Source organism: Podarcis cretensis, assembly GCF_951804945.1.
Source record: "Podarcis cretensis genome assembly, chromosome: 6".
Classification (NCBI taxonomy): domain Eukaryota; kingdom Metazoa; phylum Chordata; class Lepidosauria; order Squamata; family Lacertidae; genus Podarcis; species Podarcis cretensis.
The window spans coordinates 21244729-21533086 of record NC_137175.1 but is presented as its reverse complement, the minus strand read 5'-3'; the positions used below and the strand labels follow the sequence as shown (position 1 = coordinate 21533086).

General features: G+C 43.7%; 1 protein-coding gene and 2 long non-coding RNA genes across 6 annotated transcripts; 1 reads left to right on the top strand and 2 right to left on the bottom strand.

The window, feature by feature from the left end:
• Positions 1-52619: 52619 nt before the first annotated feature.
• PREX1 (phosphatidylinositol-3,4,5-trisphosphate dependent Rac exchange factor 1) lies at positions 52620-273398 on the bottom strand. The gene is made up of 40 exons (XM_079978837.1): positions 272975-273398; positions 173584-173655; positions 168496-168618; positions 162828-162932; positions 157807-157908; positions 144024-144185; positions 136771-136904; positions 132538-132653; positions 131247-131396; positions 127316-127463; positions 121048-121148; positions 119794-119897; positions 118802-118851; positions 115975-116050; positions 109873-109945; positions 105279-105421; positions 97674-97766; positions 87476-87624; positions 86837-86922; positions 85008-85144; positions 83601-83766; positions 81019-81206; positions 79716-79877; positions 78333-78543; positions 77241-77517; positions 76742-76945; positions 69295-69383; positions 68296-68378; positions 67724-67814; positions 66934-67062; positions 64157-64198; positions 63527-63744; positions 62053-62152; positions 60949-61092; positions 60282-60396; positions 59424-59490; positions 57387-57574; positions 56200-56302; positions 55528-55595; positions 52620-54115 (listed from the first exon to the last, which is right to left on the bottom strand). The coding sequence occupies exons 1-40, from the start codon at positions 273155-273157 to the stop codon at positions 54073-54075; spliced, it is 4995 nt and encodes a 1664-aa protein (XP_079834963.1). The 5' UTR covers positions 273158-273398; the 3' UTR covers positions 52620-54072.
• Positions 127704-136841, top strand: LOC307218127. 3 transcript variants are annotated; one of them, XR_013839802.1, is made up of 4 exons: positions 127710-127775; positions 129170-129299; positions 136372-136625; positions 136727-136841. It is a non-coding gene; the product is annotated as an uncharacterized lncRNA (long non-coding RNA). The 3 variants fall into 3 exon arrangements; XR_013839801.1 differs by lacking the exon at positions 129170-129299 and having other exon boundaries at positions 127704-127775; XR_013839803.1 differs by lacking the exon at positions 127710-127775 and having other exon boundaries at positions 129041-129299.
• Positions 206911-214517, bottom strand: LOC307218117. Of its 2 annotated transcripts, XR_013839788.1 has the most exons (3): positions 212505-214517; positions 211937-212208; positions 206911-211376 (listed from the first exon to the last, which is right to left on the bottom strand). It is a non-coding gene; the product is annotated as an uncharacterized lncRNA (long non-coding RNA). The 2 variants fall into 2 exon arrangements; XR_013839789.1 differs by lacking the exon at positions 212505-214517 and having other exon boundaries at positions 211937-212418.
• Positions 273399-288358: the final 14960 nt, after the last annotated feature.

Below are 288358 nucleotides of genomic sequence, written 5' to 3'. Positions count from 1 at the left end.
GGCCACAGCACAGAGTAATTTCTTCTAAGAAGTGGGGGCCAGTCAGTTGCTAGGCAAACTTTCAACGCAGCATCACGTTGTGCACTGTAGGTGCTTGTCAATTATTGATGGGACTAGTAAACATACAAGGAACTGGAAAGGGGAGAAGGGGTTGTATACGGGCTGCAGTTATCACAAAGGTATTTCAAGCTTGCCTACATAGATTTGTTATGGTTTTCTCCTCTGTGAGAAGAGATATATTTGAGATGCTTCTCGCAGGCAGAGGTCATAGACCATTAACCTCCCTTTCCCAACACAGGCCAGCTAAGCAGTTTAGGAACTGACGATGGATGGATATACTAAAAAAAATAATACTGTAGGATTGCAATCACTCTTTTCAGTGTGCAAAGTCCTTTGGAGATCTGAGGCTTGCAGTTGTGTGCATGAGACTTTTAAGCCTTAGTTTTGTGGAACAGTATTCAGGAACCACTGCTGTCTAGCATGTGCATGCACACACACACACACAAACAAACAAACAAACAAACACACCCATGCCTTTCCTTACTTGCATGCACCAGCTCTCCAGATTTCTCATTTGCCCAAGCCAAAGCTCCATTCACTTCTAAATTGCACTACAGTTAAGCACTCTAATGTTTGCATACATGGATCATTGAGTATTCTAGTGTCTTTACTGGGGAGAGGGTTGCAAGTAGATCACCCCCCCCCCCCCCCCGAGAGAACTACCCTATGCATCAGGTGCAGTTACAGATTCATGAAACAAATGCATTCTGGTGAAAGTACCCACTTAAAAAGGTAAAGGTACCCCTGCCCGTATGGGCCAGTCTTGCCAGACTCTAGGGTTGTGCACTCATCTCACTCTATAGGCCGGGAGCCAGCGCTGTCCGCAGACACTTCCGGGTCACGTGGCCAGCGTGAAAAGCTGCATCTGGCGAGCCAGCGCAGCACACGGAACGCCGTTTACCTTCCCGCTGGTAAGCGGTCCCTATTTATCTACTTGCACCCGGAGGTGCTTTCGAACTGCTAGGTTGGCAGGCGCTGGGACCGAGCAGCGGGAGCGCACCCCAGCGCAGGGATTCCACTTGTAAATTCATCAGTGGGTTCTTGTAACTATTTCCTTCCCCCTTGTGAGTTCTTCTTCAAACCCACTTCTTTGGCAAAGCCTTTTGTGAGACACATTCACCTTACCTTGCCTGCTTCTCCACTGCCGGCTGACACTATCTAATTATTCAAGACATTGGCAACTCAAGTCATTTTCTTAAAGACCAAAAATACCCCTCCAATATTTAGGAAAAGCCAACATTTCAGTACCATGTTCTTATTCAAAGCAGGCATATGTGGGCCATGTGTAAATAAAGGGGCTATTAATGGTAATCAAAGTTAAAGTAGAATGGAATATTTATTTTAAAATGGCAAAAAATAAAAGTGTAATGGTGAGAGCCTCCTGTGCTACCTGCCTCATGCTATCAGTCGTCCAGGAAGTTGTGAGGAACAGTTTCTTGTTTCATTTCCAAAATGAAATCTAAATGATATTATCTCAAATCTCAAAACAAAGAGTTGTAACAAACAGAAAGGTAGCCCCATATTTTTGTCACGAAGGTGTTCATGATAATCCCCTTAGAATGCCATTTCTGTTGGGGGCCACAGCCACATCTTGTGGAAGCTGATTCTGTATTTCATTACGCCCTGTGTGAAAAAGTGTCTGTCTCCCACCATTCAGCTTTATGGGATAACCCCAAGTTCTAGTGTTCAGCATGATGATGTAACCAGATGTCAGGGAATTGACATCAGAGCGCGAGGCGGAGGCAGGGCTCCAGAGCGATGCCGGAGAGGGGACCAGCAGGGGGGAAGGAATTCAGTGTAACACCAGTAGAGAAGAGAGGGAGATGGAGGAAGTGGAGACAGCTCTCCAAGACCCTTCACCAGAGACTAGTGAAGAGAGCGCTGACACACCCCTGCCTTCCCCGTACTTGCACAGACGAGTTCCGCACAGGGAAAGTAGGAGGAGACTAGGCGTCAAACAGCTCTTATGCTGGAAGAGGTTCAAGAAACGCCCACTGACGGATTCTGCAAGTGACTGACCGGTCACGGAGTGTGAGCTGTCAGCCAAAGCATGGTTGGCCAGGCAATATAACTAAAACTGAAGGCAACTTACGCACAAGTAACCTCCTTACAACCATTACACCAGACATCACTAGAGATGACCCTCCAACATCCCTTCCAACATTACAGTTCTACGATGCTACTTGCACCTTCAAACCTAGCCAGCTTCACTTCCTTGCTCACCATTGAGGTATTGAGAAACATTGTGTGAACAGATTGTTCTCTCTCTCTTATACCCAAAGAAAGAGAGAGACATTCGCTGCTTGATAGTGCACCTATTTGCAAATCACGCTGTCCCTATTTTGCCTGTCTGTATTAAATATAACATAACCTCTCTGTGTAGTGATAGCATTTCCTCTATGTTCTTTTCAACACCTAGTATGCTACTGGTACTGAATAATAATCTCGCTGGGTAGGTAAAATGAGATGATTAGCTAGACTTCTCCCTGGAGAAATATGGTCTTCCATTTCCCATCAGTGTTTCCACATATCACCTACGCAGAAGCTCTAGGCGCTATGGTGGGCGAAACATTCAGCCCCATGAGATTCATCTGTATCATTGTCCCTGTAACCTAAGAGCATGCTGGATTTACAGACTTTCCTCAGTTCATTTTGGCAAGGTGAAAAAGATGTACTGCCTCAGAGCTACCCTAGAGAAAGGCTCACATATCAAGCTAGCCTCCCTCCTCAGTTTGCGAAAGGCAAAAAGTAACTCTGGTAAAACAGAAAGGGAAAGATCAATATACCACACTGGATGCACTTATTAATTAAGTATTAAAGGGAGAGTTATTTATAATGGTTAAATGGACAGCAAAGTAATTCCAATTCAGGATCTCTGATTATCTGAATTGGTCAATTATCTTTTCCTCATTCAAAGCCTTGACAAGTTCCATTCAAATAGATTAACTTTGCAATAGAAGAGACAACACTGTTTTGTCTTAAAACATGCTTTTAAACACGCTAAGAATGGGTCTATTTTTTTCATCTTTTCCCCTCCCCCCTTCAACTTTGTAAAAAAAATTAAGAGCAAAGCCCTGACATTGCTAGCTGCTGGTGTCAATTTTTGCAAATATAAACTAATACATCCAGTTAGTGGACCAAGTATGAACTATTTTTAGCATGGTCACGTAAGATCTAGAGCAGGAAAAGGAAGTCTGTGACCTTCCAGTTGCTATTGGACTCCAACTCCCATCAGCCCCAGCCAGCATGGCCAATAATAATAACAATGTTATTATTTGTACCCCACCCATCTGACTGGATTGCCCCAGCCTCTCTGAGTGACTTCCAACAGATATAAATCGTAATAAAACATCAAACATTAAAAACCTCCCTGTCCAGGGCTGCCTTCAGATGTCTTCTAATAGTTGTATTGTTATTTATCATGTGATGGGAGGGCATTCTACAGGGTCAGGGATTATGAGAGTGGTACCTCAACAGTACATGGAGGGCCGCAAGTTCCCCGCTGCTGGTCTAGAGATGTAAGAGGAATAGAATTTAAAACATAATTGTAGCATAAAATTGGCATAGTGTGTTTTCCATAAAACAGAGTTTCAGAGTCAAGAGACAGGTTCTCTTATCTTGATTCTGTGTGCATTCACCTGACTAGGATCTCAATGAAAGTGAACGATCTATTAATAAAGAGGCAGCCCATTCAGCTCCTTGCATTAATTGTCATCTTTTGATCATTTGGCAGAGCCAGAGTTCTCATCAAAGCAGCATTGGACAGTTGAAGGTCAAAGATGTTCCATTCCCTACTGAGATGCATTTGAGGAGTTCTCCTTGCCAGAGGGGACAGCCTTTGCTTGCTGACTTTCCCATTCACTCCGAACGTTGTTCTTTCTAATGAAGAGGAGTGTCCTGTTTTCTGGGCATCCTATATAGGTTTTACAATAACGGAGATGGTGAGGAGGGCAGAAGAATAAAGCTTTTACAATCCGCTAGTCAGTGGGGCAGAAAGCAGCAGGTTGATGGGAAAATACTGCATTTATTTACATCCTGGGGGGGGGGGGTGGACAACAGAGGAGAGTATGACAAGTCTTGAAAGCCCAACCTGATAAGTAACAGCTATCTTCCTGCAGACTAAGTGGTGCAAAGTGTTTGGGTGGTAACGGGAGGGGAAGAAACCCCAGCCAAATATAATATCCTCTTATCATTCTGATTGCAACCATCATAGTTTATCTAGCGCCTCTTGTAACAACACAAAATTAGCATTTCGTTACTTCCCTTCACTGCGGTGTAACTGGAGATAGCGCGACGGGGCAGCTTTTACAGCAGTACAAAACAGACACCAGCAGTCGTGTAAATATGTGCCCGTCTGAGCGACACATGCCAGTGGTGGTTGGGGCCAGAAACAAAAGTGGGTGGGGCAACAAGTGTAAACTTTACCTAAGTGAACATTAAAGGTAAAGGGACCCCTGACCATTTGGTTCAGTCATGGCCAACTCTGGGGTTGTGGTGCTCATCTCGCTTTATTGTCCGAGGGAGCCAGCGTACAGCTTCCGGGTCATGTGGCCAGCAGGACTAAGCCACTTCTGGCAAACCAGAGCAGCGCACAGAAACGCCGTTTACCTTCCCGCCGGAGTGGTACCTATTTATCTACTTGCACGTTGACGTGTTTTCGAACTGCTAGGTTGGCAGGAGCAGGGACCGAGCAATGGGAGCTAAACCCCGTCCCGGGGATTCGAACCACCAACCTTCTGATCGGCAAGTCCTAGGCTCTGTGGTTTAACCCACAGCGCCACCTGTGTCCCAAGTGAACATTAGGCTAGTTTTATTTAGACACACCTCTCTACCCTCCATCCAGACAAACAGAAGGCATTATCAGACTTCAAGGGCACATTCCAGCAAGGGAAAAATGCACAGATGTCTGAAGCAGGGCATGAGTGGGTGTGGCCTATGGGGAGGAGGTGTTTGCCTGGATAGACTCCCTCGGGCCAGATAGAGAAGCCACATTCAGACCCCTGGCCTTTGGCATTCTGCCCCCCTCCTGTGAATAATGTGTAACTCTGGACAGGATTGCAGCCACACACTATTTTTTTAAGTATCTTCCTGTTGTGCCAATAAATTACCTGCTCTTAAGTGTTCCCTCTCCCTTCGCTGACATTTCATTCTTAACACCCTTGACAAATGCCAAAGAGTTCACATCTGTGTGCGAATACACTGGCTTCCTTCCCTTCTCAGTATTAGTCTCTTCTATCATGTTTACACAGTTTTAATCCATTAGGTCGCCTCACCTTTCCACACACACACACACACACACACCACTTTTTGACATTTCATTCATGCCAAAAGCCTCTCGTTTAACCTTGATTCTTCCATGCCCGCTATTGTTCATAACAAGGGAGTGTGCACTTAAAGAATGTATTTGTGGGAAACAAAACTCTGGGGGGAAATTAATTAATTCCATCACCTTTCACCACCACCATCGTTTATTAAAATTGCTCTGCATACAATAGGCACTGAATGTGAAAACAGTGCCTGTGTGCAGGCTCACAATCTCCAAAACAAGGGAAAAGGCGGGATAAAAGGAGGTGAAACTTGGGTTATGTTCACAATAGCAGCTTGAAACTGTGCAAGGTCATTTTGCTTTGCCGTATTTCGAAGTTGCTTTCTTCTGCTGCTGTTCGCCTCCTCATGGAGTTGGGAATGCCATTCAGGCACACGATGGTGGTAGCATATGCGCAGATGAAAGCTTCACTTAACTGGAAATCAATCAACTGGTTGACAACATCCCCTTCTTGGGCAAATGACAAATCCCCTCTCTAACCCTGCTTTGCAACTTCCTGAAGTGTTTTCCCCTGGCTGGAATGTGTGCGTCCTTGAATTCTGATCATGCCTATGACATGCCTGGATGGAAGACAGAGAGGAGAATGTGTCGAAACTAGTTTATTGTACACTGGTAAAATCCACATTTGTTGCTCTGCCCACTTTCACCTCTGGTCCTACTTCCATGTGGGTCTCAGAAGGTTGCCCAGAAGGGAATGTATGCACCTCTTGGGCTGAAACAGGTTTACCTACCCCTGTCCTTAGGTCTGGCTGTGTAAAGAAGACGGCCCCGTTCCCTTACCTGCTTTTTCTTCAATCCATTCAACCTGCCACTTATCCCATCTGTGGAAATGTGAAGGGGAGCAGCTTGTGGGAGGAAGACGTACTTGCTCTCTATGTTGCGTGGTAATGGGAGCCCCTTCGGGTACAATATGTCTCATGCAACAGCCTTGCCTTGGTGCCCCCGTGAGGTGATTCATGAAATCACCCACTGAATTATAGCAATGGGCATTTTGTAGACTGCATTACACAAGGATGAAAAGGTATAGTTTGTCAGGGAACTGCCATCGGAGCCAAGAGTGGAGGTAAGGCTCCCCGAGGATGCAGGAGAAGGGCCCAGCAGAGGGGGAGAGAGAGAGAGAGCACTTCCTCTGGGGAAGGAAATCAGCGTGACACCAGGAAGAAAGGGGAGGCTGAGAGGGCTTCGGAGGGAGGGCTCCGAGACTCTTCCACCGAGACCAGTGGGGAAAGCGCAGGACCTCCACTAGGCACGCCCACTCTGCGCAGAAAGCTTCCGCGCAGGGAAGCTAGGCGGAGACTTGGAGACTTTTTATGTTGGAAAAAGTTCAGGAAACGCCCACTGACGGATTCTGCCAGCGACTGACACAGCCACGGAGTAAGGGCTGTGCAGCCAGGGAAAGGTTAGCCAGACAGCGCTGTCTGAAGCAGTTACCACTTACGCACAAGCAACCCTAATTCCCATTACATAGTTGTATTATTATTATTATTATTATTATTATTATTATCTCTTTAATGACTAGATGGCATGGAATATGGGGGTGATTTTTTTAACTTTTAAAAGAGTAAATAAAAATACTTACTTGTGCAGATGTTAATAACTTTAGTTTTCTGGTTTGGATGTAACAGGAAACTATGGTTGATTAATGCATTTCACAATGCTTCTGTATATCTATGTTTTAGACACGTTATTGCATCTCTCATGCTTGCATGCTTGAGCTTGCATGCACATTTTTATTTACTTAAATATGACAGACACTCTTGTCTGCTCAGTGTATGTCACAGAGAGTTCTGTATTTCCCCCCCTTTTCCTTTAAGTTACAATTTCTCCCATCCTGTTATAATTTATCTGCTTTGCAGAGATTCTGAGCAACTGATTTTTCTCCTGGAGTTCCTTATATTTAATGCCTGAAGAAATATGCTGAGGCTGTACTTCTTCAGACTGGCACATATTGAGGTGTTAGGCTCTGAGCATGGTCTTGAATTCATGAATGAGAAGGAGCCTCGCCTAGGCAAAATCCTTCTTCTTTTTTTGTGCAGCATTGCAAATGGCACGTTACTGGTGATCCGTAAATCCTACTCACATGGTAGCTAATAGCCACATATGCAGTGAATCTTCAGGGTGTGAAGATCGCTCAGATATATACCCTTATCTTACAGGAACCTCTAGCAACTACTGGAGTGTAAGAAGCAAACTATAATTTCTGATCCACTCCTTAATTAAGACACAACCTTTCTTATACACAACTAACAAAATGCTCTCATTAGGAAAGGCCAGATGTGAATGGAATGTCATCGAGGACCAGTGGAAGGCAGTGCATCTCTGTTATACTGCATTCAGAGACATATTGCCAGCTGGGTGGGGCCACCACCTTCCAAACAGCAGTGTCATTTTCACTTGCTGGGGTAGGGGACAGCAAGGCAAGGTGCCTTTTACATAGAGACAAATGAGACATGCAACAAGATGTCACAGAGCTTTCTCACGTCCTTTTTTTATATATACATTTTCATTGGGGTTTTTAACATATCATTTCCAACATAACTTCTTATCTTATACAATGTTTTAAATTTCCGTCAACACCTCTGATGATTTTTCGTTCTTTATCACTTATTCTGCATTTCTTAATTTCTCTATTACTCCTAATTATCATTAACTAATAATTCTCCTCATAGTCTTTCTTGCAATATTTCAAATAGTCCTCCTTACAGAACTTCTTGTAGTCCTACTACCATAATCTGTTCATCACAATTACTTTTCAAATAGTTCATATATTTACTCCAGTCTTCTTAGAATCTCTGGTCCCGCAGGTTTCGAATCCTTCCTGTTAATTTATCCAATTCTGCATAGTCCATCAATTTCATCTGCCACTCTTCTTTCGTCGGTAATTCTTCTTGCTTCCATTTTTGTGCCAATAGTATGAGCTTTCTCACTTCCTAATGGAATAGCTCCCACACGTCTGACATCCTCCAACCGGTCATTCTATTACATGCAATTTCCTTTTCCAACTAACACTTAGCATTCAGTGGCTACTGGGCATGTTGGGGGTTGCCCCCTTACCTTGAGGTATCCCAGAGCTTGCTGATAACTTCTCTTTGTTTCTTGCTGCCTCTATGTTTGCTCAGTTTCTCTCGGCACTCATCACTTGCAAGGACCAGGTCCCCAATAAGTTTGGTAGAGGCTGAATGCAGGGACCCCAATGGTAGATGGGGTCAACTCATTCTAGTTTAATTCCCACTCTTTTCCCTGCTGACTTCTAGAAGGGCAACACCAAGACCAAGGAAGAGGAAGCTGTCAAGCAAGGAGGGCAGACTGAGGTTGGTGAGGCAGGTCACCATTCACACAAATGGATGTGGTCTCTACTGTTCTCAACAAACACTGTAACTCTTATTATGTAGGATCAAAGATGTTAGAGAATCCGTTTTATCTTTATGTGCCTTGGCTTTACACAAAGGCAAAGTATTCATTTTTAAATGTAAAAAAAACTTTTAAAATTTATTATTCATATGATTTGTTGGAACCTTTGTTTCATCAAGGTTGTTTTTTATAAAGATATATCTGTGTTTCAAGTGTATCAGAAGAGCCATTCTTATTCAGGAGACAAAGGCTTGGGTCCAGACTTAGGCTGCAATTGTAACCCCACTTACCAGCAGAGTAAGTCGCATCAAATTCAATGGGGCTTAATTCTGAGTACACAAAGGATTGCAGCCTTAGTAAGAGTATTGTTGAAAATGAAATTAGTGGGTCATCTATTGTCTACCTTGCCTTGGAGGTTCCAGCTTTTCTCATCCTCCATTTCTCCTTTGTGAATGGGGACCAATGTTGTGAGAGAAAGGAAGCAAAGCACAATCCTATGTACAGTTACCTTGGAGGAAACCCTGTTGAATACAGTTAGACTTACTTACAGTGGTGCTGTAAGTTCCGCGAGTCTCTTCGTCTAGCGGTTTTTTCGTCTTGCAAAGCAAGCCCATTAGCGGCTTAGCGGATTAGCGCTATTAGCGGATTAGCGGCTTTTAGCGGCTTAGCGGCTTAGCGGATAAGCGGATAAGCGGATAAACAGCTTAGAAAAGGGGGGGAGGGAAAAAAAGTCGGAAAACGAATTTCCCTATGGGCTTGCTTCACAAGACGAAAATGTCTTGCGGAGCACCGCCAAAACGGAAAACCCTTTCGTCTAGCGGGTTTTTCGTCTTGCGAGGCATTCGTCTTGCGGGGCACCACTGTACTGGCATAGCGCATACCCTCACAAAAATTGTAACTAGGACCTGAGCACAACAACACTTTCCTTTCCTGTGATTTCCAGCAACTGGTATTCAGAAGCATACTGCCTCTGACAGGGGAGGTAGAACAGGGAAGGTGAACTAAGGAACCTATACAAATAATATATGAGTCAGTCATCATCATCATCAAATGCAGTCCAAATAAAGTCTGGAAACAGAAGTCCAAAATTCAAGTCTCACCTCAGTTTACCATACCACCTAACCAATTATTTGGCACTTTGATAGCATGTGCACTTTGACTGCAGAAGTGGTACAAACCGCATGATCCTGGGGTTCTTTATAAATACATAGGTGATGATTTGCATGTGTGAAACAGCTGCCACAAAACAGCTGCCACAGACAAGAGCTTTCATCCCAAGTTCATCAAATGCAACAATTTTCAAAGGAAACTGTTCACACACTGAAAATCATTAAAGTGTAAATACAGAGATTTACTGAGTTGTTAAGAAGGAAAATGGAAATTAAAAGATTACGAGGAAATCAAAGATCATGTCCAGAGTTGGTTGCATTATAGAAAGTTATATGAGATGTACAAGGAAGACAACAAAAAAGGATTTAGTTATACAACCTCAAGATTTCAAAAGGAGGTTATAGAAGAAGAAGCAAAGCTGTTGAAGAAAGCCTATAGTATTCTGCTAGAATGGGAAACGAAAGATGAGGAGGCCAAATCGGTTATGATCAAATGGGCACAAGATGTAGGACATAATATACAATTTGAGGACTGGGGAAAGTTGTGGAAGGTAGATTCGAAATTTACAAACTGTTCTCTTTTGAAAGAAAATTATATGAAAATGATGTATAGATGGTACATTACACCAGTAAAAATGGCAAAAATGTATAAAGCCGGGTCAAATACATGTTGGAAGTGTAAAGAAAAAGAAGGTACTTTGTATCATATGTGGTGGGAATGTAGAGAAGTCAAAAAAATTTGGGAGATGATATATAATGAATTGAAAAAAATGTTTAAAATGACATTTGTAAAAAAAAAACCCGAAGCATTTTTGCTAGGGATTTTAGGACAAGACCTGCCAAAGAAAATAAATAACTTATTTATGTATGCTACAACAGCGGCAAGAGTCTTGTTAGCACAAGGATGGAAGAATGAGGAAATCCCACCAAAAGAACAATGGCAAGAAAAACCGATGAGCTATGCGGAGTTGGCAAAGTTGACATATAAATTGCGTGAGAAGGACAATCATGATTTCAAGGAAGAATGGGAACTATTTACAAGCTATCTAAAAAGACAACAAAAGGATTTGGACTCCTTGGCAAGTTTTGCATAAACATCCACAAATTTATTAGTAGAACATGATAGATAAGGCAATGATGTGTATAATTTTACAACATGCAGACAAAAATATGTATAAACAAATCAGAGAGAGAAGCTGAGGGAAGTCTCTGGATGGTGGGAGAGGGAGGGAGGGGGGAAATGTAATTGGTTATATTGATTTATAAATTGATTTGTTAAAAGTTATTAATAAAAAAATTAAAAAAGAAAAGAAAAGAAAGTCATCAAGGTGTTATCAAATGATGCATATGCACATTTGAATCGATTCATAGATCGGCTATAGTTAGTGTTAGAGCACCTGCTTTCTATGTACAAGGTCCCAGCTGCAGTCTCTGGCATATCCAGAGAAGTCTGGAAGAAATTCCCTGCCTGAAATTCTGGTGATCTTCTGCCAGCCATTGTATATTATTCTGAGCTACGTGGAACCCATGAGAGGCACCTTCCTAAGTTTCTGTAATACTCAAGATAGATCTCTCAGGATTCCTGAGGGTGAAATCGGATAATTTTCAGGTATGTTATCCTAGGCTCCTTAGAAGAAGACAGGAAAAGAAAGAAGAGCACCTTTTATACTAATGCCAGTACAGTAAAGCCAATTCTGCTGGTTGGTTTAGATTTGCTAAGGAAATTAATAGCAAAATATTTGATGTTGAATATCTTATAATACAGCATGAGGCTGATTCTTAATGCAGAATTTTCTCCATTGCTGCAGGCTTCCCCTGAACTCATTCCCAGCAATGCTTTCTTTCAGTTAAGCGGAAACAGACATTAGTCATTCTTCCCTTCAGGCTGGGGTGGTTTTTGGTTTTTTTCTTGCACAGTAAACTACCAGTCTCTGTGCCTCCTTCTCCATAACCATTCATCAGAGCTCCTTTCAGTCTTCGTTGTGGCTCTGCTTAATTCCATATGACAGGGCCGAGGGAAACTCACATAGCCCTGTATTATTTTTTCTGATCGAGTTAGGAAAAATATTGCGGGTTTCTTCAAGGCAATTTATATTCATTGTCTTGGAGGGACTGTAATGCTGGGACCATCATGTTTTCCCCTCCAAATAGAATCACCTTTTTATCCCAACCGTGGGACTATAATTGGTGTGAATAAATTCTGCTATCTATAATACATCAACTCAAAATTATTGGCTCTGATTGTCTCATTTCGACCTGTCAGCCATCAAGTCTTCTCTCTCTCCCTTCCTCCCTCCCTCCCTCCTTTGTAGAACTGAAATGTTTCACCTGTCTCGGAATTGTTTGCCACATTTTCCAGTGCAGGAGCTTATGCTTGGCCAAGAAATAGCCCCAGAGTAAGGTACCTTTTCCACAACAGGAACATGGTGGGTGGCCTCAAATTGTTGTGACAGAGTAGTGAAGTTGCACAGCAAGGATAAGGGCCACAGCTCATTGGTAGAACATAAGAAGAACTTATTTGATTGGGCCAACATCCCATCTAGTCTGACATCCTGTTCTCACCATAGCCAATCAGATGCTTGTGGGTAACCAGCAAGCCGGACCAGAGCACAAGAGGAGCCTCCCCATCTGTGGCTTCCAGCAACTGGTGTTCAGAAACATTATAGCCTCTGGTTGTGGAGATAGGCATCATTGCTAGTAGCCATTGATAGCTGTATCTTCCATTAGTTTTCCCAATCCTCTTTTAAAACCATCCAAGAACATCAAGTTTCTATTCACTTTTATTTATTTGCTAAAACTCTATACAGTGGTACCTCAGGTTACGAACTTAATTCAATCCGGAGGTCCGTTCTTAACCCAAACCATTCTTAACCTGAGGCACGCTTTCACTAATGGGGCCTGCCGCTGCACCGCCAGCACACGATTTCCGTTCTCATCCTGGGGCAAAGTTCTCAACCTGAGGTATTACTTCCAGGTTAGTGGAGTTTGTAACCCAAAGTGTTTGTAACTTGAGGTACCACTGTATTGCCCTTCATCTCAATGAGGCCAAACTTAGATTAAAAAAATGTTTAGGGGTATGCGTACCCCCAGAAAAAAGCACTGCATAACATAATAACAAAATAAAACAAAAACAACACCATCACAGTTACAGTTTAACAGCCCATAGATTGTTAAACCAGACTTTCTAACTTATCTTAGTTTACTGTGAACAACCTGTGTAGAAAAGTCTCTGGTCTGTTGGTGTACGGCTGGAGAAATTACCTGCCCGAAACTTTGGTGAGCCACTGCTAAATCAGTATATAAATTGCTGAGCTAAATGGAGCAATGATCCTAATCAGTTTAAAGCAGCTTCCTCTGTTCTACATGAATGGAGACCAAAGCTTTTGGCAAAAAGCCTTAATTCTCATCTGCTGCTGAAGGCCAGGCATGTATAACATAACTGAAGTCACGCTGTTCCTCTGTTGACTCTCACCAGCCTCTTCCTCCCATGCATCTGTTGTCATTCCCCTGTCAAGTGTATATGGTGCGTACAAAGGAGACCTACAGTGTAGAGTGGTTGTATTCAGGGTTCTAGCCAGCCAGGCTGAAACCTAAAAAACTATATTTGTCCCTGGGAAACAGGAACATCTGGTAACCATAGGATAAGACCCTTGTAGAACTCAGCAGGGAGGATGACAGGGACAAAGCTAGAATTAGTTGGCTCTAGTTGCACGTTCTGTTGGTCTCCCTGCCTTCCACTCCACTGGTCCCAATAGATACCAGCCACCACTGGTTTGTGCAGTGGGTAATAATGTGTTAGAGGTTCAGTATCCTTGGTGTTAGAATAGGTGCATTGCAAGTGCACAAGAGTGTCCCTATGCGCAGGTATGTGAAACAGAAAAGCAAGTATGAAAAGCAAGAGAAGCTTATTTGCTTCTGATTCTTTTTCTGCCCTCTCCAGTCACTTGACCCTTTGCAGAATTACTTCCTTCTTCTTCTTCTTCTTAACCAGTTTCAGTGCTTCAGATTGAGCATTAGGCTCTTCTATGTAATTATTCTCCCTTGCCTGACAATCTAATTTAGACCAGCGTGATGCAGTAATTCATCAAAGCTCATTCAGGAACAAACACAAAACCACAATTTTTGCACTGGCCCTTATTCCTCTAGACTGTATCCCATTGGAAACCATCAGGAGATAAGAAAAGCAAAGGTTGATAAGACCTTAAAACAGTGCAGGTGGCTCCATCTAAAATTCTATGATTCTGTGTTTAGGGCAAACAGGACTCTGCCCAAACCAACCTCAGTCTGCCCTTAGCTATCCCTCACCGGCCTGCTTTCCTGCTTACAACCAGTGCACTGGCTGTGAGCTTCCTCCTCTTCAGTCTCAGTGTTGCCCTTGTTGGAAAGATGAGATGGGGGACAAAACTAGAATTGGTTGACCCTGCCTATCATTGGCTGTGGCTCCACCAATGACTACTTTCCGTGCCTTCTTCCCCACTTGCCCAATGGTGCATGCCACCATTGCCATAAAAGGAGGATGTTTGTGACTACAGGTCCAGCGTCCTCTGGGGCACATTCATGGTTGCACGATCTCCTGAGGAACCAGAGTACTGGTGGTAAAAAAAGCATAAGGTGCTGAAAACAGGCTAGAGACTCCCTTGGTGACTTTCAGGTAGCAAGATATCTGCATTTCAAGCCACTCTTTGATTCTCTCACGGATCCCAGTCCCAGACTTGCCAGTTTCTGCTGCCTCCTGTTCATCTGTCTATCTTGAAACCTAGCCCTCCCTGCTTCAACCGCAAACTCCTTTCCACAACCTTGAACGTGCTGTGACCATACACTGATTGGAGTTTGTGTGTGTTTTAAATCAGATTTGACTGGTTCTATTAGAACACATAACCAAATAGGATTTCCATAATGTGTGTCATTTGCATAATTTATTCTGCTTGTGGTGAATTCGCAGATTTAGTTAGTGGCCTCTAACAGAGTAAAGGTTTTGTTCGTAGGCTTTTCTACAACAGCATCAAGAAATCGAGAAGAATATTAGTAGGAAAGGATGTTCCAGAGTATAACTGCCTCAAAGGACTAGAAATAAAACAGGTTCTTTTTATTTTTACTAATGATCAGGAATCAACTAAGGATGACTGAATCTTTCAGGTTTGGTTTCTCTCCATTTCTCAGTATTTTCAGTCTTAAGTTTAGTTATCAACATTTCCACATCAGTTTACAATAAAAAATATGCTCATGAAAATTCATCAGGTTTGTTTTTTTAGCACACTAATCTCCTAATATACACATTTTTATGCAACTTTGACTAATATGCACATTTTTCAAAAAGAAATTTCCCCAAACAATTTGTGTATGTTATTTTCAATAATGTGTGCTATTAATGAAGACTTTACTATATGTGTTTTGTTGCATATACTCTAACACTTTAGGCTGGAGAACTGCATTGCCAGATTCATACAAGTGTGATGGAGTCTGATGCATCATTGCATAAACAGAGTCCCACAGTTGTGGGATCACTACTGAGAAGGCCATCTCCATTGGGTCTGTGAAACGAACTGGTCTCACAGGCAAGGAAACAAACAAAGCATTTGAATGGGAATCTGTTCTCTTATCATCTCTACATTCACAATCCTTTGCAAACTATGGGAACTCCGAGCAAATCTCTAACATTTCTCTGATGAAAATAGGGACGTCCCATTCCATAATGATAATTTTACTATTTATACCCCACACATCTTACTGGGTTGCCCCAGCCACTCTGGGCAGCCTCCAACATATATAAAAAACATCATCATCATCATCGTCATCATCATAATTATTATTATTATTTGTAATTTATATCCTGCCCATCTGGCTGGGTTGCCCCAGCCACTCTGGGCCACTTACAACATAAAAAACACAACAAAACATCAAACATTAAAAAACAAGATATCCTATACAAGCAACAAACAAACCAATAAATCAATAAAAACCATTAATAACAATAATAACAATAACAATAATAAAGAGTTTATAGTTATACCCAAATTAAAGTAACCGCCAACCCCAACTAAACATTTAACCAACACCAATCCAATAAAAATGAAACAAATGAACCAAAATTAGAACTGTTTGAAACATTTTAAAACATTTTAGCCCAGGGGTTGGCAAGGTTTACCTCGCCTGGGCCAGTTCACTCCAGCCGAAATCCCTCCTGCAGCCAATGGGAAGCTGTGCATGCCTCCTCCGCGCTGGAAGGAGCGCGGAAATAGCGTTTGCACATGCATGCATGCACACACACACACACACACACTGGCCCACCATGAACTGGTCCAAGCCACAAAAATTTTGCTGACCCCTGCTATAGAGGATCACCTTCAGACAGCTCCAGGGTTGGATAACTCCATACCCTCGACTTCCGGGTTAGCGCCTCCGGCAATGGTGGAGCTCCTCCGATCAGGAGGAACTTGCTCCGTGGAAAGCAGGGTCTGAACCGCCACGGCGAAGGCGGAGACCCTTGGAAATCACAGGCGGAAGAGCCTGTGAACTTGGGATTCGGCTGGCACCTTTTGCGCCCCCCCTACCCAGAGAGAGTCAGTCGAGAGCCAGTGTGGTGTAGTGGTTAAGAGTGGTAGTCTCGTAATCTGGGGAACCGGGTTCGCGTCTCCGCTCCTCCACATGCAGCTGCTGGGTGACCTTGGGCCAGTCACACTTCTTTGAAGTCTCTCAGCCCCACTCACCTCACAGAGTGTTTGTTGTGGGGGAGGAAGGGAAAGGAGAATGTGAGCCGCTTTGAGACTCCTTAAAGGGAGTGAAAGGCAGGATATCAAATCCAAACTCTTCTTCTTCTTCTTCTACCCGCGGGGAGACCTGGTATCGGGAATCCGGAGCGATGTGGGGTGAGCGGCGCGGTGCTTTGAATCGACCGCTTCTTTCACAGAGTGAAGCCGCATTGCTGCTGCCGGAGAGCGCTGACTTTTACCTGTGGACAATTGGATTTTAAACAACAACCTGTGAGTAGAACGGAAAATTGGATTTCTAAATACTTTAATTCGGCATCGAACGGGGAAGGCTCAAAACAGGAAGTCTCCCTCCCCTTTTTGTAAATAGACTGAAGCAAAGTATTCGTAAGCTAAGGTTTTGGAAAGCTTCATGTAAAGGATCAAACTTCCATTGATTGAAACTATAAAACCCCCCTTGGAAGCAGGGGAAGGGGGGGGGATTTTGACCAAGCGTGCCTGCAGGAGAGAGTGAATAATTAAATTAAATTATCACGTCTCTGAACCTGGGAACGGGCTGCAAAAGAAGAGAAAGGAAAAAAAGTCCATTGACAGTGAACAGTACATATTTGACAGCTGGCTACAAGAGAAAGATACTGTTTCCATTGTCCGCTTCTGCGTTTTAAAAGAAGAAAAAGTAACTGAAAATTGATACTATTTTTCACCTTTGGAACTGTGTTGGAAAGGACTGAGTTCTTGAAACTGTTACAAGAGTGGAGCGGAGGCATCCAGCTGTAAGATAAGGACTGTGAGAAACCAAAATTTGACCTTGAACATCCCAAGAATGTCGGTTAGGGAAGATTTAGTGTCTGCATTGTATAAAACAAACTATTTGCTGGAAAAGCTTCATAAACAGATAGATGCTATGGCTACTAATGTTGTCATCTTGGGATCAAAAGTGGGTATCAACACAGAAGTTGTCAAGGATCCGGCACAGGAATTTATTATGACTGAACAAATCGTTGAGAAGGAGAAGGAGAAAGTTGCTGTGGTCGAGCCCAGAGTAATACAGGGGGGAGCCTTGACCTTGCAGATGCAAATTGAGGATTAGAAATTGAGGCCCTTTATGACTGAAACTAGAAAAAGCCAGATTTTGAAGATTGGAGCCTGGCCTGGTCTGGAAAAGGAAAGTTGGAGAGATTCCCCAATGCAGGGATCAATTGACTTTTGGGATATGGAGTTGGGTCAGGAGGAGATTGGAGCTTTTGGGACATTTGGATTTGGAGGATTTTTGAAACAAGATTTGGAACGTCTTATGGATCCTAGCTTTAATTATGGAAATCTGGCTGCCCTGTTAAGAAGGAATAAAGGCATTGTTGGGAAGGAGCTCCCCCGAGATCTGCTTTTTAGCACTAAACATTATGAAGAAGATCGGCAGAAGGGACGTGAAGGAGAGTTAAGAGCCTCGGATATAAGATCTCCAGGTTGATGGACTTTTTGGAGTTGACAGAAGGGACAGCAGAGGCCGAGACCAGGGAGAGGAGACGGTGGAAGAAGATTGGGAATTTAAAGTTTATATTTGGAAATTTTGTAAAATTTAATGAGGGAGAGAAAAATCGTGGAATGAAATTTTTATGACCCTAGTGGAAATGTTTTAAGAGTTTAAGTTCAAATAGATATATTAATTTTGAGGATAAAAAGAGGGAAAGGATTTGCTGAAATATTTAACTGAATTAGAATACAAAAAAGGGAGGTAGGAGGAGGTCAAGGAAACAAGCATATGAAAGATACATTATGTGAAGATTTGATGTGTTTCTTGCTGTTGTTTTTCCTTTTTCCTTAATCTTTTTTTTTCTTACTTGTATGGTATTTTTTTTTTAATGTGATACATTGTTTCATATTTTTTTTAACTTGGTGTTTTTCTGTTTTATTTGTAACCTTCAAAACCTCAATAAATATTATTTGGGGGGAAAAACTCCATACCCTCCAGCATTTCTCCAATGAAAATAGAGACATCCTAAGGAAAAGCGGCAGGACTCGGGTGGCGCTGTGGGTTAAACCACAGAGCCTAGGACTTACCGATCAGAAGATCAGCGGTTCAAATCCCCATGACGGGGTGAGCTCCTGTTGCTCGGTCCCTGCTCCTGCCAAACTAGCGGTTCGAAAGCATGAGAAGTGCAAGTAGATAAATAGGTACTACTCTGGCGGCAAGGTAAACGGCGTTTCTGTGCGCTGCTCTGGTTCGCCAGAAGCGGCTTAGTCATGCTGGCTCCCTTGGCCAATAAAGCGAGATAAGCGCCGCAACCCCAGAGTCGGCCACGACTGGACCTAATGGTCAGGGGTCCCTTTACCCTTTACCTTTAAGGAAAAACAGCACATTCTAGGATCAAATCAGAAACTGGGACGGCTTCTCTAAATCAGGGACAACCCTGGAAAATAGGGACACTTGGGGGGTCTGGTAGAGGTCTGCACCATAAGACCTCTATATATGATGACAGTGTTGTCTATTCAATGTGGGCTCCAAGCTGTCTTTTCCTTAACAGACTTGGGATGTTCAGGTGCCTTGATAAAGTAATGAATGACATTTTTAGGGCTTTTCATATTTCACTGTGGAAGTGCAGAAATTTACACTGGTCACAGAACTCAGTTTTCTTGTGGCTTCCATTTGACAGATCAGCCACTTTATTACTCTTGAGGCTGCAAAAGAATTTGGGCAATGGTTTGTAACATCTCAGGGGTGGGAGCAGAATTTCCCGTGACAAGGGCTCTGAACCCCATTCAGCTCCTTTCCACTGGAAGGATGGCAGTGGAAGGCTGGGTGTGCCAGCAAGAAGGGCTCTCCTTTTCCCTCCCTCTTTCACACACTTGTGTACACACCTGTACATGTACACAAGGACTTCCCAACAAACAGCATAGTAAAATATAATATTAGTCACTGCAGAACGTGTTTCAGAATATTTTAATTTAGCACCCTTTCCCATGCTCGGTGCCCCAAAAGTAATCAGATAAATGAGGCTCTTTAATAGCTGATGATTGGAAGAAAGCTTCCCTGATTAAAGACCAAAGCTGACAGAGTATCAATCACTGCTTCTTTTGATTAGGTACCACACTAATCTCTGTCACCGTATAATGACTATCTTGGCAAACAGAGTCTGATTGCTCCAGGCAACTCATTTGCATTAATCAAATAAAGGAAGAAAGACAGGAATGCACTTGGCTGTACAGGACAAGATGCTAAATGTCTCATTGCTTAATAAAAGTGGAAGGGGGGAGGGAGGCAAACAAATTTGGGTTTTATGCCCCCTCATGTATCTGTGGAACTCTTTGCATGGAGGAACGAAAATATGAAGCTGCCTTATTTGGAATCACACCATTTGTCTTTCTGGCCCCTGGTTTTTCATTTAGGACTCTGCAGAGAAGGGGTGGGGCAGCCAATGGATGTTCAGAAGCTGCTGGACTACAGCTCCCATCAGGCCACTTTGAGCTCAACACTTATTGGCAAAGTCTTGTTGGGAAATTGTGTACGTGCAGCTACTCACACAGAGTCAATTAACGTTTGGCAGACAGCCAGAAGGCAATCTGAAGGAGTAAGTCTGCCTGGTGATAACAGAGGCATGGAGACAGCTCCCTGATTGGTCAAGCTCTCTCAAGGGAGTGATAATTAATGGCCTACTAACTGGAATGTGTTAGTTCAGTATTTCAGAGGTTCAGAGTTCTGTGTGTCAGAGTTCTGTGTGTTCAGAGTTCTGTGTGTAGCAAAAGATCCGTGTTCTGTTCCTGTAAATAGTCCACTGTATATAATAAACACCTAACTATAAGTTCCTGGTTCCTCCTTCGTCTATCCTGTCTGCAGCCAAGTCGCCAATTGCTTCCGTGGATTCTGCGTTTACTCTGCTAGGTCTGGCTAAGGTCCTGCAACTAGTCAGAAAGTTGCGAAACACCAAATAAGTCTGACCATTGGCCATACTGACTGAAGCTGATGGGAGTTGGAGTCCAACAAGCTCTGGAGGTCCACAGGTTCCCTATCCAGAGCCAGATGTTGTGCCAAACCCTGCAACTACCCAATAACCTTTAACTGGAGAGGCTATGGATTCAACTGAGGAAGTTATACATGCATGTCAAAACAAGAGCAGGCCTTTTCTGTGGTGGCTTCTTATTTGTGGAATGCTTTCCCCAGCGAGACCCTCCTGGCACCTTCATTATACATCTCCATTATATATCCTCCAAGGAAGGAGAGACCACAACCTCCCAAGGGAGACCATTCCACTGTCAAATAAGCTCTTACTATCAGAACATTTTCCTGATGTTTAGCCAGAACCTCCTTTCTTGTACCTTGAAGCTGTTGCTCCAGATGTTGAGGATTCCAACTCCCTTCAGCCCCGGCCAGCATAGTCATTCATGGCCTATTCCCCTCACAGAATCCTAGAATTGCAGAGTTGGAAGGGACCCTGAGGATCTGGTACAATTCTCACAGTGGCTCAATTGTTAAGCCTTCTTCTCAGAGTTTCTCTCAGAATTTTAGCTTTGGGGAGGGAACAGCAGTCTCCTAATAACTCTCAGCATTTTCAACAAACCACAGTTCCCAGGATTCTTTGAGGGAAGCCATGGCTCTTTAAAATGGAACGATGCTGCTTTAAATGTATAGTATAGATGGGGGCAGAGAGGAGGGGAGAGGAGAAGGGAAGAGGAGTGCCACCTACTTTTGTCAAAACTCCACCTCCCAGTTTCTAACATGAGCTGTCATCTAGCCACCCTGTGACCACAGAAAACAAGTTGCATTCATCCCAGTCATGGCTGCAAAAAGAAAAGAGGAGGAAAGAAGAACTTAATAATAATGCTACCAGCCAAATGCTAATGAAGTTCTTCAGCTCTGCTATGGCCACCACAACTCACCCCCGGCATCCAGTTGACTGAAATCCTTCTCATGTCAAATAATCAATGAGCACAAGATGCTCTATGGGCTCCTGCTGCCACACGAAAAATAAATTCCTGCTGAATAAGGGGGAAATTGTATAGGCAAGGAAATGCAGCTACTGAATCAGAAATGAAATGAGCAATTAGCATCGCCGTGGCCTGATAGCTAAGTGGGCACCGAGGAAGAAGTGGGAGGGTGAAAAATCAGGAATGGACCAGCAAGTCATTCGACAGCAATAAGTTCTGGCAATCAACGGGTGATCTGGAGTCTCGCAGAAGCTCTAAGAGGTGCCATGAAGAGAAACACCACTCCAGTTGCCGCCAGAAACTCCTTATTTTGTTTTGTTTTTTAAAAAATATTTTATTAAATTTTCAAAATACATAATAAAACAGAAAAAAGAGAAAAATATAACCGACCGTTCAATCAAGCTTTTCTTATAACTAACTGGACTTCCTCGCATCTCCTTACCCTGCGTTATTTATAATCAGAATGTCAGCAAATTATTACCTTATTTCATACCTTATTTTATACTTTCCAAATATTATACTTCTAAGTTTAAAGCAATTTTTATCAATTACTCATACCTTAAAATTAAACGAGATGTTGCCTTAAATTTTGACCATACTTATAACTTAATTTTCTATCTTACAAAGCCTATTTGCTGGAGCTGGTATTTTCTAAATCATGCAAATACTTAACATTCATACAACTTATAATATTTTTGTAGATAATCTTTAAACTTCTTCCAGTCCTCTTCCATTGTTTCTTCTCCCAAGTCTCGGACTCTGCCAGTCATTTCAGCCAATTCCATCAGAAACTCCTTAATTTGGACAACACCAAAGTGTTCCTAGTGGCATGAGTAACACAGTTGGTTTCCAATGTTCCATTACCAAAAAGTCCAGTTTGAAACATCTCTGTTACTCCACTGTATTACACACATTTTTCCATGTTCTTGGCACATAGCTTTCACTCAGCACTGATGGAAAGCAACCTTGCCATGAATGCATTGAGATGGTTTGATTAGGTGTAAGGTATACCCAAAGGTATGACTCAGGTTGGCGAAGAGCCTTCAAACTCCTTGCAGAGCAAGTTAGGTACGCCATGGCTCATGACCAACGTTGGTTGCCAATGAAAAGACTGTGCCAAGGAGCAGATGTCATTGGCAATCAAACTGTTTCAGACACCAACAGGCCCTCACACCCTGTAGCTTGGGCGAAACAGAAGTGTTTTACTACGTATAGCAAATAGGGTGGCCTTGTGTCCTCTTTTATAGACACCAGTCCTCTATTTGAAGGAGTCCTCTGTTCGAAGGAGTGTCTGGTCCAAGTTCCATTTAAAGATAAATGACTCTAGGAAGGGAGAGTAGCAGAGGCCAAGAATAGAGGCCCATTTAGAGATCACATCCATTCCATACATTTAAAGCACCCTTATACCACTTTAACAGTTATGGAGAATCCTGGGGACTGTTTTTTGCTGAGGGTACTGACCTCTTTTCTCTCACACACATAACACTAGAACTTGTGGAGGTCCAATGAAGCTGAATGTTGGAAAGATAGGTTTTTAAAAGTACTTTTTCACACAGCTTGTAGTTAAACTATGGAATTCTCTCCCACAGAAGACAATGATGTCCACCAACTTGGATGGATTTAAAAGAGGAGTAGACCAATACTTGGAGGACCAGACTGCACACCGCACAGTGAATCTACAAGATGATCAGATATCCTATTGCTTGTTTGGCTTGTGTCCAGCTTAGAGATGCAGGAGAAATTCGATTCCCATTTAAAGGTGAACCTGCTCAATTTGCCCTTTCCAAAATGAAGCATAGCCACCCTTTGAAGTTTACACTTCTTCAAATTTTGCAATGCAGTTCTCCAGCCTAGAAATTTGTATAAAAACGTAAATATTATGCAATATTGCATACAGAAATGTGCATGTCAAGAGAAATTTGCACAAAGATGCTGATGAATTTTCAAGAGGACTTAAAAAGAAAAGAAAAAACATGGAAAATGGGAAACTAAGAGAAAGAAATATGGACTGAATTGCTCATCCCTGCCCCAGCTGTAACATGCTTGGAATTTGTCTTAGTGTTAGGGCTGAATTCAGATTGTTTGGATCAGCCCATGTGACTCATTGTGGCAGTAACCTTCAAATGCAACTGAATACTGTCCCATCCATTCTTTCCCCCTTCCTTAATACCCTCCTTCCTTTTCTTAATAAGAGGACTTAATTCTTGTCTGCAGCTGTGCTGCTTTGTTCCTGGAAAAAACCACTGGGTGGATCAGACATCCCCCAAAATGCAGAAAGATTCTGAATCACCCTTGTGACCTCAAGTGAGCAGGCCAGCCCACTCAGTAGCAACCAAGGTTATTAAAATAACAGCATTGCCAACGTACCAATGTTTGAACTGCCCAGCCAGACCATCAGAGTAAATTATTCAGAATGCAAAAAGGAGAATTCTAAATGTATTCTATTATTTTAAAACCTTCAGTATCATAAAGGAATTAAGGTGCTTTTAATTTCACCCATGCTTCAGAAAACAAGGAATGTAAGTTAAGGCACCTCCACATCATAAAGACTTTTGACAGGTTCACATATAACACTACTTACAAATTAGACTCCTTGCACTCACATTTTGCCTTCATTTTGCAATTCATCATTTGGTGAGGAGGGGAGGACATATGGAGGCAAAAACTCAACAGATATGGCAGCGCCAAACACTTGCTGCATACACGCCTAATGGATTTTTGCCTAGCACATCCATAAACTGCACAGTGCTCCCTATCACACCATGTAAATGCCTAGGCTGAAATTAAACAGGTGCATTTAGGAAGGAGAGAAAAAAAATAAATCCAGCTCCCAACTTTTCATCACATAACAGCATAATGAAGCAACACAACTCAGGACGGAACTGCACAGAGGGAGGGAGGCTTTATTCATTCAGTGGCCTCCACCCTGTTTATGTCCTCTTGTCTTTCTTTTTGCTTCCTCCCACAAAAAGAGTGATTTCTGTTCAGTTTTATTGGGAAAAGTAAAGGACTGCATTTGTGTGTGCTGGATGGCCTGGCTCTCATTGGTGGTGTTCCTGTAGGGCACATGCAGTATGTGTGCATCTCTGTTGAGTGAGCACATCCAAGGCGATCTTGGAAATGAACCCCACCAGACTATTCTCACTGCCCCCCACAAAGTCAGGAAATCACTCAGTTAATTGCCAAGCCAATTAGAATCACAAGCATCTCCTCAGGGAGGACAAGAAAGATGTTTCTCCACCCCAGGAAAACCGTGGTAGAAAAGGCCACCATTTTATGCACAGCCTGTGGAATGAGAGGGTCGGCATTTGCACCTAGATCCAGTTTCCCCATGGGCAGCACTTCAAAGGAAGGGTGAGCCAGAAATTCTTCTGCGGCTCCTTCCCAGAAAAAGGCGCGAGGTTTTTCATATTTTGAAAAGAGAACAATTGGATCTGATTTGTTTACAAGAAACCCACGTGACAAGGGCACATAGAAGATTACTTATAAATAAAAGATTGGGACAAGAATTTATTTCATCAGATAAAGTTAAGAAAAGAGGAGTGGTGATTTATGCAAAAGAGAAACTGGCTCCAAAACTGATTTTTAAAGATGAACATGGAAGAATTCTGGCAATTGAGATACAGATTCAAGGAGAAAAAATCTTGATATTTGGAATTTATGCACCGAATGAAGGGAAGGCAGAATTTTATAAGAAACTGCATGAGACATTAATGGACTATTTGGACTATAAGGTATTCTTTTAGGGGATATGAACGGCGGCGTCTCTACAAATATGGACAAAGCACAAAGACAGGTGATCTCTAAGGATGGGAGATTACCTAAGACTTTCTTTGAAATGACTGACAATTTGGACCTGATTGATATCTGGAGAACAAGAAACCCTCTCGAGAGAGAGGGAACATTCTTTTCGGAATCACAGATGACTTGGACAAGAATAGATCAAATATGGATTACTAGTGGAATGGCTCCAAAGATAAAAAAAGTGGAAATCTGCCCAAAGACATGCTCCGACCATAATGCGGTAAAGATGGAAATGAAAACAACAACAGCTGGCTCCTTTAGATGGAGAATGAATGACACCTTATTTAGAGATCCAGAGGTTTATCAAAAGGCCCAAAAAATCTTGAAGGACTACTTGGAGATAAATCTGAGGACAGAAGTGGAGAAAAGAGTGATCTGGGACGCAAGTAAGGCCGTGATGCGGGGTTTCCTGATACAACAGAACTCTTTAAAAAGGAGGAAACAACATGAGAAGAAAGATAAGATTTTGGAAAAGATAAAAGACAGTGAAAAGAAATTGAGATCCAAACCAAAGTCACATGAGATCTTGAGAGAAATTAAATTGTATCAGAAGCAATACATGGAATTGATGAACCAGGAGATTGAATGGAAAATTAAGCAAATGAGACAAAGGACATTCGAATCGGCAGATAAATGTGGGAAACTCCTATCATGGCAATTGAAGAAGAGACAGAAATTGAATACAGTCACAAGCTTGGAGGTGGACGGAAAGAACATTTTTAAACCAAATGAGATCAGTAACTGCTTTCAGAGTTATTTCAGAAGATTATATGCACAAGGGCCGGAAAACGAAGGAGAAATGGAAGAGTTCCTCAAGAAATATGGATTACAAAAAATTTCGCAACAAAGTACGTTGGTTTTAAATGAGAAAATAACTGAACAAGAAATAGAGGGTGCCATTCAGAATATGCAATTGGGGAAATCTCCAGGACCAGATGGATTAACCTCCAGATACTACAAAGTTTTGAAGGACTGGTTAATACAGCCGCTTAAGGAGGTTTGTAACGAGATATTAGAGGGGAAAAGGGCACCCGAATCGTGGAAAGAAGCTTTTATTACACTTATACCAAAGACTGAGGTTGATAAAAAACAGATCAAGAACTACCGCCCTATATCATTACTTAATGTGGATTACAAAATATTTGCAGACATTTTGGCAAAAAGATTGAAGAAGGTGTTAGTGGAGGAGATTCATAAAGACCAGGCAGGCTTTCTCCCTGGTAGGCATATATCTACCAACGTAAGGAATATAATTGACATTATAGAAATGTTGACAGTGAATATTAATACAAAGGCAGTTTTAATTTTCGTGGATGCGGAGAAAGCCTTTGACAATATATCTTGGAAATTTATGAAGAAGAACCTTCATGGGATGGGGGTAGGCCAAAAGTTTGAAAATGGTATAAGTGCAATTTATTCGGAACAAAAGGCAAAGTTAATTGTAAATAATGTGGTCACTGACGAACTACTTATTGAAAAAGGGACACGGCAGGGGTGCCCAATATCTCCATTACTTTTTATATCGGTCCTGGAGGTTTTGTTAAATATGATTAGGGGGGACCAGCTGGTGAAAGGGATCCAGGTCGGAGCCAGACATTACAAATTGAAGGCCTTTGCAGATGACTTAGTATTGACTTTGCAAGAGCCAGACACTAGTACCAAAAGAGTCCTAGAATTAATTCAAGTATTTGGTCAGGTCGCAGGTTTTAAGTTGAATAAACAAAAAACTAAGGTACTGGGAAAAAAATTAACAATTGTTGAAAGAGAGAGATTCCAAGAGGAAACTGGGTTAATGGTGGCAAAAAGAGTAAAATACCTGGGGATTAATATGACATCTAAGAACGTAAATTTATTTAAGGATAATTACGATAAGTGCTGGACAGAGATAAAGAAAGATTTAGAAATATGGTCGAACCTGAAGCTTTCCTTGTTAGGTCGAATCGCAGTAATTAAAATGAATGTATTGCCTAGAATGTTATTTTTGTTTCAGACACTACAAATCGTTGATAAACTGGATTGTTTCAAGAAGTGGCAGAAAGATATATCTAAATTTGTCTGGCAGGGCAAAAAGCCCAGAATAAAGTTTAAGATACTCACTGATTCCAAAGAAAGAGGGGGGTTTGCCCTGCCGAACTTAAGACTGTATTATGAATCGGCAGCTTTCTGCTGGCTAAAAGACTGGCTACTTCTTGAAAATGCAGACATTCTAGATTTGGAAGGATTTGATAATAGTTTTGGTTGGCATGCATATATTTGGTACGACAAGGTTAAAGTGTATAAGGGTTTTAAAAATCATATCGTTAGGAAAGCACTGTATAATGTTTGGATTCGGTATAAGGATTTATTGGAAAATAAAACTCCCAGGTGGCTTTCACCGATGGAGGCTAAGGAGGTAAAGAAACTTAATATGAGAACTAATTGGCCAAAATATTCTGAAATTTTGGAACAAGAAGGTGGTGAATTTAAACTACAAAGTTTTGAGAAAATAAAGTCCAAGGTACGAGATTGGCTCCATTATTTTCAAATAATGGAGGCCTATAAACAAGACAGGAAAATTGGTTTCCAGGTGGAGAAATCGAAATTAGAAACAGAACTGTTAGAACCCAATACTAAGAATGTATCAAGAATGTATAACTTGCTGCTGAAGTGGAATACAATAGATGAGACAGTGAAGCCAGCCATGATTAGATGGGCACAAGACATAGGTCATGACATTATGTTTGCTGACTGGGAGCAGTTATGGACCACAGGTATTAAATTTACGGCATGCAATGCCTTAAGAGAAAACATTATGAAAATGATTTACAGGTGGTACATGACTCCAGTCAAGCTTGCGAAGATTTATCATCTGCCCAATAATAAATGTTGGAAATGTAAAGAGACTGAAGGTACCTTCTTCCACCTTTGGTGGACCTGCCCAAAGATTAAGGCCTTCTGGGAAATGATTTATAATGAGATTAAGAAAGTACTTAAATGCACCTTTCATAAAAAACCAGAGGCATTTCTCTTGGGTATGGTCGGCCAATTGGTGCCGAGGAAGGATAAAAACTTTTTTCTGTACGCTACTACGGCAGCAAGGATTCTTCTAGCAAAATATTGGAAGACACAAGAGCTACCCATGCTGGAGGAATGGCAGGCGAAAGTGATTGACTTTATGGGATTGGCAGAAATGACCGGCAGAATCCGTGACCAAGAGAAAAAGACTGTGGAAGAAGACTGGAAGAAGTTTAAAATATATCTTAAGAGCTACTATAAAATTGAGGAGTGCTAAAATGCTAAGGGAGAGGAAGACGTAGAATTACAGCGGTAAATTTTGCTTGATTTAGGGTGAAATTGAAAAGGAGAATGAATTTAAATTTAATAGGTTAAAAGGGTTGTTGAATAATTGTTAAAAATAAAAAAGGATGCAAAAAAGGGAAGGTATGGGGAAGTCCGAGAAAAGAGGCTTATGAAAATAAGGTTAAGAAATTATGAATTTATGTGTTTGTTTGTTTGTTTGTTTGTATGTTGTTTCTGTTGTGTTTTTTAAAATTGGAAAACTAATAAAAAAAATTATTTAAAAAAATTAAAAAAAAGAAATTCTTCTGCAGCTTACAATCAAGCCCATCAGGGCCTGAGCCTAGCAAAGTTCTCCAGAAACACGAGTGCAAATTAGAGTGAAATGTACTCTTTGTCCATGAGCTTGGGCCCTTGCAATCATCTCTCCCTCTCTTTCTGTCTATCTATCTCTCTCTCCCCCCTCCCCGTCTCTCACACAGTAATGGTGGACATTTTGCTAAGCTAATAAAGGATGTTTTGATCACATTCTGGCTCTTTAAAAAAGTCATCGTCAGTTATATTTTATGTTAAGTCCCTTATCTCTCTCATATATATATTCATATTCTAAAATTCTGAGTAGCCAGAGGAACACTAATCAGATAATACTTTTAAAAACACACGGAGAAAGTGAGACAACTCAGCGCTGCGCACCTTGCCAGCTGAACTCATGCATAAATCAACTCATTCAAAATAATTTGTTAGATATGTGCAGCATGACCAATGTATATTCATGTGTGCCTGGAGCACACGTTGTATACGACTAAACGGTTAAAAAAAAAGAAGAGGATGAATTTATGCGGACGCCTTCTGAACTCAAGCTTGGGTTTCAGGGGATCTGCATTTATGAGAGCTAAATTCCACTGTGAACCTTGGAAGAATATATTTCAGGGCATAAAAATAATTGGTTATTTTCGATCTAGCTTCAAAAGAGTCTCCCATCACACTGCTCTGCAAAGGAAAAGAAATGCAGGAAGCCCAGAATCATTTTCTTGGCTGGTGTTATGAACAGGAGAAACGAACTAGGATTTCTACCATCGTAATGACAATGATTGCAAGAGCTGGTGCAAGAAAGATGCCTAGTGAATAAAACTCCAAAAGGTGGCTGTCAATATGGGGAGAGGGAGAGAGAGAGGCATGCTTCTCAAGAAAGCAGCTAGTGCAGTCTCCAAATTCCTCCCTATTAGGGTAATTGCAGGTATTCTCAAGGTTGTCTGAAGGTACCTACTAATGCTGGCAGCCCTGTCTCTAAGATTTGGGGGGCCTTGGGCACAGCAGGAAGAGGTGGGTAATGTAAACTGAGAATTCTCTTAGGTTGGATCTGGTCTTCTTGGATACTCTGTGCCAAGTGGAAATTGTAGGAGTGTGAGGGCAATAGACTCTCTGCTGATCTTGGGGGCCTGGCAAATATCCACCCAACCATTTCCATCCTTTGGAGTCAGCCTTGATTCCCATTACCCCCAGTGCACCATCTCCATCTTCCCCAGTCCATAAGCTATCACCCTAGGCTATCTGACTCATGCCTATGTCGTTCTTGCTGACTTTTGCAATCACCATGTCAGTTCCTTTAAAGCAAACACAATGGTAGTTCAGTTGCTAAGACAGTTGCTTCGCTGTGATGTGCCACATTTGTGGCACACCAGATTCCTAATTTCAGAACCCAGGACAAATGCTCAGCTTTTCCAATAGAAGGTTCAGCCACAGCTAGATGAGACCCTAACTCAAAGAAAATGACTATATTTTGGGAGACACAGGAAATTATAGGAGCCATTTTGCAAACATAGAACAGGAACAAGCCTCTCTCATTCACAGGACGGCACTATACCAAAAATCTAAGGCAGGGGTAGAAAACATGATGCCCTCCAGATCTGTTGGACTTCAGCCCAAGTTTGCTTGGCCAATGGTCAGGGATGGTGAGAATTTCAGTCCAGCAACACCGAGGGGAGGGGGACAACCACATTGGCTACCCTTAATCTAACATACTGAAATTCAGGCCAGGTGGTCTCACTTTTTAGTCGAGTGTGTGTGTCCCCCACCTCAATTTATTAGCACAGTGAAGCTCTGGACACTCCCTGAATGCCTGTGGTCATTCTTGATTTGGATGTTTTTGCCCATTTCAAAGACACAAACTTCCTCAGTTAGAAAAATGCCACTAATTAGCTGCAGTTGAGTTAATGCGTGTATTCCTCTAGCTGTTAGCAGATTTACATGGGTGCCACTGTCAAAAAACTGGAAAGAAGCCAGACAGGAGCTCATTATTCCACCAGAAATCCTTGGCCGCTAATGAGTGCTTGATAAAGGTTAGATAGTTCCCTGCCGACATTTGGCTATTAAATTCCATTTATACTGTAGCCCTATAAACACTATAAATTCTCTTTCATTAGTGCACTGTTCGTGAAGCTCTTTGAAAACAGAAGTTACATGGAGGGTGTCTGCACAAAACAGAATTCAAATTAGGGCAGAAGGAGCTCAAAGAGGAATAATTTCTCAGTGGGCGGGAACACCACAATAATTTCTTGGAAGCTGTGTGGCTGCAGAGTTGCCAAGCGAGTACGTAGGATGTATGACAGAGTAAGGGAATTTTCCTTTTCTTATCCTTTTCTTGCAGGGTGGAACTGCGGCAAAGGCATTGTTATGTTTTATCAGTTGTTGAGATTGCAGGCAACCATATCCTGCAGAAATGTCAAAATATCCATTGAGCAAGAAGTGGGGGTTGGCTTGTGTGTGAGAGAGTCATGATTGCAATAGGTGTCGGAACAAGAGGTAGTTTCTTGACAGGGACAGGAAACCTCAGGACCAGAGACCAGGTGTGGCCCTCCAAAGCTCTCTGTCTGTCTGTTGAGCTACTCCCCAGCCATGCCCCCCTCTCCCCAGGCCACATCCCTCACCAGTTTTGCTTGACATCCTCCTTGAGGGTTTTTGCCTGGCTGGAATATGCCCTTGATCTTCAAGAATGATTCTTTCAGCATTGTAGCCGGACACTGGAGAGACCTGTCATGAGTGAACATTGACCACTGGAACCAAATCTTATGGGAAACAGCCTTACTAGAAAAGCTAACTGGCAGACTGAAACTGACACGGGGTCAAATAAAAGAGGATGCCTTCACCCCGGTATGGCTCCCCTTTATTACATACACAGCCCAACAAGACAACAACATGAAACCACCAACAGCATACAAATCAATATGGCTAAGGTAAAGGTAAAGGGACCCCTGTCCATTAGGTCCCGTCGTGACCGACTCTGGGGTTGCGGCACTCATGGCCAGCATGACTAAGCCACTTCTGGCGAACCAGAGCAGTGCACAGAAATGCCGTTTACCTTCCCGCCGGAGTGATACCTATTTATCTACTTGCACTTTGATATGCTTTCGAACTGCTAGGTTGGCAGGAGCAGGGACCGAGCAACGGAAGCTCACCCCGTCGTGGGGATTTGAACTGCTGACCTTCTGATCGGCAAGTCCTAGGCTCTGTGGTTTAACCCACAGCGCCACCTGCGCCCTGTTGCGTTTGCAAAGTAAAGAAAGGGCTGGACCCTGATTAAAAACAAGACACGAGGCTTTGACCAGCAAGGCTCTCGGAGAAAAGTGTGTCAACCACACCCCTCACCAGGCCATTTTATTAGCAAAAGAATCTTTTACACAGTGCTCGTAAGAACCAATCATATTTCCTCTGAGCATTTCATCAAACCCCACGTGGGGAAAAAGTAACACTACAACACTAACTAGCATGCATACATTTTGGGGTAAATAAATTGAGAACAACAAAGGGGTAGTAAATAAATTGAGAACTACAAAGGGGTGGTAAATAAGTTGAGAACTATGAAGGGGTGCATCTGGCAACCCCAGAGGTGAGAAATAAACATGATAAGAAGGATGGCCAGAAAGACCAGATCACTACCACCTTCATGTGAGATCTGTTTCCTGGCTCCAAGATTAACATTTTAAGATTATATATAAGAAAACTACATCAAAGAACTCGCCCACTATCTTTATGGCCCGGGATGCCTGCCTGGCTAAGCAAGAAGCAACTGGGCTGTGTACGTGACTTAGGAAGCAAGAGAGATGAACAGTAGAGAAATGGCCAGAGATGCAGAGGTGTGGATTGATCAAGAATCCTATCAAAATAGTTTAAACCCAGTCTACGCAATGCTTTCATTGCTGACACAGATGGCCTACTCTATATTTGTTATAATTCCTCATAGCAATCCCACCTGATCACTACATCTCTGGATATTTGTACTCCTACAGCGCCCCACGGCTTTTCCTTAGGATGTCTCTATTTTCATTGGAGAAATGCTGGAGGATATGGAGTTATCCACCCCTGGAGCTGTCTGAAGGTGATCCTCTATAGCAGGGGTCAGCAAAATTTTTGTGGCTTGGGCCAGTTCATGGTGAGTCTGTAACCTGAAGCATCTGTAACCCGAGGTACCACTGTATATATAATGCTCCTTCCTTGCCTGGATGGAGAATAGAAAGGGGCTGTGTAAGCATGGGCAGAAACTAGCCTACAATACAAAGGTATAATTAACCTTCATTGCCTTGCCCAGTTTTGTCTCTGGCTCCACTTGCCACTCGCACAGGACCCCCAAAAAATTGCCAAGGAGGGAATGAGGTCCTTGGGCTGAAGATGGTTCCCCATTTCTGATTTATTGGGTTCCGAGTGTTGGTAACAAATGCACTTATTTAACAGGGTTGCATGCAGCCTCCCAGTAGCCTCCCTTTAATAAAAACCCAAAACTAGGCTTCTGATAGTCTAAGGAAAGACAGAGGGGGCTCAAGGCAAGGGAGGGGTGTGTGGAATCTGGAAGGCGTGCTATGAAGTCCACCTGGCGCCAACATTAATATCCTTTTGGCACCAGGTTAAAACTATCCTCTTCTCCCAGGCATTTGACAGCGTGTGATATGCTGGTTGATATATCTTAATTATTGCAGATATGAGCTGCTGATAATATTCTTTACTGTTATAATGATGTTTCGTATTTTAAAATTTTGCATGCTTTTGAAACATTGTGAATTGCCTACAGAACATTACCTTTACCTATCAAGCAACTAACAACAGAAATATTTATAAGTTGCTGTTATTTAGACATGCAGTACAATGTAAACACATTTTACCGGAGTGCAACATCTTGTTTGATTAGAGCACACTCAGGCATTTGGATCTGGAGCAGAGTGTTGTCATACTTCCTTTTGTGGCCTCAAATTAATTTGTCTACATTAAGGCAGCTCTGTATCTGCACTGATGGCGTTAAAGAGCAATTTCCCAGGAAAGGCTGCAATGCCATGATGAAATGGATTTGGAGCCTGCCTTTCAACTCCACTCTTTCTCCATCAGGAAAACGAACCAATTTCTCGAGTAAATCCTATGATCATTAATCAACTGCTGCCATCACCTGGTTAGCAAATAAAAATGAAATTTTGCAGGGCATCTCCTCTGTACACTTGGGCATCTAAGAAGGGGCAGGGGTTTGAAAGGTTTCTTTTCGGCAGTATCTATTATGTTTGGCAGTGCCTATTATGTTGATAGAACATTTGGCAAGACGTGTTGAATATAAAATTGATGAATGAATGGACCAAGCCAGGAGGACTATCACTGAATGATGGTACCAAGTCAGGGCTGTGTTGACCATTTAAGAGCTATTCTTTGCTGAATGATTGTACTAAGTCAAAGCTATTTTTTGGTTTAAGCAACCAGAAAATAATCCATTGGAAATAAATATGCTTTTTTCTCTCTCTCATTTTTCTGAAAAGAGCAACTGAGTCCTTGGACTCAACTTTACTGCAAAGGGTGTTTCATAAAGCAACGTCTATGCAGTGGTGACATCTGCCAGATCTGCAGAGTCCACCGCATTCTTTGTATTGATTCTGGTAATAAGCTCCCCTTCCTATCCTGGAAGCATTAAGCAGCAATTTGTGGTGCTATTGCAAAGGGACTTTATGCACCTCTCCATTTTCATAAGATGTGTAAGAAAAACCTCCAAACCGTAATTGAACAATCAAATAACATCCTCTGATTAATTGCCAGGGAGGTTCATGTTACTAGGTAGACACAATATCCTATTGAGGGAGCACATCCTCCTGCAGGAAGCTGCCTTCTCAGCTGAACTTTGCACAAGGTGCATGGAGGTTGTGCTTCTCATCACTGGGAAGGAAAGATCTGGAGCTTCGGGCGGGGGGCAAGGAAGGGCAAAAGAACACCTTAGTGACTAACGTCCAGCAGTCAGGGCAAAAGGAGGCAAGCATTTTGAGCTGACTTGGATATGCTGTTGAGGCAAAAATAACTTACCAGGCAAAAGAGGGATAGGACGAGTACAACAGAGGTGTACATGAACCTCATATTTTATATAGTGGCTGTTGGGCTGGGCTGTGATCCTCTGTAGCTACAGACTGTTTGTGCTTCAGGAGGGAGTTAAGAAGAGGAAGACTGGTAACTGTAGGTCATTAAGGGTGCTGAGAATTGTAGCTCTTTGAGGGGGTAAAGTACAGTTTCTGGGATTCTTGAGGAAATCATATGCTTTAGGTGTATGGTGTGGGGGTATTCTGACTCTAACCCAGGAGCCAAAGTGGTGCCCATAGTTTGCACCCAGCTTATGCACCGGTCTTATTCAGTACCCTTGGCTTCTATACACGCCTAAAAAAATGGGTGCACAAATAGTGAATTCAAAGGGCCTGTATCTTTGATGGGTGATACATTCACCATGTTCACCGTCTTCTTCACTGTCACAGAACAAAATGATTCTGTCCATGGTGTCTTCTGATAAATGATAAATGGTGATCAATGCTTGATTCATGCACATGGCTGCACTACATTTCCTTGCTCATGAAATTAACTGATTGTCATCTCCGAAATATCCAGTGAACTGTCATTTTAGCCTTGCCGGCAATGACTCAAGTGGCATCATAAAGAAAATGTACTTGTCCATCGAGCTACACAGCCAGCTGATATTCTGGGCTCAGTTATCAGAGTATAGAGAAAGATCTCTTCCCTCTACAGCAGGGGTGCAGGCCCTTTGACCCTCAAGGGTCCATTGGCTGCAGATCCCATCATCCCTGACAACTTGCAACATTAGCTGAGGGGAGCTGGAGTCCAGTGACATCTAGGGGACCTTAGGCTGAAACTGAAAATATATCAACACATGCTGCATGATACAATTAAATGTTTATAACAGACTAATTGCTTCTTTCCCCTTCATGGATCACTGCCTTGCCGTGGCGAAGGGGCTTGAAGAACTCAGAGAAGCTATGAACTATGCCGAGCAGGGCACCCAAGATGAACAGGTCATAGTGGAGAGTTTTGACCAAACGTGATCCACCTGGAGGAGGAATCGGCAAGCCACTCCAGTATCCCTGCCAAGAAAACTCCATGGACAAAGACAACAGGCATATAAAAGTTATGACGCTGGAAGATGAGCCCCTCAGGTCGGAAGGCGTCCAACATGCTACTGGGGAAGAGCGGAGGGCAAGTACAAGTAGATCCAGAGCTGATGAAGCGGCTGGGCCAAAGCCGAAAGGACGCTCAGTTGCGGATATGCCTGGAAGCGAAAGGAAAGTCCAATGCTGTAAAGAAAAATATTGCATAGGAACCTGGAATGTAAGAACCATGAACATGGGTAAGTTGGAGGTGGTCAAAAATGAGATGGCAAGAATAAATATTGACATCCTGGGCATCAGTGAACTAAAATGGACGGGAATGGGTGAATTCAGTTCGGATGACCATCATATCTACTACTGTGGGCAAGAAACCCGTAAAAGAAATGGAGTGGCCCTCATAGTCAACAAAAGAGTGGCAAAAGCTGTACTGGGATGCAATCTCAAAAATGATAGAATGATCTCGATACGAATCCAAGGCAGACCTTTTAACATCACAGTAATCCAAGTTTATGCACCAACTACTGGTGCTGAAGAAACTGAAATTGACCAATTCTATGAAGACTTACAACACCTTATAGAAGTGACACCAAAGAAGGATGTTCTTCTCATTATAGGGGATTGGAATGCTAAAGTAGGGAGTCAAGAGATAAAAGGAACAACTGGCAAGTTTGGCCTTGGAGATCAAAATGAAGCAGGGCAAAGGCTAATAGAGTTCTGTCAAGAGAACAAGCTGGTCATCACAAACACGCTTTTCCAACAACACAAGAGACGACTCTACACATGGACATCACCAGATGGGCAGCATCGAAATCAGATTGATTATATTCTCTGCAGCCAAAGATGGAGAAGCTCTATACAGTCAGCAAAAACAAGACCTGGAGCTGACTGTGGCTCAGATCATCAGCTTCTTATAGCAAAATTCAAGCTTAAACTGAAGAAAGTAGGAAAAACCACTGGGCCGGTAAGATACAATCTAAGTCAAATTCCTTATGAATACACAGTGGAAGTGAGGAACAGGTTTAAGGATTTAGATTTGGTGGACAGAGTGCCTGAAGAACTATGGATGGAGGCTCGTAACATTATACAGGAGGCAGCAACGAAAACCATCCCAATGAAAAGGAAATGCAAGAAAGCAAAGTGGCTGTCCAATGAGGCCTTACAAATAGCGGGGGAGAGAAGGCAAGCAAAATGCAAGGGAGATCGTGAAACATACAGGAAATTGAATGCAGATTTCCAAAGAATAGCAAGGAGAGACAAGAAGACCTTCTTAAACAAGCAATGCAAAGAAATAGAGGAAAGCAATAGACTGGGAAGAACCAGAGATCTGTTCAAGAAAATTGGAGATATGAAAGGAACATTTCGTACAAAGATTTCCATAATAAAGGACAAAAGTGGAAAGGACCTAACAGAAGCAGAAGACATCAAGAAGAGGTGGCAAGAATACACAGAGGAATTATACCAGAAAGAAACGGATGTCTCATATACCCCAGGTAGTGTGGTTGCTGACCTTGAGCCAGACATCCTGGAGAGTGAAGTCAAATGGGCCTTAGAAAGCACTGCAAATAGCAAGGCCAGTGGAAGTGATGGTATTCCAGCTGAACTATTTAAAATTTTAAAAGATGATGCTGTTAAGGTGCTACACTCAATATGCCAGCAAGTTTGGAAAACTCAGCAGTGGCCAGAAGATTGGAGAAGATCAGTCTACATCCCAATTCCAAAGAAGGGCAGTGCCAAAGAATGCTCCAACTATCGCACAATTGCACTAATTTCTCACGCTAGCAAGGTTATGCTTAAAATTCTACAAGGAAGGCTCAAGCAGTATGTGGACCGAGAACTCCCAGAAGTGCAAGCTGGATTTAGAAGAGGCAGAGGAACCAGAGACCAAATTGCAAACATGCGCTGGATTATGGAGAAAGCTAGAGAGTTCCAGAAAGACATTTACTTCTGCTTCATTGACTATGCAAAAGCCTTTGACTGTGTCGACCATGGCAAATTATGGCAAGTTCTTAAAGAAATGGGAGTGCCTGATCACCTCATCTGTCTCCTGAGAAATCTCTATGTGGGACAAGAAGCTACAGTTAGAACTGGAGATGGAACAACTGACTGGTTCAAAATTGGGAAAGGAGTACGACAAGGCTGCATTTTGTCTCCCTGCTTATTTAACCTATATGCAGAATTCATCATGCGAAAGGCTGGGCTGGATGAATCCCTAGCCGGAATTAAGATTGCCGGAAGAAATATCAACAACCTCAGATATGCAGATGACACAACCTTGATGGCAGAAAGTGAGGAGGAATTAAAGAACCTTTTATTGAGGGTGAAAGAGGAGAGTGCAAAATATGGTCTGAAGCTCAACATCAAAAAAACGAAGATCATGGCCACTGGTCCCATCACCTCCTGGCAAATAGAAGGGGAAGAAATGGAGGCAGTGAGAGATTTTACTTTCTTGGGCTCCATGATCACTGCAGATGGTGACAGCAGCCACGAAATTAAAAGACGCCTGCTTCTTGGGAGAAGGGCAATGACAGGCCTAGACAGCATCTTGAGAAGTAGAGACATCACCTTGCCAACAAAGGTCCGTATAGTTAAAGCTATGGTTTTCCCAGTAGTGATGTATGGAAGTGAGAGCTGGACCATAAAGAAGGCTGATCGCCGAAGAATTGATGCTTTTGAATTATGGTGCTGGAGGAGACTCTTGAGAGTCCCATGGACTGCAAGAAGATCAAACCTCTCCATTCTGAAGGAAATCAGCCCTGAGTGCTCACTGGAAGGACAGATTGTGAAGCTGAGGCTCCAGTACTTTGGCCACCTCATGAGAAGAGAAGACTCCCTGGAGAAGACCCTGATGTTGGGAAAGATGGAGGGCACAAGGAGAAGGGGGCGACAGAGGACAAGATGGTTGGATAGTGTTTTCGAGGTTACCAGCATGAGTCTGACCAAGCTGCGGGGGGCAGTGGAGGACAGGAGTGCCTGGCGTTCTCTGGTCCATGGGGTCACGAAGAGTCGGACACGACTAAACGACTAAACAACAACAACAACAATTGCTTCTTTGAAGCTACTCAAGCTGTGTACACACCACACATTTAAAGCACATCCTCTCCTGCCCCCAAGAATCCTGGGAACTGTAGTTTAGCCCTCAGGGGTTGATAAATTCCTAGCACTCTTAACAAACTACAGTTCCCAGAATTCTTGGGGAGAGCACTTTAAATGTGCTTTCAGTGTATGGTGCACACACTCACTCGGCTGAAGTTTGGCCTTTTTAAGACAGTTTTTTTCTAAACGTTGTATTGGAAGTTTAGGTTGCAGAGGGCAATTGTGATTTGGCAAGCAAGTGAAATGACATTACGTAATGAAGACATTGCGTAATGCAGCCCCTGATCTGATCATACAGCGGTCAAGGTACAGTGGTGTAGGAAGAAGAGAAGAAGAGAAGAAGAGTTTGGATTTGATATCCCGCCTTTCACTCTTTGAGGAGTCTCAAAGTGGCTAACATTCTCTTTTCCCTTCCTCCCCCACAACAAACACTCTGTGAGGTGAATGGGGCTGAGACTTCAAAGAAGTGTGACTAGCCCAAGGTCACCCAGCAGCTGTATGTGGAGGAGCGAAGATGCGAACCTGGTTCCCCAGATGACGAGACTACCGCTCTTAACCACTACACCACACTGGCTCTCCTTTCCTGCACTGTACCTCTTCAAGCTGGAACAAAGACCCTTTGGTACGGAGGCAGCCAGAGCTAGGGACAATCCTTAAGAGGCACGGAACAGGTCAAATAATATTTTGAGAGATGCCCAGGTGGTGCCTTTTATGTGCAAATGGCATGCTGAATTATCCAGACATGGAAGCGATACAAGGACTGCATTTTTCCACGTGCTTCTCGCTACCAAACAGGATAGCAATGTCAATGCAGATGTTACCTTATTCTCTAGGCATAATGGAGAGCAGGAAACCAGAATCTGTCACTGTAAGCATTTCAGGTTTAAATAGGGATGGCTGAGGCTCAAATTCTGCTCAGTCACAGAGTTCAGAATAAGCCTGTCAAAATCAACCTTGCAAAAATTTTGTTAGGGTAAATGAGAGATGACATTTAAGGCACTTAGTGAGGTAGTCTTGGTTCCTGTTTTATAGCTTGCTCCTGTATCTCTTCTTTCTTTCTTTCTTTCTTTCTTTCTTTCTTTCTTTCTTTCTTTCTTTCTTTCTTTCTCTCTCTCTCTCTCTCTCTCTCTGGAATTGAACTGCAGTCCAGGCGGCTCTTAGGCTCCCTCCCTGCACAGGGTTGCCGATCACTTTCTCTATAACGTTCCGAGTTCATGCAAAGAAACCACAAATATTGTAGGTTCCCTGTGCCAAAGCTGAAGCAATTAGTTTCTCAGATGTGACAGGCATATTATCAGGGCCATATGGCACTGAACGTACTTGATACATTCACTAATCAGAAGCAGCGTCTTCTCTCTAGAAATATGTTTGATGTTAATCAGCAGCTGAGAACCACTTGGGCCTGGGTAACCCCATAGGCTTCAGCGAGATCACCACACATTCAAAGCACATGGCTTCTCCCCAAGGAAGCCTGGGAACTGTAGTTTGTCAAGGATGCTGGGAACTGCAGCTCAGCAGTGGGTGAACTACAATACCCAGGATTCCAGGGGGGGCAAGTCATGTGCTTTATATGTGCCCTAAATGTATGGTGTTGATGTACAGCGGTACCTTGGGTTACAGATGCTTCAGGTTACAGACTCTGCTAACCCAGAAATAGTACCTCCGGTTAAGAACTTTGCTTCAGGATGAGAACAGAAATCGTGCAGTGGCAGAGGGAGGTCCCATTATCTAAAGTGGTACCTCAGGTTAAGAACAGTTTCAAGTTAAGAACGGACCTCCAGAACAAATTAAGTTCTTAACCCAAGGTACCACTGTAGTAGTGTGCAGTGAGGTGGCACTGGTTGGGCATAGTTGCTCTCCTGGCTTTCCAAGACAGGGGGCCGCTGGTACATAACAAGAGAGAGGGGGGGCAAGGCATGGGAAGCTTGACATGGTTCAGTGTGTGACAACCCAATGTTCCCACCATCAAACACCACACCAAGCTCCCCACACCTGCCCCCTCTCTTCCCTTCTGCCTCCAAGAGAGTTAGGAGGGATGTGGCAAGAGAAAGAGACAATATTTTTAAAAGTCATCACCATTGTAAAAACCAGCCAGAGAATTCAGAGAATAAAAGGGTCAGGTGTGGAAGAAATACTGCAGTTTGGGGCCTTGTGAGCAAGCAGGAAATACTGTAGCAGCAATATCAGGAAGAAGAAGAAGAAGAAGAAGAAGAAGAAGAAGAAGAAGAAGAAGAAGAAGAAGAAGAAAAACACTCGCATGGGTTGGAGCATGGTCACTTTCTCCCAAGTTTCCCACCTTTCTCACTTTATCAATAAGTTCTTCCCGGTTCAACTGAGTTAAGACCAGGATATCAGGTCCTCGTGTTCCTTCCTCCCTGTTGATGCAGTTGCCAGCAAGGAAAGGTCAATAATTAGCTGGATGTTCCATTCTTAGCAGATCTAGATTTTCAGTAGATATCCAGATACCTGAAATTCCCCATTAACTATTAGGACTCACTACTATGAAAGATTTGTAATGTGTTTCCAGAAAGCATTATCCAGTAGAGAATGGTGAAAGCAAGGTTATTTATACCTTTGCATTTATTTATTTATTGCTTTTTGTTTTGTTTATTTACAATAATTGGATTTAAAACTATCCATAGTGGCAATTTTTGACGTTCATTTCCACAGCTCTGCCCGCACTGTGTTTCCCTACAGATTCTACATAAAGTTATAAACAAAGAGGAATGTTGACATTCACAGAGGGTAGTTAAGGGACGGGTACCTTGTACTCCAGGCAAAAAACAAAAATGGGAAAACAACGATAACAAAGCAATTACTGATCTCCTAGGGCAAGGTGAGGCAGAAAAAAAACAAGGGGAATATCTATTCTGCTGGAGGACTAGAGCATTGATCATAGGACACTGCAATCTCCTCATGTTGACTGGGACGAGAATTATAGACGGGCTTATATAGCAAAGGCTATATTTATCGGCAACTTCTTTCAACAGCCTGTGGCAGAGGAACAAGGGGTGTGGTTTTTTTAAGGATCTAATATAGACAATGAACAGGTCTGCAGACTTCATCAGCTGACCTTGGAGCATGAGGGACAAAGCATACAGTAGCCAGAGCACAGGGCTTCTGGAATCGTAGAATTGCAGAGCTGGAAGACACCCTGTCTTCTAGCCCAACCTCTTGCAATGCAGGAATCTCAACTAAGCATCAGAAGCAGATTTCGGGGAGCACAACCAGTTCAGTCACATGGGGCACAGAGCCGGGGGGGGGGACAACAACTATGATGTAGAATGGAAGGTAAGAGGCGGGGGTGCCAGATTTTGGCATCTCGCCGGGCACTGCTGAAGTTTGAGACCCCAAGGTTCACCACAGGCATCCATGACAGATGACCCCCCAATCTCTGCTTTGTTGTTGTTTAATCGTTTAGTCGTGTCCGACTGTGGTGTTCTCTAGTTGCGATTGTAAGCCTGGAAGGAGAGAGGACTCTTCAGTCTCCTAATCATTGTGCAAGCACCCTTCATATTATTAGTGTCATTGCTTCTAAGGGGGTGTCGTGTGATGAGAGAAGCTGTAGCTGGTGCAGTTTCCCCCTTGTACGTTTTGAAAGTACTGGAACCCTCTTATGCTCTGGGCCTGTCAGTTCTACTCTCTGATTTGTAAAGCAATTCTTACAGAAATAGCCAGAAGAACAAAATTATTCCCCATCTCCCCATATTCCTTTAACTGAGTGAAAATAAACCTGGATTTTGTCCATGTGGCTGAAGAATGCCAAATTCCAGGGGCTGTGCACTAGTTTGGGAAACTTTGACATACACAGATGGTTAGCACCATCTTCTGGCCATTCTGGGAGAAAAATGTTATCACATCCTCTCCAAATCTTTAACAAATACCTTGCCAGAAAAGCGGTAAAAAGTCCCTTTGCCTGAGTGTCCACCCTGGCTGGTGCGCTATATTTGTTATTAATTTAGTTAAAATATGTGCATGCCTCCCAGGGTGCTTAAAAAAACACATGATTCTAAGTCATAGGCCCACTGAATTTGGGCTTTTCATTTATCATTTATACGCGGGGAGACTCAGTTATGGAATGTTTGGAAATGGCTACTCCAACCATCAGGAGAATTTTTCGAAAATCCGGAATTTTGGCATATGTCGTAACTGTGCCTTTTATATACTCAATGTGTGCATTTTTCAAAGACGCTTGATTCCACCCTGTAACCTTTGGCCAATTTGAGATATTTAGCTTCAGAGTTTCTGTACCTCTGCAGGCTGAAAATAATCACACAGATATTGACTGCTGTGGGCGGGGAGGGGGTTGAGAAAGATAACCAAGGAGTGATTACAGTTGATGGTGAACTATTGTGGGATCATAATAGTGCTTAACTTTGGATGGAACATGTTAAATTCCACCCGCCCTGCTCAGCAGTAGTGCTGAAATAATAATAATAATAATAATAATAATAATAATAATAATAATAATACATTTTTATTTATACCCCGCCCTTCCCTGTTCAGAAAACTGGGCTCAGAGCGGCTAACAACAAATTTAAAACATTTTTTAAAAATTTAAAATTTAAAATTGAAATTGAAATTGAAAGTGGCCAGTTATGTACTGTCAAAAGAGAATGTGGAGAATGTTATCACTGAAACAGGACGAAAAATGACATGGGATTTGTATATAATAAGCATAGGCTAAGGTATGCGTATAGATGCAACTGCAGAAAAAAATTGCTGCACAATAATTACTGCAAAATTACATGCAGTATTTATACTGCATGTTGCAATGTAAATATGTAATGGTTATAAGGGGTTGCTCGTGCGTAAGTTACCACCACTCCTGGCTAGGTAGCCTGGTTAAACCTGTTCTGGCTGGACAGCCCTTCACTTCGTGGCTGTTCAGTTGCTAGCAGAATCCGTCAGTGGGCGTTTCTTGAACTTCTTCCAGCAAAGAAGTTCTTTGACGCCAAGTCTACGCCTACTTTCCCTGCGCGGAAGTCTTCTGCGCAGGGTGGGTGTGGGTAGCGGAGGACCCGTGCTCTCCCCGTTGGTCTCCAGCGAAGAGTCTTGGAGCCCCCTCGCCGATTCTCCCATCTGCCCTCCTCTATCCCTGGTGTTACGCTGATTTCCTTCTCCAGCCGATGAGCTCCCTCTCTCCCTGCTGGGTCCCTCTCCAGCATCGCTTGAGAGCCTTGCCTCCACCTCTGGCTCCGATGTCAGTTCCCTGACAAAATAGAAATCTAATACATCTCATGCAGGTGGGGTCACCTGTTGGTCTGCCTGCTTAGTCTGCTGTCCAGATGATGGGCACCTTCAAGGTTTCCCCCTACTCTCTCTTCATATGGCTCTATCTTGAAGCCAGACTTGGACCAGCACACCTTCAAACAAGGATGCCTTTCAAAGAGATTACCATCCTCTGTAGCGCTGCGTGGATCTTTGTCACCTAACCTATTCATATTCCTTGAAAAGAAATTAGACAAGGAAGAAATGATAACTTTGACGGAACAATTAGAACTGCTTTTGTACAGAAAGCGCTATTCTAAGGTTTTTGTGTGAGCCCATAGAATCTCTTCTGCTATGTCGGCGGGGTGGGGGAGAATACACAACGGCATCAGGACATAATCACATTGCATTAAACTCATGCCTTAGTGAGACGTTTCACAGGCTAAAGTTTTTATTGCGAGGTTTGATGAGGTGTTAGTGATGCCAACAGGGGGCGGGGAGAATGTGTTGTGTGGTTAGATTTACTGTGTGATAAACCATGAAGGAGCCTTTTATCCAGAATAGTGACTTTATAGGCCGCCCCAGGAGGCAAAATTAATGTGAAAAACTTGGAAAGCAGTTGAAGTCTATTGAAAGGCGAATCAATTAATGTATAATAAGATAATTCCCAAAACCGTTGCTGCCAACGGGAGTGAATGGAAAAGGCATTACATGGCTAATGTTTGCTGGTATCGAGTTCCATTAGCAAAGCCATTGGCCACAATCCAGCACAGAACCACATACACAAGTCAGATTGCTTTTAGATGGGCTTCATCATGTGTAACTGTACACTGAATTGCAACTTTCATTCTCTTGCACAGAGATGTAGGACTGGAAAAGGGGAGTCATTTCTAGCTAATCGACATTTATGTCTCCTTAAGTAATTCAGTAAGATCATCTCACCTCTTATGTATTTCATCAATCACTGCGCTGTCCAGGTGATAGCCTCCTACAGATACCATCTTATCAGGAGGTCAATTCAGCACAATGTAGGAATTCAGTGTCATGCCGCCTTCTCTTTCGAATTCCCTCTCTTTGAACACCAGACAGGTGCCATCTCTGTTGCCTTTTTGGCATCTAGTGGAGAACTTCTTCTTTTACCATTTTAAGTTGATATCTTTTCTGGTCTACATCTGTAATGGAATCATTCCCCCCCCCCCCGATCCTTTCAAGACATGTTTACTGTTTTAAAGTTTCATCACTTGTTTGTTGCTCTGGGCGTCTTTGAGACTAAGGGCAGGATGTACATTCAAAATAATAATAATAATAATAATAATAATAAGAAGAAGAAGAAGAAGAAGAAGAAGAAGAAGAAGAAGAAGAATAAAATTGTATTTCACTGTGATAGGACGTCAGAAGAAACCGCATCTCAGCACCTCTGATTAATCTTGGGGCCTAGATTAGAAGACTGTAATACTACTTTATGTCATTGAAAAAGCTACAGGTGCAAGGGAGGGGGGGCGCAATAGGAAAAACCAAAGAAATTTTGAACATTAGCCTGGATGTCAAAGAGGCTAAATCTACAGAATGGCTCTCCATACATTTGCATACAGGGAGACAACCCCAAACATTTAGGAGTAGCACCCATACCTTAGACTGGGGTGACTTTGAAACTCACTGCACCACATTAACAGTAATAAGACAGTCACATAATACCCTAAAATAAACTTTTTCAAAACAACAACATAAAATTGATATCACATTTATATTGATTTGATACCTAGCCATATAAAATTTATATTAAAAGGTTGAACATCTGGGGAAACGGGCAGGACTTGGAAGTGGAAGGGCACCTGTCACCTTTCTAATGACGTACGGTATTATATTCTTCTCAAAGGAATAGTTCAGCAAAAGTGGAGGAGAGGGATGCAATAGCCTCCTAAGCGCTGCATCATCTGAGTTTTCACATGGAAGGAAGCAGGCAGTGCTTTTTTTTCTGGGAGGATGCAGGGGTACGCATACCACTAAACATTTTAGATTCAGGTAGGTAGCCGTGTTGGTCTGACACAGTCAAAATAAATAAAACATTGTCCAGCAGCACCTTAGAGACCAACTAAGTTTGTTCTGGGTACAAGCTTTCGTGTGCATGCACACTTCTTCAGATACACTGAAACAGAAGATCCAGCCAGATGGGCGGGGTACAAATAATAAATTATTATTATATTATTATTATTATATATAGTGGGAGGGTGGGGTGGAGTTTTTCTCAGAATAGTAGTAGGAGATGGGTGATTGACTCAATGGGTATGGTAAACCTGTTGACAACTGTTAATGACTGCAAACATTTTGTGAATCTTTGTACTTTTGTCCATTTACTGTATTTATTTTTACCGATTTGAACTATAAAATGGTGATTTTCTGGAGTCAAAATGAGAGTACCCCTAAACATTTTTAAGAAAAATAGCACTGGAAGTAGGTATTGAAATTAGTATTGAGTTACTCAGTTGTGACTCTACCACGGTTAGGCTTTTCAAAAAAGCATCTTAACATTGGGTGTTTGTGCATAATGTCTGAGAGACCTTTCCAGGAAGAGACCCACACACTGTCCTTCCATCTTTGCTTGAACAATGTAACACTTCATTGAGTGGAAAAGCTGGATGAGGAACCCAAGCGTTTCCTTGGGGCATTAATACCATGTGGGGTTCTAAAGAAACCATGAAATCCAAACACTGTATCCCACAGTGCAATAAGAGGGTAAGAAGACCTTGCTGGATCAGGCCCATGGCCCAACATCCTGTACTCAAAGCTGCCAAGCAGACGCCAATGGAAAACCCTAAGGTAGGACCCAAGCACAAAAGCACCGTCCCCTCCTTCAGAGTCCAGCAAATGGTATTTAGAAGCATTGCCGCCTCTGACCAGAGGCGGAGCGTAGCCATTGTGGCTAGGGCCTTCTTGGTAGTGGCACCCTCCCTGTGGAACACCCTCCCATCAGATGTCAGTGAAATAAACAACCTTCTGACTTTTGGAAGACATCTGAAGGCAACCCTGTTTAGGGAGGTTTTTAATGACTGATGTTTTATCATTTTTAATAGTCTGTTGGGAGCTGCCCAGAGTGGCTGGGGAAATCCAGCCAGATGGGTGGGGTATAAATAATAAATTACAGTGGATGCTTGGGTTGTGAACGTGATCCGTGCGGGATACGCGTTCGCAACCTGCAGCAGCGCATATGCGCATGCACGGGTTGTGATTCGGCGCTTCTGCACATGCGCAAAGTGCAATTTAGCACTTCTGCGCATGCACGACTGCCAAAACCTGGAAGTAACCCGTTCCGGTACTTCCAGGTTTTGGCGGGTGCATAACCCAAAAAAACGCAGCCTGAAGCTGCTGTAACCTGAGGTATGACTGTATTGTTATCATCATCAATCATCATCATCATCATCATCATTATAGTAGACACTGACAGCCTTAGCCTTCATGAATTTGGGGACAACATCCCCATTATGATTGGAAGACACAAGAGTTACCCACGCTGGAGGAATGGCAGGCGAAAGTGATTGACTTTATGGGATTGGCAGAAATGACCGGCAGAATCCGCGACCAAGAGAAAGAGACTGTGGAAGAAGATTGGAAGAAGTTTAAAATATATCTTAAGAGTTACTATAAAATTGAGGAGTGCTAAAATGCTGAGGGAGAGGAAGACGTAGAATTGCAGCGGTAAATTGTGTTTAGTTTAGGGTGAAATTGAAAAGGAGAATGAATTTATATTTAATTGGCTAAGAAGGGTTGCTGAACAATTGTTAAAATAAAGGATGCAAAAAGGGGAAGGCATGGGGAAATCCGGGAAAAGAGGTTTATGGAAATAAGGTAAAGAAATTATGATTTTTTGTGTTTGTTTTTATGTTGTTTTTGTGTTTGTTAAAAATTGGAAATTAATAAAAATTTTATTAAAAAAAAAAAAACAACATCCCCATTATGACAACGAGGGCATCTTCCTTTTTCTTCGCACGCCCTTTAAAAAGTTGTGGTTAAGTAATGGAAAACAGGGTGTGAGGATAACTAATGGAAAACAGAGTGTGTTACCCTGCCCACAGCCCTCATTCTGCTTCTGCAACACCATGTTTTGGGGCCAAGCTACAATCTGGTTTGGTGATGGAAGGAAGATGTTGTGGGGGTGCCAACCCTTCACAAGCAAATGGCTTGTGACAGCTCAGAGGTTCCCACACAGACAGAAGCCACCCTCTGCCACAAACTGTGTTTGTTTCCCAACAGGAATCAGGCTGGGAGAGCTTCTCGCAGCTGAAGTAAATTAACATACCCTGTACATACTGTTTTAATATCTACATCTGGCAAGTGATATATAGCCACATCAAACTGTTGGGTTTTTTTAATTATCAAAATAGCAATTACTGGAGATGTCATGTAAGTAATTTGAAACTAATGAAATAATTCTGATTCCCTCTGCTCAAAGGCCTCAGAGTGCTTCTAAAGCAAGCTTCGTTTTAAGTGGCGTCCAGAAATCATCCAAGCATTGACTTACACACTTATTTTTTTTGAAAATCAAACATTTAGAGGGATCTGCACATATTTATTCATTTCTAATACCTCTGCACAGGTGGGAAGCAACTGTCCTGAGTGAACTGCAGTGTCTTTTGACACTTGAGGAGTACATTTTTTAGGACCCACCTTATTTTTGTGATTGTAAGTAGTTTTAAACTTTTTTAATATTGTGTTTTGATGTTGTAACCCATCCTGAGACCTGAGGGTGAAGGGCAGGCAACAAACAAACAACAACCTGGCAAGAGGATGCAGACTGCTGTTTAATGGTCAAAAAATGTTCTCCTCAGCTCTGCTTATTACAACAATGATGAAAATATCCAAATGCTTGGTGTAGAACTACATTTCTGAGAGAGGAAATTGTGTTTGCTTCTTTAAATCAGATGCTTAATTCGCCTTGGCTCGGTGATGCCATTAGCATTTAATTATTAAATTAATAAATTTTAATAGTTGGGTAAGTTTTGCTTAAATTGGGGGTTGAAACTTACTGTACATTCATGCTCAGAGCTGCAATCCTATACTTACTTACCACTAAGCTCAATGGGACTCACTTTTAAGTAGCCATGTGCCACTGCAGGTCTCTCCATTGAGCTGAATGGGGATGACATTAATGTGCAAGAATAATGTACAAGGTGTGTATATAATTGCACACAGCCCCCTGATCTAGGCAAATAGCTGTAGATTTTCAATGTCGCTCTCCTGCCGTGAGTGATAAAGATACTTGCAGATCTGGTGAGAAGGGCTTTTCAAAATAAAGCTTAAATCACAGTAATACAGCTTCTGAACCAAATGCCAGATCTCACACAGTGAGATGTTGAAGGCCCATTGAGCTGCTGAAGCAGAGCTGATTTTTAATGCAGCCAATCTGCATTCAATCACTGATAACTTTTCTGTTGGGTTGGCAATTCTTTTCCTAATGTGAATTATTTTTTTTGCCTCCAGCATATCATTCTTTTCCACACAGAGGTTTTGGCAGGACTAGTTTTTGTTCTCTCCTCATGCTCATAGAAGAATAAGGGAGTGAAAATGTGAAAAGGCCAGCAATCCTAAAGTGGATTATTATATGGGAACTGCTTTTTGATAGCAGTGGAACACCTGGCTTGAGATGTAAAGAAAAAGGTTTCATCCATTTCCCATGTAGCTTATTGTGAGATTGGCTGTGTGTGAAGTCTTCCATTATTTCTGTACTTCTTGAGGGGCCAAAGTAAGGTTGGTGTCAGGAGCTGGCATAGTTGGGACTCTGTCAAGACCAGTAAGGGACTCAGTGCCAATCCCTGGAGCATCCTGACCCTCCCTGCTCCTCCTTCTCACGGGAATAACAGGCTTCATCCGTGTCATTTCCAGGTAGGGCTGGAAGAGATCCCTGACTGATATTCTGGAGAGTCACCGCTAGTTAGTGCAGATATTGCTAAGCATGATTCAATATAAGGCAGCTTCCTCCCTGCTTCGCTCTTGCTGCCAGGTCACCTGCGCCCTGAGTAAACAAGCATTGAAAGGAACAAGGATGAGTGTGGCCCTTTACATACCTTGTCCTCACTCTCCAAGATATGGCGTTTATTAGCAAATAGACAGGCAGCAATATTGGTGTCAAGGGTGGGGTCCCACGGACGTTTTGACCAAGAGGACTCCCCCCCCCCCACACACACAAATAAAAACACTCCTTGAGCCAGTGGTGACAATAAAATATTGCAGGGGCCCAGGTAAGCCCTGCCCCCATAATCGATCACATGATGCAGTGCACACACCCCAATTGAATGGGAATGCCCATCAGCCTTACAAATATTTTATTGTGGGGGCCAAAGCCCACACAGCCCCTAGGAGTTGGCTCCTATGCCTTGAACTGACATTGGATCAAAGAATGATTGCATAGGGTTAAGGAGAGGCAGAGCTTGTTTTCTTGGGAGATAATAATAATAATAATAATAATAATAATAATAATAATAATAATTTATTATTTATACCCCGCCCATCTGGCTGAGTTTCCCCAGCCACTCTGGGCGGCTCCCAATCAGTGTTAAAAACAATACAGCATTACATATTAAAAACTTCCCTGAACAGGGCTGCCTTAAGATGTCTTCTGAATGTCAGGTAATTCTTTATCTCTTTGACATCTGATGGGAGGGCGTTCCACAGGTCGGGCGCCACTACCGAGAAGGCCCTCTGCCTGGTTCCCTGTAGCCTCACTTCTCGCAATGAGGGAACCGCCAGAAGGCCCTCGGCGCTGGATCTCAGTGTCCGGGCTGAACGATGGGGGTGGAGATGCTCCTTCAGGTATACAGGACCGAGGCCGTTTAGGGCTTTAAAGGTCAGCACCAACACTTTGAATCGTGCTCGGAAACGTACTGGGAGCCAGTGCAGATCTCTCAGAACCGGTGTTATGTGGTCCCGGTGGCCACTCCCAGTCACCAGTCTAGCTGCCGCATTCTGGATTAATTGCAGTTTCCGGGTCACCTTCAAAGGTAGCCCCACGTAGAGCGCGTTGCAGTAGTCCAAGCGTGAGATAACCAGAGCATGCACCACTCTGGCGAGACAGTCCGCGGGAAGGTAGGGTCTTAGCCTGCGTACCAGGTGGAGCTGGTAGACAGCTGCCCTGGACACAGAGTTAACCTGTGCCTCCATGGACAGCTGTGAGTCCAAAATGACTCCCAGGCTGCGCACCTGGTCCTTCAGGGGCACAGTTACCCCATTCAGGACCAGGGAATCCTCCACACCTGCCCATCTAGGAGCCCATCTAGGAGCAATGCTGCATCTAGGAGCCCATCTTGGAGTATTTGCTTTTAAATGTAACAAAGAGCAACAGAAATGGGTCTAGTCGCTGAAAAACATGACAAACTATGCTTGACGTGACAAACCATCACCACGGGTTGAAAATAAAATCCTGAACTTAAATATATGACTCAAGTCTTCACAGAGGTCTAAATGAAATGGAAAGAGCTGAGGTCAATTAATGGTGCTCACTGGAAAGACAGATCCTGAAGCTGAGGCTCCAATACTTTGGCCCCTCATGAGAAGAGAAGACTCCCTGGGAAAGACCCCGGTGTTGGGAAAGATGGAGGGCACAAGGAGAAGGGGACGACAGAGGACGAGATGGTTGGACGGTGTTCTCGAAGCTACTAACATGAGTTTGACCAAACTGCGGGAGGCAGTGGAAGACAGGAGGGCCTGGCGTGCTCTGGTCCATGGGGTCATGAAGAGTCGGACACGACTAAATAACTAAACAACAACAACAAAGCAATATTGAAGATGGATGCAAATCTCTGATTCAGATCATTCTTTTTCCCATCCCAGCATTCAAAGACAGCTTCCATCTCCGCTTTGCACCTAAATACACGCTCCTTGTGATATCTTCTCTATTACATTTGTTTTCCTGCCGCTGAAGCTATTTTAAACCACAATTTTTAAGCTGTAGCATCCAAGATGCGACAAGCAGGATGGGTACATTTGCTGGGGAAATGCAGCATATAATTCTACTAGTTTCAGCTGGGCCTCAAACGGTAGTTTGCTAAATATATTTGTTAATTCAGCCTTGCTAGAAGAGTTGTGCAGAAATTTCCACTGGCAAGCCTACGGCTGCCACCTAGTGGTTGCTGACGCCACTCCAGTCCTTTTTATTTTATTTTTAATGCACTGTATTATTTGGAATCAACGAGATTGCCAGAATAAGCCAGGGTCTCAGGCTCATTTATTGTTGAATGTTCATTTTTCCCAGTAACCATTCTCCATCATTTAAAAGTCAAGGCTGCTGCTGCTTTAAATGCCTTCCTCAACCAGAGTAGGAACATACAGATTTCAATGTAACACAATAAATGAAGGATTGGACTGTTAGGAAACATTGGAGTTTATTAAATGCCCTATTTAAGCCAAAATCAAAATATCCCTCTTCTGTGTGCTAGATTACAGAAGCAACTCTAAGGAACTTCCATGCATGCCCAACGAAAAGCATTTCAGAGGAGACTATGGCTTTTTAGTCTATTATGATATAGAAGAATGTTAGTTTTGTCTTTATGCCCCTTCATTTTTTTTGTATCTGGGTCAACATGGATGATTCATTTAAGGCACTCACTCCAAAATAATGTTACTTCTGGCCTGAGATTGCTGATATTTTTCATTACATTGTAGCAAGTAATTTGGAAGCAAATTACTCTGCTAATGATAATACTGATCAAACAGAAAACAATTCTAAAACAGGGAAAAATAAAGTACATTATATATACAACCATGATTTCATTTTAACTTACAACCCACTGTAATCTATTTTCTTTTCTTTTCTTTAAAAAAATGTATTAAAGACTACTTAAATACTGCAAGGTTTTAAATAACGTAACAATATTTTCAGTGAACTGAGATCTACTACGTATCTGCCAGCATTATTGGCCCCATTTGAAACAAATACTTCTTAAATTTAAACCTTGTGTATAAGGAAAAAGTTCCAAAACAGATACTCCATTCCACATAAATAAGTATAGTTTTGTCCTTGCTTCAAAAATGCTCAGCTGTTCAAATTACTGGAAAACAGAGCTGTGGTTGCTTCCCCTTTCATCATATCTTTCCATTTCAGAAAGAATCCTTCATTGCTAAATCTCCCTTGTAAAATATTGTTGTATTTCCAGAATACATAATGGACCATTAGTAAAAAGTGTTAATTGCAAACCCTGAACTTTACAGTAAAAGTTAAAAGGAAATTCTCGTAGAAAGTCCTATGGAATGTGCACTCTGCGGAGTAGAGTCTGGCTGAAGTGGAAAATGGCTCCTTTGAACAAACCAGAGATGTGTGCTATTCACAATTTCAAAGTGCAAGTTGGTGTGTTTTTCTTTTTTAAAAGAGTGTTTGTGAGGCTCTTGTTCAAGGCCACTAGCCAACACTGTGCAGGAAACTGGATGAGAGTCCAAAACAGCATGACAGGTAGATGATGTGCTTCACTTAGATTTGCTAAGTCCACAATGTCTAGTCAGCACCGCAATCAATTCCTTATCACAGCGTTTTGTCCTCCTGTGATATCCTTCCTGGTCCTGGGCAGAAGTCATTCCTCAGTTTCAGAACTCCTGCAGCAACCAACCGCAAAACAGGGCAACCAGGCCTCCCTATATAAAAAGGCAGGAGATGCGTGGAAAGGCAGTTTTAGTGCACCAGACTGCCTAGAAGCACAGAACCCACAACCCTCCTCTCTCTTCTGGACTCAGCACCATGGGCAAAAGGTAGGATCAGTGCTCAGGAAGCATCGCTCTCTGCTGAACGCTTCTGTGATTACAGGACATGGGAGTTTCCTTCACTTCTATAAATCTCCATCTGCAGGGGGTTGACACAACTTGTAGATTCTGTAAAGGCGTGACATAAAAAAAAAGTTGATGTTACAAAAGGGACGCTAATGGCCAATGGAATACAGTCATACCTTGGAAGTCGAACGGAATCCGTTCCGGAAGTCCATTCGACTTCCAAAACGTTCGGAAACCTAAGCGCAGCTTCTGATTGGTTGCAGGAAGCTCCTGCAACCAATCGGAAGGCGCAGAAGCTCCGTCGGACGTTTGGCTTCCAAAGAATGTTTGCAAACCTCTGGGTTTGTGGCGTTCGGGAGCCAAAACATCCGAGTACCAAGGTGTTCAGGATCCAAGGTATGACTGTGCAACAAAAGCAGTTAAAATAAATTTCAAGTGATTTCCATCTAAGGGCAACAGTGACACTGCCAACACAAAGAGGAGGGTGGGAGTGGCGACAGGAAGAGTATGACAGACAATCCTCTCCACTCCAGATCCCCTAGGTTTGTAAGCCATGAGTGGTGGCTTTGGATAAACCATTCTTCAGTCCTCTGATATTGTTTTGGGTAACCTTCCTTCAGCGCTTAAACATCTCTAAGTCCAAAATCCACGTGCTTCTTACTTCTTAAAACGCATTTTGACATAAATCATTTTAATGATCAGACTGCTTTTTAAAACACTTGCTGTAGCCCATAGCCAAAGCATTAGCTTATGAATTATCTCTGCTTATCAGTTGTCAGTTCTGCTACTGCAGCATCTCACCATTCCTCAGGCAGCTGACAATGCCCTGACAGCCGAAAGATAACCATTACAAATTTATTTTACACAAATGGAGCTACCCGTTGCTATTTTTCTAGAAACAGAGGTGCCAGAACTGAGTTCTGGCTTAAAACAAGCCCTGGAACTACCCAAAAGGGCTTGGAAGAGTGTGAGATGACTTGAAGAACAGCTATAAAAACCCTGCTGCAATCTGTAAAGCACAGTATACACTAGATCGGAGCAGTGTTAAATGCCTATGTAATATTAGGGATGGACTGAGTTGCAACAATCCATGTCACTTGTGTTCAACTCAGAGATCCTTTCCTTCCTGGTTTCTGCAGTTTTCTTTCTTCTTTTTTTTAAGTACAAAGCCCTTCATTTAAGCTGCATGCATTTTGTACATATCTCTATGTAAGAAGCACATTTTTCAATGCAGTCATTTGTAAAGCACACATTTTGTGTGCTTCCTAATGAAAAATGCTTCTTTTTTTTTGCACTGAAACTACACAGCAAAATATGGAAGAGCAATCCAACTGGGATTTGTATTTTGATCCCCAGGCAAGTCTGGGAGTATTTGTTGGGGTTCGCCTGCCGTAAAAAGGGAACTGAATGAACGTTTCCCCTTTCCCTAATATCACAGAATCATATGTGTGTATATACAAAAATCTGAAGATGCATTTCTTCAGGTGAAATCCTTGCTGTATAGAGTCGCCTACCGGGGTGCAGACTGTGGCATCTGATCCATCACTTTCAGATTTTTTGCTGAGATTTCAACTCTTGGTCCCTAAAGAAACAAAAAACATTAGGTGGTGTGTTGGCAGTACGAGCGAGAGAGTGCAGCCCTGGAGAAAAACCCTGAAAGACAAATATATTACTTTTCTTTGAAAGCACTCTAGCTTCAGCTACCAGCTTTGGAAAGCACCAAGGTAGTCCATTAGTCATCTGTGTTTACTTAAGATGAAAGGATTCCCAAAGCACTCTGCAACTGCTCCAGCCCAACACTGTAAGATTATCACAATATATATGCTGTAAGCCGCCCAGAGTGGTGGGGTATTTATTTTTATTTTTATTTATTATTAGTATTATTAGTATTATTAAACAGAATGAAAACAAGAATATGGACACCATGCACAGGACTTTGAGTACAAACGTGGTATGGACCACTGCCCCTTTAAGCATAAATATTTGCAATGGGCTTATTTTTCTACTATGCCTGTTTTTGGATACCATTAATGTAATGGAACATACTGACATTCTGCATGTGAAAATCTAAGGGTTTAGGACTCGAGCACAATCTACATCCTTTGAATAAACACAAAAATGCCCTGTTTGAAATATTTGCAGCTCCTGTTTTCTTTTTTTGCATTCAACCCTTCATAAAGGCTTACTTGTTTTCTCATGATGTCTGTTGCCTGCATGATACACTTAGGCAGGAGTCCGTGACTTCGAGCCAATATAGCTGCTTGTTCCAAGGACACGCTCAACGTACTCCTAAAAACAGAACATAAAGAATGTCACTTCCAGGAGTCAAATGCCTATTCGTATAAAGTGGCAATCCTATGGTCCCTGGGCCACAGGACTTTTGGATCCCCCTATCTGAGGGTGGATAGAAAGGTCCACTCTCAAACAGGGAGATTTGACCTTGCAAGGCGCCTACCTACAAACCCTCTTCTACATCCAGGACATCTCCACTCTCCACTCTGATGTCAGATAGAACAAAAAGGAGGCATGTCAGGATGGGCTGTGGATCTGCAGGTTTCAACAGCTCCCTGTTCTTCCCGAGTGTGGGAGAAAAGCTATGCAAACCCTGTAGCTGGTACAGTTTATTTTCAAAGGACAAGCAGCTGCACCTCATTCCTCCCTGTCCCTTTGGATTGTTCCATCTGAGGTTGTTGGTTCCACCACCCACCCACCAGCAAAACCAATTTTCAAAACCGTTCTTTCATTTCAAAGGTCCTGCTTTCTCTGAGTTCCAGTTGAAAGCTGCATTGGTTTATTTCTGTTTTAAATGGCAAATCTTTACAGTTTATCATTACTGTTTTTAATCCTGCTTTATAATGTTTTCATGATAGTTTTCATGGTGAGCGTTTTAACTTTGCTTGCAAAACGGAAACAAAAATGTGGAACTCTGGACAAATCAAGCGAAAGGTAAAGTAGTGGAAACAAATAATCATGTAAGTATGTTAAAGGTACTCCATGCATTCAAAGTTCAAGCAGGCCAAAGGTGAAGGTATAAACTAATTTATTCCAGAGTCACCTCCTCTGAGAAGCAGAAAATGAACCTAAATAACTTAGGTCCAGTGCTGAAACATGTGTCTGTAGATGGTGACTCACATGATTTCTCCATGCAAAAACAACAAACCAGCAAACAACACAGAAAACGGGATGCTATATTCTCCCTGACATCCAAGTTTTATATACAGAGGGATTGTTTCTATTTTTGAATGACGAAGCATTCAGTTATGTAAATCCCCACTTGCAATGGCAGACCCCAGGGATCTCTACCAGTAGGTCACTTTCAAAAAATGTTCATTCCAGAGGAACACAACATTTGTTTTGATTTAAAAGCTCTCACCTTTGCATTCCAGTGCCGCACATTACAATCTGGCAGGCTCCGAGGCGATAACAGAGCTCAGAGGATATAGGCAGCAGTCCAGCCCCTGCCACGTAACTACTGGAATATCCCGACTGGCTGCCTTTTGTGCTGACAAAAGATTTCATTAGTCTGCAAAGCTCATCCATTGCATTGATGGGACGGATAAGCTACAAAAGAATAAAAAGGAAGAATGCAACAGTGAAGCATCTGTACCTACAGCCCCCCGCCCCCACCCTCAGTTAGACCCAGTCTAAATGCTTATGCCAACAACCATTCATCAAAGCAGCTTCCAAAATGGTAAGTTGAAATTGTTGTTTGCCACAGGGGATTTAAGGCCAAACTATACATTACACTGGCACTCCCAGAATAGTTTTCTTTTTTGTAAAAGCAACTATATCAGGGGTGAGTTGGGGATGGTGTCTAAATCTTTCCTTGCGCAACATCAGACGCTATATATACTTTTCCTTGTTTATTTGTTTATTTTTATCAAAAACTATTTTTTAAAAAAACCATTACACCCCTTGTTTACATTATTAGAGACAATTTACAAGCTTAAAATGTTAAGCCAGTAAGCTTTATTTCCCATAGCTATTAGTAGCTTCAGGAGGAAATCTAGATTGGGGCTGCAGCAAGGGTTAAGCCTCTGCCCCCAGTCCAAATCAGGAGGCCTTGTAGGTTCTTTCACAAAAAAGAAAGTTACGTGGGGAGGTCCAAACATGGCAGTCTTAAGTAAATATAGTTTGCTCCTTATAAATGGGTTAATGGGGACTCGGGGCGGCATTTTACACAGGCACTGCAACAAACCTAAACTGGCAATTGAGTCTACACTCAACAGGGATCTGTGGCTACTGTTCATTTGTCAAATTTATCTTTTACCTTTTTAAATGTACACTTGAAAAACTTAAATGTGTGAGGAGGTCCAGAGGACGTTTGAGAAACTGCAGATATGAACTAATGGGGTTCATATTAGATTTAGGGCTGCTGAAGGCAGATGGACCTCCGTCAGGCGTGGCTTTTGCCGCGTGAAGTCTGCTTCCCTCTGTCCTTGCTCCTCTAAAGGTAAAGGTAAAGGTACCCCTGCCCGTACGGGCCAGTCTTGACAGACTCTGGGGTTGTGCGCCCATCTCACTTAAGAGGCCAGGGGCCAGCGCTGTCCGGAGACACTTCCGGGTCACGTGGCCAGCGTGACATCGCTGCTCTGGCCAGAGCCAGAGCCAGAGCCAGAGCCAGAGCCGCACACGGAAACGCCGTTTACCTTCCCGCTGGTAAGCGGTCCCTATTTATCTACTTGCACCCGGAGGTGCTTTCGAACTGCTAGGTTGGCAGGCACTGGGACCGAGCAGCGGGAGCGCACCCCGTCGCAGGGATTCGAACCGCCGACCTTTCGATCGGCAAGCCCTAGGCGCTGAGGCTTTAACCCACAGCGCCACCTGCGTCCCTCTCCTTGCTCCTCTACCATCATATATATTCCAGGCTCTGACTCCAATGTGAATTCCTATGACCCTTCTCCATGCTTCAGCCAAGCATAATCTCACGGTTCTAGTAAAACAGCTAGCAGATCCCATACTCCTGCAGCCTGCTCACCCCAACTCTACACAGAAGGATAGGCAGCCAAGAGAGAAGTGGCTTTGTGACTGCCACATGGGCCGGCCAACCAGCGCTGTGCACAGCCAGCTTCTCCTAGAAATGATGAGCACTGGTTGCTCCTGACCTCAGCTCGGTTTGGAAGTTTGCACTTACAGCGGTACCTCGGGTTATGTACTTAATTCGTTCCGGAGGTCCGTTCTTAACCTGAAACTGTTCTTAACCTGAAGCAGCACTTTAGCTAATGGGGGCTCCCGCTGCTGCCGCACCACCGGAGCACGATTTCTGTTCTCATCCTGAAGCAAAGTTCTTAACCTGAAGAACTATTTCTGGGTTAGCGGAGTCTGTAACTTGAAGTGTTATGTAACCTGAAGCGTATGTAACCTGAGGTACCACTGTATTGCACATATGCCAGAACTGTGGTTTCTGTACCTGATCAATCTTCACAGCTGTGGTGTTGGAATCTGTAGGCAGGTTGGATCTCTCAAGGTAAAAAGTCCTGAAAATAAGAAATAAGCTGTATTAGCTTGTGGTCTTCAAGTTTCAAGCAATCCTAGATGTTTCTTCCTAACGGGCACGGCTGAGGAACAAGTCAACGGAAGGCTAGATGTGGCCTATCAAATATGTTTCTGTGGCCCAAGGAATGGTGCCAGAATTATAAGACTCTTTACTTCTATCAAACATGGTCCAGCTCATAGTCAGAAGCTGTTACTGGCTTCTCCTGCTATTTTAAAGGGTTCATAGTGTAGGGTTTCCCCACACAAAATGTCAGGTAAACAACTATGACCCCATTGGCACATTACAATCTTGGGACCAATAAATCATGTTTTATTGGCCTGAGAATGAGCTTTGCCCTCACTTTTCATTCTCCCTTCCGGCATCTGGCTTTCATGCTTATATCCTGGCCTTGTTAATCCACACTATGGCATGCCATCCAAATTCAGAAATGATGGTTTAAAGTGCTGTTTACAAACCAGCATATGAAACCAGAAAGAAGTTACTAGAACATTTGTGTCCTGTCTCCAATTCCTTTCTCTCTTTCTTTTTGTACTATGTACATTTAAAAGGTTCTCTTTCTTTTATTTAACACCCAAACAAAACTTGAATTAAGAAAATCTCAATTCAAATGTATGGATTTTCTCTCAAATGAACAGGCTCAGATGGCAAAGCACCCTGGGGCAGGGACCGGCCTTCATGTATGCTACCATGTAAAGAACCACCCAGACTGATAAAATCTTAATAGCAATAATAATGTTGAGTACAAACAGCATTCTTTTTATGCCACAATACCTGAGTTTGCGATAATACTGCTGCACCTTCTCAAGAGAGGTGGAATTAATTTGCTGCTGGAGCTCTTCTAGAGAGGAACCATATGGCTGGGACTGGCCTTCCAGATTTTCAAGGGCTGTAATGATTTTCATGAAAAACATCATGTATTCATTATAAAGCTCACCCGTTTCTTTTATTTCTTCTGTCACCACCACTATTACACAATGTGAAAGTACACTAGACTTCTTAGAATGCTAAGTGGTTTACAATCCTGATCTTTATTCTCCCTCACCATGGCCCCATGAGGCATGTTGCCATTGCACCCATTTCACAGATGGCGTGCTGAGACTGAGAGTCCAATAACATGGAAGGCCCATGCATATGTGCAGATTACAAAATAAGCTCAATGTGCCTGACCTTATGCTTACCCTCATCCTGTCAGCATTGTGAAACGGTTTTCTAACTGGCATATTTTACCTGCTTCAGATTAGGTTTAAGCTTCCTTAAATTTAATTTACACTGTCTCAGACTTTGCCTTGCAGATTTAATAAGCTGCCAAAGAGCCAAGAGCTGAGGGCAACATTCATCTTTATCACATAAGGCTCGATTACGAGCATCATCCACCCCAATTACATTATAGTCAGTGGCTTAAAGGAAAAAAACTGAACAAACAGAATTTCGCCTGTACCTTTTGTGAAGAGCACAGCATGCAGCTTCAGGCTCCCTCCGTTCTGAAACCGGGAAGGCAGTTTGGAGAAGTAGTAGCTGTCTAAGTAAAAGAAAACCTTCAAAACCTGCCTGTTGCCTTCAACATGGTAGAAGACATGGGTATCTGGGGGAACAAAAATACAGGTGTTGGAGACTGTGCAATAAGAGGTACTGTAGCTTAAGCTCTCCTGAAAGTTCCATCCTCTTTCTTATAATTCTTGCCTCCTAATCCAGCTCATATGAGAGGGATGTTACTGGTGAGAAAAACATGCCCTACTTCATTACCATAGTACCAACATTATAAAACAACCAGCAACAAAACAAAGCAAAGAGTTGAATTAAATTACATTTAAAAGATTATCTGGAGTTAGCTAAACTGCCAGATTTAATAAAGAGAAAACCCAAGAACATGGTCAAGAAACAGTGGGGTTGTCTAAATGAATACTTACAAAACCAGGGCTCAACTACCAAAATTTGGTTGTGTTTGGACTAATCTTGTGAAGAATATAAAGAACGTAAAGTGAGAAATTAAGGAAAACTTACAGAAAGGATATGAAGAACAGAGTTTTATGGTGACTGGTGTATAAAAGACCTGCGGCGTAAACGGTGGAAGTCTTTTAAAACATTTTAATTAAGACTGATATTTTGCAAGATGGAAATATAAAATTGTATGCAAGTATAGATCTGAAATTGTTGTTTATGGTGAACACTTTTCTATTCTCTAAATTTCTATTTTTAACTTTTCTTTCTTCTTTTATTCTTTTTTCCTTCTTTTTTTTGAATATTGCTTTACAGATGTATAAATAATTGTGTTCATGTGTATATATATGAAATCTGTTTCTTTCTTTCTTTTCTTATTTGATATTCTTTTCTTTTTTGTATTTAATAAATAAATAAAAATAAATTACATTTAAAAGATTAGCAACGCTCTTGCTGGGTTTCAGCCAAAATTGCAACTTTTGCAGTTTTTAGTGCAAGTCCACAGTCTTTGTGGACTAAGTCAATGGGACACACAGGGGATATGTCAGTGCACTGCAGGAAAAAATACAGGAAAATAAGGCACAAAGAAAAGGCATGAACTCACTTGCAACGAAACACTCATCCAGTTGCCTGAAATAAAAAGCAACTTTGTCCAGCTCTGACAAAGTGGCTTGAATATCTTCCAGCATGGTTCGTTCCTCTTTCTGATTGAGAAAATAAATAAATAGGGAAAGTTAGACGGGCTGCAAATAAGAACACACACGTCTCTTTTCTGAAGGAATTGTGAGAAGAAAGATAGATCCCCCCCAAAAAAACTTAAGCAACACAAGTATCAGCTAAAGGGTGTTTTCTGCCACATGATTTTGGTTAAGGCTGCATCTCATCCCATCTTTTACACTGCATATTTAATTTCCCTACCTCAGTTCTTTTAAAATGAAAAATATTTCAGCAAAAAAGGAAGTACCAATCTCTGTGCAAAAAACATGATGAATATCCTTCCAGCCATAATTTTAGCATCATTTTTCAAGGTATTCCATTTCCATATATCCCATCTATATAGCCTAACCATGCTTCCCTCTTCCTTCTTCCTGCTTTTGATGTGTACACACTTTTTTTTTTTGCACACACATTTGATGCAACGCAAGATACAGCTTCTCGCCAGCAGAGGACAGAAGACACCACACAATTTGCCACCCATGATTGCCTTTCCTGCAGTGCTCTCTACGCAGCACCAGTATTCAACCTTTTCAGACGCAGGGCCCACCTTTTAGTACTACCTGCAACATGGGGTCCACTTTTAGTCTAACCACACATGTACATCTATCTTACTTTTGTCCCAAAGCCAGACGAGACAGGCCTCCTGTACTTTTAATAGTTTCATGGAATAGGGAATTATGGAAGTATGTAATGCAGGGGGGGTTGTTTTTGTTTTAAAAAGGTTTGGAATGTAAGAACTGACATATTCTTAATCAGACCATTGGTCCATGTGACTGGTGGCTCTCATGGATTTCAAACAGAGGTCTTCCAGACTTGCCTCAAAATGTCAGGTATTGAATCTGGGACATTCTGCATGCAAAGGACACACTCTTCCACTGATCTGCATTTACTAAAATTCCCTCTTAACTATGAAAAGTTAACTCTGTTCTGCTTTGCAGCTGGTCATCTCTCAGACAAACCCTGGACAAATAAAACGGTCGCAATACCACTCACCTCAGATTGGAATGCACGTGGGTTCTGAAGAACCACGTGACTAAGCAACATGCAACCCGTCAAAACAAATTCACAGGACGTGTACATGCCCATTATATTTCTCACATCTTATGAGCACTAAAGCGAGTTGACACAGATTTTGAACCGAAAGTTGGCCCGGGCCTCCTTCACAGTAGCATAAGAGAACATTCCCAGGGCCCATTTATGTTTAAAGGAAACAATAATATACAGCAAATAAAGGCAGTTCAAATTTCTCACAGCCTTAAAATGTATCCAGGGCAGGCAAAACAACTTGGTCAGGAGATGGGTAAGAAGAAGACCGTAAAGTTCCTTATTTATTTAGCTAGCAAGCTGTACTCCTCCCTTACCACAGAGGGGGAGAGCAAAGACTGGTAGTTAAGCAACACCCCCGTGGCCGCTATCTGCTCCAACCACTTCTTGCTGGCTTCCCTGCTGCTCTCTTCATACTCCCCGTTGTTATTGTATCTGTAGTTGAGAGCTCCCAGTAACTGCTCGGAGAACGTGCAAATGGCAGCCACCAGAGCCTGGCAGAAAATCGCATCTCGTCTCAGCTGCAGCTCAGTGTCTGGGAGAGAGAGGAGAACACACAGGAATCAGGAGTTATCATTTGCTTCATGGCATGAGCCCAATGCCCAGCAACAGTCCCATATTTCCTATTCCCTTCATGTGCACTGTGTAAGGTGCACCATAGTAACCCAAGCAACGAAAGCTTCCAATCTACATCCATGTTTTCCCCCAAAGGAATGCTCAGTTTCCCACAACACAGAGCACATGGGAACGGAAGGACTGTTGGCCTATAAAAGGGTGTCCAGTTATCACTGACGTGATATGCAAGGATAATAACTGTTGTTCTGCCAACACCACAGCACTATCAAATTTACAGTGTTTAACGTTTAATGACTTTTTCTCTGCACACCTGTCCCTATAGCACCTAAGGGGTCATTTGCAAACAGCAGCAAATCAAGGAGCTGCTTTACCTGTACATTTCAGCAATGCCAAAAGCAGCTGGTTCTTGCCATCTAGAAAGGAAAGACAAAGATAAAACATTTTTTTAAAACAAGTGAGCATAATCACATTCCACTTAGCTAAGTGCTAAGTCCCAGTAAGAAGAGTTTGGATTTGATATCCCGCTTTATCACTACCCGAAGGAGTCTCAAAGCGGCTAACATCCACGTTTCCCTTCCTCCCCCACAACAAACACTCTGTGAGGTGAGTGGGGCTGAGAGACTTCAGAGAAGTGTGACTAGCCCAAGGTCACCCAGCAGCTGCATGTGGAGGAGCGGAGACGCGAACCCGGTTCCCCAGATTACAAGTCTATCGCTCTTAACTACTGCACCACACTGGCTGTAAGAGATGTTGAAATACAAGCAGACTTGGGAATGGCACCCCTTAGCCTAGAACAGGAGTTCCCAAACTGAGGCTTCATTTAGTTGGTCTGCAGCTCGTCAGTGAAGAGCACTTATAAACTGAATTCTATTGAATTCCATATATTCCAATTGTAATACGATAAAATACAACGTACTAAATTAAAGAAGCAATGAAAATGCAATTAAAAATCATGCAGCAATTTAGCACAGCACATTGCAATCGCTACAGCAGGCAAGAAAAAACTTTTATGTGGTCCATCGAAACTCCCAGCAATTTTCAAGTGGGCCATGAGGATGAAAGTTTGGGCACCACTGTTCTAGAAGGCCTTGCACTTTTTCTCAGCTATGCATGGGCTAGATATGGTTACTTAATGGGAAGGAGAAGTTGCTCTGCACATACTCTGAAATCACTTCGTAAGTTTCCAGCATTCAGCAACTGCACCAAAAACAAGTTCCAGGTCAGAGCCCTGACAAATCCTGGCCCCAAGAAAACAATTGTTCACGTGCACAAACTAGGAAGGAGGCAAAAGTCAGACATCGTGGGCAGCTCCAAGTGTGCTTAATTAAATCTAAAATACTGTAGCAAACTGTACCTATGAGCCCCACCCTCAATGTCCCTATGCATGCTGGCGGCACTTTAGATCTTTGTGCATTACAAGTTCCTGATCGTGGGGAAGCTTCTAAGCATGTTCAGCTCAATGTGTGAAGTGGAGTCAGTGTGCCAGGACCAGGGGCGGAGGAAGGGGGTGAGGTGGGTGCAGGCCACCCCGGGTGTCACCACTGAAGGCGGTGACAAAAGGCCAGGCGGCACTTACCGGGGGCCTGCAGTGTGCCCAAGCCACACATCTCTCCTGGAAGAGACACAGTGGATTGAGCACGTGCAGGCTCCACGCTGCCTCCGCCTCTGGCCAGGACACCCCAGACCCCTCCCCTGTTTAAGCCCTTATGTATTTACTCTAATGTTTGAGGAGACTTAAGAAACTTGGGGAAGTGGTGGTCTAAGTCAGCGGAGCCTATCTTTGGTCCTCCAGACATTGAACTACAACTCCCAACACCCCTGACCATTGGCCATGCAAGTTGGGTGTGATGAGACCTGGACAACATTTTGTGGTCCAAAGGTTAAACATCCCATCATAAGTACAGATTGCACTAATATTTTGGAATCAAACACACCTGAAGCTACTCTGTATTCTGATTTATGTCTCTTACCTAGTTCTTGCCTATAAAGTGTTAAAGACAGGGTGCTGGGGGCAAGACATGTCTGCATACGCAGCCCCCAATAGCAGTTCACGCCGTCACACATTCATTTGGGTGACTCAAGGGGGTTCTAGGCTCAGTAAACTCTTCAGCTTGAAGAAATCTTTGTGTTTCTTAATGAAAGCAGATCAGAACTACTCTCCTTGTTCAAACTAAAGCACAGGCCATTTCCATGTCAGGAAAATGGCTCAACCTGGGAACTCCCCAAGTTTATTTCACAATGTGCAAAAAACAAATGTAGTCAAGGGATTATGACATTATTTGGCAGCCGGGGTGCTTGTCCAGAACTGCCCTTGCACTTCCTCTTCCGATGGAGGATTTCGCTGGGGAAATTCACATAGTCAAATTTGAGTAGCATATTCCAATGAAAAATTAGATGGAATCTAACAAAGGAATCATTGTGAGCCTAACTTATGAGGTGTGTCAGTTTCAGATATAGAATCATAGAATTGTACAGTCATACATCATGTTACGGCCGCTTCATGTTATGTTCTTTCAGGTTGCGTCCCGCGGTGACCCGGAAGTACCGGAAAGGGTCACTTCCGGGTTTTGCCGCTCGTGCATGCACAGACACGCAAAATGACATCACACGCATGCGCAGAAGCGGCGAATCGCAACCCACGTGTGTGCAGATGCGCCGCTGCGGGTTGCGCTCTTTTCATGTTGCGAACGGGCCTTCGGAACTAATCATGTTCACAACCAGAGGTACCACTGTATAAGTTGAAAGGGATCCCAAGGGTCATCTAGTCCAGCCCCCTGCAACGCAGGAATCTCAGCTAAAGCATCAGTGACAGATGGCCATCCAGCCTCTGCTTAAAAACCTCCAAGGAAGGAGAGTTCACAACCTCCTGAGGGATGTCAAAAAATCTCTGCTTGGATTGCCTATAGGCAACAAATCTCATTTGTTAGAAATCTCCATCTGCTAAACACAGGCTAATTATGTCTCATCAGAAATGTTTTCAGCTCATGTCAGTACAAAGGGTGAACCCACCCAAAACTGATCCAGTCCAATGGGTAGAAACCAGATTTGCAATAAAAGCAGCCCAGATCAATCTCCGGTCACTCTACTACCCTTTTCATAATACTAAAATAAACCAAAGAGCTTTCCCCCAGCAACCCTTTTCACAGACCTTCCACATATTTCTGTATGGTCTCCACAAGGTTCTTGATGCGAAGCGGAAGGTTCCAGGGATCTTCTTGGATGCTGATTTGAATCTTGTTCCTGCTCCGAATTGTGGTTTCTTCTTTCTGCTTAAATTCTGCATAAGAAGAGAGACTTTAGGCCGGGCAATTGAGCAATGCCAGAGTAGTTCAAAACAGCACCTGACTTTAATTTTTCATCAGAGCCAACTTTTCAAAAGGCTTGGTTGGGAGTATGCATACTCCCAACCAAGCCTTTTGAAAAGTTGGCTCTGATGAAAAATTAAAGCTGCCCAGAGTGGCTGGGGAAACCCAGTCAGATGGGTGGAGTACAAATAATAAAATTATTATTGTTATTTTATTAAAATACAACATAACTGGGAGCCTGTACAGAACAGCAAAACTAACCTGCAGTGAAGCAATGCAAACATATAGATATATTAAAGCAGTCAAACATACAATAGGGCTGGAAACTGGATCTTATGAGGAATTAACGGCTACCACTGAGAGCAGTAACACAGTGTCTTTTCCTTCTATATCTCCCCTGTAACATGATGTGATGTCAATCACATTCCAGGTTTTCCTATCCCTGCGCTCAAGAAAGGCGGAGCGAATTCACACATCAGAAGGAAGGAAGGAAGGAAGGAAGGAAGGAAGGAAGGAAGGAAGGAAGGAAGGAAGGGGAACAACTGGAGATTTAGCAAGTTGCACCTGGACCTAGCTGTAAAGTTCTGAGAAAAGCAAGATTATCCTGGGCACATGATGTTCTGGCAAGTTTACCTTGTAAACTGTGGTCCATTGGAAAATGTTTTGTTTCTTCAAAAGCCTTGTTTATTACTGGTCCTTTGAGAAGGGCATTGATAGCATCCACCTGCAAAGAAGCACATTTAGTGAGTCTTGAAAATTCTCCAAGAGTTTCCAGAGAGGTGTTTTTTGTTTGTTTTTTCCTAGGGGAAACCATGGGTGGTAACACATCCCATCAGTGCAATAATTTCTGCTTACTCAGCTCCTTCCCCCATGTGTGCCCCATGCCCTCCCCAAATCACAATAGCTAAATGAAGCCTCCAAGACCAGAGGGAGTATATTTTTGAACACCAAGTGCTGGGGGCGAACAACCAAAGGCAACTGTCATGCTCTGAGGCACTCCAGATGAAGCCAAGTAGATGAGCCATGGCCTGAATGAGCAACAGAATATTTGTTGAACCCCATCACAGAGAATGTCAAGAAAAGAGCATCCCATTGCTAGTCAACATTACTGGTTCCTAAGCATCTGGAAGAGCACGCACTCTAAGAGAGTATGGCAAAAGCAGTGAAGTTCCCTGTTCTACATCATAAGCGTTTGTGTCACTCACCTGGTTAAATAGATGCTCAAGGCAGCCGTGCAGTTTGTCTTGTTTGTCTGAAGGTATCCTCATGTCATTGGGGAGTTCATCACCTAATGATGGGAACAGTAAAACTTTGGGCTTGTTCTCATGCAAATATATTCCAATGGAAAGAATGTCAGGAGCAAATGCCTATCTAGAAATTTAATATACCGTATTTTTCGCTCTATAGGACGCACTTTTCCCCCTTCGTCCTATGGAGCGAAGATGCCATAGCCCCGCGACCCTCTCCTGGCTGGAGATGTGACACGAGACTATGGCAGCAGCCTCTCTGCTGCGCGCCTTTCCGCTGCTCCCCAACCTGCTCTTTGGGGCTGGTGGTGGGCTTCCCCCCGCCAGCCCCAAAGAGCAGGTCGAAAGGAACCTGAAGCCTGGAGAGTGAGAGGGGTCAGTGCGCACCGACCCTTCTCGCTCTCCAGGCTTCCAAGGTAGCCGCCCAAAAGCGACTGAACGCACCTTAAATGGCACCTTGTTTTAGAGGGGGAAAACAAGAGGGGGAAAATTCCCCCCCTCTCTGCGCAGCGCCTCCTGCCGCTTCGCTGAAGGGGCGCTGGGCAGAGAGGGGGAGAATTTTTTTTCTTGTTCTCCCCCCTCTAAAACAAGGTGCGTCCTATTGTCCGGTGCTCCTTTGGTGTGAAAAATACGGTATATAATGACAACAGCAGTATCAATTACAACTTTCTGAAGGGGTGAAAAGGAAAGAAGGAGAACTGAAAGTGCTCTAAGAACCAAGATGAACAAGATGACCCAACTGATTTTTGACATTTCTCGTTCCACTTGGACACAGTGTATGACATGGGCTTTTTAAGTTCCCTAAATCTGCAAGGAGGGTGGTTGCTATGGGAACACTAAGAAAACACAAGTGAGCAGCTGAATAATAGACTGGCATCTACTGAAGCATTGGCTTATGGTCCATACACTGTTGAACCCTTCTTTATTAATATTAATGCATTCACAGCATTCACTCACCTGATCCCATCTCATCACTGCCCAAATAAGAGCTGTTACTCCGTACGCTGGTGTAGGAAAGCACGGAGTCCCGGTTACTGTTGCACTCACTGGAAGAAAAATGTGTAAAAACTAAGAAACTCTTCATATGCAGAATTTCAGCTATGCATAGTTAGCACCTTTTGGGGGGTGTATCGAAGGGCATTCTTTCATTTCTCTCCTGCCTGTCTCCAAGGGTTTAATGTAGTGTACAATGGACAATGGCCCTCCTAACTCAACACAGTAAGAGGATACTATCCTTTAGAATAGTCCTAGAATACTTCATCTTTCACTGATGAAGACAGATTGCAGAACTGTAGCATTACTCTTTGCTACCAGAGCTCAGGTCAGTGACTAAAGACAAGGGTTAGAAGTTCAAATTCTAACCCAAATTTAGTTGATTCTTTGAGCGCAGGGACTTTGTCATTGAGCTTCAATGTTCTGTTGCTTGACTCTAAAGTTCAGATTTAACTTAAAACCACACTGTTTTTTATTAGAATGCACAATGATGGAACACTGTTTTCAGTACCTGTTTTGTGACATTTCCAGGTGTATCCCTGGATGGTCACCAGGACAGTCACTCAGCTATTCTGCTGAGTCCAGACTTCCCTTAAAACTACCTGCCACTGCCACTGCCAGGAGTAGGACTCTGGTTTTATCATCATACTCAAGTACATCCACACAAAGCATGTTGGGTGAGATATACTTGCCATAGAATCCATCCAGACCAGAACAGATTTAAACATAAACATACATTTTTATTAGAGAGCATAACCTGCAGAACCAATAGCAGAATTTGTAAAGAGTTCTAATTTCCCGACCTAACGTAACTATCCTGTCTTCTAACTTTCATTAGCCATTCTTACTCTTTTACATAGGAGTCAAAATGGGTCACATGCCAATGGTGAAAAGAAGCAAGAGTATGCATGAGTCAATTTAAATATGACATCTGTGCAATAAGTTCATTTCAAAACACACCCCTTTATATTGTCCATCAAGGCGAGCAAGAGGCATTATGAGAGTTCAAGGTCACATTCTGGCCAGGCAAAAACACTTCTGGAAGCCAAGACACAGAGCCACTGAGGAGTGTGGCCTGGGGAAAATCCCAAGGACCCGACAGGGAGGTCTGGAGGACCACATTTGGCCTCTGGTCCTGATGTGCCAGAATGTTAACCAATCAGATGTGTCTGGAGGCACCTTCTCTGAATGGGATATAATTTATGCAACACTATTTAAATGAACATTGCAATCTTTTAAATACGCTCAAAACTACCCCACAAGGGGTAGTTCCCATGTTGCTCCCATGTTGTTGGGTTTTTTTTTTTAATTCCTCCCCCAAAACAAACACTCTGTGAGGTGAGTGGGGCTGAGAGACTTCAAAGATGTGTGACTAGCCCAAGGTGACCCAGCAGCTGCATGTGGAAGAGCGGGGAATCGAACCCAGTTCACCAGATTACGAGTCTACCGCTCTTAATCACTACACCACACTAGCTCTCTTCTGCTCCCATGTTGAAAATGGGAAATGAAGGTCCAAGGAACCACAAGCCCATGAGTCTGGTGATACCTGAATTCACATATCTGGGATTCAAGTTTGAAACTCCATACGCTGGGCCACCACAGGGGCCTTCTCTATGGAATGGACCCTTATGAGAACTTGTTAGCTCCTTGGATACAGAGACATACCCAGAGTGTTGGACTAGGACCTGGGAAACCAGGTTTCAAATCCCCACCTGGCCATGAAGCTCAGTGGGTTCACCTTGGGCCAGTCACTGCATCTCAGCCTTTCCTAGGGTTCCTCTTAGGGTTGTTGTGGGGATTAAATAATGATGAGCAGGAGAATAATACGACATGATATTTTTGTCTGTGTAGATCTGCAAGTTGCTGCATCTTAACAGCGTAACAACAACACAAACAATAAATGCAGTAAGCACAGGATATGCAAGAGCTGTTTCATCTCAATCAAAATGACAAGGGTGAAGGAGAATGCTCCACTTGATTTCTGCTATCAATATATAAGTTCTTCTCAAAGGTATCTATTTCTCTTAATTTCTGAAAGGGATATACTACACTATGTTTAGGAATGTTAGGAAGAAACAAAAGGCTATGAAAGGTAAACTGATTGTCCGAATCAGATCTCGTGCAACAAACCATGACTAATGCCAGATAAGTATCTTCTTAGCTGTGCTTTACTCATTCTTGTAAGCTCCGGGATATCCATTTTCTGACTAAAACCAATCAAAACACATTTGATTCCTTCTTGAATTGCTATTATATAGGTTACGTATGCTTAATCGTCTGAGTCTAAAAGAGGTAAGACAGAACAATCTCTCTCATCTTTCATTTAAATTCTGAAACAAGTGACAGGCCCACTGGGAATCTGCCTTTGATCTCACTGTGTCATCTAGGACAGATTAGGCTCAATTATAGAACCCATTAAACAAAACCCAGCACAGGAATAGGAGTCATATGAAAAGCTGAATAAAATTATTTCTATTGCATTAAAACGAATTCCACTGTGAGTAGGTAGAAAAACCCTGAAGATACACTGCTAACGAAAGATTAGCCTACCACCCACCAACAGCTTTTCTATGGAACCAAAACTGAGGATTTAAACCATGCAAAATGTGCTTTTTACATGTTCAATGCTCGGCTCTTAGAGGAAATAAATGATGCTAATTCCTGTGACTAGGAAACTTGAAGTGCTAGAAATAGCACTTCTAATTGAATTGCCATGGCCTATTTTCTTTAATGCACAGGTTGCAAAACACGCTGGGGATTTTCTACAAACGTTTGACAGTTTTTGGCTACCGCTCAGTAGCTTTCTTTGTTTGGTTGTCATGTTGACAGCTCTGCTTCACACAAAATTCCATCTCCTTTGCCAACAACACAGGAGAAATACTCAATGTACCTGGATCACTATGCTCACAACAATCCTAAGGCATGACATGTATGTGGAAATGAACACATCTAAATTGCATGTTTAAGAGGAAGGGGTCCCCTGTTACTCCTCCCGGATTAGAAAGTCCAGTATCGGAGAAAGAGCTACCATCCGACTAGCGCTTGAATCACTGCAGCAGGAAAGAAGAAGAGTTTGGATTTGAGATCCCGCTTTATCACTACCCAAAGGAATCTCAAAGCGGCTAACCTTCTCCTTTCCCTTCCTCCCCCACAACAAACACTCTGTGAGGTGAGTGGGGCTGAGAGACTTCAAAGAAGTGTGACTGGCCCAAGGTCACCCAGCAGCTGCATGTGGAGGAGCGGAGATGCGAACCCGGTTCACCAGATTACAAGTCTACCACTCTTAACCGCTACACCACACTGGCTCCCCAGAAATACAGTTCAAATGTAGATCTTCCGATTGGGCTTTATGCTTCCCTTCTAGGACTAACCAGGGTGATCTGTCAAAATATCACTATTTTGGGGTTTTATACTGATTCGTCGTCTTTGGTTTTTTTAAAATAAATTTTATATTATACACTGCTCACGATTTATTTACACAAAGTGGTACATAAACATTTTAAATATCACACAGTTAAATTTTAAAGCTTGAACGATGTGGTATTTCACTAGGTGACATATATGCCATGAGAAGCAGCTGGTCACTTATGCCTTAAGACAAGATTTTCAGACACAAATATTTTGGATCTCTGTTTTCCGAAATCAACTGAAAAACAAGAAAGCAGGGTAAGGGGGTGGGGAACCTGAAATTTTATTCTTTTACTGTTTTCCCCTTCTGAGTCTTCTGGGACCACAATGTTCACAGACTTGAATAGGAAAGGCTTCTCTATAACTGCAGCTACTAGAAGTGCTTCCAAGCTACCTGAAAACTTCTGTGGTTTTATAGTGCTATATTACAAAGGCAGAAGGTGGAGACGGGGAGTGAGGGAACCATGTTTGAGGAACTGAAATGCACAAAGCTGTTTTTCAAACAGTCTTGACTTTCTACAGCAGTCTAATAGTAAAGTTGTTGAGTATTTGCTAGACTCATTTCCATAGTGACAGGAGTAGTCAGGAGATATTTGAACAGCCCTGAGTGCTCACTGGAAGGACAGATCCTGACGCTGAGGCTCCGATACTTTGTCCACCTCACGAGAAGAAAGACTCTCTGGAAAATACCCTAATGCTGGGAAAGTTTGAGGGCACAAGGAGAAGGGGACAACAGAGGCCGAGGTGGTTGGACAATGTTCTCGAAGCTACCAGCATGAGTTTGACCAAACTGCGGGAGGCAGTGAAAGACAGGAGTGCCTGGCGTGCTCTGGTCCATGGGGCCACAAAGAGTTGGACAACAATTTGAACAATATATAAATATGGTCCTATATCAGACTAAAAAGGTCTCTTTAAAATAGCATTGTCTGCAGAATGGCTGGGTGGAATTTCTGTTCTACAGTACAGGTGCCTTAGTTCCTTATTGTTGTGATCCACAAAGCACTGAATAAAGAGTATTTGATTTTAGCTCTGGTATTGGATTGAAATCAATTGAGATGAAGAGCCAGTTCAAACTGGTTTGTTTTTTTACTACTATGAAATAACTCCCCCCGCCCCCAACGCCATTAATTACCTCATGTTGTTGGTGTGCCTGGCGAGAGGAGTACTATTGGAGGAAAGCCTTGTGTATCTTGGCCTAAATCCATTTTGTATCCTCTGTATTGCTGGAGCCTAATTTAGCTTATTTGCTCCTTCGATCAGCAATACAGAGGAGTGGGCAACTTCCTTGCATCTTTAGATTCCCAGGTTAGAACAAGTGGACAGGGCCCAAGCTATTCTTCACTTGTCAGTTTTCACCTTTTTTGGGTGGAGGGTATATGAGCCTCATAATGCCCTCATCGAAGGGCTATGATTTAGGCAGCGAAAAAATCTCTTGTTGGTTGGCAGCCCCTTCAAAAACAGCATTTTCTGCTTTCTCCTTTCCTTCTAATGTATGATCCAGAAATTGTTCCACTTAGGACACAAAACCACAAAGTCAAAAAAAAAAAAAAAAGCGCATTACTTGAAATCTCTTGTGAGATCTTCCAAACAGCAGGGCTGTGGTTAATTCAGTCTACTTCCATGTGCCTCAGACTGGTGCCTGCTGATCTGAGTAATGCAAAAAAATCCTGCTGTAGATGTAATCGTTAGAAAGTCCAATTAGTCTGTGTTTTCTGTGGATTGTGTGTTTGTACACATAAGACAACAAGTTAACAGTTCTGCAAACAACAGCTGCAGAACCAGTCTGAAGCTAACAGGCGTCTACTCCTGAAAAACCCACAAAAGATTCCTTCTTCCCAGCTGTGATGCTTCACTGGATAAAGAGGAAAATTCTTCCCTCTGACCTCACCTGACCTGCCTGATCACTGAGGCCCTGCTGTAAGTTGATCCTGTGACTGACATGTGCACCATGTCAAATTGTTGTGAACTCTGGACTGGATGCACTTAAATTCGTACCGTGCAAGTAATGATTAGGGCCTGGCCCATGTCATATGTGCTCTACTGTACATTTGGGAACAGTCCTAAGTATATAAGGAGCAATGATCCATTTGTTAGCAGATTTTAAGCACAGAGTGCTTTTTAAAGAGAGAAGGGATTGGCAAGATTTAAAAACATTTGGATTTTAGCTTGTTAAGGCAGAATGAGATTAGAAAGACCACGGAGAAAAGCAACTGAATTTGTCTGGGGTGATGGAATGTCCTTCCTATGAAGAGGGACAAATTCCTCCTACCCTGCAATGCAGATGTACTAAATGGTGAGAAGGTATTGCTAGCTAGTAGGTAGCTGTTGCTGTGAACATTCTGTGTCACTGAGGACAGCATTAGTCAAAATGCGACTATTTGGGGTCACTTCAATTCCCCATTGCTTTTTCCTTCATCCTGCATCACTGCACAAAACATTAAACTTTTGTCCAAAAATCTTACAAGTGGCCTCCCATATGGTAAGTCATACCAGAATAAAATGTGGTAATGTACAAACAACCAGAAGGGCAATATATGGGTTATGATTCTGCTCTGTTATCAAAGTGCAAGAACCCTTTGAATAAGAATGTAAGGTTGGTAGGTGTCTATATCTATAAGACAAAGGACACAATTTAAAGAAACAAAGGACACAATTTAATAAAGGTTACCAAGTAGATAAATAGGTACCACTCTGGCGGGAAGGTAAACGGCGTTTCACCAGAAGCGGCTTAGTCATGCTGGTCACATGACCCGGAAGCTGTATGCCGGCTCCCTTGGCCAATAAAGCGAGATGAGCTCCGCAACCCCAGAGTCGGTCACGACTGGACCTAATGGTCAGGGGTCCCTTTACCTTTACTTACCAGTGACTAATCTCCTAATTTAGGCATCATTAACATTTGCTGGAATGGATTCACAGATTGTGGCGCGACAAACATTTCTCTTGTGATGACAAAAAGGCATCATCTTGCATGTGATAAGCAGTTCTAGCAGCAGTGGACTTTGGGTTCTCAAATTTCAGTGGTGCCCTGTGCGATGCTAAAATTTGGCACCCCCACCCCCACCCCACCTTTCATGCTCCATTCTACATCATTGTTGCGGTGCCCCCTGCAGTACCAGCGCCCAGTGTGGGTGAACCAATGGGACTACCATAAAACCGCCTCTGCTTCTAGCTTAGTGCATGTTCTCAAATGCATTCATTAACAACTAGAACCTGCAATAAAATTCTGTAGCATAGTCAGATAGAACTGCTGCTCAGATCTCTTTGGAAAGGGAAATTTCAGGCGTCGGAAAGAGAAAAAAGGGTGACTTTCCCCCTGCTCCCCAGGGATTTCCCCCGCTGTGCCATACAGTCTGCTGGCCCCAAATTTGAGCATTTCATAGCTATGCGGGGCGGGTGCCATTCTGGAGGATGAAAAAAGGGAAATGAATCCTTTTGCTCTGCTGTCCTTCTGAAACCTCATGTATAGAGTGGGTGGTTATGGGGAGTGTTTATATCTCATGGCCCACATTCCTTCCACCCAACTCACAATCTCTCTTCTCAAGGATAGTTATAACAAGCTGTCAGGAGTCCCTGGGTCACACATCTGAAACCCTAATCACCCCTCTTTCTACGACCCTTTTCATAACTTGTCCGGGGCTCAGACAGTTTAGACATTTCTCTTTCTCTCAACTACCATCATCACCCTGTATGCTCTTAGGATCTTGGTGCCAAGGGGCTTTATTCTCTGTCTCTGCTCTCTCGCTCTCTATAATTTTTCTTTTATTTTACAAATATACTTCTGGGGGTTCTCCAAGGATGCAAAAAACTTATTTTTGGGTGGTTCTTTTTTAACTCCACAACCCAAGTCTGCTACTAGATTAAGCCATCAAGCAGAAGAACATGAGCATTCTTGATACCACAAGTTTTAACAGCAGTATGTGATTCATTTGATGATACATGGATGTATAATCTTCTCAGTATCCAAGTGAAATGGCTTCCGAGCAGTGCGCCTCACTGAACCCACCTGTATGAGTCCCTGTAACTCATTGTATCGTGTCCCGAATCTTCCTGGTCCTCCTCAGACACTTTGAAACAAACCTTCTTCATCCCATGCTCGACTTTGTCAATATCGCTCTCTTCCGAGACCAAGGATGTGGCGGGCATCTCCTCCATGGAGGGAGGCTCACATAATCCTGCTGCCGTGGGTTCAGTAATGGTGGACAAAAGCCTGCAGATGTAGAATGTATCATGGTAAGAAGAAAAAGCAGCCAAGGGCTCCAGGAGCCAGAACTGTAATCTCTGCTATACATACATGGGGACACCTGTAGGCTGACGCTCTGTGAACCTCCCCATGCTTTTAAAACCTTAATCGGAGGCTCTGCATCACCCCTGCTCTAAGGCATGCTAAAGCTAAGTCAAGTAGGGCATTGAGAGTTATAATTCAATCATAACTTTGATTCTCTCCTCCCCCCCCCCCCGATTGAGCACAAAGATTTCTAAAGGCAAGATGTTAACCAACTCACTTATTTATCTGAAAGACATATTGTTTCATTTCTTTAACTGCTACTTCTAGTTTGTTGAAGAGCTGCAAGTAGGAGTCCTGTATCTCCCGATCTTCTTGCTTCAACAGAAAGGTGAGACCTCTCTCCTCCTGAGTAGTTCCTCCATTCTCTTGGCCAAAGCAACCATCATATTGTCCATGTGGGTTGAGGTCCCCATTTTCTGGCGCCAAACATCTCCATGATGGTGCAGCCATGCTGGCTATGCAGTGCTGAGTATATGAGACTGGATTTAAGCTTCCTGTTAAACATTTAAAAATGCTGGTTACGAAAGCACTTGTCTTTAAAGCTTCTTTTAAGGAGCAACCTCAAATTCTTTTATATGTTATTTATTGAACTGTTTTCCAAAAGGGGGAAGATATAAGTGACAGATGGGAAGAAATAAGGAATTACGAAGAATTTCCCTGCCCCAGAAGACCCTTTGTAGTCATCGTAGAGCAATCCTTTAAAATTTACCTAAAGGGTAGAACTATGCTTATGAAATTTATTTACTTATCTGGAATTATCAGCAGGCCAATAGCTGTACTCAAGCCTGTCAAATTCTGTAAATACTGGGGCAAGAACAGCAACCATGAGCTAGTCCTAGACCTTTGGCCTTCCTTTCCCTGTTGCCAGTATCTCAGTTGCTCCTTGTATTATCATAAATTGCCTCAAAACAACGTATTGTTTTAGCACAGACACCAGTGGAAGACCATTCTTGTTCAATTGCCTACTTACTGCCAAGCCTTGCAGCCATAACATATTTGCATGGTGATGGATCTCTTGTTAAGTCTTTCAGGTTTCTTTCCCAGTCAATAAACCACCCCTTCTATACAGAAAAAGGGGGGAATTTGCTTAAGGCTGCTTGGCTGTCATGTGCAGCTTGATAGTTATGCTCATCCCCACCCACCCTATTCCCACTATTACGCTGTGTCCTATGACAGAGTCAGATGCTCTCATAAAACCTTCAAAGGGGACCAGGCATCTTAGTAGAAGCATTCTTCTTGAATTTGGTCTTGAACAACAGCTGGGTGTTGCTCCAATGGGTATGCAAAGCTCTTAAGAGATAGTGAGCACCTTGTTCTGGATCTAGGCCGATAATAGAAGGCTTCCGTCCGATGCGAATGCTGAACGACCTAGCCACCGAGGTAGTGTTTTTGGGATACGACACTTCCATGAGGTTAATGTGGCAGTTGGTGGGGCAGAAATCCATGCTGCTCAGAGGGTGAAGTTCCGTTGTGGCTCTTTTGAAGGATGGGCTCACCTTGGTTTTCAATTCATCTGCGAACTAGGGAAAGGAAGTTAAATGTTTCAATTGTACTAGCACACTAATCCACAAACTACTTGCCCCTGGGTTTATGCACTTATAAATAAATCGAACTACCTACTACAGCTGCTCCTTTTTTTTTTTTTTCTTATTTCCATCAGCACCTCCACCCACAAAAGAAAAAAAATTATCTCGGTGGCCCTGTTTCCAATAATTCACAGAAAATGTATTTCCTTAATAACTACATAAATCTATGTATTGTATGCTTCAAGATGTTCACAGAATCCAGGAGAGACCAGAAATGATGTAGAAATGCTATCCATGATAGCAAGTGAATGCTTAAATCCCATAATGTAAGCTGGGACTCTGATCCAAAAGACTGTGCGTGAAGCTGTGGGTTCTGGATATGTGCTACTCATTTATTTATTTTTTAAACTAGAATCATACTAATCAGCTATTTGATGAGGAGGGTAGATAGGATCCCCTTACTCCTGCTTCCTGTCTGATCTGCAGGCATCATATCTTGGCTTTGTAAAATGAGCTGTGTGCATCCAGTCCGAGCTGTCAGATTGGAAAGCCTGCTTCTGTGTGAAGAAGGCCCTTAACTGGATAAGGTGCAAGTGTTTCACAATCAGACAGTGACATTAGTCTGCAATCTCAATAAAACCAGAAAGCCATCTAAAAGTTTAAAACACATGACGAAATGCGCACCTACACCCAGCCAACCTCCTTAAAAGGGGATTTGAAATCTAAAGGCATAATAATAATAATAATAATAATAATAATAATAATAATAATAATAAATAATTTATTATTTATACCCTGCCCATCTGGCTGGGTTTCCCCAACCACTCTGGGCGGCTTCCAACAAAATATTAAAATACAATAGTCTACTTAACACTAAAAGCTTCCCTAAACAGGGCTGCCTTCAGATGTCTTCTAAAAGTCTGGGAGTTGTTTTTCTCTTTGACATTTGGTGCGAAGGCGTTCCACAGGGCTGGTGCCACTACTGAGAAGGCCCTCCGCCCGGTTCCCTGTAACTTGGCTTCTCGCAGCGAGGGAACCGCCAGAAGGCCCTCAGCACTGGACCTCAGTTTCCGGGCAGAACGATGGGGGTGGAGACGCTCCTTCATAAATGGACCGAGGCCATTTATGCTGCAGTGTCATGATGTCGTTATGCACAATGATCTCACCTCTTGATAGCTGGCAACCCTTCTGCTGATGCTCTCCAACTTTGTGTCGCAAATCTGCCGGCACTCAAATTGCGGCATGGTGACCACAGCATTGCTGAGGGACATAAGCCTTCTGCAGTTCCTCACAAAGAAGCTGTCATCTGTAGCAAAGGCCTCCAAAATCTAAAGCATTAGAAATCAATTACCTTGTTTGGTTGGAACACCAGGCCACAAACCTCTAAGCAGATGAAACATTGGAACTACATCAGCCAGGATCGCACAATTCCAAAGGCAAAAATGACAACTGGGCAGGTAGACACGCTTCCTGGCGTATTTCAAGGGAACACTTTAGAAAGGTAAATTGTAACGCAAGTGGTGACTCAAATTTTGTTCTTTGTTTTTGTGGAACCCTCATTCCACAAAAAGTGAGAGGGAAATCCTGCTGTTTCTGTGGAAAGTAGACAGATTTCTAAGAATGTTTTGGAAGAGGTGGGGGTTGACTAATCATAATGTAGTAATGAGGTGTTGGATGACAGGTTTTTCTCTGGTGTGTCCCCCCTCCCTCCCCACTGTGAAAAAAAAACCTTTGCCAGCTGCAATCTGCAGTAAGTTAGTCTCAACATCTCTGCAGCCATCTGACTATTTTCTGAGTTTCTTTAGTTTTATTGTTACATCTTCTTTTCCATACTATATACAATAAATCTATTTGACTTCCCACCCAGCGTTTCATGACAGTTCTTTATACATATTATTTGGCTGCATATACACTAGTTCTTCACCCAGTTTTCCACACTCTCTTATCTCTTATAATGTCAGCTGTTGGTCACAAAGCACCCCCTAACCTGGAAGTCATATTTAAGGTCCAATAAATATCCCCCTAGGTACTCCCACTCACTCATTGTCAATTTGTCATCTTGGTTTCTCATTTCAGATGTCATACTGGCAAGCTAGGCATATTCAATTAGTTTGCATATCCGTTGTTCTTTCCCTAAATTTCTCTTAATTTCCAATTTCTTGCATATACTATCCTTACTGCTGGTTGTGGGCTTTCTTGGGCAATTCATTCGCAATTACACCTAGAAGAAATGTTTCTGGTTTCTAAGGAAAGGTAAGTTTAAAGATTTACTTTAACTCATTGTACACCATCTCCCATTAGATTGTCGCCCATCAACAAAGGGTCCTTTTTCATTGCAACTGGGTTTTAATAGACTTCAATATATTTTAACACATTTCTATATACATTTGTAACTCTACTGAGCTTCAGGGACAGGGAAAAGAGGATGCCTGGTTGATGCATTAAAGAATAACACCGAATGGTATAAACCTTTGCTGTGAGGCTGAAGGAACCCTTGGGCTCAATGATCTTCTCCAGGACAAAGCTCCTGATCCCAGCAGTGCTGACGTATTCATACACGACGCCATGTTCCAGGTGAACATTGTCCACCGTTAGGCTAATAAGAGGAGTGTCTTCTCTGATGATTAACGGGGAGTCAAAAGTCTGAAGGGCCAGTTCTGCAAACCGAAATTCAGTCATTAGAAGAGCACAGAGATGGAGAAGAAGAGGAGGAGGAGTTTGGATTTGATATCCCACTTTATCACTACCCGAAGGAGTCTCAAAGCGGCTAACATTCTCCTTTCCCTTCCTCCCCCACAACAAACACTCTGTGAGGTGAGTGGGGCTGAGAGACTTCAGAGAAGTGTGACTGGCCCAAGGTCACCCAGCAGCTGCATGTGGAGGAGCAGAGACGCGAACCCGGTTCCCCAGATTACGAGACTACTGCTCTTAACCACTACACCACACTGGCTACACCACAAAAGCACAAGCTGTAGCATATCAAAAAAATTCTCAGAATCCCTGAAGCAGCACAAAAAGCCATTATGACAAAGGAGGAGTGAGAACATGACATAATTAAAAGGCCCTCTTGGCATTTATGAACACTGTGATCTTACTGAGTTCATTAAAAATAAAAAATAAAACCACTCCATCTCATGAGTGTGTCCACTTAGCACAAAGGAGGACTTGACCCTCAGGGTCCCTTCCAACTCTACAACAAATTACAGTCACAGGAAGAGGGTGGGTCACAAAACTACACATCTCAGGTGTCAAAGGCCACAGTAAAGGCGTGTGTATGTATATGAAGTACAATTCCCATAATCTCTGGCCTCATGAAACCTGGGATGTTTGGGAGGTGGATGTTTAAAACATTTGGCAGGGACTACAATGCTATCCCTGTTATATGAATACTTATTTGAGAGCGAGTACCACTGAACTCCATGGGGCTCATTTCTGAACAGGCACGATTAGGATTACACTGTCAATCATTCAGCCAAAGCACATGCCATCGCACTGCAAGTCAGCCAAGAGCACACAATGCAAATATGAATATTCAAAAGCTTTTAAAAACGTGATTATCACTGATGAACTTTAAAAGCCCTCCTCGCTTCTGCTCAGTCAACAAAATTACTTGAAATTCTGGCAGTGATGCTTCTGCCAATTATAAGCCATCAAAAGCAATTTTAAAAGTCTTGTAATGTCTTGGGAGAGGGGGTGACACTGACAGGTAGTAGTAGACACAACTGGTGGGGCTGGTTCTCAGACCTCTTAGGATCCTATTGAGCAAGCACTCAGTCTCAATATTAAAGCACGTTTTAATTTCATTCATTATTTTGCTGAAATATGGTGCTATGCAACATCCTATTAAGGTATTAATTTTATTTATATTTGCATCCCACTCCTGCTTGAAGAAACTCAAGGTCTTAACACTATACCCAGTTTTATCTTCACAATAACCCAGTGAGAAAAGTTCGGCTAAGTAAAGCATACTTCCTTTCAAAGAGAAGCTACATAGGCAAAATCTCAAATGGGACTCAGATGTCTTAATACTCTCATCTCTTGCCATCTTGGTCAGTCCCCGTGTTGTAGCTTCAGCCAAATATAGCATTGTCAGTAAATAGAATCCCACAATCCCCTTTTCTCAATAACATTCTCATTAAGAATCCCACAGTTTAGCTAGAAGTCAGTCACATCCAATTTGGGGTAACAAGTTGAGAGAAAGACTGAGCTGGCATCCTACGTGGCACAAAGGATACAAGTAATTCAGTAAAATATAAAATAAAAACATTTCCCAGTGTGATATATGTCAACCACAAGCAAAGGCACTGTGCAATTATGTTGGGTTTGTGGCTTGACATTGCAGCTGCCAAGTCAATTTCCCTATAACACTGCATCCAGGGGCTCAGTGATTTTCTCTAGTGCACAGCTAAAGAGGTCAATAAAAACAGATGTACTGTTTTGGAGATAAAGTTTGTATATATGAAACCAGTGTGAGAGACCACAAAGGAGGAGATGCAGGAATGAAATTCTGCACATAGTCTTTTGCTTGTGGCATCCTGAGTGATCTACCAGATTCCTCACCCACTGACTCACACTTGTATAGCACATAGCAGGAAACTGGCACAGTCCAGGGAAATGCCCAGTCTCCAGTCCCTGTAATAGGCAAGGGTTGAATGGCAACCTTTGAAGCCTGTCTGTTGAAGGCAAGAAAAGAACCCCTGTTCCAAATTAAACATCCACAGTGATTCAGGTATAAATTATTGTCTCTGTCACCTTGCCTTAGAAGAAAGGCACATCTAGCTCCCATTCTACTGATGTATCACACAAAAATATAAAACTACATTATAATGAACCAGGTCATTAGTCTATCTAGCCCAGTACTTCAGATGGCAGTGGCTTTTCAAGGTCTCAGGAAAGTCTTTTATAGACCTACTATTTGAGATCATTTCTAAGAAGGGGGGCCAGGAGGCCTTTTGCATCACCAAGCTATCCCTCCCCCACCCCAACCCCATCAGAGGACAGCTACGGATCACTTCCTAGATCATTTCCCTCATTGGCAGGGAATGTCTTACCTTCGTCTTGCTGGCTGTCATTAAGGGGATCATTTTCCTCGATTGTAAAGAGATCTCCTTTACAAGATTCAGAATGACTTCCATTCAGGTATGAGTTGGAAGCTGACTGTCGAGCTCTGTCCTCTTCAGCGTCTTCATGCGTTCGGTACACCCATTGATAAAAACCCTTCCAAAGAAAGAAGGGATGTCAGAGAGACATTCTCCCAAGTTTCACTGCACATTGGCTTTTGGATGGATTTACAGGTATCAGCAACCTGGTCTGCTCCAGATGTTCTGGACGAGCATGGCCAATAATGAGATGAGTATGGCCAATGGGGGTGATGATGAACATCAGGCAGATGAGAAGAATGATAAACAGGACCAGGAAATGTGAGAAAATCTCATTTAAAATATCTGAAATCCATATAGTTAGAGAGAACATCTGAACAGAGCAACCACAACCCCACCAACATAGAGCCAGAATTACTCAAGATCAAACACCCGGTGGTAAAGGAACAGTCTTCATAGCTCTGTGAAAGGCTTACAATATGGGGACCACATGAACCTCCAAGGGGAGGGAGTTCCACAACCTGGGTGGTACTGCTGATAAGGCCTGGTCCCACATGACTACCGACCATGCCTCATACTGAAGCAGGATGTGAAGCAAAGCCTCAGATGATGATCTTAATAACCGAGCAGATTCATATGGGAAAAGGCAGCCCTTAAGATACTCTGGGCCAAAACTGTGTAGAGAGTCTAACATGACCTTTGCAGCAAATAACAAAAGTCAGCGGCATTAAATGCATACAGGTATTTCAGATATCATCTATTTTGGTCCTCAGTGAATACAGATAGGCTTGAGAGGATTGTGCAGAAAAGCCCCAAAATGACATTTTTTGTTGGGATTCCCCAATGTTTGGGAAACACTGGCCTATTGGATAAATTTAGTCTACCCATATTTAGAGCCACAGCACAGTTTTTGGTTTAAGAGGGATGGAAGTGGAGTCAATTACTAAGAAATATAAAGTGCACTGAATTTCGTGAGAAGAATGTCAGCATTCAAAACCAGCTCTGCATCTAGAGGAGAGAGCTCTGCTTTTAAAACTTGGATACAACAAAAGTCAAGAGATTTTATAAGGGGGGGGGGTGTTCAGGTCTCAGAACCAAATCTAATTTAGTATTTGGTGTTGTCCCTGATAACTAGACAGAAGCAGCTTTTTGCCACCTGAGCAGGAATATTTGAGGTTAAGATAAATTTGCAAAGTTCTGCTTTCATGTGAATTCTAAGCACCCTCCCTCGTTGATGAGGAGATGTAAGTTCAAAGCACACTTATTCAGCAAAACAGTTGCACAACAGCATGATACAGTGTTTTCTTACCCTCTAGAAGTATTATAAGAAAACAAATACCTCCCTAACTAGTTTCTCACCAGATATTCCTGCTGCCTGTTCCTGTATGCCGCAAAGTGCTCCAGAACCTCAGTGTAATTTTCATTCATCACGTTATTCCCGCTCACTTTCAAGACACACTGCCCTGGGTGAAGGCCCACAGCACTTGCTTCTGATCCTTAAGAGAAGTGGACAGGAGAGGGGTTTAGAAAGCACGGCTACAGAGTAAGCAATAAAATAAACAAGCTATTTCTGGTCAATGAGTGGTGGATATAACAGATTTTCTGAAGCAACCCTAGATGGGCCATTGGCTCTTCTTAGGTTCTTCTAGTGTAAGTTGTATTATACTGAGTCAGACCTCTCCAGAGTTTCAGGCAAGGAACATTTCCACCCCTAACAAAATATGTCCGGGATTGGACCTGGGACCCTCTTTTCTACCCCTGAGCTACAGACCTTTCCCCTAAAAGGGAGGGAGAAAGGTTAGTTCTTTTACAAATGATCCTACAATCTGTTTAGAAGCCAATCCTATACCCATTTATCTGAAACTCAATGGGACTTTATTCTGAGTGACCATGCATTGGATTGCACACTGAACTACTTTTTGTTTTAGATTGTCTACATTCAATAAGTTTACACCTTGCCTTTCCTACCAACAGTGCTTTACACATCATAAGACCGGTGGGAGCGGCAAGCGGGAACCAAATCTAGACCTTCCAATGTTTCCAATGCTTTTTCTGGAATAAGGAGCCTGAAGTGGAGCAACGAAAAGGCCCTGCTCTGTTATCCAGACATAGAAGACCAGGCTTCCAGTATTTATACCAGGCATACTAATAAAGAGGCAGCATATTGCCTGCTAATAGTAGGGATCGATGCTGCAGAGATTGCAGAATAGTAGGGATTGACCTCTAGGTGCCTCTGTGCCTGACAAGGCCAGCTCCAGATCTGATGAAGCCCTCAGCCAGATTGACATCAGTGGCCCTCCACCCAGCCATGAGCTTACCCAGCAAATGGGGCTTGCATTCTGGTGCCAATACAAGCCCTGGTAGGATTTTGTTCCACTCAGGAGCTCCCAAGTAGAGCTGATCCCTGCCCAAAATGTGACTTGCAGTTGGTGCTGGATTTGGTGTAGAATGCAAGGTCCAATTTTCGGCAAGAAGCTTTGCAGCTTGAATTGAAGCTGCAGCTGCACAGCTGACTCTTTCTTTGCAGCTCTGGATTAAACTAAAGCCAAGGCCACAAATAAAGAAAAAAAGGATCGGAAGAAAACCTACAGTTCATTCCCAGTTCTTCCTTTGAAGTGACTGACAGGTGGACAGCCCCACCAACCCATCATATGGCCCACGGAAGGTGGGCCAGATGTAGATCCAGCCCACCAATTACCGTATTTTTTGCTCTATAAGACTCATTTTTTCCCTCCTAAAAAGTAAGGGGAAATGTGTGTGCGTCTTATGGAGCGAATGCAGGCTGCACAGCTATCACAGAAGCCAGAACAGCAAGAGGGATTGCTGCTTTCACTGCGCAGCGATCCCTCTTGCTGTTCTGGCTTCTGAGATTCAGAATATTTTTTTCTTGTTTTCCTCCTCCAAAAACTAGGTGTGTCTTGTGGTCTGGTGCGTCTTATAGAGCGAAAAATATGGTGGGTCCAGTTCCCCACCTCTGATGTGAACTGTTGAATTTAGCACAATCCACTACGTAGCATCTTGTTTTAATGCACCTTGTTAATATTTTTAAAGGGAATTAGTGTTATAATTAAGACACAGGGCATGATTCATCCTATAGGTTACTCCTGTTTTCCAGGATACAGCTCAGCTACCTGTATACAGCTCCCCTATTCTGTGTTCAGAGCTCATTTCACATCCCCCTTTCTCACCTCTCCCCACAGCATGAACATATGGTGGTGCTGCTCCCCGAATCTGGAAGCACAGCTTTTCACTGCAATCTGGGATTTTGATAATCCTGTCAAAAATAAAAGGGATGTGGATGACAACAGTCCTGCTTAGTTACATCACTGGTATTCTGTGCACATGTGGTTATTCTTCATCACTTATGAAGTAATGTCTTGGGCTTGGATTCTAAGGGGAATTCTGTGACTATAGGCAAACAAACACAGCTCAGCAGTCAGATGGGGGGGGGGGAATCATAAGGTCACATGAGAATAAAATGGAATCCAGCAGCTCTAAAAGCTCTTTCACCCAGAAGCAGGGATGTCACGCTGGGGAGTTTTTCATGACTGCTAAATTCATGCTATCCTTAATTCAGTATCATTTGTATGCTAAAGTTATTAACTCTGACGCATGAGGCATACAATGAACATTAACTATAAAAAGAAAGGTATGAGTTGTGATTTTATAATACATGGTTTAATGTGTACGTTTGCTCTCAAGACTGCACTAGAGTGTAGAATTGTAAAATGTTTACGTTGACTTCATTATGATAGGCATTAATATATATTATATTAACTGCTCAGAATCAGCTTCCAAGAGCAACCTCGATTTTTCTGGCAACTTACTCTTTTGCCTTGATTGCCACAAGAAGCCGAAGAGGTCTCCGAGAGCAGAAAGACTGGTTCAAGATGGTCTCCACCTCTTGAAATGGGCGCAGGAACACCAGATCCTCATTCATGGAATAAATCTTCCGCCCAACCTGCAATCCAGCCATCTGAAATGACACACGGAAGTTATAAACAACTCCACGCTTATCATTACATGCTTTATCATTTGAGTAGCATGTGGCAGACGGTATGTGAGACAATGGATTTACAGCTGCGTTCTGGGCAGCCCAGGAGTTCCTTGGAAGCTCATCAAGTTTTCCTACAGGAGAATGTCAGGTGTTTCATTCTGGGTGTGTTCTAGATCACACAAGAGTACTGTGTGTGTTTTAGGCCACACAAGGTTGGCTTTTTATTTACCTCTGGTACCCAGATGTTACTGAGCTACAGTTCCCATGAACCCTAACCCATAAAAATATGGTTTTATTAAGCCAGCCACTGTCTATAAATGTACAGCAGAACCTTTTTTATGAATCAGGATTACTGAATGTCCTTTCAAAGGGTGAGAGAAGACCTAAACAAATGCGAGTAATGATCTACAGTGGTTTCTGTACTTCCTCTGCTTTTGCTACTCTTTATAAGCAAGCACAGTTATCTGTGCTTGCTTATAGATGCTGGCTTTGTGCAAGAGCTATCTATCGATTGGACAAGGGCCAACATGCTATTGGATACAGCTCAGCGAATTATCAGACATCTGCATGTCAATTGTTCCTTCAAAGCATGGCAGTAAACATGCCTCCCAATGGAAGAATGCTTTTGTTGTTGCTCTGTCCTGATATGTTGTGGTTGTATCAATCACAAATCAGTTCCATAATTAAAACATGCAGAGATGAAGCATTGCAATAAACACAGAATTATTCTACCATATGGAGTGAGAGTAGGGAACCTTGTTCAGCCCACGTGGCAAAGGGGTGTGGAGTCAGGGGCAGAAGTGGGTGGAGTAACAGGTGTAACTCTTGCCAAAGTTAGAGGTTTCTACCCACATGCACTTATATATTGATCTGGTCAATCAAGAGGCAAGAGCACTTGAGGATGGAGGATTGGGAAGGGTGGCCAAGACAGATGTGAGGGCCAGACAGAGATGTCTAGAGGGCCGCATTTGGCTCCCAGGTCTGAGGTTCCCCACCATGGATGTAGATAGATTTCAAATAGAATTAAAGAAATCTATAGCAGAGGTCACCAACATGGTGCCCATGGGCACACATTTTCCCACCATGGCCATATCTGATGTCTACAGGGTCCCCTCCCCCATTTCCCATACTGAAATTAGACATTAAACAGGCATTCTGTTGTGGGCAATAGAATAAGTTGTGCTGCAGTTTGTCTGGTTTGTGAGTGTGATCATGGTCCCAAAAATGGTTGGCAGCCCATTGCCCATCCATGGACAAATGAAATATAAGCATTTTGCAATTCAGAAAATGCGCAGAATTAGATTGCCTCTTTTTGTTACCATTGAAACCAGGACTGTTTCTAGGCTTGAAATTTTGTGGGGGCAATGTCTCTTGAAATGAGAGAAACAGAATAAGATTAACAAGTTGACAGTCAGGACTTCAATGTCCTATATACTGTAGCTCCATAAGTAGCAGACTGCTTCAGGCAAAATTTACAAAACAGGAAAAATTTCCTGATTTGCATCATATTTCTGAATTTAGGTTTTCTTGATTGAGAGCTTTGATTAAAAAATATTTTTTGGTATAGAATAACATCACAGCCAATCTTGTGGAAGTGACTGGTTAGTTTGGGTTAAAGGGATATATTAGCAGCAAGGGGCCAATTCTTACATATCCCTTATTTTCCAAAGAAAGAATCAGGATGCAACATTCCTGCATTGCAGGGGGTGGATAAGATGACACTTGGGGTCCCTTCCAACGTTACAATTCCATGATTCTAGGACATGAGCTGCAGGGTCCAGTTGTGAGTGAGAGATGCAGGAAATAATGGAACATTGAACCCTATGCCTCTATGCCCATCACTTTATGTGTGGTGCATATGAATACAGATGTGCAAACATTTTCTTTTCTTTCTTTTAAGAATAATTTTTTATTAACCGACCAATCACATCAAATCAAACCAAATTACATAAATTCCAAATTACACAGCCGAATTTTAAATTTTTGTTGGGGGTACCCATATTTCAAGTTCCGAAGGGATCCAATCAACTTCTTGCTTCTTACTGCTGTTTTAATGTCCACAAATCTAACCTTATGATGTTCACAGTACTATCCAGTCCTTTCTTATTATTTTTCCACATCTCTTGTTCTTATTTTCATATATGTTTCCTTTCTCTTTGTGACCTCTGATAGTCTCCTCAAGCTGGTTAGAACAGTTTGTAATCCTGCGTGGATATTTTTTTTTTTATCCAGTAGCCATATCCAGACGTTTTCCATATAGCATCAGTTCCATACATCAAAACGGTCTTAGCGTCATTAATCTTCACCAATCTTCCTCCTTTCTCAAAACCTCTGAGGAGATTCACTAGGAATGCAGTCTGAAAACCAAGTCCATTCTTCCTCCCAGCTATAAATCCTTTGGCAAGATGGCGACTCCAAATTAATTGCTGCGCCATTCCCAAAAGCTCTTATTGCTTCTCGGTCTCCATAAAGCATACTTTTGGTTAAAGTTTATCTCCACACAGACCTTAATCATCCTGCTTGGGTCAGTTCAACCGATGGTTCTAATGAGGAGGGGTTCTTGTAAATCACATAGAAAGAAAGTAAAAAAGGTCCGTCCCCCCCATTCAGCCCCGTTGTCAACATACCCCGCCTTTGGTGTATCTTCATCGTAAAATATTCCTGTTTCTCCAGCCCGTCGTCTTCTTTCGCAGAGGTCACTTAAATTAGCAGACTTCACTCCCCTTCTTCACTTGAAATATGTGCATTTGCTTCTTTTGTAATTAATTATTCCAAATTGCTGCAACTAGTGCGCGATCAGAGACAGCGTCCAGGAGAGCCGAGGTCCACACGGGGGCATTCTGCCTAGGGCCCTCACCCCCTTCTTTCGAATTAGGAGGTGATTTATGGGCACAGCAGGCAAGGGCAGTGTTCCCCATTTCCTTGGGGCAACAAGGGAGGCTGCCTACTCCCATAACAGCCTCTTAATTACCCCGTGTGGGTCGGAGAGATGGTATTGTCAGCCATCTTCCAATGCGCCCCCTAGTGGCCCCCCCGATGTGCAAACATTTTCATGTGCTGTTTTAACAGCAAGCATCAGATATAAACAGCATGGCCTATGGAACAAGTAGAATACTTAAAAGGCTCAGTTGTGAATTGCAGTCACTCACATTCTTGAATTTCTATTTGGGCCTCAGACACCCAGGGATAATAATATCTATGTTAATGGTTTGCTGTAAAAACTACTAAGTGCTACATAAATGCTGTTATTATCTTCTCTGGCACCTGAAGAACTACAAAGCATGGTCCAGAACTGTTCCAATTCAGATCCATGTAAGAGAACTTCATTTACCCATTGTGTCTGCCTGTCCAGCACAATAAGATAGCGCATTAAGAAAAAGCATTGCTTTGGTTAAGCTCTTTATGGGCTTCCAGATAACCATGAGGCCTGCCAAAGTCCCAGTTTTTAGATTAATCACTTGCATCTGCAGAACCTGCCTGTTGTTGCCTTTGGTTATGCAGATAGGAGCAGGCTAATGTTGCTAAGCAACAGCAGTACAGGGAGACAATATTGCATCTCTGGGTCTTCTCTCTCAAAACCTTTGGGAGGCAGAATGGAGGGAGATGGGATGCTTAATGCACCCCCATAAAGGAGCTGATCGCCGAAGAATTGATGCTTTTGAATTATGGTGCTGGAGGAGACTCTTGAGAGTCCCATGGACTGCAAGAAGATCAAACCTCTCCATTCTTAAGGAAATCAGCCCTGAGTGCTCACTGGAAGGACAGATCGTGGAGCTGAGGCTCCAGTACTTTGGCCACCTCATGAGAAGAGAAGACTCACTGGAAAAGACCCTGATGTTGGGAAAGATGGAGGGCACAAGGAGAAGGGGACAACAGAGGATGAGATGGTTGCACAGTGTTCTCGAAGCTACCAGCATGAGTTTGACCAAACTGCGGGAGGCAGTGGAAGACAGGAGTGCCTGGCGTGCTCTGGTCCATGGGGTCACAAAGAGTCAGACATGACTAAACAACAACAGCAACAAAGGAGCTGCACACACAGGTGGATACCCAGACTTCATATGCTGCTGCAGTAGCAAGAAGAGGGTCCCCAGCCTACGGAGAAATCCCAATAGGTGAACCTGTCACCATGATGTCACTCAGCATTGGACCAGCACATATGGAATCATCGGTCTGCAATAGATGCCTAGGAGGAAAGGCTGCAGGTGGATAATTAGCCGGGGGGGGGTCTTGCGCAGGGTTAATTAAGGGGCACAAAGGGACAGGGCTGATAAATGGATCAGTGGTACATACCAGGAACTGGTGGCAGAATCCACCTCCAGGGAGGTAAGACCTGCTCAATTCATTATGTGTCATAGCCAATGTGGACCTGCCACTGGTGCTGCGGATAATCCAATCCAACCAGCACCTTATTACTACTCATTTCCCAAATTGTACACACCAAGAATAAGGAAGAGTGCCCAGCACTCCCTCGGACAAACTGATAATAGTGCACAGTGCGCTAGGCTACCTCACCTCAGGACAATTGTATTAAGGTGTCGTAGACACACAGTGGCTTTCACCAGTCAGTGGCCAAATGTGGTGGTCTTATCCAGCTCAGCTGCACTGAGGGACCATCCTCAGGGCCTGCCCAACATTATTTAGCTCTACCTGAGGTGGAGCAGCAAATGCTGCCCACCAACGCCGCAAACTCAGACAATATTCCTAGTACTACTGATTAAGTACAGAATTGGCTTTAAGGAAGAATCTTGTTCCAGATCGGTAGGTAGACCAAACATAATCTATGCTACTGCTCACCTGCCTCTTCTTTCCAAAGGACTCAACTCAACATATGAGTTCCTCAAACCCAAAGAACCGAGGCAGGACCCTAACTGAATATTTGCTAGAAGGCATGGTATATCCCAGGCATAGGCAAACTTGGCCCTCCAGGTGTTTTGGGACTACAACTCCCATCATCCCTAGCTAACAGGACCAGTGGTCAGGGATGATGGGAGTTGTAGTCCCAAAACATCTGGAGTTTGCCTATGCCTGGTATATCCTATGGATTTATACATGCTTTCAATCCTCCTCTTTTTTGGCTGCATTACCCACTAAGATTTACTTGTGTATCCTGATCAATTCATATCCCTCACCATCTGCTGCCCTAGACAGCTGCCTCTCTTTGCCTAATGTCAGGGCTGGCCCTGAAGTAGGTGGTTGGCCAGACCAAACACCTCAACTTAAAGGAGTGAAGAAAAGCACAGAAACAGGAAGTTTGTGGCAGAGGGGAAGTCATTCCATCAGATTAGAAGCTTTTAGTTGCCAATGGATCAAGAGGTCAAGGAATTTGGGAAGATTGGGTGCCTACGATACAAATATGTGAATTCTTCCAGATTCAGGAGGGAAACGGGTAGATGTTACCCAGAACTAATTTAACAAAGCTGAACATATATTAAATCATAGTAGACTTTTAAAAGTGGCCAGATGTTTTTTCAGGAAGATAGTATTTGTATAAAAGCCTATTTGTTCCTAACAAATTCAGAACTGAAGACGAGAACAAAGAGCTGGCAGATATCAATCTGAGTGCCGCTTCCAATGTCACATTTTTGCTCCATGAAGAAGTACATTTGGAATAACACAAAACAGAATGTCACGAGTGTAAAATCTGCATGGATTTCATTCAAAAAGTCTGTAAACGCTTTTTGCAATCAACTTGTTTCCTGAAAAGCCCTCATCATTGTGAAATAACATTTTACATATTCACTCTTCCATTGCTTAAAAATATTATGATTAGGAAGAATCAGAGTGACATAGCAAACAGTAAAGAGATCCTTTGAATGTGTGTTTAATTTGTGTGCCAAGGGATTGCAGAAAAACGGCAGGATGTGGTACTAGGTAAAGAATGCCAACTTTCTTTAAAAACAATAAAATAATTTCTAGTTCTTGAGGCTGTAAAGACATGCTTGAAAATGTGCAGCAATGCCTGGTGAACTTTCAAAAGCCAGAATAATACTGAATAAAATATCCTCGGTCAAAACAGGGGTTCTAGTGCATGCCCATCCCCTTTGCCAACAAAACCAGAATTATGCAGAATAATAGGGAGGGAAAACTATTTCAGAGTAAGTAAGATAAAGGATAAGTGATTCGGATTTGCACAATTGGGATAATTTGCACAGGTCACAGAACTTCTTACGGCACAGCATACAGATTGCCTGGGTGCTGAGTTTTAGTTCACGGCGGACTACCCTATCTATTAGGACGCGGGTGGCCTTGGGCTTGCCGATCAGAAGGTCAGTGGTTCTAAAAATGTTACATGGAAAAAATACGAGGCATTACACTTACTTCTGTAAAACAAGAAAATCCTTAATAAAAAAAAAAGGTAGTCAGTGGTTCGAATCCCCATGATGGAGTGAGCTCCCGTTGCTCAGTCCCAGCTCCTGCCAACCTAGCAGTTCTAAAGCATGCCAAAGTGCAAGTAGATAAATAGGTACTGCTCTGGCGGGAAAGTAAACAGCGTTTATGTTGTTTATTTTAAAGTTATGCTTTTAGCTTCACTTTTTTTGTATTGGATCAGATTGTTATCAGGTGTGTGTCTTCTTTGCTGTCTGCTTTGTTGTGTCTTCAGCCTGTAAACCAGGCATAGGCAAACTCGGCCCTCCAGATGTTTTGGGACTACAACTCCCATGATCCCTAGCTAACAGGACCAGTGGTCAGGGATGATGGGAACTGTAGTCCCAAAACATCTGGAGGGCCGAGTTTGCCTATGCCTGCTGTAAACCTTCATCGTGTATAGTAATACAGGAAGGTGGTATACAAATTAAAAGTGAAATGAAATGAAATCTAAAAGCTCAGCAATGAGAATGTGAGCGCTACCACAATCAGACCATTACTATTGGTTCATCTAGCTCAGTACTGACTATAAAGACTGCCGGGGGGGGGGGGAGTAAAAAATGTATTTCTATTGGGCACCCTGTTCTCCCCACCCCTCCCTCCCTGGAGAGCATCAGGCCACCAGAGGGTTTTCCAAATGGTCTGCAGCTGCTGCGCTGGCCTGGAACCATATGCCGGATAGCTTTGTAGTATCAAAAAGCAATTAAAGAGCCCAAGAATGCAATAAAAGGCATTACTGCTAGGTTTCAAATCTTCGCGAATTGAGCCAACGGCTCTCCTGTTCACCAGGATTTGGGTTGGGTTCATATTTAAAGCAGTTTCTTAAGGCCAAATGGGAAAGAAGGGCAAATGGTCAAAGCAAGTTTTTCTTCAAAGGTCAAGACAAAGATTCCTTTGCAAATTGTGTGCTTCTATAGTCTCAAAACACAGAGAGATATCCCTCCCCACCCCAACACTGAAATATTCTTCTATGGGCAGCTTTCCAAGGAAATGACGAAGGGATTATCTGTCAGGCAGTGGCTTACCAAGAGGCTTGTATTCTGCTAAATCACGGCCTAGTGTAACATTTAAATGTAGTCAGTACTGGTAATTACAAAAATAAAAATAAAATAAAATAAATTCTGTAGTGTGCATTTGAAACTCTAGAGCTAGTATTTGCAAATGGTTCCACTGTTCCAAGGATGTAACACTTTTGCTTAATTTGCCTAGTATTCTGCTAAATCACAGTCTAGTGTAACATTTAAATGTAGTCAGTACTGGTAATTACAAAAATAAAAATAAAATAAAATAAATTCTGTAGTGTGCATTTGAAACCATAGAGCTAGTATTTGCAAATGGCTCCAGTGTTCCGAGGATGTAACACTTTTGCTTAATTTGCCTATTTCTCCCCTCTCTTGTGATCTCTAGCACACCTATGATTCTGCACCTGTATATACTGTACCTAGTATCATTTACATACTTTATGTTGCAAAATATTCAGAATCTGCCAAGCCTCAGATACTGAGTTTCAAACAAGGAATGCAAATTTAGCAACTTTCTGCAAAACAGGAACATTTGCCAAAAAGAGAGAGCGCTGCATGCATGCAGAATTAGAAATATCTTTGAGTTGTTCCTGAGCATATATGCAACCATCACAATTTACACTGTGCGACTACCTCCAATTTATAATGCACTTTGTAGACTTGTATATCTGCCCAATGAATGGCGACTTTTGCAAACAGTGAACATCTACCAGCAAAATTACAAGAGTGGATTTATGAAATTTGTCCTCTAAATGTGTTCACATACCGTATTTTGCGCCCCATAGGATGCACTGGCCCATAGGACGCACCTAGTTTTTTGGGGGGGAAATAAAGAAAAAAAAATTTCTTTCCCCCCCAGGTGCGGGGCTGGAAGAACCAGGTCGGGGAACAGTGGGAAGGTGCGCTCCGCCTCCCCGCTGTCCCCCGAGCTTGTGGGGCTGGCGATGGTGAGAAAGGTGCTGAGCCCGGGACTGCAGGCAGCTCTGCGCAGCCATCGGGAGCCGGGCGGGACTTCGCGCCCCGCTCCCGATGGCCGCGCAGAGCTGTGCTGAGCGCGGGACTTCAGGCAGCTCTGCGCAACCCTCGGAGCCGGTCTCCTGAGGGTTGCGCAGAGCTTCCTGAAGCCTGGAGAGCGAGAGGGGTTGGTGCGCACCGACCCCTCTCGCTCTCCAGGCTTCAGCGAAAGCCTGCATTCGCCCCATAGGACGCACACACATTTCCCCTTCATTTTTTTTTTAAAATAATTTTTATTAACTGGCCAATCACATCAAATTAAATCACATCATATAAATTCCGAATTACAAAGCCAAATTTTTAAATTTTGTTGGGGGAACCCATACTTCAAGACCCAAAGGGGAATTCTATTTCCCCTTCATTTTTGGAGGGGAAAATGTGCGTCCTATAGGGCGAAAAATACGGTAATAGGGGAACAATTGGTGGCTTATGTACATTTTTCCCCTTAATACATCAGACCAATGCACTACGTGGGTGGCAAAGGCAGACTATGCTGGTCTTGAGTTAGGGAGCCATATATTGTCTGGATCAATCTGCCCAACTTTTATGAATCCACTCTTGTCAGTAATATCCTTTATTGTGAACATCCTGGGAAACTCTAGATTGATAGCATGGCTGGCTTTGAAGGTTTTAGCTCTCCTCTTCCCATTCATTCGCATAATCCAGACCACCGTGCTTTGGCAATGTGCACATAGTCCTCCTGCTCGGTGTCTGTGGTGGCAGTGTTTAAAAGACCACATTATCTGCACATGTTTGTTATAAATGTGCATCCTAGCAAAAAAATCACTATCACACGGATGCTCACACACATGGATCCATCTTAGAGGTGTCATTTAAACCACCAATCTATTTCTGCAGCCACTGCTGGTGAGATTTTGAAAGCGGGGAAATTACAAGCTTTATTGACCAAAATGTACTACCCCATAAGTTGTGTTGCACTTTTGCTCTCTCACTTTCTCAACATGGCCCACTGTGTTGGGCTTTCCTTAATTTATTACCTAGATCACTGGTGTGCAGTCTTGTGTTAAAGGCAGATAAAACTAGTGCTATTATACAGATGATACTAATTTCCAGTTGACATAAATGCTTTTGCCTTGAGGAATCAACTAGATGTGCCATGGGAGATTGGTGACCAGAAACTCCTGTTGCTGTTGTTTTTAACTTCAAAGCAGCTATGAAGGGCTGTTAATTTGGTCCTGGATAGGAGATGCTTAGCCATTTCATCCTACGCTGTTCTCTGGACCTAAATTCCCTACTCCCATCCCAAGTTATTAGCTCTGCAGGAGGAAAAAAGCCATGTGCAGATGCTTGTTGTTTGATGCTGATCTGAAAACAGCTTCCCTGTGGTCAGCTTCATGTCTTGCAACACAGCATGCCGCTCTGGGCCAGAGGGGAGCCTGCTGTCTTATCACTTAATTAAATTACTCTGAAAGAATGCCATATAAAGGAACTAAATGCCTAACAATGCACAAAAGCAGTTTCCTGCAACAGGAATCATAGAAGATCCTCAGTGGCCTTCTAGATGCTACTAAAATGAAATAACCTCCTTTATGTTATTTTTGGGGCACTTTAAAGCACCTCCTAATGCAGAAAAGGCAAATGTTTACAAATGTCAGGAGGTTTCACCTCTGCATGTGACCCTCGACGAACAGACTTCACCACAATGGCTTTGTTCTTGTCTTCTATGTCGAAGCCATAGTCATCCTCTTCTGGCAAAACCTTGGAAAGGAGGAGAGAGAGAAAAATAACTTTGACAAACCTGTGAGCTGTTTCACCAACCAATGAGTTTGGTCCTCAGTTGTGTAACTGTTGGTTGCTGTTTCAATGGCATGGTTTGTATGTCACATTAAACCATTGTTTAAAACAAACTATGGTTCAACGTGAACGCACAGCTTGCGGCTCCATGCTACTGTAAAGTTCTCATTGCACTCCACTTCTGCTGGCTTGTTGTGATATCTAAACAGGGTCTCATGGTTTGCTTCCTCAAAACAAACCATAAGCAGTAAGCCAAGAACAGACCTTGGACCACTTGTGGTTGGTTTGGAAAAAACAAACAAACCACGAATCTATGTTTGGATGTCATGACGAACTAGACTCTGGTCTGTTTCCCAATGATGCAGTAGTGGGGTAGGAACACAGGACGAACACTTCAGTAGCACCATCACACTGAATGTTTACATTCAACCATTGTTATTTTTTTAACTATGGTTTAATGTGACATGTGAACTGAGTTAGTGTCTTCTTTCTTCCTGATCCTTAACATGAATATATATATACACACACACATGAGACCTAACACAGTTGTTCTTGCAACACAACATGCATTGAAATGCAGGATTAATCTATGGGCACCCAAGATTGAGGACCAAACCAGATACAACAGTGGCAGATAGGTGCTTCACTGAAACATGGATATGAATAGGTCTTATTATAATAGCAAAAGCAGCACAAAGGAGAAAGATGTAGAACTTTTTTGCCCTTCCGTCACTTGTCTCCCCTGAGTCCATTGCCTCAAGCACTTTCCTCCAATCCTGGCTCATTTCCAGCATTAGATCACAGAATGGAGAAATGCATCTGGAGCAATTAACCACAGAGAGCCTAAGACCCAAGAGGGAGAATGGTTAGCATCGCACTCCCCCACAATCTTTTTACAGTTAACACACACAGAGAGAGGTGTGCACAGACTTCACATGTGAGCAGGGTGCACATATGAATAATGGTTCTGTCCCATTTAGCTCCGGCCTCCAGTCTTTTGACTTGTAAGCCAACGTGACTGCTAAGCCCAATGCAGCCCACAAGCCATGTATTGTGTCTCACCTGCCTGAGCCTGGAAAAACAGGCAGGATGCTCAAAAACCCAGCAGGTTACATTTGGTTTGCCAGATCACACAGAAAAAAAGTAAACAGTCAGGAAAACTTATCATAAACATGTTGTCCCACTCTGCCCCTCTTCACTGTCCCAGTGGGGGGCAATAGTGAAGGTTCATGGATACGATAGCAGGGAGAGGCTTTCTCTCTTTCTCTTCCTCCCTGTCAACCAATCACTGTTGCTAATAGGGTGATAGAGTTACTATGGGCAAGAACCTCCTTTAGACCCTTGAACCTCATCAGAGTATTAGGAAGTATGATGAGGTAACAGGGAGAGAAGAGGAAGACAAAGGAGTGGGATAATGTTCTCTGTTCTTTTCTGCATCTGAGTGAAAGGAAGAGTAATTTTGTGTTTGGGGAAGGAAGGAAATGTGGACTTTGAGAGATGCGGGAGCATGGTGGGGATGGCAGTGGGATTCTCCACAAGCTCAAATCAAAAATTTGAGCAGAAGGAAAGTTTTGGCACTTTGGAAACTCTTTTTGATTTTGAGGTATGCTTCAGTCTCCAAATTCCACTTCCAACCTTGACTAGGAAGAAATTCACTAGCATCTCTAGTCTCAACATCTCTCATTTATGTATGTTTCAACTTCCAACCAAATCCCCCTTCCCTGCCCACCCACCGCCATGTGAGGCTGCTCTTGAAAACTACCTGGAAACTTCCATTTATTCAAAATGAGGCAAACTGCATGTTTTCATACAAAAAAGGCTCCCAATGTATTTCTGTATATTTTTCAAGGTATCACTCTTCACCTTTAAGACTGCAAGTGAAATTGATGGTGAGGATAAGCAGGGCATTTCCAGCAGTGGCCCCCATATTATGAAACTCTCTCCATGGAGAATACTAGCAGTCCAGCTCCATAAAAATGTCAGCACAAGTGTTTCTACTCAGCAGTATGTGGGGGATTGGACTGAATCTTAACCTGAGGTGGCTTAATTTATGATGATTACTCTGCTTCAGTTTTTTGTAAGTAGCTTAGATTTTTTAAATTTCGTGTTAAGCAACTAAGAAGTTATATAAACTGACAAACAAATAATGAAATAATATGTTCTTTGTTTTGTGTTTTCGTCTTATAAATTGCGTAACAGGATTGGTTGAATTTGATAATAAAATTCTAATAAGAAATAAAATTTAAATTTGCAAGATTGCATCAAACCCTTACATGATCTGCTAGGTAATACACATCACAAGAATGTTGGGTTAGGGTTTGGGCAGAGGAGTTTGCTACAATTCCTTTTTGCAGTGCTTAGAAGATACAAAGGTCATTATGTACTTGTGGGTCAGTGCTATTAGCTCACCAGTTTCCTTTTGTTGCAGCAGTTCATTATGGCAGAAGATTAAGGAAACTAAGCCTCCTTCCTGGCAGGAGTTGAAATATACAAGACAAAACTACCTCCAGCTCCAAACAAGCAAGACAATGCCGATTCAGGAGCCGGGGAAGTTAAGGGGAGACAGTGCAGAAGAAGAAGAAGATGAAAGCCCTGCTAACAAAACAACACTGAGCAAGTCTGTTCACTACAAAGAGCTCACCGCTCATTGGTGAAGCACTAGCCTTACAAGTGGCCCAGGTTTCATCTTCCAGTACAATCCACCTTTTGTGCCCATAAGTTCTAGAGCCAATTGAAACTGGATGGAGGACTCATCTGCTCCAGCTTGCCATTTTTCATTTGGAGCGGCTACAAGGGGATTGCCTGCCTGCCTGCCTGAAAAAAAAAGCATGTCCACAACAGTGTTTTTTCAAAGCAATGGGATGCGAGAGCTGTAATTAGCTCTACAATTTGACTGGATTCATGTGGGGAAAGCCCCAGGAAACCTTGACCCTTGGGCAAGTTAAACAAAGCAAAGTACTTTTAATACTATGTCTTGGTCATTTACTGTGGCTTAAAATAGTTTCAATGAAAATAACAGTTTAACCTCTCTTCACATTTAAAAATGGAAGTTAAAAGGGAAAAGCAATTCCCCACAAGGCTGTGTAATGTTGCTGTTTTTTATCAGGTCTTCCGCCAAGGCATAGGGGTGTTGGGAGATGCCTATGCCCTTAAAAAATAAGTTTTGTTGAGTAACCATCAATCTGCTTTTCAGTGAGGATCTACCCATATATCTGTTAAGGGTCTTCTCCTTATGCACAAACTCTGTGTTACATTGCTGTCAGGTTGTCGGGATACTTTCTAAAGCAGATTTCCCCAGCCTGCCATGTTGGCTGGGACTGAAAGGTGTTGCAATTCAAAACATTCAGAAGGCACCAGGTTGGGGAAGGTTAAGGTAAAGCACCAAAGGACTGGGGCATGATGATGAATTCTGCTATGGAGGAAGGGCCCTGGACATTGCCCTCCTTCATATTAGTTTGAAGCAGGCCAAAATGCCTGGCTTGATCTCCATTGAAATGTAGTGCCGCTGTTGCAGGGGCTGTTCACTAGCCACCTCCCTTTTGAGATTGACAGCGCAACCTATTCATGTCTACTGGGAGGTCAGCCCCACTGAATTAAATGGGACTTGCGCCCAGACGTGATGATGGCCACCAGCACAGATGGCTTTACAAGCGAATTGGGCAGACTCGTGAAGGATAAAGCTCTCAGTGACTACTAGTCGTGGTGGCTATATATTGCCTCTGGTACCAGATGTTGTATGCCTCTTCTTGCAAGCTACCAGAGAGCATGAAACTGAGAGCACTGATGGCGTCGTGCAAGTGGTCTGCATTAGAAGGCCCTTTAGTCTGATGCAGCCGGGCTCCTCCTAAGATAAGTCTATATATTGAAGATTCAGGCACCAGGCCAATGTTGTTGTTGTTACGGTGGAACCTTGGTTCCCGAACAGCTTAGATGCCAAACAAATCGGCTCCCGAACGGCACAAACCCAGAAGTAATTGTTCCGGTTTGCAAACGTTTTTTGGAAGCCAAACGTCAGCTGCGGCTTCTGCGGCTTCCGATTGGCTGCAGGAGCTTCCTACAGCTAATCGGAAGCCACACCTTGGTTCTCAAACCATTTCAGGAGTCAAATGGACTCCCAGAATGGATAAAGTTCGGGAACCAAGGTTCCACTTTATTTGCCCATGCTTTCCAAAAATAATAATAATTAAGAGTGAGGCTCTTTAATACACTCTGTTTCTGAATTATTATTTTTCTATTGTGGTTTTACCTTGCTGTTTTACTTCATGTTTTATGGTGGCTTATTATTACAGTATTTTAATTTAAATGGTAGATCATAAGTGCTTTCAATAAACACACGCATAAAAATAAACAGGGCTACTGGATACTACATAAGTTGCCGTCTCTGTAGAAGGTCTATTTGTTTCATGATGAAACTTCCCAGATCAACCCCAGAGTCTTTACATTCCAATTCTGAAGCCATCATTTATGAACAACAAAAGAGATATCCTGACACTGGTACATTTTTAGTATCTGGAATTAGGCCTAAGATTTAATTTTCCTGAACTATGTAGAGAATTTTGTATGTTTTTCCAGCATTTCATGTTTCATGCCAATGAACAGAAACAATTGCACAAGCAAACGAAATTAAGTATTTGTTTGAAGAGTGTTTGCTTCACACTGGAACAATTTGCCTTTTGGCATCTGCACATGTCACTTGGCAGAAAACATCAGCTGTTCTTTCCAGTGTTAGGTCAGAAGAGGGGATAAAAGACAAGGGGGAATAGAGAGGCAGTCGATTTTTCCTTATGCAATTTGGCATCTGTTGCAAAAAAAAAAAAAACATAGCGCATTTCAAAAGCCACTCGACTGAGACAATCCATCTTGTTTAAAATTCAGAAGGAACGTAGTGATGGATAAAGGTGCAGATGATGTAATTCATCCTTTCCCAACTTGGTACCCTCTAGATGTTTGGACTGCAATTGCCATAAGCCCCAGCCAGAACAGCTGTGGAAATCACCACATTGGTGAATGCTCCTGCAAGGCAAGGCAGCATCCCAGCCTAGAAACCAAAGAATTCTAACTGTTCCTTCCTGTTCAGGACCCACTGGAGAGGACACACCAGAGTGCACTTTGCCAAGAACCTCTTCAGACACATAGATGACCTTCAACCTAGATCTGCCACAGAGTATGCAACTCAACAGGGAGCGATCCCTGATGAAATTAGCTCTCTGGTGAAGTACCTACAGTATATGACGAGCACGTTTTCAAACATGTTTGCCTGCAAATACCTGTTTGTCACAGTCTACATTCTAGGACACACGCTTAGAATGTCCTAGCTGCACACCTGAAAAGGTAATGTGTGAGGTGGCACAAAATGGGACTTGTGACCCGTTTGCAAAAAAGCCTGGCTAAAAATAATTGGTCAATAATTCCTCCAAATTGCTTATTTGAACAGGACTTTTTGTTTGTTATTTAATTCTTTTAATCTGCCCTGAATTGCAGATGGAAAGGCACAGTTAAAGCCTTTCAAATTGTTGTTGTTGTTTTATTAACTGCCCTGAACTTCAGTTCGCTGGAAAGGCAAAAGAAAACTCTTTTAATAGGAACAACAATATTTCCCCTTATACATTGACTACCAAAGATCATTTAAAGAACCTGCAGTTAACTGGCAAAACAGAGCATCAGCTGAAAAGGTTCATGCTTGTGAAACTCTTGTTCCATTTGAAATCCCCAAGAGTCCCTGCTTCACTGCAGATCTTGAAGTAGGCCCTAAAAATCCATTTGTTTACAAAAGCCTTCTCTTAAATGATGATTATATTCTGTTGCAGTATATGTATTTTAATTGCATTCTTAGTGTTTTATGGTTTTAATTACATATACCATGCATGGGTTTGGCTTTAAAAAGCAGCCAATGAATATTTCTAAACATATATAAATAAATCAGATCTGTAGACAATGCATAGCAAATGAGAAATATGTCTATTTATTTATTTTTCAAATTGGGAGGGAAGGGTGGGTGGCCATTGCGGAACTGTTCTTTTAACAACCTCCTGGTATTAAGGGACTCGGCAATACGTAGTATGATACAGTGCACAGACTGCAAGTTTGAAAACTCATTTTCTCTCTTTGCTAGCTGCAATCAGCACTGTGGCTGGAGGGGCAGAGGCAAGGAAGCAGTGGGGAAAGAAACAACACTGCGGATATGCATGTCTGCTTCAATAAGAAAAATACAGAACGGCAGCATAAGGGCAGCTGAAGCCATCCACTGGGATACACTTATTCTCCTTAATGGGCCTCTGGATCCTTTCCCATGCTTTTTCCAGGCACTCTTTACTGCTCTTCCATTTTGCTATTATCCGCAAAGAGTGTCAGGCCCACTGTCAGGAAATAAGCTTGTTTAGACAGAAAAAGAAAAAGGTAATCAAGACTTATAAAATGATCCATTCAAAAGTGCAACAGAATGGAGCTAGAGCTTATAGAATCAGAATAACAGACCTGAGATACCTAGAAATACAGATGTGAATAGAAAACAAGTGGAAAAGTAGTCACTGCTTTGTGCACACATGGTTAAGAAGCACTAACACACAATCGACATCAGTTCTGTAAGTGAAAATCCCCTCACATTGTGTTCCAAAATACAGTGGTACCTCTACTTAAGTTCACCTCAGGTTACGTATCCTTCAGGAAGCAGCACCTCCAGTTGTGAATTCCTCGGGATCCAACCGGAGCTCCGGAACAGATCCCGTTCACAACCGAAGGTACCGCTGTAATCTCTTCTTACTTGTTTTCACTTAAAACTGGTTTAAGAGACATTAACGACCCAAACCCACAGAGCTGCTCATGGATCTATTTATCAGTTGTCAGTATTCCATGGCACACTCTGGAATGACCAAAACACGTAAGTTTGGATGGAGTAATGCATAGATTTGATTCTCACTGTATGAAGTCAAGGGGGATAGGGAGGCTAACCACTCCAGATATGTTCCTGAACACGGCCCTGTGCACCCACTATCCATGCAGAAGGCCACTGCTTGAAGAAGGAGAGAGCCTTCTCCCAAAGTAACTTGCACTGGCGGTGTTGTTCCATTCAGTGTGTTGTCTGCAAAGGGATACTAATGAATGAGCCATTAAACATGTGGAAAGGGAGCTTGTTCATGGGGAAAGCCTAAATGGATTGAGTGGGTCACATGCAGGCACCCCTTGCAGAAAGCATGGATATCTAGGGTCAGAGGCAGATGCACATACAGAGTTGGGACAGGACCAGCAGCACTCTTCCTTGTTCACGTGATAGCCAATTCACAGATTACATATGAATCAGACAAACAACATGTTAACATTGCAGGGAGAGGAAACTGCAATATATCTCTTGGCAAATACATGCTTCTTCCCCCAAGAGCTTCACAATCTACAATCTAGTCATACACACATACACACACAGTTATAATGATGGGCTTTTTAAAAAAAGAAGTAGTAAGTGTGTCAGAAGCTCTTCCTTACCAACAAGCTTTTAGCTAAGATGTTTTCAATCAGCTTGAAGTCGTTTCGCAATGGCTTGCTCTTGGAACTTGTACCTTCCATCTCCTCATCGGCATGAAAGCGGAAATACTGAGACTCGTCTTTGAATTCGCTCTTCTCCAGAACTTGAAACCAAAAGGTGGGAAGCGGGTACATGTGTCAGTACATGCCAAGCACAACAGGAATATAAAAGCAACATTGCCATTTAAAACAACAACAACAATAACAAACAGATCACCAACATCAACAGACAATCATATATTCTTTGTTCTTACAACTATCTAACCCACTAGTCTGATCCTCCCAATGCATGAAGGATTCTATATATCCACTTTTCTCTTGCAACATAGATGGAATTGTTTTTGGTTTAAAGGTGACATGTTGCAACTCATTTTGAAGCACATAGCTTCCCCCCCCTTTTTTTTTTTTTTGTCTCATCAGTGGGAACTTTCTGAAAGGGCAATAAATAGGGTTTTTTTTAAAAAAAAAAAGAAAAAAGAAAAATCACTGTAAAAAATCACACCTTGCTTTGCATATGAAAAAAGGCAAACATGATTACCAGATGGGTGCTAAAGAGCCATGACCCATTCCCTCTGAATCACATCTCTCCACTCTTAACACCTCCACAGAGTTCTCTGATAGTGCTTTCCCTATCCTGCTAGTCCCAGTAGGACAAGCATGCTCTCCTCTGCAGTAGGTCTGACACACTGTCCCTGCAGACAGGCATGAGTCTAGGCTGTGTGTAGCTGACACAGAATTTGAAATATCCAAGGGAGGACACGAAACAACGGCTGCTTTTCATCCATGTCTTGGAAGAACTCCAGTTAGTAAACATAGGTCCATTGTGAGGTTTCCAAAGGCCAGCCAACTCCATAGAAAGATAAGAGAATGGCCATAGAACTACATTAACTTCTCAGCTGTGTCTCTTCTCCTTCAGCAGTGTTTTGTTTTTGGTTTAACTATTTTCTTGGCTGGAATTCATTGAACCAGAGAGGTCATGTCCTAATATACTCCTTCATCTTCTGGGGCCATGCCACAGGTTGCAGCTATAACAGCTGACGTGTGGAAGAAGTATAATAGAAATCTGTAGACGGCTTGCTAGATTTGAAGTCAGTTGACCCATAACCTGCTAGACTTTGGCCACCATCTGTTGTTGATACTGCACCACATTTGGACCAGTGTGATCAGCAGAGTATGCACAGGTCTAGCAGAACATCAGAGTTTTCTTGCTTTCCAGTAGTCAGTTCCCAATTCATTCTCAGTTGAGAAAACTCCTTTCCCATTCAGTTCAGACCCTCCAAGTGTCCCTATTTTACAGGGATTTACAGAAGTTGTCCCAGTTGCTGATTTGATCCTGGAATGTCCCTATTTTCATTGGAGAAATGTTGGAGGATATGGAACTATGCAACTTCTGAGCCGAGATAAGTAACTATACAACTTTTAGACGACATCTAAAGGCAGCCCTGTACAGTGGTACCTCTGGTTACGAACTTAATTCGTTCTGGAGGTCTGTTCTTAACCTGAAACTGTTCTTAACCTGAGGTACCACTTTAGCTAATGGGGCCTCCCGCTGCCGGCGCACAATTTCTGTTCTCATCCTGAGGTAAAGTTCTTAACCTGAGGTACTACTTCCAGGTTAGCAGAGTCTGTAACTCAAAGTGTTTGTAACCCGAGATACCACTGTATAGGGAAGTTTTTTTAATGTTCAATGCTTTATTGTGTTTTTATATATGTTGGAAGCTGCCCAGAGTGGCTGGAGCAACCCAGTCAGATGGGCAGGGTATGAATAATAATGTTGTTGTTGTTGTTGTTGTTGAAAAGGACATCCCTATTTTCATTAGAGAAATGTTGGAGGGTATGTCAGTTCAGTTCAAAGTATAACGTGTTTATTGTCTCATGCACAGGACATCATGAACTAATCATTTATAATAAAGTTCTTCTGGTCTTAGAAGTAAACCTTGTAAGGATACAAGTATACAGAGAGATCCACTAGCACTTTACCTTGCTAGCTCACCATACTATACTGAACCCGTACAGCATGTAACCTTCAGGTTCTCTGCTGATCCCTTACACTGAGCAGAAAACCTCTTCTCAGTGAATACCTGACACTCCTGCCAATGATGCAGAATGCAGCCTTGCCTATGCGCATACACACAGGAGGACGGATGAGTCATGCTCCAGGTATTTAGCCTTGGACTGGTTCTAAGCCACTCAATGCAGTTGATGGGCTAACTCTAAACAGAATCCAGACATGGGGTCTGGGCTGCTCCAAACTATACCAACATGGCTGTTGCATGCAACCTGATAGAATCTTACGAGTTGGAAGGGACCCAAGGAATCTCAGCTAAAGTATCCATGACAGATGGTCACCCAACCTCTGCTTAAAAACCTCCAAGGTAGGAGAGTCCACAATCTCTTGCGGGAGTCTGTGCCAAACAGCTCTTACTGTCCGAAAGTTTTTCCCCCAAATGTTTAGTCGGAATCTCCTTTCTTGTAACTTGAAGCCACTGCCTTGAGTCCTACCCTCCAGATCAGGAGGAAACACCCATATACTACAAGCTGCTCTCTGTTTTCTTCCCTTTATTTTCTGAGTTCGTCCTGAACAAAAGCACTATATATGAACACACCCTGTGGTCACCTCTCCATTGCTGTGACATTTGGTCTAACTGAACAAAGAACAGAGTAGAAGGAGAGTGCATGTTTGGGGGTGGAGACAGTTCTAAGTTCAATACCTAGAATCCAGGCCTGGCGCAAGAACGCAGCTGCCAGCCTTTGTTGAGGGCCCAACCTGGAGCCAGTCCTGCCAGCATCTCAATGTAAATGATCTTAGGCAGGACTGATGGAAAGGGCCCCTACCTAAGACCATGGAGGGTAACTGCAGGTTAGCAGGGACAAAATGAGCCAGTGGTCTAATAGTATACAATAACATCTTATATAATGAACTCCACCCACTACTGATGTAGAAAAACTAAATCTCAGCTATTACCTGCTTATCTTCTTACTAAAACATACATACTATAAGCCATGTAGTCACAAAGACACAAACACACCCTTGATTCAAAGAGAACATTTGGAAGAGTAAAAATGATTTAAGTTTTCACACATGGAGGTTCAAATCATAGGGTTTGCCTTTTTAGAAATAGCTTTCTTTTTATAGCTCTCAAATGGATGTCTGGGGCCACTTCAGTGTCTAAAATACAATAGCAGGGGTGGGAACAGAAAAAGAAGAGGGAAATGAATGACATTAATCAAAAGCTGCCTGACAATGGGCTCAGGGTCTGAGAGCTGCACCATGAACAAAGGAAAGGTGTAGGGAAATGGCTGGATGTGGGGAGTTTTCATTTGGGGGCAGATCTTCACTACTGAATGGGAAGCAATCAGGACATAGGGCATTGCTTGCAAATTGTATTTGTGTGTGTGTGTGTGAGAGAGGGGGGGGGGCAGGCCTATTCGGTCTAATTTGCTCCCTTACATGCTTGAAGAGAAATGTTTTATCTGTTGCTTGGAGTGGACTGGAGGAGCACTGTTATGCCCCTGCACAGGCGGAGGATCTGCTCAAAATCTACCTCAGACTTTACAGAAGAGGCAAAGATAGAATAAGCGAAGTCTGAGGTAAATTTTCAATAAATTATTATTGAAACAAACTGAACAATAAAAACAAGTTCTCTTATTAATTACTAATTCCTTTCTACCTTGATTTAACACACACACCCCAACCCTCAGAGACTTCAACCAAATGAATTGGAAGTGGGGGTGCTCTGTTTTTACTTCCTGCTTTTACCCCCTAATGGTAGGTAGGGGGTATCACAGCAAGGTGGGGATAAGCAAGGCAAAGAGACCACATAAATTCACTCGCGTCCCCCAAGAGGGCTTTTGATGAGGAACTCCCTCCCCCCCCCAAAAAAATGTGATTTTGAAAAGTAAGAATTTATATTTTAAATAATAATAATATTTTTATTAAATTGTTATATTTCTATTTTTTTGGGATTTCACTGCTTCTGTGGGCCCCCTGCTGTGATGTCACGATCCCCAATCCACCCAAAATGTGTCCTTGATTTTTTTAATTAAATGTAGCCATATTTACACTTTAGCCACACCCACTTCCCCACTTTGCCCCTCCCTCTTTGCCATGCAGCCCCTCAGAGTGTTTCGCTCTGGCCTACAAGAAGAGCCCTGGCCCAACTCCTGGCAGGTCTATCACTGTCATCAGTCATCTATAGTTATTTGCAGGCTATTTTCAGGGCACACTTTCCTGTGGCACAACTGCCCTTTGCTTATGCACAGTGATCAGCAGGGAGCCGGTGGTAGAGCCCTTGGTCTCTTCCAGCTGCATAATTTTCTGCATGAAGCAGAAGATACCCTACAGGTTTGTGTACACCTTGCAATTTTAATATAGATGGCAAAATGGTTTGGCTTTTGGCTCTCCTTCCATCTTACAGGCCCAGTTCGGTGGCTGTTTCGTACTCTGCACTGGTGGCAACATTATGCAGCAGAAGGTTCTGCCACATTTCCTGGTTAATGAGACAATGTGAGGTCCCTGTTAATTGGCTAGGAGAAGGGGATATTGCTGAATTACCATGGTGCATGAAGCCATTGTTGCAGAATCCAACGCCCAGCGCGACAGCTTCCTCCCTCGTCTGACAGTCTCCCTGGTAACAAGAGAGGACAAATGTTACACCTCAGACCACTTCCTAATTCACAGAACTTCCCCCCCAGTCTGTGACCGGGTCCCAGCTCTCAAATTAATGTGGCACTCTTTGCAAAGAAACAAAAGTAAGCAATTAAAACGGGACTCCCTTTGCCTGAAACCCATTCATTCCTATATATAGTGCCTTTTGCCTCCCACAGGAATTGGAAGCACAAAGACCAGAGCTCCGGAAAGCAGCTGTTTTAACAGTACAAACACAGCACATTACCTCAATGCAGAGACCTTCTTTAACTGGCAATTGCAATAGTCTGAATTTACTGCCCATTGGCTACAGACAATAAAACACCTCTTTAGAGTAAGAGGCAGCCAAACCCACGATGGAACGAGGGTGAAGACTCCTCATTCAGACTTCCCAAAGGTCAATTTTAATACAATTTCTATATGACACTGTTGCCCCCCACAGAGAAAACCACGTCTGCTTTAAAAAGAAATCACCCATACCCCTGCCAGTTACATTATTTGAATGAATGTTAGTTTACAATATTTCCAGGAATGATGCAATGGGTGTTTCTGGCTGACCTGGAAAAGCAGACAAAAATGTTTGTTTTGGTGCCTGATTTGTGTGGGTAGTCAACTGAAGTAGAACCACACCAGCATAGCTCCATGGGGGAAGCTGTTGATATGAGCCTTTTCCCATGTGTACCGGGTAGTTTTACAACCATTAAGTGAACTCCCATTCCCCACTGAAAGAGATTCTTCTTCGTGTTCCATCCCCATTTAAACCTGGACATACTTTCCCCTTCCGCAGTGATAGCAAAAGCTATGTCACACAGCTAAGGAAACTTAACTCCTATCCTAACATATTTTGTATTGGAAAAGTCAACAGGATTGCGACAACCTATCCATAAATATTTCTTGCTTAGGTCTAAAAGGTAAAGGGACCCCTGACCATTAGGTCCAGTCGTGACCGACTCTGGGGTTGCGGCACTCATCTTGCTTTATTGGCCAAGGGAGCCGGAGAACAGCTTCCGGGTCATGTGGCCAGCATGACCAAGCCGCTTCTGGCAAACCAGAGCAGCACATGGAAATGCCGTTTACCTTCCTGCTAGAGCGGTACCAATTTATCTACTTGCACTTTGACGTGCTTTCGAACTGCTAGGTTGGCAGGAGCAGAAACCGAGCAACGGGAGCTCACTGTTGCGGGGATTCGAACCGCGGACCTTCTGATCAGCAAGTCCTAGGCTCTGTGGTTTAACCCACAGCGTCACCCATGTCCCTCTGCTTAGGTCTAAAATCTGACTAATCATTTTATTTCAGGGGATCACCATCATGGTGCTCACAGATCCCAATGCTGTGTTCAGGCCCTGCTGGAAGGCTTCCTATAGGCTAATGTGAATGTTCGCTTTGTCAATAAAGAATTAAACACCAGCTGTTTGTCCTACTTGGGCTGGCTGTGCTCAGAACAGCAACTAGTTCACACAAGAGAACCTCAATCTGATCGGTCTAAGGATCTAATAATGTCTCTTGTTGAGACAACTGTGCACCAAACCTGCCTGTTTTAGTTACTGGTACAAACTGCTGCTATAGAAACTTCTCACCTCATGAGAGGAGAGAAACATAAATTAAGTTTTGGGACTGCTTTGCTTCCCCTTTTTCCGTTTAAGCACTTCCTTTTCCCTGCAAGTGAGAGAAGGGGAAAGCGGTTGGGCCACAATGCAAAAAGAAACAAAACAACTTGGTAGCATCAATTCCCTTTTTCGTTTCTAGCTGCTGAAATAGAAGTACTATTTGAAAGGTGAATGGACAACAGCAACTCTCTCCTTGCTGGGGAGAGGTTTGCAATGTGTGCCTGTAGTAGCTATAATGTGTGCCTGTAGTAATGTGTGCCTGTAGTAGCTGTTAGAACCAATAGCTGCAACAAGTGCAAGGAAACTTAGATAAATGTAGCAGCTGCCATGCATGTAATATGTGAAAACTGAGACTAGGCTGTATTTGTCTTTATACACTAAGACTAGTCCAGTACTGCTTTCAGCTTCAACAAACTCAACAAACACAGAAGCTACTGCTGATTCCTAAAGGACAAACATCACAAAATGCTGCAAGTGTTGACCAGATCTCTTTCTCAATTTTCCTGTAGCACAGGCAAACCAGAGGGTAGTATCAAACTACATGAAACTTTTAGACATTAATATAATTTCTAGGCTTAACTTACATTCCCGCCCCCAAACAATTTCCTGCCCCAGGGCTTTCTGTGAGTTAAACGGGGAAATAGTTCATAATCCGCAAGGGGCCACAATGTCATTTTATCTACCCCCAAATGTGTTTAAATCGAAGAGGAAATGGTTTTTGACACCATTCTTAAGCAAGCCTTTGGGAATCCAGTCTGCTTACAAGCAACTGCACGTAAAGTCTTAGAGCAGATGACTTCTCCAGCAAACTTGGCTTGCAGTCATCATAATGCAGCTTGGACTCGGACATTATTTCTTGCAAAACAGCAACTTTCAGGTCAAAGAGGTGACTAAAAATAAAACATTGCAAATCCTCTCTGCATACTCCAGATACCATACAAAGCCTTCCCAAATGGAAAAAGAAGAGCAAAAACAAAGTTTAAGAATGGTTCAGATAACAGAATTTGAATGGCTTACATCTGAGCACAGCTGGAAGCCAGTCTGGGCCTATGGCTGGAACATTGGCAAAGGAGTTGCAGACTACATGGCAAAAGAGCATGTAACTTAGAAATCCACTTAGAATTTCTGGATATTAAGTGGCATATAAATACTTGGAATAATATTGGCTTGTATTCAATGTTGCACCTATGCCTCTTGTTCTGTTGGTGCAAGGATTTTTCTTTGTATAACAGAACTCACCACAACCACCATACAACCCCTAAATCTCTTCTGGGAGTTCTCCCAAGCCTCCAAAGTAGATATTGGAAGAGCATGGGGAGGAGAGGGAGGGGAAGTTCTGTTGTGCAAGGGTAAATCCTTACAGTAATGGAATGAGTGCAGTAGATACCATCCTAATACTTGTCTCTAAATGTTTAGCCTCAACAACAACAACATTTTTAAATGTTTTTTTTCCTGATTAAAAATGTGCTGTTGTATTATTTGCAGAGTCTGTATGCCACTGATTGCTAGCTACTTGGAATGTCAACAGGACAGGGCTACTGCCTGCATATTCTGCTGGTAGGCATCTAAGAAGCATCTTAGTCTTCTATTCAGTTGTGGCAAAATGTTGCTTTCTCTCCAATGCTTGGCATACAGGACTGACACCACAATCCAAATGAGCTTGATTAGCTTGATCTGCCTGCTAAGTCGAAGGCAGGACCATATAACACCGTTGTAATATAAAGGTATGTGATCTTGTTCTGGAATAGCAATACATGCCCTGCCAGGTTACTCACTTTTTTATTATTAAAGATTAAGCGCATTTTAGAACTTAATCCGTGAGAAAATGAAAAGGGGAAGCCAGGAACATACATACATATCTTGTTTCCAATAGGAGTGAGAGGCATATATTTAAGGGGAAAGCTGACTCTACAGGCCATGTGGGAACACCAAAGTATCCAGAAGGCACGACAGCAGGAAACCCCAGGAAAGTTATGTTTCCTGCTTCTAGAAGTTACAGGACTTATTGCTACATATGCAGCACGTCCATAAACATTTCTAGCCACAGCATAGGGGTCATACACTTCTCTTTTGACTAGCGAACTATTTTTCTCTCCAGTATCTATGTAATTTGGGGCACACCAATGCTCTTTTCTAAGGGACGCGGGTGGCGCTGTGGTCTAAACCACAGAGCCTAGGGCTTGCTGATCAGAAGGTTAGCAGTTTGAATCCCTGCGACGGAGTGAGCTCCTTTTGTTCGGTCCCTACTCCTGCCAACCTATCAGTTCGAAAGCACACAGTGCAAGTAGATAAATAGGTACCGCTCTGGCGGGAAGGTAAACGGCGTTTCCGTGAGCTGCTCTGGTTTGCCAGAAGTGGCTTAGTCATGCTGGCCACATGACCCGGAAGCTGTCTGCGGACAAACGCCGGCTCCCTCGGCCTATAGAGTGAGATGAGCGCTGCAACCCCAGAGTCATCTGCGACTGGACCTAACCGTCAGGGGTCCTTTACCTTTTTTTAAATGCTCTTTTCAGCACTTGATTTGAGCCAGGCCAATGGCTATACACTGTCCACCATCGACACAGTATTGAATAGCTCAGTCAGGCGAACATGAGATTCTTCATATCAGGGTTGTGGGTTCAAGTACCACCCTGGATGAAAAGATTCCTGCACTGTAGGAGGTTGGACTAGATGACCCTTGTGGTCCCCCCCTTCCAACCCTACGATTCTATGATTCCCTGAAATCCTGGAGAACTATTGTCACTAAGTGTCAACAATATTGACCAAGACTAGCTAACAGTCTGTATTGGTCCAAAAAATAGCGTTATAACTAGTTATTTCTACTCTGGGACACTCACCCAATTTTACAGCCTTGAGAAATTGGAACTTGGTTGAGCCAAGAATGAGCTCTGGCCATTAATGGTCCAACTGTTCAAATTCCAAGTCTTGCAGCTCAGATAGTCTATACCTGGTCAGATGTTGGCATGTTGCTACAACCCTATGCCAAATTTCTCTCTCTTTTTTCCTCCCACATCAACAGTGTGCAGTGGCTGAACGTGCTTTCGTGTGTTAGGCTGACAACATGAACTGTAATGAGGACACTCCAATGGGTCAGCTAACCCTACTAAGCCTCTGAATAAGAGGACATTACATAATGCTAAGTTTATGTAATATATTACAACTTCAATTGCCAACATGTTTAATGATATTTGATGCCCATTCTGTGCTCTTATAGAAGTTAAGCACAGAGAAGGTGTGCCTGTCATCTCACATTACATAGCTGCTTTCAAAAGTTCTCTCAGCTCTGGCTATATCTTGTACACAAAAATCAACAAGTTCATTGAGGGGGTGAATATGGACGAAAAATTATATACTCAATAAGGCAGAAAGTGTCTCTTACATGATTGCTTCTCTGGATCTTTAGATATTGATGTGGAAATGAAAACCAGACTCTTCCATTAGTAAGTGATCTCCTTGGCTGTTTGAGCCCAAATTACAAACAGAAGGAACAGTTCTTCAAAACTCTGCCAAGCAATTAAATCTAAACGAGTATAGGGCTAACTTATTTGAAAAATGAAAACTTAAGATATTTATTTGTGCTGGATTCATATGAAGGCTTACTCAGAAGTAAGACCCACTGTGTTCACTGATACTTACTCTAAGGTAAGTTTGCAAAGGACTGCAGTTTGGGTCAAAAATAATAGTATTTTCCATAGTTTTCAGTATCCAAAAATGGCTCTATTGGAAGCAGATTTGCTATGGCATTAGCCCACTACAGGTGTGTATGGTTTATGGGGTGTTAGGGGAGGCAGAGTACTTCTGGTGGGAGACACACCGTGCTCCTTCTCGGGTAGTTTGTCCACCTTTGGTCCCCACCCTACACTCAACTCTCACCTGTGGCTCCTATAAGCTGTAAGCATGCGAAAGTGACCAAACCCTGAGAATGGCTTCGACTGGCCGGCTAAACCAGGTGAGGGTGGCCAATGGGTCTCAAACCCTCAGTGCAGGACTTCCCCTGCATGCAAAGACAGGCTCTGGTGCATTGAATGGATAAGACCAATAATGGGTCCAACATGTGCATGTGATGCAGAGGGAAGTGAGGGGCAGATGAAGCACATCAACCTGGGAAGGTAGCCCACCTAGGAGAAGGAAAACTCTGATCCTAAACCTCTACTGCCTTGTGGGATATCTTCAGGAGAAGAAAAGGCTATAAACCCTAGGTAAATCCGGAGTGGAGCCCTTAAGACAGTTGGATGGCACCATGTAAAGCCTCCTTTTGGCAACTCCTGCAGCCGAGCTGGTGCCAAGCATCTTTCTCTGCTTTCCTTTGGACCACATTAGCGAGGCTGATGCTTCAGTGTAAAAAAACTGTGAAAGGTGCAACAGCTGAAGCAAACCATCAACATACATATGCTGTCATTACCTGAGCAATCAGCCAATCCACCAGCTTGCTTGCTGGGATCACTGACTTGTAGGTCTTCAAGTGGTAGTCTCGGTCTCTACAGAAAGAAAAATGGAAAGCTCATTAACAACATGGTTGTTAGTAACACGAACAATGCCGTAACTTAGGCAGAAAGAGTAATTATAGAAAGGAGATTTCTCTATGTAATTTATAGTTCCACTAATGTGATCACCACACTGAAATTCTTGGCAGTACCCATGGACATTCCACGCAGGGCAGGGAATCCCAGGCATTACTAGGATGCTCCCACTGAACTCCAGCTATTCATACCAGTCTTAAATCTGTTGGTATGTATAGCATTTATTGGTATGTATGTACATTTATTATTATTATTATTTATTATTAGCTAATAAAAGGTTTTGTTTACAGTTCTCCCTGGATACTAATTTCTACCCACCTTCCTAGTACAGAAAGCAATACTTGTTCTTGCATGTTGTTCGCATAATGCTGTTGGAGCTGATGTATTCAAAAGAAGCCCCTAATGGTATGCCCCAAGGTCAGTAACATTTTCTCAGCTGAAGCGATTATCATTTTTTGAAGTGTGTATGAATCATTTGCTTAATGGATGAAATACACATGTGTGGAAGCATGAGTGTGCCCACACAAACACACTCCAGCACCACTTTCCCCTGGGGTTACAGTGTCTTCAATTAAACAGAATTCCGATTCATGAAATGCCTTTGTGCTCCAGGTGCTATTTGCATGACAATGATTTGTCACTCACAACACCACATCTGCTCCATAACTGGGAAATAAGAGGTCAAGTACAAAAAAAAAGGGAGGGAGGGTTGCAACCTCTTCCTTTTAGTGAGCATTGCAGCAAGGCTTGTTTTCCTCATCCTAAGAATTTGTTTTATGTGATCAGCAGCATTTGGTTTAAGAAACAAACAGACCATGAGCCCATGTATTCCTTTTTCAAGCATGGCTAGCTATAGTGCCCGTCTGAAAGCTAAAACAGGGAATCGTTATATTTCAATACTTCAAATAAGCAGAGAATGTTTTACAAATAATGTTGCACATATGAGGAAAGAATGTTTAAACAATGTGCCAAAGTAAGAATTATTTTCCAAGATTACCTCCTATGAATGTTTCACTTTGACCCAGTAGATTGTATCTCAATTCCTGGAGTTCTACCAAATGAAATGATCTGGCACTTATTCCATAAATATTATATATCAGTTGCTTTAGTTTCTGACTGAATTTTGAGTATGGTTATGATAAAAGGAGGAAAACATGTCTTACCAAACATGTTTGGTGGAAGTAAGCTGAATTTCAGCAATACAAGCTGGTAATGTGTCTGAGATCTGTGTACTTAAAAAGACTAGCAATTGGTATATGGCAGTCAGGATGCTCAATGAGAAATAAGATAGAGGCCAATCAAACTGTGGTGTTGCTTGGAGATTCATGGAAATAATTGTGTATGTCATAAGCACGAATCAGTTTCTTGTACAAGTATCTCACCCTGTGCTCAGAGGGTAGGAACAAAAGAATGACCTACATAATGGCTGTGATGTCCTAGGACAGGGGTGGGAAACTCATGGTCTTCAGATGTTGTTGGACTGCAACTCCCAGCATCCCTGGCCATCAGCTGTGCTGATGAGTGTCTAACAACATCTGGAGGGCCACGGAACCAAATCAAGTTTATTAAAACAATACAAAATACAAAACCTATTGGCACAGCTACTCTTGCTAACTGGAACCTAAAGCTTAAACCTGTTCCTGTTAATGTAGAGGACACAGGACTAAGAGAGATGGCCCTTGCCACTAAGTGCTCATAACTTATCTTTGAAGGAGAATCCTTCAAAGCTCTACACTGCCCAGAATGGTCCATTCCTCATGGGAAACCCCCAGGGCTGTGGGCACCTAGCTATCGCTGGCAACCAGGGGTCATGTAGACTTGCAAGCTACCACAACCCCCAGCTGTGGGGAGTCCAGAAGGCTCCTTGGTTTTCTGAGGCATTCCAGGCTGAGCTAGAGCAGAGGTTTGATCAAACACAGGTATGAGCCTACCATTAGATAGCTCAATTGGTAGAACACGAGACTCTTTCGTCTCAGTGTAGTGGGTTCGAGCCCCACGTTGGGCAAAAGATTCCTGCAATGCAGGGGGTTGGACTAGATGACCCTCATGGTCTCTTCTGACTCTATGATTCTATGCTGCAGTGGTGGTGACAAAGGCAACATATTCCTCAGTGAACTGCACAGCAAAGGCGTAATAGACTGGTAAATCAGCTGGATTCAGACCAGTGTGGTATAATTTGAGAAATTTATCATCCATGATGAATGTGATGCCACAATTAGTGCAGGTCCATTGGAAGTCCCTGGAGCATCATCTAGCTACAACCTGTGGAATCAGTTCCAGGTGTTGCAGTTTGAGGACGTGGAACTACATCCTTGCTCATTATGACTAGTGAAATCTAGGATGAAGAGATTTGCTTGATGGGTCTAGGAAGTGGCTAATTCTTAGGAATCTCGGTTTTGTCTTTTCCCCCCAAGCAATTCTGATGCCCTTATGAATTTGCAATCGTGGTGGTAAAAGCCAAGGGGTTTTTTTGAATAAGATTCCCAGGGGTCAGAATATGACTTTGGTGTCCCATGTGGCAATCTGCCTCCAAAGATGTGAGCTACCCTGATCCGCACCTCTCAGAGTAACATGCAGAACAGCCTGCATCTCCCAAGCAAACAAGGGCTTTACTACATTTACATAAGGGAAGGGAAGAGATTTCAACTGATGTGATGTAGGCAGCAGCAAGACAGGCAAAACACGAAAGCATTGTGATAATATACTTACTTTATCACCGGAGTGTAAAGACTGTGGAGGCGGCAGTAGAGCCTCACACCCTGCAGAGAGAAATGAACGCAGGCTTGAAATTTCAAAACAGATATAATATTATCTAAAACACATGCGGAGGACCTGCAGCAGTGAGTCTGGCTAATTTTTCTCTCCAGGCATTTAGCGGCACCTTATTGCTGTTTATTTGCTGCACTTGTACTGATTCTTACCCGGTGGTTGATGAAGCTTGTGGATTTTTGTGGTGTTTTATTAAATTACTGTTTTGACTTGTATAATTAGCCTTGAGGATCTTACGGTCAAAATGGCAGGATAAAAATATCGTACACAAACAAACAAACAATTAAAAAGCAGCAACAGTTTGCTGACCTTTGCATACCAATCCTAAATGTAAAAACATGTAAGTTTTGCTGACTCTGTATATAAAGACACACAAACATACATGCGCACGCACACTTTAAAGTAAGCTGCTTTCATTCAGCTATTGACCATGAGGTTTTATATTTCTGGTCTTCCACTCTAAAACATCTGACCTTATTTTGACATAGACTGTACAGAACATCTCCGTGTATGGCTACATAAAACTTGCTGCAGCTTCTTCCTGCTGAATGAGATAGTCAAATATTCATGGAGAAAGAGGGGGAAAGGAGTGAATCTCTTTTGGTCTCTTAAAGAGCAATCCAACCCAGAGCAATGGTTTGGGCGGAAGGCTCTTTCTCCCCAGTTTATCCAGTTCAGTCAGCCTTCTGCCAGATGCAAGGGCAGGGGGTCTGCTGGAAGCATCCCTGCCTGTGAGGACCATCTGAAAGTCCTGAAAAGGGCATTCCAAGGGCCGGGTTGAGTTGACTCGGGATCCCCTAGATCCCCATATCTCTCATGCAGTTGCACTGGGCCCAGAATAGCAATTTGACCAGTGCTTCAAAGCAGATTACGAATAAGCTCATTGTTATAACAAACTCTGGCTATGCCACAACGTCAACCCAGAAACATACCTTGGACATGATGTCTTCCAATTCGCTCCTTGGCTTGTAAGTCCCATCATCATAGCGAAACCTGTACATCACCTGCTCGTTCTTGAACTGGTGCTTATCTGAAACTGAAGCAGCAGAACAATAATCCAGCAACCTCTGGAGGACCACAAATCCCCCAACTATGAAGTAATGTATTCTGTTCTTGGGACAATGGCTTGGAAGCAAATGAAGGCAGCAACTACTCTTCTCTTGCTTTTTCACACAGTTAGGAAAAACACCCCTGACACTGTAATACAAAAAAGATTATCAAAGACACCAGACAAGCTTAATCAAATGACTTCCCAGTTAAGAATTGGGTTGAGATCATTTGCTCTGAAACTGAGGCAAGTGAAGGTTTGGGACCTGAGGTAGAAAACATATTGGTGCTTTGAAGTGTATTTTCCAACCACGTGCACCTGAGGGATGGAAGAGGAATCCCTGCTGCATAAATGACAAGAGTATGAATGGCTTTCTGCAATAGTAATAAAAAGCAAAAGAAGAAAACTAGCCCATCTTTAAAGAGAAAAACCCTGCAATCTGGCCATCCTACAAACAAACAAACAAACAGGGTACCATTTCACACATTACTCTGAAGCAAGCCCTGTTTTTGCACAAAATATACACTCAGAAAGCTGAATCCAATGATATTACAATAAGAAATGTACCTATATGGCACACAGGCTCGCTGCAGTAACTCTTTCTTTTCGTATGTACTCTGAGTGAAAACAATGCAACCAACTCTAATAACAGAATTCAACAATGGCAATTCACTGTAGTCACAGTTTCAAAAGAATCCGCTCAGTTAACAGCGATCCATTTTGCATGGGGGTTCCAATCTAAGTGCGCCCCACGACCATTTCGCCCTCTTCAGGGCCCAAAAGACCCGCACATCAGCGTTCACACATCAATTGGATGTGCCTAAAATGGTCAGCACCTGTACTAACAACTTTGGGGCCCTTCAGCTGCAGAGGGCCCTAATTCTGAACACACCACACATACCTATGAGTTTGCTCCTGCACTGAAGTATTTAGAGTGAATACTGATTTGTAATGTGTTGATGTTTAGAAAACTCCTCCCGTTAGATAAAGAGAAAAATCCCAAAGTTGAGACATTGAAATATTGGTTGCTGAGGCCTGAACAACATGCGGTTGGTGCTCTTAAAATAAAAATCCATCACTACTTCTCAGTACACTACTACACCCGATATGATCTTTTGCTGCCGTGCAAAGCACTCACCATGATGAATGATGCCATTCTCCAGCAGAGCTTGTCCCAGGTTGACCCCTTCTTCCGGTTTGCTTATCTCCCCAATTTCTATGAGCCAAGATACAAACTCGCTGTAGAGAGAAGAGGAGCAACAAATGCAATTAACTCTCTGTTCCCTTTGGCCAAGAAGATCAACGTACAAGATGTGAACTGTCTAAGTGAAGCAACGCATGTCAACACGAGGGTTAGTGTAGTGTAAGTGGCTGGAGTATAGGACTAGGACCTAGGAGACCCCATTCACCCACGAGTAAATAAAGCATAGACAATTGTACAATAAATTACAACAATAATTAAGACATTTAACACAAGATTTCCATGAGATAAGTTGTTTTAATTTACACATTACAGGGGGAAGATGGAAACTCAACATGGGATTGCCATATTGGGTGGCACCCTCGTGTTTCTTATAAGGTGTAATTCTACCCTAATTCTGAACGAATGGCTGCAGTGCAGTGTTGTAATATGCAAACCAGAACTCAAATCTGGACAGAATACAAATGAATGCAACAGTGAATGAAGGAAGGAGAGAGAGAGAGAGAGAGAGAGAGAGAGAGAGAGAGAGAGAGAGAGAATGAAAATATTATTACAGAAAGAAATAAACTTGATGAATGGGGCACTGTCAGTGCTCTGATGGGATGTGGCCGTTTGCCAACTGAGCAGCAATTATTCTACAACTGCGCAAAAATCCAGACCGAACATGAAAAGGATTTCTGAAAGGCAGAGCAATGCAGAGGAAATCTGTGTTCAATAAAAAAGCTGTAACTCTTCCAGTTTGTGTAGGTTTGTTGCTTATCAAAACCAGCATCCATGCATCCAATTACACGGCCTCGGGTGCCCTATTTCAGCCTGTATTTAGGAAGAGTTGACTCATCTAAGCTGCAGGTAGTTCATTAAAAGAAGAAAAGGGAAAGTTACAGTTGCTTCAGCTTGGGTTAGGGGAATGTAAATGAAGGCTTTTCAAAGTAGTTTCTGCACCTTTAGACCCGTATAACTTAACAAAACTACATCAAACTTTATAAATTTGGCATAACTCTGCACTGGAATGTGTAGATGATAACCGCCGCTCACCAGATTTTCGAGAGCTGTTGCTCTGGAAGCTGTGAAATACTTTTTAATGCCTTTTAAAATGGTGCTTACCCCTGCTTTACTGTTTTATTGCTTTATGCTGTTGCAAATGGGCTTGCATATAACCAGTGTTTCGTTGCTAATGGCTCTCACAATCAATTTCAATACTCCATGGCAGGGAAGCACAAAACAGGAAATAAAACTGACTTACAAGGCTAGTGTTCTAAAAGTAGAAGAGTAAACCAACAAAGGGGATGGTTGTGAAATCAAAACATTCAAAAGCACATGATGGGAGTGACCAGCTTGCTTCAAGCCAAGATGACTTTATGAGCAATCAGGTCTAGCTAGACTGGGGCTTTGCCTTTGACTGCTCCTCCATGCAAATAAAACCCCTGCACACAAAATGGCAAAGCCGGAACACCGTTTTCTTACAAACTAGTTCTCTATATGAAAGGATTTGGTTTGTAAATAAGGGAAGTTCAATTAATCATCTGAGCTCCACCTACAGTGTGAAGCTGTACAGCTTGACACAACTTCACCACCTCAAACTATGTTTTGACTAGTAAGTCCCAAACCGTGTGCCATGCGAGTGCTGCTTTTGCACTGTGAGACGGATCAATGAACTAACAGCTCATAGGAGCTCGAAGTACCTAGTCACAGCTGGTTAGCCTTGCTTCCTATCAATCATGCTCAGTCCATAACAGTTACCTGTTGCATCACTACATTGGATTTCTGATCACTGCTGATGCAAAATTACAGCAAAATTAGGTAAAGGTAAAGGGATCCCTGACCATTAGGTCCAGTCGTGGCCGACTCTGGGGTTGCGGCGCTCATCTCGCTTTATTGGCCGAGGGAGCCGGCATACAGCTTCCAGGTCATGTGGCCAGCATGACTAAGCCGCTTCTGGCGAACCAGAGCAGCGCACAGAAACGCCGTTTACCTTCCTGCTGGAGTGGTACCTATTTATCTACTTGCACTTTGACGTGCTTTCGAACTGCTAGGTTGGCAGGAGCAGGGACTGAGCAATGGGAGCTCACCCCGTCACGGGGATTCAGACCACCAACCTTCTGCTCGGCAAGTCCTAGGCTCTGTGGTTTAACCCACAGCGCCACCCGCATCCCACAGCAAAATTACCTAATCTCAAAAGACTGGTGCATCTCTGCATGAGTCACTCTCCTCTTTCCAAGCAAGTGATGCACTCAGAACACTAACACCTGCAGAAGTGCAGAGGACCTCCGAACACGGGGGGGGGGGGGTCCGTCCTGGGTGTCGCCACTGAAGGGGTGACAAAATGTCGGGCAGCACTCACTACAGGCCTGCAGTGCGCCTGAGCCACGCATCTCTCCTGGGAGTGATGAAGTGGCTTGGGCGCCCGCAGGCTCCGCATTGCCCCAAAAGGTCCACCCGTCACCTCCCCCTCAGTTGTAGGGTGGCTGAGTGGCAGGCAGACTCCTCAGAGGCCCCACAGAGTGTCCTGCCCCAGGCAGCTGGCCCCGCCCCTGGGCGCAGGACACATGCACCGCCCCAGGCACCCGATTGGCTTGCTCCACCGCTGTCTGAACACAGCTAATCCTTACTCTTTCACAGATCAAACATTTGCTTTTTAGAGTGTGAGAGTGAAGGGTTTCTTCATTTACAATTCGAAAAAGAAGGGTGCTGAAACACTTAAGCATACACTTGTAGCACCAGGGTATTTTGGTTGAGGCAGCATAGCTGAAAAAGTTGGTGCTCTCAGAGAATACTTAAGAGTACATCTGAAACCAGGCTGCTTGAAGGCTGTTTAGCAGCTTGTAAAACGGGGTATTTCAGCTGTTACAAGGGGTCTGCAAACGTTTTTCTGAAAATAAATGAAAAATGAAAGGAACGAGCCCTGTTCATTTCAGTATTGAAATGAATAGAAATTAAAACAAATGAGCTTCCAATGAAAAACCTACTCATTCATTTGATTCATCTCTCATTAGTTTCTAATGTGTTGGAAAATTGAAACACCCTGGAACAAACTTTACAGGCCATAGAAAGCACACACACACACACACACACACACACACACACACACACACACGTTGCTCCAGCAAGGTTCAATGAAAGGTGGGAGGGGCTTCAGAGAGCAGTTTGCAAAGCTGCTCTCTGAAGCAACCCACTCCATTAAACTTCACTGGAGTGGTGTTAAAAGGACTGGACCAGCAGTAAGCAGGACTGCCTCCTCTCCCAATGAGGGACAAGGCGATTTTGCTTAGGTCTGAGTTCAGAAGTGCAAAAAAGTTCTGAATTCAGCAGGATCACTCTCCCTTCCCATTGGCTGAAATGAAGAAGGAGTGATCCTGCCTAATGCTGGGTCCCCACTACAAAGCCTCCTGATAACCAGCTGCTTGTATATGAAAAAGTGGTTTGGCTTATTACTGTAACTGTTCGGGGGGGAATTATTTGAGTGTTCTATGGAAGACTTTGCAATTGTTTAAAGGATTGCCCCTAGAAATGTTCCACTGATAAAAAAGGTAAAGGTACCCCTGCCCGTACGGGCCAGTCTTGACAGACTCTGGGGTTGTGCGCCCATCTCACTTAAGAGGCCAGGGGCCAGCGCTGTCCGGAGACACTTCCGGGTCACGTGGCCAGCGTGACATCGCTGCTCTGGCCAGAGCCAGAGCCGCACACGGAAACGCCGTTTACCTTCCCGCTGGTAAGCGGTCCCTATTTATCTACTTGCACCCGGAGGTGCTTTCGAACTGCTAGGTTGGCAGGCGCTGGGACCGAGCAGCGGGAGCGCACCCTGCCGCAGGGATTCGAACTGCCGACCTTTCGATCGGCAAATGTGTTTACAAGCTGCCTGTCCAATGTTATTTGTGTTAGGGGGAAAAAAAAAACCGAAACGTAGCAAATGGTCCATACTGTTGTACTACTCAAGTCTAGTAGCACTTCATTTAGGAACTTAACCTGACAGCACAACGCTCATGAAAAGGAACAAGGGAGGAATAGGGAGCTGATTGACATGCAGCAGAGGTGTGCTCACAAGGATGCAAAATACGACACGAGAAAGAACTTTTGAGTTGATCCATCAGGAAAGGTTAGTAAGGTCGAGGAAGAAAGGAGTGAGGCTGACAGTTCTGCATACAGACAGAACTGTAAAACAAACTAGAAAAGCACAGTTTGACATGTTTGACAAGAAACTTCTTTGCTATTTTGAGTTCCAAATAGCAAAAAATAAAATAAAAAAATGTGCAGCTCAAGTCTGAAGTGGAGGGAATGTCTAAGAATAGGTCAGATATGAAATGACAGGTTTGCAATAGTGCATTTTGAAGTTCATTGGCTTAGCCCTGCTGGGTGGTCAGGACCAGAATAGCAGCAGAGCTGCTATGGTTTGAAATCCACAAAGATTTTTCTTCTTTCTTTTTCATGCTTAGAAGGATTAAGAAGCTACGGCTGAAATAGCAAGTTTGCTTCAGGGGAAGCTTAAAGCACACTGATAGCTCACGATGCACATCTGCAACAAGAGTGTGGAAAGGAGCAAGCTTTGGGTTGGGGCTGTGGTGAAAAAATGTGTCTAGCCAGCCACAGATGGACCTCTTTACTGCTGTTGCCAGGCCGGGCTGGTAAAAATGAGCAGCATACACTATGAAATATATAAAATTTCCAAAGCAATGTGATTAAAAAGCAGGGTGGACAAGCAATTCTGCCACTATAATTGGCAAAACCAATAGCAGAAACCCTGTTCCTCCCACAGTTATGAGGATACAACACTACGGAGACTTCTCTTCACATTGGTCATGTCCACATGTAATGCTAAGCCAAGCCGCTGCTTAGTGCACATGTGAGGCCTACTGGGTAGGAGACGGCAACCACTTTGTTCTTCACCAATCCTTTTAGCTCAGTTCTGCATATGTCATCTCAGTGGAGTCACTAGGGTGCATGAGGCACTGCCCCACCAACCTCAGTCTGCCCTCAGCCAGTGCCCCACCTGCCTATCACCTCACTTACAACCAATCAGGGGGTGGCTCTGCCTGTCATTGGCTCTGGCTCTACCTACTGCTGATGCTCTGTGCTTTCTGCCCTGCCCAACCCAATGGCTACCAACCACCACAGTGTAGGTTTCATGGCTGAGCTCTCACCTTCCTAACCACAAGCTGCAACCATGGTCTGTTATTGGCTACAGCTCATGGCTAAAGAGGAGAGCTTAGTCACAAGCCTAAGGTTCAGCAACATGCTAGGCCAAACCATGGTTTAGCTGCTATGCTAAACTAGAAGAACCAGGGGAAAACTAGAAGACCCAAGGTGCTAACCCTGTCAATGCAGGGTTGAAAATATCTCTCCTTCTAAGACACAGGCCAATGTTTGAGCTGTTTCTTTGACATGCTATAAACACTTGTCCTTCCTTCAAGTCTGGCCATCAATCAAGCACAAGGACACAGCAACAGTATGGCCATGAAACTGTTCGGGGGAACCTAACACAGATGGAACAAATGCCCCTGAAAACAAACTTCCTGGCTGATCATTTCCGTATTAATCAGCCAAGCTGGAAAAGTCCTCTGAGATTACTTCCTGTGACTCTCTGGTTCACGTGGGGCATTGAAGCATACTGGTAGTGTGAATATCTTATCTAATCTCTTCTTGTCAAATGCCTCCTGTCTGCATTCTTTTCCCCTTCCAACTCAAAAGTCTTTCCAAGGCTGAAATCTGCACTATTCAAAATTGTTTCCGAATGCCCAGGAAAAATCCTGCATAAATTTAACAATAACCCCATTGTTAAATTTATGCATCTGGGTTTGATATGGAGACCACGACAATTCTAAGTGAGTCCTGTAAGAGTATCTTTTAAAGCATTTTCTTCCGTGCAAAACAAAGGAAGATCATGGATTGTCAAAAACATTTCCAACCCATAATTCAAGCGTGTGCCGTGCACATAATTTCTCAACCTCCCTGCAGATTTCGATTGATGTTTGCAAGTCGTCTTCCCCTACCCGCCCCCCACTGGAATTTGCTGCCATTGCGTAGTCCAAGGGCATTAAGCAGGAATGAATGATTAATTTTAATAAACTAATTGTAATGGAGGTTAAAGACCCTTCCAATTAAATCCCATCAAAGCACATCTGATTTGGCTTCACAATACTGTCCACAGAAAACCCACAGTCCTTTCCGTTAATTGGAATGAAAAGGCCTTTTCAACCCAAAAGCCACTTACTTGCCAAGAAAGCACTTGGGAACAGTGCTTAATTTTCTTCTCCTGTCTTTGATAAGGCTCACTTTCTTGTTCATCATCATGTGATACAGCTTCTCCCCTTTCTCGGCGATCATGACGTACGCATCCCTCTCCATGCCCAACTTCAGACCTGGAATACAGAAGCAGGGTCTCCCTCAAATGCTTCTCAGATGAAAGAAAGGATTTGCTCAAAGACCAACAAGTCGTGTTCCCACCCCACCCACCCTTGCTGGAAATTAATTTAATAAACGTGGTAGGGAAAACTTGGGGAACTGCCTAATTTATTACTTCAGCTCAGAAACTGGAGGCCTCTGGATGAAATCCAAACCTATGAGATACATGATTTTTTTCTCCCAAATGCCAACCCATAGAATAGCGGGGGAAGAAAACAGATACTGGAGAAATGGCACTTAGTGGCAGGGATCCACCATTCCTATCCAAGGTGACCTCTCAGTGACCTTGTTGCTGACATGGGATTCATAGGACTGGGGAGCATTGGCAGGGGTGCAGGACCTCTGGGCCACGGACCTAATTAGGTCTACCAGGCCTCCGCATTTGGCCTGAGAGGCCATTTCAGCCAGGCCATGCACACCTTGAGTATCCCTGTCATATACCATGTCAGGTGTAGGAAAGTAAAGACTTGTCATAGCTAAAAGGGGCAATGACAAAACGATAACTCTAGTTTCCGGCTAAACTATTTTGAGGCCCAATTGCCACTATCAGTTCCCTCTGCCATAATGTTTACTGCTCATGGTGTCCCCCTGGACTCAGATGTGTGGAAATGTTGTGTTACAATGAGTCTACAGGCAGGACTCTAAATCATGGGTAGGCAAACTAAGGCCCGGGGGCTGGATCTGGCCCAACCGCATTCTAAATCCGGCCCGTGGACTGTCTGGGAATCAGCATGTTTTTACATGAGTAGAATATGTCCTTTTATTTAAAATGCATCTCTGGGTTATTTGTGGGGCCTGCCTGGTGTTTTTACATGAGTAGAATTTGTGCTTTTATTTAAAATGCATCTCTGGATTATTTGTGGGGCACAGGAATTCGTTCATTTTAATTTTTTTCAAAATATAGTCCAGCCCCTCACAAGGTCTGAGGGACAGGGGACTGGCCCCCTGCTGAAAAAGTATGCTGACCCCTGCTCTAGATACTCATTGGGTCCTGTTTGTGGATCAGCCACAAACTGCTCATAAGACTTTAATAAATGTGTGTTACTAGAACTATTTTAAAACTGCATTCGTATAAAGCTACATTACCCATTATCTGAGGCATATTCCACATTTATAAAATGGGTCGGCTGAAGCAAAAGACACACATGTGCATTATTTCTGCTTAACACCCACTGCATTTTCTCTTTCACACATACAGACACACTCACAACACACTGCATGCCCCACTCCTCTGCTACTTATCTATGTTGCAGGCACAAAGAGAACTGATAAAAAAAAAATCAGTGGTTACTGTATATCCCCCCCCCCCCGCCCCCAAAAATATGCTAATCCTCTTGGAAATCTACTTAGGTCAACCCTGACTGTGTCACTCAGGATGAGCATACCAAAAGCATGTTGAAGTAATTCAGAAGGTTACAGAGGTTAGATGGAATAAAGGGGAAGAGAAAAATAATCAATAGGCCAAAAACCTCTCATTTTTAGGTTTGAAGCAAAAAGGAAAAAACACCCAGACATACTATTTTGTCTGCTTCACAAGATCTTTGACAAATGAAAACTAGAACCATATAATCTTCACCACACTAGAATCCATTCTATGGCACAGATTTCAGATGTTTGATGCTCTGCCTGGAGAAATAAGAATCTGCAATGTTTTGCCTTGCAGAACCCTCATTTGTTTTCATGATCCGATGCCTGGTGAAAAGATTTTGGCAGGGCAAACATCCTGGCTGATTGCCATCTTCCTCCATACCACGATGTTAGTCAAATATACTTGCTGACAAGTTCTGCCAAAGGTAATTTGCAAAGTCAGGTTGGGAGAGAAAGCAGCCTGTGTAATAGGACACATTTGTGGCTACATCATCACATTCCCCAAGTTCTGAAGTAAGCAAAAGATTACAATGCATCCCCTACTCAGCTGGTTTTAGGACAAAGCCAATCTTTCTTGCCTCAGCACTGATAACGGCTTGATGCTGGAAGTGCATGAATCCAGATGGAGGAGCTTTTCAACAAAGGCCTGAAATATCTGCCTCTAAAATCTAACTGATTGATTGCTCTTCTCTGGCGAGTAAAAATTGCCTGCAGGAGACTACGTGAATCCCCATTGCTCTGTGGTACGCTAAACGCTTTGCATGGAGAAGGTCCAAAGTTCACTCCCTGACATCTCCAGCTAAGCGATATTAGATAAATGATATTGTTTGACTGGATTAGTGATCCAGTTAACTTATCTTGGATAGCAAGGATCAGAGAGATTTCTGTTGCCAGTCAGAGGAGACAACAGACTAGATAGTTTGACTAACAGTGGAAAGCCTTCACATGTCCACTCAGAACCAATAGTGGGGCTTATTTCAGGGAAGATGGCATAGGATTGTAGTCTAAGTGTCACAAAGCTTCACCTACTGCCCACCCCACCTTATTGTGAGCCCAAGGGGCTGCTCTCCTCCCTTTTTACTTCAGAAACTTACTGACCTTGAACTCTGAAAATGCCTCTTGCTTGTCTGGATGGAGAATAGAACGGCAATAGGGCTGCACAAAGGTAAAATTTACATTCATTGTTCTGCCCACTTTTGCCTCTGACATTGGTCACGACTGGCATGTGACCCTTGCGAGGGTGCCAAGAAGAGAATGCAGTCTTGGGGTGGAGAATTCTTCAGCCCTGCTTCTAGAGACTAAGAACCCTTGATTTGCCTGCCCTGCAGGACTTTCTTTCTCTTAAACGCATCAAGCCAGAAATTATGAAGCATCCTTCTTCCATGCAAGGGCTGCTTCCCGTACCGAAGCTGCTTTCATTGTTGTCATTGGCTAGCCACCAACTCCTCACACATGACAAGGCATATTAAAAAAAGATGTTCTTGGATTTCATGTTAACTTGCTACTCTTTAATATGCGCTCCCTTGTACTACATGCCGAACAACTATTATTATAGGTTATTCATAAAATCAAAGAATTATAGAGTTGCAAAGGTCATATAGTCCAACACTGGAAAACAGATTCCCCATAGGAGTGAAACTGTCAGAAAACTTTCTTACCACACTTTGATTATAATTTTTTAGTCTTGCCCAGAATCAGAAAGAATTCATTTGTGCCCTTTATCCAGTCCACCAGTTTCCCCTTCTGGCTCCACATATATAGTAGTCCCCACGTAGCCCCAGATGCGGGCATAAAGGCTAAGTTATGCTGACATAACAATTTTAATCACAACAGTGATTACTGGAAGTGGCGGGGAGCAATTCTGCCATGGCAGGGTTTTTCCACTGACACCTTAAGAATGAAAAGGGAAGGAAACGATCCAGCAGGATGTTTATAAGATGTTTCATTTGCCAATTTTATTCAAGAACGGTACAGGTTCTCTCTTCAGAAGAAAGAGAAATGACATCAACGCTTGAGAAAAGGTCTTATTTTCCTTATGGGTTCTATTTATAAACTGGAGCCTTGCAAATCGATTTAGTAAATACAGAGCTTTAAAATACTTCGGTGCACAAAAGGAGCTGGCAATGTGACTCCTGCAACTATGCTGATGCGTGGGCAACTGCAGTGCCCAAGGACTGAACTGAGAAATCGCTCCTTCGCAAGTGGGAAAAACTCTCTCTCCTTTTGCCATTATGCATTAAGAAGCCAACCCCAGACACTTGAAGAAACCATAATTGTTCCTCTCTCAGATGGATAACCCCGCAAGCGCAGACACATACACAGTCGGTCTCATTATTCACACAGCACATAAAATAAACCAGTCAATAACTTACTCTCTCTCTGTTCCCTTTCCTTGATGATAGCATCCAGCCATTTCTGTTTGTCCTCTGCTGTCTTGGCCATACAGACGAACCATTTGTTTTTGGCAGTGTTGTGTATCTTCCAGCCATTTGTCACCGTGTAACCATTGCTGTGGTAATCGGCTGCAAATACATAACAGTACGGCCAAGACTGTGAGTGGAAAGTCCTGAGTCTTCATGGAAAAGTAACTCACCTGGCATGCGCACCTGGCAGACCACACTGGACATTTTTCTTTATGTCAGAGCCAGCAAATTGTATCTGCTGTGAAAGCTCCATCAGCATTTCTAAGCTGCTGTCTCCTGCTGGGATACTCTCCGGTGATATTAACGACAACTGAGCCAGGGACTGAAGACCACAATTGCAATGAACACGGGATTTCATCATGCTTCCAAAATGGAAGCATGGCAGTGCAGGCTCTGACCTGTCACCCTCCACATTTCAAGGCATATTCTCAAAGTGACCCTTCAGTAAAACTACCTGCTGATAAGGGATGTTGGACTGATCCTTCTTGGGAGTTTCCATATACTCTAGCAAGCCTCCCCTCCCATCTACTGCTACAGCCTTTTTAATGATGATTAAGGGCATCCAGACAGACGTGGTACCCTTCCCTTCCTCTCAACGATGAGTGAGACTCAGCACATGCTGAGGCCAAGTAGTGTTGAAACAAGATGCATGCCAAGCTGCGGGGAAAGAAAGGGAGGTGTTGCTCTCTATTCACACAGCAAAAAAGGTTCGCTCTAGTTTGCTTGTTTGTTTCAAATCCAGTGATTAACAAAGTCTTACAAAATGTTTCAAGTCGGTCAACAGACTTTGCAATAGGTATAAAGGACACACAAATGCCCTTTTCTACATTGAGGCATCCAATGTTATGCGACTTGGCTAGCAAGGTGAGGATATAAGGCCCATTGCTTCTTATTCCAGGAATGGACAGAAGGTAGGACTAGGATCTGTCGTTGCATTCTAATTCCCAATTCTTTAATGATAGCAACAACTACTCCCTCCCTCAAATTAGGCTGCTGAAACAAGAAACAAAAGCAGAAACTGATTTTTGTGTGAAAGGACTTTAAGCTCCATTTTGGTATTGAATATAAATCCCTGAGCTGAGAGGCACCCTGTTCTTTAATTATGTCTATGTCTGCACCACAGGGGGTAGAGGACTAACAGAGATATCACAAAGCTTGAAGTCTGCCTGCTCTTGTTTTATCCAATAAAGAAGGCAACTGTCCTCTCTTCTCTCTGAGAAAAGGTTCTTTGGTTCCTTACCTGTCCCATCTTCCACATTCTCAACCTCCATGACTTCCGTGTTTATTCGGCCCCTGAAGATGTAGAGGGAGCCATTGATGGACTTGGTGCGTTTGGATGTCTTTTTCCCAGCAACTCTGCAGTAAGGAAAAGTATTGTTAAGAAAAATGTCTGTTCACTATGTAAATAGAAATGTGCTTTTTTTTACTATCTTTAATAGTGCCTTCTCCCACAAATACGCATTCATTCTACTTCTTCACCATCCCTCTGGAATGTCCCATTCATCTCCAAGTTTTCAGAATCAAGAAGTGGACTAAAGATTCATTGCACATTTTAAAGATGCTTATATGCATTTTTACTGTAGTTTTAGCCTATAAACATGCCAAGCAATCTTGTTTTGCAGGTTAATTTAGTGTGGCACAAGTGAACTGATTGATTCATAATGTTGCCAGTACAACCTCAAAATAGAGGGAAGTAGCTGATACCGTATATCTTGCTTTCAATCTAGCTGGCATGCGGGACAATAGGTCTGCCCCACTAAACAAAAAAATATGCATGCCAATTATGTTATATTTAGCTCTTTGTGGGTATGCAACAACTCAGTTAACAAATGCATCAATTCCTGCAATGAGGCATGCAGCCTCTGTTGGGCTACACGTCAATAAAAGCTGCACCATGTTGTCAGTTTTAAGCAACATGAAACTGCTTCACTTCCTAAGCTTTAGTGCTCTGAATGGAGGAACCATAGCACAGTATTAGACCGCATGTTTGGGGCACAAAAGGATTTGGGTTCAATCCCTGGCATATCTGTCCAAGACCTTGAAAAGCCAATGCCAACCAGACAGCATTGGGCTACACGGACAAAGTGTCTGGTTTGGGATAAGGCAATTTTTGAAGTTTCTCCTTGCTTTGCTTGAGGGGGAAGTCATTCAAGATTGACAGAGCTACTCTCTTGAAGGCAGAGGAGGTTCACCTGGTGGGGCAGAGCTACTACGCTAGCTTCCCAGCAGGTGAGTTGCTGCTGCTTAGCAAGAGGGAGAGGTGAGGGGTGTAGCAGGAGGGAGATTGATGTGGTGCAAACACAGCAGCGGAGCCAATCCAGTGGTCCTGCTGGTGTGTTTGCACTGTTCCAACTTCCCCATCACCTCACCCTGCTCCCTTCCAGTAAGCAACAGTGACTCTGCCCCCGTCCCCAATGAGCGGCCATATTATCACTTTTGTAATAAATTTTCAACCTTCCGGTGGTTCTGATTCAAAGACATCACTTGGTGGCCTTTAGTGTAGAGCTCACATATGTTTTCTTCATCAAACTGCTTGTCACATTCCCCATGACTCTCAGGCTATGTAAACTACTCTCACTTTCATCTGGCTGACAATAATTCTAACATCCCCATCTTTTGTACTAGGCAAAGACTTTTTTTATGTGTCTAGGCATCCCAGCATATAATGTAGCTGATTTTGATCAGTGCTGCATGGTTTCTTTGGGTTTTATTGATCTGTTGTGGCTCATACTTCAATGATTTTTCTGCCAATTTTACACTGTGCTTTCTTGCATTTGTATTATTTTAGCATTTTTTTTCCTTTTTTTAAATAAATTTTTATTGAAATTTTAAAAGTTACATGAATAATAAAAAAACACCCAATTAGACCAAAAAAGAAAGCATAACAATACATAAAAACAAGTCCCATCAAAGAGAAAAAAAGATAAATAAAAATAAAAAAGAGAACAGACAAAAAAGAAAAAAAGATGCATACAGTCAAAAAAAAAGAAAAAGGAACAAATCAAACCTTTACATAACTTGCTTTCTTTAGCTTATTTCCTTGACCTCCTCACACCTCCCCTCTTTGTATTCTAGTACAATTAAATATTTCAGCAAATCCTTCACCTTTGTTTTTATCCTAATAATTTATCTTTATATACTATAATTTAACATTCTCTTCTTTTACCAATTAATCATTCATTTTTACTTTGCTTAATCTTATTTCTCCTTAAAACTAATAAATTTAAACTTAATCTCTTAAAACATTTCCCCTAGGGTCATAAAAAACTCATTCCATGATTTCTCCATCTCTCATTAAAAAAAATTTTTTTTTTGAAATCTCCATATATACACTTTAAATTCCCAATTTTCTTCCACCGTCTCCCCTCCCCGGTCTCAGCCCCTGCTGTCAGTTCCATCAACCTCCCAGCGTCTATCAACCTGGAGATCTTATATCCGAGGCTCTTAACTCTTCTTCACTTCCCTTTTGCTATTTTAGCATATACACCCCCCAGAAGATTTGAACTGGGTAGCTTGTAAGTTTAATGCATGGTACATACATTTATACAGTTTCCTAAACCTGCTCAAGTTAAGTTATGTTGTGACATTTTCTGTTGCGGCAGAAAGTATGAATAGCAGGGGGAAGAATGGCAGACGTCACATGAATAGTTGCGACACAAATGTACAGCACATCAACAGGAGAAGGCCTGATGTCATAGAGACATGCTGGCCAGGGAGCTGGCTGATGGGAGTTGGTAGTCCAAAAGAAGAAGAGGACTCTGAGATCAAAGTGTATCTAGCCCAGAATCCTGTTTACTATTTATGACTAAGACCATGGTTTGTTTGAAGCCCCATGGGGACCTTCCTTGTGCAACATGGGAAGGTTGAGGAGTGGTCAGGTAGGAAGGGTGCATATGAGAATGTATCTGCCCCCCTGCCCCCTGAACCCTTTGAGCATGTGAATGCCTGAATATGCCTACTGCTATGGATATTTGTGAAAGAGGCCTCAGAGTGGGATGTCTGAAGGATGACAGGCTGCAAGATAACTAAAAATCAGCCTAAGTGAAAGCATAAGCTCACAGCTGCAACAGGGGAAAGCTGCATCCTATTAACATAATGTTAAAGCTCCATCTCTCAGTGCTGCATCCTATTAGGGTGTCACTTGTTGAGGCTTGCAGCTGGACAGCTACTACAAGTGGGCAGACATTTATTTCCATTCTGGATCAGAATTTAAATAGCACCCAGACAGATGAACCATCAAAAAATTAAAGTAGCTTTGCCATGTCTAAATATATCCTTCACTATTAGGCAACATGCTGCAGACTCTCCTAGCTTTTAATGAAAATCAGATTCCGGAGAACTGGGCAGTGCTTGCTATGGTTATTAGGGAAATATAAACACAGATTCTTCGGGGAGCTGAAAGTGTCAGAGCTGTCTTATCCGACTCCAAGCCAAACTATAGAAAAGTTGCTCACTGATGCCTGCTCTGTACAAACAAGAATACTCTCTCAAAAGGCAACAGAACATTTTGTTTCCTAAAACTTAGTGTTCCGGGAAAACTGCCTGCAGAAAGGGAGGGGTTTCATGAACTCGAACTACAAACAGAACCAGGAAGACTCAAAGAATAAGGGAAAGAGTATAGGCAGGATCAGAAAGAAGGGTGTTAGGAGTTGAAGAATTAGTTGTAAGGTGCTCATGGTTAGCAAACAGAGTGAGTGGCATGTGGTCTAGGGGAATGGGAAAATAAGTTCAAGATAAAGGAGGACATGAGTAGCTGAATGTGAAAACAAAGGACACATCACGGTAAAACAGAAAAGGCAGAAATACAAAAACTAATCAGGAAATATGTCAGTATCAATCCTTGCTAACTATGGCAAAGCTTTTGTTGGTGAAGTGGCTGTTGAAATCTCAGCTCCCAACTCTTTCTAAAGATAGCAAAAGCTTATATTGGTTGGAGGGGTTTTTTTTAAGGGAAAGCAACAACAACAAAAAAACATTACTTTCACAAATGATATAGCTTTTCCTCTTCCTTGTTTTATGAGCACTGCACCTGTTTGTCCCCCCCCCCTCTCTGCATCTGCTTTCTTTGCCTAAGGTATTCACCGGAATCCCTCTGCGTTCCTTCACGCCATGCTTGGAAAAACCTCAAAATTGTCATTGGCAATGTGCCCAGCTTCCCGGTGCTCCTGCAAACCCACCTGCTCTGAGAAGGCCTGCGGCAGTAAACCTCACCTCCAGCACGGAGCTGACTCTGCAATGCATCATCATTTTAATGACGAATGCCAGGGCAGCAGGCTCTGTGATTCTGATCAACATGTATGTCTACAGCCCTAGTGCTCAAAATAGGAGGTGGGTCTTCCTTAAGGAAGCAAGAGTGTTAGCTGCCCTCTCCTTTTTCACCCAGAGATAGCATAGCACAATTATGTCCTCTCTCTCTCTTTGTGTTTCAGAAGAATCATGGAACTTAAGAAGCAGCACAGACAGGTGCGCTCACCTGGATTTCCGCTTGCAGTAAACGAGGAGGTTATCAAAGAGAAAGAAGGTTCTCTCCTGGATGTTTCCCGCTGAGATTTTTAACAAGGTGCCTTGGAGCAAGAGCTGGGTGCAGATGTCTGTCAAGTTGGATCCCTTAAGCAGAAAAAACACACACAGTGTCATCAATTCACCCTCTAATTGAAGTGGTAATCAACAATTCTACTTAGCACTCTTATATATGCTTATCACATCCATCTCTCAAGGGCTGCAAGGTGACATTACTGCAGTAAAACAGATGCTACATGTCCCCTTCTTATGTGGTTTCTCAGCGATCGTCAGAGCTAAGCATTCTCCCGTTTTTTAATAAGCCAGGTCAGGGTTGCCAACGCAACAGCGATGGGTGGCAGTGCACCCACCTATAAGAAGATTCTTGCGGGATCAGAAAAGTGGTCCATTCAGTTCAGCATCCTGTTTCCACTGCACCCAGCCAGATGCCTATGGGAAACCCACAGATAGGACTTGCATTTTCACCCCTCCTGTGATTTCCAGCAAGTGCTATTCAGAAGCATACTGCCCATTAGAATGAATGCAGAGCACGGCCATCTGGGTTTGTAGCCACTGATAGCTATTTTGGCACCCGTGCCAAGGTCTTCAAGAATTGCCCGATAAATGTGTCTCAGAAGTTGAATATACCTCCATTCCCTATTGAATTTCGACTGGACCCCAGACTCCCCTCACCTCCATTCTGGGCACAACAGTAAAGGAGATAAGAAGTGTCAGCACACTTTAGAAGCTGAGGGATGGTGCTGGCAAGCATAGGATCTGGGAATTCTGCAGTGAAGTCAATATATACCAATGAAAGCTTCAACTTGATGGCAGTTTAAAAAAAAAGATATCCTGCAAATTCAACAAGACCCAACTGCATCCAACTTTGGGCAAGACCCTATGGAAAAGCTGTGTGTTTGTGTGTGTGTGTGTGTGTGTGTGTGTGTGTGTGTGTGTTTGTGTGTGTGTGTGTTCTCTCTGTCCAAGCGAGAGAGTAACCTGTGAGGGTGGATTTGTTGTTGTTTAGTCATTTAGTCGTGTCCGACTCTTCATGACCCCATGGACCAGAGCACGCCAGGCACTTCTGCCTTCCACTATCTCCCGCAGTTTGGTCAGACTCATGTTTGTAGCTTCAAGAACACCGTCCAACCATCTCGTCCTCTGCCGTCCCCTTCTCCTTGTGCCCTCTATCTTTCCCAACATCAGGGTCTTTTCTGGGGAGTCTTCTCTTCTCATGAGGTGGCCAAAGTACTGGAGCCTCAGCTTCACGATCTGTCCTTCCAGTGAGCACTCAGGGCTGATTTCCTTAAGAATGGAGAGGTTTGATCTTCTTGCAGTCCATGGGACTCTCAAGAGTCTCCTCCAGCACCATAATTCAAAAGCATCAATTCTTCGGTGATCAGCCTTCTTTATGGTCCAGCTCTCACTTCCATACATCACTACTGGGAAAACCATGGCTTTAACTATATGGACCTTTGTTGGCAAGGTGATGTCTCTGCTTTTTAAGATACTGTCTAGGTTTGCCATCGCCTTTCTCCCAAGGAGCAGGCGTCTTTTAATTTCGTGACTGCTGTCACCATCTGCAGTGATCATGGAGCCCAGGAAAGTGAAATCTCTCACTGCCTCCATTTCTTCCCCTTCTATTTGCCAGGAGGTGATGGAACCAGTGGCCATGATCTTCGGGGGTTTTTTGATGTTGAGCTTCAGACCATATTTTGCGCTCTCCTCTTTCACCCTCATTAAAAGGTTCTTTAATTCCTCCTGACCTGCTATTTGCTGCGCACCTCAACAGCCAGGTGTTGTACAGTATGTACACCATATAAATTCAGACACTGCAGTACAACTGTAAACCATGCCATTTTGTATTTTGAGTTTTGTATCCTCCTTTTCCACTCAGAACACAGCATTCAAGGTGATTAGCCTAACATAGGAAAACAAATCATAGCAGTAAAATAATTATAAAGTTCCAACAAAAACAACAGAAGCAAAATTATACTGCTGCTGTTGCTCTTGCTTTAAACGACAAAAGACATTTTTTGAGGGAGCAAGGGGGGGAAATCACTGTTGTCAGGCCACAGGTTTGCCGAAACAAAATCAAATATTTAAAAGGTAACAGAAAACCAACAAAAAAGGAGGCAAGTTGGACCTCCCAGGGCAGAGAGTTCCACAAATGTGAAGGTCCTGATTATTATCTTAATATTTGGATAAACTGTGGCTTTTGCAAACCATGGTTTGACACATTTAGATCCAGAAGCAAACTATGGTTTAACACTAACAAGGAAAGGAAAGGAAGCTTTGAATCTCCCTGCACATGTGGGAGAAGAGGAGGCAGGAGCCCAGGAGCTTGAGGTTGCTCACGCATGCAACAGCAAACCATGGTTTGCTTTTTCATGCAAATGCAGTCAATAGGCATAAGTGAAAAACGGGTGCAAAGTTTCCATGACTACTCCAAACTACTGGAATGAAAATTTTACCAGATCCATTGAAACAGCTGGGGTTTTTTTGTACATTTGCTATGCTTTCCCAAGGGCAGAAACACACAGGTAATCCTCCAAGCTGCAGTGACTAACACCCAGCAAATCACCTGGCGAACACATTTCACAAGAGAGAAATGTGTTGTTTGTGTGCCTGTATGTATATTTCTTGCTTTGTGGTGTGATTGAGAAGGGAGGGAGATGCTAACAGTGACTTCCTTATCTGCTGTTCATACCAGACTAAGGAAGTGAATGAGATAATTTGACCTACTGATGTCTTTCTGGGAAGAATAAAAAAGAGAACCATTGGGGGATTGTGAAACACACATTGTCAGCAGAATAGCTTCCTTTCCATTTTCACTGCGCCCACATTTGAATCAGTTTCACACTTTCAGCAGCAGAATGGTAATGGGAGGACAAAGTATAGACAATTCAACAAATCTAATAAAAGTAGTAATAATAACCATCATTTATATAGAACTTTAGAGTGCTGTGTGCTATATATACATCATCTCAAAAACCCTTAGCTAAGAAATAGTAGCTCGTCTAAAACTACTTCATGGCAGAAAGGAGATTTAAACTGGGAGCTTCCTAGTTCACAATTCAGCCTCAAAGCCACTGTGCCACAAATACCTCCCTCTAACTCTAAATGAGTGCTCTTGCTGATATATATATACTGCATTTATATCCCATATTCTTTATATCCCATATTCTGCTCTAAGGAGCTCAAGGTGACATACATTATTATTATGCCCCCCCCTTTTGATCCCCACGACAAACCTGTGAAGTAGGTTAGGCTGAGAGTCAGTGACTAGCTCAAGGTCACTCAGTGTTAGGCTTCAGGGAATCAGCTTCCTCCCCCCCCCCCTTTGGCAGTAGATAAGCAGAACAAAGGAAAAGGGGTCTTCTTACCAGTTAGAAACTTTAAGGATCACAGCGAGAGAACAAAGAATCCATTTCCTAGGAATGACGGTGCTCCCAATTAAGGGTTCCACCCACTTCCTCCCTGGTCACCCAAGTCACTACCACATGTTGTAACCTGAGCTCGTAACCATGTGCTTTCTGTGCTGCCACCTTATCAGCTCTTTTTGACCTTGGGCTGAGCAGATGAATGCTTTCCAGAGACAGTGAATCTGTTAACTCTCTCTCTCTCTCCCAGTGCTTCTCCTCCTAGCTGTTCCCCATCCAGTATTTCCTAGTTTCCGCCTTCTGAACTATGTCCCTCTGCAAACCACTGTTCCAAATCTATACTGTCCTCCTGTTCCTGGGAAGATTCAGGATCCCGATCAAGGGGAGGGGGAGACTCCCACCATTCCACCTCAGTGCGGTCCCTGACACCCAGTGAACTTCAGAGCAGAGTGGGGATTTGAACCCTGATCTCCCAGGTCCTAGTCCGACACTCTAACCACTATACCACACTGGCTCCCAACATGTATGCTTGTAGCAAATTGCCTAACTATTTCTCATCCTTGTAGATAAGGCATAGGCAAACTCCAGCCCTCCAGATGTTTTGAGACTACAATTCCCATCATCTCTGACCACTGGTCCTGTTACCTAGGGATGATGGTAACTGTAGTTCCAAAACATCTGGAGGGCTGAAGTTTGCCTATGACTGTTGTAGATCACCATGTTAATATTAATGCTCAAGGGTTGTATCCAATGTTAGTTCTACTCAGAACAGACTCGTTTAAATTAATGGACATCACTAATTGGGCTACATTTATTTCAGTGGGCTTACTCTGAGGAGGATAAAAGCCTAAATATTAATGATTAAGCTAATGTTAAAGAGAAGGGCTCTTTGGTAGTGGCAGCCTCCCAGAGAGGTTGGCTGCTGATATCTCTGTGGACTTTTCCACATCAGTAAATAATTTTCTGTTTCTGTTTCTCCTACTGGGAATGACAAGAGCTGTAGTCTAAAAACATCTGGAGGGCACCAGCTTGGGGAAGGCTGTGCTAGCACCTGATCATGTTCGAAGTGAGGCAAAAAGACGAGATGATTAGAGAGAAGGCAAAGGAGTAGGAACAATTTAATTACTATGATTAACTCCCAGGGCAACACACATATCTACACATCTTTGCAACTTGTTTTGCAGACCTTTTAAAGTATTTTGAAAATCAATCAGACTATTATGCAAACACAACATTTGGAGGGCCTTTGCCTATATATTCCTAGGTCACCTGCAGGTTACAACAATTTCAAAACTACATCGACCCAAGATAAACTCCTAATAGAGGCAAACTTATATGTACATTTTTATGATTTTGTTTAATGGTGACAAATGCTGCTTTTACCTTTTGAACTCTTCAAGTAATAGAATGAATTACGGTGGACAGCTCTTTTTTTTTTTTTTTTTTTGTAAAATAACACCAATAAACATATCAGAAACAGTTTTCGTTCCCAGAATGCTCACTGTGGGACATTTCAACCCTACAAAATCAAGCCTGATGATGGTTTTGTTTAATAAAACACCACCTCCCATGGATGTCCTGGCAAAATGGCAACTGAGGTTTCAGACTTCCAGCCCAACTTATCACCCCCCCCCTCAAAAGCCCCAAGTCATATCAAGTCCAGAATGGTATTACAACTGAGCCTGGAGTCTCGCTGCACTAAACATGGCCTCAGAGCTTTATTTGCCGAGCTGGCTATCCAAAAACACACACACACAGCTGGATATCTTGGGCTGTTCAAGTGGCTCAAGTTGGATGCCAAGAACATCTTTGAAGGGAAAAATGAGCAGGCCTTAAAACAAAACAACAACGGCAATTGTGGAGTACGCCCAATAGTCTGAATATGAGGAAGTTTACATGACCTCTTGAAAGATGGCTTCAGCGGAGGATTCCTCAGCTGGCAACCATCAGGCTGGATTATTTAACTGTCAGGCCCACTGTTCTCCCGGCACCAATGCATCCATGAAGTCATTTAGCAATCAAAGCACCATATAGTAGAATAAAAGACGCACTCTTCTCTCCCTAAAGTCTCTACTTCCACTAACAGCCTCTGCTACAGATGTCCAACTTCCATATTCGCCAAGCGGTTGCAGAATCCCTTACTAGCTGGACTGATCAAAGAAATACTTTCTACTGATCAAATACATTTTCATTAATCATATTTTTAAATACGCCTGCATAAATTTGTATATGGTTAAAGCAATCACTTTCAGGGGGTTATTTGTTTTTAGATGTACATGCATAGACTGTGGCAGGCTCTGTCTTAGAATGAGAGCAGGGAAGAAAAATCTGTGACCCTCGAGGGGTTGTTGGACTTCAACTCTCAACAGCCCCAGACAGCATGATCAAGTAGTTAGGAATGATGGGGGTTGTTATCCAACAACATTTGGTTGTCCATCCTTGAACTAGAGAAATTTTCCCCTCGAAAGAAGAAGAGAATGCCACTCCTAAATTGGCATTTACCAATGCTTCTAAAAGCCATGCAACACTTTTAAAAATCACGTCTGTTTAATTAGGGATGCATTTTCGCGCTTATAAAGAAGGCTTTTAATTGAATTTCAATTAAAGGCTGCACCCCTGATTACTAGCTTCTATCACAAGAGGCATCTCTGCTAAATTTCCCTCTTTGTCAAGCTTATAAATAGCCAATCATTTGGTCTCCTGTGGTGAAGCATCTCTAGGCAATCAGGCAGGAAACATTCTTTTGCAAATTGGAAAGGTCTTTATTTTCCTTTATCATCCCATTTGTGCACTTACTTATACCAGCTCTCCCCACGTGCTAGCTGGGGCTGATGGGAGTTATTGTCCAAAACACCTGGAAGGCACCAGGTTTCCAGAGGTTGCCTTGTGCAAACAGAACCCCAGGCCAATAGCATGCACCGCAGTTTCATCCTTTTTCCGTACAAAGAATCATCTAAGTGCCTGTTCTTTATCTCTTTTAACGCTGAACCCTAGGTGATTCTGTTGACCACATAAAAAAGCTCCCCTGCCTTTGAATGTAGTTGATTTTAGCAAAACACACACACACAACACATATATATTCCAAAAATAAATGAATGTTTATGTAAAATAAAGATCATTTTAAGATTATTAAATTTAACTTTAGAATTCATTTTAGAGATAGTGTATATACGGTAGTTTTCTACAGAGATTTGGTTTGTTTGCCCTGTTTGGTGCTTGATATAATGGTTCTGATATAATTGGTTATATCATTGATATAATGGTTATATCATTATATTATATAATGGTTGATATAATGGTTTTACCTTTTTTTCTTTACCTAGAATGGTTCTGAAATACATACTCAGATAGAATTAATATTTTCCAATTGATGAATAATCTTCATTTTCTGCTTTTATTAGTATCTTATGAATTTTAATGCAATGGTAATTGTTGCCTGTCATAATTTGTATGGAATGCTGTACTTTTAGAAAAACATTATTTAAGAAAACAGCTCTCCTTAAAAACTTTCTAGTGTAATTTTTACAGCCACTTAATCTTACCATAAATCACTTAAGACCAATGAGGGGGAAATCCATACATGACATTTCAAAAAACAGAATGTACTATTTGCAAAAACCTGCCACCACATCAAGCAGCCCAAACTATGCATATGCACTTGGATGTAAGTCCCATAGTGTTCAAGCATGTAAAGCAATGATGGTCAAACTTGGCCCTCCAGCTGTTTTGGGACTACAATTCCCATCATCCCTGACCACTGGTCCTGTTAGGGATGATGGGAGTTGTAGTCCCAAAACAGCTGGAGGGTGAGATTGCAGGCTCATTGTTCCTCCAGCCATCGTACCTCCCATCCTTCAATGTGAGACTGCAGCTGCTCAAGGGCTTCCAGCTTCTCCATCTGCCTCTTGGTCTCATTGATATTGGTGCAGACTGCTTTCATTGCCTGTAATGCATTCTGCACTGCCTGATAATCTGCATGTTTACTGGGTGTCCTCTTGGCGAGCTCCTAGAAAGAAAGAAGAGGGGGAGAAAGAAATCAACTTCTGACAGCACAAGATAGCCTCGGGTGATGTTATGGAGATGGGAAATGCAACTGTGGTGTTGAAGCAACATCAAGGAATGTGCTGAAGCAAAGTTGTGTACACATTCAGGGATTGGAAATCTGTAGCCCTGCATTTGCTATTGGACTCCATCTCCCATCAGCCCCAGACAGCCCGGTCCTTAGTCAGAGATGATGGGAGCTGCAATCCAGCAATTCCTAGAGGACCACAGATTCCCCACTCCTGATGCTTTCAAAGGAAGATATTAGAATTGTGGAATCATAGAACTGTAGAGTTGGAAGGGACTACGAGGGTCATCTAGTCCAACCCCCCGCAATGCAGGAATCTTTTGCCCAAAGTAGGGCTTGAACCCACAAACCTTAGATTATGAGTCTCATGCTTTACCGAATATGCTATGAGGCTCAAGACTGTCAAATGATGTCAAAGCACTGCAAGATAAGACCCTCCAACTTGTAAATGTCTCTTCTTCGAGTGCTGAAATGCTTATAATCCTGGAAGTGATACCTTTAGGGCCGGGATGGGCAACCTGTGGCCTCTCAGATGTTGGACTCTTCCCTTTAACCCCAGGCAACATGACCACCAGCAATGTGGAGATCCAGCACTGTGTCATGTCTTAGCCAGGGGAGTCCTCAACAGAGGAAGACCAGGAGGCCTTACATCAAGCCCTAGGTCAGGCTCCATCTGCGGGAAAGGAGCCAGGATCCTGTGACGAGGGTCCCAGAGTGAGCTCAGCCTCTGACATTAAGGCTGAATGGGTCCCAAGCCTGGGGGAAAGATGGCACCTTAAAACGCCAGATGGAAACCCAACCAATCGGGAGAAGTGTCCAACTATATGAAAGGTCTCCTTAGGAGTAAGACCTTCTTTTCAATGAGACCTCTGTAGAAAAGGGAGCTGATAGGAGTCTGCGAGGGTTTGGGGATGATTCCAGCAGCTCCAGACCAAATACCCCAGTGCTGGGCTGGAAGAGCTGTAGGAACAATGTCTATGTACCAGCTCTCTGCCCTGCTTGGGAATGGAAGTCATGCCTGTGCCAAACCTGACCAAGGGCTGCTCCCATTGTGCCTCTTGCATGACACTTTGTTGTGACTCTGCTGCCCTTGGACCAGCCTTGGGTACTGCTTTTGTTGCTGTACTATTACAATATGATACGATAATCTTTATTGTCATTGTCCCATACAGAACAAAGAAATTGAATAATAATAATAATAATAATAATAATAATAATAATAATAATTTATTTATTTATACCCCGCCCTCCCCAGCCAAGACCAAGCTCAGGGTGGCTAACACCAGGTATAAAAACAATTGATTAAAATACAACTTAAAAACAAGATTAAGTACAACATTAAAATAATAAGACATTCAAAAACTAACAAGCCAGCTATCCCAACCTGGTTAGTACCCTAAAAACTCTGATACCCCATTTTTAAATACAATATACTCCCATGGAGACTTCCTTACACTGCGTTTAAAACCAAAATCGAATATGGATAGAAACTGTTTCTCAGGCGGCTAGAGTTGTTGCTGGCAGGTCCACTGTTTTCTCAGAAGCCCAGGGAGAAGAGGACACTCTGCTTTAAGGCCTGCCAGTGAACACATCAGGTTCCTGCACCCTGGTCTTATTTCCCACCATTCATCCAAACTCACTCTCAAAAACAATAGTCTTGCATCAGCTTGAAGACCAATACATTCATTATGTACTAGTTTTCATAAACTAGAGTTCAGTTTATCAGGTGTGTGAAGTGTTATCCTAAGCTGCAGGTATACATGGCTAGAGAGGTGATGTCAAACTATTGACATCAGTCATGTACTGGCTGGACCACAAGCCTGGCCCATGTGACAGTGTTGGTGGCTAGTCCTGCATGTTCCCAATGGTTCCAAACCCCAGAATAAGACTACAATTTGTGTGGTTCAGACCAGAGCAGAGAAACTAGGTTAGGTTTGCTATGAAAAGCAACTCTGGAAAGACTCTGGAAACAGATGGTAATCAACAATGACCTGGGTTTGGCAAAGAGCGTAGCCCGTGTCTACTTAAAATTAATCATCTTTTTCAGACCAATAACATTTTACAGCCAACCCCATTTGGATAAAAGATCCTTTCAATAAAGCCTTACTAAACTTGTTCGTTTCCTCCTGGTACATAATAGGGTGTTTAAAATGTGACATTTTTAGCCTGTCTGGAATGTTTCACATTCTTCCAATACTCCTATTTGCTTCTTATATTTAGCTCTGATAGCTTTTAGCTCTGTGACCCAATGGCAAAACTGCTGCACAGCTGCCTCCTTCCACGTTTCCAGAGAGGCAGCTTAAATGGAGTGAGTTTCAATGCAGCTGGAAATGCAGCACCAGGTCTGTAACCAGGCTGGTGTATTTTCCGAGCATAAGTAAACAAAAGAAGGAGAGAGAGAAAAGGAATCTACATTCTTTCTGAGTCACGATTATCAACCCCTGTCGCAAAAACGACTAATTCTGTCAACAAAACGCATGGTGATGACTGCATATACAGGTTTTGCTTGTTTCATTTTGCTACTCTGATTCTATAAGCTTCTATAACAGACCTTTGTCAAGCAGACCATTAGTGTTTCTCTTTTACTTATTGCTAGCAAAATGCATGTCTTTGTGATGGGCGTGAAGGTTAATTTCAGAGGTGGGGAACCTGTAGCCCTCCAGGTGTTGCTGGCCAACATGCTGGCTGGGGCTGGCGGGAGTTAGAATCCAAAAATATCTGATCAGGCATCTGATCAAGGCCTGTATTTTAAAATGAGCTTAAAGATATATTTGCAAATGTTTGTATGTTTCATGCCAGGCAGAAACTAGCTGGCTAAGTACTTTGGCAGTTGTTTATCTTCCTGCTCTCCTGAACAAGGGCCCCCCTGATTTATAGCAGTAGCAGGAGACAAGTTTCTCAAAGGTGTAAAAGGGAATTACAGGCTGGGAGCAAATGTTACACTGACCCTACATATTCACAATCAAGCTGCAAAAACACTAATTAAGAGTTGGTAAATAGTAAGATTTATTGTTTAACAGAAAATAATACCATGTGCCTCCCATCAGACTCTAGCCATATTTTCCTAAGGTTTAAGGTATACTGAGAGAGTTAAAGGGCAATAGGAATTTCAACCAGGCTGATTGGACAGAGGCAGCCAAAGGAGGAGCAAGGGGGCTGGGCTGAGGAAATATAAGTGCTGGCCATCAGGGCTGGAAGGGGCAGAGCTTTGGTAACCATATACCACTGTGCCTATCATTTATTTGTCTGACAAATAAATTATTATTTTAATTTCTCTATTGCTGCGTTGAATATTTCATTCCAGCTAAGCGTTAACCACAAGCAGGGTGCTACAAAGACACATGCACACACAACTGTGGTATTTAAGTAAGTGGGGACTGGGCCAGCCAATGTTGGTGCTTAAGGCACTGAAGGTTTCAGTTGGCTCCCAGATACCATCAAAGCAAGTTGCTTACAATGAGCTCTCCTTGTCTGGATCAGGAGAAACTCTTCTTGAACATGTATCACATGATTATTCTTAAACCTTTGCAGGCTGCAAAACAACGACCTGGAATAGGCATGCGAAACTGCCTGAACCAATTTTTTAGGTTCTGGGAAAGAGCTGACAAAATCTGCCCGGAGTCAGATAAAGCTCCCCACCCCCCGCTTTTAAAATGCAGCTAAATTTTGCTAGCACTTTAAAACAGAAAATGAGCAACAGATTGCGAGGCCATGCAGGGTGAAGCCAAGCTAAGACTGCCAGGGCATGGAAAAGGTATCACAATCCATCAACAGTACAGATGTGTCACACTTGGCATGTGACTATCCTGCTGCCTTAACAGCATAGATGTCATGTTTTGTTTGGCCTGAGTCAACATGCATCCTGCACTGGATCCTTCTACTTCACCTGAGAAACCCACTGTTCATGCCAGTAACCCAGAAGTGCTTACATAACCAGGTGAGCAAAGTGATAAAAAACAACAACCCAACAACCACTGTCTAATGAGCCTCTAATTATATTCTTCCTCTTAATGCTTAAAACAGGAAAATTAAAAACCTAATGCCCTTCCCCCCCTCCTATAACCACATTGTAGTTTTGATAATGGAAAGAAATAAACAACAACAACAAAATACAAACGAAGGACTGCATTAAAAAGGTAAAGGGTACTTTTGATTAGATGTTAGGAATGCTCTCTGCTTCTTCAGTGAAAACAAGAGCGCCCTCTTTTATCATGTCTGGTCAGAATCCACTGATTCTGCAGCGATGTAATTTTTACAAAGTGAAACCTGGAGGCTCCTGGAAGCTAGTTTCTATGATAACCATTTCAGGGGGAAATTTCACCCAGCAGCTAAAATCTTGCAAAGTTTGCCTTACTGCTCAATCACACATTTCAAGCAGTGGTTATCAAAAGGTGTGGCGCACCACACAAGTATGGTAAGTTAAAGGTAAAGGGACCCCTGACCAATAGGTCCAGTCGTGACTGACTCTGGGGTTGCAGCGCTCATCTCGCTTTATTGGCCGAGGGAGCCAGCGTACAGCTTCCGGGTCATGTGGCCAGCATGATTAAGCAGCTTCTGGCAAACCAGAGCAGCACGCGGAAACACCGTTTACTTTCCCGCCGGAGTGGTACCTATTTATCTACTTGCACTTTGACGTGCTTTCGAACTGCTAGGTTGGCAGGAGCAGGGACCGAGCAACAGGAGCTCACCCCGTCACAGGGATTCCAACCACCGACGTTCTGATTGGCAAGTCCTAGGCTCTGTGGTTTAACCCACAGTGCCACCCGTGTCCCACAAGTATGGTAGGAGAGGACAATTTAAACATTTTGGTGTAGTACAGTACAGTACAGTATAGTATAATCATTCATTCACTGCAGCATATGGCTAGATGTCTTTTCAAAATGAGAGCAAGACCATCAAGACAATCCTAGCTGTGATCCAGAATTGTCATTTAAAGCACAGAGGGACATTTCTTGCTGCCAGCATGAATGGTTCAGCAACTCTGATTTGCAGTTTGAGTCAGGGGGTGTAGTGGACTAGCCCAGAACTCAGTTCCAGGGCAGGAACACAGAGCGAAAGAATGACCGGGAGCTTTGCTCAATCTCTTTGGAGAGGCACATTGAAGTTTTCTGTGCAGTCACGAAGATTGCTACAGAACTGCACCCTGAATCTGGAGGCCCTGATCCACAACCTAAGAAAAGACCAAAAAGAAAAACACCCAAGTACATTACAAGGGCTTAATTTCTGGATCTGGTTCGAGATTAATATACTGGTTGCTGTATCACCGTTTTGGTTTTATTATTTGTTTTCTTTGCCTGCTAAGGATGATAAGACTAAGAAATGTTTATTGGTTTTCAAGAATTATTTAGACAGTTTTTCTACACTATTTTTTAAATTGCTTTTGTTTTCTCTTTCGTGCTAAAGGCGAGACTGTTTTGCTAATTTTTTAGAGGTGCACTGATAGCTTTCTGGAGGAGGATTAGGAATGTTTTAAGATTCGCTGCAACACAAATCTTTCGGTTTTCTGAGGGTGAAGGTTGGAATGGCTTTGGGTTGAGAATTTTAAAGTGTCTGTGAGCACCAGGAAAGAAGAAGCCTAAGGTATGCTACTGAACTTTAGTTTTGACTTCTTCGTAATTTAAACTTTGGAGGTTTGAACAGGGATAGAGATTTCTGTTGGGGCTGATAAACACAGTTGTGCTGTGAGTGTGTACTTTTAATCATGTGAGATTCAATCTTGTACAGTGGTACCTTGGTTCTCAAACACCTTGGTTCCCAAATGCCAAAAACCAGTAAGTAAGTGTTCCGGTTTTCGAACATTTTTCAGAAGCCGAACGTCTAATGCGACTGTCAGCTATTGTTTCCGGGTCACCTGCACCAATCAGAAGCTGCACCTTGGTTTTCAAACATTTCAGAAGTCAAACGAACTTCCAGAATGGATTAAGTTTGGCGCTTTTGTTTTTGCTATTTATTTTGCATTTTTGTTTTTGAAGCTTTTTTGGTTAATTTGTTTTTCTGACTGTGTGGAACCCAGTTCAGCTACTGATTGATCGATTGTGTGACTGTAGAAATTGATAAAAGCCCCCCATCCAAACAATGACTATCATCAGTACAGGTAAGAAAAAAAATCAATCCATTTTGCATTGCTTTCTGTGGGAAAGCGCACCTTGGTTTTGGAATGCTTTGGTTTTGGAACGGACTTCCGGAACGGATTGAGTTTGAGAACCAAGGTACCAGGGCACTCTGTTCAACTGTGTCTTATAGGAGCTATTTTTAAAAACAACAGCACTGGAAGGTGAACAGGACCTCTTTGGAAGGAGAACAGTGAGCTTGGGGTAGATTAAAGGGCTTTGATATCCTGTGATTTTATACCTGCATACTGGGTTGTGCCAATAAAAAGACTGCGTAAGAGTCCAAACCCTCTCATTGCTCCGAGACTAAGGGTGCTCATAACTACATACTTGAGAGAGGAGGTACTGCAAACAAGTATCTGCATCATTTGATGCAGACAACCCAAAAAATTATAGTATGCATGCATATTCAGATGAATTCTACCCAAATCAATTTCAGTCCTGCAAATGTCCAATTTTATAGTAGGCCAAGGTCAGTATTATATGAAATGAGCAAGGAAAATGGTATGGAGATCACGGCCTAGCAAAACTGGTGTGTGGTTATGAGATAGGAGGGAAAGGCAAGATGAGAAAGCAGGCCAGTGGGCAGGAGTGGGTGTGTAAACATTAAGCCCATTAAGCCCAGAGTGACAAGCTGCTAGCCCAAGGGTTTAAGATGCAACTGAAGTATGCACACAAGCACATAGGCTGAAATGTACCAAGGTCCAAACCTGACCTGCACCATCCCAAGTACAAAGCAATGCTCAGGTGGAATTCCTGACAGGGCAGATTCAAAGTGCAAAGAGGCCTTTTCTTGGTCAGGCCAGGAGAACAGAAATGAGCACACAGCAGAATACAGAGGATGGAAAGAACAGAGCATCTTTACAAAACAACATCTTGAAACCAAACCCAGCTCTAGCGTTTCCTCGAAGAAAGGATGTTGTTGTACAGAAACTGGTCTTGTTTTCGTCTCACCGCCCTGCCACCGCCCACTTCATTATCCTCCACACCAGATTAAACATCTTCGTTTGTATACTTAAAACAGGGAGCAAGGCACATACTTTTGCTGATGAAAATTACAACAATCCACATAAAAGTATTCCCTTGCTCCACCTCTTGAATTTTCGGAACACTCCCTTCGAGGAAAGCCTGTGAGATACTTTATACAACAGAATGTTAACTCTTGACTTTTTTACTCTGCATGATGAAACACGGTTTGTTCTTGCAGAACAGATTTATGGAAAACCTAGGACTAATAGCAGGCAAGAGATTGCACCAATCAATCCTGTTTCCTGTCGTCCTCATGAATGCAGTGGGATTTTTTAACAGCGAATTTAATGAGTCCGGCAGCAGAATGCAGATTCTGGAAATAAATCCAAGCAGAGCATAGCCAAACAAATCCTAGATAAGAGCCTGTAATTCAGTGATAAAATACATGCTTTGCATATACAAAGTCTGAGGTTCACGCCATGGCATCTGCAGTTAAAAGGATATCAGGTAGCACAGGTGAGAGATGCTATTAGAGAGCCCCTGTCAAGCTGGGCTAGATGAACAAATGGTCAAGACTCCAGATAAGGCAGCTTCAGATGTTAATAAACAGAGAGCAATGATAGCCAATGAATATGATTTGTGTTTCTTCCCATGCTTTGGATAACTTTTTTATATTTATCTTTTGCATTGCTTCATTACTATTTCAACAATACTGGTACATGGTGTTGTGAGCTCCTAATTGGTCATGTTTCCTTGTGATAAACCAGATGATGCCTTCAGCTGGAATCATGTGAAAACTATTTCTCCCCATTTTCAGGCTGAATCACCAGACCCTGCTTCATAGAGACTGCTTAAATTAGCCACCCCTGCTCTAAAGATTCACTGTAGGAACAGCTATCTCCCAGGGAGCTTTGCAAGTTGGGCAGACGCATCCAGCTTTGCCCTGCGTGGCCCCACGTCAAAAGCCAACTGGAAAATGGTGCTGCTGTTGACATTCCTAAACTGGCCCAAAACCAATTCCTGCACCTAAAGCAGCCTAGAACATAGCTATCAAATTTCAGATTTGAAAATAAGGGATCAGCAGCCTCACCCGTCCCGGGGACAGTCTACGGGATATCTAACAATCTGGGATAGCAGCGGGAAGCAGCGGGAAACGGCGCTGGAATAAGGGAATTTCCCGCAAAAAAAGGGAAGGTTGACAGCTATGGCCTAGAATGCCAGCACGTCTCTAGCCTGAAGAGGTCACATTATGCTACTCAGATGTGATGACACAGTAGAAGCCCTGCTTCTCCTGTACCACCGCAGTCCATGTCTCCTAAAATGGGAGGCAACAAGTTTCAAATTAGGGTCCCATAATTGCTTCAAAGTAAATGCAGCCAATTTAAACACACTTGAAGGAAGGAAGGAAGGAAGGAAGGAAGGAAGGAAGGAAGGAAGGAAGGAAGGACAATACAGTGGTACCTTGGGTTACATACGCTTCAGTTTACAGACTCCGCTAACACAGAAATAATACCTAGGGTTAAGAACTTTGCTTCAGGATGAGAACAGAAATTGCACAGCAGCAGCGGGAGGCCCCATTAGCTAAAGTGGTGCTTCAGGTTAAGAACAGTTTCAGGTTAAGAACGGACCTCCGGAACGAATTAAGTACTTAATCCGAGGTACCACTGTATATTCTGTAGACTGGCCTGCAAGCAGAGGTCTTTCCCATCATCAGCTTTCATCCTTGAAGAAGGAAGGAATGAAACCTGTCAGCTTCTGCATACATAAAAATATTGCTCTCCCAGTTAAGCTATTTTCAACAATAAGCCAGTATTATTTTAGGCTGAAAATTGATTTTTAAGAATGAAGAAGAGGCAGATTTTAATTTTCCTATAGGGCTGTGAGCTCACACACAGACTTCACCATAAATCTTGAGTTGGGAAATATTTTAGCACCTTAACCTCTAGCTAATTAGCACTATCCTCTTTTAACAATCCCGAAGGGGGAATAAAGGGCACCTTGTCAGATTTCCGTCACACTTCTTATAGGCACTGCTTTCCATTTCAAATTTCTGACACCTACCATCATTAAGGCTTGCAAAGCACCATGCTGTTTTGCATTACCTTTCAAGTGGATTTGGAGTCTGGCAGCTCAGCTCCTGCCTCCAGGTTATCCTTTCTCAGAAGCACAGGAATCTCCCAACCAAGGATGCAGCCTATAATTATCAAATGTGGCTTTCAAGTGGCTCACATTGCTGCAAGGCATGGAAACCAAAATAATGACGGCTTGAACTGTAGCCAGATACCTGCAAAGTCCTGGATGCAAGGGTCAAAAATTACAGCAAGCATCCATAATCCCCACACCACGAAGTCATCAATCAGGTGACTCTGAGGGTGTGCTGCTGTGACCTACATATGCCGATAATGTTAGGGGGCAAGAGAACAGAGGTAAGTGCATTTAATTCCCACCCTAAGGATCTGATTAACACATGATCACTGCACCACTACAACCAGCCACCTGAGCTCATGGAAGTTGCCCTTTCTAAAGGGAAACAGTTCATTTGGTGCTTGGGCTTCAATTTCCACTATGCATTAGCACAGTGTAGAAGGGACCAGGGCTGGATTAACACTTATGCCAGTAAACTGCTGAAATCTTGACTACATAGCAAGATGCCTTATACAGTGGTACCTCCGGTTATGTACTTAATTCGTTCCGGAGGTCTGTTCTTAACCTGAAACTGTTCTTAACCTGAAGCACCACTTTAGCTAATGGGGCCTCCCGCTGCTGCCGCACCACCGCCACACAATTTCTGTTCTCATCCTGAAGCAAAGTTCTTAACCAGAGGTCATGTTTCTGGGTTAGCGGAGTCTGTAACCTGAAGTGTATGTAACCTGAGGTACCACTGTACAAAGTTAGACTATTGCTCCATCTAGCTTAATATCATCTACACTGACTGGAAAGGGATTTTCAGTGTTTGAGACAGAGGGCAGTCCCAGCCCTGCTTGGAGATCCCAGGGACTAGGAGTGGGATGCAGGCAATGTAGATGCTCTACCATTGAGCTAGGGCCCCTTCCCCACAGTTTGTGGTTTATCTGGAGCAAAGCAGCTGTGGCTTTCATTCTCTGATGCACTCTCATGCTAGTCCATATTTTGTCATGGTATGGCTTAGCACTGAATGCAAACCAGGCCTTAGCAAATTTAGGTCACCTGACCCTGAAACCCTTGAGAAAGCTGGATATGATAACTCAACAATAAGTAATGTCACTCTGCTTGTGCTCAGGAACATTCCTTTTTATTCTCAAACAAAAACCCTGAATCCTAAGTATGGAAAATAAGTTCTAAGGCTTTGCTCAGATTAAGTCCTGAAGGGCTTCTAGCCTAAAACTGAATCCAGGTTTGGAAAACTCTGGTTCTCTTGGAGGGAGGAGTTTATCTGTGACAGAACTGGTGGTTATGACCTTGGCTGAACATAGAATCATAGAATCATAGAGTTGGAAGAGACCACAAGGGCCATCGAGTCCAACCCCCTGCCAAGCAGGAAACACCATCAGAGCACTCCTGACATATGGTTGTCAAGCCTCTGCTTAAAGACCTCCAAAGAAGGAGACTCCACCACACTCCTTGGCAGCAAATTCCACTGTCGAACAGCTCTTACTGAACAGCTCTTACTGTTCTTACTGAACAAATAAGGAAAATGTTGCCTGTGTATATAAGGCCCTGAAAATAATCTTCTTTACTGTATTTCCTTTGCAAGATGGAGGAATCGAATCCTTTGGGGTTTAATATCCCAACTCATAGCTCGGGCCTAGTCTACACATACAACAGAAAGCGGTAGCAGAATAGATTACGGGAGATCACATCTTTTCAGTGCTTTCCTCCATGCCAAAGAATTCTCTGCAAATGGAAAAATAACATAGCTGAAACAGTGCTGACCTAGAATCTCTCCCCCTGAGGTGGTAGATTTGGGGTCCCCACACCTGCAATCTCAAGTAACACAGGTCGCTTCCCTACCTCAGAATTCTGCAACCTAATCAGGCTCCCATCTCTGGTCAGCACTAAGAATCTCTTTTTCCCCTGTTTGCTCAACTTTGAGTTTCGACACTCCCATAAACGCAACAGAAAGCCAACTATGCAACCCAACCCAATGTGGATATATAAGGAAGCATAAACATTATAGAGGTCCTTGGAGAGGAATGTATACAAACCACATTTATCAAATCCCTATTTCCTCTGGCCTGTTGGCCCATCCTAGAGGTTTAAGAAGTCCTCCGAGTGTCACGCATAATCCCAATGCAAATCCACGGGACTGACAGGCTTCAACTTCCTCTCCAACCTTGAGCCAATGTAAATACACGGAGCGGGGTTATTTCGTACTTGTTGTGAAAGCTGACGCGGCATTTTAAGAAAAGCTAAATTTGTCACAGCCTGACTCCTAGACTTAGCTACGTCAGAACAGATAGGGCAAAATCCCGACTCAAGTATTGCTACTCATTAACGTTAAGAAACATAGATTCATAGAAGCCCAGGTGTAAATCCAAAAAGGCAATTTTGCACACATCTCTTGTGTATCTTATCGCCACCCAGCAGTGACGGACCTTGGAGTCTCAAATTTCAGTGGCATCCCGAGCAATGCCAAAATTTGGTACCCCCCACCCCGAGGCTCCACATCACTCCCATAAAACAGCCTCTGCATGCAGGACCAGTCTACTTGAGATAATACGAACTGATGCAATATTGCTAGCTCAAGCTTTTCACTGGTTATGCATCTGAAAGCCGACAATGCTCTAACTGCTGTCAAAAGGAGCTCATTTCTTCTTAAGGTGGGTTCTTGTGCATTTATTTTTTTAAAAAGAAAGTGCATCTAAGTTATACATACTCATATTTAAAAATAACAGCTTCATTTTAAATAAAAATCACATTTCACCATAGTGGGAAAGGCTGTATCCTGGTACTAACTTGTCAACAGAATTTTACTGCAGATTTCTCCTAATAAACACATTTTGTATGCAGTTTTGACTCATGGACACATTTTTGCAAACAAATATTCCTTATATAAGGCACTTTTTATGTTATTTGGCCTAGAATATGGCACACTGTCCCCTCATTTTTATAAACATTATTTGGTTGGAGAACCGCATCACAAAATTTGGATAAGTGCAAAATTTGAAGGATAGATGTGTTTCTGTACACCTATTTTGTAAACCAGTACACCTTTGGAACCGTGAATTTGACATACTCACTTTTAAATTTGAAATGAACTGAATTTCTCCCGCATTCCTACCACCTATACTAATTATCCTAATTTTAATAATCTGTATTGGATTTCAATGATACACATATGGTATGAAGTCACACAGAAACTGAACATAACAAGAAATACAAAAACAAACAATAGCAACTTCCCCCTTCTATGCCAGAAGCCAGGTAAGCAATCATATTCATTCTTATGTGTAGTCACTGTTGCCTATTTATTACATTTTCTGTGTTGCTCCTGCAGGGGCCTTATAGACCTCTTTAAAAAATAATACTAATTAACCATACATGAGGAAACTATACTTTGGATGTCTGTCCCTAAAAGAAAAATATATATCATTTTTTATTGCCGCGTTTTAAAGTACAAGCCTTTGTCTCTTCTCAAAAGTGGTGCAATTTAGGCTACAAAAATGATTTCTGCTGAGAGTTACGTCAACTGAGAGGGGTTTTCAGAATGGCCACTTACAGTATAACTTCCCAATCAAATCCAATTCAGAAGTAAACATCAATGAACCAAGTGAGTCCTGGTTTGAGCACAAGACGTTACATGGAAAAATTGTCCTGTTGTGTCAGCTGACCAACTCAAATTACCCTTAAGGGCCCTTTAATTTCAATCAGATCAGAAGCTGAGTTCAAATGCTCTGCTGCTTTGCACAAATGATGGTTCCTCGCTTGGCCAATTATCAAACTACAGCTCATACGCTCAGCTGCAGGCAGTGCTTTAGAAGCAGGGAAGAGAAACAGAAGTCCCTCCCTCCATGATGCAGATAACCTTCATTGTGATTTGGCCCTGGGCATAGATAAAGGAAAAAGGGAAGAATCACAGAAATAAGGCTCCTGTGTGATCATGCTGAGAGGAGCTGCACCTCACCACTTATCATTTCTGTCCCAGGGTACAACGCGTGTGAAATTTAATAAAACAAGTCAAGATCGCTCAGTAAGATCCATTGTCTGTTCCAGTGATAATGAACCTGTGGCTCTCCAGATGTTGATGAACTCCAGCTCCCATCAGCCCCTGTCCTCATTGCCAATGGTCAAGAATGATAGGAATTGTAGTCCAGCAGCTTCTGGGTGGTCAAAGGTCACCTTTGGTCTTCTTGAGAACTCCAAGCAAGCATTATACAAGCACATCACAACGGACTAGTCTTCTTCCACCCAAACTTGCAAGTGTGTTAACGTTCCACAAACGCAAGTCGGAACCACATGTGCAAATTACAAATCAGTACAAATGCTTTGTTTTGTGTTACCTTCAGGAGCAGTGGGTATTTGCAAATCCTCTGGATTGGAGTTAGGAGATAACCCTCAAGTGGAATGTCTGTGGTCTTTCTGCCTCCCAAAAGCATGCAGCTCTGTAACCAGAAAATAAAAAGAATGTTACCCTTGACTCAAAGCTCCTAGGGACTTTCAGTGAGTTCAGAAAATGAGGATCAGTTCAATGTATGGAAGAAAATGAAGGAACATTTTATTCATTCATTTCCTTTCCTTAAAGGACTTCAAGGAAGTCTCCCAACCAGGCACTGACCAAGCCTAAACCAGCTTGGCTTCATGGCATCATATGGCTTTTGCATTAAGAATTTCAAATTCTACACTGTAATCCTATGCATAACTAAAATTAGATGTGACTGGGCAGACACATTAAACTACATGATATCATGCTAAACCATTGTTTAGAAGGCTGGATAAGCCTCAAGTTTTTGCTTCCATTTTAGCTTACTGCCTACACTGACAGTGAGGTTAATGTTACTATGGGTTTAAAACAAGCAAACTCCAAACCATGAATTCACTGACAGTGACTACGTGAGCTGCCTTTAGCATGGTTTACTATGCAAAGGTGCCATACAAATAAATGTTTAAACAAACCATAGTTAGCATCTACCATAGTTTAGGGTTCAAACAAAGCACTAAACTGCAGTTAATGGAAAAGAGAAGTGAAATCTTCTGAGCTCTTCCTCACAGCCAGGGCAAGGAGACTGCCTGGGATTTTTCACCTAATGCTAAACTACGGTTTAAACTTTAGCACGATGCCTGAATGCAACCATAATGTCAGTGTATGGATATATACTTTTCCTGAAAAGGAACACCACCGCAAAGACCGCAACCCTTGTCCTCCCCTGTCCCACTCAACTTCACTGCACTCCATTGCTTTAATACTCTTCTCCTCACCCAGTTCATTTCCAGTATCAAAGTCAGGCTTCTACTCTAAGCAATGGAGCAACACCAGGTAAAGCTGATGTAAAGGTGGGGGTTTCCTGGTTTCCATCACATGCTCCTTCGTATATGTGAACAGCAGAACCCACCCACTCATCCTTATAATGTGTCCCTGGGGTGGATGGGAAGGCAAAGATATCCTATCACATCCAATTAATCCCCTAATCTAAATAAATAAGTGGCCCTTTTAGATTCAGTGATACTCTATTATGAGCATGCATGAATAGGATTACACTGCAAGAAAGCCAAGATTCTGAGCAAACTGGTTGGATTTTTGCTAATTAGTTCAATTTGTCCCTTTGGAAGCGGACAACAATTTAAAAACTCTCATGCTCAATATGCAAAAGTATTGACAGTAACATCCAATGCTAGTCATGTGCAGAGTCGACCCATTGAAATAATTCATTTCAATGGGTCTACTCTTGAGTGTGAGTAACAGTGGCTATCACCCAAGATTCCTGCGAGTGCAAGGCCCCTGGAATGGAGCGTAACAGCAATCACAATTTTTTTCCCGCTGCTTGCACTCTATTCCATCTGGGTCAAGTTCTCCAGTTCCACTTGCCAAACCAAATTCTCCAGAGAGACACTAAAAGACTTGGTGAGGAAGATGAGGTTCCTGCACTGCTAGTGGTCTAAGTGGAAGATGGAGCACCTGTTGAGTAATAGATTTCTTCTAACTCCTAATTCCTTCTATCACTCAGATCCTCCTCCTCCTCTATGTGATCATCCTAGCCTTCCCTTGAAGCTCCACAGAACTTCAGAGTGATGCCAGAAGCCATGCTTCATAAAATTGCACTTTTTGGCAAGTACCATAGTTTTTCAATCATGTGTCCATTTGGAACACAAAACAGGTCGCCAAACCCTCTTTTCCTGCCAGAAGTAGTGTCAGAAGTGAATCAGCAGCACAGACTGAAATGCACCCAGACCAGATGCACATTCCAGAACAGCCTGAACGTCCTCATGGGCGCATGGCAAAGCTTCAGTTCCCAGAGTGGTTTTAACAATGGGGGTGGTGTTCCTCTTGAGAGCACCTAGTCCCCCATCTCTGCCACAGACTTATTCTTACTTAGTAAGTACCTGTCAGGTAACAACTGGTGTTTCTCAGGTCCTGAGCCTGCCAGCTTTTGCCCATCTGGGGTTCTCATGAGATCTCCAGAGCATTATCTGACACAGCTGCCCAGAACTGCTTATGAGTTTTGCACAATGAACATTTTCACTCTTTGAAGATGTTTTCACCAGACACCAATAATTAGATTTCCTCTATAGACACAGAGTCTGGCTTCGATGCACACATTTTTCAGACTGTTTGAGGCTGGCAGTGCTGGCCACTACCTTCCAAAATTCTCGTTCTCATTTTCCAGGGTTCTTGTGTGAATCATAAACCATTCTTGTCCCTCTTGTTGTTTTCTCCAGTCTTGGCCTTTGAATTCAGCACAGAGTTTTCCCACATTTTCCAAGGCAGGTCTCTATTTCAGCCACTGTGAGAGCACCACGGCCAATTCCACTCACACAAGAAACTCTTTTATTTTCTCATTTGACCTCATTAGATGGGGACATTATTATGCTGGGCAGGATTGGGGAAGGGGGGCAGGGTGAAAAATGGGGGGAGGTTGACATAAAGAAATACCAGCCTTCCACATATTCCCTACATACAAATGTCTTACAAAATCTCATTTTTTTGCAGAAACAAAACAGCACCACTGTCTACAAACCTTCCTGCCGTGTCAAAAGATGAGGTGACGTTGCTGAAGAGTTTTGTTTTCCGCCAGTCCAATTAGCTGATGCAGAGAACATTCTAGAATAATGTCTGCACTCAAAGTTTCTCTCTCTCTCTCAAAAATTGAACAGAGATGCTTATGTCTGCAAATGGAACAAGAGGAACTTCTCTAGCTACGTTTTGCCAGCAGAACTTGACACGTGATAGCTTCCAAGGAAGGTTCTCTGAGGCGCATTAGCAGCAATCTACTACCTTCTTCTTAGGTATGCTAACAGTCTAGATCAGGGGTAGGCAACCTAAGGCCCGGGGGCCAGATCTGGCCCAATCGCCTTCTAAATCCGGCCCGCGGACAGTCCGGGAATCAGTGTGCTTTTACATGAGTAGAATGTCTGCTTTTATTTAAAATGCATCTCTGGGTTATTTATGGGGCATAGGAATTCGTTCATCCCCCCCCCAAAGAAAAAAATAGTCCGGCCCACCACATGGTCTGAGGAATGGTTGACCGGCCCACAACTGGAAAAGGTTGCTGACCCCTGGTCTAGATATTCCAGCATTCTGGAGATAATTGTTGGGGGGATTAGACATGGGGAAAGGGGTTAATTTCTTTCATGGGCACAAATCACCCCATGTATGAGATAAAGCCAGCAGGTGCAAGGTCAGCTAAGCTAGTTACTATAGCAACGGCCCAGTGCCTTCTATATAAGTGATTAAGGTATGCCAGCACATTAGTCAGTTGGTGAGTCTGTCCATGAGTCGGAGTATGTGTTAAGTCTTGAACCTGCTGGAGCAAGAGAAATACTTCCTACTTGTATATATCTGTATCTGTATCTGCAAAGCCTACAAGCTGTATGTATCAACATCCAGAACTGTATTACTGAAGCCTGGTCTTCTGCAGCAGTAAACTTTTTTGGACCTTAAGCTGTCTCTGTGTGGTGACTGGAACTGGGGCAGACTATGCTATGTGGATATCTCACCTAAGATTCCCAACAATAATGTCATAGTGATTTACTGCAGGGAATTCTCCATCTATGCACAATACTATCACAGACCGCACACAAGGGCCATGTAGTAGAGACCAGAAGAAGTGACACGTCTTGGCAGATCAAATTAATCAGAAATGGGAAGTATGGCTTTTCAGAAAAGGGAACTGAAAAGAGGGTGGAGAGAAGGGATCAGCCTGTGAAACAAACAGAAGAGGATACCACAAAAGGTGCACACCAAACTTAGTAATAAATTACTGAGGCCCCAAACAGTTTAAAGACAACTGAATCAGTTAGTTTGTTTTCATTATTTATCTTCTAACTCTTAAGTAGCATACAAAGGATGCCCAGACCTGGCAAGACTCAAACAGGCTTACCTTCAACAAAGCTGCTATATCAAAATGTCTTTGGACCAACAGGAGCTAACCTAATGTCCTTCAGATGCTGTGATCCACAATCCCCATCATCCTCAGCCACCATTGGTAAGGGATGATGGGAGCTGTAGCACAACAGCATCTGGAGGGCAGTGCATTTGCAACCCATTTTAGATCATAGCCCTTGAACAAGTTTCAACCAATGTATGTTTTCCTCTTGGCTTGAGAGCAGATTGGGAATGACTTTAAAGAGAACAACTGCTAAAAGGGGAAAGAATGAAGAAGCCCCTTCTCTGCTGGTGGTCTTCTGCTACAGACTAGTATTTATGACTATACTTTGCTTTGTGTGTGTTTTTGTGTGGGGCATAGGAACTGCTTTATACAGTCAGATCACTGATCCATCTACATTAAAAAGTAAAGGTAAAGGAGCCTAGGACGGCTGAGTCCAGTCAAAGGCAACTATGAGGTTGCGGCACTCATCTCACTTCAGGCCAAGGGAGCCGGCGTTTGTCCACAGACAGCTTTCAGGGTCATGTGGCCAGGTCATGTTTAGCTTCGGGCACAACTGAACACTGTGATGGAAACTAGAGTGCACAGAAATTCCGTTTAACTTCCCGCCACAGCGGTACCTATTTATCTACTTGCACTGGTGTGCTTTTGAACTGCTAGGTTGGCAGGAGCTGGGACAGAGCAATGGGAGCTCAACCCATCACGGGGATTCAAACTGCCAACCTTCTGATCAGCAAGCGCAAGAGGCTCAGTGGTTTAGACCACAGCGCCATCCATCTAGCTCCGTACTGACTACACTGATTGGAAGCAGCTCTCCAAGGTTTAAGGCAGGGGTCTGTCTCAGCCCTACCTGGATATGCCGGGGATTAAACCTGGGACCTTCTGCATGAAAAGCACAGGTTCTTATCAGTAAGCATACAGCATTTTTAAACTTTCTATAACTGAGCATCATGTGCCATTTGGGTACCACCAGTGCTTACCAATAGGAATGCTCTCACAGGTGGGATCTTGTTCAGTTCCATCAAGAGCCTGAGTGCTTTTTCATGGTTGCTGCAATATTCCTCGTATACAAAGAACTTGTCTTTCTGCAAGGTGAGGAAGAAAAAAAGCACACGTAAATGAAAGGCATCCCATTTACCTTTTGTATTTTACTTCAAATTAGTACAAATCAAATTTCCTTTCAAATGTGTACAAATCACGCACACTGGAAATTATGAGATATGAGCAAACAGTTGGAGGTGTCATCTATTGCGTTTTTAAGTTCATGTTGTCCTGCAGGAAGGTTTCTGGACTGCCTTCTTAAATATTACACCTTTCAGTGAAAAACCTCTCTGTGAAGATAGGTATTTTTTAAGACACTGCAATATTAGGGCCATGTTTTACAATAAACCCATTTTGCGCATTGTTCCAGGTTGGCTTGTTTCATACAAACCATAGTTAATGTTAGAAACAGTTTGTTGGCATGAATGATACAACAAGCTATGGCTAAATAAAAACAGAAGCAAACGCTTCCAAACACCTCCAACCAGCTGCATGGGGAGAAAAGAGAAGGCATGCACGAGTCTAAGCTGATTCACATTACACTAAACAAATGGACAAAGGACAAAGGAACAAATGGACAAAGGAAGAAAAAGGATGTGTAAGGGGTGGGAAACAAATTCTTTTTATGCAGGCACAACACACACATACATACAAAGTGAGACCCTCATAAATATATGCAAACTCTGTGAGAGATCCAGAGAAACGTAAGTGCATCTTAGTGCATCATACGTGTACATGGGGGGGGGGAGGACTACATGATCGGCTGCAGACACAGCTTTTTTGTTTTTGATATAGCAGTTTCCAGCGCCAAAGAGACATGCCACAACTCAGTATAAAATACGGCTTGCGTCTTTATAGGTAGGAACAAATGAAGAAAAAATGAAGCTGCCTTCTGGGTTCGTTCTCTCTCTCTCTCTCTCTCTCACACACACACACGTCTGAGACATAAACAGCTTACAAGCACACACTCCAATTTTCTAGCTGAAATAAATTCTCTCTACATACTAACATCAAAAAGCAACTGCCATCGCTGTTACATGATGTACTTTCCGTGTCACAGTTCAAGTTGGCTACCCCACCCCCGCTGAATGAAGATCAGACATGCTAAGCCCGTTACAAAACACAGTCATCTGCAGATTGGCACAGAAAGTTTTTCAGACAAGCAGTAAAACCGTCTCCATGCCAGAATCAATCAGACATGGAATAAAAAACCCTTCCATGGCTGACTAGGATGAGCAAGATAGCTAGCAATCACACTAGGAGACTTTCAGTAGAAAAATCAAGAGGTCGTCCCAGGTACTGAATATCCATCTAGTTCCTTGTCACCTGGCATTTGCCTTTTATTTGTATGTTTTATTTTATTGCATTTATATTGCGCCTTTCTTCCATCATGGAGCCCAAGGCAGCAGTGTACACATGGTTCCCAGGCAGCCACCCTTCCAGGCACTATGCAGACCCAGACCTGCAAGGTGGTAGTTTCATGTGACTTCAAACCGTACACATCCTACGACCTAAGTGTGCATATTATTCAAACGCTGCTGAGTATACCTCTATACCACTTTATTACCATTTACTACTTGCTTGGAGTTGTATCCCTCTTCTATCAATGGGCCTTAGCTGGAGGTAAAAAGCAATAGTGCCCCAACAGGGGCTGGGTCAGGTTTCCATTTCCATTTCCCACAGTGCCCCAGAATTAAAATGGCTTGAGGAAGAGAACAGGGCTGGTGTCAACAATGGGCCCTGCTAGCATACTGGGGCTTTAGCAGTTGCCAAAGAATGCTGATGGCTCAACACTGATCCTGAGTTCAGTTATATTAGTAGTAGTAGTAGTAGTAGTAGTAGTAATAGTAGTAGTAAGCTAAAGGTAAAGGGCCCCCTGACCATTAGGTCCAGTCGTGACCGACTCTGGGGTTGCTGCGCTCATCTCGCTTTATTGGCCGAGGGAGCCGGCGTACAGCTTCCGGGTCATGTGGTCAGCTTGACTAAGCTGCTTCTGGCGAACCTGAGCAGCACACGGAAATGCCGTTTACCTTCCCGCCAGAGCGGTACCTATTTATCTACTTGCACTTTGACGTGCTTTCGAACTGCTAGGTTGGCAGGAGATGGGATCGAACAACAGGAGCTCAAACTGTCATGGGAATTCGAACCGCTGACCTTCTGATCAGCAAGTCCTAGGCTCTCTGGTTTAACCCACAGCACCACCCGTGTCCTATCAGTAGCAATAGTAGTAGTAGTAGTAGTAGTAGTAGTAGCAGTGGCGTAGCGTGGGTTATCAGCACCCGGGGCAAGGCAAGTAATTTGCGCCCCCTAACCCGTGGATTTGCGCCCCCTAACCCGTGGATTTCCCTAACCCCCAGATGTTGCGCCCGGTGCGGCCGGCCCCCCCTGCACCCCCCACGCTACGCCACTGAGTAGTAGTAGTAGTAATAAACTACCCTTTAGCCAAAGATATCAGGGCAGTTCACAACATAAAAATAAAAGATAGACGCACAAATATATAGCTAAAGAAGAAGCAACAAAACGATACCGCCCCCTCTCACAAGCACATTTAAAAGGCCATCAGCCAATGACCTGGTTGAAGAGGAGCATTTCCGCCTGGTGCCTAAAGATATATAATGAAGGCGCCAGGTGAGCCTCCCTGGGGAGAGTTTATATGGGGAGAGGCAAGCCCTTGAGGTATTGCAGTCCTGAGCCGTTAATCCAAAGATGGGTAATTTGCGGCCCTCTAGATGTGGTCCGACAGCTCCCATCATCAATAGTCATGCTGGCTGGGGCCGATGGGAGTTGGAATCCAACATACAAAGGTCCACACAGCTTTCCCATCCCTGGACTAGCGCAACATGGCAGCCAGATGCCTCCCAGGAACCCATAAAAGGAGTCAACTTCCGCTGCAGTCAGTCCCCATCAGAAGTATGCCGTCTCTGAATCTGGACGTTTCATTTCGCCACGGACAAACTGATCTTTCATGAATTTGTCAAATCCCCTTTAAAGGCAGCAGACATCATTGCGCCTTGAGGCAGCAAATTCTGAAAGTAAACTACGTGGCCGCCTGACGTAGTACTTTCTTTTGTCTGTCCCGAAACGACTGCCAATCAATTTCATTAGAAGATCATACATTCCATGAACCGTGAATTCCTTTCCTGTTACCAAATGGAAGGGATCCGCTGTCTACAAAGAACAAGGCAGGATCCAGATAAGCAGCACTGGAGGCCACTAAAAAAGGGATGCTTTTGTTGTCCCTAAAGATTCTGTTTAGTATAATCTAATTACACATTTGTTTTTGCCTCTTCATTTATCATTATTTAACATTGTTTCTCCATCCAATCACAACCACCAGGGGAAATAAAAGCATCAGCCACAAAAAGATTAAGGAAAGAAGCTGGAAAGCGGCAGGCTCTCAGGTCTTATCTTTTGCTACACTACACATCTGGAATTGCAGCTGCTTATTCAGTTTCAGGCAAATTTGAGCAGAAGGTTGCAGCAGTATAAAGGCAAAGGATCCTGGTTCCTGGTGACCAGATGCAGGAAGCTGTATGGCTTTGGGGCGGGGGGTGACGCAACCGAACAGGACAGTTTTTGTTCTTAAAATACCACTTCATGAGGTATAGGGAGAGACAACACTTCAGCGGCAAGAGGGCTGCTTTTGTATGTATAGAGGCTGAAGGTTTCATTTCTGAGAATAGTAAAAAAAAGGGGGGGGAGTTACCTCGACCAAAGCTATTTACAGAATTGGCAGTTTATTAAGAAGTGTATGCCAGCAGCTTTACTGACGAGTAAGACTGCAATGCCAGCTACGCTTACCTGGGCATAAGCCCCAATGAATTCAGTTGGACTTACTTGCAAGCCTACATCGTTAGGATTGCAGCCTAAAATATTGCTGAATAATATTCAACTATAGGTGGAGAGGGAGATCAGGGACATTCTTGGTAGTGGCACCTGCTCTGTGGAATGCCCTCCCATCAGTTGGAGGTAGTATAATTCTGGATACTAGTGTCTAGAAACCACAGGAGGGAAGAGTGCTCATGTGCTTGGGTCCTGCTTCCAGGTTTCCCCCAGGCATCTGGGTGGCCACTGGATGCTGGACTAGTGGCCTGATCCAGCAGGACCCTCCTTATGAGCATTATCAAATGCAGGTTCGATCTCAGCCTAGCTAAGGACCCATCCTCAAGGGCAACATCGAGTTCTTCTTATGACTATGAGAACAAGAAGAAGAACCATGACTAGAAAGCTTTGGTCTGGACCAATAGGACTCGTCTTACGTTAACCCCAAATAACTCTTTATACCAGGGGTGGGCAATACACAGCCGGCAGACGCTGTTAAGACTACAGCTTAATCCCTGATCATTGGCCATGTTAGGTGGGACTGAATCTGCTAAGTCCCGGTCTCAGCACAATCAAGTCCCAGAACCCCAGACACTTGCCCTATGCACATCTTCCGGGTATACTTATGAGCAGGGCACCGGGAAACTGGTTTTTCAAATATCATCCTTCAGCATCACTGAACTCTTTCCATTTGAGCAGAGGTGACACTGGGGTGAAAGGACCCAATGTCGATTTGTTGATTGTGATTGCAGCTCTGTGACTTTGGCTGCATTGTTAGAGGTTAAATTTAGACCATGACATCTCCTGGCAAAACTCAGCTCAATGTATTCAATAATTATATACAAGCCAGAGGGTTTTCATCAAGACTTTCCCAGCTGCCCTTCATGCATAAGAGCCACAAGTATGAAAGCTATGCTTTCAAATTACCCAGTGCCTGAAGTGTTTAATTTCCTCTCTGGATGACATTGAGGTTCCTTAGCTGGATGAGGAAATTATCAGTTACATAATTGCAGGTGCTACCCCTGGAAATCTGAACCTGCACTTACCAAGTGTATCAATGGTCACTAACCGTAGCTATCTAAAAACAGATTTTTTCTTATTCGGGAAATTCTCCCCCATTGATTTAGGGCCACTTCACATATTGCCATATTTCCAAACAGGCTGGAGGAATTACAGGATCACATGTGAGCAGATACAACAATCCTACTTACATGTGGGCAGCTCAATGCAGTGGGAGTCTATGGTGGCCACACAAGCCTGGTGCCTTAAAATGGCCTGCACAATTTACACATCTGTTGCATTATACATGGCCATCAAGGGCATGCAATATTTAATGCAATCTCAATCTTATCAACTGGGTTGTGCTTTATAATTGCTCAGAAAGAGCATCCTGCAGAATGTCTTGAATAATGGGAAATATGCTTGCCAATTTATTTAAGTTTCTGTCTGGCAGGGCTGCTTCTTAATGTGTGATTTTACCAACAGATTTGTTTGAATTTATCGCAAAGTGCTTTGGGGTTAAGAAGCATCTCTGGGATGAAAGACAGTCTGGGGGGAAAGTAGACTAAATCCCCTAGGGCCAGAGAGATCGAATTTTAAAAGAAACTAGAGTTTTCCCTCTTTGGTCATTTGCTTTGAACCCCTGTGAGTGTGGTGTGGGAGAAAGAGGAAGAAGAAGAAGAAGAAGAAGAAGAAGAAGAAGAAGAAGAAGAAGAAGAAGAGGACCTGAGAAAGTACCTTATCAAAATGATACATTTGCAAATAAGCATTTGAGCTCATACTCACAAATTTTAAGAAAACTTCTCCCAGTTCATGCTGAGACTGAGGTTCTGGATGCAAACAATATTCCAGAGCCGTCAGGAAGTCCTTGTGAACATCAAGTATATCTTCTATGTTGGAAAATAAAATCTGCAACATAAAGGAGTATCCATTAATAATAGCTAATGAAAAACATGATAGGGTCTTAAAATATTATTCTGATCCATCCATCCCAAACTATCTTTACTATCCCTACTATTTGATAATGATGGTTGAGGCATCACACTAAACTGTACCTATTTAACTATGAGTTAGCACAAATGCTGAATTGACAAATTATGAATTGTGATTGCTCAGCAAACCACAAACAGAAACCATAGTTTGCAGCAGGTCTATAAACCATGGTTTGTGATAGCTACGGTTCATTGTTCAGTGTGGCATCTGAGCGGAGTCACAGACCTTAAAACTCTTAACTGTCTGGACTCAGGATACTTGAAAAATCACTTGTCCCCATATTCACCTGCCCAGCAGCTGAGATCATACTCAGAAGCTCTTTGTCAGGTGCCCTTGCAAAGCATAGCCTGATATTTCATCTGTTCTCTTATGCTTTATTATGGTTGTTTGTGTGTTTTGTTGTTTCTACGTTGCTGTTTATCTTCCTTGAATGCCATTCACAGCAGAAAAGCAGCACACAAATGCATAGGATGTAATTCAATGTCACACTATGACAAACATTTCATTATGAGCAAGTATTGCAGCTTGCCAAACAGAACTATACCACTTTCCTCCTCCTGTCCACTATTCTGGAGTTTATCTAGACCTCCTGACCTGATCCCGACCCCCCACAAAAAGCCACTAAGACATGGGAGGAAACGAGACATCAATTTTCAAACTTAAAAGGCAAGCAGAGCTAAGAGCTAGACTTCTTGGTAAAACAAACCATGGTTTTGAGTTTCCACATGTAAAGCTGGCAAACCATGACTTGGAGCGTTTTTTTTCTGCTTTTGTTATTTATCCTCACAGCATTCATAAATTCAAAAATGCACCCCCTTCTTCATGCTGCAGCGGCTCTGGAGGTGAAATTCTGGTTGTTAGTCACTGCCTCTCAATGCAGACATCCCAAGAAACTAAAGTTAGCAATAAACCACGGTTTGCAAATCCATTTCATCCCATGATCTGAATCAGGGTTTGCCACCTGATCACAAACAACCTTTTGTCAATTCAGCTTCCTTAAGCATGGTTTAGCAGGATGCGTGATTTGAGCAACTGTCCTCTCTAATGCTACTATTTGTAATATCTGCAATCCCCTTCTCAGCATGTACTGGGCCACAGAGCAGAGGTCAGCTATGTTAATGGGTTCTGATGGGCCTTAATTATCTGTCTGGCACGCACTGCCTTCTGTCTTATCCTCAGCTGCTTGCTTCCTGCTGAAGGTGATCCTCAATCCAGCCAGCTGTCTCAAAGCCAGAGATGGCTTTGTGTTTACCAGGGTGGTTTTAATGAGGAGTTAAAACCTGTTCTGATTGCCCTAGGGAAATCTAATTTGTCATCCTTTATGTCATTAGTATTGTAACTGCTGGGCAGCAGAGATCTGCACTAAGCATTTTGTTTGCTTGTTTCAGTTTCAGATTATGAAATAACCAAGGCAGAAGACAGAATAAAGTGTTTGGTTGCCTATTTCAAAAGGCTATGTTCTGTCTGGCAAGCGACCACATTTATAGACCTCTGGGAGCAGGAAATGATCCAACATGTTGAGATGTTCCTCCATCATCAAACCCATTCAGCACTCTCAGTTCTGTCAATGTTAATCATAAGAGCATTAGGACGCAATGAAAGTCCTACTGGCCAATGATCTACCTAATCAAACATCCTGTGTCAAAGAGTGATCAGTCATATGTAGGTCACAAGCAGGGCACAAGAGTAACAGCCCCACACTATTTCTGCTATTAAGAGATACACTGCCTCTGAACACTGAGGTTCCATTTAGTGATCATGGGTAACACTCAATGATGGACTTATCCCCCAAGAATGTGAGAACTTGTGTGGTTTAGAAACTGAACGAGGAGCAGAGAGATGCACTTTCAAATCTCTGCTCAGTTGTGAAGTTCACTGTGTGATCTTGACCCAATAGCCATCTTACAGCCTTAAAGCTACCTTAGAGGACTCTTCTAACAACAAAATGGGGATCTATGTGCAGTGACCTAAAAATGCAGTGCCAAGTGCACTACGTACTCATGAAAGTCCTCATGCAGGACTTCCCACTTTTCTCTCCCTGGTCACCCCCTACAATGCTTTTTCTAAACCACTTTGAGGTGCAAGGGTTCCATCAAGCACTATAGAAATTTTATGAAATAAAGAAATAAACCTGTCCTGGTTGTTCTCCAAACCCTCCAGAGCAAATTTAGGGGACACAAGGGAAGGAGAGAGGTGGACAGTCCTGCTGCCTGAATGGACCTCGTTCTGTGCATGCAACAACTTGCTTGAGTCTCACCCATAACAAATACATGGAGAGGGAAAGTATAGTCTCCTTGTAAAGCTATCTAAACTTGATGTTTCAAAAGGATAAACTAGATACAGAATGGCAGATTCAATAGTAAATATGTACAAAGTCATTAACAAAGAACTGGAACAAAGAATTCTGACTTCGACAGTTTTGAAATTGGTTATTGAAAACTGGGGAAGCAAATCTTGTGGTCGCAAAGCAGAGCTCAAATCCATTTGATGAGTCTATGATGCGGGGATACTTAAGGACTACTTGGATTCACTTCAAAGAAGATATTGCAGACCTGGGGAAAAAGATGTAGAAAAGGGCAACTGGGAGAAGAGAAGTTGTATTTGCCAAAAGGGCCAGCCCAAGACATTTTGCCACCTGAGACGAAAGTCAAGACAACAACAAAGTCCCATTCTACATACGGAAATCAATTGGACTCTTAGTTGATTATTATTTCAACACTGGCAAAGGGACAGCATCTTCTACTTCACTTGAGGTCAACAGGCTAGCTAGGAGTACAGAGGTATCTAAGAGCCCCCCAGCAGGTGTCATCTGAGGAGGGTGCCTAACAGTAGAGCTGCCCCTCCTTGCAAAACCTTTTGCAATTGAAGCACTGGCCAAAGGAGTGGGGAGAGGGCCTTGATAACCTTGTATGGAATTGCAAAGGTTAGCCTCTTGTGTCAATGACCAAGTAGTGAAAAAGACCCTTTATTTTTACAAGAGCTTCTTAAATCCTCCCTGTGCTTCGGCAAAGAGATAAACCAAAAGCATCACTCTGCACCCACAAAGAGGCTTCAGGCAAAAAATGCATTCAATCAGTAGCGAACAGAAAATGAACTGATGTAATATGTGATTGCGGTGACAGATATATTTAGCACCTTTGGAGGTGATAAATCATTTGGAATAAAAGCAATGGAAATAATATCCATCAGCATTTTATCATCTGCTGCATCTGCAGACCAGAAAAAAAGCTTCACCTGCTGAACCTTTGCTTGTTCTCCAGGCAGCTGAATGAGGCCTGCAAGAAAAATGTTGCCCACCCAACCCAGATCTCACCCTAGAGAAAGAGCCATCAATGGCATGCACAGCTCCTCTCTCCAGGAGAGGAAGCAAGCATGAACTTCACTGGCTGCTGAGCAAAACAGCAACATAAGCAAATAGCAGCATCTAGAGTCGAAATCCCAAGAGAGTCTGTGTGTGCCTTTAAATTATGCACACTAAATTTTGCTGCAGTTCTCCCCTCCGTTTCCCCCTGGATCCTTTCTTCTTCTCCCTAGTGAGTAGGACTCCAGGGGAGGGCACAGAGAAAGAGGATAGTTTTCCTCCCTCTCTTGTAGCACTAGAACTCATGAACCTGAATGCTAGAAGATTCAAGATAAACAAGACAAAGCACTATAGAACTTACTCCGACAGAAGGCAATGGTGGCCACCAACTTGGATGACTTTAAAAGAGGACAAATACATGGAGAATAATGCTAGCAATGGCTACCAGCTAGCCATGATGGCTGTGTTCCACCTCCACAATCAGAAGCCTTATGCTTCTAAATGCAAGTTGCTGGAAAGAGCAGGTGGGGAGAGTGCTGGTACACTCATGTCTGACTTGCAGGCTTCCCACAGCCATCTGGTTGGCCACTGTGAGAACAGCATGCTAAATGGGCTCTTGACCTGCACCTTCAGGACTGCGCTTATGTATGCTTCAAAGCATATGGTTAAAAGGGGTATACAACAGGATTGATGATCAAAAGAAGGAAACAAACCACTAAATATGTAGTCAGGATTCACATCTCCCAGCTTGGAAATGCAGGCTTCTAATTTTTTGGTCAAAGAGGAGAGTGAGTGTTATGACCTCTCAAATTCTTCTCCAGCTCAGGTTTTTAATCCAAGCAGAGATGAGTTCAACCCTTCTCCATGAGCCCCTGCACATTTACATTCCTTCAAAGTCCATTCTACCTGCTCACTGACTGTATTTCCCAGGCATGTGGAGCTGCACACCAAGAAACAGAGGGCTGAGAGACCTCCCTTCCAAGTTGCCTTATTGCGACTTCTTAATGCCAGACTAGGAGGTGGGGGTGAGGGTTGGAGTCTCATAGTGGAAGGATAACTGGATCCTGTTGCATCCTTGACGTGGAACACAATAGCATCAACATCAATTTGAACTGGATGAGATCAAGCCAATAATTTTATCAATTTATCCAGAAATGGCTCATTCATCAGTAGAAACCCCAACACTTTGCCTACCAATTTAATATTGACAACTATAGGTGCATCCAGTTAGACCTTCCCATTGGTCCCTGGGAGCAAAGGTTTGCCTAGGGTTGCTACACATTATTATTATTATTATTATTATTATTATTATTATTATCATCATCATCATCAGCCAGCCAGCCAGTTTTCAACAACTACGTGACAGGCAGAAAATAAGGTATAGATTTCCTCACTGTTGCATCTCCATGCTAGGGAAAAAAATTACCTGTTTCAAAGGTGAAAAATGCCTGTGCATTTAACATAACATGGAAGTCCTTCGTCAGCAGTGGCTAACAACTCACTGACCAGATGTATGCAAACCCAACCTCTTGCCATACTCTAAATCATTCACAAAGAGATTGGTAGTCTGAGAGTCCTACCTTGATGTTGTCCTCTGTTATGTATTTTTCAGCTTTGTCCACAGCGCTCTGTCTAATTCGGTGGAGAAATGCCTATGGGCAACAAAAAGGGAAAAAGTGGGTTAGTGTCAAACAGATACTCGTGAATGGGATACTGTCCCACCAATCTCAGTCTGCCCTCAGCCAGCCCCCACCAACCTGCCTGTCTGCCTGCCTGCTTATACACAGTGCTATTTTTCTAGAAAAAGAGGTGCCAGAATTCACCCTTGTTCTCTTAGAATGGCAATGGTGCCCACCTGAAAAGTGCCAGAACCGAGTTCCAGTGAGTTCTGACTTTAAAAAAAAGCTCTGCTTACACCCAGTCCAGGGGGTAGATATGGCGGTCAATTCCTCCCCCTTATTCTCAGCGTTGCCCTCGTAGAAGTCGGAAGGGAGGATAATGGGGACAAAACTCAAATTGGTTAGCTTTACCTGCCATTGGCTTTGAATCCACTTACTGTTTGAGTTCCCTGATTCCTGCGGTACCTGTCATAATGAGCACCAGCAACCATGGACAGATATGGCTTCTATCTTTTGGGTTTTTTAATAACATCCAACCATCAAAATACAAATATGAGGCTTCTTTGCGCAAAGGACAGATCACTTTGCATGCTCGAAACTATCAAAACACGCATTGCTTCACTAATGGGACGCTTTTCTTTAAAGTTGTTCGGGTTCCGACTGGCAAGAAGCAACGCCCGTGTCTCTTTTTACTTAGATACCTAGTACCAGCACACCAAAGGACACAATTGTTTGTTTATTCTTTCCAAGGTTTCCCATTTCTTCCTCTAGACATGGAACTGCTCTGACTTGATTAGGCAAGCAAGAGGCCTGGCTCTCATCATGTAAAGAGATGTGTGCCAAGGAAGAAGGGCGAAAGGGCTCAACAAAGAAAGAGTGGGGAAGAGGAGGCACATCCCTGAAACAGAGGCACATTGAAGCTAAGAAGCAGTTGCCGCCCAGTTTTACCCTGATGTTAGAGAGGTGACACCCGTGACCCATAAACAGCCACTTGATTGTAGTCTCTCCTCCGCAAACACTTCACTTTCAATGGTACCTTTGTTTAATAAGAGTTCATCCACACACTCTGAACATATGACTGCAATAAGTGCTGGGCTAGACCACGGTCCAATCCAGTCCTGCATCCTGTTTTTCAAAAGCAGCAGCCAGCCAGATGCTCCTGTGAATCTCACAAGCGGAGGAGCATGAAGGAAATGGGCTTCCCTTGTCATTCATCCACATTACGGGGGGGGGGGGGCTCTCCTTTGCTTGTTTCGTAGTTCTTCCGAGGCCTGGGTCAAGTTCTTTTTGTGGGCGTCAATTACAGAAAATTGCTAACGATGACGACAACAAAAACCTGCCTCTCCTGGATCCTTCCTTTCACACCTGGACTGTTCTAATTGATCCCAGCAGATTTCCTCCCCGATGGCTGTCTGAGTCAGGCTCTTAACTTCTTTCCCCATAGAGAAGTGGGGATGGCATTGTTTGGAGCAGAAAAAAATAACCCTTTTTCTTGACCTTCCTCCTGAAATATCAGTGTATACAAAAGAATACCAGGTGCTGTGTTATGACGAGTCAGACCGTTGGTCCATTTAACTCAGTACACTGACTGGAAGCAGCTTTCCAGATTTTCAGGATAAGTTCTCTCCCAGCCGTACCTGGAGATGCCCGGGATTAAACTTTGGTCCATCTACCACTGAGATAAAAAGGTAAAGGGATCCCTGACAGTTAGGTCCAGTCGTGGCTGACTCTGGGGTTGCGGCACTCATCTCGCTTTATTGGCCGAGGGAGCAGGCGTACAGCTTCTGGGTCGTGGCCAGCATGACTAAGCCGCTTCTGGCGAACCAGAGCAGCACACGGAAACGTCGTTTACCTTACCTTTATCTACTTGCACTTTGACGTGCTTTCGAACTGCTAGGTTGACAGGAGCAGGGACCAAGCAACGGGAGCTCACCCCATCACATGGATTCGAACCACCAACCTTCTGATCGGCGAATCCTAGGCTCTGTGGTTTAACCCACAGTGTCACCCGTGTCCCACCACTGAGATACACCCCTTTTAAAAGCAAAGAAGGGTGGTGGTTGTTGTTGTAAACCAATTTCTCCACAAAGGATGCTTATTACAAGTTTTTAAGGGACTGTGTCAATTCACTCTCTCCCCCTACCCTTAATTTTCTTTTCAACCAACTTACACGCTTTTTCATACTCAGAAACTACTACATTACTAAATTCATAATAATGCCAGCTGACAGAACATTAAGTGACAGACTATTTCAGTGAGAATTAGTTTTAGATACTTTTACTTAAAATCTAGCGTTGGTTATTGGTTTCTTCTACTCTTGTTTTCTGTTACACAGTAAAAGGCGGGTCATGCCTAGGTCTCCCTTCAGATTTCTAGGCTCTAGATAGTTAATAATGAACAAACAAACAATAGCCAAAGGCATTGGACCAGCTGTGACATTAGAGAAGCTGGTTTGCAATGTCAAGATTAAACCCTAAATAGCATGTAGTGATTATGGGACTAAAACCAAGAAGATGAAATGTTACATCTCTCCTCTTCTCTCTGTAGGGAAGGGAGATAAGAGATAGCAAGTGAAAATGAAATCAGATAAACCCATCAAGGAGAAAATCCGCTAGGATCAATTAAAATAATCCAGGCATAACAGGAGGAGTGTCAGATTTTTCTGTCTGTCATCATTAACTGCTTTGTATTATTGACTCCTACACAAAGAACTTGTACCAGGCCCTAGAGGAATTGTGTATGGGCAAAAAGAGATTATTTACTCCCATGTGGGAAAGGTTTTGGGTGCAGTTGTTTTTGAGGCAACCAACAATTGCAAAAGTGATTTTATTTGCAGCAAGTAAATCAAATTTAAGCCTTTTGCGTTTGGCGTGAGAACTTGTTTATGGATTGCAAAGAGCTCACGCTACCTGTCCTGTGGGTCTATTCCCTCTTGCATCCCATTGTCCTTTCTATATATACCCTTGACATTTTGCTACCTTTACATTTGACATGATGAAGAGTAGCATGAAACTCAAAAGCTTTACACACACATTACATTTGAATTATTTTAAAATACAGGGGGTTGGGGGGATTCAGGTGGCTGGTGCCAAGTTACCGTATTTTTTGCTCTATAAGACTCACTTTTTCCCTCCTAAAAAGTAAGGGGAAATGTGTGTGCGTCTTATGGAGTGAATGCAGGCTGCGCAGCTATCCCAGAAGCCAGAAGAGCAAGAGGGATTGCTGCTTTCTCTGTGCAGCGATCCCTCTTGTTGTTCTGGCTTCTGAGATCCAGAATATTTTTTTTCTTGTTTTCCTCCTCCAAAAACTAGGTACATCTTATGGTCTGGTGTGTCTTATAGAGCGAAAAATACGGTATGTAAGCATTTCTCCTCTGCAGCTGTCCCTACACAGAAGCACCAAACCATTGTTTCTTACTCCTGTTCCTAGACAAACTTGCCTTTGCTCTGGCAACCACAACCAGCACTCATTGGCAGGGGACAGCTCCATGCAATGGTCTTTGATGTGTTTCTAGTGAAAGCCACCTTGGGGATCCATCTGAATTGCAAGGTGGGAAAGATGTCCAATTATATATATTTATTTGACATCCATTATATATATTTATTTGACATCAAATTATATATATTTATTTGACATTATTTGATATATATTTATTTGACATTCAGGTCCTGTGAATCACTGTGATATGGATATTTGTGTGTTCCACTGCCTTCTTCCTGCACCATCACATCCATTGTGGGGAATGCATTACAGTACAGTGGTACCTTCATGTACAGCCATCATCCGATCCGTTTGTAAACCAAAACAGGTTGAAACCAAAGGCGTGCTTTCGCCAATGGGGCCTCCCAAAAAAATTGTTCATAATCCAAAAAAAAAAGGGGGTTGTAATCCAAAAAAAAGTTTGCAAACCGGGACACGCACTTCCGGGTTTGATGTGTTTGAAATCCAAAACGTATGCAAACCAGACTGTTTGCAAACCAAGGTACCACTGTACTATGGCTGATGCATCTCAATTCTCTGTCTTGGGTGAGACATGTCTTGAAGCCTGGAGTCAAGTCTTACTTAATTAAAGTGGTGGTGTGAGTGGCTGATTCTAAACTTAAGACAGTAGGTCTTCCTCTTCTGTTAACTATGAAAGTATACATAAGACTCACTCAGTCTGGAAAAATCCCATCAGCCTCGACCAGCATACAGAAGGGCATGACCACATTGGCTACACCTCCACTTTTGTGTGTATGCCCCAGTTGCAAGGCAAACAAGGAGGTTTGTTTTTCTTAAAAACCTGACTGACTCCTGTAATAATATAATATTTACTCATGCATTACAACTTGCTCCGAAATACGGCCAGTCTCCCAACTGACGCAGACAGAGCTAACTCTCTCCCATGTCATGCATGTTTACACGAGTAAACAAAAAAACGAGTCTTCAAAAAATCCGGGGACTAAGGGCAGCCTGCATAATACATGGCTGTCAAGAACACGAAGTTTTGTAAAACATAATACCGGTAATCATTTTTTCTGCAATTAAAAAAAAAAATGAATAGAGTGGGAACTATCTGCTGGAGCACCATTCTTGCGCTTCAAACTACATCACCAGTGAAACACAGAGAATAAGGGCAGGATCTTGCCAAAATAAATAAAATAAAAGAGTGCTCCTCAAAAGAAAAAGCAAATATCACACACTAGAGTGAAACTGAGAGAAATGAGAGAAAGTACTGGAATCAGTATGAGACACAGCAAAGCACTTTTAAAATATGTAGTCAAATACGTAACAGTGCACAAGAAAAATACCACTGCAAATCTTGAGTAATGGCCTTTTGGGGCAGGGCAGAGAGAAAATAAGAAATAACTGAATGAGAAATGAAAGCAAACACTGAAAGAGCTTTTCCAATGCTTGGCAAAGTGTTGTCAATTTAAGTACCATAGCAAAAAAACAAGAATACTTAGTAGGAATCTAATGTTTTTCCTAAGCATTTAAGGCTTTTCACAAGCATCACAGCAGTCATTATGATTCTGAAGTTGTTCAAAAGCTTTTTAGCTGTGCTAAGATGAAGGTATTTACCTGCCCTTGATTTCCAAAGCAACCCTATCAATGGTGGTGGAGAGGGGGGATTCGGTGGCAGAGCTATCTCCACTGCCTAAGCGCAGCGCTGCGCTCAGGGCAGGAGGAGAGCAGCTTTTCGTTTTCCATTTCCACCCTTCCTCCTTTTTTTCCTTCCCACTTTCCCTTCTGTTGCAGATAATGGGAAGGAACTAACTACACCAACTCCATTGGCAGAGTCCATTTTAGGGCCTGTGACTCCATCTTGGAACTGTTTCTTAACTTGAGTGCCTCAGAATACTTTAATCAATAAATAAATCATTAAAAATAAATACAATACCCTTATAAGGTAGGCCAATCTGATCATTTCCACATTGTGTGTGTGCTTGTGCCGAACCTAAGCTACTTAATGAATTCATATGTCAAATGAAATTTGGGGTGGTAAGATTCTAATACACAGAGCTTGTGGCATTGTGCAAGAGTCTGAAAAGACTTATTTTAGAATGAACACTATCACCATCTCCTCATTGCTGGGATCACTGAAAGGGGCCACTATTCTACTCAAGGCATTGGCCCAAAGAAAAGCCATATCCATACACACTCATCTACCAAGAAAATAGATGACGGAATATACACAGAACTAAAAAAAGTATGTAAGTTGAAGCAAATTCAAAACACTTGAGAAATACTACTCCACTCCCCTGTGTATTGCATTAGAACTGAAATTTAGCCTGCTTACAGAAAATCTTTGATTTAATCCTCCAGGACAAAGTTTCCTTCTTGCTTTAAGTAGCTGAGCTACAATATAATTTCAAATTTGCACATATTGCAATGTATTAGCAAGTTCGAATAAGGTAAGCTTCCCCCACCTGCAACCACACGCACACATATCTAAAAAAGCTTGCAATCCCCTTTGCATAGGATTAGCTTGGTAGAGTAGCGTATTATTTACGTATTAAACCTGCTTTCCCTTCTACATATTAACTGTGCTTTCATCACCATACAATAAACAGACAGCATAGCACCACAACAGTGTTTTGTGCTCATCAACAAGCTTTGAGACTTTGCTTTGAAACTTTTCCGGCGGGGTGCCAATTCACACAGGAACTACAAAGGACTCCCGCTCCCCCCATTCTGGTCCTTCTCTCCTCTCCTGAAAGGCTAGAATCCTGCGCCTAGAAACTCTAATGCGCAAGCGGCAATGAAGCCAGAGGGATTTGCTAGCACATAACTGATGGCAGGCTTCCATCCATACCACCAGCCCTGTTTTACTCTCCACAGAAGAAATCTAAAGCAGCCAAGATCAAACAATGGGTTTAAAATAAAATAAAAACTGTGAATTTACAGACTAAGGAGACTGCCAGACACAGATGGTTCCTGCTGTTTTCAAACGTCAATCTTCTTCAGCGTTTGCCAGCTATTGGGCCATCATTCCCTTTCATAACATCAGTTACATCACAATGAAAGCCGCACATGGCAGCGAAACTGGCAGTTCTCTGACTAGCACAGAGGGAAGAACCCCCAAAGGATCCAAACAGCATCTACCCCTCCTTTCCATTGGGTGGTCTCAACAGCGACTGAAAGTATTCAGTAGATAGCTAAACCCTTCTGAATCCAACTGCCATGTCCCATCATCCAGGCAGGATATGCTTAACATAGGGACTTCCTAATAGGTGGACATAAGAAGGACCTGCAACAAAATATTGCAATGTGGAATGGTCTTGTTCCGTTGTCGTTGGCTGCCATGCCTTCTTTCCAAACATCCCAGTCCCCCTACCTCTCAATTTTCCATCCCCTTCCCCAACAAACATTCTGTGGTCACCGAGCATGCTCAGTCTCCATTCAGCCATTCATGCACTTGAGTTCACTATTTGTATATATGAGTTTCCCTAGCCCCAAGTTGTTGCTGTTGTTGTTGTTGCTGTTGTTGTATGCTCTGCCCATCTGGTTTGGTTTCCCCAGCCACTCCAGGCAACTTCCAGCAAAATATAAAAACATAATAAAACACCAAACATTAAAAACTTTCTGGAATAATAATAAATAATAAATAATAAATAATAAATAATAAATAATAAATAATAAAATAATAATTTATATACCTCAGTGTGATCAGGATATCACATAGAGGAAGGACAAAGCTCATAGTGGAGTCTGTGTTGTGGACAGGGAGGACTCATGTCATTCCTCCACTATATATTTATTCTTATTAGCTTTTTTCACAAACAGGGACCTAAAGCAACTTACAAAAATGAAACCGTTGTATTTCATCACTGCCCACAGCTGAACATATGAACTTGGGCCTACAGTCCTTCGTACATCATCAGAGAATTCAACATTGCTCTTAACAGAGTTAATTAGGAAAGATTAATCTGAAGCAACCCTGACTTTGTTTATTCACAGTCAATGCTAAGTGCATTGCTTTTCAGGTCTTCAGCAAAGTCATCCTTTGTTGTCTAGGTCCTGTCATCAAGGTCAATGCAGAGCACAAGGGGGAGGGGGGAGGGGGAGCACTTAAATGGTCCACTGACCTGGACATAACCTACAATCAGCTAACTTGCTGCAGGGAGCAGCCATGTATCTGTGAATCATGCATACCAAATGTACTTTTGAAATCTAGGTGAACCAAACCAAGGTATTGGGAGCATTTTCATCAGGTATGGAGTAGTATTTGCAGCCAAACACCCCTGCTTGTTGTTAACTGCAAATTTCTGTCCAATTCCCACCCAAAGCAATGGCATATGATATTTTTATACAGTAAGATAGGATTGAGGTACGGATAAAGCCCGTTTGTTCTAAGGCTCATTCTGCCCCTGTTTCAACTGGGAAAGGGTTAATGAACATCCTCCCAGGTCTCAGAGGAAGAAGATGTTCATGGATACAAGAAATTAATTAGCAATCCAACACAGATTTGCATCTGAGGAAGTCAGTGCTTGGGGTGGGGGTGATCTCCAGTGCCCTTCAAGGGAGAAGTGTTAAGGCACTAGACTAGTCCAAAATTACTTCACTTCCATAACTGCAGTCTAGCAATATCTGCCCTGATATGTATTTTTAGTGTCCTGTGTTGGTATGATATTATTATTAGTATATAATTTACGGTACAATATACTACATAAACATTAGGCAGGCACCCTTGTTCTACTGTTTTAGACACCTGCTAAAAAGCATCTCTATATAAACCAATCTATCTGCAAGGTTCCTGTGAAAAAAACAGGCTTGCTTCCAAGTAAATTATGTTTAGGATTGTAAAAATGATCAGTGTGGAGTCAACTACCCAGCTTCTTGCAACTTGGTACCCTCCAGATATTGTTAGACTACAACTCCCATCACCCTTCACTCCTGGCCATGCTGGCTGGGGCTTATGGGAGTTGGAGTCCAACAACATCTGGAGGGCACCAAGTTGCAAAAGGCTGGGTAATTTATGACAGGAAACAGAATGAGAGCCCTTTCCTCTCCTTGCTTCCTGTGCATTATATTACTTTCAAAGAACAGCTATAGCGGTTTATCTTTATAAAGAGCTGATCCACCCTCTGAAAAGGAAATGAAATGCTAGATTACTAAGAATTTGATGGCAGAAGCAGAGGACAGACAGACGGACGGACACACACACACAATATTATGTGGAAACCATCATATTCCATTATATTCTTATATTCCAAGATTTATTGGTCAACTTTCAGATAGGGGCTTGCCCACCATCTTTTGTTCAGCAAAATGTTGATTTAGAACACAATCCCACAAGTTTAGTTCTCTTGGGCAAGTGCCGCTGAAATGAACAGGACCTGCTCTAATGCACATCCCATACATTTCAATGGGGCTTCGGCATCAATGCTTCGCATAGGGTGGTTTCGTTTGTTTTTGGCTTAGTGACTGTGGTTTGCTGGAACAAAAAACCCACCATAATCCCCGGTACAGATCTAGCATTAAGGCAGGGCATCATGAATTGTTGCCTCTGTGCACTAGTAGGAAGGAAACAAAAAGTCCATGAAGGTGCATTCACAGTAATTCATTCACTGTGCTATGTGACCTGGACCACTGGAGTGGTAACTCAATGGCTGGGTAGCACATCTTCAGAACGGAGGCAAGGCAGAGCTCCCTTAGCTGAAAAGTCTTTCAACTCTCATAAATTCCCCGCATACGAAAAATTTGCACGTTAGAAAGAAGGATAGCTAGAACCCTCCTTTATGAACCTCACATGCACAAAGGTCTCCAAAGCCAGCCTTGCTCCAAATACCAGCATCTGTTTTTAACCATGCTGGCCAAAGGGTATTCTCAACGGTGCCATCTTTTTTATGGAGCTTGGAGGCGAGAGTGGCCGGTAGGCGGTGTACAAGGCACCATCCAACCATCTTAGGGATTCCACTCCAGATCTGTGTAGGGTTTACTCCTTAGCCATTTATTCTCCCAAATATATAGAATCATACAATCATAGAATCATAGAATCATAGAGTTGGAAGAGACCACAAGGGCCATCGAGTCCAACCCCCTGCCAAGCAGGAAACACCATCAGAGCACTCCTGACATATGGTTGTCAAGCCTCTGCTTAAAGACCTCCAAAGAAGGAGACTCCACCACACTCCTTGGCAGCAAATTCCACTGTCGAACAGCTCTTACTGTCAGGAAGTTCTTCCTAATGTTTAGGTGGAATCTTCTTTCTTGTAGTTTGGAGCCATTGCTCCGTGTCCGCTTCTCTGGAGCAGCAGAAAACAACCTTTCTCCCTCCTCTATGTGACATCCTTTTATATATTTGAACATGGCTATCATATGCCACAAAGCAGCAGAGAACTTTCTGAATGTGGACACAAAGATTTATTTTCTCAATGCTGTGATTATGGAGCAGCCTCTATCTGGTTGAAGGGAGAAAATCTAGAACCTGATACATTCCTTTCCCCCTCTCTCTATTAGATAATGTATCCTTAATATGGTTCATTTGGCTGCAATCCAAATGCATACTGAGATCGCCCTGCTGTGGATTCTTCCACCTCAGAAAACTGGCAGACAACAGCAATCAGTTTATGTATGAGTGTCTGAAAGCTAAAAGATCGACCCATTAAGTGTAAATGGGAAAGCAATCAAAATCCAGGCTACTGTGCAAAAGCAGCTATTATATGAACCTCTTCATTCACTGGTAATATATACATATTTCCTTGCATTGGGAAAGGAGCTTTTCTTGTTGTAAATATATAAACACTAGAAAGAAACATTCACCACTCGGTACAGCCTTGGTGCACAAAATCTATCACTCAAGGATTTTCAACACAACCAGACAGACAGAAATACATAATTTTATTTGTATGTTGCTTTTCCACAGTTCAAGCAATGCTCAAGGCAGCATTCAACACCCGGGGGTGGGGGTGGGCAGATACATTACTGCAATATGACAAAAGTAGTCACAAACAATAAATAAAACATTTTGTAAAAAATACACAACCAAGCTGAACCATTTCCACGTAAATCACAAGATCTAAAATGACCAAAAACCAACAACAACAGCAACAACCACCCCCCCCAAAAAAACCCCAAGCACCCCCCAACCCAAGAGTCTGTTCAGCAGCCTCAAGCTTTTGAAGCTGGAATAAGTCCTAGGCCTAGTCAGGATCCTACAGCCTACGTCTTTGCTCTTAGCCAGGGTGATGTAATGACTACAATGCCAGTCCAGAACTGAGGAGATTCCTCTTCCAATTTCTGCTCATCCTTCAAGCTCACTGGCTGATCCTGGGCCTGTCTCTCCACTCACCTCACCCTAACCTACATCTCAGAGGAGCTCCCTTGAGCTCCTGGGAGATAAGGAAGGGTAATGTGAATGAATGAATGAATGAATGAATGAATGAAAAGAACAAGGTGCCTGGGCATCTTCAGGGTCTGTGGGGCTCAATTCAGTCTGACTGTGCTGTTGTGCATCATAGCTCAGGTCCTCAGAGTCAAGACAATTCTACCTGCTCCTTGGTATAAACTCCAAGATCTACAGTCCCTCAACTGAGCTAGGCCATCAGGGACTCACCAGGATTGCAGACAACAGTCTCTCCTAGCCCTTCCTGGACACTGAACCTGGGATGCTCTACCACTTAGCTACAGTCCTTTTTCTTTTACCAGGTACTTTATTTATCTATTATATTTATATCCCACCCGTCCTCCCAAAGGAGACTGTCAGGGAACTGCCATCAGTGCCGGAGGGAGAGAACAAAATCCAGAGGGATTCCAGAGAGCGTCCCGGGATTGGGAGAGGCAGCCCATCTTCTGGGGAAGAGAATCAGCGTAGCACCAGTGGAGAAGGGGGGCAGATGGGGGAAGCGGCGAGGCGGTCCCATGACTCCTTGCTGGGGACCAGCGGGGAGAGTAGGGGTCCTCCGCTGCCTACGCCCTCCTTGCGCAGAAGGCTTTCGCGCAGAGAGAGTAGGAGGAGACTAGGTGTCAAAGAGCTTCTTTGCTGGAAGAAGTTTAAGAAACGCCCACTAATGGATTCTGCCAGCGATTGAGACAGCCACGGGTGAGTGGCTGTCCGGACAGAAAAGGTTCACTCAGGCAGCCCAGCCAGGTGTTTGCACCGGCTTACACACGAGCAACCCCTAGAACCACTACAGAGACCAAGGCAGCAAATAGCAAGTGAGAAAACATCTTCAAAAATCTTACTAACAGCCTGTTGTGCTTGACAAGAATACAGTATGCTACTGAAATTTCAAAAAACAAGAACCTTGAGTTTCAAATTAATCCCTGGTTCAATGGCCAGACAATTCTGGATGACAGGAATTTGCAAGACACATGAATGGCAGGCTTCAGGTCCCTTGGCTTTGCTATCTTTGGCTGGTGACAATGGTAGCTAAGTACCATTCAGAAACCCTAGTACAACCAGAAGGTGAGAAAAGGATCAAAGTCAACTGCCATACTGTAGATCCTTCGAGTCTAAATGGGTTGTAGGAAGCCAATGACTGGCTGGGACAACCATTGCAATTTTGGTGGAAAAGGGTCACTAAACAAATGCACAGCTTAGCTATCGCTTCCACATTGCTCCTCCTTGTTTAAATCATTTAAATCATTTCCCGGTACCCTCCACTGCTTTTGTTTCAAGGGATTAAAGCAAAGCTATCCTCCCTCTCTTCATTTCTTCCCCGAGTGCCTGCTCTTGCAAAAACACAATCGTATCACATGCTGCCTCAAATGCCAGTTTCCTCTGGGTCAGGGAAAAGAATCAGGCCATTCTTTTTTAAAACATGAAGAGGAAGTTGAAGAGGAAAGAAGCCCGCTAGTGTACATTACAATGAAATGCTAATCAAGAATCTACCCTCTCCAGCATTCCCATAGATTTGGCCTCATTCTGGGAACTCCTGTTGGTTGCTTACTCTGATGTCTTGGCAGGGAGCCCAGCGTTCCTTTTGTGACTTCACAGGCTTTGTGATTCACTGGAGCCAGTCTGGAATCCAAGTCTCATACACCCTATGGGATGCATGTGCAAATTACTGATTCAGAATACACCAGCGCTTCTTCGGTGCTTCCTTTGAATCAGTACATGCTTCACACCACTGCAGTAAATGCAACCGCAGTTGTACTCATAGGAACACAGGAAGCTGCCTTATGCCTGAGTCAGATGATTGGTCCATCGACTATCTATACGGACAGGCAGTGGCTCTCCAGGTCTCTTCCAGCCCCACCTGGAGATGATGGGGATTGAACTTGAGACTTTCTGCATGCAAAGCAGGTGCTATATCACTGAGCTATGGTTATCTGATGCCTGGCACTTCACCCATGCAATTGCAATAGATGCATGAATGTGGGAAAAAGACATTACTCCGCATCACAAAATAAACACAAGGTGAAATGCTGGGGTGAGATTCTACTTCATAATGTTAAACCTGAGTTGAGGCTGGAGAACTTCAGACTGCAAGTTGGAACTCACATGACTGAATAATCCTCCATGCAAAAAAAAAAAAAAAAAAAGATTTCCACAATGAAAACTAGAAGGGGGGGGGGAGGTTCTTATCTAGCCTTGTCCCTGAAATGCCAATTTTCTATATCAAGAGAATCTTCTCTGCGTCTGGGAACATGCAATCATGGAAGTCCTGCCTGCATTCTAGTAGAATGATGCTAGAAGCCTTGAAGATTAGAGAGACTCAGTCTGGTTGAGCAGTTCTTCTAAAGCTACAATAGGTAACTGGGTAAGGAAAATACCAACACCCATTTTAGGCACTTCTCCAATTCTAGGGGACTCAAAGGCACACCATTTTGTCACATTTTGGTTGGCCAAATAAACATATTGCCCTAATATGGATTTTGGAATTATTATTCTGAGTCAATATAGCTATGTTTACAAAAAGTTATTCAGCCTTGACTGGAATGCACAGCAGTACTCCTTCCCCTTCCCACTGTAAAGGTATGACAACTTTTCTGCTCTGCCAAACCTACGGCGCTCTTTTCTGAACAGTAAGCATAGCAGCTGTTCAGGGCCTCTCTGTTTTTAGGTCTCTAGAAACTCAAATCTTTTGCCATGAAAACGGGCTACTTGACAGCCACGGATTTTAAAAAGGTAGGGCTATTATCCCACTTCTCCAACTTCAGCATACAGAACAGCCCCTTCTGCAAAAAGCACATTAACTGTGCAGTTTAATAATGTGCCACTGAGCTGACTTGCTGTGTTAAGCTGCCTATTCATTTAGCTTTCTATTCTGTGTTCTTTCCATTAGCTCCTGACAAGTAGCACCTACTTTCTGGCCAAGAAATGAACACAAGGAGTCCCCTTTGATGCTGACGCTCCTAGAATTCAGACTACCTCTCCAGCTATCAGCTTCCCCCAATCTTCTCCCAAATGCAGCCCACAGTACATTCCCCGTGAGCTACCCTTTCTTCACCTGGCCTCCCAGCCTCAAAGAAACTCCAGATAGTCTTGCCAGCCCCAGATCTCCCACCAGAGCTTCCCAGGCCAAGGCAAATAGCTGATTTAACACTTCACTCCCCAATTTGCACACTGGATTGAATGTAGCCTTTGCAAGCCTCCTAATCGCAGCTGTGAGCTCAGCCGAGTGCCAGCCACAGCAAATTCACACACAGCGGTGCTTTTATTTGTAATTAAATATTTAGAGTGGAAAAATGCCCCTGAATTTAATAAAAGCAACACTCTGGGATTGCCAGGGATGTGTGGTATAGCCACCAAACCTCTCAGAATTCCCTGCATCAAACTAAGGTTTCAGCCATAGCCAGCTAAATAAATGGTTTCGTAATGATGATGATGATGATGATGATGATGATGCATTCAGGGCAGCAGCAAGTTTCAGGACTGCACAGTCAGATTACGTTATATGAAACCAAGTAAAAAAAAATATTTTGATCTAATCCCACGTTGCATTTGACTGATTAACTAGCAGATTTGGAGGAAGGGATTCTAATTGTATCTGGTATAAGAATGCAAAAGCATGACATGTTTGTGATGCCAACTTCAAAGAGGCATTACACTCCTTTCTCACACTCTTGGGGACATGCCAAACACTACATGACTACCCAGGGTGGTCCAACATGCAGCCTAAGGACCACACGGACATTTGAAACCCCTGCCAACCCATGCACTGCCTTCCCAAAGCCGGGCCTTTGAAAGGAGGTGTGAGGGCTCTAGGACCCTGCCAAAGCCTCATGCCTCCTTCCCAAACCCTGACGACTCATTTCCCCAGCCAGGGATGGGGAGCTCATCTAATTTTTGCCTTGCTCCCCGCCCCATGTGACAAGGCAGAGTGCAGCCTGCAGGTTCTGTGTCGAAGAACTCACACTCAGAATGAAAAGTTGTGCCACCCTGCTGTAGAAACTGGCAGAATAGAATTGTAGAGTTGGAAGGGACCATGATGGCCATCTGGTCCAATCAATACAGGAATCTTTTGCCCTATGTGCTCTATACATTATCACTTGTGGGGCTGTGTGCACCCTTATGGTGCACACAGCCCCACAAGTGATAATGTCAGCATCTGATGCCTGCTCTCTAGTGCATAGCTGTCAGGTGAGTACCATAAACAGAGCCTTTTGTGTGGTGGCTCCACATCTCTGGAATACTCTTCCCAGGAAATACATATGACCCATTCTTTCTTGGCAGAAAAGCTTTAAAGGTGGCGGCAGTGGTGTTGGCTGTTAGGAGAGCTTTATAGGTGTTGGTGTTGTTCCAGCCTACATTTGGTTGATACTATTGTGCCATTTTTAACCAAAAGTTCTATCTCCCGCTGCTATCTTTTAAAGTCCTTTTTAAACTGTTATTTTATAGTTATTTAATGACTTGCAATTTTAGTGTGCTGCTATTTGCCATATTTGAGGGTATAAACCCTAACGGTCCTGTTGAAGTTCTTGACTGTTTTCAAAATGGGAAGTTACAGATAGGTAGCCGTGTTGGTCTGCCATAGTCAAAACAAAAAAAATTCCTTCCAGTAGCACCTTAAAGACCAACTAAGTTAGTTCTTGGTATGAGCTTTCGTGTGCATGCACACTTCTTCAGATACACCCACAGATACTTCTGTGTCTCTGAAGAAGTGTGCATGCACACGAAAGCTCATACCAAGAACTAACTTAGTTGGTCTTTAAGGTGCTACTGGAAGGAATTTTTTTTGTTTCAAAATGGGAAGTAGCAGGCATTGGAGAGAATGAGGATCAAAACCACAGTGTACTGGGAGAGTGGAGTTAACCTCTTCCTTCCCCACCACCACCCTCCCAATGAAAACAACCCCCCAGGACGGATGTTCCCATTGGTGTAAGTAAGAGGTTTTATTTACCCTGGGACTCACAGTACCTTCAGGAGGGTAATTTTTGTCAGGACTACAGTGGGGAAGGAAAGCCTGCTGTTGTCCCAACCCAGATCCCCACCTCACCCCAGTGCCTACTATTGTTATTTTAAAAACATTTGCAAAACAGCAAATGGCACAATTAATGTTGCATATACTTTGGCCCCAAGATTCTGCTTACTGAAAGCCAGTCTGTGGTAGCAACTAGAGGACCTGGGAGGTTAAAATTCCTGCTCAGCCATGAAGTTTACTAGGTGGCCTTGAGACAGTCAACCTTAACTTACCTCACTAGATTGTTGTGATAATAAAATGGGGGGGGGGGAGAGAAGCTTAAACTCCTTGGAAGAACTATGGGATATAAATGTACTAATAAAAAATAATAATGTTTCCATCATCTAAAAACAAAAGCATTCATTGTCCCTTAGGATTATTTGTATTTATTTAACTGATCAGCTCATTAATTAATATTCACACAATTAATCAAATAAGATTCCTCTAAAAGAAAACTAACAACTTGGTCTGAGCTAATTTGTAATTCACAAGCAGCAGTAATCCAAGCTGGAGCAATTTCACAGGTCCCCAGTCTGGACCGAATAAATTAATGATTCTGTAGCGAGCAGAATTTTGGAGTGATGAATGATGCTATAAAGCTTGTTTGCCCCTGAGCCGTCAGCACTGTGGAACCTTTCCCAGTGGACAGCTCCAATTAAGTCCCGACATTTTCAATGTAATGCCTGAATTAATTTGTTCAGCTGACTGAAACACATTTGAAGGTGTAGGAATATGCAGAGGTTAGACCTGACACTGGAGTACGAGGGAAGCCTGTTCCGTGACACCAGTGTCGTAGAAGGGTGCCAGGAATTGGGAGGGCAGTATATAGTGGCTTCTCTGATAAACTTTGAACACGAACTTCACACAGGGGCCTGGGAAGCTCCTTTGTACAGACTCAGGCCACTGCTCCATCTAGCTAATTACTGTCCACACTGACTGGCAGCGCTCTCTCTACCAGCCATACCTGGAGATGCCAGGAATTGAACCTGGAAACTTTTCCATGCAAAACAGATGTTCTATACTACTGAGCCACTGCCCTTCCCCAACTCAGCAGAGCAATTAGGGAAACCCAGCCAGATGGGTGGGGTATATTTATTATTATTATTATTATTATTATTATTATTATTATTATTATTTCATAGAATCACAGAATTTTTGAGTTGTAAAAGGACCACGAGGGTCACCTAGTCTAATCGCCTGCAATGCAAGAGCCTTTTGCCCAATGTGGGGCTCAAACCCATGCTCTACTACTGAGCTATCCTAGCTGTCTGCTGGATGACTCACACATGCAGCAAGCCTACACACAGAACCTACATAGGTAGGTCACAATTCCAGAACAGGGTGTCTCTATTTTGAGAAGATGCAAGACGAATGGGTAGCTGCCTTTGCAACCACTAGATGAGCTCTTCAGCCACTTCTTCCAGGTTGAAAAAGGGTATTCACAGTTAGTTGTTAGGGAGCTTACCAATCGCTTCCTTTTTTCCAATTGAAAACAGGGCCAAAGCACAGCAGAAGCAGAGGGAAGGTAGAACTAGAGCCCAAAGCATGGTCCTTAAAACTGCATTTGTGCAGGATGGAGGGGAGTGGGTACATGTCTAGGGATCAATAATAATAATAATAATAATAATAAATTTTATTTATATCCCGCCCTCCCCAGCCGAAGCCGGGCTCAGGGCGGCTAACAACACTAAAACAGTATGACATTATAAAACATTATAAAAATGAATTAAAATCAAAATTGATGGCAACCATAAACTAAAGTTTTGTAAAGATTGCCAGAGGAGGGGGTCAGGCTGCGCCCTGACCAAATGCCAGGTGGAACAGCTCTGTCTTGCAGGCCCTGCGGAAAGATGTCAAGTCCTGCAGGGCCCTTGTCTCTTGTGACAGAGCGTTCCACCAGGTTGGAGCCGCAGCCGAAAAAGCCCTGGCTCTAGTTGAGGCCAGCCTAACCTCTCTGAGGCCTGGGACCCTCAAGGTGTTTTTATTTGAAGATCGTAAGTTCCTCTGTGGGGCATACCAGGAGAGGCGGTCCCGTAGGTACGAGGGCCCTAGGCCGTATAGGGCTTTGAAGGTTAAAACCAGCACCTTAAACCTGATCCTGTACTCCACCGGAAGCCAGTGCAGCTGGTATAGCACCGGATGAATGTGATCTCTAAGCGAAGACCCCGTAAGGAGTCTCGCTGCGGCATTCTGCACCCGCTGGAGTTTCTGGGTCAGTCTCAAGGGCAGCCCCACGTAGAGCGAGTTACAATAATCCAGTCTGGAGGTGACCGTCGCGTGGATCACAGTGGCTAGGTCAGGGCGAGAGAGGTAAGGAGCCAACTGCTTAGCTTGGCGGAGATGAAAAAATGCCGCCTTTGTTATAGCTGTAATCTGCGCCTCCATGGAGAGGGAGGTATCGAAGATTACACCCAAACTCTTAACGGACGGTGCTGGCACTAATTGCACCCCCGCAAGAGATGGGAGTTGCCCCCTCAGTCCCATGTCGTCCCGTCCCAGCCAGAGGACCTCTGTCTTCGAAGGATTTAACTTCAACCGGCTCCCACGTAACCATCCAGCCACAGCCTCCAAGCATCTGATCAGTGTGTCTGGGGCCGAGTCCGGGTGGCCGTCCATCAACAAATAGAGTTGGGTGTCATCAGCATACTGATGGCAGCCCAGCCCAAAACTCCGGACAAGCTGGGCGAGGGGGCGCATAAAGATGTTAAAAAGCATCGGGGAGAGTATTGCACCCTGAGGCACACCACACACCAAGGAGTGGCGGGATGACAATTCCCCCCCAAGCGCCACCCTCTGTCCCCGACCAGAGAGAAACGAGCGCAGCCATTGAAGGACTGTGCCCTGGATCCCCACGTCGGCAAGGCGGTGGTCCAGGAGTTCGTGATCGACCATGTCGAAGGCTGCTGACAGGTCTAGAAGAATCAGCAGCCCCGACCCGCCTCGATCCAGCTGCCTGCGGAGATCATCTGTTAGGGCGACCAGAGCCGTCTCGGTCACATGACCAGCGCGGAAGCCAGACTGGAATGGATCCAGAGCTGATGTTTCATCCAGAAACCTACCAAGCTGTTCAGCAACCGCTCTCTCAATCACCTTACCCAGGAATGGAAGATTCGAAACCGGGCGGTAATTGGATAGATCTAAGGGATCTAATGATGTTTTCTTTAAGAGCGGGCGCACCACTGCCTCCTTCAGTTCCCCTGGGAATGTCCCGGTGCCAAGGGACAGATTGATGATATCCCCCAGGGGGGCCCGCACCTCGTCTGGACACGCTCTAATCAGCCAGGACGGGCACGGGTCGAGAGGACAGGTGGTGGGCTTTCCAGCTCGGAGGAGTCTGTCTACATCAGCTGGGGATATCCAGTCAAAGTGGTCCAATACTGAACCCGAGGACAGTCGAGGGGCCTCCAGTTCCTTTATTGTATCCAAATTGGCAGGGAGGTCATGGCGGAGCAACAAGACCTTCTCTGCAAAAAAGCTCGCAAATGCCTCACAGCTGTGTGTCAGATTGTTATTTAAATTTGGCTGTCCTTCGAGGGACGTTAAAGACCGAATTATACTAAATAATTGCGCCGGGCGAGAGCTAGCGGATGCAATGGAGGCCGAGAAGTAGGACTTTTTAGCGGCCTTCACTGCCATCTCGTAGGTTTTCATAAAAACCCTATAAGATGTTCTTGAAGCTCTGTCACGGGCACCCCGCCATACTCGCTCTAGCCGTCTGAGGTCCCGCTTCATTTTCCGGAGCTCCTCGGTAAACCAGGGAGCCCGGTTTCTGCGGGGTCGCAGAGGGCGCTTAGGTGCGATCTCATTGATGGCTGCCAGGAGCTGGGTATTCCAGGCCTCAACAAGCTCAGTCAATGAGTCGCCAGGGGGAGAAAGGTCCCGCAAGGCTTGACGGAATCTATCAGGGTCCATCAGCCTCTGCGGGCGAGCCCAAATTGGCTCGCCACCCAAGCAGGGTGGGGGTGGAACGTCAATCCTGGCTTTCAGAGCATAGTGATCAGACCATGGCACCTTCATCGAAGGAAACATGATCACATCTATACCGACGCCAAAGATCAAATCCAGCGTGTGGCCTGCTTGATGTGTGGGGCCCGAAACAAACTGGGAGAGCCCTAGTGTCGCCATGGAAGACACCAGGTCCAGAGCCTGTGAGGAGGGAGTGGCATCAGCATGGATGTTGAAGTCCCCCAATACCAATAGGTTAGGGAACTCCAAGGCCCAGCTGGCCACCGCCTCCAGCAGGCCTGACAGGGTGGCTGCTGGTGCGCTAGGTGGCCGGTACACCAGCCAGACAGCCAAGCTCACCTCGGAGCCCCACACTAGGCCAACACATTCAATGCCGGGGATCGATGGCGATGGTAGAGCCCTGAAAGAACAATCTTCCCGGATTAATAACGCCACCCCTCCCCCCCGGCCCACAGTCCGCGACTGGTGAAGGATGGAGAAACCCGGGGGCGCCATCTCTCGTAAGGTAACAGTATCCCCTTCGCGCACCCAGGTCTCAGTCACACATGCCAGGTCAACCCCCTGCGAGGTGAAGAAATCTCGCAGGGTGGCGGTTTTGTTGCCTATAGACCTGGCATTGCACAACACCAGTGACGGAGGTGAGTAATCCTTGCTCACCCTACCCTCGTCTCTCGGGATGGGGCGCAGATTGGAAGGGGTACGAGCATATCCGTATCTCGATCCCCTTCGCCTATGACATCTGCCCCCACCGCCATACCTCCCTCGCCCCTCCACAGTAGGAATCCCAAGCCTCATACTCGCCTCCATTTACAGAATATAAAAGCAAACAAACAAAAACAATTACACGAAAACAAAACCAATCCCCACCCCACTCCCCAACCACCCCACCCCAACCCAACCCAAAATAAATCAAAACAAAATAAAAGTACATGGTTAAAAACCACCGCTTATGGTGGTACAACAAAGCAAAAAATAAAAACAGTTTAAAACATATAAGAGGAACTCTTTGAAAAGTTATCTCTGTTTTGCTCTTCCTTTTGATTAAAGGTCCCAACTGTTTATAGATTTTTAATCTCTTTCAGAGAACGCTGCTTGCTGATTCTTAATTTCAGAGAATGTCATTACTACCTGATTGCCGATAAGACAGAACATTGCATATTTTTGCAATGGAAACTTCAGCTAGCTTAGAAAAATGGCAAAAATGGCATGTTAACGGAGTCAGCTAGAAGTGATCCTTTTCTGCCAGTGCTCTGCTGTCTGTACCGTATTTCCCCCACTCCAGGTGCAATCCAAAGTGTTATTTTTAACCTATAAAGTCATAAAAAGACATTCATCCTTATATCTGAAGGTTTACCTGTTTCCATGCAAGCCTTCCCACAGTTACGATTTTAAACTGAGCCCCTGCTCTAGGTGCTCCTTTTGAGGAAAAGTGACTGGCAGCCAGGAGCGGGGCCTTCTCAGTGGTGGTGCCCCATCTATGGAACTGTGTGGGGTGGTGGGCAGAGTACCAGGCTAGGATGCGCCTGCACTCAGTTACAAACTCACTGGGTGGCCTTGGGCCAGTCACTATCTCTTAGCCTAACAGGCTGGTTGTGGGGATAAACTGAAGACAGAGGTAGAACTGCATACCACGGGCTCCTTGTGGAAAAGGCAGGCAACAAAAGTAAAAAATAAATTAACTCCCTTTCCAAGTCCTGACACCTAGGGGTGGAGGGGGAGAGGGAGGAAGGGAGGATTTAATAGTATTTTAAAGGCATACCTTAGAGATGCTGTGGGTTCGGTTCCAGACCACAGCAATAAATTGAATACTGCAAATAAAGTGAGTCACACAAATATTTTTGTTTCCCAGTGCATATAAAAGTTATGTTTGCAGTATACTGCAGTCTATTAAGCCAGGCCCTGCTGGCTCCAGGAGGGGGGAAACCCGGCTTTAGACCTAGCCAGCTCCTCTCCCGTTGCTAGAAAAGGGGTGGCGGAGGCAGGGGGCTGGGCTGGGTTGCCTGTATCTGTACCCGCATCCTCGTAAGGTGAAATATCTGTGGTGTGATAAAACAAAGTATGCCTGCATTTGACTGCAGCCGCTTTCTGTGCTGCCTTTTGCTACATATTCTTTAAAAATAATATGTCATTATTTTTATGATAATCCTGTTTAAACAATTATTCTAAAGTTCCTTTTGACTCATATGGTCAAAAGGAAGGATAGCTTTAAAAAATAAAATCACAGTGTGTTTTCAGGGGGAGAGGAATGCATTGCATACGATGCGGCTAGTGTGAAGTTCTAACCAGTAGGCTCAAATGACAAGTAAGGTGATTTTTTTATTTTTAAAAAATGGCACAGCCCTCCTACAATATTAAGAGAAATCTACCCTGCTGTCTGAATGACTCTTACATAAACATAGTATTGGTAGCCTGGAACTGCTTTTGCCTGTGCTATTGCAGGAAATCCTGGCAGGTCAGTTTAGATAAGACCTGGAGCCAGGAATGGTCTAGATGCTTTCCTTCAAAAGGACACAGTCTTATTTTCCATTTTGCAGGTACAGCTGCCCAAGAGGAGTCCTTTCATCATGATCAACCCTTTTTCCTATTTCCTGTGTGCCTGAACAGCCTTGATTTGCTGAAGTCGTTCCTTACCATGCTTTACTGCAAGGCAGTTGGAAGAGGAGGGGGAGATAAAAAGTTGTAGAAAAAGAGTGCATCCTATCACAGAGCCTCTATAAAAAGGTTTTGCAATGTTCATATTTTAAACCCAAACAAGGTCTCCCTTCCACAAATATCCCCTTCACACACATCCGCTTTTTTCCTTTTCCCTCTGGCTTGGTTCACACATCACAGTTCTGCTAAGATTCCAGAATAGATGGAAGCAATGAACTACTTCTAATTGCAATAGAGGCCAGCTATCAATTGAGTGTAATAGTGTTTTCAAAGAGGTTGGTGTGTGTGTGTGTTTGCATGGGGGATTTAACGATTTTAAAGCTGGGCTGAACTTACTGCCGACTGCAAGCCCCGCTTTCTGCGGGAATCAGCTCCACTCAAGAGCTCTGGTCTGGAGCTTCCAAGTGGAACCAATTCTAGCAGGGCTTGCACTCCCATAACTGTAAAGAAGGAGGACATATGGTCAGTGGGGTTCTGATCCATTTGCAGAACAGAGGGTTCTAATTTAAGCGCAGGGCATTAATTCCTGGAGGTGCGGCTGCAGCTAGAACTAGACTTCTAGTTAATTTACAGCAGCTATTTAAGTTATTCTAAGAACACATTTTCACTACTTTTTCTAGGAAAGCCATCTGACTGTAATACATTTCCTGCAAGGCACAGTTGCTAGTCCATAGGCCAAAAAGAAGGTGCTAACTGAAAGGGAAGACCACACATTCAAGTAGTAAGTGGCTGGGGATTGATGCCATAATTAGAAAAATGCTTAGCAAGTGTGGAATTCTTTAGGGAATTTTATATTCCCTATCCACCAATACTTGAGGTCAAATGCACATGGCTTTCTGTTGAATGAAAGCTTTTGTGTTTCTGTTCTTTAAGTTTGATCTATTCCAGTCTGTAGAAGACAATTTATCTTTTTTAAAAAAATCAGTGTAATTACTGGGAAATTCTAATGTTTGAATTCTAACTGTGGTGTAGGAGTCCTAATTATTTCTGATATAATACACTTTGCATACTAAATATTCCTTTTACCCAGTCTTATGGTATAAAAAGGAGGAGGATATTTTTAAACCCCTGCTAATAGAGTGGAGGGACCTGTGATCTTAAAAAAAATATTGCTAGACTTCAATTCCCAGCATCCCTGCCCATTGGCTAAGCTGGCTGGTGCTGATGTGAACTAGAGTCCAACTGCACCCAGAGAGTCGCATATTCCTCATTCCTGGTCTATGAGGTTCAGAGAGCAGTGTATAGATTGGTTTAATATCACTTCCCACAATTAAAGTGGAAACGTACTGGCTATCTTACGGATTTGTGAAATCTGCCATCAGTGAGCAACTACTGCAAGTCAATGCGCAATGTACCAATTATATGCACTCTCAGATCAAAACCAGAACTTTATCTGCAGTGCAGAGGACCAGCCAAGGACAGGAACTGTGGAGAAATGTCCACATCCACTTTCCCATTGTCATCTCCTGTGTGACTAAGGTAGACACAGAAGAACTGTTTGCCTCTAAAAGCTTCCCGAGTCATGATTGATCATTTTAGCTGAGAAACTGGAAGTTCTCTTCTCCATATCTTTCCTTTACTCCAATACCCATTCATTCATTTTTACTACTACTACTACTACTACTCAATTTATTCAATTTATATACCACCCTTCCTCCTGAAAGAGCTTCGGGTGGCAAGCACATCAATACTACAACATTTTAAAAAGAAATCTAATTAAGAATAGAAACAGTGATTTGATGGTTGACAAGAACTGCATCTTTCTGCCATCAAAAGACTGGGTTTACAGGAATGCTTTAAAATTCCTCCTCAAAGTCAACAACAGAGGAGACAGATACCCCCCCGCAAGGGAGGGCATTCCACAAATGAGGAACTGCCACTTAAAAGGCATTGTCACAAAGCAATGCCAATGAGGCAGTCTCCCGCAGCAGCACAACCAACAAGGCTTCACCTGCTGATCACAGGGTCAGAGATGGTTAATATTGGGGAAGGTGCTCTTTTCAATATTTAAATGCTTTTAGGGCTTTATATGGCCAACTCGGGTGGCGCTGTGGGTTAAACCACAGAGCCTAGGACTTGCCGATCAGAAGGTTGGCAGTTCGAATCGCCACAACGGGGTGAGCTCCCGTTGCTCGGTCCCTGCTCCTGCCCACCTAGCAGTTCGAAAGCACGTCAAAAGGGCAAGTAGATAAATAGGTACCACTCTGGCGGGAAGGTAAACGGTGTTTCCATGCACTGCTCTGGTTCGCCAGAAGCGGCTTAGTCATCCTGGCCACATGACCCGGAAGCTGTACACTGGGTCCCTCAGCCAATAAAGCAAGATGAGCGCCACAACCCCCGAGTCGGTCATGACTGGACCTAATGGTCAGGGGCCCCTTTACCTTTACCTAGGGCTTTATATGCTAGTATTAACACCTTGAACATGGGCCCAGTAGCTCGCTAGCAGCCTGTGTAGCACTTTCAGGACACCTGGTCCCATCAGGCTCCCCTACCGTCATGCCAGCTTGCAACTGGTTGCCACAACATCCAGGTGTGACACAGGTAAGTCAACGATCATGGAGGCAGGAGGTTTGGTCATGAACAGGCTGGTGGTCAGATGCTAGATTGGACAGATAAACCAAGGGAAGGCTAGATACTGTAGCTGCCACACTAGCCTAGAAGAAAGGATATTATAGGGTATGACATCCCTGTTGTTTTGTGAGGTCAGCTTTCCACTAGGTCATTCGAAACTACTCAGGGCACCAGGGCACATGGGAGGGTCAAATGTTGAATTTACCTCAGACTTTGTTGCAACTGGAAGGTGCAAGTCCCGAAAGAATTCCACACTTGATGAGTATTTTTCCAAGTATAGCATTAATCCCTAGCCACTTACCCCTTGTTTGTGTGACCTTCTCTTTCAATTAGCACCTTCTTTTGTCATATAGATTAGCAATGGTGTCTTACCAGAGAAGGTATTACAACAAAGATTAAACATGTGTTCTTAGAAGAGCTTAGCTACTGTAAATTATCTACAAATCTATGGATCACCTTCACACTTGGTGACCATGCAGTTAAGTCAGCACCCTCTATTTGTCAAACAGGGCAGGACCTCACTGACCTATAGAACCTAGCCTGGTCGAAGACTCAGAGCTTTTGTGCAAGAGACAACACACTAAAGGCTGGCTGCTGGAGCCTCTCGTTCAGGAGGACACATACACTCAAACCCTAGTTGGTTTGGTTTGCTTTATTTAAAGAAAGCCATCTACCATTCAGAAACATCATGGCAGTGTAAAAAAAAAAGAAATAGAATACAAGGTTAAGATGGTGAAAGTGCATTAAATCCATCAGTAAAAGTAGCATAAACAATAACAAAATAATGCTAAGCTTAAAAAGCCTGGCTGAATAATAGTTTTAAAAGTCTTAAGGAGGTGATTAAAATAACAAATTGCTAGCACCTTCCTAATTTCATGGGGGTTGTATTTCAACTCTCTGCTTATTTATCCTGCCTGTGAAGAGCTCAACAGTAATCCAGGGCAGGGGTCAGCAAGGTTTATCTTGCCTGGGCAGGATCAGTCCCACAGAGATCTCTCCGTGGGCCGGATTGTGCGAGTGCGTGAGCATGGGCACCTGTGATTTTCGGCATGTGCAGATGCAATTTCCGGCGCCACAGAAGCAAGTCCCCATGCCACGCTGCGCCGGTTTAGCACAGAGCGCAAGCAGGTGGCTCAGTTCGGGGGCAGCTCGGGGGCCGGTCAAACGAGCTCCGCCGGCCACTTCTGGCCCATGGACCTTAGGTTGCTGACCTAGGATAAGCTACAGTGATACAAATGATATAGGCTCAGTTGAATAGGTGCACTGCATTGAAGGAAGCCGTGCCAAACAGAAGCAGGCAGAAGATTGGGGAAAGGGTGGGGGAATCTCGGAAAGCAAGACTTGCTCAGGCCTTTGCTCTGCAGAACAGATACCACGCCACAAATATGCAAACAAAAGCTTGCCGTTATCTACCACTGAGTGACCACAAACCAGACACCGGAAATTGGCATCCCAAAGCAGAGAGGAAACAGGGCAGAAACAAACAATGCTTTGAAGCTGCAACAAATGAGCAAAAAGATGCTATCCCCAACCCCTGCTTGCTGCATGCACATCTGGCATCGCATTGCAGCACTCGAGGGACCCTTCTCCACCAGCTGGTTCCCCTCCCACCTCCCAAAGTGAGCATGAAGCAGGACCAAGGCTGGACAATTAGAGTAGAGCTCATTTTATAGCTCACGTATTTCATTCTATGCCTTGTGACAGGCAAGACGGGAAAGCATAAAGCATAAAGCATTACCTGCTCTGTTTGGCTGTGGCTTCCTGACCTCCTTTGGAAAGTCTCCCCATGAATATGTTCCTCTCTAGAGGACTCTCAATGAACCTATTGGTTAAAGTATTAGAGGTTTTACTTAGAGGTTTTATTACAATCAAGTGGTGTATAATTTTTGGGGATAAATAAGTTCCAGCAGATTTCAGGCACAGGAGCTAGCCAGGTTCACATATTATCAAAGGTGGAGGACCTTCTTTGTGGGCAATCTCTGAGCCTATGTGCCAGAGACTGGGAGGCCCAGAGGCATAAAATGGCTGGTGACATTCTAGCCATGCAAAAGCTGGATGCCTCTCTCGCATGCCTCTCTCTGTCTCCTCATACTTCATTCAGGGGGATGTGGGTGGCACTGTGGTCTAAACCAATGAGCCTCTTGGGCTTGCAGATCAGAAGGTTGGTGGTTTGAATCCCCGCAACGGGGTGAGCTCCCGTTGCTCTGTCCCAGCTCCTGCCAACCTAGCAGTTCAAAAGCACACCAGTGCAAGTAGATAAATGCGTGGGAATGTAAACGGCGTTTCTGTGAGCTCTGGTTTCCGTCACTTGTTCCATTGCACTAGAAGCGGTTTAGTTATGCTGACCACATGACCCAGAAAGCTGTCTGTGGACAAATGCTGGCTGCCTCGGTCTGAAAGCGAGATGAGTGCCGCAACCCCATAGTCGCCTTTGACTGGACTTAACCGTCCAGGGGTCCTTTACCTTTACCCCATTCAGGCAGGTAAAGAGGCTGGGCTGGACACATTTCAGCCAGACAAAAGTACCTGAGGAGGGTGCAGATCAGGGCCAGTGAGAGATGTGGCCGAGGGCAAGTCCTAAGATTGTCAAGAGAGGCCAGGAGGAGCACTTCAATCACTGGAACTACACTTCCCCACACAAGGCCTTTTCAGTGGCAGTTTTCCAGTTGTGGAATTTCTTCCGTAGTGAGTTGTGCCTGTCTCCATCATTTTCAACTTTCAGGAGGAATTTGAAAATATTTCTGTTTACCCAGGGGTTTAGTGGCTGACAAATACCATTCCTGGCAACCTTGAGATCATTGGATGGAAGTGTGTTTTTAACTGTAATTTGCTCTTACGTTTTTAACTGTAACTGCTTTTTGTTTGTTTAATTGTAATTGTTTTTAAAACATTTTTTTAAAAAAATTGCATTGTTTTTGTTTTATATTGTATATCTGCTCCTTGGGGAGGAAGGGCAGGATATAAATTAATTAATAAAATAAATTCCTTTACAGGCATATATGACATAATCATAGAGTTGGAAGGGACCCCCAAGGGTTGTCTAGTCCAACCCCCCGCAATGCAGGAATCTCAACTAAAGCATCTAAGACAGATGGTCAACCAATCTCTGCTTAAAAACCTCCAAGGAAGGAAAGTCCACAACCTCCCAAAGGAGTCCATTCCACTGTCAAACAGCTCTTACTGTCAGAATCTCCATTCTTGTAACTTGAAGCTATTGGTTCGAGTCCTACACTCCAGAGCAGTTTGTTCCCTCTTCCATGGGACAGCCCTTGAGATATTTGAAGATGGCGATCATATCTCCTCTCAATCTCCTCTTTTTCAGGCTAAACATACACAGCCCTTTCAACTGTTCCTCACAAGGCTTGGTTTCCAGATCCTTGATAATATTTGTTGCCCTCCTTTGCACACATTCCAGCTTGCCAGTATCCTTCTTCTGTGTGCATGTGTGTTTCAGCACACAGGTTTGTATCAGTTAAGGCATTTTGTTTTGTAGAACCCACCTCTTTTGCTGAATTTAATTTGTCCCAATCCATTCTGAGCTGTTTTACTTGTTTTCTAATTGTAATAGTTTTAACTGTATTTGCCACCCTATATTCTATTGTGATAATAAATAAGTAACTTACACTTTGGATGCAAGGTCTCAAATATGTATATATAATCATTTGCTAGAAAAATTTCCCATTTATAGTGGTACCTCAGGTTAAGTACTTAATTCATTCCAGAGGTCCGTACTTAACCTGAAACTGTTCTTAACCTGAAGCACCACTTTAGCTAATGGGGCCTCCTGCTGCCGCCGCGCTGCCGGAGCCCGATTTCTGTTCTTATCCTGAAGCACTATTTCTAAGTTAGCGGCGTGTGTAACCTGAAGCGTATGTAACCCAAGGTACCACTGTACTTCCAACTGAGGAGCATAGTGCTATTTTCTTGGTCAGATATAAAGCTTCTGAAATCAAACCACGGCACAGCAATGATCACTTTCAGAAGATGACCACATGCACCCTTATGAATTTCAGCAACTGGAGCAGAAAGAATACTTTAAACTGTAGACCCTTTTGTCCCTCTTTGAGAGATGCACAAATAGCCCTATAGTGCTTCTTTATTTATTAAAGAGAGTGGAGTTTGCAAGGCGATGCAATGCCACACAATCTTAAAGGTCAGTGCAGGCTTGACTGGTTCTCGTTACAGACCTGTAACGAACGTCCTGGAGGAGATAACTTGTTCCACCCTGCCAACATCTGAAAGCTATAAATAGGGATCCGAGGGAGAAAAACAAAAATAAAAAAGATCACACTTACTGACCCTGTTATGAAGTTTCAAACTTGGAGAACATTTCAAAGCGAACCAAAAAAAAAAAAAGGCCACCCTATTTTCTCCCCCTTTAAAAATATATTCCCTTTGAAAATTCCTCCACCCTCCATCTGACTTTCTCTAATTATGTTGAGGAATAAAATTAATCTTCCCCTAGTTGTGTATGTGTGTATATCAAAGCAGAAACAGAATGAAAACAAAAAGTTTACAAGCAAACAAAACAATAGCCAGACCCATTTTTCTCTGGAGGCTTTCGGAAGCCTTGACTGAATATGTACAGCGGCAATGACACAATGCTCCCTGTTCTAGCTGCAAAGTTCTACCTATGAACTCTGCAAAAGCTGTTTCATAACAGCATCCTGCACACAGTTTCTGCCACTTTGAAACCTTCCTGTCTCCGATTGCCTTATCTCTCCCGGTAATTCTAGAGCGCAATGGTTAAGGTGGAAAATGCAGGTATGCTATAACCAGTGCTTTTTTTCACTCAATAAAATCACCATTTTATAGTTCAAATCGGGGGGAAATAAATAAAGTAAAAAGATAAAGTACAAAGATTCACAAAATGTTTAGGGGTATGTGTACCCCTGCGTCCCCCCAGGAAAAAAAGCACTGGCTATAACTCTTGTTGGATCATTAGCTCAGTGGAAGGTCACCTGTTTCTCATACAGCCAGTGCCAGGCTCTATCCCTTGCATCACAGGTTAAAAGGATCTGGTTGCAGATTATGGGGAAGACCTTTACTTGAGACCCTGGGGAGTCATATAGTAGTAAACACTGGGATAGGAGGGTGAATAGCCTGCATGCTATATGCTCAACTCCCTATTTCTGGCCTTATGTTCAGGGCTGAGCTAGATGGGATGGTGGTAAATATGTGCTTATTTTCACATGCCTACTCTGTTCAGATATAAAGCAGGATTGAGTGTGACTTACTTTTAACAGTTAAGGAAGAGGACACTTCCCCAGTTTTCCCATACACAACATGGCAAGCGATGAGAGATGCAACAACTCCGATCCCTTATTGCCTTTGCCAGTTCATGACTTGTTCTTCCCCTCCCCTCTCTTTTAAGAAATTGCAGGTTATTAAAAAGCTTCAGAGTGAAAAGAGCTTCTCCATATTTTCCCCGAATACCTTTTTTCGTGGCAGCCAATTCTGCAATAGAAATTGAAACCGTCCACGTTACTTAAATTCTCTTAGGTAGGAAGGCAAAATTGGGGCGCTGGAAGGTGAAAGACATAATCTTGGGTTCCCTTGTGCAAAACCCACCCCCCATTTAAGAGGCTTCTCCAGATTTTTTTTTCACCGTGCAGATGTGTGCAAAGAGCCTTGTCACTCTACTTCCCTACTTTTGATAGCAGAAGTGAAATTGAACAAGGTCCCTATAAGACAGGAAATGAAAGTCATGCTATCCCCTCTCTGTGTCTGGTGTGTATATATAGTCCTTCAAAAAAGAAGAAAAAAGTGGGGGTGGGGACAGCACACTTTTGCTTTTCTCTCCCAGCCTCCCTCCATCTATATAGCCTGTGTGGATTGGCTATGCAGAACTCGTAGGATCACAACAGAAATAAAATGACTATGCTGCACTCTGCAGAATTATGCATCAGGCTTTATTGTTGCAAGGGATTGGACCTGCAGGATCCCTTCCAACTCTTTGATTTTATGATTCTGTGGAAAAAAACCCAAAACACTGCATTCCTCAGAATTACAGAATCTGGCATGAAAACTTAATAGAAACAAGAGGTACTTCTAAGCAGTCGATTAAGTCTTGTTAGACTTCTGAAAGCCCTATTTTTGTTTTATGTTTCTGGCCCTCAAAAGTTGCAGAAGTAAGTTTGAGAATGTGAGAGCAACAAATGCTGCAGGATCGAAAACAGGGATTTTTGTAGCAGACATTTCAAAATGTGTGCTTTTCACATATAATCTCTATATGCACATTTCAGCATTTTAAAAGAGTGTTTTAAAGAACTCACTTAATTTGTCACCATCCGTTTGTTACATGCTCACCCAATTATATAATTACCCACAGCTGCAATTATACAAAGTAATTACTGGGCTCTTCTTAACAAATACAGTTTTGTTTTGTTTTGTTTTTGTAATGCTGAAGTTACTCTCAATGGGATTCACTTTTGCCTTCCCCAATGGTTACCTATGCAAATGTTTATCCAACACAGAAGTCCTCCTATCAATATTGGTCACTAGCTTGGATGTTCTCTCTTTCTACCAATAATTAAATGCTGGATCAATATTTAAAACCTGCAGAGTGAAGTAGGCCAGTGTTGGAGATCTCAGACAGCTTTGACCTCAAACCGCAGAGGTAACTGTTCCTTCCCCTTTGACAGTGCCAGATGCTTATTATCATAGTGTTAATTTACACAGCATTCATCGTGTCGCTTCCGCTACTTAGTCAATTATTGAACATTTCAGGTAGGCTGGGCTACTTAGTCAATTATTGAACATTTCAGGTAGGCTGGGAGCTGCTCTTTGCTATTCGATCCCTTACAACTGAGGCTGCTGAAAGGCCTTATAAGTTACTCCAAATTTTAGGATTTTTAAATCAAGAACAAAAGAGGGACAGATTTCAATAATGCTATTTTGCCACACCTCTTAACCCAATAGAGCTTCCTTGCAGCTAGGTACACCTCTAAGCAAGAAATAAGGAAATCGGCAGCCTTTAGGGAGCTTCACATTTACAGCCAATCTTTTGTTTTTAATTGTATACAATGACTTTAATTAGGGACTAAAACGTACAGAGAATGTCAGGGATTTGGTGTCTCCTCATGCACCCCCCCCCAATATTCTCTAATCAAGATCGCTTACTTATAGACCCCATTTCTTTATTTCGTACTGCTTCCTGAAACCATCTCTCCCAAGTACATAAATCTGCATGCCAAAACCACTTGAAACGAATTACTCATCAGTTATTGGAATACCCCCAGGCTGTTCAGACAGAGTATTTTTGACTACATTAGAATTTTATTGTATTTTGGCGCTACGGTGTGGTTTTTAGTTTTATCCCAGTCAACTCTAGTTATTGTTGCCTTTCTCATTTGTATGATTGCTGGGAACCAAGCATCACCCAAATTCCTGTCAACCCCATTATGATTTGGCAGTGGCATACCCTGGGTATTTGCTGAACTGATCCTATCATAACTGTTACCAGGAGAAAAGCAAGCAAGAGGGTAATCCCTACATCCTGTCCCATTTCAAAATGTCAGCCCTGAAAAGTCTCCAGATGATGAGATCACAGGTCCCCTTTTTCAGAAAGGCAAAGCACTGCAATGATGAAGAATATATTTTATCATTCTCCAAGATATGTCTGCCTCCCCTTCAGGTTAGCATGTAAGGCCTTCCTCATTTACTGAGGTGATAATTGCAAAAGAACAGGTCAGAGCCTTTTCAGTTGGGGCAACAGCCATTTTAGGTATTAAAATGGTGCCATCATTTTAAGCATTTCAGTACCAACTAAAAACTCTATTTTTTGAGGGGGAGGCTTTTCGAAATACAGTACAGAGGAGGTCATACTGTTAGGCAGCATGAAAAAACCAGTGTCAAACCACCAGCTGGGGACTCCATCAGGGGAAAACAAATAGTCAACTACAGCACTGTAATCTGTTGATTCTATATTTACAGAACCTGGAGGGTGGCCATTTTGATTTCCTGCCTCAGGTCTTGGGCCCTCTCCAGTGCTGATGGGTTGTTTCTTTTCTTGTGGTATTTCGGCTCTTGGTTTGTGATTGTTTTTAGTTGACTACTTGAGTCCTGTAGGTATCTCTTTTATCTTAGGTACATAGATTCAGATATTTCTCAAAGAGAAGCAGCTTGTACATTTTAAAGATAAATAAGTAAAGTCCCATATTCTAAAATTTTGAAGAAAAAAAAGGGCTGATGCTTTGCTCCTGTGCTGGCTCCACCACTGACAGAGATTTGGCAGGCCTCTGTGCATTCCTGGATGAAACACAATTCAAAAAAAAATCCCACCCTAGACAATGTCATCACAACCAACCAAGATTTATGGGCCCAGAGAACACAAAAGATACTAAAGCCACTAATTCATATTCATTACTCAAGTCTATAATTCTTAACTCACTGGATTTCCAAAAGCATCTGGGTCTGTTTGTGTGGCAACCTTTTCAATGGGACAACAGAAGTTTTTCTAAACCTGCACAATATTAGGTTCATGGTAGGAGTACTCTGAATTAATTAGTTCAGTTAATTAATTGGCTGAAATATGACTTTGAAAAAGAATTTAGAAGGGGGAAATTCTTTGTTTTTCAGCAATGCTTGCAAAAATCACTGCGGGCGCCATCTTGGAGTTGGCATCCCCTATTCTGTGAGAGAGAGAGTAGGCAGAATTCCTCTTCTAAAACAGCACTGCTTCAATTAATCTAACTCTTATAATTGTAAGAAGTTGGTAGTGAAGCCAAACAGGCCTCATAGAGTCCATCCCCTCTGTAACAAGAAAGAAAATATTTTAAGATACACAATAAAGCTTTCATAATGTTTAAAGGGTTGAATTTCATAACTTCTAAACAGTTTAATTTTTCTCTCCAATGTCAAGATACAGCTTTTTTAAAAAATAAATAAATGAAAATGTACAATCTCTTTGATGAGCTTAGAGTGGGGAAATAACCTCTGATGTAGCTTTAATAACGCCAAAAAGAAACCAACATGTCAGGAAAACAAACTTTGCTTACAACTGCACTTTAGCCAAGAACTGGCGAGAGCTACAAAGGGAGGTTCCCTAGCCCAGCAAAACAGAGAAATGCTTGAAACGGGATAAAATAATAAAATGATGACGATGTCACAACGTCAGAGCCCTTTAACCAAATCTCAGAGCAAACCTTTATTTTATAAAATGTGCAAGATGTGTGCATCGGGGTGGGGGCTGGGAGTTCTCCTTTCCAAGGGCGAGTTCTGCAGAAAAAGAACCCCCCCAAAAAACCACTTCTGCCGTTTTGGACCAAAAGCTGCAGTTTGTGCATGGAATTGGCTGTCACCAAGAATTGGTGCATGGAATTCGCTCTCCTTCTACCCCCCCCCCCAAAAAAAAATCCCTGAAGCAGTTTTGAGCTTTAAACACAACTGTTCTTTAAAATGAAATGAAATGAGTGAAAGGGAAAATAACATGTGGTATGTTTGCAATTAAAAATATAAAAAGTAGACGACCGAGGCAGTCTTTTTATGATTCAACAATAAAAGAAGTAGGGACTATACATCTTGTTGAATTAATAGAGTTGGGCCAGGTGTTTTTTTGGGGGGGTGTTAAAGCAGATTCTACCTCCAACTGATCCTAGGGCGTCACTTGTACAAACCTCAATCACTTAAGTTCAACAGACGTTTAAAACTTTTATCACTCCCTTCTGCATCATTACTGCCTGTCCTTTTAATGTATGATCTGAGCCAAATTCAGTGTTTCGTTATGGTATTCTCTGATGGTAACTGAATTTTTATTTAGGGTAGATGGGAATGAGAAAGAGGTTCACCAACAGCTCTTGTATATGAGTCACTAATTGATAAAGAAGGGGTGTTTTTTTACTGGCCAATGTGTCCACATGAAACACCATCAAGGAAGGCTTTCCTTCCTACAGAGCCCAGGAAAATGCAGGCCTGCTTTCCCTGTCCTCAGCTGACCAGGAGATGCTTGAGATGCACTGAGCTACAGCTCTTCCCCAAACATGTCTCCAAGTGGGGCAATTCCACCACTGACAGATACTTCCAACAGTAAAATATTATGCATCTTTACTCAGATGCAAGTCTCACTCGGTTTAACGGGGCTTACTACAAAGTAAATGTGCAAAGAAAGGATTGCAGCCAATGAGATCCAGACAACCAGATTCCTGAAGCACTGGAGGGGACAACTATGAGCTTTTTTAAAAGATCTGCCAGGTGAAGGAATGAGCCTAACTACTCCACTCCTGCAAAGTATCCACCAGCTTAGGGGAATGCCAGCAGCTCATATCCTCTTGACAAAGAAAGAAATGCTTTTTTGCCAAAGGAACATTAGCTTTAAGTGACCTGGAAGCATCAATTTTTGCAAAACAGTAACCATACAGCTCTAAATAGAGTCTCCCAAAGCTGGAAAATATTATTATCTGCATGTTCGCTCAAAAACTTTGAGAAAGGCCACTCAGGCTGGAGACCAATGTAATGTAAAAAGAAAGAGCTCAAAGCCCTGAGAACAAGCTGTCAGCTTATTCTTTTCCAGAGACAACACTGAACACAAGTGGGTGAGCCTTGCCATCTCAACTTACATCTTCTCCTGCCTCTTCTCCCAGGTGGGCAATCCTGCAGTCATGGCAGCAGAGACCAAATGGGCAAGCATGGAAGGTCAAGAATGATAAATCAGCTTTTGGTCTGCTGGTTCACACTCCAGTCCTATCTCTTTTCATAATACATCTGTCGATGCTGATAATGACTGGGTGGGCTTTGAACCCATTCATCCAATACAGTATCCAATACACTCACTTTCTCTCAAGAGATTCCTTGTCTGGTTGTCGGCAGGCTCTTTTTACTCACTCTAGGTAAATGGACTAGAAAGCTAGGCAGACTCATGTAGCGCTAGGGAAAGACTTAAAAAGTAGCTTATCTTTTATTGCTTGAATTTTATTATCATTTCTGCAGCTGTGTTTTTATTATAAGTTGCTTGGTTTTATAGTTAGTGATTTAACTATAAAAGGGTTTTTGTTTGTTTTCGTTTTTTTGCTTTGCTCTAAACTGTTACTGTGATTTGGGGGGTTTAATCCATTTTCAATCAATCAATTTTTCCCCATGTTGTACATTGTTTATTGGCAGAGAATGGAGTATTATAAATCTCAAAAAAAGAAGCAAACTTGAAAGGAGAATCAATCACTCACATCAGCTCAGGCCCGATAACATCCCTCACGCATGCCAGCTGTAAATTGAATTCTGGGGGAGGGGGATTAGAAGACTCACAGCAATTAGATTACAACTAGGGATTAGCACAAACACTTTCTACCTTACTAGAGCTTTTAATGTTGGCCTCCTGTCATGCTTTGTCATATATGTCTTCCAAGACTGAGTGAACAAAACTGCTCATATATCACCACTACAGTAACGTTTGCTCAAGATAGTTATTTTATTAGTTATTAGTTATCTTTACATTTTATTTTTCACTTTTATAACCCACCTTTCTTCCATCATGGAACTCAAGGCAGTATTCATACGGTCCGTTCCCAGGAAGTCTCCCATCCAGGCTCTGACCAGACCCAGACCTGCTTAGCTTCAGCAAGGTGATAGCCCCATGTGTCTCCAGACCATACCCTGGTCAAGCATATGAGTGAGGGCCAAACCAATCAACTCCTACAAATACAGTTCTGAATTCTCTGCATTTGTAAGCAAATGCTCTGCTTGCGACTCTTTTCAAGGTCATCACCAGGGCTCACCACAGTGAATCTAATCAAAATGCATGAGGCAGCACTTGAGATGACAAGATGCATGTGAGAGGCTTAATCACTGCAGCCTAGTATAATGAAAAGATCCTTGGAATTAATATGAAATGTTACAGGGAGTGGATGTAAACATTTCAGATGGCAGGTCCTCAAGGTCCAGAGGAAAGCTGTCGCCCTAAGTAGTTCCTGAAACACTTGCTTTTCCAGAAAAATCAGCCCGGGATCACTCCACTTAAAAGAGAAATCACAGTAGTGCGCCTGGTGAAGAGAGAGCCAGCGCTAGCTCTCCTCTTACCTGTTTTATCTGTGAGTGTACATCCTGGAAAGATGGGGAGAACGAGTCAAATTTCCTTCCTAAGTAATGGCCGCTAGGAGGACAGGGCTCCTGTAGGAATGGGCAGTGCCACGTTGCTCCCCTCCCAGCAACACTATTACTGCCACTTACCAGGATGGTGGTATATTGTTGTGGCAAGGGCAGGGCTGCACTGATGGGGGCACTGAATTGGCTCTGACAGTTCGCCTGTGTTCAGCCCCAATTCTGCTGTGTGGAGGGTCGTGTCGCCACCTCACTGTGCCAGCTGCCCCTGCATCTTCAATACTTGTGTGGAACAGGAAATTTCAGCATAGTGGGCTACCCCTGCTGAGATTTCCCCTTTTACCGAATTATTAAATGCATAGGAACCTTGTCCTCTTTCACATTTGGCTGCCCAAACACCCACAACTGCTTGCTCCCAGACAATCACTGAAATTTCCAGGGGGTGTTTTCAGGGTATTCCTTTTCTTAAATGGCTTTTAATTGCTAACTGCTGCTTTAAATACTGTGTTGTAATTGTGTTTTGATCATTTTAACTGTCAAGGCATTGATGTTTGATTTAACGTTTTTACGGTTTGTAAGTTTCTTAGTTGTGCTGCAAATGGAAAGGTATGGCAGAAATGCTGGAAATTATGAATTAGATCCAGGCTTAGCCATGCTCAGAGTAGACCGTTTAAAATCAAAGGGAGAACAGTCAGTCATCAATAACTTACCGTATTTTTCGCCCTATAGGACGCACCGTCCCATAAGGCGCACCTAGTTTTTTTGGGGGGGAAATAAAGGGGAAAAAATTTTTTTCCCCAGGCGCGGGGCTGGGGCGGGGGAGGCCCGAGCTTCCCCCGACCCCAGTCCCCAAACAGGCAGCTCTCTGCAAGCCGTGGGAGCCCAGGGCTGGCTCCCGCTGCTTGCGGAGAGGTCCGCGAAGCCTGGACGCGCTGAGCTCAGCGCGCGGAGGCTTTGGCATGCAAGCAACTCTCCGCAAGCAGCGGGAGCGCTCCCACCGCTTGCGGAGAGGTCCGCGAAGCCTGGACGCGCTGAGCTCAGTGCGCCCAGGCTTCGGCATGCAGGCACCTCTCCGCAAGCAGTGGGAGCGCTCCTGCCGCTTGCGGAGAGGTCCGCGAAGCCTGGAGAGCGAGAGGGGTCTGTGCGCACCGACCCCTCTCGCTCTCCAGGCTTCAGCGAAAGCCTGCATTCGCCCCATAGGACGCGCACACATTTCCCCTTCATTTTTTGAGGGGAAAAGGTGCGTCCTATAGGGCGAAAAATACGGTATAACTCCATTGATCTCACTGAGTTGACTCTAAGCAGGGCTTAGCATAAATTGATCATATGCCAAGCACCATCAAGCTTTTTGCATAACATATTGTAGCTACCAAGCTGGAAGACATACTCTTATTATTATAGTTTTATTTAATAATTTGTAACTCATCTTCCAAAGTAATTTACAAACATATCCTTATAAACAGCTAAATAATTTTAAGAACAGTACAAAAACAAGTGTAGGCTTAATAACAATGCAGAATGAACATGTAGACAGATACTTTTTCATCCAACTGAAAAAGCTTGTTGGAAGAAAATTGTTTCTGGAAAGCACCAGGAATGCTGTTCCACAGAACACGGGCAGCTACACTGAAAGCTCTGCTCCAAGTCACCATGGAGTGGGCTTCAGATATTTGAGGTATATTGGGGTCAGAACACAATGACCTACTTGATATACAAAGGATATAAAACGATCTCTGAAGTAATCTATATGGAGAGATAATATACACACACACACACACACACACACACACACACACACACACACATATATATATACACATATATACACACAACAATGGAGCTGCCAACTTTTTTAGCAGGCTCTGCTCATCTGCCTTAAACAGCAGCTCAATCGGCAGTCTTCAGCTGATTATGATGTTTGTTTATGGCCATGTCATGGAGAGCTGCTGATCAAGCTCCTTTTAAAAGCCCAAGGACAGGCCAAAGTGGGGATTTATTGCTGCTCAGTTTTTCACTTCCTAAAAATAAATAAAACCTACACTTTAAAAAGAGTTGGTACTGGTGTGCTTTAATTTTGGTGTTGCTCATTCTCCCAGACTCAAGTATATAAATATACTTAACTGCAAAGATTTCTACATATAAAACTCACTAAGAATATCTCCAGACTGGTTACTGTTTTGCAGAACAGAGTAAAACTCACACCATAAATTTAGGTTTCAGCAGTTAAAGGGGATTAAAGCAAGCTGTTGCTCTAGCACAAGAAATCCACTTTAGAATAAGAATTAGACTCTATATGGTTTGGAAAGTGTGGAGCGGACAAGTGACTACCAGGAAGATGTATAAACACCCTGCCAAAAAATCAGGATGAACACAGGACAAACAATCATTGTTGTATAACCTCCCCATAAACAAATGTTCTAAAAAGACTGGACACAGTCTAACCACCGCATAAGCTTTGTGCAAGCAAATGAGGATGACTGCTTGGTCAATAGGTTGTCTGAAGGAAATCAAATAATTCCACGGGAAGCAGCGGGTTAAAACATGTATTTCATAGTTTTGCTTTATTTAGCACTGAAAACCCTTAATTGGAAAGATGTGCAATCTTGCCACAGTTTAGCCTGAAAAAACGAGTACAGTACTGTAGTGCTTTTTGAGAGCAGGGGAGGATGGGGTGGAGAAAAAATGCTGTTACAAATATATTCATTGACTGGAAGCCACAGCATCCCCTCCGGGCGAATACACCCAGGCGAGTTGTGCTGCAGTTTCACTTGAAAAGATATTTAGATTGATTTATAATTGCGAACTAGGGATTGTATTAAGAGCTTTGAATTGATGCACTAATGACTGGGGTTCTTGTAATGAGCAAATGCAGCTGCCCTTGACAATGGCCCACAGGTCTCAGTAGGCTACAAGCGGAGCTGAACAATGAGGTTAGTCTTGAACGCTTACGTGTATTAAAAAAGAAGAAGAAGAAGCAGAGATTTGTTGCCAAGCCTGTTCCAGAACAGGAAACTGTCCCCCAAAAGATACACGAAGGGAGGAGGGGTGTTGCACAGAGGTAAAGAGAACAGAATCCTCTTTTATGATCATGCGGGTGGAGAATCAGGGAAGGAACCAAACTAGTTGTTGCATTTAACATGCTAATGCAATTAACGGGTGCATGGTTTTTGTTTTTGTAATGTTTTTTTTTTTTAAAAAAAAACAGCTTTGGGGAGTCCAAGCAGTATCCAAAATGCATGGGGTGACAAAGGAGAATTTAACCCTTTCCCTCTTACTGTAGTCCCATTAAAAATCCTAATTCCAACCTGCAATTACATCAGTAGAGAAGCTTGCATTGGTGGCGGAGAAGAGTATGGAAAGGGAACACATAGATGCTTTATACTGAGCCATACCATTGATCTATCTAGCATAGTATTGCCTGACTGGCAGAAGCTCTCCAGGATTTCAGGCAGGAGTCTCTCCCAGTTTTCCTGGAAATGCCAGGGATTAAACCTGGGATCTTATGTTTGCAAAGCAGATGCTCTTCCACGGAATTCCTTTGCCTGGGAATATGTTCTGGGAATGTCACTACAAACATGAAGTATATTTTATATATAAACTTAGGAAACTGCAGTTCAGAGAAGGGGAAGGGACATAGGTATTTCTTGCTCGCGATGCCTAGAAGGCCAGGACAATTAAACTCATATGATATAGAAATGAATTGTTATTTAGAAGTGTAGATTGGCCCACCATTTCAAATCACTGCAGACCACTTCTTCAAATGACACCCAAGACACTTTGGTGCTAACCTCCTGCTGCCTTGCTCCTCCGGAGGGGATGCGGGTGGCGCTGCGGTCTAAACCACTGAGCCTCTCGGGCTTGCCGATCGGAAGTCTGCGGTTTGAATCCCCACGGTGGGGTGAGCTCCCATTGCTCTGTCCCAGCTCCTGCCAACCTAGCAGTTTGAAAGCACAAGTAGATAAATAGGTACCGCTGCGGCTGGAAGGTAGATGGTGTTTCCACGTGCTCTGGCTTCCATCACGGTGTTCCGTTGCGCCAGAAGCGGTTTAGTCCTGCTGGCCACATGACCCAGAAAGCTGTCTGTGGACAAACGCCAATACCCTCGACCTGAAAGCGAGATGAGTTCCGCAACCCCATAGTCACCTTTGACTGGACTTAATCGTCCAGGGGTTCTTTACTTTTTTTTTACCTCGCTACTCCTTCTCTGTCTCTCTCTCTGTCTCTCTCTCTCTCCCTCCCAGTAAACAGTAGTGACTCCACTTCCGAGAGGTCACATTAGCTCCATCACCCCACCATGCAGTCTGTTTTCATTCATTCTTAACAGTCTTTGGAAATGGCCTCCCAAACAAAAATCCAGTGCTACTAAAAGATTAAGAAACCTTGTAGAAACACTTGAAACAGCCCTCACATTTGCCTGCATCATCTCATAATTTTGTTTTACTCCTGTTTCACTTATCCATTTCATAAGCATTTCTTTTCTGGACCTTCTCTCCAGTTTAGCTAGCGGCAGCAGGCTGAGCGTGGGAACTCGTTTCCAGAGGAAACTGGGGAAACCACAAAGGGCAAGATGCCATCCCACAGAAAGGATGGAGGTGAAAACTATCGTGCTTTGGATCAAAGGTGCTGAAAGTGCTGAGCACACAAATTCGCCCCAGAGTGGCTTCTTGGTTCCGTCACCCTAACAACAACTGAGTGACTGCCTTTCTGGTTAGCCAAGAGATACCACAGTGGCATGGATAGAGAAAGGGAAGCTGCCTTAAACTGGGTCAAGTCACTGGCCCATTTGGATCAATGGGAGATCTTGAGTCAGTCATTATCTCTCAGCCTAACCTAACTCACAGAGTGGCTGTGACGACAGAAAGAGAGGAAGAACCATGCATGTTGCCTTGAAGAAATAAATGGCAAAAGCAGGAACCACATTATGCTAGGATACTACCCCCAGAGCCGTTGCCAGCATGTTCCCTTGGTGCCAATTTACACATTGCCCCCTTACAGACACACTCTTGGCATCTTACAGAAGGCAACCACCACAATCTGTGAAATCCACAGTCTACTTAAAAAATTGCACTTCCTATACAGTGGTACCTCGGGTTACATACGCTTCAGGTTACATATGCTTCAGGTTACAGACTCCACTAACCTAGAAATAGTGCTTCAGGTTAAGAACTTTGCTTCAGGATGAGAACAGAAATTGTGCTCTGGCAGTGCGGCAGCAGCAGGAGGCCCCATTAGCTAAAGTGGTGCTTCAGGCTAAGAACAGTTTCAGGTTAAGTACGGACCTCCGGAACAAATTAAGTACTTAACCCGAGGTACCACTGTATTAGAAAGCATTCGCACACCTTGTTGTCTCTGGTTTACATATATTATGCAGGCACAACTGGTGGTATTCCGTATAGTACTACTAAGGCATTCCTCTCCCCTGGAAATGGTTCTGCAATGTTTTGGAAGCTGCCACACCTCTAATTTAAGGTTAGCTCCAGAGGCTCTCTTGGCACCAGAACCCCTTCTATTTACGACTGAGCTTTTGACGTGGCCTTAAATATACTCATGAGTGCCCAAAGCACAAGCACATTTGAGGACAGCACAAGCCACTACATCTGCTTCGGCAATTAGACCTGCTCTGCTTTGTGCTGCATGCTTATGTAAGAAATAGGGGGGCAAAGGTCCTGGTGGAGAGCCCGGGGCCTTGGCTCCAGTCCCACCCTTGGAGCAGGTCTGAGATCTGTGAAATTTAATGGCAATTAAATTCTACCTGTGGTAATAGAAAGTGAGCCAGACAACCCTACATGCTCACTTGGTGTAAAAAATGGCTTCAGCGTTATTAGTTCATATCTTAAAGGATAACCCTGCCCCTTGTATACCAGTTGCAGAAAGGACAAAAATGAGAGCATTATTATTCCTGTTCATCCCATACACCAAGAATCCCTCTGCAGCATGTTAGAAACACACACAGCTCTAAGAATACTTTGGGTGTAAGGCTGCCTCCTAGGCACCATTACTTGGTGGTATGCTGTATTTATTATGTTTAGACTGATTTCCAAATAAATATTTTAATTTTAAAGTTTTCTAGTCTGCCACTTCCTGCAAGGATGCTCAAGGCAAGCAATAAAAACAGAATAAAACAAACATAATCCCTAAAAAAAACCCCTTGCAATATACAGTCAAATTGATAAATTAACCATTTTCTGCCTGTTTAACAGATCTAACAGGCGCAAAAGTAACAAAGGACGTAGCCGGGGGTGGGGGGGGGAGAATGTGATTAACCTAGGGCCTTTTTAAAGAGTACAGTCTTCACCAACCACCTGAAGCAGCATCGGGATGCTAGGCAAGGTATTTCATAGGTTGGGTGCCACAAAAGAAAAGGCCCTGCTCCTAGCTGACACCAGCCTCACCTCCCTAGTTCATGAGCTTTAGATGACGATGGGCGTGTGTGAAGATAAACATACAGAAAAAGATTATTTCCAATATACCCAGGTCCTATAGTAACTATTGAAATTTTGAAGGCTAAGAGCGGGATTATGTATATGATAAGACCAAGGTGTGCATAGGGTTGGACTACAATTGTGTATCATGTATTAGAAGGCATATTTAGCATTGGGGGAGAACCTCTGAAGCTGGAAATCAGTGTTGCCACCACATTTGAGAGGTCTGTGAGCAGAGTGTGCTCTGGGACCCATCACACCATGAAGCTTCTGAGGTGGCAACACATACCTCTTCTTTCCTTCATTCGGTTTTTCCTAGCTCATGGGGAGTTATGTTCTGAGGCACCGCACGTTTAAGTGAAATCACATATACTGGAAACACCCATTTCAAAAGCCTGAAAACAACCTCCATACCTCTGAAACCCCTAGAAAACCCCTTTTAAAAGACCAGCAGTGCCTACCAAGGCGGACATAAATGGTAGCAATCACTCCCTCCAAGCCTCAATGGTCGGTGCAATGGCTCCTGAGATTGCACTTGCAAAGGCTTGTGGGATTGCTAGGTGCTGTTTTCATGCTGCTTTTGCCCTTTCTGTACTCTTTTAGGGCCGTTTTTGCCCGTTTTTCTAGTTACTTCTGGGTTTGTGGCTGTGCACGGCTGCGCACATACTGAATGCGCATAAAATGGTTGTTGCCTGTACAAAATCGTGATGTAGCAGGACCAGGGGCATTCTGGGGAAATGAAGCCCTTGTGGGGGTGGGGTGTTGTGCTGCAGCCTCAGACAGCACATTTGCTATGCACTTTACCCACCATGCAAAAAAGCAAAGGGAAAGGTGATGTCAGGAACTGGCAATAGCCTGGATAAGCCATAGCATTTGTCTAACCATGCCAAGCACTGGCTCCAGGCCTGCTGAAAATAAGCCCAGCCACAAGGTAAGCAGCCAGAGGAAGGGGTTGTTGAGGGCAGCAAAAGGGTTCGGTCCTCCCCTGCCCTCTGCTTCTCTGTGCAAAATTATCTCCCTGCTTCAGCTTCAAAGCTAAGTTACATTCTTTTGCACAGTCTATTATGAAGCACAGTCTAATACAGATCTGCTGTAGTAACATGTAGTTTAGACTCTTTACATAGCACCTTTGAGGGCTTCAAAGAAGTAATATCAGTAATCCTTACGACAGCCCTGTAAAGTAGGTCAGTACTATTATCCCTGCATTGTAGATGATGGAACAAATTAGCTTGTGCTAAGGGTACTTCAGTGAGTTCATAACAGAGGGTGAAACTTTAACCAGGGACCTCGCGCATTTGGCCATTACACTGTGCCACTTCTCAAGAAAGAAGATGAATTGTTTTCTTTTTCTACCTTGTCTTTTAAAATCCTTCTTGTATTTTGGGTCTAGTGAGTGGGCTCCTCTTCAGTTCGCATGGCTGGTGCATCTGTTTCATGCCAAATGTGGTCAGCAGAGATTTCTTTATGTTACATTAGACCATGGGTAGACAAACTAAGGTCAGTGGGCCAGATCAGGCCCAATTGCCTTCTGGATCCAGCCCGCGGACGGTCCGGGAATTGCCGTGTGGATCGCCAGCATGTGTGCGTTTCCCCCCCCTCTCCCTCACACAGCGGCGGCGGCACTTCCTCCCTCCCTCCTCCTGGCTTCTCCCCGCCCTGCCTAGAGGAGGAAGGGGGCTGGGCTTTGTTGGTGCCAGCAGTAGCAGCAGTGTTCGAACGGCCGCCATTTTAAGCAGCCCCTCTCCAGAGCCCTTTCATGCGCCACTCATTGTCCCACCGCCACCAGCCTCTGCCAGTCGCAAGACACAGGTAAGCAGCCACCAGGGCTTGTAGTGCTCTTGCATCATCCCCCCCCCAAAAAAAAATACAGTCTGGCCCCCCACAAGGTCTGAGGGGCAGTGGACTGGCCCCCTGCTGAAAATGTTTGCTGACCCCTGCATTAGACAGTAAGAACTTTGCAACTTGGAAGCAGTTTTAAAAACCTTCTTATTCTGAACATCCCCAGCAAGACGGACTAGATAAAGATCAACCTTTCCTGTGATGGGCAGAGCAGTTGTCTAAAATGTAAAATACAGCATAGCAACAGAAGAACACACACCAATATCTAGCCACCATTGCATCCTTGCAACCAAGTTATGTTCACTAGTAAACACCTTTTGTGTAACCTAGTTTAGCAATTCTGACTGGTACTGATTGGTTCCTTGAAAGAGGCAGCAGCTTCTTCCTCCTGCCAATCTGTACCGCTTTATTCATTTTCACTGACTGCGAGTGTAGGTGTGTGCAGGGCGGGGGGGGGTCTCCTTTCAGATGATTTGAAAGCAAATGGGCAAATATTTGACTATATTCAACAAGACTTGCGTGTCACTCTTAAAATCGAGATCATTAGAACTACACAGAAGTTGTACATGAAAGGCTTGAATAATCAAATTTTGCATTCCTAAGAAAATGTGCGAACAATATCCAGTCTGCAACCCTTTTTTAAGCTGTATAATGAGAAAGGTGGAAAAATAACACGGCTTTCACAAGCCACTCAAGGCTCATTTGGTCTTTTCTGCTTCTCCCTCACACACACCCTTCCCCACCCCAATCCTCCCACATTAGTCATTTTCCTCCATATCCATGCTTGTATATATTTAATTAGCTGCTTTGTGGGCACGTTTGGGATGAATTTGCAAGGCTTCAAACCAAAGCCGTGATCTTCTAACTCATTTGTTCTTATGCAGCACCACTGGATTCCTAAATTCTTCTGCTCAGTACCTTGCAACACCTTTGCCAGAATATCTAGGAAAGGTTAGCGCTTGCTTTCTAGGCTTCCATAATCACAGCTCTGTTCCTGCAAAACCAGTTTTTTGTTTTTTAAAGGGGGGGCAAGTGCCTTTATCATGCAGGTACGTCTAATAGCAACTTCAGGAGAAGGGTGGAGTTGGAGCAACAATGCAGGGCTAAAGGTTAACCTCATGCTTCCTCAACATTGCTGCTGTGATTAAATTAACATAAGCTTCCTCAATTACCTTGGGGTGGCGGAAGAATATTGGGGTATTCAATAGCTATGTCACATTGACTTGAGCTCTACATTGACAGAGATGTATATCTGAAGGAGCGTCTCCTCCCCCATCGCTCTGCCCGGACACTGAGGGCCTTCTGGCTAACCTGGGAGAGGCCAAGTTACAGGGAACCAGGCAGAGGGCCTTCTCGGTAGTGGCGCCCGCCCTGTGGAACGCCCTCCCATCAGATGTCAAAGCGATAAACAACTACCTGACATTCAGAAAACATCTGAAGGCAGCCCTGTTCAGGGAAGTTTTTAATATGTGACATTTTAGTGTACTTTTCATCTTTGTTGGAAGCCGCCCAGAGTGGCTGGGGAAACCCAGCCAGATGGGCGGGGTACAAATAATAAATTATTGTTGTTGTTGTTGTTGTTGTTGTTGTTGTTGTTGATATACACCCACTGAAATCAACTTAGGGGTGGTGGTCAAAGATCTAGCCCAGGGGTCAGGAAACTTTTTCAGCAGGGGGCCGGTCCACTGTCTCTCAGACTTTGTGGGGGGGCCGGACTATTTTTTTGGGGGGGGGATGAACAAATTCCTATGCCCCACAAATAACCCAGAGATGCATTTTAAATAAAAGCACACATTCTACTCATGTAAAAACACGCCGATTCCCAGACCGTCCACGGGTCGGATTTAGAAGGCGACTGGGCCGGATCCAGCCCCCGGGCCTTAGTTTGCCTACCCATGATCTAGCCTCCAAATACTGCATTTCCAGGGTATGTGTTCAGGTAATAGATGATGGGAGTAGACAACACACAGTGCACAAACAGATCACATCCAAGCCATACATTTCAAATACACTCATACCACATTGAATGAATGAATGAAATCTTTCTCACTAAAAGCTATAAGCCGTCACAACTGGTCACAATGCGTAGCATACCACATTAACAGTCATGGTTTCCCCCAAAGAATCCTGGGAACTATAGTTGATTATTGGTGCTAGGAATGGTAGCTCTGTGAGGGATCTCCTAACATCTCTCCAAAATATACCTAACCGATTAGAGAAATTCGCACAGCTTGGATTTCGGTCACGCAGAGTGGAATGTGTTTAAGTTGGGGGGGGGGTGTCTGTCCTAATACAGAACTACAAAACTAAATGAACATGCTTCTTATCTAATGGATTTGCATATCCTGGAATACTAGCAGTCATCTCACAGTACACTATTGAGCATACAGTTTGGGAATGACTGATTCAGATCTTCAAGTAACACCATTTGCATAGTTCGTAATCAGGAGAGGGCAGGAGGATGGGGCATGTGTTCCTAGAGAGCAGTTGCACAGTTGTCTGTCAAAGACAAGCCATACTGTCAGGGACTCAGCGGGAGCGCAGGGAGGAGAGGAGATGGAGAGCGAGGGGGAGCAATCCGAGGGCAGCGTAGGAGAAGATGACAGCAGCCCGATAGATTCCATGAGCCTCTCCAGCGAATCGGAAGATTCACAGAAGGGGGCGCCGATGGGCAGGGCAAGGGGGGACCCAAGGGGGACACCCCAGAAGCAAGGGGCCAGCGGGGACTCCCAGAGCAGCAGTTTGAAATCAGGACCAGCTTCCCCACCAGAGCGTAGTGGGGGGGAGGAGTCCCAGGTATCAGAGCCCACATAAGCACCACCAGCGAGAGAAGATGTCAGGGTTGGCCACGCCTCCATCGGAGAGCGAGGGAACGGTCAAGAGGAAAGTTGCAGGCTGGGCGCGCGCGCCAAGTTCAAATGTACAGGCGAGCGGCACAGAAGGTAGCCCGGATAGGGAACCAGGTCCTAAAGCCCGCCGGAAGGAGGGGGAAGAATCATCAGGGTCAGCGTCAGAGGAGTCCAGAAAGGATGAAACCCTAGCGGGCAGGAGGGCCCAGAGGAGAAAGGAACTTAGGAAGAGGTGGAGCAAAGCGAGAGTGTTAAACTGGTGTGGAAGGGGCGGAGTCTCAGACGGGACTTCGCCGGTCTAAGGTCGAGACGTAGAGCTGCGCGCTGCGGCTTTAAAATGGAAACTGAACCTCAATAAAGACTTTTGTACATAACTACAGCCTAGCGTTGGTCCTCTGTGAGCTGGGACCTGGAGGCAGCTCTGACACATACGAAATAATTACTACTTTGCTTCACAACTGAGGTAATGCTGGCATTGTCACAGCCTCAAGTGACAGCAGCTATGCCAAACGTAGGACTTCTTAAACAAAAAAACAAAACCAACCTGCAATCAAGCTTTCTCTGCAGTGACAGGATTGCATAATGAGAACTCTCCTAATTGTGCAAAATCTGCCAATAAGCACAGAGGCCATTAATTCATCAGACGCACAAAGGATGTGATGTGCGGTTATCAATTTCTATAAGCCACCGGAGGAGGTAAAACGATATAGCCTCACTGCTGCTGAGGATGCGCGACCACCTGTCACTGCCCAGGCACAGTGAGGTCAAATTCGCCCCTGGAGTAGGCTAGATAAGGCTACTTCCAGGATGAATGTGGACCTGGATTAAGAAATTATATGGAGAAGCAATGCAGGATATGCAAGCTGCCAATAGCAGCAAATGCCATATTAAGGGATAAATAGCAGCTTTGGAGGGGTGGCTTTAAAGGAAAGTAGTACAAGGGTAAATACCCCATCTTCCACCCCACAGTCTCAGTCTGGATCAAGTCCCTCTGGCAGCTGTTATTTTAAAAAAGAAAAAGGGAATCCCAAACATTGGGTTTTAAATGCATTTAGCATCTCATATAGCTTAACCCTTCATTTTCTCCTAACATGTACAGTTGTTTATGCAAATTTTGTCTAACATGCACACTTCTGCAAAGCAATTTACTCCAATATTTTTGCATGTTATTTTCACTAATATGTGCATTTTTAGGCATACTTTACCCTACTATATGCACTTTTGCACGTTACTTAGCTGGAGAACAGCACTGCAAAATCTGGAGGGTGGCTGTGTTTCAATTCATGTACAGTGGTACCTCGTTTTACGAATTTAATTTGTTCCAGAAGTCCGTTCTTAAACCAAAGCCATTCTTAAACCAAGGTGCGCTTACCCTAATGACGCCTCCCACCGCTGGTTGCCCTTCAACTATTCAGCTTCTGTTCGTAGACCAAAGTAAAGTTTGCTAACCAGAACACCTACTTCTGGTTTTGCGGAGTTTGTATACCGAATAGTTCGTTAACAGATTCCTCTTTGACTGGGGCTAATGGGAGCTGGACTCCGAACATCTGGAGAGCCAGAAGTTTCCCACCACTGATCTATGCAGCTAACCAGATTATGGAGACAGTGGATTCTGTTGCAAACCCACCGAACATAAAAGCTGCTTTGAAATATTGCCCTGGCTTGTATACATTGTTCCCATATGGATTTAGTGGCAGAGATATTGGAACTATTCAGCTATGAGGTTTTCCACCAACAAGCTTATTTTCGTTGAGAACTCTGGAAGGGATGGCATAATAATCTGTCCTTGCGAGGCAGATCTCCTGGACTGCAGCAAACACCAGGAGCACTTGTGATGGCTTCGTAACTGCTTGGCACCAGCGTCAAAACAAAAGTGGCCTTTGAAAAGCAGCAGTAAAAGGCTGGGGGGCCCTTTTCCCATGCCTACTTTGATATGGTGCTTGAGTGGCCAGCAATGCAAGTTAAGAACATTAAGAGCAGCCTTCCTTAGTGAAAAGGATCAAAATTCTATGCTGACATACTGGTCAACCATTGCATTTATACCACTGCTATACCACAGACATTGACAATTTAAGGAAGGTAGCCTTAGAGCTACAATTCCCAGCACCGTTAACATACTACAGTTCCCAGGGTTTTCCATGACTGTTGAAGTGACATAACAGCGCTTTGGAGACCACCGTCTCCAGCAGCCATCTAGATGCTTCTGGGAAGACCACAGGAAAGGCAAAAGGCAACAGCAGCAGGTATTCATTGGTACCAAGTGGTTGGAACTCTTCACTTCCACTTTTCAGAGAAAGAAGTGGATTCACTGTCACCTTCCTTCCTCCACTACCTCTTCCTTCTTTGCTAGAGTTTCAGGCTCTGATTTCACAACAACTTGCTCAGCTGTGACTGACCAGTGACGTGGGAGGGAGGGCTTCTCAATGGGACAATTCAAGATGCAGTTCAGTGTGTGACTTGCTGACAATATCCCGAAGCACATGTTGAGTTATTTTACTAGGCTTACGAAGCTACTAACATGAGTTTGACCAAACTGCGGGAGGCAGTGGAAGACAGGCGTGTCTGGCGCGCTCTGGTCCATGGGGTCACAAAGAGTCGGACACAACTAAACGAGTAAACAACAACAAGAACTGTTCAGTGCTTTTGTCTTAGCACTATAAACACACACACACACACACACACACACACACACACACATTGTTAACTTTATCCGGCCATCCTCTTACCCTTCATGGTAATTTGCTTCAGCAATTACATTACATTTTGAAGCAGACTATCTAATACTGTACTGTCAGCTCTCGCTGGCTGTGGTTATCCAGGATCTCAGGCAGAGGCCTTTGCCATCACCTGCTAGGTGCTTCCTTCAACTAGCGATGCCAAAGACTGGCAAGGTTTGGACATTCAAAGCATGTACTCCACCACTGAGTGGGTTTCCCCCAGAAATGCATTCATTAAATTTCCAAATTGCTTACGGGGCTTGGTAGGAAATTACAATGGGATATGTATATCCAGCAACGGTGCAGTCCTAAATGTTTGTTTGCTTTACACTCCAGCATCATTTAATCAACAACTAAACTCTCATCTCCTTTAATATAATTTTCTAGCCATTTGGTATGCTTGCTTTGATGATGGAAGCTAGTTTTTTTATTTAAAAAAAATTAACTGCAGATTGCATGCTTTGGCTCCATCACAAGTAAGTTAGCAACACTGACAGACAGCAGCTTACATTATGCAAATAACTCAATGACAATTGTTAACAGGCAGCTAAGAGTCTCCTCAGAGTACTCTAAGCAGGGAGTCTCCTTTGCAGCAATGGGTAACCTAAATGGGACTGTCACAGCAAAAATCCTATTGATAAGGCAGCTCCTTCCTGCAACTCCTCTCTGGAACAAGGGCATTGACCACCTCAAAAGCAAAAACAGCAGAACACTATTTCCCTTATTGCAGTTCAAAAGGCAAACAGGGAAAATAAGCTACCTGCTAAATTCTGCCTCCGCTACACCCCACAAAAGGAACAAGGTAGGGTTAAGAGGGGTTATTTGGCAGGAAAACTGATAAAGTGGGTAATGAAAACCAGAGATAAAGCCAGGGAAATAGTGCCTTTGCTCCTCTTCAACAAATCTCATGCTATTTTGGTGATAGCAGTGGGACTTATTTCTGTGCTGCAAGGATGCTACAGAACACGAGGCGATGTTGGTGAATTTTCATATTATTAATAGTTGTTCACATAGATACTAATATCAGGGAGACAGGGTTACCCAGAAATTGAAAAATCTATTTCTAAATTTCCTAGAAAAAAGTACTTTAAAACTTGGCAGAAAATTATAACCCTGGATGTTAGATTTTTAACACTTCCATTCCAATGTTTCAAAAGACGCAGGATAAATCTAAAATTCTTCTTTGTCCAGAGTTTTGGGAAATTCAGAACTTGGTTGACAAAGGCCTGAAGTGCATATAGTGCCTTTTCACCCCAATGAATTGGAAGAAGAAGAAGAAGAAGAAGAAGAAGAAGAAGAAGAAGAAGAAGAAGAAGAAGAAGAAGAAGAAGCTGTGCCCATTTTTGCCCAAAGGAAAAACAATGAACGTATCTGTTCTGGTAGGCAGAGCCTGAAGAAAATGCTTGAGAATTTCACCCCACTCCCCATCAGCAGAAGTTACTATGGACACATACAGTGTTGAGCCAATTGCGATGGGAGGCTGAAACCCTGAACTTTCACCCTCTGACCTAAATCAAAATACAACAACATTGAAGGAGGCCTGTGGCATCCCTGCTAAGAAACAAGACTGATTATTTCCAAGTGTCTCCATCACATGGGGGGGGGGGATCAGTGGAGGGGGGGAGGGGAGAGAACAACCCATATCACATTGTGCACGTAATTTTCAATTTTAAAAAATTAATAAAAAGAACCAGCTGAGCCTATCTAGGCAAGAGATCAAGAAAAATTCAAGCAGCAGACAATGCACTTCCAAGCCAAACAACAAGCAGACTTCACAGAGGCTCTCTCTCTCAAGAGTTTGGCCTGGGGAAGTAACCCCCTCTGGTAGAAAAAAGGCCTGGCAGCATGGAAACCGAATAAAGCTTCCCTTTGTGGCCCTGTCCAGCAGGGAAGGACAAAAGGGCCTCTGCGGCTGATGCAAGTTTCTGAATGACAAGAGTCCTCCGACTACCCCACCCCCAAATCTCACCAACAGTAAATCCCAGGAAAACTGAGTGTTTATTCATGACTCTGGCTCTGCAGATTCCCCCCCCCCCCCCAGTTTCTGCCTGCATCCTCAGCTACAGAGCATTTGACAATATCTTCTTTTACCTCGCCTCTTGTCTGCTACTTCCGCATTTAATTGCAAGTTCATGGGTATTAACTGCCCTGTATAGCTGAACTTAGTAATCTTCACTTGAAGGCTTCCTTTCCTTAGAAAGGCAAACAGCTCTTCCTCTGTCCCCATTTCGACTCCCTGTCTTTCTCTGGGCATGGAGGCAAGCGTCCCCCATCCTCTCTCTGCAATCTTTTTGTCCCCTTCCCTTTTCCCTCTTTCTCCCCCTGCCCCCCTCCAAATGTCCGTTATTGATTTAATTTGTCTTGTTAAGGCAAAAGCTGCATTAGCTGAAACTGTCGATCATACAAGGCATATTGGGGCTTAGAAAATTAACCACTTGTCTCAAAAAAAAAAAAAAAAAAGAGGAACAAAAAGCTTTGTTCCAGGCTTCTGCTGGAATGGTCTCCCCCCCCCTGTGCAGAGATTTGGAACAAAGCAATTATCAAACATTGCCCCAGTGCATGCTTATGTGCCAAACAGTAATTCAGTGGTTCGGCAGCTCAGATTTGAATTGGACAACAATGCATTCCCCACAAAGGAGCAGAGATCAAGGAAAGGCCTTTTTGAGCCTTGGCGGAATGCTAAGTTAAGAGTAAAAAGCAGGGAAACTTCTAAAGGGATGCATCTCATATTGCAATTTCAAGAGTACTGTTGCAAGATACTCCCACCCATACAGAAAAATAAATGCAGATATACCGTACTGCCTAAAGCACAGCACATGCAACTGGTTTGAAGACAAGCCCCATGAATTCATTGCAAGGATCGTTTTGTAGGAAAACAGGCCATTATTGAGGCAGACCACTAGCTCACCTTCCTCAGTATTGTCTGCACCAGCTTTCAGCACCCTGGTGCCTTCCAACTATTTTGGACTACAACTCACATCAGCTGTAGCCAGCATTCCGAATTGTCATGATTGAAAATTGTAGTCCGAAATATCTGGAGGACACCACACTGTGGCAAGCTGTGGCCTGGCTGCAGCTCAGACAAGGGTCTTTCCCAGGCCTTCCTGGAGATGCCAGGGCAGGTGCTATGCCACTGATGAGATTTGTCTTTGGTCTGGATGAACAGAGGATCTTTCAGGCAATACGTCTCCTAGACAGTTATATAGAATTCAGAGTGCTGAAATCACGATATAAAAAGTAGCTTTCAGAAATTGATGTAGGACTATCCTACCAAGAGCATTACAGGAGATACATCATGGCGTCGCATTACGTGTCACTAAAGAAACGAGGAATTCTGCAAAAATTCTCACTCCTGGAACATTTGCTATTGAATGCTCTCTAGTGCACAAAAGCTCTTCTACCAGCAAAGAATCATAATAAATAACGAAAACTATATAGGGGAGCATCTCTCATAAAGCACAGCACCAGGATTCAGGCTGGAACATTCTTGAACTGGCTCCGAGCGTATTTCCAGACCCAATTCAAAGTGTTGGTTTTAGCCAATCTTGAAATGGTTTAGAACTTCAGTAAACACATGTTCCTGTATGTGCTTACCCAGACCCTAAGATCACCCACATAGGCCCTTTTAAAGGTGCTTCCTTTTTCTAAAGTATGGGAGAGAAGCAACAAGAGAGGACCTTTTTCAGTAATGGCTTCTTGCTTGTGAAATGCTCTCCCAAAGAGGTTCATCTGGTTCCCCACCACCACCAATATCTATGTGTTGCCTGGTGAAGGCCCTTCTTCTCCCCCAGGGTCTTTAATTTAATTAATTTGACATCATTTACTTGTTTGTGATTAACCTGAAGGTAATTTGTAGGGGGTTTTGCCTGCCGAAGGGAAGACTCTGTAGCTTTTTTAGTTTTGTTTGGTCATGATTGCAGGTTTGCACATACATTTATTAGCTATACGAGACTACAGCAGGTTTTTTAATTTAATTATTCTTGTGTGTCACCTGGAGGCTTTGGCATAGGGCAACTAATAATTTTCATAATTGTAGCAATAATAGTAGGAAGCAGACGTCTGGGATACATTCCAACACCATCTATCCTCTCTGGTTATTCTTCTTCTTTTTCTCCCACTGAAATAAACCAGGCAGATTATATATATCCTCCAACCATAATGCATAGCAATATTTTAAACATAGAAGTAACATTTGTCTTTTCTCCTGCATCCTTCCTTGGCAAATCCATTATTTGCAACTGACAGTCTCAGGAGGAGTAAAGCCCAGGAAGGCACCTCAATTACCGGTACTTGGTCAATCTGAAGCTCTCCACACCACCAGAAATATGGCTACAGTCGTAAATGGCATGCCCTGTTCCTGTCTGGCTCATGTTCCTTGCTTCCAAATTTATATGGCTGAAATCTTGATACAGATAAAATATACTTCCAGGAAGAACTTATAGCAGAGGCATGTACTGCCCTGAAGAATCTACTTAACTTAAAAATATACTGTACTTTTCAGTCCCCATGTATAAGACCCCCCAGCCCATTTTGGGGGACTCAATTTTAAGAAAATAAGGGGCCCAAAGTTGTTGAGCCTCTCCCCTCACGCAGCTGCGGGCAGGAAACACTCCCTAAATCGTTTCTCGCGCGTAGCGGCATCAGGGGAAGTTGCGCTCTCATTAGTCATCTGGTTGGCAGAAGCGCAACCTCCCCCAATGCCGCTGCACGGGGAAACGACTTAGGAAGCGCCCCCCATGGGCAGCGATATCGGGGGAAGTTGCACTCCCGTCAACGAGCTGGCTGGCGGTGCACAGCTTCTCCCCCCCCCCCCCCAAAAAAAAACCAAGACTTTTTCTTCTGTGTAAATCCAAAGATCTCACAAATGTATCCTTTTTCACTTCCCAGGGCTTTACCATTTAGTTGAGCAATCCTGTAGATCTTTCCTCAAAAGTACATCCCATCGGGATTAATGGGGCTTGCTTTCTACAAGGATTACGATTTAAAAGAGACTGGACGAAAGCGAAGCAAAAGCTCAAAGAATGACCCAAGAGCAGTGAGGATTGGTATAGGATGGTGGAAGATGCTTAAGAAAGGGGCCCATGGTTCAGAATCAGAGGAAGAATAACCTCTGAATGCCACCCATTGGGGATCAACAATGAAAAAGAGTCACCACCTTATTGGCTTCTGGTTGACCAATGTGGAAAACGGGATGCTGGTCTAGTAGATAATCCTTTAGCTTGATACAGAAGGGACCTTATGCTCTTATGGAGCGTACATGCTTTGTATGCCGAAAGTCTCTGATACAATCTCTGGCATCTCCAGGGTTAGGCAGCATCTGATGGGGAAGTCCTCTACCTGAGACCTTGCAGAGTCACGGCCAGTCAGAGTAGACGATACCAGGCTAAAACAACAAATAGTCAGCACTAGTCTAAGACAGCTTCCTACGTTTCTATCAAGGAAAGCCAAACCTGGTGGCTGGGAGCTGCCAAGTGAACTGAGCACTCTTCCAGAATAAAAAAGCGTGACAGCAGGAACAAAACAAGAGAGCTGGATAGGATATTGAGAATGGCAAAGAGACACCGAGTTGCCTTTGGAGAGAGGCTGGCATAAGGGACTGAAATGGATATGGTGTGAGCTGATAGCAGGCACAGAGAGTCCAGGGCAAGAGATCTCAGAGTGACATAATGACATCCAGCCCCAGTGCATGCATTGTTAAAGAAATTACTTTCATTTTGGAAGTGACATTCAAGACCGCTACACTGTCTGAAAATCGAGATTCTATTTGTTTCTCTATATAGCTTGCAAAAGCCCTTTGGTGCAATCGGTTTATTGACTGCACAGTGCCTTCTTATTTGTTGTGCAAAACCTGCCCATCTTCCCTCAGGTCTGCGTTCCTCCTGTAGGGGTGTCCTCTTTTCCTAGCTCCGAAATTCTGCACCTGGGAATGTGCAATTCTTCCTCCAGCAAATGGGTTCATTGCTATTGTGACTGCTGCACTGTGACTACATGGAAACAGAATGTTGCTTGTGATGCAACTAGTGGCATGTGACACATGGACATATATTTGAAAAATGCTGACCCCTCTCTCCTCTAAAGCACCAGCCTGCCATTTTGTGTACCTTTTGTTTTAAAACAAACACACAAACTTTGTGGGCTGTTGTCCCCCACTCCATTCTCCTGTGGTACAGAATGCACATCTAGGCAAATTTAAACAGGAGAATAACAGAAGCACAGTGATCCCTCACACCTAATATGTATGCATGGGATACCTGGACCTGGACCTTTCCCCTACAATCTGTAATTGGATTAAAGGCTTTCTGAGGGATCGCACACAAATGGTGAGGATTGGGCCTGTTACATCTACCTCTCTGAAGCTCAGCACTGGCACTACACAAGGATGCGTGTTGAGTCCCTACCTGTATTCGTTGTATACATATGACTGTATTTCATCTGATCCATCCACTGCAATTATTAAGTTTGCAGATGATAATGGGTCTAATTACAGGTGGAGATGAATCAGCACATAGGGAGGAGGTTCAAAAAGTCTCCACATGGTGCCTAGAGAATAACTTGCATGTAAATATCAGCAAGACAAAGTAGGTGGTGTTGGACTTTCAGAGGAAGAGAGGGGAACTAGCCCCATTGTATATTGGGGGGCGCTGTGTGGAGAGAGTCTCTTCCTTTAAATTCCTGGGAGTCTACCTTAGTGAAGATCTCACTTGGAAAATCAATACAACCCAGATGGTTAGGAAGGCCCAACAGAGACTCCATTTCCTTAGGGTCTTGTGAAAGAACAATGTCAAACAAAAATTGATGATCTCCTTCTATCGGGCCACAATAGAAAGTGTCCTTTCATACCGTATAGTGCAAGCTGGATTTAGAAGAGGCAGAGGAACCAGAGACCAAATTGCAAACATGCGCTGGATTATGGAGAAAGCTAGAGAGTTTCAGAAAGACATTTACTTCTGCTTCATTGACTATGCAAAAGCCTTTGACTGTGTCGACCATGGCAAACTATGGCAAGTTCTTAAAGAAATGGGAGTGCCTGATCACCTCATCTGTCTCCTGAGAAATCTCTATGTGGGACAAGAAGCTACAGTTAGAACTGGATATGGAACAACTGACTGGTTCAAAATTGGGAAAGGAGTACGACAAGGCTGCATTTTGTCTCCCTGCTTATTTAACTTATATGCAGAATTCATCATGCGAAAGGCTGGGCTGGATGAATCCCTAGCCGGAATTAAGATTGCCGGAAGAAATATCAACAACCTCAGATATGCAGATGACACAACCTTGATGGCAGAAAGTGAGGAGGAATTAAAGAACCTTTTATTGAGGGTGAAAGAGGAGAGTGCAAAATATGGTCTGAAGCTCAACATCAAAAAAACGAAGATCATGGCTACTGGTGCCATCACCTCCTGGCAAATAGAAGGGGAAGAAATGGAGGCAGTGAGAGATTTTACTTTCTTGGGCTCCATGATCACTGCAGATGGTGACAGCAGCCACGAAATTAAAAGACGCCTGCTTCTTGGGAGAAGGGCAATGACAGGCCTAGACAGCATCTTGAGAAGTAGAGACATCACCTTGCCAACAAAGGTCCGTATAGTTAAAGCTATGGTTTTCCCAGTAGTGATGTATGGAAGTGAGAGCTGGACCATAAAGAAGGCTGATCGCCGAAGAATTGATGCTTTTGAATTATGGTGCTGGAGGAGACTCTTGAGAGTCCCATGGACTGCAAGAAGATCAAACCTCTCCATTCTGAAGGAAATCAGCCCTGAGTGCTCACTGGAAGGACAGATTGTGAAGCTGAGGCTCCAGTACTTTGGCCACCTCATGAGAAGAGAAGACTCCCTGGAGAAGACCCTGATGTTGGGAAAGATGGAGGGCACAAGGAGAAGGGGGCGACAGAGGACGAGATGGTTGGATAGTGTTTTCGAGGTTACCAGCATGAGTCTGACCAAGCTGCGGGGGGCAGTGGAGGACAGGAGTGCCTGGCGTTCTCTGGTCCATGGGGTCACGAAGAGTCGGACACGACTAAACGACTAAACAACAACAACAAACGCTGGTTTGACAGCCATGGACAGGAAGTCCCTACAGAGGGTGGTGAATACAGCACATGATATCATGGGCTGTCCCTGGAGTTCGCTAGATGACATCACGGGAGACCGCTGCCTCAGGAGAGCGAGGAAAATTCTTAGGGATGACTCACACCCTGGCCAGCACCTCTTTAATCTCCTACCTTCGGGCAGGAGATAAAGAAGTATAGTCAGCCGCACCAACAGGTTAAAGAACAGTTTTTATCCGTGGGCTGTTGGGCTGCTGAATGGAAATAAATAGTGGTGCAATTGACTTCCAACAAGCACACAGAGCGTGAACAAGACTGAGTGTATGGGGGGGGGGGCTCGTTTAATTTCACTGCACACAGGTGGTATAGTGAAGATAAAGGTTTGTATTTATTATTTATTATATCAAGATATTGTCATTGAAAAAGAGGCTTACTAAAATTCAGTTTGGCCAACTGCACAGGCGAATTTCTTGGAATCATAGGATTCTGAGATGTACGGATAGCTACTCATGCTATTTCCAATAATTCCAGTGAGTATCATTTTGAAAACACTTGAAAATTATTGTGGGCAAATGCATCAGTAAAGGAATTCTGGAAAATAACAAAGCAATCAAAGTAGATGTAATAATAATAATAATAATAGTAATAATAGTAATAATAATTTATTTATACCCCACCCTTCCCGGTTCAAAAACTGGGCTCAGGGTGACTAACAACAAATTTAAAACACTTAATTGTAAAAGCAGCATAAAATACAGTATAAAAACATGAATAACAAGGAGGCTCCTACCCTGAAGAAGTGTGAATTTGACAATGTACCTCTACCCACAGGTCCGAAATGTGAGATGCTCTCAAAAGCCAATGACCAGGCATCTGCTGCACCAGATCATATCATGCTAGCAGATTTCAGAAACAGACTGTAGAAAGCAGCACCATCTGGATCAGCTTTGCAACCCCATCCAGGAAGGCTGGCTGATGGAAATGCTACAGATGTATTTATAAAGTTGGTGGGGGTATCAGACAGAGGGAAAACAGTGCGTAAGGGGGGAAGAGAATGCAATTTGTGGTTTTCCTGTTCGTGGAGCAGAAGGGGCAATCTTGTGTGAGCTTGCTGTCCTGACAAAACATGGCTCACATGAGCAGACCACTTGCAGGAACTATTATTTATTCTCCTAAATAGTCAGTTGCAGTAACATCCCCGCCAGCTCTGGGAAGTTTGAGAATGCAGGACTTCTGGCCAGGCTTTGGGTGGACATCAAAGTGTTGGTTCATTAATTTTATTCTACTGCAATGTAACCCTATAACCTTTCCCTCCCCTGCTGTCACCCCCTCCCACCCATAAGACTCCCCAGTGACAATTCAGGTTAGAAGAAAAGACTGATCTGCACAAATAGAACTTTCTTTCCTAACAGTTCTGGGGGAGAGAGAGAGAGAGAGAGAGAGAGAGAGAGAGAGAGAGAGAGAGAAAGAAAGAAAGAAAAGGTGGCCTGCCAATAGGCTCTGTCCCCACTCACTTTAGCCATCAGGAAAAATTCTCAGGGGCCACATGGCTAAAGTGAGTGCACTCCTGCCCTATGGCAAAGTAAAAGTACAGCGGAGTTTTTGTCAAACAGCAGGTTCCATTAACAGGCATTCTTAACCAGGTGGCATCCCTCTTTTCACTGATATTTAAGAAATAATTGCTAAAGAAAAATAATGGTGTCATCCTTACTCAAATAGCACTCAGGTGGCTCCAGAAATGGATGAAAAATAATGTGAACTCTGAGGTTTGCATAATTAAAAAATGTTTACATAAACAAAGCAACCGAGGGGGCAATAAGTTCCAAAACAAGACAATGAGGAGTGGGCAAGCCAATGAATACTGAGCATCAGTTGGGGGGGGGGCAAATGGTCAGTCATGAAGATGGAGTGGGATGCCCTACTTGAGCTCCTTAGAGGTCACAGCTGGATTAGCCAACATGGTGTCCTCCAGATGTTGCTGAACTACAACTCCCAGCATCCCTGACCATTGTGTCTACTATCTCGGACTGGTGGGTATTGCAGGCTAACATCTGGAGAGCATCGCATTGGCTACCCCTGGCTTATAGTATCCTGGAGGAAAGAGGGACACTGCTAGCTGACTGGAGCACTCCAGCGAGGAGGCAAGGGTGCACTGCATCATTTAGTTGCAGGTTCCACTTGCACTTGCTAATGCAGAAATACAGTACACATCAGCGACAGTGCATGCATGGGAAAAAATTGGCACTTCATCATTTAGAGGATATGAGAGGTTCACAAGCACATAGAATGCCTACTTCATAACAGTAGCTTTGTGGGTCCCCGAGAAAGGGAGGGAGGGACGGTGACTGTCTTCTGTCGGAGCAGAGCCAAGTCTGACAGCTTTGCAAACTATGATCACAAATACAGAAGCTGTGGAGCCAACTTAAAAGTTGTAAACAACATATTACTCCAGGAGTATTTGGGTCACTAAAAGAGAATCAGCGTACCTATTTTGTGCTGCAATGGCATGTGCATTCAAATGGCTCAGCAACAGCTGATGGGACATGGAATTCTGTATGCCTCTAGTAAACAAAGCAAGGTATTACAGTACAGATTACTTTCCCTGCATTGTGGAAATGCGTCATGATAAAATCCTTTATATGGCAGCAAGAAAAACATCTATTTTTAATTGCTATTTAATAATGCATGGAATATAAAATTATGCCTAAATACGGGAGTATTAAATCAAAGCCTTATGGCCCTAGAGCAAATTCCCACCATAAGCTAGAAATACTTTTGTATCAGTACTAACCAAAGCACAATAAGCCCCTTATACCACCTTGCCTGACCTAATTACACTATCATTTCCAAGCAATTCTTCCAAGTACCTTATCTAACCTCCTCTTCACTAGCTTGTAATATGTTGGCTCAGCATCTGAATCACCATTCAACTCTTTACAGAGGCGATCAGAATATCTCCTACAGTAAACTAATGCTTAATAAAGTCTAAAACATTTCCTTCATCCTTCACCAATATCTGTTGCGACACTTACCAGATTTAGCATTGAGATCCTACGCATGCTTACTCAAAAGTTAAAACTTATGAGTTAAATGCGATTTACTCCCAAGCAAATGTGTATAATACTGCAGACTTGGAAAACTGAATCAATCAACTGGAACCAAGCAGAGACTTAAATCTTTCCAAATATTCAGTAAAACCCACAGCCTGATTTGAACCAACACCTGCCTAGTTCTATACCTATGTTTAGATCATACTGATTTTCCATAAAATAATACTTTATGGCAGGGCTGGGAAACCTACAGCCCTTCAAATGTTTATTGACTCCAGCTACCATCAACCTTAAAGTTCGTCAACACATGCTCCCCATTTCTGCTTTATGGTATGCACTGATTTGCAATTTGATCTTTACCAGACTATCATCATGAGCCAACCGGCAAGTGAAGAAGGACTGTGTAATAAAGTAAAATATAATCCATCAATCAAATCAAAAAGAAGTAGCATTCTAAAGAGAACATGTTCCTCCTGCAACTGGTTAGCAACCAATTATAGGGTTGTGGTCTTTTATAGGAAATGCCTGTGGCTGACATAAGTGGACTGGTGGGTATCAACACTGCAAAAGAAAAAGAAAAAAGAAAGAAAGAAATGTCCCTAGCAGGAAAATGAGAGTTCTCATGGAGTTAGCTAATATTCTCAAGGTGTTCAACCTCCCTCTAATGTAGTAGTTTTCAAAATGTGGTGGGTACAGGACACCTGGTGCAGGGGTCACAAAGATCTAGGGAAAGATATGATCTCTCAGCAGGTGAAGAATTTCCCCTTTTCGTCTGACAAGACTTGGATGGATTGGTGGATGTCTCTGTCAGAAGGCCAAACTACACATTACATTAGCACGTACCTGTGCCTTTAAGAGGATGCTGATATCCTCCAATATATCAGTACATGCCGCAAACTGTCTGGGCAACCCAGGCCTCATCCTGAACCCTGTCCCTCCCCTCTGGAGGAGGGACAGGGGGACTCCACTCTGCAAAGTCAATACACGATGTCCCCAAATCCAATACAGAATCCTGCCATTATACTGCCATTGTAAAAGTATAATTCATTTCTGGCAAACTAACAATCTGCTCTAACAAGCTGTCCACCTCCTCCCCAAATTAATCTGAGCCAAAATTCAGCTCATAATATTAAGGCAGGTAAGAACATAGGTATGGGAAGTGCATGAGAACTAGCAGCAGGACAATAAATCTAAATATGAAGAAATGCATCAAGGGGTGAAGGTAGACCCAAACTCATGGTCTGCTAACTCAGAATTAGCAGAAGTGCCTGTTCAGAGGAGGAAAACAAGCACTTCTGTATTGGTAGTTAACCGACAGTTCCCTAAAATAAATGGCCTCTATTACTACCAATTAGAACGGAATAGATAATATATGCTGGCTAGTGTGACCCACTTAGCTGTGTGTGCAACACATCTCCCTTCAAAGAACATTAAGAGGGTCTCTCTCTCTTTTCCCATAACAGCACTAATCAGCCTCCACACTCCCACCTCAATCTATCTGTAGTATCTCTCCGGTCATGTGGTCCAATGTCAGAGGAATCTTACAAGCACACACACAAAAAATATAAACTGGTATGAGAGCAAAATTATGTGAATGGAATTATGGCATATTCCGTTGACAGAAGGCAAGGTTATTATTTTTTAAAAAAAACAACAACCCAAAAACCTTGTGTTGTTCGGCTGAGCAATTTTGCAACATAATAAAAATTTATTTTAGCGGACAGGTGAGCCATATTTGGGGATTCTAATTCCCCCGTGTGATTAGAATTGCATGATAAAGAGCAAGCGCAAGGAGTAGCTCTGTCCCCACCCCAATCACTATTTTTTTCTAGCTCTGCACAACTTGGAGTGTGCAGTGGGGAGCCTGTTGCACTCTTGACTTAGAACCCCTTGAAGATCAGGATTCTAAAATGGCATAGGCAAGTGATCTCCAGCCTTGGGTCTCCAGATGCTGATGGATTCCAACTCCCATCATCTCCAGATCGGTCAAGGTTGATGGGAGCTGGGAGTCTGGCGACAACTAGAAAAGGCTCCCAACTTCAGTGGTTATAATGTGAGGGATTAGAATGCTTGAACGGAGCTACAACAGCTGATCTTGTTGCTGTGTAGACCAATTCATCAATAACATGCAGATCTTCTACATCATGGGTAGACAAACTAAGGCCCAGGGGCCAGATGCGGCCCAATCACCTTCTAAATCCGGCCCGCGGACGGTCCGGGAATCAGCATGTTTTTACATGAGTAGAATGTGTACTTTTATTTAAAATGCATCTCTGGGTTATTTGTGGGGCATAGGAATTCATTCATTTCCCCCAAAAAAATATAGTCTGGCCCCCACATGGTTTGAGTGGACCGGCCCCCTGCTGAAAAAGTTTGCTGATCCCTGTTCTGCATCTTCAAACCATTCTTAAGATGTAACTCACAGAAAGCCTATTCTGAACACTTAGTAGAAACACAGTTTTTCAGTTCCCACCTTCACCAAGAACTCTCCTTTTTCAACATTTGATCCATCGGGCAGCCATTCATCATCCAAAAAGATCAGAGCATAGGTGGAAACTGGAAATTACTGGGCTTCAAGATGAAACGGAGGCACAGGTGTATTCTGAAGCAAACACTGGCAGGGAAGCAAGGATTTGTTCCTGGTAATTTCTAGTACAGCTACACTGCAATGGCCCGAAAATTCTTTGGGAAAATTTCCAAGTGATGGGAGGAACTGGTAAGTTTCACCTTGGGCCTCTCTATAAAACGAAGGGGTGAGGGGGTTCAGGGAGAAAAAATGATTGAGCCACCCCAGGTTGAACTACAAGACTCAAGTCAAGCAGTCTGCCAGGCTTGTGATCCCTAAACTGCAGGACCAAGCAAATCAAAGGAAGATTCCTCTGTTGCAGGGGGTTGGGAATGGATGCTATGATTCTGTAAGTGAGCAGGCACAACTCTCGTGTAGTGCACGTTATAGACCTCATGGAAGGATTAAGGGAAGTGGGGAGGGGGAGCCTGCAAAAAAAAGTGGTTTGCCACATAATTAATATGGTGAAAGACAGGAAGAAGCAGCATATGGCAGCATTTTGTGGCAACACATGAAGCAGACACAGCCAACCCTTTATTACTAAATAACGTACTACAGGCCGCTAGATGGGGCTGATGGGAATCATAGCCCAAACATCTGGGGGGCACCAGGTTGGTGAGGGCTGATGTTTTACATGTGTTAGCAAGGTGATTTGTTTTATTAATGCCACAAGCTTTTGTTCTAAAAAAACAACACCAAGGCAGGTGTCCCATTAACGTAAGAGGGTTACATTTAGGTTATTATTGGATTTTGTGGTTTTCTCTCTTTGTGGCTGCCCTTCCTGTTTCCCTCCTTCAGATTTAGCTATTTGCCAGCAACATCAGCGCCGTTTTCCTGTTTGTTTCGAGAAATTGCTGCGTGCTCTTTGGGTCTCCTCATTTTCCTCTAGTTAAAAGAGCAGTGGGACACCTCAAACACCTATTCAAAGAATGTCCATGGGTGACACCAGGATGCATCAGGACACCCCATCTTCAGCCACTGCTGGGAGGGGAGATGGGGAAGAAATACACTGGGTGACAAATAATGGTTTGCTATTGAAGCTACAGGGTAAGCCCTACAGATCTGCCACCTCGCCCCCCCCCCCATATGGAATTGACAGCTGATGGAAATGCAGTGAAGATCCTACAAGATCCAGAATTCCTTATAAACTGTCTGCCGCCCCACCTGGTGTCGGGCAAGTCATGGCATTTTACTAACAACTGTAAATTGGGACAATGTGGTAATACCTCATCCATTTTAAAATGGAACTGATAGCTCAGTTGGTAAGAGCATGGTGCTGATAAATAACAAGGTTGCAGGTTCAATCCCCATATGGGGCAGCTGCATATTCCTGCATTGAAGGGGGTTGGACTAGAAGATCCTTTACGTCCAACCCTACAATTGTACGATTCTATGATCTGACATAAGGGATGTGGATGGCGCTGTGGTCTAAACCAGTGTTTCCCAACCTTTGGTCTCTAGCTGTTTTCGGACTACATTTCCCACCATCCCTGACCACTGGTACTGCTAGCTAGGGATGATGGGAGTTGTAGTCCAAAAGCAGCTGGAGACCCAAGGTTGGGAAACACTGGTCTAAACCACTGAGCCTCCTGGGCTTGCCGATCAGAAGGTCGGCGGTTCGAATCCCTGCAACGGAGTGAGCTCCTGTTGCTCGGTCCCTGCTCCTGGCAACCTAGCAGTTCAAAAGCACACCAAAAAGTGCAAGTAGATAAAGAGGTACCACTCTGGTGGGAAGGTAAACGGCGTTTCCGTGCGCTGCTCTGGTTTCAGTGTTCCGTTGCGCCAGAAGCAGCTTAGTCATGCTGGCCACATGACCTGGAAAAACTGTCTACAGACACCAGCTCCCTCGTCCTGTAAAGCGAGATGAGCACCACAACCCCAGAGTCATCTGTGACTGGACTTAACAGTCAGGGGTCCTTCACCTTCATGATCTGACATGCATTTTGACCATTGGTGGCTGAAAGCAGGCTAGTTGAAGTGGCGCAAGTCAAGTCCCAGGTAAGACCAAGAGCTTAAAAGCTCTTTGTTGCTGGGTTCACTTGCTGTGAAAAGAGCTTTTAAAGCTCTCAGCTTTGCTTGCACTGGCTCTGGGAAGGCTAGAGATGCTCTCGTGAGAATCTGCAGGAAGTCAGATTGTTGGAAGATAGATTAGTAATGAAGACGATGGTAATGCAATAGCTGTTATATATGCTTTCCTCATCTTGGAATTATTTTTACATAGCCTGTCTCTTAAAAATGCAAGCATGGTATAGTAGTTAGCTGTGTCGGATTAGAACCTGGGCGACCAGCACTCAGCTGTAAAGCTCACTCCACAACTTGGGGCCAGTCACTGTCCCTTAGCTTAGCCTACCTCACAGGGTCGCAGTGCGGATAAAATGGGAAGGGGGAGACCCATAAACACCACTGTAATCTCTTTGAAGGAAAGGTGGGATATCAGCTGCTTCAGCAAAACAGCACTCTACTCAATAACACCTCTTCAACCGTGTTGGCCATGTCCCACCTGAGACACTCCCTTGCCTGTGCACACCAAACTAAGAGACATCTTAACTCTGGATGGGGCACATGATTGGATTCAAAGCTTCCCTGCACATGTAGAGCAAGATCCTAAGAAAATAAGTAAGAAGTGGCTGAGTGGTAGCAGCATGTATATTATTAGCTCCAGACAAAGTACGCATGGTTGCCCTTCATAATTCGTTCCAGGCCTAGGAAACTGGCCTCTGCTTTCATAGTTGGAGCTGCACATCAATGGACTATACATCTAAAGCTATGGCGACAATGTAAACCCAGCAGAGACGAATATTAATAGCTGGCAAAAGTCCTGAGTAATTCAGTACCTTAGTAATGGATATTCCTATAGAACCTAAGCCATAAAGTTGGAGAAGAAGAAAAAACAGGAATTTAAACAGAATATATGCTTACAGATTGAGAAATCTCAAATAAGAGGACAGTTCTGGGATCTACTGTGGGTTTGAGGCAGTGTCTGGGGCAGCAATACATTATGGAACTGGCTGCAGGCAAATTGTAATGCATCCCAGTGTACAGATACCCAAAAATCTACAGCCACCTGAAATGACTTCACTCATTTCCCCTTGTTGTCCCTTGTGACTGAAACTGCCTCCTGGTGCAACTCCATGCAACCAGCTCCCTTGTTCACTTATGCCCCTCCTCAAAACCTACCTCACCCAGGAAGCCTTTGAATCATTTCCCTAGGCCCTACACCTTATTGCAGGGGTCCCCAACATGGAGCCCGCAGGTGTTAATATCTCCATCAGTACCTCCATAAATGTCTCAGTAAATATCCCCTCAAAAATCCACAGTCGGCTGGGAGAGACCCCGTATCTGAAATTCTGGGCAGCTGCTGCCAGTCAGATGGACCAAATGGTCTAAGTTAGTACAAGGCAGATTGCTAGTACAGTCATACCTCGGGTCACAGACGCTTCAGGTTGTGAGTTTTTGGGTTACGGACATGCCGAAACCTGGAAGCACCGGAACAGGTTACTTCCGGGTTTTGGCACTCGCGCATGCGCAGAAGCGCTAAATCATGCTTTGCGCATGCGCAGAAGCACCGAATCGCAACCTGTGCATGCACAGATTGGCACTGTGAGTTGCGGATGCTGCGGGTTGCAAACATGCCTCCTGCACGGATCACATTCGCAACCCGAGCATCCACTGTATGTCCCTGAACAGCGTCTGCTAGGGTGCAGTAGTGGAAAAGGGCAGTGTCCTAGTTTTCCGGTGGCATCTGGTTGGCATCTGTAGGAAACAAGATCCCTGACTGGGTGAACCTTTGGTCTGATCCAGCAGGTCTCTTGTTATGACCCCATGTTCCGTTAGTTTCATCCTGGTAGCAAACAACACACTATGAGCTTGTCAGCAGGATATTACTACACTTCCTTTTAACAGTTTGTCTTTCTCTCTTCTGTTAATATGGGGTGGGAGAAACAGAGTTTTGTTATCCAGCTGTTGGAAAATGCAGGTATACTTCAGGCGCCTTGTAACTCAGAGCTGACCTTTGAGTATTACCGCATCTGGAATCATGCGAGTTGAAAAATACATGTATGACGTTAGGTATCTTTCCAAAACCAAAAGAAATCATCCCGCCTAAAACAGCAGCTATTTCTCAGCTTTATAGTTTCCTCACTCCTGACTTGTTTTGCTCCAAACTAGTTGAGAGTGTGTTGGCTAAGTTGGGAGGTCTGGAATGCAGGAATATGCCCATCTAACGAAGATCTCATTTCAGTGCTGATTAAAGAAAGATGTGGTAAAAGAACTTGCTGTAGAGTTGTGCTTCTCGTCAGAATCTGAGACAGTTTTTTTAAAAGAGAGAGAGAGAGAGAGGAGTTTGAAATAAATATTCTGACCTCGCCCAATGAAAATTTCCCCACTGAAGAGAGCAGTGAGAATAAGCAGCATTACTAATTTGTTGCAGCAGACAAGATCCTAGCAGGAGAGAGAAAGAAGCATGTTGAGATCATCAGCACAGGAGTGGGTCTGAGTGCTCTTGTTGATTTATTGTTTGCTTTATAATCTTACGTACCCATCCTTCAGCCAAAATGGTTCCCCAGGTAGTTGTGCAACCCAATCCTACCTGTGGTTTCCTGCAGGTAAGTCCCACTGACCCGAGTGGGAGTTATTGCCCAGTAATTTCACATGGGGTTGCAGCCAAAGTGACTTTGGGGCATCTCTGTCCTGCCAAAATCCCAAGGGAAGTTTCTTACATCTAGGCCCAAGGACCAAAAACTAAATGACCTCTCAAAACTTGTTCTTTAAAAATAACTGTTCTGGGAAGCCCTCGATCAGCAAAAGGAATGCAGCATGCAGGAAGAAAGGGGTTAGCCTTTCTCCCTGCACCACAGTCTTTTATTTGATCCAACTCTGTAGCACATCATGTTTTGGAGTGTTTTCCCAAGCAGCACACACTTTAAGGAATGACCCTTCAGTGTAGCAGCACCTGCAGTTCGGAGCTCCATAGCCACTGATATTGGGCAGGAGCTTTTGCTTCTTTCAGCACCCGATGAAAACTCTTTCATCTAATTTAAGCAAGCCGACAGAGACAGGTACATTTGACATGCACATTCTAATATGTAGCTTTATTTATAGTGTATCAGTACGACACCTGATCTTCGCCAAAAGGCCGAGAAGCAATATATTTATAATGTATATTTTTTTTAAAAAAAAAATGTCAATTTTGGTGGAAAGAACAAGCTAGCATGTATTTATTTTTTACACCTGGTATTACTGGTAGCTTTAAATGTATATTTTATGTAAATGACTTAAGAGATTTTGAGGATAAAGTGTTATATGAACACGGTTAAATAAAACAAAAGTAAAATCATCCATGTTAGATAATCTGAACCAAGGGTAGGTCCATTTTTGGTGTGAAATATATTTGGTAAAAAGAACCCCACCTAGCATAGCCACTCTGTGTGTTATGAGACAGAAGTAGGTACAGGTGCGTTTTTTTAAAATGTGATCCTGCATTTAAAGTATAGTGCAGGAGCATTTCACGTATTCATGAGCTGTGTTCTGACACTGAGAGCAGGATCCTTGACTAAGAGAACCTCCAGCCTGGTGTTGCACTCTGCAACATGTTCTTGACACAATAACAGTGATTTATTTGGCTTTAATGTGTTCTGTGATGCTTCCCTAATGCAATACTGTACATTGTTGCAGTCCGGAGAGACTACAGCACAACAAAACCAGGACAAAAACAAACCAGAACATTTGCGGTATGAAAACTTAACAGGATTTTATCAGGGAGTTACGGGGTATATATGCACTGACTGGAGATGAAGCAGTCTGACTGCTCCAAAATTCTGCAGGCACGAACTTTATTAAAAGCAGGATCGTGTGTGATTGCGCTAGTATCATCATGAGCCCAAATCACCATGAATTTGCAATAAAACGGGTACCTAGAAGGGACCTAAGCTATGGAAAGTCTCCTACTCAAAGATCTTCAATCCAGATGTGATACCTTTGGGAGGAAGAGTGGGATATAAATTTAATAACTAACTAACAGTAACTCCCTTAGGTGTGCCTAGGCTCCACTTTAAGCAATTACCTTGACGTGGCTGTGCAGTTGGGCCCCTCTCTTAAAATCAGACCTATCCCCCAGAGAGGCAGAGAAGATTGAAAGGATTGCATAAAGAACAGTAACAGGATTAGAGAAGAGCTGCAGAAAGGTTGCGGGCATTGATTGATGTGTAAATGGGGAGGGAAAAGAAGATGTTTTCAACACCCTTTTCCAGAGGGAAGGAAAGCTTCATTAAAAAGAAAGGGTGGTTGGGAGTAGCTATAATCCATTTTCTTAAAAGTTCACTTCAGTTCTTACTGGAGGGCTACAAAGAGACATTTGTAAGTCGGTTGTTTTCTTTTAGTTAAACCTGCAAGTTTCCTGAACCTATTAGGTTCATTTCTGAGGTCGTTGTGAAAAGGGTTCAGGGAGCACTTTGTTCCATTTTTGTGAAATTTCTCATGAACGTTTTCAAGTGATGAAATTTGGGGCGGTATTCCAGCATAGTTTCTTCATGGGTGATTCATGTGCATAAAGGGGGAGGACATGTCCATGCCACACCCAACATTGTGAATGAAATTTCGCATGCATTGTAACCAGGAAAAGCAACACAATAATCCCCTTGATGAATTCACCTTTAGCCTCTCCTAACTCACAGGATCATTGTGAGGATAAACTTGGCTAAGGGGAACGATGTATCTGAATTCCTTGGAGAAAGGGTATGATTAAAACATAGTAAATGTATTTTTTGAATGCAACAGAGAAATGAACATGCTCACTTCAGTAAACTTCTGCAAAACCTGCATGCACCATTTGCAGGGCCAGGCATGGAAATGGATGCTCACATCAGCAAAAGAAAGCAAACCTCAAGCACTGTGGTACTCTTCAACATTTCACATTCTAAGTTGGAATTAGGAAACCATAACTCTTGAGACCGGATAGGGGGCAGAAGGAAAGAAACACAACACTATTGTCCAAGCAAGCTTTAACAACTCTGAACAAGGACAAACCATTCCAAGAAGTGTGTGTGTGTGTGTGTGTGTGTGTGTGTATTCCAATCATTTATTGGCCTCTTTACTGCAAACGCAATCAAGTCTCTGTCATTTAATGCCAACAGTTATATCCACACATAGCCCATGGGAATTTGGCAGAGACCAATTTGTTTCTCACAGACTACCAAACAGCTGTCAGAATTAAGGCTGCAATCCTATACACACATGTATGGGAATAAGTCCCGTTGAACCCAGTGGGGCTTACCTCTGAGTAGACACGTATAAAGCTACCCTTTATACTTCCCCTTCTGCTAAATAAGACTTTGCCTGCATACATGCCATCTCCTTGGTTTCGTTTTCCATGAATGGGAGCAGCACCAATGGCGTTGAGCCATTGGTTCAATCTAGAGGATGAATTAGGCCCCCAGGCTACTCTCCTGCAGGCCATGTTCCCTCACCAGGCCTGCTCTGCATCCACCTCAGATCCCTTTGCTTTCCTGGAATGTGTCCTTCAGCTACAATAATGCCTCTTCCTTCGATGAAGAGATTGGGGGGTGTACAAACCTCCAACTCTTGCATGGCTGGAATTTATTTATCTATTTTATTTCACAAAACTGATGCACCGCTGGACTGTAGCAAAACCTCAAAACGGTTTACAAAACCAATGAGGGCTGCTGTACCAAAGGAAAGGTCACACCTGTTATTCCACCTACTTTTTGCCTTTCCAGCTTGCAGAGCTGCACATATTATTCATTCACTAGATTTATATACCAGTTTCCTGCCAAGGCACTCAAAGTGGTTTGCAAAGTGGTAATGCTCTCTGAAGTTCATGTCAAGTCCAAGGAATCCCAAGGTTTTGTTTTCCAGCAGAATTAAACTGCTCCCTGGCACCACATGCTGCTCCACATGCTCATTCAATGGCCACAAAGCAGACCCACCTGGACACTGAGACTTCCAAGTTCTGCTGCAGCAAGTAGATTTCCGCAAGCTTGCTACAAATTTCACTTCCTCTGACAGCATCCAGTAAAGCTTTGATTCCTGCTTTGCAGACCAAAGGTTGGGGCTTTCATTGTGCAATGGCTTGAGAAAGATGCAAAGTTTCTTTGTCGAGCAAAAGATTAACTCCACCCAGCCTCCTTCCAGGATAGGAGCAGAGCCCAGGAGACAATCTCATTCAAACAGCCTTCTATAGTCTTGCTGCAAGGTCAAGATTCACAATAAGCCATTTAAATTTAAAAATAAGAATGAAGAAACAAATGGGAACAGAGCAAACCTAAGTGTAAATTTCCCTGCTAAGTCTCTTCAACATCCGGTTAAGCTTATACCAGTTGATAAATATTCCCCCCCCCCCCCCAGAATTATAAATAGAGGCACATTTCACTGCTACACGCAAAAAAAATGTTTACTTATACAGTTTAGGAAAGCAGCAACAACCAGCTTTCAGAAGAGCTTTTTCCTGCATGATCTGGGCATGCCTCCAGTTTTTTATGCAAGGATGCGATGGCATCCTCCTAACTATGCAGCATCCCTCCATTCGATGCCACAATTGGTGCAGAGCGGGGCAGGAGCAGTCACTGCCGCAGTGGAGTTCATTTGAAAAAAGCAAAACCAGAACAAATAATCATGCAGGGATGCAGCAGACTACCTCTTCATAGACAGGTGGGTAGTGGTTCTGAATATACATGAGTGCATCCCGGCACTTCATGTGGGAAATGCTGGCCTAGGTAAAAATTGGGTAGCAGATCTGGCAGGTCTCAGAGATAAGCAGAGGCAGGGAAAGGAGCCTCTGTGAGCCATGAGCGAGAAGACAGCTCCTCTTTTCCAGGGGGCTGTGTTGTGGGAAGAGATCTGGGACCTCCCAGTGACCCGGCAGTGGGCGGAGGGATGCTGCCCATGTCGCTGGAATCCCAGCCGCATCACGCTCCCCCCAGTTGACCAATCGGGTTAGCCAGGGGGCATGGCAACTTGTCGTTTAAACCGCAGCGCGGCTGAGGAGCGGCCTCCATTCGTCTCCTTTGTTGGATCTCCCAGCCTGCCCACCCTCTCTGCTTGCGTTGCTTGACTATGGCTTTGCTATGACTAATGCCGGTCGCCTGGTTGTTGGAATTTTTCCACTGGGCAAATTGGCACCAGCTGTTTGGTTTCCGCCTACCTAGTATCAATCATCACAACTTTGTAAAGTTAGGCATTGGGTAAGCCTTGTTGTGGGAGGAGAGGCTGTTGCCTCCACCTGCCTCTCCACGCTAAGGGTATCCCGTTAAAGGGATCCAGGGGTGTGGTTCTTGTCCGAAGCCTGGGCGTGGGCTAGGGCTATGCCACGACCCCATCGGCAACCCTGGGGGAGTTCTTAATTGATGGATATCATAGGGCTCCCCCTATCAGTGGTCGACCCTTTAGAGACTTCCTGCAGATGGGCAGGAATCATAGAATCATAGAATCATAGAGTTGGAAGAGGCCACAAGGGCCATCGAGTTCAACCCCCTGCCAAGCAGGAAACACCATCAGAGCACTCCTGACATATGGTTGTCAAGCCTCTGCTTAAAGACCTCCAAAGAAGGAGACTCCACCACACTCCTTGGCAGCAAATTCCATTGTCGAACAGCTCTTACTGTCAGGAAGTTCTTCTTAATGTTTAGGCGGAATCTTCTTGTCTCCATGTCCGCTTCTCTGGAGAAGCAGAAAACAACCTTTCTCCCTCCTCTATGTGAAATCCTTTTATATATTTGAACATGGCTATCATATCACCCCTTAACCTCCTCTTCTCCAGGCTAAACATGCCCAGCTCCCTTAGCCGTTCCTTATAAGGCATCGTTTCCAGGCCTTTGACCATTTTGGTTGCCCTCCTCTGGACACGTTCCAGTTTGTCAGTGTCCTTCTTGAACTGTGGTGCCCAGAACTGGACACAGTACTCCAGGTGAGGTCTGACCAGAGCAGAATACAGTGGCACTATTACTTCCCTTGATCTAGATGCAATACTCCTATTGATGCAGCCCAGAATTGCATTGGCTTTTTTAGCTGCCGCGTCACACTGTTGGTTCATGTCAGGTTTGTGGTCAACCAAGACTCCTAGATCCTTTTCACATGTACTGCTCTCAAGCCAGGTGTCACCCATCTTGTATTTGTGCCTCTCATTTTTTTTTGCCCAAGTGCAATACTTTACATTTCTCCCTGTTAAAATTCATCTTGTTTGTTTTGGCCCAGTTCTCTAATCTGTCAAGGTCGTTTTGAAGTGTGATCCTGTCCTCTGGGGTGTTAGCCACCCCTCCTAGTTTGGTGTCATCTGCAAATTTGATCAGGATGCCCTTGAGTCCATCATCCAAGTCATTGATAAAGATGTTGAATAAGACCGGGCCCAAGACAGAACCCTGTGGCACCCCACTAGTCAGTATATAGTCTTGCTTCACCCAATTACCTAAGCCAAACCACTCACATCTGTAACCAATAAAGTTGTGGCCTTATTTATCCCATTAACCCAACATATTTGTGTCTGTGTGTTTATTTCTGTGGGAACTGCGGGGCCCAGGGCCTCAGCGTGCAAACATCAGAGTGACTTTGTAAAACAGTCAGATTATGTATCCTGGCTTAATCATGCTTCCCCCATTCAAAAGATCCATATTGATCCAGGATAGAAGTACTCATAGTTTCCTGAGCCAGCTTAAGTCAGCTTTGTACTTAAACACTAGGCTGGTAGCCATAGCTAACAAGATATTGCATACAGGCATGTGAGTAAAGGAGGAATGAAGTGCTCTGTCTCTTCTTTGCACCCAGCACAGAAACCAACTAAGCTACCAGAGGACGGCCCAGCACAGAATGATGCTGTGGGGAGAATCCTTTCTCTGCCAACCACTAGCAGGTAGTTAAAAAAACAACAACTGCAGTCATAGTTTCTAAAGGCCAAGCAACCCAAATCCAGACAGTAAAACCAAGACAGATGTTGAACCTCTTTGTAGGACATATTCAGCAGGTAAGGATGTTTAGCAATAGATGCAGACAGGTAACACCCAGGAACCATGGAGCTGCCTCATATGCTTCTATCTGTGTGTGGAATATACTTCAGGACTCAAATCAAATAGCTGGTTCACATACTACTTGACTTATCATCACCAGCTGGCTCTCAGCCGAATGTCTGAACTGTCTTCAGTGTGTTTGGGATTATACGCTTGATATGAAAGCTCTTTGTAGTCTTTGATCTTTAGTGTCTCATTCACCCCTTGAAACAGCAGTCATAAAGTGATGAGCATCTAGGTGTGAACTGGCCGAGAAAGAAAGCAGAGTAGGCCAGAGCAACTCTGTCCCAGAAGGCTAAAGCAAACTGTGTTCTAACTCTTCCCTCTGTATCGCATGCAAGACAACCTTGACAGAAGTCTTGAAGTCATGAAATGAACAGCAAAAGCTTTGGATACGGGTTGAATATTCCAACATCTCCAAGACCTCACTGCACAGGGCTAGAAAATACTTTCCATGGTTTGTTCTTGGTTACAGTTCATGGAGAGAGTTTAACAACAAGCCTGAGTTTGGATGATGCCCTAGGCTAAGCCTGGACTTAGCTCAGCAGAGCATGGCAGTAAAAAGGACTGGGAGTGGCCATGAGCTCCTCTCCAAGAGTTTACATGTTTACCTGGTCCCAGTAAGCCACAATTTGGCTAACTGTACCATGAGAACCGGGACGCGGGTGGCGCTGTGGGTAAAAGCCTCAGTGCCTAGGGCTTGCCGATCGAAAGGTCGGCGGTTCGAATCCCCGCGGCGGGGTGCGCTCCCGCTGCTCGGTCCCAGCGCCTGCCAACCTAGCAGTTTGAAAGCACCCCCGGGTGCAAGTAGATAAATAGGGACCGCTTACTAGCGGGAAGGTAAACGGCGTTTCCGTGTGCGGCTCTGGCTCGCCAGAGCAGCGATGTCACGCTGGCCACGTGACCCGGAAGTGTCTCCGGACAGCGCTGGCCCCCGGCCTCTTGAGTGAGATGGGCGCACAACCCCAGAGTCTGTCAAGACTGGCCCGTACGGGCAGGGGTACCTTTACCTTTACCTTTACCATAAGAACCAGGCCCGTGACTGAGACTTTGGAAAGTCAATGCCAGTCAACAGGCAACATTCTTCTTCAATGGACTTTTCCTTCCTAACATGTGAAGATGGTGGCAGGCTTTCAAAGCAAGACAAATGGGTCTCTGTCATGAGCATCTATTTTGCATTGTTTGGTTTCTGAAATGTATCTGGGGAGTTTTGTGTGGGTTTCATTATGTATCTCCTTGAGACACTTGTGTAGAAGGTGATTAATAAAATAACAATAACAATAACAATAACAATAACAATAATAAAAACAACACTGCAGTTTTACCATTTGTTTCAACATTTAATTTTTGTATTATTGCATTGTGGTGTTATTTATTCTTTATTATTTTACTACTATTTTCCACAAGCTGCCTTGAGAGTATTTATCCTGAACGGTGGCTGAAACACCAGTATAAGAGCAATCGAAGAAGCAGCTTATCTTCGACAAAACATTGCTAATTCCTGCTCAGTGCCCAGGAATCTCCTATCTGATTGAGTGTTCCTATATATCAAGGTGTATTCCTTGGTATCATTCAACTCATTCATTTGGTATGCTGCCGCTTCCTGGGTCATTTTGCTAGTCCTGATGCTATACGTGACACTAAGTGTCTCACTTTTCAGTTCCATGCATGCTTTTACAAATGTAAACAACAGCTTGGGGAGGAGGCTGATCAGGACAAAGGATGGGGCTTTATCCCTTCCACCCATACCCTGGTCCTCATGGGACCACACATTGCTATTTGCATCCTACTGTAAATATCAGCTTCAAATGGGAAATAGCCATCAGGAATACATCACAATAGAGCATTTTGGATCAGGCTAAAACCCCATCTAGTCCAGCCTTCTGTTCTCCCAGCGGCCAACCAGATAGCTTTCAGGATCCAGCTGCAATGGGGAGGAAGCAGTGAACATTCTCCACAACACACACAACCCCACACCACCCCAATCCTGACAGGAATTCCCCACATCTGCTATTTTCAGCTTTCAAGAATCTTCAGGGAACTTAAAGAGATGTGCTAAACATCATGTGTTGCTTGAAGCTTGAGAAAGAATCTTCATGACTATCTCATTCCCATTGACTGGAACCGAAACAGGGCAAACTTGCACTGGATTGAATGATTGGGAAATATTGTTAAGGAATTTGATAAGATATGGTGGGGAGGGAAGCATGATAGGCCTGTTATTCTTCAGGACCCACAGCTGAATAAGAGAAAATGAGCAGGGGGGTAAGTCTTTTCTCCAACACTACTGGGAAAAGATGAGATGTTGCCGAGAAATACATGGGAGGGCATAGTTGCAATGAGTTGCAATGTTTTGATAGCTACTCGGAAGCAAGGACTTTGCAAGGGGAAGTCAGGGGAAATCCAGGCATCAGATGCACTGAAAAAGACTTGGAGATTTAAAGAGGCAGTTCTTTTATTTTTTCAGTTTCCTGATTGGGGTCCTCCTGGATGTGGATCTACCATTATAAGGTTCAACCTTCCCCAGTGATGCGTTCACGTTAAATCAAACCTGTAGACTGATCCTTACTCAGAATCAAGTTCCTTCATTTCAATAGAGCACAGATGGCAAACCTCACACCCAGGGGGCTGAATGTGGCCATCCAGCCCTTTCTATCTAGACCTCAGGACTCTCCCTGAGCCACACGCCCTTCAGCAGCCACACTCCTCACCAGACCTGCTTTGCTTCAGTGTTTCTGCATGGCTAGAAAATCTCATTGAACTCTAGTAATGCTTCTTGCTTGTCTGGGTGGAGGATAGAAAGGGGTGTATATGTGTGGGGAAATGCTGTGCACTGCACAACAGTAAAGTTAGCATTCACTGCTCTGCCCACATTTGCTTCTGGCTTGACTGCCACAGTGATTTATTTATTGCATTTATACACTACAGTGGTACCTCGGGTTACATACGCTTCAGGTTAAGAACTTTGCTTCAGGATATGAACAGAAATCGGGCTCCAGCGGTGCGGCAGCAGCAGGAGGCCCCATTAGCTAAAGTGGTGCTTCAGGTTAAGAACAGTTTCAGATTAAGAACGGACCTCCGGAACGAATTAAGTACTTAACCCGAGGTACCACTGTACTTTTTCTCCAAGGAGCTCAAGGCAGCATGTAGGGTTCTCCTCTTACTCATTTAATCCCCACAAGAACCGTTTGAAGCAGGTTAGGCTGATGAGGAGTGAATGGCCCAAGGTCACCCCAGGAGCTTCATGGCCAAATGGGATTTGAATCCTGTTCTCCCAGGTCCTAGTCCAACACTCTTACCACTACACTGGCTCTCCTGTGGCCCCTAGCAAGTAATCAGGGTATGTAGGGTAGAATGTCTGGTACTGCAATAGATACTTAGCTGATATTAGATGTTACATAGGATGTGTGGCTTCTACTCAAAACAGCAAAGTCCTACCTCCTGCTCATCTCCCCATATAACTTCCAGCCAAAGATACTTGGTACGCTGTGACCTCCATGCACCAAGAGTTTCCCCGCCCACTTCACTTTGTCTGTTGCTTCTCCTCGAGAAGTGGAAAGTCACAACACGGTGTCATCATCACCTTCACATATTTTTTGCAGGAGGAAGAGGAGACTGGGAGGTGTTAGTTTCGGAGACAACCATACACCTTCCGTGCTAGCCTAGGTCTTCTTGGAGTCAACGAGGCTCACTTCTTTGCAAGCGTGGCAACAAACATCAAAGAGATACCATGAACGGTTCAAGGTTTCATAATAGCAGCTTCAGACAGAATTATTCATTTAGGACATTTTTTTTAATCACTTTTCTGTCCCGTCCCCCCATTGAAACACATACGATAAAACTTTAGACAGCTACAATTTTCCACTGTGCAACGACTAACCATCAGTGGTGGGTTCTCGTCTTCTTTACTCTTTAAGCAATAAAGATTCTATGTCATATAGTAAGATACAGATATGCTGCGGTTAGGACTGAAACTGCCTCTTGTATACAGCGTTGCTTATAATATTTCTGGTTTACATAAACAAACGTGGTGGGCATAGGTGCTAAATGAAACTTTGCACAAGCCCTAAAACAAAAACAAAAAAATGCCAGTTAATGCAAGCTTCAGAAAAGCTGCAAACAGTTCAGAGCTTCGCTAACGAGTAAGAGCACATTCTGATAATTTTTTTTTAAGTGCTTCATTTCATTGCACAAATATCCGTGCCTTACAGGAGAGATACATACCCAAATGGTGTCTGGAAATGGCAAAATGTCAATTAACTGCAGGGATGGATAAGAGGCCAGTTAAGGCTGCCTTGTTCTGCATATCGCATTGGTGTGTGCCACAAAAGACAAAGTGTCTTAGAATCATAGAATTTTAAGAGTTGGAAGGGACCCAGGAGTTCTCGGTCGTGGCGCCTGCCCTGTGGAACGCCCTCCCATCAGATGTCAAAGCAATAAATAACTACCTGACATTCAGAAGACATCTTAAGGCAGCCCTGTTCAGGGAAGTTTTTAATCTGTGATATTTTAGTGTATTTTTGGTTTTTATGGAAGCCGCCCAGAGTGGCTGGGGAGACCCAGCCAGATGGGCGGGGTACAAATAATAAATAATTATTATTATTATTATTATTATTATTATTATTATTATTATCCAGTCCAATCGCCCGCAATGCAGGAACCTTGGCTGAAGCATCCATGACAGATGGTCATCCAATCGCTGCTTAAAAACCTCCAAGGAAGAAGAGTCCGCAGCCTCCAGAGGGAAACTGTTCCACTATATTGTCATATAGTGAGTGCCATTTATCATGCTCTTTGGTGCCGTGATAGTCCAGAGCAAGGGACAACCATTGTGGATAAGGGTTATCAATTGAACCAAATGGCATTTGGGAACATGCATCTCTCCAGACTGGCAAAGATACTCCAATCATGACAGCTGAAGTGGACCCAAGTATTCAATTAAAGCGGAAATGGAAATATAAATACCCTAGCTACTTTCGTTCAGGAAGGCGGGGGCAAGCTCAAAGAGAAATTTGCAGGTACAGTGTTTCTTTGACAGTACAATCCTAGATTCAGGTAGATAGCCGGGTTGGTCTGACGCAGTCGAAATAAATGAAATTGTCCAGTAGCACCTTAAAGGTAAAGGTAAAGGGACTCCTGACCATTATGTCCAGTTGTGACTGACTCTGAGGTTGCGGCGCTCATTTCGCTTTATTGACCGAGGGAGCCGGCGTACAGCTTCCGGGTCATGTGGCCAGAATGACTAAGCCGTTTCTGGAGAGCCAGAGCAGTGCACGGAAACGCCATTTACCTTCCCATCAGAGTGGTACCTATTTACCTACTTACACTTTGACATGCTTTCGAACTGCTAGGTTGGCAGGAGCAGGGACCGAGCAACGGGAGCTCACTCCATCGTGGGGATTCGAACCGCTGACCTTCTGATCGGCAAGTCCTAGGATCTGTGGTTTAACCCACAGTGCCACCTTAGAGACCAACTAAGTATGTTCTGGGTATAAGCTTTTGTGTGCATGCACAGGAAAGCTTATACCCAGAACCAGCGGCGTAGCGTGGGTTGTCAGCACCCAGGGCAAGGCAAGTAATTTGCGCCCCCTAACCCGGGGCAAGGCAAGTAATTTGCACCTCCTAACCCGTGGATTTGTGCCCCCTAACCCGTGGATTTGCGCCCCCTAACCCTAACCCCCAGATGTTGCGCCCGGTGCGGCCGGCCCCCCCCTGCACCCCCCACACTACGCCACTGCCCAGAACATACATACAGTAGTTGGTCTCTAATGTGTTACTGGACAATTTTTTTATTTAGTACAATCCTACACACGTCCACTCAGAAGTAAGACCGGGTATTTGTCCATACATATGACTGCCACCTTAGGCTTCAATCCTTTACTACCTACCTGCCAAGCTGCTCAGAGTTATGCTACCTGCTTGTGCCTTAGGGGAAAGATGGGGACAGCAGGCTGTCCCAGCCTTTAAAGGCAAGAAGATGATAATTGGGGCTACCTTGCCCGGGTTCTGGATTCCCTTCCTGGCCAGAGTTAGAGAGGAAAAGTGGTTGCACAAATAATAATGACTGGCCTCCTTCGCAAAGGCACTTGTGTACAGGCGATCATTATCCTATAGTTTGGCCATGGCAGCTCAACTACACCAAAGAGCCTGGGGAAAAGTTTCACTAAAGCAATTTGCCTACCCACTACTATTATCGATTTCATTTATGGATTTAACTCTCCACCGTCCTCCGAATTCTTTCTAAAAGACATTTTTGATAAAGAGAAGAACATAAAAAGAGCTTTTAGAAATCAATTGTGGCACAAGCTTTAGGGCAAAGAGCAGTGTTTTAAGAAACCTGACAATTTTACATTGCTGTTTTCAAAGGAAAAGAGATGGAACCTCAAAGTAAAAAAAAAAAAAAAAAAGCACATCTTAAATGAATGCCTCCAAAGAGGTGGCAAGGAAACAAGCTCCATGAATTCACAGCCTCTTAGTTTTTCAGATGAGAGGAAAACTGCAAGAGTAGCTTACACAGAAAACGCCAGTGGCTAGAAGCATGGCTGCATGTGGTTTTGAAGCAGAGGTGGGGAAGCTCCACGTGTCACTGGACCGCAACTCCCATCATCCCTGACCACTAGCCATGCTGGCTGGAGCTGATGAAGCCCAAGACCATCTGAAAGACCAGAGGCTCCCCATCCCTGTTTTAGGGGGTGGAAGGAGATTGGAGGCAAAGGAGGTGCTGTTTATTGTGTGAACTAGTCGGCAGAGAGGTGACATGAGGCCACAGCAACTCCAGTCCCCAGCATGGGAGCTCCAAAGCTTAACTACTCAGTCATGCTACTAATTCTGCTCCAGCTGCCTGGTAAAACAGCTGTTGAACTCATTGAGCACAGCACAAAACGCCGTCTCTAGCAGGTGGAGCAGACAGATGCCAAGCAAAGCTCAAGCGCTGGCATGCCAAAGCAGAGAACTGTGACAAAGGTTCAAGGGAAAGGTTATTAGGCCGGATGCTAAGGACCAGGCGTTTCCTTTCTGTTTAAAACCCATGCACAATCCTCATCTCAGCTTTAATAGTAGGTGCTGTTGACAATACTTACTATCTGCATAGTTTTTCGAGGGGTGTTATGAATGTTTCATATACGTTATCTCAGTAATGCTTACAGCAAACCTGCGAAGAATATTTCCCCTATTGCAAAGATGGGGCAGCTGAAGCTAAGAGAACGGTTTGTCAAAGATCATAAATTCATGGCTGAATCAGTGTTTGGACCCAGGACTTCCTGGCTCATAGCTCACACTCATACAAACGAATCCTAAGCTCAGAAGGAAGTACAAGAACCTTGAAGGGTCGTAGCTCAGTGGAAGCACATCTGCTCAGTATGCAGAAGGTCCCAGGTCCAAACCATGGCAACTCCAGGTAGGTCTGAGAGAAACTTCCTGCCTGAAACCCTGGAGAGCCACTTCCAGTCAGTGTAGACAATACTAAGCTAGATAGACCAGTAGGTCTGGTTCAGTATAAGGCAGCTTCCTATACTCCTATGTTCCTATGTTCCTGTAAGCTCTACTCAATTAAGTGTGCTAAGGGTTCCAGCCTTAGACATTGCTCTATACCAGCTCTTATTAAGTTTGCCTACAGAAAGATAGGGACGCAGATGGCTCTGTGGGTTAAACCACAGAGCCTAGGACTTGCCGATCAGAAGGTCGGCGGTTCAAATCCCCGCGACGGGGTGAGCTCCCATTGCTCAGTCCCTGCTCCTGCCAACCTAGCAGTTCAAAAGCACATCAAAGTGCAAGTAGATAAATAGGTACCGCTCCAGCAGGAAGGTAAACGGTGTTTCCGTGTGCTGCTGTGGTTCGCCAGAAGCGGCTTAGTCATGCTGGCCACATGACCAGGAAGCTGTACACCGGCTCCCTCGGCCAGTAAAGCGAGATGAGCGCCGCAACCCCAGAGTCGGCCACGACTGGACCTAATAGTCAGGGGTCCCTTTACCTTTTTACAGAAAGATATATGTTGACATACAATTCAGGCATCTGCATTTGAACTTCTCTACCTGGAGATTCTAAGCTTCACTTCAGCTGCACATGCACGTGTGCGCATGCACACACAGCCTCTGTAAGACTGTGAAATGCATTGCCACTCCAGGCCCTGCAGCATCCTTGCACCACAGTGCTGTTGCTGCATTGCTCCCAAAACCTGGAACATAGAAACATAGAAAACTGCCTTATTCCAGGTCACGCCTTTAGCCCATCCAGCCCAATATGATCCGCTCTGGCTGGCAGCAGCTCTCCTCGATCTCAGGCAGGGATGTTACTCATCATCAGCTACCTGACCCTTTTAACTAGAAAGGTCCATACTGGACTGTTCCTAGCAGCTCCTGTGCCAAAGCATGACATCAGCTGGCATCTGCATTGGCCATGAAATCAGCACAATTGACTTCACTGTCATACAAGAAAGGGGGGAGTGCCTTGTTGAACAGAAGTCTCTTCCTGTGCACCTTCCTGTTCTTAATAAACACTAGAACAGACAATCAGCTGCCTGAAGCATATGCAAGCTCCGCATCCCCAAAAGCCCCAGGTTCTATTCTTGGCATGTCTGGTTAAATGATCCCTCGTAGCACGGGTAGAAAGGCCTTCACCAGAGACGCTGTGAAGAACCACTACAGCAAGATGGGCCACTGGCCAGACTCAATACAAAACAAATTCATATGCATGCCAAGTGACTAATCCCCCTCCCCAACCTAACCATGCTTCTAGCTGTCAGTCAGGATTGCAAAACCTGCCACACCTAACCCCGTCCCACACTCATCTACAAGTCAGAACTCTTGCTTGTGAACACAAGTTATTCCACAGAACTGGCATTCCCAATGTCACCTTAGCCACCCAAACACCTAGAAGGCTTTGGCTTTTCTCTGAAGCTGAAGGAATACAGAAACTAGAAGCTGAGCCCAGCACTACCTCCCAATGGATGGAGCTTCCAGATGGCTTGTAAACGCTGCAGAGGTGCGTGCAATTTTCACACATGGGCAAGTGCAAAGGCCAGATTGGTCTACCCCCTATTTCTTTGCCATCCCAAAAGCTGCCAATCAGCTGCTATCAGCATCTTGACATCTGGCCATCAGCTGTGTGGTGGGAGAGATTGGTTCCTACTTAGAAAAGCTTCTCATTTCCCAGAGGAACAGAGCCCTGGCGCTTTCCCCCCGCCCCTCACTTTTGCATCAGTCACTCCACTGCAGCGTCTAGCTCAGTATCAGCTTGTATCTCATATCTCCAGCCCTAGAACGAGAGGCTACTAAGAGACTGTACATACAGCCTACGGAAAGAGATGCCCACTCTTGCCTCTAGTCCTGCCCATCTCTGGAACGTAGCACCCACAGTTGCCCCAGAAAGAATATGTCCCTTAGGTGGAAAAGGGTTCCCCACCCTTGTGATCAAGTCTCTTAGCAACGAGACATGCAACAGCCACAGCTTGCCCAAGCCAGACTTTCACCTTGTTTACATTCAACTAGCAAAAGCCAGGTTTTGGAGATGCATGCACATCTCTGCAAGTGTTGGGGAGGAGACGTGAATCACAGGAAGAAGTTGCAAAGGGGAGAGAAGGGGGAAGGAACCGTGACCGCCATAGGGGAGGAAACAGTGTAAAGCTTGAGGTGGCATTTCAGCATTTTAAGCCTCTCGTGTGCCCTGAAATAGTACCAACCAGAAGGCTACATCCGTCAAGAGATCCTCAGCCAATTCAGGGCACAGAACAGAAAAGACTGCTGTGCAAACACGGATTAAGTGTCCAACCCCAATACAAAAGTGGTTGGAAGTAAATGACCAGCACTAATGAACTGCACATTCTTTCCTGTCATCCAAAGCCCCAGACAAAAGGCTCTGGATTTTGCACTGCTAAAAAGGCAGCAGTGGAGGAACCTGACAAGCCTCCAATAGGAGGGCGGAAAACGGCCTCAGCCAGAGTTTTAGCATCATGACAGTGAATGGTTTCGTAGCAAGAAATAATGACACTTTGCAAATATGCTCAGGGAATGAAAGGAAATGGACAAGGAGGGGAGCTGTATATTTGGTGATATATTTTGAAAGCCTCTTAAGAAGGGGACTAAACAAAGCATATGGATAGCTGAACCTGAAGACCCTACTTAATAAAGGACCCAGAATATGCCTTAGACCAGGTCAGATTATCTGTTCCTGTAGGCCAGTTTTGTTTCATATTACTGGCAACGGGTTGCCAGTCAAAGGTCACCTGATCCCTGACTCCTTTAACAGAAGATCCCAGGGACTGAACCTGGGAACCTTGTGCATGCAAAACAGGTGTCCTACCAGTGAGTTGTGGTCCCTTCCCCAAAGCACACAGGTGTCATATGGCTTCCCAAACCTTTTATTTGCCTTTAACATTCTAAAATAATAGATGGCACCTATCGTTTAACATACCTGCTGTGAATGTGTAGGTAAGAACAACTACCCAAGTTTTAGGACATTCATGAAATGGAAGCATAAACTCTGTATTTGTGCATAAAGAGGGGGGTGTTAGAGAAAGAGACTGTATAGAACAGGTAAATGATTTTAGAGTTACACAAGTCCTATCTGTAAGTACTTTAAGAATGTGCACTGTAAGGGTATAAAGATTTTGTTATTCTATTTAAAATCAGATGGGTACTAGATAACATGGAGGAAGTCTTAGGATAGCTCTCTGGATACAAAAAGTTGCATCATTAATTTCCATGGGTCTACTCTATTAATAGGGCTAACGTTGGCTACCACCCAAATTACTTAGTTTTTCTATATGTGGGCCCTTATTTTAGTGTTAGAAAGTTTGTGTATTAGTGTGTTTTCCTGCCAATGTTGAGATTGGCTGGAAGTTTCTTTTATGTTTGTAGTAATTTGATTCCAGAACGCAAATCAAAACAAGGCAGGGGGAAAGTGTGGAAAAAGAGAATGGTGACACCTGCTGATGGAGGGAAAGGCTCAAAGAACACACAGACCATACATGCAGCACAGTTTCTTACTTTTTTTAGCCAAAACCCTGGCATTCTCTCTGTTCCGATGAACACACTCAGTACCAAATTCTACCCTTTGGATCTCTCTGTTTTGGAATCCCACAGAAATCCATGCACTTAAAACTGAATGTTATTGGTCTGCCAAGCTGTAATACTGTTGAAATGGAGCACATTAGCAATACTTTATTGCAAAAAAGAAAGGCCACAGTTCCACACTGTTCTTTTGGCCTGAAGATTAAAATCTGGCTTACCCTCCACATTTTACCACACTCAGTAATGCTAACCAATTTAACACACCGAGTTATGCACTCTGCAAAGTGCACTCAGTGACAACAGTAGGGAGGGTTTTATCGTTGCTTACAACAGATTAAAAATGCTACTTAAATTCAGGACTAACCCTAACCCTAACCCTAACCCTAAGCTGCATCCAACTGAAAGAAGACTTGAGGACTGAAATTAACGAACATAAGTTAGTCGTGTCCATTAATTTCAATGATTCTACTCTGAGCAGAACTAACACTGAACCCACTATCTCCAATCACAGTTGTCCACTTTAATATTGGCATCACATCTCATCTCTCTTTGGTCATGATGCTAGGCCTCAACATCAGTTTCCTCCTTGGTTCTACTGTAGCATGGTTCTTTCTTCCCATGAAGACTGAGATACTGGAATGAATGCTTAAATGCACACTCCAGACAAAATTATATCTCTCCCCCCCCCCCCCCCGTTCTTCTCAAGAAAACTAGGAGAAGGAAAGGCATTTCAAACTCAGTGCTTTAGTCATATTTGTCTATTTTTTGTGGCTCCATGTAGATAGACCTGAAGGGACTTTACAAGAACTCAGATTTAAAACAGTAACATAATCCTTGTAAAACAACTGACCAAACTGATTTGTAGTATTGGGGTGAGGGAGATGGGGGAGTGCGCATTTTTGCCAAAATAAAATGTCTGAACTGGACCAGTCCCGCCAAGAGAAAATTGTATAATTTCTTTACATGGCTCCTGTCGTCGTTGCCATTGTTAAACACAAAAACAATGAAGCTGAAGCTCAGCGTCCCTCATTCCAATCTTAACTGAGGAGGGGGGCACTCTATGTGGTTTGGGGAGGGTACACACAAGAGGTCTCCTGAGGCACGAGCTGAACAGCCCAATATCAGCTCTGAGCAGGCGACCGTAAAAACCACAGGACGCATCACACAGCAACACTGATCATTATCTCGCCTTCGAAAGCGGGCCTTTGCTTTTATAGCCATCGAGACGAGAAGCCGTTAGAGCCGACTTTATTACAGAGCAGTCATTACTCAGTTCCCCTTTAATCTGAGAAACCTGCCGCACTTTTTTTCACAAAAACTTAATTAACAAAAGCTCGTAACACGGCATGAGGTAGGGATTATTATCTGCCCCATTTGGCAGGTGGGGAGGGGGAAATCTAGCCTAGGCCCTTGGCAACACCACCCAGGAGTCCGAAGTTGCACATCCTTCCATGATCAAAGCACTCCTGTGCCCTTTTGGGCCAATATGGTGAATGGAAGAGCATTGAAAACATCATAAACTAGGCCTGTGGTGATTATTATAAAGCTAAGGAGGCCTTATCAGTCCCCAAAACACAGAGCTCTGCAAGCTCTATGGGGCTTGAGAGGTCAGGGCTATTAACATCCACAGACACTATTTGCTGCATAAAGGAAAATTAAAGCCATTGTGCTCAGAACTGCAAAGGATGATTTCCCTAGCAGGGAGAATCCAAAAAATAAAAGGCATAAAAATATCAAGGAGAAGGAATCATTTCCAGTCTGGGAACTAGAGGTGGTCTGCAGCTGGTAGGCCTTGGGTAGAGGAAAATGCTAGATTTTATAAAGTTCTCACACTTGCTTTGTCTTTGACTTCCTCATTCACACCCTCCTTTAAAAATAAAATATCTGGACATCTGGTTGTTTTTGCACGATTCCCTAACCTTCGCCTGCAGCTCACTCCAAATAGCATAAGAATCCAGTTGGATCAGGCCAAAAGCCCATTTAATCCAGCATCCTGTTCTCACTTGTGGCCATAGGACCCAGGCACAACAACACCTCCCCAAGCTATGATTTGACAGCAACTGGTATTCAGAGTCATGCTGCCTCTGATAGTGGAGTTACAGCCACTGTGGCTAGCAGCAATTGTAGCTAGTAGCCTTATCCTCCAGGAATTTCTCTAATCCTCTTTTAAAGCCACCCAAGCTGGAGGCCATCGCATCACTGTTTCTGGTGGAATCGAATTCCGTTGTTTAATTATGAGCGCTTACTTGGAACTCACGTTTACTTGGACGTTAACCCCATCATGTTCACGGGGACCCGCTTCCCGATAAGTGTGTGGCACCCCTAGTCTTTTGTGGATTTCTGCTCAAAGAACCAAATAGGATCCAAATGCTCAGCAAGCACAGAGTTATGCAGCCACGGCCATCATCTGCATGTGCAGGAATGAATTAGCTTTGGGGCTGATTGAAGAATAGCAATCAGATGTTTCAAAGGAGTAAATTGCCTGCTTTTTCCCTTCATTTCCTACATCCAGGTTGCTTTCCGCAAGGGAAATGTATGAGTGGCCTCCCACGGCTAAACTGCTTCCTAGAGACATTCCCTCCCTTTGGCTGTGTCTCTTTCCCCGTGCCACTAGACACAAGGGAGCGCTAGAAGGGAGGAGGATGCTGTTGCAGAAGGAAACATCTTGAACTAAGAAAACAAGCACCAGCTTTCAGAATGAGAATACACCAGCCCAGCTGCCTTTCAGACAGACACCTTGTGGCAATTGCCAAGCAAATGCATCTGACCGACAACAGCGACGAAAACAGGAAGGCTCGTTTAGCTCTGCCCTTCTCTTTCTTTCACCACCTCCCTCCCTTCCTCCGCCTTGCAGGAAAAGAAACAACTTGTTTTTACACAAAACAGATGGTTCAACCTTCCCCGGCAAGCTGAAGCTTTATTATCAGCACCTCCGGAACCTAAAAAGAGGCACAGGGCAGAGCAAGGCCCAGGAAACCATCGCCCAAAAGCAGCCGGGCCAAAGATTTCTTTTAGCAGCCACAGGAACCAATCACAGACCAGGGTGAAGTTTCTGAAAAGAGATTCAAACATGCAGATGTTGTCACAGATACCAAGAAGCTAAATATTTAGCAGGGCGCCTGGAGATAGATAGATAGATAGATAGATAGATAGATAGATAGATGCCAAAAGGATGTGGGTATATTTTATCTGATGGCAGTATGTGTGCTACACAATAGGTAGTGAAAGAACTTCAGATTCCACCACAAAAGACTCCCCACCATAATAATTAGACAAGGATGCAGCTACAACTAAAACATTGTTCAACTCAGCTTTTAAGAAAACGATACTATTATTTATTTGTTGTTGTTGTTGTTATTTATATGTATTAGTCGCCTCACAATATAGATTCTCTAGTCAACGTACAGCGAGTTGCCAGGGAGGTGAGGAACAAGCGACAAGCCTGAGTTTGGACATTATGCTAAGCCAAACCATAGCTTTGCTCCCAGTGGTGCAACAGGTGAGGAAGTCAGCAAACTAACTGCAGTTTTCTCCCTGTGCACCAGCACACTTGCTCTTTCATGGCAAGTCACAGTTTGGCAGCATTACGTGCAGACAAGGCCCCTGACAACACAATCCTATACATGTCTAACTCAAAAGTAGTTCAATGGGACTCCCTCCTAGGTAAGCACATCCTAAGTCAGGGTTGCAAAGATCACAGTAAAATGTAAGAGATGTCCAGAAACCTTAATTTTAAACAATGTGGTAAACTCAATCCTGGTTGATTGTCCAAAAAAAAAAAAAAAAAAGGGTAAGAGGATCATAACATTCTCTAGGCTTTGTGATTTAGGATATCACCAGATGTTTCCACTGCAATAATTACTATCCCACATCTAACTGAAAAGCATCTTATTTCCCCGCTAATGTTGACATTAAGACGTTTGTCTTGTTTTCTTTTTTATCTCTTCCTTGTTTCGCAGATTTATTTATCTGCGTCAACATCTGGGGCTGCTGCTTCTCCTTCAGTATTTTAAACCGACTATATAAAGGATTTTGGTGTGTTAATGGAACGTTTTCAACCAGAAGCATCACCTATAGGGCTATGCTCAGGCTTAATAATAAAGTTCTTCCCACACATGTTTTATATTATAGAGGAAAGGGGCCTTAGCTGAAATCCTCATGAATGTAATATCTCCTCTCTTCTTGTAGAAATGGGGCTGACAAAGAGGTCTGCATGTACCATTCAGGGCAAAAATGCTTAGCTGGCTTGACTGGTGGCAGAAAAATCCTTTTCTGTTTTTCCAAATGTGCTATTACAATCAACTTGTCTTTCTAGCCCACTGTACTTTCTATCTGGCCACACCTCAAATGCAATCCATGCTGAGCCCCAGGATACAAAAAAACAACAACACTTAGGTTGCGATCCTAACTGTAATCAAAAGACCCCCCCCCAAGTAAACAGAGATCCCACTGTAATCAAAAGACCCCCCCTCCCAAGTAAACAGGGCTAAAATGGGGCTGTTGAGCTGCAATCCTAGCCATGCACGGCATTTTAACAACGCGGGGGGTGTTTAAAAAAATAGTGTGGGTTTTTAAAAAAAAAATATCTATTCAGTAAAATAAGCTTGAAAGTATAATTTCTTTCAAGTTCTATATACTAATTGTGCACTTATTTGTATGGACTATGTATCCTTACATAGCCTAAACTGAACCATCCATGGACAAGAGAGAGGTGAACAGCAGGGCTGGGAAACCCCAATATTAGCAGATTTGAAAATAATAATAAAAGAGGGCAAGGGGGTACAAAAAAACAGATCCATGAGGACTGAGCATGCTCAGGGCATATGGAATTGAAAAACACTGAGAGAGAGAGAGAGAGAGAGAGAGAGAGAAAGAGAGAGAGAGAGAGAGAGAGAGAAAGAAATGGAGTATCCAGGAAGAGAGCATGACTGGCTGGCGCCAAGAACAGGAGCACCTCCACACTGCAGCATTTTTGTTGCAGGTTCTGCTTGCACTGAGTAATATGCAATACTTTTGTTAGAACAAAATTTCCCTTTCTGACATACAGGCTAGGATTCACAGAGCCCTTCCATCCCTATGGAGAGCTTTCCTCACCCTTCCTTCCACTTGCACCTGCTGAAAAGCTCCTCCTAAGAGTCAGGAGACAACCCCCCCCCCCCCCCGAAGCAACAGACAGTGTAGCCTGAGAAGACTGGAGAGGGTTTGGGGTGGGGAGCAGCAGTAACCCCCTGCCTTCCCAAAAGCACCCAGAACTGAATCTCACTCATGCATCCTTCTGTTTGGATGCCATCCATCCAGCTGCTGAGAATTCAGCAACAGGCATTCAGTGAAGCATGTCAAAGATAAAAACCATGATACAGCCTTTCAAAACTCAAAATTTTACAATCCAAAACAATCCAGCACGGACCTGCTTCTCAGCACTGTAAACTGTTGATCGTTCTGCAAATAAGCCTATCAAATATTTTATTGTAAATAAAACAAAAGAGACTTTAATAGCATTTCACTGCTTAATGCTCAGAAAAGCATTGTGTCAAGTACTGTGGCTTTTGGGGGGGAAATAAAAAAAAATGTCCTATTCTGTAATTTCCAAGATGCTCTCTCTCCTCCAGCCCCTCCTCTCTCACCCCCCCCCCTTTTGACCCACAGAAGTAAAATAAAGGCTGTGGAATCCTTTATACAAAGCAAATAAAAAAAAGGGCCTCTGTGTGTGAGGGGGAGAACCCCCACCACGCACAGGGGGAAAGGTCTCTAGGCACACACAAAAGAAAACCTTTCCCTTAACTGCTCCATAACCACATGCTAGTCTTCCAAGGAAAGTTCCCTCCTTAAAAAATAAAGAAAAGAAAAGAAAAATGCTCTCAGTAACACAGTCTGATTTATAAGCAAGCCTACAGCATCAAACACAGAAGAGGATTCTTTTACATTACCACGGAAGCCCGGAAGCCCCTGCAAAGCTCTTGCCTCACTACGCATTGAATTTGGCTGTTTGCTCCTTTTAGCATTATTTATGGAGAGCACTAAGTGAAGTCTGGAGCTTGAATGGTAAATATTTAACAAGGGGGCACCAGCCCAAACCACAAAATCCAGACACACATCACCAGCACTTACACGGAAAGCCTTCAGTTCACACGAGGATGGCAGGCTTGCACAAGTAAAGAAAAGCTTCCTTGCACTGTGTTCATCTATAAGCTTTACGTTAGTTAAGCAGTGCTTTTTTATATTAAAAAAAATGTTTAGAGGTACTCTCATGTTGACTCAAGAAAATCACCATTTTATAGTTCAAATTGGGAAAAATAAACACAGCAAATGGACAAAGGTACAAAGATTCACAAAATGTTTAGGGGTATGCGTACCCCTGCGTACCCCCCAGGAAAAAAGCACTGACGTTAAGAGATTTAAACTGAGTACAATAGGAGTGAAAAGAAGAATTCGGCCATGCACAAGGTTTACATCCGACTGAGTTGTTATGTAGGATGGAGCATCATTCCCCAACCAGCTGTCTTCCAGCCACTAAACCACTAAGCCACTAAACCACGGCTCCAGCCAGTGGGACGGTGGGAGATATGGCCCAACAGCATTTGAAGGCCACCTTAAAGTGATGGCTTCAGTAGAGTTATTTATTACCTTTGTCTCCTAGCCTTCTTCCAAAAATGTCACACGTGTGGTTATCACATTCTATCAACACAACAACTCTGTAATGTAGGGGTTGTGCTGAGAGACAGCAACTGGCCTAAGGGTACCCAACAGACTTCTGGCTCAGTGGAGTCTGAATCCAGGGAGCTCTAGTCAAAGTCTGGAACTCTATATAGCTATTTGGACCTCACTGATGCTCTTGCACAGTTGTATGCAGGTATCCGGAAGCTGCTTTGAAATACAAATGGTCCTTTTCCAATGGTCCACTCTATGTGTTACGTCACATTTCTTCTATCAGATGCTTACCAAAAGACATGTCCTATGTAAATACAACACTCAAAGATGTTGACGGGAGCATTGGGGGGGGACACACACACACACCCCGGTCCTGTTCCTGCACTAGTACACTCCAGGGAGTTAGCCAAGTTGGTTAGAGCGTGTTGCTGGCAACGCCAAGTTTGCAGGTTCGATCCCCATATGGGCCAGCTGCATATTCCTGCATTGCAAGGAGTTGGACTTAGATGATCCCCAGGGTCCCTTCCAACTCTACAATTCCCGAAAGTTGACAAGAGATTGTGGGCTGTTCACAACTAGCATACTTTTCCCACTTAAGGCAATAGGGTAGCTCTCCTAAACCAAGTTGCCTAAGAGCAGTTTGAAATCCCCCAGGTGCAAGGCATGTTTACAACGGACATGGGTTCAATTGCGACTATATGGAAATTCCTGGGTGCCAGGCTGGCAGCCACAGTTTAAAAACCTCTGCCTTTGTCCATAGTTAATTCCATTTCCATGGCGTGTGTTTCTCCTTCTTGCACACTGGGACAAGTCAACCGTTGTAACACCACCAAGCTACAGTCAAGCAATGTAGTTGAGATCAAAGAATTATAGCACCTGAAGGGGATCCCCATGGGTCAGTTACTCCAATCCTCGGTGAATAGACACTCCACTGTGATGGCTGTAACCTAGGTTTAAGATGAACCATTTGGGCTGCAAGTGGAGCCTCACAGGAACGAATGCTAAGGTGAGATGCTCAGAGCAGAAACCAGCACAACAGTACTTGTCTGTGAAACTGTTCTGTTGCACATCATTATGCATAAACCCACTTGCCACAGGAGCTGGTCCTCTGCATGTAGAGTTAGCAAGTCATCAGTATAACAACCAAGACACTGATTTCTGACACGGTCGTTCTACATGTGAATCAGCCGGCTCATATAGTAAGTGCGGCATTTTTATATAGCCTATTATCCATAAGAATACCTATGCAGGTACATAGGAACTTTCTTTATACCATATCAGACTATTGCTCCATCTAGTTCAGTACAGTTGTACCTCTAATTGCGAACGGGATCCGTTCCGGAGCCCCGTTCGCAACATGAGCAGAACACAACCCGCGTCTGCGCGTGCACAGGTCGCGATTCACTGCTTCTGCGCATGCGCGTGACGTCATTTTGAGCATCTGCACATGCGGCAAAACGTGGAAGTAACCCTTTCTGGTACTTCCGGGTCGCCGCAGGACACAACCTGAAAAGATTTAACCTGAAGCAAACGTAACAAGAGGTATGACTGTACTGTTGACCCAATAAACATCCAGATTATTTAATAACTCTCTCCCGAGACATCCTAGCATGCACATACACACACAGATGAACACGAGAAGCATCCTCTCAGTTAAAAGAATGACCCTACAAGTATCTATCAAACTGTGACATGTCAAAGTTAAATGTGCTCAGCTCATTCCTGGCAAACAACCAATAACCAGTAGCCTAGCCTGCGGATGACAAAAACCACTCAATACTTGGGACAGAAAAACTTGGGTTTGGTTTGTCTGGGGTGAGACAGCAGTCTTGATGGTTGAGCGACATGCGCTTTTTATAGCAGCACATTCCACAAAAACAGAACTTCAAGAACACAAAGCCAGCAGCCGCTGTAATTGGAAGGTTTGGAAGATTACATACTCTTTGTGTTCAACCATAGATAGAGAGAGAGAAACCAGGACTGAAGTTGGTGTCAGTCCTTAAAGCAACTATAACTTTTCCAATGAACTGTTATGTCAGTGAGTTCGTGGCGCTAGACAGTGGGGACAGAGAGGAAGAAAATCCTTTTCTACACAGCAACCCCCAGAGGACGTGGTCTTACAAACAATCTGAGGAAAACAGAAGGGGCTACCTACTCTAAGGGGCAACTTCATCCAATATCAATTGTATTACTCTTTCCCTGTTAGTGTGCATGTGTGAATGGCATTAATGCAGTTTTAAATGTACTGGCCCCATTTCTAAATTGACTGAGGCCATAAAGCAGAAGTAGGAACTTGTGGCCCTCCAGATGTTGGTAGGAATACAACTCCCAACATTCCTGACCATTTTCCATGCTGGCTGGGTGTGATGGGAGTTGGGATTCCAACAAACCCACCCCTACCAAGAAGGTGGACTTACAACTGCTTTTCATCCTTTCTGCGATTTTGTTTTCTACTTCCTTCATAGTGTGTCACGACCTTATTTCTCTTCAATGACCATGGCCATCTAGCAAGGCTATTTTCTCCACCACCCTACCAAACCAGCTCAAGACATTTTGCAGCCTGAAGCAAAGGGCATATCATGCCCACCATTCCCTGTACAAAAGCTGACTGGTCTGGCAGTTGAATGTTACCTGAATGTTGGGGATGGGTTAGCATCCTCCATTACATCCAAGGGTGATGGTTAACTCAGAGAGTGCAGAGCAGGCTGTGGCTGACACACATGGTCCTGTCTTCCAGATGTCAAAGAAATAAACAACTATCGGACTTTTAGAAGACATCTGAAGGTAGCCCTGTTTAGGGAAGCTTTTAATATTTGATGAATCAAAATATTCTTCTGGAAGCCACCCAGAGTGGCCAGGGAAACCCAGCCAGATGGGCGGGTATAAATAAATTATTATTATTATTATTATTATTATTATTATTATTATTACCGTATTATTATTCTTCACTCTGAGTCAGCTACCTCACTCTAACTAACGAAAGGGCCGGCCCTGTATTGCATGTGTATTGCATGTACAATGCATGTGTATCAGAAAGGATGGTACTATGAGCAGGTACACATGCACATTAATAGTTTAATATGCACCCGTATTAATTTTTAAAGTAACACTCTGATGCACTTATAATTGGCATGCCTTTCCCTACCACCAGGCTGTCAGTTTCACTGAGACACATGAAAGATGTTGGGAAAGTAAATGGACTGTAGGAGGGTGGCACCACGTGTATCATGATGTGGTAGTATCTACATCTTGTCACAGGGCAGGATCCATGGTAGACAAGTGAGGAAGTGGTGTCTTCAGACTACTAGCTAGTAAAGGTGTGTAGTGACATTTTAGGACACTGGTGGAGGATCTATGGCCTTTCAGATGTTGCTGGACTAAAACACCCATCATCCCTGACCACTGGCTATGCTGGCTGGGACTGATGGGAGTTGGAGTCCAACGACAGCTAGAGGGCCACAGATCCCCATCTCTGTTTTAAGGAGTGAAAAGCAGAACTTGTGAACAATGGTTATACGTGTTACCTGAAGCAAGAACAGACTGCAGTGACAACTAAAGAACTCTGTAAAGAAGTACCAGTGGCTGAATTTACTTTTTTCCTCTTTCCTACTCCCTTTTGCTTTCATGTCATGCTTTTTAGGCTGTCAGCCTGAGGGCAGGGACTGTCCTGTGACTTTGCATGCCTTTCTAGTAAATTTTATTATCATTAATATTGCTGAAAAGCAGAGTAAAAACGCTTCCAATAAACAATAACCCTCTAAAAGATGCACATTTCCTGATGTTACTTAGGTCCATTGATTTCAGTGGGTGTACCTCAAGTATGTTGCGCATAACCCAAAATATTTTATTTCTACCCCACAGAATTGCAATGAAAATATTCAAAACAAAACAATGGGATACAAAACACATATAGCAATAGAAGTGACAAAAGCCTTGGCAGAATAAACAAATCTTTACCATCTGGTTGCAAGACACAGTGCCAACCAAAGTTCCCAGCAGAGGGAATTGTGGTGCCACTACTGAACAGGCCCTGATCCCTGGCACCAATCAGCTTCAGTGGCACTTAAGAGCCCAGGCAAATTCATAGGGAAATATGTGGTTCTTCAAATACACTGGGTTCTAAGGCACCCAAGGATGGGGAATCTCAGGGCATCCAGATGTTCTTGAAGTGCCACTCCCATCAGACCCAGGATGCCCAAAGATGAGGGATTATGGGAGTTGTAATCCAGCGCTATCTGGAAGGTCACAGGGTCTCCATCCCTAGACCAAAAATTAGCACTAGCACTTAAAATGAAACAAATGGGTAACAAATGCAACTGATCCAAATCAGTGCAATCTGGTCAAACTGCCAAGCCTCTCTGACGTTGAATTGTGGCAGCCAAATTTTGCACTGCTTTAAAGTTTCCCAACTGTGTTTGAAGGCAACCCTACATAGGAAACAATACAATTGTCTTATCTAGATGTAGCCATTGTGCATAAACACACCAGGGTACTGACTCTTCAAGCCTGAACAGCATATGATGTCAGTGCAGAACGGGCACGATGCACTCAGAGAAAAGCTATCCCAGTGCATGCTTGCTGTGCTACTAACAAAGAAGCTAGAAAGCTAGCACAACTGCGGATGTTTGCAGGCAATGCTCACAATCGACTGTTCCCTCTCAGAGCTTTGGAACAGTGGGAGGCCAGTGTTAGCCACAAAGGGGTTGTGTTTTGTGCAAAGGGAGAAGTGTGGTGTAATGCTAATGAGTTCCAAGTGCCATGGCAGCAAAATAAATGAGAACTACCCAGATGGGAAAGTCATTTCCTGAAACTTTTCAATTTGCATGGGGAAACGAATTACCCCCACATGGACGGACAGCCTCCCACGGCAATCACATATCTATATTTACTATTATGAAGCAATAGATATACGTTCTGAGGGAGAAACCACACTCAAGCAAGGAAGGTTGCTGGAAGCCAAGCTGCAAGAGGGAGAAGAAAAATTAACTTTCAAATTAAAAGCAAAAGGGTCTCTAAGAGAGCCAATTATTGTTTGGGGGGGGGGAGAGATACAGAAAATGCAAAATATAAAGCGCACACAACATCCTATACAACATCTTCCAAGTGAATGATGTCAATAGAAGCTTAAAAAAACAGCAGCCACCCTCAGGCTTAAGGTTAAGACAGGAAGTAATTTTATCACTTTGTTCTTTTTAAAAAAATCGTACTCGTGCTAGGTCACTGTTGTTTGCAAAGGGCTCCCTCTTTTGCCAGCTCAGGCACCTTCTGAACTATCTCAGGAACGATCATCTGTGTAAACATCTTGAAAGCCTTTGGATATTGAAAGGGAGGATTTAAAAACCACACCTAGCGTCTGCCAACAAGGCTCAGTTTTCCCAGCATGGGCTGTTGCCACTAGCCACCCACCGAGAACCCCACGGGTAGCAAGCAACCACCTCAGTTCCAAAGAGCGTCTGCTGCACGTTCTGGAAACCCGCGGGACGGAAGCGCTCTCCCGTCTTTGACAAGCTCAGCTTGCAAAAACATCTACTCGTTTTCCACTAGCGCAGGAAAGCTCCGCTGCGTCCTCTAGTTGCATGCCGGTATCCACCACAGTTCCCAACACTCAGCTCCTTCTCAAAACAGAACATGCAACCCCATCTCAGTGCGCAAGAGCGGTGGGGCATGCATACGGTACTGCCTTCAGGCAATGTGACTGTCCAAGGCACGGCACCCTCCCCCCCCCAAAAAAAACCACCACCAATCCTGAGCTGGGTTCCCCCCCTCCGCGCGCGCCTGAACCCACTACCCCCACCTCCAAGCCGCCGGTGTGCAGGATGGGGCCAACTCTCAACACTCCCAACTCCTTGGGGAGCCACCGATCCCTTCTGCCCACCCAGAGGGAGTCGATCCTCCAACTCGCGAGGCAGCAACGCAACCCCGCGAAGTTCCACTCCTCGCCGGAGACTCCTCTTAAGTGTGTCCGCGCCGTGCCGGCTGGGCAGCCCAGCTTCACGCAGGGTGGAAACGACCCTTTCCACGACCTAACCCGACCTAACCGTCCGGTTCGGCCCGAGCGCGTCCACAGCGCGCCGCAGTCGCTCAGCTGACCCTCGGGCGCGACCTTTCCTCTGCCCCCGATGCCCCCCTCCCGCCCTTGCCACTCACCGACTGCAAGAAGCGCAGGGTGCACACGTAGTCCCTCTCCGTGCCCAGGATCTCGTTGAGGACGCAGAGCCGAAGGCGCAGCTGCCGGTCCGTATCCTTGGCAGGCTCCGAGGGCGCCGCGCCGGGGCCCGCCGCGACCGGGGGGGCGGCTGCCGCGGGGGCCGCTGCCGGCTGCGCTTCCATGGCGGGGTGGCTGCCTCCTCGCCTGCCTGCCCGACTGACTTGACGGACTTTCCGAGCCGGCTGCTGCTGCTGCTGCTGCTGCACACCACGCTCTCCTCACGCTCGGCGCCCGCCTCCGGCGCCCTCCATCCCCCAGGCACGCGAGACGCACGGCAAGGCGAGGGCTTCCCCAGCCCGCCGCCTACGAGCTCCCACTGGCAGCCGGAGCGCCGCTCAGGGACATGCCGAGGACAGCGGCGGCGGCGGCACTGAATGGAGCGCGAGCGGGGAAGGGAAGTCCCGGCGCCCGAGAGAGGGGGGGGCAGAGCGCGAGGGCTGGGGGCGTGGCGAGGGCAGCCAGTGGGAGGGGGCGGGGGTCGCGCGGCCAGGCGACGCCGGCCCCCGAGGCGAGGGCGGCGCTCCGAGGCAGGGGGCGGGGCGGGGCGCCTTGGCGGGACAAGCCCAAGTGCCAAAGCCGGAGTTGGGAGACTGCGGCAGGCGGCGCGGGAGAAACAAAGGCAGCGAGGAAGAGTCCCGAGCGTGGCCTGCGCGCGTCCCCCGGAGCTGCTTTGCACGCAGCCAGCCCGTTCCCAAATCCCTGCAGCGCCAACTTGGGCTGCGATCAAGCGCCCTGTTGCTGCTCCGCCACCTTGGGGAAACGGCTGCTGGATGCAACCCGTCGGGGAGAGATTCCCACATCCACCCCACCCCCGATTGAGCCCGTGCGCGCTTGCTTGTTTGGTTGGGTTTTGTTTGGTTCTGCCCACGCATCGGGAGAAGCAGCGGCCAACAGCCGGCGCTTGCTCCCGCGGCAGAATCCCATTTTGCGCGGCGAAAAGCACAGCCTGGCCTGCTGCACGCGGTGGGGCGGGGGAGCCCTTCCCGACAGGGGTGTTCCCACGGGTGGGTGTGCGCAAGCCGCGGAATTGTACGCCAGCCAGCCATGGTGTGTGCCAAGAACTCGCTACGCAGAAAGAATATTCCTGGAGGTGCTCCCAGGTGGAGTTTGTTGTTGCTTTACGAAGTCAGGCGTAGCGATTCGGCACACCTGCAACCCACAGAGATCTTTTATTATGGCTGGCAAAAGCGGTTGGAGATGGAGTCTCCAGCATCATAGACATAGGACGGTGCTGGACTACAAAAAATCCCATCACCCCCTGGCTCTTGGCGGTGCTGGTTGGGGCTGATGGGAGTTGGAGTCCAAACGGCAAGTACTTTCAAGCATAGTTGAACTACGGAGCTTGCTTTCACTGGGGGCAGCGATGTCCACCAATTTGGATGGCTTTAAAAGAGGATTGGGCAAACTCATGAAGGATAAGGCTGTCAATGGCTACTGGCCATGACAGTGAGGCTCTGCCTCACTTCTGAATACCAGTTGCTGGGGGCCACAGGAGGGCAGTGCCCTTGTGCTCAGGTCCTATGCAGGTAGGGCATCCGGGTGGCCACTGTGAGAACCTGATGCTGGCCTAGGTGGGCCATTGCCCTGATCCAGCAGGCTCTTCCTAGGTTCTTAACAACTGGAAGGCCACAGGTTCCCCATTAAGGGCCCCATCAAGCATGAGCCAGCTTCTTGCTTTGTACCTGGGCCAGACACGTTAGAGGCAGCACACACTCATTATCAAGCTACCCAGTCCCTCCACCAACAGACAGAGCTCCAGAGCATCCTTGGATGGTGATGCCTCCGTTCCCCTACCCAGATCATGTTCCCTTCTCAGAGCTACAATTTCCAGAGTGGTATAAACAAGTCAATCCCTCTTTCCATTGGGAATACAGTGGCACCTCGGGTTACATACGCTTCAGGTTACAGACTCCGCTAACCCAGAAATAGTGCTTCAGGTTAAGAACTTTGCTTCAGGATGAGAACAGAAATCGTGCTCCGGCGGCGCAGCAGCAGCTGGAGGCCCCATTAGCTAAAGTGGTGCTTCAGGTTAAGAACAGTTTCAGGTTAAGTACGGGCCTCCAGAACAAATTAAGAACTTAACCTGAGGTACCACTGAGCTTTCCAGGGCAATAGTGGTTTCCTCTCGACTCCTACCGTTCCCAGGATGCTTTGCGGGATGCCGTGGCTGTTCAAAGTGGTACGATACTGCTTTAAATGTACAGTGGTACCTCTGGTTGCGAACGGGATCCATTCCGGAGGCCCATTCGCAACATGAAAAGAGCACAACCTGCAGCAGCACTTCACATGCACAAGCGACGAAACCCGGAAGTAACCCTTTCCGGTACTTCTGGATCACCACGGGACATAATCTGAAAGAACATAACATGAGGTATGACTGTACATATAGCAAAGATGGGGCCTGTTTTGTTTTTTTTTTTTTTGTTGTTCTCCACACTTAATTTTGCCTTTACTACTGCACTATAAACACCTGTCAGGTACTTGGGAGAGCGTTTTGGCGGCAGGCCCAAGCAAGTAGGAGAAGGCTATGAGTAAACCCTGAAGAACAGGTCTAATTGGGCTCTTGATGTAATTGTTCATTTCCTTTGCGTTTGATTTCATTTAACTTTTTGTTGCATTCTCAGTGACGCTGCAGCATTCAAAATTAATTCATTTCATCTTTGCCTCGGGTTAAAAAACAAAGCAGGCACCCAGATTTGTTTTTCTCCCCTATTTGGGCTAAGTGCCAGGTATCAGCTGCTGTGAGATTCTGGCATAATTTCAGACAGAGCCTTTGCAGATTTGGCTTCTGTTTCTAAGATCCATCCACCTCCACCCTGTTACTGAACCAGAAACCTGTGTCTTCTAAAGCAGATGTAGCTTACTTTATCAGCTTTGCCTGGATGAAAGTAGGGTAGGGGGAGAGATGCAACTTGTAATTTAGGAAATGATGATGCAGGAATAAAGCCACTCAGTCAATGCTTCTTGAGCAACCCGTACGCTGCCATTTCATGTGGATACCTTTTCTGTTAACGTTGCTGCTGAGTAGCTCCCAAAAAAGACCTTTTATGATTTTCAGTTCCAGAATTAGGAGCAGTGGCCTGGCACTATGGTGGTTTCGTCTTGGGAATCCATTAATATTGCTGAAGTGCTGTCATCGGTGTCTGGAAGTGTCAAGTGTCAGCAAAAGTATGCTTTCATTCTGGAATTTATATTAACTTATAAAAAAAAAGTCCTTAAGTGAAAGTTTCTGTGGAAAAGTACTTGCACTGTCCTTTTTCTCTTTCTAATCCTTTCTCTAAAGACCCGAGGGTGACATACATTGTGCCCCCTATTATTATTATTATTATTATTATTTATTTCTACCCCGTCCATCTGGCTGGGTTTCCCCAGCCACTCTACAGAACATTCAACAGAACATTAAAAACAGAATAAAACTTCAAACATTAAAAACTTCCCTAAACAGGGCTGCCTTCAGATGTCTTCTAAAAATCGGATAGTTTCCTTGACATCTGATGGGAGGGCATTCCACAGGGTGGGTGCCACTACCGAGAAGGCCCTATGAGGTAGGTTAAACTGAGAGATATTGATTGGGCCAAGGTCAGTGAGCTTCATGCTCACTGTGGGGTTGCAAAAGCAGGTCTCCTTGGGTTGCTCACCTTACATAAGAGCATGGAACTAGGAGGGGTGTAAATGCAGCACCCCCTCCCTCCACCCCTCCACCCTCTGTTTATGCTGAGAAGTGGGAAACTAAACAAATGAAAGGAATTGAAAGAGGACAGTAGTTACAGCAGAGATGGGCAGACCCCAAGAAGTTTGAGGATCCTTTTCTTAGTGCCTACTTTACACTGAGGGACACGGGTGGCGCTGTGGTCTAAACCACAGAGCCTAGGGCTTGCCGATCAGAAGGTTGGCAGTTCGAATCCCAGCAATGGGGTGAGCTCCCATTGCTCGGTCTCTGCTCCTGCCAACCTAGCAGTTCGAAAGCACATCGAAGTGCAAGTAGATAAATAGGTACCACTACGGTGGGAAGGTAAACGTCGTTTCCGTGCGCTGCTCTGGTTTGCCAGAAGTGGCTTAGTCATGCTGGCCACATGACCTGGAAGCTATACGCCGGCTCCCTCGGCCAATAAAGCAAGATGAGCGCTGCAACCCCAGAGTCCGCCACGACTGGACCTAATGGTCAGGGGTCCCTTTACCTTTACACTTGCAGGGTGACCAGATGCAAAGCGGAACAGGGCTCTCTTGCACCTTTTGAGAGCTGTGTAGAAGAGTACGTGTTGGCTACTGCTGCTTCACATGCAGGGATAACAAGCTGGACACTTGACGAAATTGCTGCTTCAATGTGACTACTAAGTAGCAAGTACCTTCCTCCAGCATCCTGTTATGTCTTTGATCTACATAAAATGTGGGAGCAATAAACTTGCATGTTGTGCTTGTTTATGAGGAAAGGTTCTTAGGGTAGCAACAGCATAGGAATTTGCCGAATTTGAACCTGAGGAAGAATCACACACAGAGGCAGATTTCTGTCTGTACATTTATTTATGGTCTGCATAAAAAATAAAAAAATAAATTGTAAGCATCGTCATTGTTTTCAGATGGCCATTATTAACCTGGTGAATGCTCCCCATAGTTCCCCTAGTTAATCTACATTCCTCAAAGGTGTAAGAATGATTCCCTCCTCCCCTTAAATACAATAAATTTAGCTTAAGGACCCACTTAATCCTTTCTTTAGTCTGGAAATTTTATAGCTTGCGCAAAAGGTATTTCACTTTAAAAGGGAAAATGTTTAATTTGCCAACATGAGGTTTTCAGCTGTGAAAGTGTCTGCGGCCAGCGTCATGCTCTGCTGTTGAAGTGCACAGTTCATTGCAACTGGCAAGTCAGCTTGTTTTCACTTCTGTTTGCTGTGTTAAAACCGACGTTTTGTACATTTTTAGGTATTGGTTGCTGTTGCCGCAGTGCTGCCAGAAAGTGAGGGTGATAAAGCAAAGCCTTTTATAGGACCAATGTCTTTTGACGAGACTATGAAGAATTTCAAGAAAACGTATCCAATGAAAATATTGTCATCTTGCCGTGCAGCTCTCGTTTCAGTTTTCCAGAATTGCTCTTCGTTCTTATAGGGGGGAAAGTGGTTGCCAAATAACTTATTCCACTGAAAATATTGCTTTTGAAAGAGCAGTTGTTTGAGAGCCATTCTACAAAGTGGCCATCCTGTCTGTTACAACTCTGAATCAGGAAAACCATAAATTTCATTGGACCAAGTTATCAGATTGGAAGTGTACATTTTTGAACATAACGAACCAGCACACTGTGTTTTATAAAAACACTAGAAAAATGATCCCCAAATATATGGAATTTGAATTGCTGTGCCAATTGCTGCTCTTCTCTGTATGCCATTAGCTCTTGGCCCTTTGCCTCCTGGTGTCATAGCCCCTTTCCTTAGTGTAAGGTTTTTGTAAGCATTGGAAACCTGTGATCCTCCAGGTTTTGTTGGACTCCAACACCCATAAGCCCTAGCCACAATGGCCAATGGCCAGGGGTGATGGGAGCTGTAGCCTATCAACATCTGGAATGCCTCAGGGTCCTCACCCCTAGTTTACTACTTGCTAGACATGCAAATAGAACTGGGGGAGGTGGGGATTTGCTGGTGGCTAATGTCACAGAGGCTGCAATACCTCAACAGTGATGGCCAAACTTGGCCCTCCAGCTGTTTTTGGGACTACAACTCCCATCATCCCTGACCACTGGTCCTGTTAGCTAGGGATGATGGGAGTTGTAGTCCAAAAACAGCTGGAGGACCAAGTTTGGCCATCACTGCTCCTAGAAGCAAGAAACAGCAGCGGTATGTATTCTTACATGCAGCTCCCAGGTAAAAAGGTCATAGGCAATGGGACATGTTTTTTTTCAGGTGAAAGGCTGCAGGTTCCCCCAAGCAGCCTATTAGCTTTACTTCCTTCTCAGCTTTCTCTTTTCCACCCATGCCGGCATAGCAGTTCTGGAGGAGAGGGTGAACTGAGGGCACTTCCAGAGTGACCAGCTTATTGAGCATTCATCCTGACTTCTTTGCAGGGAGATTAGACAACTGGCTGTATAATGAGCATTCACCCCGATCTGTTTTCGAAGAGGTTAGACAAAATTGCATCAAAGCAAATGTTGACCCATCACTTTCCTTATCAGAAAGGAGCCCCTTTTGGGGGAAGCAGGTCTGTTGTGCAAGAGCTCCCAATCAACCATAATTGTACAACATGAATTTTTTAGCATGTGATTGAATCGAACCCAAAAATAATGACAGCCTGGAAGTGCCTGGACAGTCTAAGACACCGAGTATGAACTTGCATGAAACACTCAATTATTTGAGGGCAGGAGCCTTATTTGAACTATGCTGGGGAAGCATCTAGCACAGATTAAGGTAGGGCCTTTATGCAGTACAGTGGTACCTCGGGTTAAGAACTTAATTTGTTCTGGAGGTCCGTCCTTAACCTGAAACTGTTCTTAACCTGAGGTACCACTTTAGCTAATGGGGCTGCCCACGCAATTTCTGTTCTCATCCTGAAGCAAAGTTCTTAACCCGGGGTACTACTTCTGGGTTAGCGGAGTCTGTAATCTGAAGTGTCTGTAACCTGAAGCGTTTGTAACCCAAGGTACCACTGTAAAACCAAATAAGGAACAATTAAAGTACCAACAATAACCTAATTACTTGCATGTTTATATGAGTGACTCACATCATGCCCCTTGGGGAAAGTATCACTGTTATAGAGTATTATTCAATAAACATTAATGAATAAACATTAAGTTAGAAGCCTTGAGAATTTATTGTGTAAAGGGAAGACAAGCTGAGCTACAGGACCAATTAGAAGCCAGTCCATTTCAGCTTGACCTACGGTTGCATAATAGGGCAGGACTGCAGAGAGATATATATAACCTTATGAAAGAGGCAGGTATGTAGCCAATTCACATGACCAAACTGGCATGTTATAGAGAGATTTACAGAGATATCGCTGTATGTATACTATACACTGTCTTAGATTTATGTCATGATTTTAAGCTTTCGTCCACTGAATGTAAATACTTCTATGTACTGGCTTCCTCTAGAGTTCCTGGATCTTGAATTTGGAGTGCAGTAAGCACACAACTTACATGGGTTTGTGCTTTGGGGATCATCATCGTGCCAAAAGGCAAAACTGTGTACAGTGGTACCTTGGTTTACAAACTTAATCCGTTCCGGAAGTCCGTTCTTAAACCAAATCATTCTTAAACCAAGGCGTGCTTTCCAATAGCAGTGGGGGACTCGATTTACAAATGGAACACACTTGACAGGAAGCAAAACATGTTCTGCTTCCAAGGCAAAGTTCACAAACCAAAACACCTACTTCTGGGTTTGCAGCGTTCTTAATCCAAGTTGTTCAGAAACTAAGCTGTTCTTAAACCAAGGTACCACTGTATAGCCAAAACCCACTGGGTTCAGTGATGGGTGGAATTGCCAACCAAAGTCATTTTTCCCAGAACCCTGCCCCCTTTCTGCCCTTTTAAACATATTTTTTGCAGCACTCTTAAAGCTGAATGTGGACATGTTAAATGTGTGTAAGTTGCAGGGTTACTGTACATAAACTGAGCTTAAGCAGTGCAGTTACTCTTGTTCCCTTCCATTTTGAAATGTAGAACTGAACTTTGGGTGGGAATCAGACTAATGCCTCACTCTTAACAAAACTTAGCTGAAAGTACGGGAATAGGGAATCCTATTGAATTCACTAGGACCTACTTTTCAGTAGTCGTGGTTAATATTGCAGCCTAAGCTGCACTTAATTTCCATTTAAATCAATCGGTTGTATTCAACTAATAACTTCTACTTGAGGTAAACCCATTGAAATTAATGGACTTAAGTTAGCCACGTCCATTAATTTCAACAGGTATACTCCCGTGAGTATGACTTAACTTACAACTCAGTGGGAGTTAAATCATGCATTGATTTTCACTAACCATTATTCAAGGCAAAATGGTGTATGTATGTATGAGCGGCACCCAACTAATGCATGCCTTGATTGCAAGGATTTCTGCTTACACAGTGGAACTCCCATCTCCTCCTACTGTGCATCTGTTTTAGGGGTTCTGCCAACACTCCGGATCAGATTTGGGGAGGGTTCAAGGCACGCACAGGGAGGAGGAGGAATTTCCCACTGCACAAGTGAAAATCCTTCCACTGAGTGGATGCATTGCATGGCTGCTGCCTCATGTGGTTTCTTTTTGACTTTTTTTCCTAGGGTGCCTCATGGTATTCTTGAGAGTGCTAGTGATCTGCAGATCAGTGCAGAGTCTGGCGTATAACGAAGTGGAAAGAGCATAATTGCAAGTGTGCTCATTAATTTGAATGTTTATTTAAAACCTCTTTTCTCTTTCGCTCTCTCTGAAGCAAATCTGAAGGAAAGTGAGGAGCTGGTTGATGAAACAGAAAGAACGGGTTTCATAAATGGAAGTCCTGCTAGATCAGTAACATGTAGCGAAACCAAAGCGGTTCCTCATAGGAAGGATGCCTCTTTGGCTAAGCAGAAGTTAGGCAGCATATGCATCCTGCCTGAAGTCACATGGGATGCCCAAACCCAGATAAACTTGAAAAGAAGTAAAAATAACAATAACAAAAAGGACCCGTGGAACATTAAAATATTCTAAACCTTTCTCCTGGCTTCTATCTTTCATTTTCACTTAGCTTTAAACTGAGGAGGGCTGAGCAAGAAAAATGTTAATTCTGCCTTGGTAGCATGGGGGTCTGCAGGGGATCTTGCCCCCCACCCTAGGAATCCTAAATGTATTTGTTTATTTTAATGTATACAGGCACACACAAATGCAGCTAGCCAGCAAGAGACTCTCTGCTCTGCAGAGTCTTCTGGAGGGGAGACTTCCTGGGCCAGCAGGCAGCTCAGACAAATGCTGCTTGCTCTGACCTAATGATCCCACTTCTGCAAATGTTACGAGATCTGGAAACTGTAGAAATACAGTGACAATATATACACAATGGAGCTTGGGTGCCCTCTGTGATGAGGTGAGGATGTTGGGGGTGCTGCTGGGACCGGCCATGTTTTCCGAGAGGTTGGGGGGGTAAACGCAGTGGTCAAAAACAGAAACCAAAAGTAACCTGGCAGAATAGAAACCAAAAGGATCTGAGTAATAACGATTGGGAAACAGAAAGTTGGACACCACCTTCTTTTCCTGCCATGGTTGAACAACCGTCATAGCCTTGTCTGGATAACTTATTGTTGGGAGTAATGGAAGCTAGTGAAGAGAACTTTTTAGCACACTAGTAGAGGAGTATGAGAAACCGGCAGATGAAGTGGTTGTAGAACTTAAAGCAGCTCGACCAACCATACTACAGAAAAGCCATGCCAGTCATCCCAACCAATCCACAGAAGAGTTGTGTCAGTGGCCCATCTACATTCAGTGATGAAAACCAATCAGTTTACGGTTTACGGAAACTACATCCATTTCAGATGTACCACACTGAAGAAAAATACTTCCAAGGCCATGGAGATTCCATTCAGTAACTCAACACATCTGAAAAATTAGAGGATAAATCTGTTACATTGGTACCTCAGGTTATAGACGGATCAGGTTACAAACGCTTCAGGTTACAGACTCTGCTAACCCATAAATAGTACCTCAGGTTAAGAACTTTGCTAAAGGGTGAGAACAGAAATCGTGTGGCGGCAGCGGGAGGCCCCATTAGCTAAAGTGGTACCTCAGGTTAAGAACAGTTTCAGGTTAAGAACGGACCTCCAGAACGAATTAAGTTCTTAACCCGAGGTACCACTGTACTTGGTATGAGTTTTGGACAAAAAGATACTCATTTCAGATGTTCTGCTCTAAGTATGGCTAACTCCAGATACAACCCAGTGTGAAAACTTTTTCCAGAGATTTATGTTCAAGTATACTGTGTGATGTTGCTATAGGTTGCTTGCTGTGGACAGCCATTATATCAGAACTGTGTGTACCAGACATTTGCCATTTAAACTGCCTATCTGCTGCACCAGCCAAGGCGAGCTAGTTTCAATGCATGAAAGGAGCATACTATTTTTCTTGGGCTCCTCCACATACAGCTTCATTGTACTCTTCTGTAGCCACACCCTTTTAAGGGAGACCTTGATACTGGAAAGTAAATCCATACATTTTAATCTAGCTGTGTGAATGTATTTGATTTAATCCTGAAATCTGTTGCTTTGAACTCGGCACATTTTCCCTATGAAAAACATTTACTTGAACCATTTGCCAACCTCACAAGAGGCAGTCTAATAAGGCATTCTGCCTTATTAACTGATTTCCAACATTCCTTCTGCAGATATTGCCCTTCGGAAAAATGAAAGCAATGCTGTTAAATTTACGATATCACTCAGAACACGACAAAGCTTTATCAAACCTGTCGTGCTCTTAAATGTCACACAAGCCTTAACTAGATAAGTCACAGATAATAAATTAAATCGTGTACGGGAGGCTTGGAAAATCTGCTGCAGAAGGAAGCATATAAACACATACCGAGCAAAACAGGATATTAGATATTGTTAAGCAGTATAAGGAATAAAGCATAGCAGATCTGTCATTCTTAAAGCTTTTTGCAAGTCCCCCTGAGGACTAGGCACCCCTGCATAATGCATATCTATAATGCATGGGTGCCTAGTCCTCAGAGGGGCCAATTCATTCCCCACCTAGCAAATTTTCCTGCCTTCCCCCACCCAACTCCACACTGATTTTAGCAGCAGCAAAAATAATCCTGATGGCAATGTGAACCACTCACTCCCCAACAATCAGATTGATCATTTGCTTAAAAAGTTGAAATAATTTAAATCTATTTTAACTTTTCTATGTTTCAAATTATGGTTGTGACAACTCTTTCTTGATTTTACTGTTTTAAAATTTCTTAATGAAATGAGTATAAAATAAATACAATAGGTCTTCTTTTTATAAATGAAAGCATTCGTTTTCATAAGGTTTTCTTAGGGCGAAGGTTTCTGCTCCTGCTTTCTGGCAAATTCAAGAGATATTCAAACCAAAAATATAATATTTTTGTATGGTTTTCTGAAGGTGAAAATATAGCAGGATGTTTTCACTGGTGGCATTCAGGATGCAAGCATTTCCTCTTATGGGCTGAAATCAGTGTGAGCTATCACCTCATTCACACTAATCAGGAAGCAGTAGGACTCTTGTGGAGTTACCCAAATAATCTGACACCAAACCCACTCTGTTGTGTCAAAACTGTTTGTCTCTTTCTGTTGTCACTGATCTTAAATCTGTCCCATCTTGATCAGGCATAATCTCACTCCAATAGCTGAATGTGGTGTTAGGTGAACATGATCATATAACAAGCTGAAGATGAGTTGGCGCCATTTTCAGGATGTTTATTTTTGTCGGATTGCACAACCGCTGCTCACATGTGTGATAGTGACACTTGCATAAGAGGTTTGTGCAACCCTTGCCCTACTACAGAAATCAGCCCAAGGTGTAATAGCTGCATTCAAACTCAGCTGTAGATACTGCTCTGTACTACTGATAAGCAGATACATCAGATAAGCAGATCCACCCTCCCGAGAGTAGGGTTTTGATCCCAACAGCACAGAAGAGATCTTCTGTAAATCTCTTCAAGTTCATTCAGGTTTCTTAAGCAAATAAGCAAAGCAGAACTCTTTCTCTTGCATCCTGGTACTGCTAAAAGCTATGTGGTCATGGAAAAACACCATTATGTAGTGCAGGAATAACCAATGGGGTGCCCTCCCATCATTCCCAGCCAGCATGGTGCTATGCTGCCTAGGGCTGATGGTGGTTAAAGGTAAGGTAAAGGGACCCCTGACCATTAGGTCCAGTCGTTGTTGGTTTGCAAGCCCCCTCCATAGAGGCTGGCCCCTCTCACTGTCCTCGGAGCTAGCTTACCGGTAACCTCCTCTCGCTGATATATCGGACAGACCAGGGAGATTTTGATAGGCGACATTTTCCCAAGCATGGGCAAAATGCACAACCCCTCCCTCCTGCTTCCGCAGGGGAAAGAAAATAAGTTAGAAATCTATTTACATGATGTTTATTTCTGACATTACAGCACTAAAGAAAAACACGTCCTTTCAGTTCAGTTCTTCCAGCAAGTCTGACAAACTTCCTGAACATGCGCACACAGAAGGTTTTAAATTACACTCTTCACAGAGACTTATCCAGCCTGTGAACGTCCTGGGAAATTCTTCTTTCCCACAGATAGGCGCATCATGTGATGTCAACAAACTGGCTGTCTGCAGCGATGATGTTTCCATATACTGACAGTCGTGACCGACTGCGTTGGTAGCTGTGTTGGTCTGACGCAGTCGAAATAAATAAAAATTGTCCAGTAGCACCTTAAAGGTAAAGGTAAAGGGACCCCTGACCATTAGGTCCAGTGGTGGCCGACTCTGGGGTTGTGGCGCTCATCTCGCTTTATTGGCCAAGGGAGCCGGCGTACAGCTTCCGGGTCATGTGGCCAGCATGACTAAGCCACTTCTGGCGAACCAGAGCAGCGCACAGAAACGCCGTTTACCTTCCCGCCGGAGCGGTACCTATTTATCTTTTTTCCCCCCAAATAATATTTATTCAGATTTTCAAAAAAAAAATTACAAAAAGGAACACAGAATACAGAAACACAACATATCCAAAAGAAAAGTAAAATAAAGAGATAAAAAAGCAAAAAAACAGCCAAAAAGAAAAAAAGAAAAAAAATACAATCAAAAAAACCAACCTTAATATAATTCCCTTTCTTAACTTATTTCCTTGACCTCCTCACACCTCCCCTCTTTGTATTCTACTTCAAATAGATATTTCAGCAAATCCTTCATCCTTGTTTTTATCCTTATAACTTATCTTAATATACTGTAATTTTCCATTCTCTTTTTTACCAATTAACCATCCACTTTTACTTTATTTAATCTTATTTCTCATTTAAAACTTATATATCTGAACTTATTCTCTTAAGACGTTTCCCCTGAGATAATAGAAATTCCATTCCACAATTTTCCCATCTCTCATTAAAAGAAAAGAAAAAAGATATACACTTGAGATTCCCAATTTTTCTTTCACCAACTCCCCTCCCCGGTCTCGGCCCCTACCAACAGTTCCATCAATAAAAGTCCATCAACCCGGAGATCTTAAGTCCGAGGCTCTTAGCTCTCTTTCATGTCCCCTCTGCCGATCTTTTTGATAGTCTTTGGTGTTAAAAAACAAATCTCGGGGGAGCTCCAACCCAACAGTAGTCATATTCCTTCTTAGCAAATCTGCCAGGCTTCCATAGTTGAAGGTAGGGCCCATAGAATATTCCAAATCTTGTTTCACACTCCTTCCAAATCCAAAGGCCCCAAAGACTCCAATCTCCACCTGGCTCAGATTCACATCCCAAAAGTTACCCGATGCCCACATAGGGTGATCTCTCCATCCCTCATTTTCCACCCCAAGCCAGGCTCTCACCTCCAAAGACTGGCTTCTCCTAGTAACAATCATATAGGGCCTCAAGTTATAATCCAACATTTGCCTCTGTAGGGTTACAGCTCCCCCTTGCATCACTTTCACAGCAGCAACTTTCTCCTTCTCTGGTTCTCCAATTTGTTCAATTAAGATAGACTCCTGTGCCGGGTTCCTGTCAACCTCTTTGCCGATGCCCACTTTTGGTCCCAGAGTTTCAACATTAGTAGCCATAACATTTATCTGTTCTTGCAGATGAAATGTCCTGTTCAATTCAGATGCAACTTCCTTCTCAACCGCCATCGTTAAAAATATCCAAGGTCAAAGCTGATTTCTCAGAGCCTTTATCTTTAGCCCAGCTGCATTCTTGCAACAATATCCAAAAGCTCCCTCTAGAGGGACACAGTTTCCATTCGCTCCTTCCAGCACGGTCCCAAAAGTCCCAGACGTAAAATTGTAGCACTTCAAATTACCTTCCTTCTTTTTGTACACAGAAACGGACAATAGCAACAAAGTCCTTCTTTTATATCTTGACAGGTAGCTGTCAAATTTATCAATTCACCGTCAACGGGCTCTCGCAGACCGCTCCCGGGTTTAGGGAAGTGGCGCTTCAGTTCCTAAATTTTAACCTTCTCCTGCAGGTTTCCCCGCTTCCGAAAAGAGTATTGATAGTAGTTTCAATCAGTGGAGTTTTAATCCTTTAGGTAAGACTCTCCACGACCTTAGTTAACATATTCTTTGCTTCAGTTTATTTACAGAAAGGGGAGGTGGACTTCCTGTTTAGACCTTCCCCGATCGGTGCCAATTTAAAAATATTTTAAAAGCCCAATTTCCGTTCTACTCACGGGTTGTTGTTTAAAATCCAATCGTCCACAAGAAAAAGTCTGCGCTCTCCAGCAACGGCTATGCAGCTTCGCTCCGTGAAAAGAGCAGTTGACTCACAGCACTGCATCACTCACCCCGTTCCGCTCCGAAGCCCGTAAACGGGTTTCCTTGCGATTTGGGGGGGGCGCAAAGGGTGCCCGCCGAGTCCCACGTTCACAGGCTTCACCCGCCTGTGATTCCTGTAGGGTCCCCGCTTCGCCGTAGCGGTGCAGACACGATTTTCACGGAGCTGATCCCTCCGAATCAGAGGGAATCCGCCATTAGCTGATGGCGCTAACCCTATTTATCTACTTGCACTTTGCAGTGCTTCTGAACTGCTAGGTTGGCAGGAGCAGGGACCGAGCAACGGGAGCTCACCCCATTGCAGGGATTCGAACCGCCAACCTTCTGATCGGCAAGTCCTAGGCTCTGTGGTTTAACCCACAGCGCCACCCACATCCCACGGGGGTTAGAGTTCAACAAATCTGGAGGGCGCCACACATTGGCTACCCTGAACAGTCAGCCTCCACATTCTTCAGGCATTTCTGGTGTCCACCGGCATGCAGGGACTTCACATGTGGCGAATAGTGTCATATATATTATAGCCACGGACTTCAGCACTCCCAGAAAAATGCTATTTACAGCAGCCTTTCCACAGCAAGCGTAACACGTGTGCCAACATTTTGCAGCTCCTTATTCAGGTGTAAACCCTAATTTTAAAAAATTATCCCAAAGCCAATGTGAACCAAGTGTCTCGAGCTGCTACCAATGAGGCTAGAAATGGACCAAGTGGTGCAAGTGATAAGTGATCAAGTTTAGGGGCTGGAATTCAACCAAGATCCGCTTGTACAATGAGACTTTCCTCCCTCCTTCCCCCAGTTATTCCCTAAATCTGTTCCGGAGGGATGGAGGGAGGAGCGGGGAGAGGGAGGAAAAGTCCTGCTGCACGGGCAGAGCTCATTTTGCTTCCAGATACAGTGGTACCTCGGGTTACATACGCCTCAGGTTACATATGCTTCAGGTTACAG

Coding starts and splice junctions, on each gene's coding strand:
- PREX1 (XM_079978837.1), bottom strand. CDS start 273,157: ATGGAAGCGCAGCCGGCAGCGGCCCCCGCGGCAGCCGCCCCCCCGGTC. Junction 121,149..127,315: donor CCCAAGTGCTTTCTTGGCAA/GTAAGTGGCTTT, acceptor TTCTCTCTACAG/CGAGTTTGTATCTTGGCTCA. Junction 60,397..60,948: donor TGCTGTGCTCTTCACAAAAG/GTACAGGCGAAA, acceptor AAATCATTACAG/CCCTTGAAAATCTGGAAGGC.